Raw genomic sequence first — 288,358 nt, forward strand, 5'->3', positions numbered from 1 at the left:
CATGGTATACCTTCAACTTGCACAATGATGTCAATTCTGTCTCAATAAAACTGGAAAAAAAGTAAAAGGAAAAAGTAAAAAATTGTATTTTTCCATCCTTTGTCTCCATTTATTTCTGTGGGACCTCCCACTACTTCTAAGGCCTCCATGATAGTTTTTGAGAATTTCCAGGGGCTTTCTCACGTGAGCTCAGCTGCATATGGCATCCATCACTCACCCTTTCCACGCAGCTCCTACCAGTGTTTCCTCTGTATGGGTTGGATTATGTCCCCCAATCTTTATATGTTGATGTCTTGACATCTGGTCCCCAAGAATGTGACTGTATTTGGAAACAGAGTCCTTGTAGATGTAATTTGTTAGGATGAGGTCATGCTGCACTAGGATGGGCCCCTGAATCCAATACAACTGGTGTCCTTAGAAAAAGAGGAAATTTAGATACAGGCATGCACACAGGGAGAATGTCACGTGAAGATAAAGGCCCAGATCAGGGGGATGGCTTCTCCATGCAGAGGAACACTAGAGATTGCAGTAAACCACCTAGGGGAGAGGCATGGGACAAATTCTCTTCCAGAACCCTCAGAAGGAAACCACCTCACCTGCACCTTGCTCCTCGAATTCTAGCCTCCAGACCTGTGAGACAGTATATTTCTGTTGTTTCAGCCACCCAGTCTGAGATCCTTTATTACGGCAGTTCTAGGCCACTGATAGCCTTGACCAGTGCTTTCTGGAATCTAAGCCCAATTAAGGCAGACACCAAATGTGCCTTGTTTGTCCTTGAGCCCCCAAGGTTGAGCCCAGAGTCTGACCCACGGTGCACAGTTATTCTTTACTGAGTGAAAGCGTAAATCCCTGTGTAGCGTAATGCTTGTGCCAAGACACGAGTGGGGCGGGGCAGCCGTGTCCCATTCTGTCATGTGCCAGGCAGGACATGGTTGTTGGGAAGGTGTCCTTTCACGGAGTCTTGCTGCTGAGTTATGCTGGAGCTGGCCTGTGTTCTCCGAAACCACGCTAGGCTGCGAGGCAGTGTTCCCAGTGTTGTGTAGGGATCTTATATAAGGATCATTCTTTGGGTCTGTCCTTTGCATTTCCGTTTTCCTATATTTTGCTATGAACCTATGAGAGTGTCCCAGAGGAAAAATATTGGACTTACTCCGAATGTGCAGAACTCAAAATACGACCTCGCCTCCAAGAAACCTGGTATTGTTTCTTTTTTAAACAATCGTGGAGCCTGATGATTCCCCCTTAGGGTGCTTTCCCAGCAAATGCCTTGGTGGCCTTGGTGACAGTCTCCTTGTCGGCCCATCCCACCTGCCCTCTAGGCTTGTCTGTTGTATCAGATTCCACCCAGGAGGACTGTGTCAGTGAAGCAGTGGTTCCAACTCACATTTCAGCTCCCGGGGGTGTCTGGTGTGTGACGGTAGGACACTGGAACTTACGTTCACACATTCACCAGGAAACTGTTTTCAAGGTCTACTACTGAATGCAACTGCGCAATCCCTTTCCTCCACCCATCCATTCATTCAACAAAGTGTTTCAAATTGAAAAACGTTGGTTCTTAGGGCGCCTGGGTGGCTCAGTGGGTTAAAGCCTCTGCCTTCAGCTCAGGTCCTTAGGATCGAGCCCCGCATTGGGCTCTCTGCTCAGCAGGGAGCCTGCTTCCCTGTCTCTCTCTGCCTGCCTCTCTGCCTGCTTGTGACCTCTCTCTGTGTCAAATAAATAAATAAAATCTTTAAAAAAAAAAAAGAAAGAAAGAAAGAAAGAAAGAAAGAAAAGCTTTGGTTCTTATAATGGCAAGCTTCCTCACCTAGAGAGCTCGTTTCCAGCTGGCAGCAAATGGATAGTACTCTCGGACCTCTACGTCCTAGAAATAGGCTATGTTTCATTGGCCCGTATCTGAATTTAGAGTCTTACGAATTGCCTCTGTAACTCACCCTGCGACGTGACGTACTGTTTGCTGAGATTGACCGGAAACATCCAGTATTCTTAGCCACGGAGTTCTTATCTGTATCACTTTACCAGCAGATCCTGTCTTTTTTCTCACAGCAAACTGAAAGAGAAGGACTTCGAAATCAGAAAGAAAAGGCGTCTGTAGAAATATGGGTTATTGCTATCTTCTGAAAAAATTCAACCTAAAAATTCTATGTTTCTCCTTCTGTTCAAATCTAATTGTCCATCTGCTCTGCATTTCTTGCTTCCCCGTGGGTCCCTTTGCACCTTTTCCAGGGCTCATTCACACTTGTCATTCAGTCGTCTGTCCTTCCAAGTCAGCGGCAGCCGCAGTCTAATTTAACAGCGAGATGACAGGCTGTTCCTCTGGCTTTAATGTAAGCTAATTTGAACAATCTGCAGTCCTCTGTTTATTTTATTTTAATTTTCAGCCTTCTGCGGATGTTATCTCCCAGCACAGCAGAGGACGTTTTTGTTTCTAAGCGCAGTGCAACAGATGCTCTGTTGATTTTCCCATAGAGAAGGCAACCAGGAAAGCTAGAAGCATGACCGTTTTGGGGAGCTGGGTGAGCCCACACTGGCAGAGCGTGCTTCTGTGACAGCAGGGCACCTTTCTCTGACCTTGTTTCGATTTTAATACTGAAAACACGAGTGAAGAGAGGCACGATCTTTTAAAATATGGCATGTTTGAGGCACCTGGGTGGCTCAGTGGGTTAAAGCCTCTGCCTTCAGCTCAGGTCATGGTCTCAGGGTCCTGGAATCGAGCCCCGCATAGGGCTCTCTGCTCAGCAGGGAGCCTGCTCCCCCCCCCCCCCCCCGCCGCCTGCCTCACTGCCTACTTGTGATCTCTATCAAATAAATAAATAAAATCTTAAAAAAATATATGGCATGTTTGCACAAAAATATTCTGGAACACATGCCAGGATACTAGGTTTTAGGATCCTTGAGGTTCCTCTTCAGCTTTACCATCCTAGCCCTCCCCCTCCTCCCCCCCCACCCCATTCCACGTTCTCAATACTACACAGTCAATATTTGTGGAATTGAATCAAATAGATTAGCACAATCAAAGACATGGTAGAAGACAACAACACATTTCAAAGAATTATTTTTTAGATAGAAGCTTTAAAGTTGAAACAATATCTCATTTGGATCATTGTTATTAGCTTGTTAGGCGTAAATAATATTTAGGGTACTTTTTTCACTCATCTATCACATACAATCGTGCCATTGTTCCTCTTTTCAGATTGGCAGTCCTTCCATTCGACACAAAAAGTTAGGAAATGAGCAAAACACTCCATCCCAGATTTTAATTTTTCATGATATTTGAACTAAAAAAAAAACCCCATAAACTTATGGCAAAAAGACACTTGTCTATAATCCAGAATGCATTTTATTTTCTTACATTGTATTCTTTATTGTTTAAAAAGTATATTCTTATAGTTTGATATTTGTGCAGACTTAGCTCGGGTTTCATGGTTGTCCTAGGCCTCGCCTCTGGCTATGACCCTTATCCAAGGCATCAAAGCCCAGAGAGGCGCATGGGTGAGGATGGAATGAACATTCTGTAAAATTGTTTGTCTTGTGGAACGATACTGGCTATTGATGGATTGAGGGCTAATATGGCTGCGGGAAAAATGGGTGGAATATGAAATTTTGAGAAAGCAAAAGGGACCTGGCCTCAAACTGATCTGAGAAAATTCTGTGCATTTACCATTCATCCATTCAAAAATATTTTTGAGCATGCTATTCTAAGCAATAAAACAAAGTCTGGTTTTCTTTGAGCTTATAGGCAATGCATAAACCCACAAGAAAGAGATGCTGACAAATGCTAGGCAAAGGTTAGGGGAAAGTGAGTGACCGGCGGGATGGCTATGCTACTTAGGATATCTGATTCAGTCTCTTGAAGGTGACAATTAAGTGGAAATCTGAATATGTCACAGCATCAAATGTGGGAGATACTTAGGAATGCTTGGAATAGGTATTCTTCAGGAATACTTTTTTTTTTTAAGATTTTATTTATTTATTCTAGAGAAAGAGTGAGCACAAGCTTGGGGGGTGGCTGGCAGAGGGAAAAACAGGCTTCCCGCCGCCGAGCAAGGAACCAGATGTGGGACTTGATTGCAGGACCCTGGGATCATGACCTAAGCTAAAGGCAGACGCTTAACTGACTGAGCCACCCAGGCACCCTAGGAATACTTTCTGAGTATTCAGACCTTAATGATCTTAATGACCTTAAATGACCTTAAATGACCATTCGAGGGAAGTGTTGAAAGCTAAAGTAGTGCTCCTGAAAACTTCAGCACTCTTCTCACCAGTGCGGTATTTTTCTTCTCTGAATCTCCTTTCTGCTAGGTTCTGGGGATGCCCTCTCAGCATTCTACTTAAACGTCCGTCATGGAGCCCAGAGAACGCGAGTGCACTGATTTCTTTACAATGTGTATCCTTTTATATTTCCTCTTGTCTTTACAGTGTGTATCCAAACTTTGTGTCTTCCACTTTTCATCTGTGCCGCTCCCTGGCACAGAGTAAGTACTTGATAATTACATATTCAGTCACTCTATTCATCTCATCGCCACAGCTAGACAGGAAGGCAGACGGTGAATCATGTGTATTTTTTTTTTTAATTTATAGTGTTTCATTTACATAAGTAGTCTCTACACCCAATGTGGGGCTCAAACTCATGATTCCGAGATCGAGAGTCGTGTGCTCTACTGACTGAGCCAGCCAGGCCTCCCCAGGTGCCCAGTAGTTGGAAGCACGTGGGGCAAGCAGTTGGGGCAAAATTGGCCAATTGTAGGTTTTTAGATGCAAGCACTCGAAATCCTTGCTGAAACCCCACTTGGCTTTTGAGTCTTTGCTCAAAGGCTAAAGTGGAAAGATGGGGAACAATGTGGGCAAGAGAGAGATTTAGACAATAGTCCACTTTTCTAGGTGTTTGTTGCATTTTTGACTAGATCGACTTACGGCTAGATAAAGGGGGAAAGGTAAGGAAATATGTGGGGAATTTGGGGAAAGAGATTGCTATATTGGACACAGGATATTTGTTACAAAGGTCAAATGATACTCTCAAGGATAAAAAATGTTTCTAATAAAAGGCAAGCACATTTTTATACAAGAAAATGATGACACCATAATTGTGCTAGTTTGGCTTTTTGTTTTCTTGCTAATATTACATCACTGAGTCACACAAGCGTGGTGAGGAGGGGACAATAAAAATAAGTTATCAATGCACTATTAACTCAGCGTGCTCTTACCTATTAATAAGACATTGATGTCTCCTCTTATGCGTGTCCCATCGAGAAGCACTTTCTCATTACCTCCAAGCGGCATACACAAAATGGCTTTTCTAATATACTCATGCCTGTGGATGCTTGGTGCTAAAGACTTGTTTAAATGGTCAAAGATATCCTATTTAAGAAACAGGAAACACTTACATTGCACATTATCAACATTAGAATAGGATCTCATTATCCATTAGCTGGTATTTGTGCGATTTATAACTCACTTTAGATTGAGTTTTGCAGAATTTCATGATCTTTGCCACATCATCAGCTGAAAACGTAGGTGCTATGTCTTTGCTCATCAGTTTGATATTATTAGCTGGGATTATGGCCTTGTGTTTTCTAGGCTGCAGAGATCTTTTAAGAGATGCTGCTAATTAACTATTAAATAAACGCTTGGATGAAGTTATCTTCATAACAGATAAGCTACTTGGAAATTGCTTTCAATAAAATGGAATGAGTTAAATTTCTTTCTTTCTATTTTTGTTAACCTTTGCCTGTCTTCTCTAAATCTCAGAATGCTATACTGTGAATTTTATTTATTTATTTATTTATTTTTTTAGACTTGTGCTCTCTTAAAACTTTCGAAAGAAGGAACTAGTAAAGAGATCTTCTCTGAAATGGCCTATGGGAAATCAAGATGCTTCCAGTGAGTACTGATGCTCTCTCTGCCTTGAGACAAGTCTGGTACGATGCACCTGGAGGTTCACGTAGGGGAAGAAGCAAATCTAACAAAGGCAAATGTTTTCTACCATAAAAAGCAAATCACATTATAATTTAGAGAGAATTATATATCCATTAAGTTGCAGAATTTTTTTATACCATTTTCAATGAGAAAAGATAAAGAAAAAGTAAAAAGCTAGGGAAATTGGGCGCCTGCCTGGCTCATTTGGTACAGCATGCAACTCTTGATCTCGGGGTCGTGAGGTCAAGCCTCATGTTGGGTGTAGAGGTTACTAAAACAAACAAACAAACAAAAAACTGGGTGCCTTGTGATTTTTTAGAGCTATGGCAGATAATTTCATTGGACTGAAAACTAAATGTAGGCTTCAACTTTAAAAACAAAAATGATACCTTAAACAGGTAAACACAGGTATCTTGAGACATTTAATATTTTTGGCAAACATTGATCTTGCTTTAAAAAAATAAACGACTTAAAGAAGAGTTTGTTGAGAAAAGTGGATTGCAAAGGTTCATTTGTTTCCATTTACTGATCCAACAACAGAGTTACCGCATCTGACCAGAAGGGGCAGGCTGAGGGGCAGGCAGGTGGGCAAGTCTTGGGGGAACCAGGACTAAGATAAATAAGACATGGAAGCCTACAATCCAGTGACAAAATGGGAAGGTTTAGATCCCAATTCACTTTCTAGAGGAGAATGGTCTTTGTAGTACTAATACAAGCATATGGTATTAAGGACAAGGCTACGGGAAGGCATCCGTGGGGGTAGAGACCAGGAGAAAGAAACTGCTATAACAGTGGAGAAGAAAAGAGAGGAAATGCTGAATTTAAAACCACCAACCAACTCTACGCTTACCCACCCTGCTCACCCATGAAATAACCAAGTGATGCTACTGAACACGCACTAACAGTAACTCGCTGTGGTGGTTCCTCTAGAGAGGGTAAAGACATATTAAGACCCAGTTCCTGACTCAGAAGTCTAAATGCCAACCCTTTCTTTCCAGTGAAAAGGTCAATCCCTGGTGGGGATTATCTTGCCATTTTACATGACAAATAATGACAAAGAGCCTCCTTTCCCCTTTCTGCTCATATTTAAGTCTTGTTGCTTTTTTGTTTTTCCTTTGGGCTCAACTTTCTTCTTTCAAGGCAATGAAAGTCCAGCTCTTGCTTCTTAAAGGCAGTTTTATTTCTTCAATACTGTTCCTGAGACTCTGTTTAGGCTTTTTATTTTATTTTATTTATTTGAGAGAGAGAGAATGAAAGAGATAGCATGAGAAGGGGGAGGGTCAGAGGGAGAAGCAGACTCCCCACTGTCTGGGAGCCCAATGTGGGATTTGATCCTGGGAGTCCAGGATCATAACCTGAGTTGAAGGCAATGGCTTAACTGATTGAGCCACCCAGGCACTCCTTTGTTTAGGCTCTTTGAAGTCAGATCAAGTTAGACATAGTTATCCTATACTGAGAGGCAGCCTGACCCATCAACCCTCCTTTGTGGAAGATACCAATTCTTTCTCTCTGTCCTACCTTATTACATTCCCTTTATGGAGCGTGTGGTGATGGGGGTTGTTGGGATAAATACATTTTAGGCTGGAAGTGGAAGAACAGGATGAAAATAAATGAAAAACTGTAGATTTGCCTGGAGCTAAGGCTAAAGAAATCAGCTTCTGTATTATTTTTGTTTCTTGCTTTATTTATTATTTTTGTTTCTTGCCTTTTTTTTTTATTTTTTTAAGTAGGCTCTACATCCAATGTGGGGATTAAACTCATGACCCCAAGATTAAGAGTCACACACTCCACTGACGGTACCAGCCAGGCATGCCAACTGTCTTACTTTTAGAAGAGTTTGTTTTAAATTCCTCTTCATATCCATTTATGATAACAGAATGAGTCTAATTTCTTTTTTTACTATGTTTGATATAAACTTGACATAACCCCCTTGACAGGAATCAGGGAAGGATGTGACTAGGAATGAGAGAACACTTCTAATGTTTTAGCATTTTCACATATGTTTATGTATGTCAGTAAGAAGGGCAAATGTACTTACACTAGCAGGCAACTGCTTCTTCTGAAATAAGAAAAAGCTAAAAATATAAATCACAAATGTCTGATTTTTATCCTGTTTGCCCGAGATCAGCTACATAGCTTTCTGGGCTCCGGGCAAAATGAAAACGTAAAGCCCCTTGTTTAAAAATTAATTTCAAGACAGCAATGGCCGAGCATTGGCCTGAGTGTGGAGCACACCCAACATGAGGCCCCAGGAGACTGTACAGGTTTCATGTTCAGGAACTGGTGTTGGACCTACAACCCTATGGGTTGGGAATCCCATGTTTCTTATATCCTGCCAACCGCTTAATTATGAGTGAACCACATGGCCATGAAGAACTAACCTAGGTGATCTCAAGGTACTGACTCAGGTCAGCATTTCCAAAGCATGATCTGGAGAGTGTTGGAGAAATGTTGGGTTAAGTAGAGCCAAACAAGTTTTTATCACGAACTTCTCAGAGCCTTTAATATACTCATACACATTAGGCATTCCCAGGAGGTGAAATATAACATGCAGCACTTCTCAAAAAAAAATTTTTGATGGGTTTGAGACCATTGCAAATACAGGCAAGAATAAGAACGTTAGTGGTCTAGCTCGTTCTGGAGCGGAGTTCTGTCCTCAACTTCTGATTCATGTATCAAAAATCTCCCAAGCAGGATGGCCTGCATTCCTACAGCCAGTGATGGGGCTATGAATACCTATTGCACAAGGGCCTGTGCAGATGCTGCAGGTGGCTGATTCAATGCCCGAGCTCTTCTCCCTCGCTCAGAGAGCCCTGATTAGTTCTGGGTAAGAAATACTTGCCAATGTCACGCTTGCCATTGGGATGGTCATGTGACCTGGTTTTAGCCAAGTGGAAATCTATGGAGCAGAGCTTCCAGGAAATACGTTTCCTGATTAAAAAGGGACGGAGTCAGTTGGCATGGCTCTTGTAGTCTTCACACTTCTGAGCCTTTGTTCTGCTTGGAACTCGGGAAAAATGCTTGTCCGTACAGGATCCAAGGTATCATCTTGAGGATGACAACCACAGGTGAAGGCCATGGAGCAGGGACCAGAAGGATCCTTCAGTCGCTGCCCAAGAACTAAGCTGCCTTCTTTGGCCTTCTTGTTACTTGAGAAAAACAATCCTCTACTCAACAAAGTTGTTCTAGTTGGGTTGTAGTTATGTGCAGCCAAACACAACCTCAATTGGGCTGAAATGCAGCGCACCCAAAGCTGATTTAGCAGCTCCTTCCTACCCTGCTCCCCAGGTTCTCTTCTACCCACTTGCCCAGATGGACAACATGGATGCCATCTTCAATCCCATGTCTCCCTCACTCTCCATAAGCTGTGATCCTTGTCCCACAGCAGCTGCTGAAGGTGCTCTGGGTACAACCTCTGTTCCACAGCCCTAGACCAGCTGAAGTGTGGTCTCTAGTGCCCCTGGTGAGCCCACTGACCTTGGGAAATCTCAGGCTCACTATGGTTGAGGAAGCCATGTGACCAGTGGACAGACAGTGGGGTATCTCCACCCAGCTTGTCTAAGAGGCATGCTCCCTGACAGGACTCCTGTTTTGTCATTCCAAGCAGAAGGAGGTCCAGCAAAGATTCTAGCTTGAGCGCAGTCATTAGTCATAAAGTTAATATTCCATTTCTTTATCCTATGACTCAGACACTGAGACAAGACACAGCGATATTCTTCCCTATTTGCTCCCAGAGCACCTTCTATGCATCTCCTTGTATGAGCATGGGTGCCAGGTGAAAGTCGTGGGTTTAAACTCAGGATTGGCCATTTACTTGCTATGTGATGGATGTCTTGAATGAGTTACCCTTTAAGACTCCATTTCCTCATCTATAGAAGTGGAAATAACAGTAGTAGCTACTTCTTGTTGCTTCTGTGTAAATTAAATGAGATAATGCATATAATTTCCTAAGTTCCAATGAATGGAACACATTAAGTACTCAATAAAAGATTTTATTACTGTGCTAACTGTAAATTAGCAGCTTGTAGACAGAGAATTTGTCTTATTCACTAGAGTTGCTTTTGCCCTCATGTCTGTACTGAAAACCTAATATATGCTGAAAAAGCACTTGTGAAGTGAATGGATGGCCAAAAGAAGAATTTAAGTTATTCCCATCACCACCTTCTTTCTCATTTCTTTTCTTTCTTTCTTCTTTCTTTCTCTCTTCCTTTTTTAAAGATTTTATTTATTTATTTGATAGAGAGATAGAATACACAAGTAGGCAGAGTGACAGACAGAGGGAGAGGGAGAAGCAGACTCCCCCTGAGCAGGGACCCCAATGCGGGACTTGATCCCAGGACCCTGGGATCATGACCTGAGCCAAAGGCAGACGCTTAACCAACTGAGCCACCCAGGCGCCCCTTCTTTCTCATCTCTAAACGGGTTTAGCTCTATTTCAAAATAGAATTAAGTTTCATTTAACTCATTTAATTTCCATAAACGCTCTAGGAGGTAGCTGTTCCCATTCCCATTTTGTAGGTAAGATAATGAGGCCAATGGTCACACTAATAATAAGGAGCAAAGCTCTGATCCAGATTCAGGACTAGGTGACTCCACAGGTGTAAACTTATCATCACTAGAGGGGCGCCTGGGTGTTTCAGTTGGTTAAGTGTCCGACTCTTGCTCTCAGCTCAGGCCATGATCTCAGGGTCATGAGTTTGAGCTCTGCACTGGGCTCCATGCTGGGCACAGAGCCTACTTAAAAAATAATAATAATAAAAATAAGGAAAGAAAAAGAAACCCTCCTTTAGGATATAGGATAGAAGCATGTGCAAGAATATAATCATGCCTCTATGGGTGGTATATCAAAGCTTTCACAGGGCATTTGGGCAGCTAAGGGTGCAGTCATGAAGAGGTCTGTTGTTCGTTATTGGGTCTACTTCATTATGGGTTTAGGCTGTGAGTCTTTGAGAGAGCATTTGTTTATTGCATGTGTAGGTGTATGTGTTTGTGTATTTACCTGCTGGACACCTGGGATTATAAGAAAGCACACCTGTAACTCATGCTGATGAAGCAGTCTATATACTGAAATTTTATGATGCTGCTGGGGAGAGGAAGGGCCAGAGAAGGACAGGAAATGCCCATATGCATATCTTAAATGACAACTGTTTGCAGAGGTGGTGCCCACCTAACCAGGTGATGCGTAGCAGGAAGAGATCCAGTGGCCTTGCTCAGGCACGGTACAGTGGCCCGGGCTGAGACTCAGAAAATGATTGAGCGCTGGTCAACCGGGGAGCAAGTGAGACACACTTTTCTCTACACACACTGTGCATGTGTCTTAGGGGCATGCCAAAGGGTCAGAGGCCAGCTGATAAATATTTTTTTGATACTAAAAGTAATTTCAAACCTGACTTTAGCATTCATACATCTGGTATTGAAAAGGCAGGTTTTTACTGCTTGGGAAAGATAGTAGGCATTTCCCCCAAATTACTTCAATTAATGAACCCATCCAAAGCCACACCAGTCACACTTCCTTCTTCCATTTGCCTATGAGATCAACCCCATCTCCAGTATTGTTTGCCTGGTGGACCTCTTTGGCTGTTCTTACAGGTTTATGAAATCAAGTTAGGCAATGTTTTAAAGCAGATGCACTAGCTACCTGGAGATAGAATAAGAGAGCATAAAAGGAATTTAGGGAAATGTGAAATTTGGGCGATGTCTGGCTAAAGATCTAAGAAGGTCCAGGAAAGGTGTGTGAGAAGAAACCCAGAATGGGAGAAGACAGAGTAGATGGGAATCTTCATTTCAGTGAATAGTAAGAACCGCAGTGGTCAGTGAGGAGAGCAGCTGAGCTAGGTGGGGAGATGAACAAGTCTGGCAGAGGGAGAATTCACAGCTTGGAACATGGCTTCTAGACGTGATCATGGGTCCTGAATCCTGGTCTCCAGCAACCACTGCCCACTTTGCCCTTGATAATCCTCCTACCTCAAAATCCAGCCCTGACATGGGGGGACAGTCAGGACGAGACAAAAACCCAAGGATGGAAGATGAATGCTCTAAAGATTGGCACCATGGTAAGACTAAAAATATAAAGAAACAGAACGTCTCTCAAAGAAGCCTGCAAGGGTTAAATAATAGCATTTTTTTTCATTGAGCATTAATTCTGGTGAGACACACCTAATAGCTAACTGAATAAGTAGAACATGTACCTCATTTTCCCATTCCATATTTCAAACTGTTCTTTTATAGTTAGTTATCTGTGAAAGATAAATGAGTTATCTCAACCTTCCAAATAACAAACTATCAATGATTAACTAATTTCTGGATCCCAGTACTTTATGTTACTCTAATAATGGATTCTCTACAGGTTGTCTTTTTCTTTCTTCCAGCACAAATGATTTCCACATCTTTCTATCATCCAGGATAATTAGCATAGAGAGAAATCTCACTTCTTCAAAATGTGCCCCAGATAACTAGTGTACAATAGTGCGGAAGCCTTGGTGACAAGTCTAGGGCTGTTCTTACCACGGGGAAACTAGGAACTACGTGAACAGTCTCAGTCCTGAGAAAGAATGTAATAGAAAAATGGCCCAACTCAAAATTCATCACAATCACATGGAGGAATAGGTAAGCTTTTAAAAAACTGTGATGTCACTAACTTACATAGCATAAAACCAAGTGGATGATTTAAGTTGCAAAATGAGGCAGAAAAGGAAGAACCCTGGACCGTACGATGTAGAAATGGGAACTTCTCCTCTGGAGATCTCTACCTGTGTGAATAAATCATGACAGTTTTTGAGGGTCTTTAAAGTCTTGTCCAGGACTCAGACTTTGAGCGGGTTCATGAGTAATCCTGGCTCAAGGATAGATCAGTCAGAGCACCTCTCCGGATTGCATTTGCAATCTAGCCCTTTTCAACTTTTGAAGGGGCCAGCTAGGATGTACATGAAGTACTGGCATCATTCTACGGTGTTCACTTAGATGAGACACCAAAAGTGAGAGCATCTGTGTGTAGGCCAGGGGTAGTAGAAAAAGTGACACAAAATCAGGAGAGCGGACCATTTTACAATGTGAAGAACAGTGTTTCTGTGACCTGTGCCCCAACTCCCAGAACGAAGCCATTGTCCCATGACCCCTTCATCTCCAATCACTGACATGTGGTAGAAACAGGTAAGTGTGGTTATATGAAAACTTGGACAATGATACTATTTCAAGATGGCAACCTAAACTCAAACTGAAAGTATTTCATTTATTTATTTTAAATTTTATTTTATTTTTTAAAAATTATTACTTTTTTTTATAAACATAAAGTGTATTATTAGTCCCAGGGGTACAGGTCTGTGAATCGCCAGGTTTACACACTTCACAGCATTCACCATAGCACATACCCTCCCCAATGTCCATAACCCCACCACCCTCTCCCTACCCCCCTCCCCCAGCAACCCTCAGTTTGTTTTGTGAGGTTAAGAGTCTCTTATGGTTTGTCTCCCTCCTGATCCCATCTTGTTTCATTTATGCTTTTCCTACTCCCCAAACCCTCCACGTTGCATCTCCACTTCCTCATATCAGGGAGATCATATGAGAGTTGTCTTTCTCCGATTGACTTATTTCACTAAGCATAATACCCTCTAGTTCCATCCACGTCGTCGCAAATGGCAAGATTTCATTTCTTTTGATGGCTGCATAGTATTCCATTGTATATATATATACCACATCTTCTTATCCATTCATCTGTTGATGGACATCTAGGTTCATTCCATAGTTTGGCTATTGTGGACATTGCTGCTATGAACATTAGGGTGCATGTGCCTCTTCGGATCACTACATTTGTATGTTTAGGGTAAATACCCAGTAGTACAATTTCTGGGTCGTAGGGTAGCTCTATTTTCAACATTTTGAGGAACCTCCATGCTGTTTCCCAAAGTGGCTGCACCAGCTTGCATTCCCACCAACAGTGGAGGAGGGTTCCCCTTTCTCCACATCCTTGCCAGCATCTGTCATTTCCTGACTTGTTAATTTTAGCCATTCTGACTGGTGTGAGGTGGTATCTCATTGTGGTTTTGATTTGTATTTCCCTGATGCTGAGTGATGTGGAGCATTTTTTCATGTGTCTGTTGGCCATGTGAATATCCTCTTTGCAGAAATGTCTGTTCAAAAATTTTATTTTATTTTTTATTAAAGTATAGTTGACATACATGTTACATAGTGTCAGGCATACAACATACTGATTGTTAAGTCTATATGTTATGCTGTGCTCATGACAAGGGTGGCTACCATCTGTCACCATGTGTCACTGTTACAGTGTTATAGACTGTATTCCTTACACTTTACCCTTCATCCCGGCGACCTATGCATTCCATAACTGGAAGCCTATAGCTCCCATTCCCCTTCACCCATGTTGTCCATCCCTCCACACACCTTCCCTCTGGCAACCAGCACTTTGTTCTCTATTTATGTATTTCTTTCTACTTTTTTGTTGTTTGTACATTTGTTTTTTTAGATTCCACATATTAGTGAAATCATATAGTATCTGTCTTTCTCTGTCTTATTTCATTTAGCATAATACCCTCAAGGTCCATCCATGTTGTTGCAAACTGCAAGATCTCATTCTTTTTTATGGCTGAGTAATATTCCATTATATATGTGCATGTGTGTATATATATGTGTGTGTACACAAACATATTCATACATACATGTATACCATTTCTTTTTTATCCATTCATCTATCAATGGACACTTAGATTGCTTCCGTAATTTGGCTATTGTGAATAATGTTGCAAAAAACATAGGGGTGCATATATCTTTTTGAACTAGCATTTTTGTTTTCTTCAGATAAAAAACTGTAAATTCATCTCCTTAAAAGTTAAATTGAGAGAATTTTACCTTATCAAAAACTGTGCTACTGAATATAGTAAAAAGCACAGAGAATGAAGCATAAACATATTTAGGCAAGAGCTGAAGTTTGACATTCCCTTTGTTAATCTTTTATTTATTCTTCCTTCCGGGACCGATTAGGTGGGTTCATGGTTTGTCTAAGGTGAAGGAGGACTGAAGGAAATTTACTTTTACAATCTTATCTTGGAAGTCAGCTTTAATGCAATGATACTTGTTAGATTTTGTTTCTGGTTGAGGGTTTTGCTGCTCAAAACCAGCCAATGGGAATTAAAAAAAAAAAAGAAAAGTACAGCTTTTTTTTTTTTTTTTTAAACTCACAAGTACCATTCAGTTTCAGAATTCCAGAGACTCAGAACCAAGAAAGGGACAAGGCATCTGACAGGTCAATTTTGCACTTTGAAAATTCCTTTATCTCTTCTGCAGTGGACCTATGTGTAGGAACCAAGGGTAGGCCAGCCAAAATGTGCCACTTTAGCGTACAATTATTCTAAATACTTAAGAGGTAGCTGGTGCGAGGACACCCAGACCCTCCGCTGTCCTCTGAAAGCAGGAAATATTTCTCCCATGAGAAAGTTACCCTCCCTATGCCAGGAGAGAAAGAGACATCCTTATCACCAGAGTGAGAAACTTAGAACTAAGAAGACTATAAAGACTGTTACTTTTTACTAACTTACTTCCCCAGTCCAAATTCTGTTTAGAATTCCCTACTAATTGATTCCTTGCAGATTTATTGTCTCTTTGTCTAAAAAGTATAAAAACTGCCAGCCTTGATCATTTCTTTAGGTCTCAATTTCATTATATTGGGCCTCTGTGTGCACATCATGAAAGTTTGGTTCTTTCTTCTGTTAATCTTTTAAATTTAATTCTTAGTCCAGCTGGATGACTACGAAGGGTAGAGGAAGAATTTTTCCTTCCCTACATATGGCTTGGAAAATTGACAGTGCTCCACTTTCAAATGCCTTATCTTTTTTGAGCCACTTCTTTCTGTTTCCATGACTTCAGGATTCCAATGTGTTTGGCTAAGGAAAGTGGAAAACTGAATGAGGGGAAGGTGGAGACCACCAACACAGGCCGAACTTCAGGTTTTCCTCCTTGCCTCATTGCCGGACTCCATCTGAGTTGACTGGAGTAAGCCTCGTGTAGTCGTTAGCTGGTTGGAAAAGCCCGACACCCTGCGGCCACGTTTAGAACTACAGTTGCTTCTCCACATTGGTGTCTCCATCTGTAAACTCTTCCAAGGGGCTGGCATGGCTCGATACAATGGGATGAAATGTGTGTGTACTATGTGTAAGCTGTTGTTTGTTTGTTGACATTTTTTCATTTTATATCTGTCTCACTATCTCCATGGAGTCATCCCTTTTGATCAAAAAGCAAGAGACATGCTCAGAGCCTCCATTTTATAAGCAGGAGAGGTTTCTCTTGATTCTCAGCTAGCACTGGCTGTGTAGCATCAGTTCAAGATCTTAGAAGACAGGGGCGCCTGGGTGGCTCAGTGGGTTAAGCCTCTGCCTTCAGCTCAGGTCATGGTCTCAGGGTCCTGGGATCGAGCCCCGCATCGGGCTCTCTGCTCGGCAGGGAGTCTGCTTCCCCCTCTCTCTCTCTGCCTGCCTCTCTGCCTACTTGTGATCTCTGTCTGTCAAATAAATAAATAAAATCTTAAAAAAAAAAAAAAAGATCTTAGAAGACAGAGAGCTTGGAGGACCAGGATAGGAAATTTTTTGCCCTGAAAAAAATCAGTTTTATCTCTATGCCCAACATGGGGCTCAAATTCATAGGGCTTGGAAAAATGACAGTGCTCTACTATTGTATGTTCAACCAACTGAGCCAGCCAGGTGCCGTCCCCAGTGGAAAAAATATTATTCAAAAAAAAAAGTCAAGGAAATTGGGAGACAATGTTGTAATACAATGAATACATAATGGGGAATCAGGAGACTTTATTTCTAGCTCTGATTCTGTCACAAACCATATGTAGTCTGGGGGAAGTCATTTATCCTCCATGCACTTCATTCCTATAAAGTGAAGAGGTTGGGGGTGTCTGGCTGGCTTAGTTAGTAAAGCCTGTAACTCTTGATCTTGGGGTCGTGAGTTTCAGCCCCATATTGGGTGTAGAGATACTTAAATAAAGTTAAGAGATTGGACCAGACCATTTTCAAGGTTCCCTCTGGCTTTAAACTTCTGTGATCTGTCCATGGATTTTCTATGCCCTGCACAGTTGGGCTTCTAAGCACACAGAAAACTGTTTCTTTTTCTTTATCTTTTCTTCCTTCCCTCCCTTCCTCCTTCCTTCTCTTCCTTCCTTCCTCTCTCTCTCTCTCTCCCTTCCCTTTTTTCTTTTAAAGATGCCATCTTTAAGTAATCTCTATACCCAACGTGGGGCTTGAACCCTCAATACTGAGATCAAGAGTCAAACTTCCACCACCTGAGCTGGCCAGGCTCCTGACTCCTTATTTTCACCGGTCATTGCCGGTAGTCTTAAAATCGTGGCTTGGTCACTCTACCATATCTACTACTCAATTGCTTGTGTCTTTTAGAACCAATATTTCACTCATGGGCACACACTGATTTTTTAAATTTTGTTTTATATCCATTAAAGAATTGAAGTCATTGGCTTAATTAAACTGTTGGAAGAAAATGAATTCATTGGCAAGTGATGCAAACAGTCTGGGACCTCTAAACAACTTCGTATCTTGCCCTCTTTTTAAAAAGTCTACTCAGAAGTCTTAGGATTGATACAAGTTTCATTTGTGTCATTTTTTTTTAACTTTGTTATTTTGATTTGGGGGGCACAAAGCCTGGCCACGAGCAGGAATGTGATGGTATTCATGCTGTCACTCAGGAGAACTCCAAATAGCATCTACTTTTGAAGACACAACAATGGAGACTTAAGCCCTATATGAAGAGCTTGTAGCTTACAAAGGGATGGCGATATGCGCAGGAAGTTGTCAGCACAGAGTGAAATCTCAGTGGCTTTGGGGGATGGTACTAGTAAATCCAGAAGGAAGTGTATGAGTCAGCTAAGCAAAAAGGACCCGGGAAAATTCATTTCAAGTGAAATGAGAATTTATCCAGTACTTAATCATTCTTTTCAATGATTTGGCTTTTTCTAACCTCAAGATATTTGACTCTAATCCAACTTTTTTCTGAACTCAAATTTACTTTGCAATTTTTCAGTTTGGGAGAGTCATATGTCGTAGTGTCCATCTGATGTAAGTACTCCTAGGACCTTGAGATAGATCCTTGCATGTTTTAGCCAACCCCATTCTCCAAGGTCAACCCTAGATTTTCTTCTAGTGCATATCCCCGAAATCCAGGGAAGTGGCCACCTATGGATTTAGTCACAAGCTTTATCTCTGTGAAATAGGACAGAGGGTTGAATGCTTGAATAGATGATTTGAGAATGCTCTGTCAAGTAAAAGAAGTCAGGAAGACTGCACGATTGTGAAGCTGTTGGCGGGGGTCCTGTTGGAGGCCGAGGATGTGGGTTCCTTCTGTCCTCTCAGCCCTTTTGACCCTCCCCCAAAGCCTCTCCATAAAATGGTCTGAAGCTATATCATGGTATTTCAAGTAAGATGGAAGCTCTTAAGCAACCCCCACCTGCCATTTGCCAGCTTCTCTGTAAAACTCACTGGTGCATGTTGCAGCAAGCTGAAGACTCACGACTTTCTCTAGTACCCACCATCTCTCTCACCGCTTACACTGCCTGTAATTACATAAATTCAACCATATATAAACCCAAAAGTGAGGAATGTGTATTGTTTTCTTCCCACACAAACATGGACTTTTTTTTTCTTTTTTCTTAAAGCTCACCTGTATTTGTCTTTTGTTCTAATTCCTGACCACACAGGTACTGGGTTTTCTTTGAATGCCGTCGGGTGACCTGGTTCCCAGCTTCTTTGTACGTAGCCATTGTCTTCTATCTCGTAGTGTGGAATGGGCTTGTGGCATTAAAATTCCTTTCAGGCGCCTTCTCATCTCCTTCATGAGGATGGGGAAGAAAGTTTTTAGAAAACTATGCACTAGGTCCGACTCACTGAGGAACTGCAAGAGGGGCAACTTTTAAATTTTCTTTATTTATAGACATTTTGGAACCATTTAAATCAACAATGAATTTTTTTAGACATAACATACTATGTTTATCTTGAGGTACACATTGGGCCCATTAGATAATGCTCTGGAAAGTAATACAACCATTAGCTGGTAATTAACAACCGCCCCCCCGCCCCCGGTTTTCCAAGCAAAGAACCATAAAGACAGTTACAAAATTCTTTGAAAACAAAATACCCTTTCCATTTAAATAAGGAACACTCCCCCAATTTTTAATTAATTGAGTTGAAGTTTCAGGCTTAAACGGCATTTTAAATGGAACTTAATACGAAAATGGTAGAAGAGACTGATAGCTAAGAAACGATCTGAGCCCGACTACATGAGATTGTAAACAAAGGAAATTTGTAATCTGATAAGCTCATTACAAAATTCATAGCCTAAAAATTAGACAGAGCAGCAAAATTACATAAGATATTTGTACACAGTTTTAACTGAAATCACGTTTACCCCTTGTTTCTGGTTTTCACAACGAGATAAATTTTAAAACACCAAGTTTTACAGACTAAACTGCAGTGGGACTGGACAAGAAGGGGCCAGGAGAATTCCACAACATTACAACCCCACAGCATAAAAAATTCTACTTTCCATCATTTGCACTCTGGGCATTTTCCTCTTCTTGCCTTAGCAGCCCATTGCCTTTATTTACTAGATAAAGAGTGGGCATTGGCAGAATGGTCATAGTTTCTGAAAGTCTTGTGTGTCCAACAGCAAATTTAACTTTTCTGGGGGACTGATGTTGAAATTTCCTCTAAATGGTTCACGAGGTACTTTGGAGAACTGTTTTATTTTGCAGTTGGTCATTCACAATGTTAATTTTATGCTCTTTAGACATGATGAGTAGCGACTTGTTACACAAAGTGTTTGGAAAATGAAGGACCCTCTCTCCATCCACATCCACTCCCTGAACTTCTCAAGGAGTTGTACAGATAGTGGGCAGGTGGTTCTGGAATGTGAGCAGAGGGTGTTTATGCCTGTGTCTGAAAACAGTTGGAATGGATTGTCATAACAGTTTCCCGTAAGATTGTTTTATTTCTACATGAGACAAGAATAAACACGGCAATTTAGTCGAATGGGCAGCTTGCTGCAACTTCATAAACTTGAATGGTATATGTGGGTTGAAAGAGTATAAATGTAAATTTCACAGTTCATAAAGTTGAGCAGCTCAACTTCAAGGAGAACGTGCCGGCATTTACAAGGTTCTGAGAAAGAACTGGTCTGGCAGTGTGTGAGTTCTCCCTTCCAGCATGAGTCAGGTTCATATTCTACACTTAAGCTGCTTGGTTTGGCTTACTGCTGATTTTCTCTTCTGATGGGGGCCATGAATTTAAACTGCAAGAAGGGTCCTGTTTAGACAGACACGTTCCCCCAAGCCCCACGGTCACTGCACTGACTGCAGGGAACCTGCCAGATAATGCTCAGTCTTGACCTGGTTGGTTAGGAAAAGTTCTGCTTCTGGGGATTGTTATAACATCGTTTCTCCCTGTGAAACTGCAGCTCTCTGAAGGGAAAGGCCATTTCCTCCGACCCCTGCGCTGCGGCTCTTGGCGTGATTCTCTCTGCCTATGTGTGCCGTGTCTAGTCAGGGTGCCAAGGTCCTCTACAGACAAGTGTTCAGCTCAGTAATGGCAACTACATCTATCTGTGCCTTTAGAGATGCCAGAAGATAGTTACCACAGTTAAACATTCCCAATCAGTAAAAGAGAACATTAGCCAGTGGGAGTCTGAGATACTTTCTGCCTCCAACATAGTCCAAGTTTTCACGATCACATGGTGTTGATTTTTTTACCCCTTTCACAGAGGCTGCCATTCCTTCCATCTGTGGATTCTTTAAAGACAGAACACACTTAACTCTCCATACATCCAACGGCCCAGAAGATTTCGCGTCTTACTCACACATATGCAGTCTCAGCAACTGTGATTTTAAATATAAACATTATGAGCTCCAAGAGGGCTTTTTTTTTTTTTTCCCCCAGCATTGTCGAGTCATACTAGCACAGTGCCTGGCAATAAAAGGTGCTCAACAAATCTGAATCTGTGACCCAAAGGGCCTAGCGCCCGCCCCCCAACTAGTCTCTACATTGCCACCAATACAAACTTGATATAAAAATGCCCGGACAAAACCCAGAAACTATTTGTGTCAAGTTTTTGCAAAGAAGAAACAAAAAAAAAAAGGAAAGAGAAACACACAAGGAGTCAGCTGTTCGTGGGGGGCAGCCTTCAGAGTAAACCCAAAACCCACTGTGTTCCCCCCGCCTGAATTCGAGAATTGTGTCCAAGGGTCAGGTGCTTAAAAGCAGATTCAGCAAGGATTTGCTAGAGAAAAAAAAAAAAAAAAAAAAGAACGTGCAGCATTTCAACTGCATCCTGTCTGTTTTTATTTTAAGAGAAAGTGCTGCTGATAGGATAATATTGCTAGAGAAATGGTTGTTCACACAGAAGGATGTTTCTTAAACATGAAAGTCACTGAGGGCAGGTCTCAGGTCATGTGAGTGCAGGACCGGAAACGTCCATATAGATTTTTTTGGCTACTTCTCAAGGGGCGTTTCAGTTCTCTTTATGGGATACATTTTACCTAGAGTATTTACATTTTGGGAGATGTGTTAAGGGAGGGAAGAAATGCTTAAAAAGAAGATGGAAAATGAGAAGAGGTGTCAGTTCAATTCTAAATCAGGAGATGGACTGAGATAGACTGAGATAGACTGAGAGCATCTTAATGTCCAGAAATAAAGCCATATTGCATACAGCATGTTGTGTTACCATGGGTCTTGTCTTTCCCTTTGTGTATTTATTTGGGTGAGCAGGAAGAGTGGGTAAGAAGATAGAAGCCAATCCTGAAAGTCATAGTGACACCCGGTTGGCTGACGTCAGTCACAGATGTCTGCACGTCCAGAATTAGGCTGGGGGGAGGCAGGGCTAGTGCTGGCGACTTGCTCGGAGAACTAGAACTTTCCTAAGATTTACATTCCTCCAAAAAGTCAACAAGGATGATGAGGCCATTGTATTTTGGACTATTTAATCACACTTGGCAAGAACTGTCAGAATAATGTCCTGGAATTCTTGGAATAAAATTATGGTAATAATGTGTTTTCTTTGGAAGAGATGGAAGAAGAGGTTTATGAACGAAACAAGTGTACTTACTGATACTTTATAAAAATTTACTCAAAAGATGAAGGTCCTAAGTCTGATTTCTGAGCTCTCCTGGAGCACAAGCATGTGGATACCTAACACGCTCTGAGAAACACTTTTCAGACCTCTCGCTGTTAGACACCAGGAACAATGACAACCCTCAAAACGGAGATGAATTACTCTCTGACAAGAAACTATCATTTTCCCAGACATCGGCATGCAAGTATTATTATATGCAAACCACCGCCCCTGGGCTTACAGTCAAATTTAATTCTTTAATACAGACCCTCTTACTGATTTCTTCCAGGCTTTCCATGATGAAGCGGAGTCAGACTGAGCTTTGGGGGGAAGGGTTCTGAGAATCTTTGGAATCACTCTGTCCACTCTTCCTAAAATAGTCAACTTGGTTAACGGCCCCAAACCCAAATCTTTGAAAGTGAACAGATGTTATCTAAAATATCAGACTAATGATGTTTAAAACATACGTGTGTATTGGGTATACATATATGCACTATATATGTATATGTTCAGGGTTTTTTTCCCCCCACTGCTCAATAAAATCAGCAGTAGTTACAGATAAATTATTGTGGTCATGATTTGTATTATTTCATATATCCTCTATCAACACATGACTTTTGGAGAATGTCTCTTGATGAAAAGATCCCCACCAAGCATACAACAAACAGTAAAGTGTCATTTCATATCACTAACATTTTCAGGCACAAGAGTAAAACAATTAGCACTGAGCAATCCAAACGACAGAGCACAGGACAGTTAATTGTCTAAAGTCGATTCCCCCAAAGGAGAGAACTATTGTTCAAAAAGTATTTTTTTGTTTTGTTTTGTTTTTTTTTAAGTTTTGTTTGTTTGTTTTGATTCTTACAGTTTTCAGCTTTGGCTATTTTGTAATAAATATCATACCTTCTCGCATAAACCTCCTTGGGTGAGAATTACTTCTCTGCACATGCCTTTTGTCTTTTAGCAGCTGTTGAGTGTTGAGTGATGTACAAGGCACACCTCTAAGTGTTCTGTACAGCATTTTTATTGATGTACAAAATAGCCTGTTCACCATTCAAAAACGTAATCTGCATAGTAAGAGTTTCTCTTATCCCTATTTACAGAGAAGGTTTTTAGTGCAAAAAACATGGAATTGTGTCCCAGCCCACCCCTTCTAGCACACACATTTGTTCGTTTTGTTCAATGCTAGCTGGGGTTATTTGGCTATATTTTGGGCCTCCAGCCATTAATGAATTGCATTATTTTCTTCACCTGCAGTTTGCTCAATTTGAAATCCTCCGAGAGGATTTCTTCGGTCAGCTGAACGAGCAAATTCCCATCGATCTTCTCGGTGACGAAGAATGATATGACATCTTCAGACAAACCAATAAACCGTAACGACTTGGCCACTTCTTCGATGGAGAGTCCCGACAGGTCAGCGGGCGGCTGCCACGGGGAGCCATCGCCACAGGACCTGGGGGCCAGCTGGAGGTGGAGAGGAGATGCGAAAGGGTAGGCGACGGAGAAGATGTCCTGCATGCCCTTTTTAACAAAGTACTGGTCCTCAGAGAGGTCCGGTGACCCAGACTTGGGGTCTTCCTCAGCACCATCAATTTTCAGAGGCAAAGGAGAAGTGTCCGAGGCGGTTTTCTCTTCCACTGGTTTGGGAGCCCTGGGGGGTAAGGCAGGGCACGAAATACTCTGCTTGGTCATGTCAGCAGCCAGAATTTTCTCGTCTGTGCTCTCCACAGAGTAGCTGGCTGACTTGGGACAGGCGGAGATGCTGCCGCTGAATTCTGAAGTGATGGAGCCGGGGGGACTGGCCGAGAGCTCGAGGCCGTCCAAATCAAAGGGTGCTGGGCAGTTTCTCTTTGGTGTGCCTGGCGTCTTCTGTCTGGGGTAACTGTAGCTCCTGCTGGGACCCAGCAGGAAGTCACTCCTGGTCTGGCTCTCCGCCGCTCCCGAGTAATGGTTGGGCCACGAGAGCCTGGAGGAGAGCGTGTCAGCAGAGGGACTTCCCATCGGGGACTTGAGGTCCACGGAATCCGTTTTCACACGGTTACAGGGATAGCAGGACACAGGAGCGCTTTCGGGAGGACTTGTGTCGCTTTTAGGAACGCTGCTTAAGAGCAAACACAGAAAGGGAGGTGAGTCAAAAGGAAAAGCCAAATATTGAGCCGACCCTGATCCCCCAGATGTCACTTCTGAGCAGAAAAGGACAGCTAGGAAGGAAAACACAGTATTTCTTATCATGAATTCCATCAAGCACCTTCTAACTTCACCGGGTTTTTAAAAAAAGTCTGTAAGTTACCAGAATACACCGATAATTACACAGATCTGTGAATTAAAATGATTTAAAAGGATATAGGAGAGGTGGCAAATATGTAATTTTTTTTTTTTAAACAAACAAGAAAATCACTGTGAGTAGGGTGCCTGGATCTTTACGATAAGAAAAATTCTTAAGCCATGTTGAGGCTTACCCCCATATGACCCCAACAGGTCGTGTAAATGATGAGTAATGCCTACAGCGGGTCAGGGTGGCGCGAGAGCTACAAAGGGGGGCCTCGTGCCTGTCATCCCTGTGCCAGGGGACAAGACCACAGCACCAGCACCTAGGACTCTATTTCTATCCCAGAGTCGGAAGTGAGAAGAAATGCGTCCAACACAATGCTTGCCTTGGCTTCCATTCAACTGAGTAAAACTAGCATAAGGATTTAAACATCCACAGAACAAAAAAAAATAATGCAAAAGAGAGCTATTTTAAATGGTGAAGACCATATGCAGAATGGTGCATTCAGCTCGGGGGCCACATTGTAAGAGTGTCAAGGAAGCCAGGCTGTGCTCAGAGGTGGAGTGACCAGGCTGATGGGGGGCCAACCAGGCAGCGATGCCAGGGCAAACAGCTGGCGGAACTGAGGCGATCTCTTTGGAGAAGAAAAGACTTCCATCTTAGCCGACTTCAAATCGTTCATGGGCTGACAAAGAGAAGCAGGGAGGATCTATTTATTATTTTTTTTTCTAGATGTAAGGAACAGTTGCAAGTTACGTGGAGACAGATTCAACTGGGTATAGGGAAAGATTCCCCCAAAATCACGGGCGTTTGCCAACAATGGAATGAACTGCGGTGCAAAAGAAGGAGCTCACAGCCCTGAAAGGATCCAGACAGAAGCGAATGGCTACCAGAGCGCCACGATCAAGAAGGGATTCCCGTGCTGGGTGGAAAGGCAGAGCAGAGCCAACAGGACCCTTTCCACTGCAGGTCCCGGTTGAAGGGGCTGTCTGTCTGCTCCTGCAGAAGTGGGAGTGGAAAGAACAAGACGCTGGTCTGTGGGAGCTGGTGGCACCCCGCGGCTCGTTTTAAAGAGGATCTAGTTGGCTTTTATCACGGAGTTTCTCACATAGACTGTGGTTTCTTTTCTTCCTAGGACCCTGGCTCTTCCATCCTAACCTGAAACCAACAGGGGCCCCATCATGCTTTTCCAGTGCAATTCCTCTGCGTTCAAAGGACATTTCCTCTCCCACCTCCTGCCTAGGCTGCGGCTACCTTGACACTGTTCTCAAGACCCGGTGAGCTGACCGACAAGAAGACACGTCCCTGCATGAAGACTTACATGTCGTGCAGCCCTGAAGAATAGTAGGACAAGGTGGGGCTGGGAGAGCGAGTCTGCTGCCGCGCTGGCTTGGCTGTGCGAGGAGGGACCGAGGGGCTTGTGGACAAAGGCTTTGCGCTTCGGGGCGGAACAGGAGGGGCGTTCAGGAGCCGGCACTCTTCCCTGACCTGGCGCAGAAAAGAACACTCTGGGTTAGCAACAGGCTGACAATGGGTCAAGTTGCTCCTCTTAAACAACAGTAGCAGCAGGTGTACGGGAGGGAGAGAGAAGACTGCAGCACGCGAGGAGGACGACAGACACAGATGCTGCCCGAGATCAAAGCTACGCCCGTCGTGAACTTGCTGGGACAGACCGATTTTTTTTTTTTTAAGATTTTATTTATTTACTTGACAGACAGAGATCACAAGCAGGCAGAGAGGCAGCAGAGAGAGAGGGAGGGGGAAGCAGGCTGCCTGCTGAGCAGAAGGCCCGATGCGGGGCTCGATCCCAGGACTCTGGGATCATGACCTGAGCTCAAGGCAGAGGCTTTAACCCACTGAGCCACGCAGACGCCCCCGGGACAGACCGATTTTCAAGGGGACTGCTTGGCAAACGCCAGTGGCTGCCAAACCACGGCCAATAACGTGAACTACGGCGAGTTAAAGGGCTAGTGATGTGTGAGTTGTGTAAAAGGGATGCATTAAGGAAAGAAGGACGTAAGGTAATCGTGACCTTCATAGAGGATCATCAAACTCATCGACTGGGTTGTGTTTATCCCCTGTTCAAACTGAATTCAGTGTGATCCAGACCTTTGGGACTGGAGGCTCTTCTCCACAGGGGAAGCTCCTTCTGAAGTTATTGTGCTCAGGGCTTCTCACTCCTAAGGGTGCATGTGAATCACCCAGGATCTTGTCGATGGGCAGATTCTGGGCTGGAAGACCGAGGGCAGGGCCTGGGAACCTGCATTTCTAACAAGCTCCCGGGTGCCACAGATGCTGCTGGAACAAGGCTGCAGATGGGGTACTGAGGCAGACTTACCCTTGGGACCTCGCACTTTTCATGAGAGCTGCCTCTAACTCCCTTCAGCTTCACCTTGGAGAGGATTAGGTGACCTGTGATGTCTGTGGCTTGCATGAGTCTGCAGGCTGTAAGTTATCCCGTTTCTTTTTCTTTCACAGAGGCATTCCAGAATAGGATTCTTTTTAAGGAGGCGGACATTTTTAAATGTACTTCTCTGTGTCAGGCAGCAGGGGGCAGTTTATACCTGGTTCTGCTACTCCACCCTAAGCCACACAGGTAAAAACAGCTAATTCCGACTTTGTCAGAAAGGTCCTTGCCTGATTTTAGGCCGTGTTCCCAACAATTTTTTCACCTTTGCCTTCAATTTCTTTCTGTCCCTGTCCCAGAAGCTCTGGGGTAATCAGGGCAATGAAACAAAAAACTTCCATTAGTTCTGGTACTGGGTTTGCTTAAGACCAAATAAAATATGTGCACGTGACTTTGTACCCTCTACCACCTACATGGCACAATGGGCCTCTAACTGGCTTCCCAGACCTGAGTAGATTGCCAGAAAAAAAAAAAAAAAACAGATGTGACAAAAAGTCACATGATGACGCAAACCTCAATTCTAAGTGAAATGGAAGCAATTTTAAAAGTCTCATCTGTTGCATTTCTTCCTAGCGCAGAGATCACTGCTCCCACCCGGAGAACCCACAGCCCTGGTTATGGGGAACCACGGGTGATCGTTTTTTCACTGGAAAAGCTCTTTAGGCTGAAACAAAGTAATTCTGAGCAGTGGATTCTCGCTCCAGTACCGGCAGACTTTTTCCTTTTAAGTTTTTTTTTTTTTTAAAGGAGGTAGTGGATGACTACAGAAGGAAAATCTGCGAAGACCTGGGTTTGGATAAGCAAGAGAGAAAGAGGACCACTCAGCTGGGCGGGGGGACTCCCGCACCACTGGAGGGTCTCCTTTTCTTAAGGAGCTGAGAACCAGCCAGGACACTGAGAAGGGCTGGCCAGGTCACCTCACTGGCTGGCTTTCAGGAGTCTATACCGGTTACAAAATAAGTAACCGAGATAGTCAGCTTCCGTCTTGTGAGTGATTCGTACAGGAGCCGGCTACATTTCTTTTCTTAATTAGGGAGTATCTACAGGCTGTAGGACGGATAGGTGTTACTTTATTATACATGTGCCTGATTCTGTTTATGCTTACGGTAAGAGGAATCAGGGAAAACATAAGGAGCCTGTCTTATACCTTTTTAATTTTTAAAATAAACAGTCCCTTTTCAATACTGGGTTAGAAAAGAGCATGGGGGAAACATGGTTAATGCTGAATTTGATTTAGAAATTTCCAAGTTCGGGGCGCCTGGGTGGCTCAGTGGATTAAGCCGCTGCCTTCGGCTCAGGTCATGATCTCAGGGTCCTGGGATCGAGCCCCGCATCGGGCTCTCTGCTCCACAGGGAGCCTGCTTCCTCCTCTCTCTCTGCCAGCCTCTCTGCCTACTTGTGATCTCTCTCTGTCAAATAAATAAATAAAATCTTAAAAAAAAAAAAAGAAAGAAAGAAAGAAATTTCCAAGTTCTGGAAGTAGTCATTGACTGTGATGTTTCATTAGGGCTCACTTACCTGATGTCAATTATGATATGCTGAGATGTCCATGACAAGATGCATTTTAATTTTAAGTGGCTGACTTAGCTCTTAGAACACAGAAAAGCAGCCGCCTGTACTTGAATTTGACCTATGGGAAGTCCCCTCTTCCTATTCTTAAAACTAACCCCAGGCACTCAAGGTTGTTTTGAGCTGGTTCTGCCACCTACTTCTGTAACTCGGAGTCCTGAAGAGCCTTCCGACAGGTTTCCCATGTGAGAGGAGGAGCGGAGAGGAAGTAGTGAAAAGCAGCACTTGTAGGGCCCAGGGCCCAGGGAGGTGAGCTGTGGTTAACTGAGTGTGTATAGCTCAACTCCAGACTGTAGTGGAGATACAGCAAGTGTCTGGGGTGGTCACAGGACTCTCGAAAGGAGGGAAGAGTGTGTGCGTGTGTGTGGTTCCTGCTCTTAGGAGACAGGGAGGAGTCAGTGAAGAGATGCTCACAGAAGACCAGAGAAAAGTTCTCTTCCACTGTGAGGAGAGGGCTGTTCGGGTGTCATTGCGAGCTCAGTGGCAAAGAATCAGGCTGATTTGAAAACCATTTGGGAGAAAAGGTAGTTGAAAACAAAAACAAAATGACTTTATTATTTTTTTTAAAAAAGATTTTATTTATTTATTTGACAGAGAGAGAGCACAAGTAGGCAGAGAGGCAGGCAGAGAGAGAGGGGGGGAAGCAGGCTCCCTGCTGAGCAGAGAGCCCGATGCGGGGCTCGATCCCAGGACCCTGAGATCATGACCTGAGCCGAAGGCAGCAGCTTAAGCCACCCAGGTGCCCTAATAAAATGACTTTAAAAGACCTGGTTCGGGGAGCCTGGGTGGCTCAGTTGTTGAGCGTCTGCCTTTGACTTGAGTCATGATTCCAGGGTCCTGGGGTCGAGACCCGCATCGGGCTCCCTGCTCGGCAGAATGCCTGCAATTCTTCTCCCTCTCCCACTTCCCCTGCTTGTGTTCCCTCTCTCGCTGTCTCAGTCAAATAAATAAATAAAATCTTATTTAAAAAAAAAAAAGGACCTGGTTCATAACAAGAATTCAGGTGTCATTTTGTCGAGGCATGCAAGGGCCAGCTCTGGCTCCTCCAGGTGGGTGCGTTAGGACGGAGTGGGGCTGAGCACAGCTGACTACCTGCTCTCTGTGTGTTACTTTCATCTTGTTATTTCCTTTCTTTCTATCAGAAAGATTTTGTTTTAAGTCATCCCTATACCCAACGTGGGGTTCGAACTCACAATCCCGAGACCAAGCTTGCACGCTCTACCCACTGAGCCAGCCAGGAGCCCTCCACTTGTTACCTTCAGCTTGTTGCTGCAGATTCTCAAATGAAGTCATATGCAGTTTATGGGAGAAACTATATCTTTGGTGAAATACATACATTTTGGGATCCAGAAGTTACAAACTGTGAGGGTTCATTGCACCATCTTCCCTCCTACCTCCTACGCCCCTGTTACAGTAATTGTTCCACTTTGCTTCTTGATTGGATTCAACATGGGACATGTATAGCCCAGAGGACTGTAGTTCTATTTGAGGGGAATTTTATCTGACAATAAAAGGCAATTTACAAGACTGGAAGGCCAATCACCCTATTTCCAGGTTCCCTCACATTCAATTTCACTTTCAAGTACTACATTTTCAGTGGATTCCTTCTAAAAGTCTCAGCATGTGGCTTTCACCACGTTATGTCCCATCTCCTGTGGCACCCTCTGATGGCTGGATAAAGTCCAGCCTCTCCTGCTTCCCACTGAAGCCTTCTGCAGTCTTTCTAGCTCTATCTGGTAGCCACAGAAATTGCTCCACCTTATTCCATCCTTCTGGTTATTTCTCCCACCACTCCTCTGTATGAACACACAGATCCATCCAAAGCGGCAGACTCAGCGTCACTATACACACTTGTCCTTGTCCGCTGCTCTCTGCTGTGGTTCCTCCTGCCTGTCTCTTCCTAAATGCCACTTCCCCAAGCCCAGTCCCAAACATGACATGCTCGGTCTGGGACCACTGCACGTGGCCACCAGTACATGTCACTGCTTCTGAATTCAGCTCACACTCTTTGTATTTACTTACTTTCCACGTACAGTCACTGAGCCTGCAAGTGAAGATGGTAGGCACTGGCGTTGTTGTTACTGGTACCCTGTGGATGACAGAGTTTGCGGACTCACCGCCTCGGGTGCAATTATGTCCCACAGAGGCAGAGGTTAACCGATGTCACACACAGACAAAATACACCAAAAAGCTACTTTTATTTTAAAATATGTAAGAATACCTTTTATATTTTGATGTGGGTATTGTTATTGGTAAGTCATTCGGGCTGGATGTTAATTTTGTGTGTGTCCTCATATTAGCGTCAATCTTGAGAAAAAAATGCGCCAGCAGACCCGGCACATATGACCAACCTCAACTCTACCACCACCACACTTGCCATAGTAGGAGTGTGAAAATGACAGTGACGGTATTTCTAAACTGGGAAATGTCAACCCCCCCTCCGAATAACTACTATTCTAAATGGGGATATTACAGAATACAGCGTGGCTGGCAGGCCAGAGTCCTTCCCTTCCTCTCCAATGTGGCATGTCTGACAGCACGGTGGGGTTGGGGGTACCTGGATTATCAGGAATAAACCTCCAACCCTGGTCCTAAGTGAGGTACCGGCATTGTTTGGGGCAGGTATTACTGTCTATCCCAGATTATGCATGACCTCGGCTACTGGCTGATCATTTCTGATTACGGGTAGTTTGGGTGTTTGCAGAGACGCTCCTGGCACCTGCTGGTTAGGACAGGGTCAATGACATGACATGGATTCAGGGGGCAGCAGGGAGAGCTGGCTCCCTGCTGTCCCCAGAGCCTTGCTTCATGAATTCTCGGGTCTAAGCTCTTCTTTCTGGGGCACCTCAGTGGCTCAGTCAGTTGAGCATCTGACTCTTGATTTCAGCTCGGGTCATGACCTCAGGGTCATGGGATCTGCTGGAGCTGGGCTCTGCACTCAGTAGGGAGTCTGCTTGACAGTCTCTCTCTCCCTCCCTCCCCCTCCCCCTGCCCGCAGGCAAGCACACACAATCTCTCTATAAATAAGTATTTTCTTTCCAGCAGTCACTTACACCTCCAGTACAATTACCTCTTCCCTTTTGTAAAATGCTCAAGGATTAAATTCTTTTTTTTTTTTTTAAGATTTTATTTATTTATTTGACAGAGAGAGACACAGTGATAGAGGGAACACAAGCAGGGGGAGTGGAAGAGGGAGAGGCAGGCTTCCCGCTGAGCAGGGAGCCCAATGTGGGGCTTGATCCCAGGACCCTGTCCTGGGGATCATGACCTGAACCAAAGGCAGAAGCTTAATGACTGGGCCCCCCCGGCACCCTCAAGGATTAAATTCTTATCAAATGTAAGATACCACCACTCAGGATTAAGACAACCTCTCCTTAGTATTCATACAGCAGATTGCTAACCCAGGGCTAAATATAAAGGTCATTTACTGGAAGGTGGAAATGGTGAGTTCTGCTCTTTCTAGAACACTCTCTAGTCACCTTTCTTTAGTCCAGAAGGCCTATTCCCATGACTGCCATCTAACACACTGACACAATTTAATAGTCAGGGTTTGAAGTAAGCTATAAAGCGTGTCAGAGCTGAGATCAGAGCCACTATCTACTTCCACTGTCCCCAATGTGTGAAGAATATGGCCATCCTTTCCCTTTTCCTACACACCACATTAATTCCATTTTGCTACTGATACGTTCAAAGGTATGATGAGTGCCTAGCACATGCTCACTGAGCTAGTGTTAAGTATACAGAAATGATTAGCTCATGGAATCTGTTGGGAAGAAGGGAGACAAACATAAGACACAAATGGCCTTGTAATAACAGAAGAGGAAAGGTTAGTAGGAACACCATTAATTTATTCAAGGTGACAGAACAAATTCATAGGAAATTGTACTGAGAAAGTCTCCAGGAAGAAGGGATATGAGTGTGCAAAAGGCACAGAGGCATGAAAAAAACGAACCAAAGTGATGCCTGGGCCTGGAGGCTTCAACAATGAGGCAAGTATTGGTTCCACTTGTCAGACAGAAACTTAGAAGGAAGAACAAAGCTTAGGAGAAACCAAGGAGTTCAATTTTGAAAATACGGAGCTTGAGTTTGATATTCTACCGACAGAAACTGTGTGATCTCAGATGAGAAGAAAAGAAAGCTGAACCCCTAAGGAATGGGCAGAAGAGGAGACGAAGAAGGAGGAAAGAGGTGACTCTATCTTACCACTCCCAGAGCAGAATCCTGCCCAAATGGTGTCAAAGAAGTGAAGGGAGGGGAGGACAGCAGGAGAATGACGGTGTAAGGATGGGAGCATGTAAAAAGTCAGGAAAGGTCTGGAAGATATGTGAGAGTTAGCAGGTCACTGGGGATTTAGCAAAAGTCAGAATGAAAAAAAAAAAAAAAAAAAAAAAAAAAAACAAAAAAAAAAACCAAGCCAACTTGGCAGACAGATTCCAGTAAGTCAAGTGTATAACAGGAAGTGAGGGTGAATGATGTTGGGAGGGCACAACACTCTTTTCAAGAATATTGACTAGAAAGGAAGGGGAAGAGGCAGTTACTAGAAAGGGACAGTGGACTGAAGAAGGCATGGCTTCCCCCGCCCCCCCAAGCTTGGAAGAACTTTAGAAATGTGCCCGGATATATACATGCACACACATAATAACCTGGAGGCTAAGGGCTTACTGACCCCCTAGGACGTACGGTTTCCCTTCATTTAAGAAGATGGAGAAGAGAAGAGACATTTTCCCATTGCTTTCTGCCTTGGCCGTTCCATCACTGGCCACTGTAAAGCCAGAAAAGAAATCAATGGTAACTTATTGTCTAACAGCAAGAGTAAAGATGCACCCAACAGAATGAATGATTTTGGAAAGCTTCGTGTTTTTAAGTGAAGGTGGTCAACAAAGTCAAAACCCAACCCCAATCTTTGGTCAAAATCAAATGTGTCATAGAATGGGAGGATTTTCTTTGTTTTCAGAATACTGTCCACAAAGTTTAACTTGCTTTCCTGACTCCTGGAATAGCATTTAACTGTCCTTTCCCTTCTCCACTCCCTTCAGCTTCAACACTGCATGGCTGGGAGGGAACTGAGCACAGTGTAAAGGAACAATAATTTGTTAAAAATGGAGAAAAGGGTCTTCTCCGTAAATAGCCACATGTTCAAAGTGATGCATGAGAATTTGTTCCAAGTACAAAGCTCATTAGTACCTGGTTGGAAAACAAGGTTACACATATTTATGTATATATATGATATGTTATGTTTATTATATGTAACATTTGGTACACATAATTGGAGCATTTTATATATATTACCTATGATCTAATTTCTTTCTCCTGTGACCATTAAGTTTTCCCAATACTTCCTAGGGATTAAAAGAATACAAGAGACTGAAAAACACACCAAGTATTTATGAAACAGCAAAGAGTAGGGATGGGGGGTTTTGGTATAATATTTCTTGGAAAGTTTTCATTTCTTGGAACTTTCTACTTGTCTTCTACGGAAACAGTAACACTTTTTATACCCTTTCACTAGCTGGACCTAAGAGACTGCTTAAGAAAAGTAAATGGAACACTTCCTGCGGCATCTTTCGTGTAGCCATCTTTTGGGGGAAAAATCAATTTTATTGCAGTGTACTCAACTTTTAAATCCATGGCAATGGATCTGGGGACACCTACTGACAAGGCCACCCATTTCCTCTGTCTGTAATTTAAAACCATCACACACGCACTATCACACACCTGTGGGTGGAAATCTTCTGTCTCAAAGACCACGCTGCTTAGAATTGCCGGCAGTCACTGAAGAGATTTCGGCATCACTCAGGCAGGGTAAGGATCATTTTGTTTCTTTGTTGACAATAACTCAGAAAATACACAGATTCTTTAAGTGAGCTTGATCTACAACTGCACTCACCTGTACCGTGAGTTTTCTTCTCTAAAAAGCCAACTTCAGGATAATGTCAGCAATTGAAAGAAAGGAGTTTTGTAACCACGCTTCCTTGAACTTTGCAACTTTGCCTTCAGTGCATGCCCTCTGCCCTGGATTTTATATCGCTTCCCACACTCCCTCTCCCAGATAACAAAATCATTACAGCCTTAAGAAATCTTATTTATAAAGAGGCTTTTATACAAAGAGTTCATAACCCTGTCACATACCCATCAGGGTATTTTCAGCCAAACAGAAATGAAAGTTTATAATGACAAAATGGCAATAAATGAAACCCTATGTGATTAATTACGCAAGGGCAGATGTGATTTACAGTCAAAATCCTGATTCTTAGATGAATACTTTTTTTTCCCCTTCCAGTTTCACACACTGACGATAAGGACCTACAGACAGACCTGGGTTTGAAATGACCTCCAATCTCCAAGCCTCGGGCGAGGCGGAGGCCACTCACTGGGAGGCAAGAAGGGCAAGCGGTCCTGAAAAGAATACTTGTTTAAATTCTAGGGTGCTTCTATGGACTCAGAATATGCTATTGGGGCAGAGAATAAAGCCCTTTTCTGAGCAAGGAGTATAATACATGATACATATAGTTAAATAGTATATAACCTTCACATTAATGTGATTTTGTGCAAATGGTACTCAAGAGTGCAGATTTGCAACAAGAGCTATCCCACAGAATATTGTAATTATTAGCATACTCAACATTGAGACTTTCAAATGGACACAGGAGAAAAACATTTCTTGGTTTAGGTTTCACTTAAAAACAAATAACTTACATGAAACCAGAGGCAATTAGTTTCAAAATTACCAAAACACAGTAATAATTTAGTCCTTATTTCAATTAACATATGGGAATGTAGATAGGGCTTGTTCTCAGAGTATTCCTCAAAAGTTGTAATTAAAATTAATTAAATGTCAAATGCCTTAGGAGACCTCATTAATTAGTGGAATCCTGAGTGAATCTTTTTGTAGAGCAATTACTCTGAAAAACAAATAGTCACTTCCAGATTAATCTTTTTAGTACCTAAACCTGAATATTAATATGTCAGATTTATTTAAGAAAATCTGTCTTTTAATGCCTTTTCTAATGTTAACATTTGATAGAGGGCAAAAGTCCAAAGACAAAAATAAAATAAAAACTCAATCAAATAAGTTTTCATAGCCACTTCCCTTAATTTATAAACAAACATCTTTTGATAGCTTTCTCCCAACTTTGGTAGTCATGTGACGTCCCTAATTCTGTTGGGTGGATACCTCCAGGTGGTGCATGACACCTGATCACACCATAATCTAGCCTAGCCACCCCGAGGAATAGATTTGCCAAGGCAACTTGTCAGTCCTCTTTTTTTTTTTTTTTTTAAAGATTTATTTATTTGTTAGAGAGAGAGAGAGAAAGAGAGTGCATGCACAAGCAGGGGGAGCAGCAGGCAGAGGAAGCAAGCTCCCTGCTGAGCAAGGAGCCGGATGGGGGACTTGATCCCAGGACCCTGGGATTGTGACCTGAGCCGAAGGCAGATGCTTAATCATCTGAGCCCCCCAGGCATCCTGGCAAGTTGTTAGTCTTAATATTTCTATACAGGTTTGTCTGGGAATTCCAGTTTCTTGACATGTGTTTGCAGCCTTAGAGCCACACGTGGCTTCTTTACAGGGACTCTACAGCTCTTCAAAACCCCCAACTGCCCCCATGAAAGGATTACACAGTGCTGAGGTCCAGGTTGCTGAGCATTTCTGTGTCTCTTCGATGGGCACAACTCTGGCTCCACAGCTGGGTAACTGTAACATTAACACCTAGCTTATCAAATGGGTATTTTAAAAGTCAGATGAAAAGGATGTTTTGTTATTTTTAAACCCAAGTAGGCTTCTGTAATACCTCAGGAACCAGGAAAACGAAGCTATCACGCGTGCTTTTGAATGTGTGTGGACCAAGGGGCCCTGCCTGGGTGCTGGGCTGACTGTGGAGAGAGATGCGCCTGTTTCCGTCAACCTCCTTGACTCTTTGAAGAGGCCTCATACCCTCATTGAAATCTTCCAAAATCATTTTCCATCTGACCCTAAATTGGAATCTGCCTCATATTAAGTTACGGCTACTATTTACTGAACACTTCTCAAGTGCCATGGACCAGTGCCAAGTACTTGGTCCAGTACAACGATGCAATGAAGAAGCTGTTATTCTCCCCACAGGAACTGACTCAGGGAGGTTAAGTATTTTGCCAAAGGTACAAAGCTACTATGTGGTACAGTGAGGAAGACTCATATCTGTGGCTTTTTTGTTTTTGTTTTTTTTAAAGTAGGCTTCACACCCAGCATGGTGCCCAACGTGGGGCTTGAACTCACATCCTTGAGATCAAGCATTGGATCCTTAACCGAGCCACCCAGGCATCCCTCAAATCCACAGCCCTTAACCTGATGTCCCATGCCTCTAATTATCTACCACATAGCGTGGCTGATTACTTCTCTCCCCGCTTCCAGCTAAATTCCACAGAGAAGGGGAAATGAAGACTTCTGGGAGGCCTGGCATTTCTTCACATTTTCTCATCAGTTGTTCAGCCTGTCTGAGGCAGACCAGATACTCCGACTCACTTCTGTAGAACTCAGTCCGTTTTTCCAAGCACCTACTGGGCTAAATCCACCCTGTAAGTTTTCTTTTTCCCAAAACCAAAAACACAGCATGCTCCGTGCCAGGGGCTTTATTTATGATGGACTTTCAGCCTTATTCAGTGAGTATGCCAGCAATCCGTCTTACGACAAATCCCTGCACCTACTTTTTCTGGGGCTCTGGGGCACCCCTGTCGGGCACCACGGTTAACAAATTCTTCATCAATCTGGCAGTAACACTTGGTTTAAACCAGTGGCTCACAACCTAGCTCCTTTTATGATTTTCTTTTCATGAACCTCAGGAATTGCTCTAATGTCAACAACCAAGCAAGAGTGAGTATACTTCTTTTCTTCTGTTACTGAAATGAGGGAGAAGCCTAGTCCCTGGGTTCTATGGTCCCCAGGTTGGATACTGCTGCATAAATGGTTTCAGAAAAATCGCGATCCTGTGGTTTTGATAATGACTTGTAATCCAGTGTGTAGCCCAGAGCAGTCTGGGACTCAAACCTTCTATGTACAGAATTTTATGCAATATAAAGGCTTTCTAGTATTGCTCTCCAAAATGGCATTTTTTCAACATTGTCACTTGTTGAGTGTATCTGGGTAAATATTTTAGACTGATCAGCCAGTACCCAGAAAATTAAGATTATGGATAGAGGCCCATGATGTTACAAAGTAGAGGATGTGTTTAGAATAAACATATGAACCAAAAGGCTAACCCACGTAACAAGGACTGTCAGGTCATTCTGATCTGAGGGCCCTCTGTGCAATTTAAAAAAGTGACAATGTCACCATTCAGCGAGCTGGCTATGCTCCCTCAGTTTGGGCTCATCTGCAACAGTTCTGAGGGACAGTGGCATCCCTCTTCACCTTGGAACGACGCTTACTTTTTCCTGGGCTATTCCTGTTGGGAGGGGAACAGCCTCTCATATTCTGGAGAAGTAAGTGGCAGAGTGTTGCTTTTAAAAGAAAAGCAAAACTATATTCAACAATCTTTACAAAGATCCCTGAAGACTAGAACATAACCCTAAACAGCCACATCAAATACAGAGTGAATGAGGGCTACACCGATGACTCAATCCACTGAGGATTTTCTATTTGGCCCCACCACTCAGCTTTCCGCTTAAGATGTGGGGAGGAAAGTGCTGAACAGCACAGCCCCGATGTGGCCAGAATTGCAGCACAATGAGGGAAACACGGTGGTATCGCCAAAGGGCAAAGATTTACTCTCCGGGTTACAGAAAGAAACAAAGCCCACCAAAATGTGCTGGAGACAGAGCACAAGCGGTGGGTTACAACTTCAGACACTGAAGTAGGAAGGGAAAGAGGAAAAGAACAATCAGGAGAGAAGGGACAGGCAGGCATGCAATGGAGCCATTGGACCCCTGGATGTTAAAACGACGGGGTTACGCACTGTGGTAAATAGAGTGCATTTGCCGATTACCAGCTCTGCTTCCCTTACCATGAAAGACATGCTTTCTCCAACTCCGTGCCATTGCTCCAGCACCTTCTATCCCTAAAGACCTGGTGGGAGCTGTCCCCTTCCCAGATGATATCTCACTTGAAAGCTTATCACCATCTTTAGTGATCAGGCAGGATAACTATTAGGTACATGGCATGTCTTTCTCCCAGGACTCACCCCAGTGTAACTTTCCAAAGAAGTTTTATTTAATTCTGTGGGAGCGCTTGAATTTATGCCCCATTAAAGCTCCCTTTTGAAAATTACAAGCTGAAGCCACATCTAACAATTATGATGTTTCTTTGGATCCCACATAGTTCCTAAAAATGGAAAACTCATTTCATGGTCAAAGAGCCCATAAAAAATATGACTTCATTTGGAATGCCCAATTTTTTAAAAGTAAATCAAGTGATTTCAGGTGCTTTAAAGTTTAAAAAAAAAGATTATAGCATTCTATAAACACTGGACATGCTCTGAAAAGAGTCTCTTGTAAGACATGACATCTGAGACTGGAGACCAACATTTTTTCTCCCCCTCTGAGGTTTGCTTTTGCTTTCAAATTTAACTCTCGTATTTTTTAGTACCAAGGTCAAGAATAGAGCCTCTTAATATTTATGTTCTTACTCATCTTTTATTACACCACAGAAAAAACAAGTGGCGTTAGCCTCCTATTTCTAGACTTTGTTACATAATGACTTTGGGTATGACCATCATGGATGAGTCAATCCATCATTTAACCAACATAAGTCTTCACTATGTGCCAACTAGGACCAAAGTTCTATAGGAACAGTTCACACAGTCACACTCCTACTGAAGATCCGGGTTCCAAGTTTCCAGGAACATCAAGTATATAGTTGAGACACACTGAATACTGCTTATTTTCCAGGAGGACCGTCCCCTTACTTTTTACCTGCTTTTGGGGGCGGGAGCTGAGATGGGATGGGGGATTATCCTCTGATATGAGTAAAAATACCAAGGACTCTAACTTCACCAAGATGTCCCCGAAATTTTCCACGGCCCCTCCTAGGTACTGGGATCCCTAGGCTTGTGTCTTGAGGTCTATGGGAAACGCTCCAAAGAAGAAGGAAAAATCCAGGTCAGCAATCTCTAGGGAGTTCTTGTGTCCTAGAGTGAACAGCTGGGGTGGGGGGGTGCTCCCCCCTCAATAATCTCTGCAGCAATGAGGGCCCCACACGGACAGCAAAGTTCAGGGCTGTCCATGACGTGGCTTTTTCAGCCATCACTGCCTTTCATCCATTCTAGTCACTCTATTCTACTGACTCAAGAGCACTTCCTGTTTTCCCTTCACCTGTCCCAGCTTTCTTCCACATCTTTGCTCATGCTGTTCTGTCTGGAATGCCCTTCTTTCTCACCCCTCTGCTTTTCCAACTCACGCGTGTTCTCTCAGCTCATTTAAAATGCCATCATCTCCACGAAGACTTCTCTCATGCGTCACCCAACATAACCCTATTAGTTTCTTTCTCCTCTGAAGGAAGTCTATCTCTCTTCTATCGTTTATCACATTTTAACTTATATGACAGTCATTGCATTTCATCTGTTAACTTCCCTATAAAACTGAAAGATACCAGAGTCCAGAGTGCAGGTCCTGTTTCTTGCATGTCACCCAGTATTGCCATGGGTTTGCAACTAGGTTCTGCACAGCTGCAGGGTTCCACACAGCTGCAGGGGCCCAGAGAGGTGTCCCAAGACCACCACGGGGAGCAGAGAGAATAGACGCATATGGAGACATCCTCCCCCTAAATGTGCTTCAGTCAGATGGGTCTGAATTCTTCTATTTATGGTGATTTGTGTAAGATTTTTTTTTTTTTAAAGGAGTCTGCTAGAGATAGGGGAAAAAGAAAAAAAAAAAACCCACTGCAGTAGCCACTGTCAGATAAACAAACAGAACTATACCCAACGTCTCTAGCACTTTCTCAGTTCAGATATTATGAAATCCAATGATTAAAAACAAGGAGCAAAGGTTCAGAGTGCCTGTCAGTCAAAGAACCCAATCAAAACAGAGGGCCCTTTTTCCTGTCCCATACGGACCTTTTTTACAGTAAGATTTGACAGAAGCCCCTCGAGCCTTAACTGAGTTATGTTTAAGGTGTTACACAGAACCCGCTGCAGCTCGGGTTCTGCTCTGGTGTGTGTCTATGGACACAGGCACACCGACCATGCTTTGATCTCAGTGTAACTTCAGGGAAGTAGGAAGGGTTACAAATGACACTGATGTCTCTTGATTCGTCCTCCCATCCCGTACCCTCCCTCCCCCAAATAAACCTACTCTTCCTTCAGTCTGCCCCACCACTGTAACTGGCACTAATAACCACTCTGTTGCTCAGGCTAAAATTCTAGGAGTTTTCCTTGATTTCCCTCTTCCCTTCACTACCCACACCCAATTTGTCAGCAAGTACCGCTGGGTCATTCTGAAGCAGCTCGTTTCTCCCTGCCCTCCATGGCTGCCCACTGCTGCAGTTCAAGGCATTGTCATTTCGAACCTCCCCCTAAGCATAATGCCTCTTCTTGGGTCACCCAACGTCTGCCCCCTCCTCCCTATTATCCATTCTCCAGGCAGCAGCGAAAGGCATGTTCAAACCTCCTCTTCTTCAAAACCTCTCAAGGTTTAAACACGTGGAACTGCTAACTGCTAAACCTCATCCAGCCAGCATTTCTATTTCATTACAAATGAAGCAAATTTGCTCCTCCCAATCATTTCCAACCGGGAAGTTTCCCTCTCATTAAGAAAGAAGACAAGTTAGTCAGGTGACTGAGCAGAGAGATGGAAGGATCAACATCCCCTGAGAACAGAAATGACTTACGGCTTCAGATTTGGGAGGCACTGGAGGTGGAGGTAGGGCGATCTCTGAAGACTTCATGGCTGCTCCCAGAGTTCCGGGCACAGGAAGAGGAGAGGTTGCACATTTGGACCGGACGGAACCTCTGGACTGATCACATCGGCTCTTCTCGCTCAGGGAACGCGTGAGAGGCTGATGGCTGGGCTTGCCGTCCTCTAGCCAGAGCTCTTCGTAAGGAAGCTCTGACTTCCCCAGGATGCCCGCCGATTCCTCACTGGCTTCTGGGAACAGGTAGTCGCTCCCACTGTCCCCCAGGTCCTGATAGGGCAAGATGTCGTGAGGGAAGGGGGCCCACTCTCCCCCCAGGTCCCTGCAGCCGTGGAGGTTCACCTCACTGTTGCCATGCAGATTGTTGCCATACACGCAGACGGAGAGCCGGTGGAAGGACTGGGTGAGCTCATCGCGGGCATAGCTCAGAGAATTGGGCACGTGGTTGTGGCCAGAGCACCGGCCCTTCCTGGGGCTCTTGCAGTCCTCATTCCAGTCGGTCTTCACATCTCGGACAGCCCGGGAATACTCGTCGATGTCGAACTGTTCTTGGCAGATACCCAGCCAGTGATGGACCAGGGTCTCGGGCCACATGTCTCCCTTTACCAAGTGTTCTGGGAGGCTGAACTTGGGGACTGTCAAGTGCAAAGGGAAGTGCATGGGGAGGATCTTGTTGTTCCGTAGCACACAGCAAACCACCACCGTCTTGGTCTGGATGTTCACGAACTTGTAGCGATGCCCCTCGCGGATGAAGTGGAGGTCATAGGGGTTCCTGGGTGGAGGGCTGGGCACCGTCACGTTCACGGGGAGCCTGGTTTTCTCCACAATGTTGCGGATGGTGTGCTCGCCCTCCTGCATCTGAAGTTCCAGGGGACTCCGGGTGCTAAATCTGCCCTTGCACTGGAATGGCAGGCTAATGCTTTCATTGGTCCGGTGATTCATGCAGATCAGGCATGGCATTTTGCCCTTCCCCAGCTTGCTGATGGAGTTGAGCTTGCCGATCTTTTTGAAGATTGTGTTGAGTCGTGACTTTTCCTTGAAAGTCTTTGCGTACAGGATTTCTGCCTGCCCCATGAGAGTGAGTTCATCCCCAGTACAGAGGGTGATATTATAAACTTCGGTGTCCTCATTGCATTCACCTGAAGCAACCTGCAACAGGAGAAATCAGTTTTACATTAGTTGCCTTCAGTCCATTCCCGCAGAAAAGCAGAGAACTTGCCATGAAGACACACAAGCACGTGTACAAAGGAAAATGCTGTTCTCATACTAAATTGAGCCACTCCATTTCTTTTATAATATTTATATGGCTAACAGTAACAAGAAGATATTCCTTTAGACTTGTAAAGACATACTTTGTTCTGAAGAAATAAGCAATCTGTTCGTTAGTAAAAATTTGGGAAATACAGAGAAAAGACACAAGAAGAAAGTAACACCCACGGGCCTGATTCAGAAATAGCCACTGTTATAATGGTTTGATAAACATTCTTCCAGTTTCTTTGTCCACGTAGAGCAGCCTATCATATGGATAATTATTTTGGGATAGTAATGTCATTCTGTCTCTTCCAGCTATTAAAAAAAAATGCTTTCACGAACACCACTGCAGAATATTCCTTTTTTTAACTATTAAAAATTTTTTTACAAGATTTTATTCATTTTATTTGTCAGAGAGAGAGAGCGCGCACAAACAGAGGAAGCAGCAGGCAGAAGGAGAACCAAGATCCCTGCCAAGCAGGGAGCCTGCTTCCCCCCCCCCCACCCCCTTCTCTCTCTGCCTGTATCTCTGCCTCATTGTGATCTCTGTTTGTCAAATAAATAAATAAAATCTTTAAAAAAATTTATGAAATTTTCTAAAATTGGAATTGGGAGAGAGGATGTAAAAATGTTTTATTTTTCCCTGTCCTTTAATTTTATTATACAAACTATTCATGTTCTTTGGCAGAAATATTAGAAAATATAGATGCAAAGATGGATAAATTCTATAGTCTTACCACTAAAGATAATCTATGTTAACAATATATAAATATATAAATTTATATATATAATGTTATATATAAATTTACATATATAAATTTATATAAATAAAGAAATGAAATGCGTCATCTCTGTTGGAGATATATAAATACATGCACACAATTTTGTTACTTTTTTTCTCACTATTTTCATTTTCTCCTGTTAGGTATACACCTTCGGTTATAATACTGGGCTTATGTATCTGATTATCTGGGCATATGCTTTAATTTTTCTGACTAGTTCCTTATTGTTAGACAGATGGGTTTTCCCATTGTTTAGCAATTATGAATAGTACTGCAATAAATTTTTTTACAGTTCAACTATTTCCTTAGGATAAAGGCCCAGAAGCAGCACTGCACGGACAAAGCTATTGAAATCTATTTGAAAGGTCGAATATGTATTTCCTATTGCGCTTCCTCAATGTTATATTTACTCACACTTCTCCCACTTGATGCAATTACAGGTCTCTCCATACCCATGCTTAATGAGTTTAATGTCTGCCGATATTAAAGGTAGAGCACACATCCTACATTTATTTATTCACATTTGATTTGATTATTAGGGTAGTGAATCTATTTTGGTACTCATGTATCTGGCCATTTAGATCTCTTCCTTTGTGAATGTCTGTTTGTGCCCTTCACCCATTTTTTTCTATTGGGACGGTCATTTTATTGGTTACTTTTTGTTATGTGAATATCATCAACTCTATATATTTTCTAATTTGTTGCATGAATTTCAACTTTATAACTTCTTTAAGTGCTAAAGTCTTTTCTTCCTATGTAGCAAACATTTTCAGAGTTTTCCTTTGTAATTTCATTCTCAGGCAGTATGCTTCTACTAGTGAGATATCATAAATCAGTGTTCTGAGTTAGGGGTGATTTTGTCCCGTCTTCCCCGGCCCCTGGGGTCATCTGACCATGTCTGGAGACATTTTTTGATTGTCATGGCTGGGAGGGTGCTACTTACATCTAGCAGGCCAGGTATGTTGCTAAACATGGAACAATGAACAGAAGAGTCTCTCACAGCCAAGAATTATCTAGTCCAGATTTCAGTAGTGCTGAGGTTGAGAAAAACTGAGATGATTAATTATTTTCTTCTAGAATTTTGATGGTTTCATTTTTATTTTTATTTATTTATTCATTTTTTATTTATTTGACAGAGAGAGATCACAGTAGGCAGAGAGGCAGGCAGAGAGAGAGGAGGAAGCAGGCTCCCTGCTGAGCAGAGAGCCCGATGCGGGGCTCGATCCCAGGACCCTGAGATCATGGACCTGAGCCGAAGGCAGAGGCTTTAACCCACTGAGCCACCCAGGTGCCCCAGATGGTTTCACTTTTTAACTATTTAACTGATTTAATTAAAATTTCTTTGATGGACTATTAAAGGTAGAGATCAAACTTTAGTTTTTTCTTAAAGATTTATTTATTTACTTGGGGGGGAGGGGCAGAGAGCAACAGAGTCTTAAACAGACTCCACACTGAGCACAGAGCCCAATGGGGGGGCTTCATCTCACAACTCTGAGATCACAACCTGAGGGGGAACCAAGAGTAGGATGCTTAATCGACTGTGCCACCTAGGCACCCCCAACTTTAGTTTTTTCAACAGCTAACTGACTGTCCAGTATACTTCTGAAATAACTCCCTCTTTTCATCATGGATTTGAAGAGCTACGTTGATCATGTATGTATGTTTATAAAACACATACACTCATTCGTATACTTATATTTGCATCTGCTATGAGGCCGTTTATCCAAATGACCGTTCTATTTTCTCATCATAAATACACTGTTTCAATTTCTGCATCTTTATCTTACATGTTCAGATCTGATACAAAAACCCTCATTTGTAGTTATTCCAACTCAAAAAGTTTTTGGATGTCAAGAAACAAGAGAAGCAAAGTCAAAATCAAGTAACAGTCTGAGAGAAAATATGTGCAATATTTCCACAAGAGTGAACCTCCCTAATACATAAGCAACTTTTTAAAAAATTTTATTTATTTGTTAGAGAGAGAGAGAGCGCACGCGTGCACAAGCAGACAGAGTGGTAGGCAATGACAGAGGGAGAAGCAGGTTCCCTGCCGAGCAAGGAGCCCAATGTGGGACTCGATCCCAGGATGCTGGGATCATGACCTGAGCCGAAGGCAGCCGCTGAACCAACTGAGCCACCCAGGCGTCCCAATACATAAGCAACTTTTAAGACATGACCAGAAAGCCCCCAGAAAAACAGGTGTAAGTCATGAAAAACCAAGTCACTAAAAAAAGGCGCACAACAGACTTCAAATCCATGGAATGATGTTCAACTTCTTTTGTAATTAGAGGAAAGTAAATGAAAATTATACTGAGATACTGCTTCTTACCTAGAACACTGAAAAATATTCAAAAGCTTGACAGCATACTCAGTGGATGAGGCTACGGGGAAACAAGCACTCTTCACCATAGTTGGTAGAAATGCAAATGACACAAGCCCTGTGGTGGGAGTTTGGCAATACTGAACCAAACCATGTATGTGTTTATCCCTCCATTCAGCAATCCTACTTCTAGGAAATTATCTGAAGACATTCCTCCCACAGTGTGAAAATGCAAATGCACAAGGTTATTCATTATAGCATTATTTGTATTTGCAAAATCTTCAAATCAATCTAAATGCTCAAACATAGTAGATTGGCTGAATGAACTATGACACAAACACAAAATATTTTATGCAAATAAGAACAAGAATGAAGAGGCGCCTGGGTGGCTCAGTGGGTTAAAGCCTCTGCTTTCGGCTCGGGTCATGATTCCGGGGTCCTGGGATCGAGCCCCGCATGGGGCTCTCTGCTCAGCAGGAAGCCTGCTTTCCTTCCTCTCTTTGCCTGCCTCTCTGTCTACTTGTGACCTCTGTCTGTCAAATAAATAAATAAATAAAATCTTTTAAAAAAAGAAGAACAAGAATGATGAGTTTAATGAATTAATAGAAAACAATGAACTAATAGGAAAATGACTTTCAGGACATACTAAGTAACCCCCCCCCCCCAAAAAAGAAACCACCCAAAGTGCATGCAAGATTAAACAGTATACTGCACCTTCGGAAAAATCAGTATATATTCTTCTGAAATTAAAAACAACAACAAGCAATACAAGAAAAATAAACCAGAAAACCAATGAAATTGGGGGCTCAGTTAGTTAAATATCTGCCTTCGGCTCAGGTCATGATCCTAGAGTCCTGGGATCGAGCCCCACATCAGGCTCCCTGTTCAGAGGGAAGCCTGCTTCTCCCTCTCCCACTCCCTCTGCTTGTATTCCCTCTCTTGCTGTCTCTGTCTGTCTGTCAAATAAATAAATAAAAATTAAAAAAAGAAAACAATGAAATTGGTCCTTACAGGAGGGAGGAAACTAGTAGAATGAGGGAGTGATACCTCTGTGAGTGTACTTAACTATAGAGTGACATCATCAAAATATTTCTAAATAGGCACATGGTAATTCTCATCATCTACTGAGATCTTTTATTTCCCTTATTAGTAATTACATTTGCCTTCGTTATTAATCCCTGAACATTGCTGTTCGTTCACACATACGGTTTGTTGCTATTCTCCATGACCAGTAACCTCACCGTAAGAGTTTTTCCAGTGATAATCTTAGGATTCTTAAGTGATTAAATCTTATGTAACCAATGCAAAATTCATCTTCATCTTTTCAGTCTTCATCCCTTTTCCCCGACAACAGTGTGGTGGTGAGAATGTTGTTCCATATTTAATGTGAATTATTTGTTATTAAAGCTGATCACATGAGAAATTCATTGGTTTGAGATGGATTTTATCATGTTAGTAATGTGTCTTTCCCATTCTAGTTTTCTAAAAGTTTCTATGAAGAAATTTTTAAAATGTTTTTATTTTTTAAAGATTTCATTTATTTATTTTAGAGAGAAAGTGCATGTGTGTGCGAACAGGGGGGAGGAGCAGAGAGAGAGGGAGAGGGGGAGATAAGCAGACTCCATGGCTGAGCAAAGAGCCTAACATGTGGCTCGATCCCACGACCCTGAGATCATGACCTGAGCTGAAACTGAGTGGGACGCTCAATGAGGTGAGCCATCCAGAGGCCCTAAAATAATGTTTTTAATCAAATGCCATTTCTGCACCCAATAAGATAGTCATATGTTTATTTTTAACTTTGATGTCCTGATTTTATATTAAAATAGTAGATTCCCAAATAGTAAAACAATGCTACACGTCTGAAATAATCTGTGTATGACCATGGTGCACTTCAAAGTTTATTGCATGGGGGTGCCTGGGTGGCTCAGTGGGTTAGAGCCTCTGCCTTCGGTCAGGTCATGATCCCAGGATCCTGTTATGGAGCCCCTCTTCGGGCTCTCTGCTCAGCATGGAGCCTGCTTCCTCCTCTCTCTCTGCCTACTCGTGATCTCTGTCTGTCAAATAAATAAACAAAATTTTTTAAAAAAGTGTATTGCATGATTCTTTGATACTATTTGATCTATGACTTAGGTATCTCAGTCACAGGTGAAGTTAGTCTATCGTTTTATTATGTTATCTTTATCAGTTTCAGTACCAGGCTTACATTAAGGCTGAGATTGTTTTTCATTTATGTTAATGAAAAAGCATCTGGGTAAAGTGATTGGCCATGTTCGTGTTGTTTACTGAGCAGTAATCATCAGTATGTGTTTAGAAGACTTGAAGGTGGCAGTCTTTGTAAATAATTTCTCACGCACTATTCTAGGTCATCTCTATATAATTTTAATCTTTGGAACAAGCAATTTGTCAATCCATGTTAGTGCTATAAAAAACAAACAGCTCTGTTGTCTCTATAATGAAATGCATTTCTCTAGCAGGCATTATCAGTACCTAAATGGCAGGACAATATTATTTTAATGGCAGTTCAGGCCCATAAGGTTTAAAGTCCATTTTAGGTGATTCAGAGTAAGTGTTAGGAGTATTATTTTTAGTAAGACCACACTTAACTGTGTTTACTTTCAGATTCAGTATTCATTTGGGCTCCTACATTGGAGTTACGTTTAGGAATCTAAATAAATTAATTAATAATAAATAAACACAATTTAACTTTTTATTTGCAACAATTCCAGATTTGCAGAAAAGTTGCAAAGCTGTATACCTTTGTCTAGCTTCTCCTGTTAACATTCTACACAACCATGGCATATTATCAAAACTAAGAAATTAACACTAATACAAGATGACTAACTTAACCACAAAGCTTTACTTGGGTTTCATTATTTTTTTGCACTAATGTCCTTTTTCTCTTTCAGGATCAAACCAGGATACGACACCACATCCAGTCCTTGATTTTGTGAGTTTCTTGGTCTTTCCTTGTTTTTTATGACCTTGACAGTTTTAAAGAAAATAGTTTAGGGTTTGTTCTTTTTTTTTTTTAAGCTAATGAATCATTGATAAATTATAGTCTTTGGCCCATATGAGGGCTGACTTTCTTTTCCTATAGGACCTGTAACTTCAAGGTTTCAGTTACTTTATTTTGTTGACTTTCGTCACCAAGAATCCTAAAAAGACTCATTTGCTATTAATTCTAATTTTAGTTTATCCTAAGGCTTTTGTTTTTAGCTAGCATCTAGCTATGTATATAACAATACAGATCAGAGCTCAGCAAACTACTACGCACAGTCCAAATCTGACCCAATACTTGCATTTGCAAATAAAGTTTTATTAGGACACTGCTGTGTCCATTCATTTATGCATAATTTATGGCAGTGTTGAGGAACTGTGACAGTAACTATATGGCCCACAAACTAACATATTTATTCTTTGTCCCTTTATAGAAAGTTTGCTGACCCCAGGTATAAGTGAATGAAAAGAACTATGGCCTTTGGAAATTAATTGGGTCAATACTATTAACTTATTACCAGCAAAGTTTGAATCTATCTTCACTATTAGTGACCTCAGAAAAAGTATTTCACTTTTTTGAGCCTCAGCATCCTCTCCATAAAATGACAACACGACAGTGTACTTCACAAGTTTAATCAATGTACGTAAACAACCTCCCACAGTGGTAAGCCCTCAATAAATGGAGGCCATTACTCTTGTTATTACTTTTAGGAACAATAAAAACATTTAAGTTTTTTTTTTCCCCCCCAAGTAAGCTCTACGCCCAGTGTGGGGCTTGAACTCATGACCCTGAGATCGACAGTCACATGCTGTACCAACTAAGCCAGCCAGGTGCCCCCAAAACATTTAAATTCTTTTTTTTTTTTTTTTAAAGTAGGCTCCATGCTGGGCTTGAATTTACAGCCCTGAAATCAAGACCTGAGCTGAGATCAAGAGTTGGATACTTAACTAAGCCACCCAGGTGCCCCAACATTTGAATTCTTAATAATTCTGTTTCTCATTGCCTTTCACATCTCTGTATTTTCATGCTGGTTTCTATTTCTACCCACTACTGTTTTCAAGCTCAAACCACTACTTTAAGCATTATCCTTTCTTCTATACTGAAGAATTGCTCAAGTTTTTATTCAGTGTGTTATCCCAGAATAAAACTTAATGTCAGAAGAGGGCCTGAAATATCCTTACAGTTATATCCCAAAGGAAGTGAACATATTGAAGTGATTCAAAAAAATAGACCATTTTAAGATAGACTAGCCTCCAAAACACTCAGCTGCACTGCTGTACTTCCCTTCTGGTGAAACTTTGTAAAAAACTTGGCAATCCATCCATTTGGATCAGGATGGAGACAGAGATGTTGAGAGAAAGGGTTCTCAGGAGACTTGAGAAACACACACACACACACACTCACTCATACAACAAACTATTTCCAGTTAACACACAAGGAGCCAACAGTGCTTCTCAAATGTGAAGCAACAACAGAGCATATGTTTCTTCCCAGCTCTTTAAATCAATCCTTAAGATATTTTTTTCCTAATTTACCTTTATAAGCATACACCTTATAAAATGAAGAAATCATATGGGCTCGTGAGTACCACATACCAGACGAGCTGAAAGAGAAGGTCTAGGCTGCTCCGGAGATACCCATCAGCCACTACGTGCACAGATGAAACAGATCAAAATTGTCCTTGCTATATGTCACTCTCTGGGCACATTCAACGGTTTTGTCTGCGTTGTTGTGTATGTGTATACTTGTAACGGAAGTTACTCCTACTCCCATACATTAAAAATGCCTAACATATGTGAGGACAATCTGTAATTCCACGCTCCCAAACCTGATGACATCATTAATGCTAGCAATTAGCTCTGCATAAATTATGAGACTAACGAACGTTCCGACAGATCCTGTGGTCACTGTCAGCGACAGATGAAAAATCCAATAAATAAATGCTCTTCCTTTGGCAGTTGAGCCCAGCAGTCTCCTCTGGTTTCCACAGATGTGATTTATTTGCATAATTTCTTTCCTTTTCTATTTTTTTAATAGCAAAAGAAACAATGCGTTCTGTCTAAGTGCTTCGGTATGCGTGCCTGGTTAACATTTCCAGTTTCAGTGTTTCCTGAGAGGAAGTAATTCAAAGTGTGTTATCTAAACAACTCTAATAGGTCTAATCCAGGAAACTATCAGGGTTTTACTGTTCGTAATACCATTCAGAATTAATAATACCCCATGGTCAAGGAACATTTTAAAACACTGATAGAAAATTTTACACACACCCACACCCGCAGACGTTTCTGGCAATAGATAATCTGTTTTCTAAGAACAGTTGTTCTAAAGATCAAACATGGAACAGAGGTTAACACTGCAACCCTTGGGAAAAAAAATCAGGACTGATCTGACGGCTAGATTAAACAGCTAATATTTGATTAATATTAGATCATTTCCCCCAAAGTTCAATTTTTCTAATTCTTTCCTTTGGGAAAATGGCAGAACATGAGACACAAAGGGGCAGGGAGTTACTTGTCAATCCTGAGTATCTCTCTCTTTTTTTTCGTTTTCAACAGGAAACAGGGCAAAGACGACAAGTAAAATGGCAGTGATTTAATCTGTGATGGTACAGCAGAGGGCTTCAAGCACTGCTTCAAGCAACAAGGTTAGTTTTTCAGACAAGGCCTCAAAACCTCAGATGACACCCCCCCCCCCACCAAAAAACAAAAAACACTAACCAAAACAAAACTCACTGGCCCACGGGGCTATCTTCAAACACTGAAATAATTAACCTCACAACTGTATCCAATTTGTCATTCTGAACGAATTTTGAAAATAAGTGACGTGACTCATGGTAAAGAAAACATGCAATTTTAAACAACTGGAAAGCAAAAATACAAGTTGGCTATCTCCAAATCCGTTCAATCTTCATTTAAGAAATTTGTTCTTACATCTGACAAAATTCAGGTTACACAGTAATCAATAATTTCTCATGTCTCTGGAATACAGCCAAGAACAAGGAAGTGGAGCTAAGGCCTCTGAGCAGGCAAAAAGATGTGATGTTGATGTTAGGGCTTATAGGAAAGCCTTTAAGGGCCATAACTCAGCACACTTCCTCCCCTACAATCAAAATTACATCCAACCTGGTTACCAGCCCACAGTGTAACAGAAGTGAATATGAAAAATGGAACCAGGGATGGCTAATTAAGTCAGCTATTCTAACTAATGTAAGAGGCGACAAACAATTTGAATGAGACCATAAAACACCCAATTCTCAGTGTAAGGTCTCTCCATATAAAGACAAAAGTCATAACACCTCTCAGGAGATGGAGAGAAGTTTAACTTTTGTTCCAGTACTTCTCGTTAAGATGGAAGAAAAGTATTACACATTTCAGGAAACTGAAATGAAATTATAGTTCTTTGGACGGAACTTTTGATAAAATTCACAGCTCCCCAAAAGGGTGGCTAACTAAAATCACTCGTGCTCTAAAGGTGCCAGAGAGGAGGTAGAAAATAACAGAGCAAATGATTCCTATTCATTTTGAAACCTCATAAGAAAAACCCACCTCTCTGATTATTATAATCTTAAAACATGTGGAGGAGATGTTTTTTCTGAACTGTCATGACAGACATTAGGAATGGTATTTTAAACTAGGAATGGTGGTTTTGCCTGAACTGCACTCTTAAAACCACACACACACACACACACACACACACACACACACACGATTCCCCAAAGAACACTAATGCTTCAGCGCCACTGTTTCGTATTACTTCAGAGGACAACCACGGGACGGCTGACAGACACAGAACAAAGTCTACATAGCAAGTTGGTTTTGCCTAAAAGACAAAATGATCAGAAAGATGTCAGAGAATAAAATAATTATGACAAGAGTAGAATCATAAACAGCCCAAAACCTCTCCATCAATGTATTCTCAAGGCCTTGTGTGGAGCTGTTCTGTTAAAAGGAGGAAAGAAAGTAACAGGACATATGTTTGATTTGTTAACTACTTTATATGTGGAAATGGGATATAGTCTAAGGAGCTGGCAGAAGAGGAAGAGCTGTATTTCTTCATCTTTTTCAGATGGCAACTCTAAAAGGGGTAACTAACATGTTAAGATAAAAGGCACATGAACTGCCTCTAATCTGTGATTTGCGGGGGGGGGGGTGGGGGGTGGGGGTGGGGGGGGTGGATAGCTGATTCTCAGTAACTTGGAAGCCCTGGAAAAAATCTCAAGTTCAGCATCAAGTTGCACAAACCACTCACCTTAAACTTAGAACTCTTGCTTTTTTATTGCGTGGTGCTGTGTTGTTACCTTTAGCACTGCTTCAAGCAACAAGGCAAGGGGCCAACTGTATGTAGCCCAGTTTCTATGACAATACTGGTTAATACTTAAAAATTTCTGGGTTTATACTTTACAGGGGTGTTTTTGTTGTTTTTAAAAGGGTTCGTTTTGACATATGCTGCACTGATGTTGATAGTAAGTTTACTTGTAGGATTTTCTTTTTTAAGTACTGGCATCAGGAAAGATCTAAAAATCTATATACATATATATCTATATACATAGAACATTCGTAAAAGCTGCCAAGTCCTGTGTGTGAGACCATAGCTGTTTCCAAAGTGCAAAAGACAGAAGACTTTGGCTGGGTAATAATTACAGGACACATTTATTTAGATTTTTAGATAAGAAAATGAATTAACTATACAAGCTACAGTGTCACTGTGAAAGGATATTCCAATCACAATCACAAGCCTTAGCTCAATCCACAAACAGCATTCAAGGGAGCACAAAGATGACCAGACTGAATCAGGACACCCAGCTTTTGCTGCTACATAGTTCTGTGGCTTCGTGTGAATCAATGAAGTCAGCTAACATCTGTTTCTTAGTTTTCCTATTTGTCCAAAGGAAGACTAGGGCTCAGCAGTGTCTAAGGGCCTTCCCAGATCTAAAAGGAGATGATTATAAAAACTTGTCTATAAACTTCCTTAGTTGTGCTGGATTATTTATAATATTTCATTTTACTCTCGGTCATGTTTCTCAGTATCATTCTAGAGGCTCAGTTATCATTCAAGTTCTCTGAATCTTACAGGATTTTTTTTTTCCTATTAAAAAAAGACAACACTGCAATCCTTCTCCCACTGGGATAGCTGTGCTGCTAGACACTGCCACCCCTGCCAAAAACAGGTGCCAAACCCAGTAATCACGAGCTGATATGCAGGTGACAGGAATGTCGGCTCAGCTCTTGCCCCAGACCACATGGTAATGGTTCTGGAGAGGTCTGTGCCCGCAGAAGCGGTGACTACACTCCCGGTCTGCCTGAAATCTCACTATTCCCCTGTGAGGCATTTCCCCCACTTGAGACAATGCAAACTTGTTATTTTGCCTCTGGGGAAAATCTATGCTAGAACAGCTGAAACCTTGGACCTCACTAGCTGAAATGAAAATAGCAACATTATAGCATCGAGATCAGGGTATTTGGACTCTCTTCTGACTCGAGAGCACTAATTTTAATGTAGAGAGCTTTTGGGTGAGAGCCGTGAAGTCAGAAGGCCTCTTACGTGCTTACCAAGGGTGGCAGGTTATTACCCAATGCCAAATGGAAGGCCATCTTTTCTGCCCTCTGCTTACGTCTCAGGAAGGACAGAAGTGAAATCAGGGCGTAATTTGTTAGTCATTATTTTGGTGGCAGAAAGTACATGTGTGGGAAAATTTCTCATTAGTATTGGGCTTAGTTCAAAAGGCTGGAAGAGGTTTGAAATAATTCACTGGGTACCAGTATAATAAGTTTCCAAAAAAGTATCTGAGGTGAAGGGGTATTTTGAAACAGCAACAACAACAGTTACTAGGTACCTAGTTTTTAATATCAAGTCCAGGGTACAAAGAACTAAATAAAGAGTAAGTGAAATAATCTGTGGTGGGAATTTTTTTTTTTTTATGTGAAACTTAATTTAGTATGATTTTATGTTCTGAATCAGAGGTTGGCAAACTTTTTCTTACAGGGCCAGATAGTAATAATTTTAGGCTTGTGTGCCATATGATCTCTGCTGCAACGACTCAATCCTACTATTGTATTGTGAAGCAGCCACCGACACGGCACACCCCTATGCATGGGGTGGCTGTGTCCCAATAAAACTTTATTTGAAAAACAGTGCCATACCCAAGGATATAGTTTCCCAACTCCTATACTAGGCACTTGCAAAGCACAGTAGTGCATTATTTCATTTAATTCTCATGAAAAGTCTCTGAGGAGGACAGAATAATCCCTGTTTTGCAGGTGATGACCCCTAGACTCAAGGGGCCATGTGACCTTTCTGTGGTCACAGCCCAATGCCTTCATTGGACTCAGCTCAGAATTCAGAGTGTGAGCGACACTACACAGTCCAATATGTTCTTTAGATCACGGGAGCTTGTTTAAAGAAAGGTGCATGCCTGAAAACTGTCTGTGTGACTATTTCTCTAATTAAAAGGTAGAAGAATGAGTCTTTAGTTGGGATTAGCCAACTGACACAGGACAGCTTCTGACTCTGGAAGTAAACGTGATGATAGTGATGGCTGATGAAAAATTAAAACTAATCGTTAAGAAAGAAAATGCCTGTTATAGTTAAAAACAAATATGCCTGGATGGTTGGGTGATTTCAACCACCACATCATCCTCTTTTGATTTCAGCTGGTCGGGTGTCCCACCTTTGATTTCAGCTCAGGCTGCGACTGCAGGGTTGTGAGATCAGGCCCCATGTTGGGCTCCATGCCCAGCGGAGAGTCTGCTTGAAATTCTCTCTTTCTCCCTCTGCCCTTCCCCTCTCCCTCTCTCCCCCAAATAAATAAATATATCTTAAAAAAAAATGCAGTAAGCAGGTAAAAAAGAAGAAGAAGGAAGAAGGAGGAAGAAAGAAGGAAGAAGAAGGAAGAAAGAAGAAAGAAGGAAGAAGAAGGAAGAAAGAAGAAAGAAGAAAGAAAGAAAGAAAGAAAGAAAGAAAGAAAGAAAGAACGAACTAGAACTATCACCAGGGAAACCAAAAACTGGATGGATACAGGAGACAATGTGAAAGAGGCAGGTGACTGCTGTCTCAAAAATATCAAATGCCACTGGCTTATTAGGAGGCACTGGAGCCAATGCACACAAATGATGAGCAAGAGGCTACCTGTCCATATATTCTTTCATTTCCTTGACCATCTCATCTCCCATTTTCTACCACCTTAGGTGCTCACTCAAATGGACATACTTAGACTGGTTTTCATCTGTTTTTTATTTTTTAAAGTTTATTTAAGTAATCTCTACACCCAACATGGGGCTCAAACTCACAACCCCGAGATTGAGAGTCGCACTTTCCCCCAGCTGAGCCAGCCAGGTGCCCAGGACATACTTAGATTTGAAAAAAAAAAATAGCTACTCCTGCCGTTTCCTATATTATTGCCTAAAGTTTAATTTCAAGCATTTTATGCTCTACCGGCACTCCAATTTTGCACATCACTTTCTTCACCACTTCAGAAGTTCCTTAACCCTGTTAAGATCTCTAGTTTTCACAGGGGTTACAATTCTTGTATTCACACTTCTTTATTCAATGAGGAGTCTACGGCTCATCACTACCTGTCACTCTAGGGCACACTCTGTCCACACCTTTGCTCACTTCTGTTACACTCACCCAGTAGAGCCCTAGCTCTGATTAAACCTAAGGCTCTGTTTACTCTGTATCTACATCCAGGAAGCCAAAGATGGCTGGAAGAAAAAAAAAACTGGTGCTGAGTAATCTCACTTGAAATGCATACCTTGACAAAACTCAGCGAACATCCTATTATACTTTCCTGGTAAACTTAACTTTCTAGGTCTCTGAACTGATTATTATTTTCTTCCTGTCAAGGCTAACAAGGCTTCCACTCTGCTGAACTTTATGGCTAGTTTCCAGTCCTCCTCTATTTTCATCAGTCAGTAGCATTTGACACTGTTGTCCATTCCTCTTTGAAACACTTTTTCAAGCCATTTGGCTTCCGGAACATCTATCCACACGCTCCATCATCTTTCTATCTCACTGTTACTGCCTGTAATCTTTCTTGGACCCCAATGCTGGGGTGTTCCAGGGCTCAGTCCTTGGTCTCCTCTCTTCTTTATCTAGTGCCAAGGTCAGAGTTTCTCAGCTTTGGCACTACTGACATTTTGGGCCAGATCATTCTTTGATGCGGGGCTGCCCTGTGTACTACAGGGTCTTCAGCAGCATCCTTGTCCTCTACCCACTAGAAGCCAGTAGCACTCACCCTTCTCCAAGCTGTAGCAATCAAAATTGTACCCTGACATTGTCAAATGTCCCTGGGAGGGAAAAAAAAAATCTCCTCTGACTGAGAAGCACAGATGTATATGAACTCAACCAGCTCTGTGTCTTAAATGCCATCGAGGAGCCGATGAGCCCAAACATGTAAGCCCACCCCTTGCCCCAAGCTCCAAACTTGTACACCCAACTGTCTCCTGGATCTCTTTATTTGGAGGTAGTATTTGTACCTGTATATTTATTGTCTGCCACTTCAACAGACACAACCTCCACAGTGTGCGTATTCACTGTTTATTCCCAGTGGCTAGACATACAGGAGGTGCTTCAAATGTTTGCTGGTTAAAGAATTAAACATTTAACATATACTAATGCACTTCATGCAAGTTAATCAATGATGGGCCAATCAGGCAGGTCATTTCAAACACATCAAGGCATCTTAAAGACATTTAACTTCAAGATAAAAGGAATGGCTTATTTTTAATTTTTTAAAATGTAATCTTTTCACCTAACATGGGGCTCGAACTCATGACCCCATCAAGAGTCACACACTCCACCAACTCAGCCAGCCAGGTGCCCCAGGAATGGCTTAATTTTAAATAAATTGGTGAAGGGTACTAATCCTATCCATTAAATTTTAGATACAATTCTGCTACAGTCTTGAAAGTAACAATCACTACAGAGTTCCCAATCTTTCAACACCTCCCTTCTACTCCACGCCGTTACTACATTTCATTTCTATTTGTTATTATAAGTATGTATGACTTCATATATATATTTCCTTATTTAAAATAATCATTGTGCCTTTTGACTCCTAAGATGCCTGTTGGCTGCCAATTCTTAGCTGCAAGTCATTTAGTTTTTTTATCCTCTTGATCTCATTTATGCTCTATTTGAAATGGAGGCCCGAATTCTGCTATCACTTAAAAAATTGCTTTCTGGATAATATCTATATTTATATAATATTTAATACTATTTATAATAGCTATATTTATGAGAATGGGGTACTGTTGTGTTTTTTTACGTAAGCTCTATGCTCAGTATGGGCCTTGAACTGTCCCATGCTCTACCAACTGAGCCAGCCAGGCACCCCTACTGTACTGTTTCTTATTCTTTTTCTCCCTCTCCAGGCAAAGCAGTAACCAAGCACACCACTTAGCTCTCCCATTAAGCACTGCACACATGCACATTACAATCAATTCTTATAAACCATGACTTCCAACACTGTGTTTGGTGGGGGGTGGTCAGGTAGTACCCAGACATCTTTGCCATAAACCTCCCTGGTTTATTTATTTACCTGGGCATTTATTCATTAGGCACAGATTTTTGTGTATTTCTTTGTGTGAATTTCCTGAGGTTCTTTGATCAATTCTTCTTTGAATATAATCGAACGGTGTCTTAAATGATTAATGCCGGATGGATGAGATAGCATCTTAAAACTTTATAAGTAATAGACAAGAAGTAGTAAATATTTATGTGTGCATAGCACAGGAACTCAACCCAGGTCCAGTCTGCTCTATGGATGCTGTAAACTTTGTAATCCATACATACCCATTTGTCGGTGCCTTTGAACTTTGTTTTTGGCTTTTTTAGAAAAATTGTGGTAATATATACATAACATAAAATTTATCATCTTAACCATTTTAAAGTGTACAGGTCAGTAGTGTTAAATATATTCACACTGTTGTGCTGAATTTTTTAAATGGCATTTCTATTACATATGTTTGAATAAATCAAGTCAATTGTGGTATAAACAACGACTCTTTGAACACTGAAAAAAAATTAAATTAAAGAAAAAAAGCTCATCAAACCTTACTGATTTCAGTATTATTGTTCCAATCACTGCTGATATTCATACAACTTCACGCACACACACAAAACAGCTGCTACAAGCATTTAAAAATTTTTTTCACAAGTACAATATGCCACAAAAGACTTAAACTTTAATACTTGACAAAACCTTTAAAAAATCAAAAAATTTTTATGATTACTTTCTCATGATTTATCAGCAAATGCAAGGTTTTCAAGAAAACAGTTTAAGAAGTATGGACTTCCCTTTCCAAACAATTTTTTTTTTCCATTTAGGAAATTGAAAATAGAAGCTTTAAGGAAAGATTTCAATCATATCAAGACAAGAATCAAACAGGATTTGATTAGCTTCTGACCAACGACACTTGGTACATTTAAAAATGAACATGTTTTCATTACCTTGAGGTAAGTTCAAGTTGCCTTGAGGACTCACAGACTACGTTAGGGAAGGGCTTAAAGAACCAGTGTAATTTAGCTAGTAAAGAATTTGACAGGACACAAAATTGACCCATTTTACTCATAAAACCAAATCAAGTAGATGATAGTCGCTCTATTTTAGAACTGGAAGGACAACTTGGCTTGGCCGATCAAATGGGCAGAACCACTGCTCCAGTAAGGAGGCCGTCTTGGGCATGTTCCCCCTTTCCTGAGGCGTGTGGGTGGAGTGACTCATCCACAAAGACACTGTTGCATTCTTGGACCAAGATACCCTACAGTCTGTTTTTCACATAGAGCGGATTTCTAACAAACAGGCATCTTGCCCCCAAAATATTGAAATGTTTAGAGAATGTGACTTAGTTGGACTTCCTGCTGAAAGAAGGTTAATGGTTTCAATGTGAACACTTTCGAGACTGTTGTAGCATAACTGTGGGTGTTGCTGGAGAAAACAGTGGATTCACAGGCAAAAAGGTTGGGCTTCAGTGACACCGCTTCCCCGGTTAGTCCCTCTTCAACAGCGAGTCTAGTCAAAGGAGTTCGCTCACTCTGTAGCCAGGGACAGAACTGTCCCTTTAAGAATGCAAAATGAACACAGCACAGTAAACACTATTTAGCTTTTCTCTGAGGGACAAAGATCAATAAATACCTACTAGGCCACACTCTACACATCAATCTTCCCTGTGTGTACCGACAGAGACAGTCTGCAAAGAATGGAACGAATATGAGTGGACGTCGGGGCGTACTCTGGAACCTTCTCTCTTTTTCTTTAAGTGTTCGCTATTAGTCATGTCATACGCCTTTTGCTTGCTCCCACAAGTGGAGCATCCAGCCTCACAGAAGAGCTGGTCCAACAACCATTACACGTTAGAGAATAAAGTCCAAATTAAAAAAAAGAAAGAAAGAAAGAAAGAAATCTTTTGATCTGCCTTGACAGTTGTTCAAGCCAGAGATAATGTTAACGTCGTAACCTGTTGGAGAATCAGGTCAGCTAGAGCTCACGCGGTTCTTAAAAAGATCCGTTCTGGCCACTGACACGAATCCATGAGGAGGATGGGACTCTCCTACGAGGTACAGAGGGGAACACGCTGTGCACGTAATGACCTGAAAGTTAAATTATTTCAGTGAGGATAAATATTTGGCTCTTCTAGAACTACCTTCACGTTGAATGTTATTTCCTCCATGACGTACACGCGTTCAGGAAATGCTTTAGCCACCTCCTCCACACTGTTGAAATATTGCACTGGCTCCTTTATATCTCGGTCTTGTTCCAGCAGCTTGAATTGCCCTAAAACACACGATAAACGGAAGAGATGTGAGATGTTTACGCTGGACAGCTGTCACCGTGGCGACAGCATCCCCCTATCCTTTACTCCCACTCTTCTTTGTCAAAGGCTTCAGATCATTATCATTGGGGGAAAAAGTTACCATGGCAGAAGGTTTTCTTCAACAAGAATATGTATCGAAAAATCAGCTTACAGACGGAAAACAATCATGTACTGTTTCTTTCTCATTTTTTGTTCACACCAAGAGTTTGTTACCCGATGACCAAAATCAAACGGAAAGGATGCCTGTCTGTAATTTGGTCTCAAAGCGAAAACCTACTCTGTTACAAATGATTGCTCATTTTGTTTTTCACAGGAATCGCCTTGGCATTTAGCTGTAATTAACACCCACACACGTGATCTTCTGAAACGAAGGCCGAGTGACCTGGGGGAGCTCACTGTTTAAAAAATGAGTATTTAAAACTCTTACAGGTAGGATAAAATAGTACAGTGGACCTCTGGCTCTCACAGAATTGATATCCTTGGTTTCAACAACATGTGGGCAACACTGAAAGCTCATGAGCAGCTGTAATGTGGGGTGTTGCTCTGCACAAGCATGAAAAGCCTGAGCAGAGCGACTCTGGGCCACGGGGTGAGCCTCCTTCTGATGAGTGAGCCTGGCCACGAGCCAGGTGGCATCTGGAACCACATGTGGCTTCTTCTTTCCTTTTTATTGTATCTGTGGGAAGTTCATGAGAGAAGAACATACCATCACAGTATCCATAATTTGGGGGATTTGTGAAGATCTTTGAACGTATTCCTAAAAATTTCAAGCATCTATGGCTGTTTATATACTTTCAATATTGACGACACTTCTGCTCCATTCTAGAGGAGTTGTTCACAGCTTAGGAGAAAAGACCGTATGCACTCAAGCCAAAGACAGGGTTTCTTGGTAGTCATTTTCTGAAGGCTGCTTACAATCTAACACTTGAGAAACTTGAAAAGGAATTAAAAGCTATAATGGGCAGATCTCTCAGCATGCGTCTACGGGGCATTGGGCGGAAATAAACTTTCATTCATATTCTCAGGACTTTTTTTCACCATCTGTTAGGTGGAGGCATTATCCTAGATGCTGGAGAGAAGTCAATAAATAGGCCAGATAAAAATCTCTATCCTTCTGAATCTTACGTTGTAGCAGGAGACAATGGTAAATAGGATAAATGACTAGGGTATGTAATAGGTCAGGGGTGAGAAATGTTGTTAATAGGGCTGGGCAAGGGGGACAGAGTGCAGGGTCGCCAGAGTACGTATGGCTGAGAAGGTGAGCTGTGTCATCACTGGGAGGTGCGTTCTATGAATTCTAATCATAGCCAAAAGTCTAGGCAAAGAGATGCAGGTGGATGGGTGGGTGGCTGCCTGCTTGGCTACCAGTACAGCTGGAGTGGGCTGAGTCCAAGGCAAGAGGGAAGAGAAATAAAGTCTGAGAAATAACAGGTGTTCAGATTACATACAGCTTTGAAGACTTGTTGCTCTGAGTGGGACGGAGAGCTGCTGGGGGGATGCACGAGGAAGTGATGTAACCAACGTTAGAGAAGGACCACTCTGGCTGCTGTTTTGAGAACACACTGTGGAGGTACAAGGTGTAGAGGCAGACAGCAGTGAGGTGGTCCTGGAATCGTCCAGCTGGGAGATGGCAGGGGTTTGGAAAAGGTGAGAACGTGTGATGAATTTGGCCTGAGCAGCTGAAGGAAGCAGGTTTGGAAGGGTGGGGTTAGGATCCGGAGTTCAGTCTGAGACATCGACTAGGCCGCAAACAGCAATATCCCCAAAGCTCGTAGATAAACATAAACGTGTGGAGCTCAGAGAGAAGTCTGGCTGAGAGAGTCTAGGAGTCATCAGTACACAGATGATCTTCAAAGCCACGGCACTTGGTGATGATGGGCATGGGCTTAAGTGCAGACAGAGAAGAGGTCTAAGGCTCGAGTCCCAGGAGACTAAGAAGGACTGGCGGGGGGAGTGAGAGGCAAATCCAGAAGGGGTGCATTCTAGAAGCCAGCGATCTGAGCACTTCAAGGAGCGAGAGAGATGAGGTCTGACAACTGTCAGGTTTAGCAACTTTACTTAAGCAGTGGAATGGTTGAGGTCAAGCCTGACTGAGCTGGATTTAACGGAGGCTGAGAAGGGAGAAGCAGGAGTAACAGGAATGGACAGCAGGTGACGTCTGGGGAGTTTGGCTGTGAAGGGGGAAGAGACATGATGTGGTGGCTGAAGGGAGCACATGGGATAGGATCGAGGGCACGTTCTTGGTTTCTTTAATATGGTGGATGCTGATGGGAATGACCAAGGGAGGGACAAGACTATGAGGATGGAATTATTCGGAGCATGTCCCTGGACAGGCAGAGGGGACACGGGAGTGGAAGGGCTGGCCCTCAGCAGGAGGTCACCTGTGAGAGCTCAGTGGGATCTGGTGGAAGCTCCCTATAAGAAAGGCATCTGTGGAGAATAAGATTGAGCGATGAGCTGTGGGAGGCTGAGAAAAGAGGAGACCACAGAAAAGTCCACTGAGAGTGAAGGACGCATCATGACTGCCAGACAGCCATAAGTTCTCACCTGAGGTTCACAGTCATGAACTAGAAGTGAAACTAAACAGTAGAGTTGTATGTTTTCCTCCAGCCAATGGGCGACGCAGAAGGACTGGCACACAGCGACAGAGATTTGGATCCAGCTAGAACTGTGAAACTGCCAAGTGCGGATGAGACGCAAAGGAAGGGCAGAGAAGCCCGGATGTATGCAAGGGAGAACAGAATCACTGTCTGTGGCACCTGAGCTGGACGCAACACCTTGGGAGGGAGGAACGAGGGTGAAAAGTAATGGAATCAATGGATAGTGGGTTCCGATGGGGCAGAATTTCTGGAGGGAGGGAGCTCAAGAGCCAGGCAGAGGAGTGGTCAGAGGGGCAGGCGTGCACTTTGAGATAACGGAAGCATGCCATAGTTGGTGATGACACAGTCTAGGGGGCAACCATGGGAAGTAAAGGCTGAGGTGACGAGAAGCTAAAGGATCTAAGAGGCCAGGGGTATTAGAAAGGATCATATACTATGCATTAAAATCCCCAAGAATGAGGAGAGAAGGAATGCTGGAGAGAGAGGGAGTGAGCCAGGAGTGAGAATTATGGAGAAACGAGGGAGGGATCCTACGTGTGGTAGATGACAGGAGCAACGATGGGATAGTGGGTGAGAGTCTGATGACAGGAGATGAAAGCTGAGAGTTTCTAGGGAGGGGAGAAGTGGAATGGTCAAGGGAGCAATGAAGAACCTAGCTCCTCGACTTTGGGGCAAAAAATGGAGCTGCCACCTGAGAGGGCTTCAGGGAAGAGGTGTTTTCAGGGCGTACCCAGGTTAGGGTTCAACAAGATAAAAGAAATGTCAGAGAAGACTTTAAGGACATAGGGATTTTGTTGGTGATGGACTCCGAAGGGAGAGTTTTCAGGGGTTAAGGGGAGGGCGATGAGGACAATGTAGTGAACATACCTAGATACGCCAGGTCATATACATTTAGAGATAGGGAGGAGTATGAATAAAACATTTGAAAATATAGTATAAAATGTTAGATTATACCCTTTTCACAAAAAACAACGAATTCTTAAAAATTTTAAGAAATTATAGCAATATCAGTACTACTTTAACAGATTCTGCCATGAGAACAAATCAAACTTTCATATGTCTCTATTCTACTCAGTCCTTGTACAAATTCGTAATAATTATGGCGTATCTCCAGTTTCATCTCCATTCTTCTCTACATTTTCCGACATTCCCCCAACATGACTACACTTATGTAGAATGTTTGCATCCCATTTTATAATGGATTTAACTACTTTTCTGTTCTTACACAATGAGTCTGAGTTAGGGTAAGACTGACGTAAGTGCCAACTTGTCCACTGACACATGGCTAATCCGTCTGAGCTTTGTTTCCTCACCCACAACGTGGGGACACTTCAAAGGGCTGCCACGAGGATCGACAGAGAGGATTTTCAGTATTTAGCACAACTAACCATCTAGCAACCCTCAGCTCCCTTTCCTGTTCTCAAAATGCACAGAGATCTTCTTTTCTCTTTTTTGGGCTTGCTTTTGTGAGATACAGTTTCTAGCGCTGGATTACGAAAGTAAAGGGAGCCACACAAATCTTTGTGTTTAACATGCCAGGCTATCCTGCTTTCCAAAATACCTAAACCAATTTGTATTTCTTCCATGTGCGTCTTCGTTGGACCACAGTCTTGCCAGCAGTGACTATTCCTTTTTTTTTTTCCTTAAAGATTTATTTATTTATTTGAGAGAGAGAGAGAGAGAACACACAAGTGAGTGCGGGGAGGGGTAAAGGGAGAGGGAGAGAGAAACTCTGGAGTCATCTCTCTCAGCCAGGTGCCTGATGCGGGGCCTGATCTCATGACCCTGAGATCATGATCTGAGCCGAAAGCATGAGTCAGATGCTTAATGACTGTGCCACCCAGGTGCCCCCTGCAGTGAGTACACTTTAAGTTAGATAATTCACTGGGTACTAAAAAAGCATCTCTTGCCTGTAATCCGCATTTCTTTGAAGATCAGCAACGTTAAGCAGTTGGATTTTTCTCCTGCAAATGGCTGCATAAATATATAATAAACATATCCGGTGTCATCTAAATTTCTTTTAACCTCCAGAGACATATGTCTAAGAGTCTACTGGATATTTATACTTGCGAGTCTCATCAGCACCAAATTCAACATGTCTCAACTCAGGGAAGCATAATACCTCACATACAATAGGTGCTTAATCACTGTCCACCGAACAAAAGACAGAAAATTGCTTGGGTCCCAGGACTAGCAAACAATGAAGCAACACATAAGTAACTGCAGGTTTTCAAAGTCATAAATAAAAGTGAGCTGCATGACTATATACAAGGTTTGCCTGTTTCTGAACATTAGCTGAATGTTTTCATTCATCAGAGGAAGAAAGCAACGGTGTGCTATGGTTTACTTAAAAATCATTATCTGAATTGTGCACAGAGCCTCAAGTAACACTTTGTAGGGACCAGCAGAATAGATGAGATCAAATAAGCAGTTGAAGTTATCTTCCAGGATGAAGCAGACAGTATTTGAGCACTGGAATGTGATCCTAAGGAACACAAAAGTAGTTTTCCGTGAGAATTCAAAGTTAAGAGGTCCACTTGGTTAGAATGTCCAGAACCATCTGACAGAGACACCAATCTTTGCCCAACATTTCCAATTTCTGTACTAATCTGTACTTTCTGTTAGAAGACTCAAAAAAGAAATTGCTGGTCTGGAACCCGAACATCATCAACCATCAATAAACCAGGTATAATTTATGAAAACCTACCAATGATACCATCTTTCCATAGGTATGAAATACTTTGCTTTAAATTTGTGATCAGTATTTTAGAAAAACTTTCCTAATAGGACAGGGGGAATCTGCATGTATGCCAAACAGTCATTACGTGGTGTGCAGATGTTCGATCTCTGAGCTGAGACCACTTGAGAGCACACAAGCCTGTACTCAATTCCATCCCGTCCCTTCAGAAATGCATTCATAGACCAACCGCGCGCCACTGCACTCTCACTTTCCTGTATCACAGGAGACATCACCCTTCAGAAGCAGTGCTGCTTAACCGAAATACAGCATGAGCCACATTTGCAATCATGTATTTTCTAGCAGCCACATAAAAAAGGTAAATAAGAGGTGAAATTAATTTTAATGTTTTACTTAAACCAATACATCTAAATAAGAGAATTGTTAATGAGATATTTTACCTTCTGTTTTTGCATTAAGTCTTTATTATTATTATTATTATTACTTCTTGCATTAAGTTTTGAAAATCCTGTGTCTGTGTTACACCACGACACACCTCCCTTCACACCAGCCACGCTATAAGAACTCAGCAGCCCCATGTGGCCAGTTGTTGCCGTGTTAGACAGTGTGGGTCTAGAACATCTCTGCATTTCCTTCAAACTGTGACCACAGATACTGTTCAAGTCCTCTCTCTGGTGGCAGAGTCCCTTTGGGGAAAAAAGGTATCTCCTGACAAAATACAATGCTTCCTCTCATGAAATAAGAGCTTTAGGACTCTCCTTTGTTTTCCTTGCCCTGTTTGTCATGATTGCTGATAATCTGATTTGTATAATAGAGCCTGGGACTCCTGACATAACTGTCCCTTTAACACCATTTTTCTCCTCTTCCAATTTGGCGGCTTGACCTTTATGCAATTCTTTAGTTCTTTTTCTATTGTGTTCGTGACCTTATACTAGCAGCAGCCTCAAATATATTTTGGATTATGGACCAAATGACTAATCATCTTTGGTATGGTTGTCATGTCAATATTCAGCTGAATAATTTTTTTTTAAGATTTTATTTATTTACATCAGAGAGAGAGCAGGAAGAGGGGCAGAGGGAGAGACTCTCAAGCAGAGTCCCACTGAGTGCAGAGCCCCTCTCGGGGCTCAATCTCATGACCCTGAGCTGAAACCAAGAGTTGGATGCTCAATGGACTGAGCCACCCAAGGTGCCCCTCAGCTGAATACATTCTAAACTTCTAGTCTCATTGGTGTTTGCCACCTATGTTGAACAGGAAGACCTTAGGAGAACTTGTAAGAAACTATTCTGAGACCGATTAACACACACAGATGAAAGAAAAAGAAAAAGAAAGGAACAACTAACTAGGACCAAATATTTTAATGTTTGAACATAGTGTACCTCAGAAAAATAGATTCCTTCCATTCGTTGTTTTAACTGTTCATTGGACAGCCAACGGTCAGTTAACGTCCCTTTCCTCTTTTCCCTACAATTCCTCCAGACTACCCTGGAAGATTTTGGTTTATACGTTTCTTTGTGTACATGTATTATTACTTTAGACACTGTCCCAGTCATATGTTTAACGATCTAAAACCAAATTATTATTTTACATTTCTTACATCCCATAAATGCCTTCAAAATCCAAATGTATCAAAGATCGTTTTTTTCCCCCAAGATTTTAGTTTTAAGTCATCTCTACCCCCAACATGGGGCTCAAACTTACAACCCCAAGATCAAGAGTCACATGTTCCACCACCTGACCAAGCCAGGCGCCCCCTAAATACACCAACTATCTTTTTTTTTTTTTGACAGAGAGAGATCACAAGTAGGCAGAGAGGCAGGCAGAGAGAGTGAGAGGGAAGCAGGCTCCCTGCCGAGCAGAGAGCCCGATGCGGGACTCTATCCCAGGACCCTGAGATCATGACCTGAGCCGAAGGCAGCGGCTTAAACCATTGAGCCACCCGGGCGCCCCTACACCAACTATCTTAATGTAACGTTCTCAACAATGGGTCACAGCATATATGCGACTTCCTACAGCATGGGGTTGGCAACCTTGTTCTGTAAATATTTTAGGTTTCATGTGCTAAATGGTCTCAGTTGTAACTACCCCTCTGGTGACCTCTCCTGAAACCAGCCACAGACAATCTGGAAACAAAACTGGACAGCTGTGTCCCAACCAAACTTCACGTACAAAAACAGACAGCAGGTCAGATCTGGACCTCGGGCCCTGCAGTTTGCTGACCTCTGTCCCACTGGAAGGACTGGAAAGTATGGATCAGGGTAGTGGCACGAGGACGGGACATCAGACTGACAATGACCAGTCCCTTATATCCCAACACCCTTTTTTTTTAAATAAAGATTTTATTTATTTATTTGACAGAGACAGCAGAGAGGGAATACAAGCAGGGGGAGTGGGAGAAGGGGAAGCAGGCTTCCCACTGAACAGGGAGCCCGATATGGGGCTCGATGCTAGGACCCTGGGATCATGACCTGAGCCGAAGGCAGACACTTAATGAGTGAGCCACCCAGGTGCCCCTATCCCAACACTCTTAAACAGTTACACTGAGGTCTCTTGGAAGGTGCCTTGAGAGGTACACATTAAGATGGCAGTTTTTCCTTTCAATAGGAGCCTGCAATGAAAAAGTGTAAGCTGCAGAAATAGATTGTACTGGAATAGTGCAAATGACCACCAAACACACGTGGCTACATTCTCTCACTGTATTAAGACCAGTTTTCTACTAATTTTTACTTAGCTTCTGTTCTTTTACAAAAGAGGATGACGCTCGCAGATGAGTCAACTTTAAGTACTCTGGGAAAGATGCTGAGCTCTTGTGTTACTATACTCCCTGGAACTGCTGCGGCCCGTCAGAAGCCAAGCCTGGAGACAATCTAAAGGGTGAAGAGCCAGTTCCCTGCCAAAATGTGAAATCGATTTACAGAGCACATATTCCCACAACCCCCCCACGAAGGAACTAATTTTTTAACAGACCGTTTCGTGAATAACAGAGTCTTTGTGCCACCAAATAAAAACATTTGGAGATCATCGAACATCTGTTCTGAGATGTTACTGTCAAAGCCTGGTCTTAGGGAGGAAACCGCATTGTTTTTCAACAGCTTTGATGATTTCAGGAAATGTCTCCATTTTGAGAACCGTTCTGTCTCCAGAACCCAGAAACTCACAGGAACTAACTCAACACCAATGACAGCTTACCTAAATTTACGGTAATATTTACAAAGCAAAGATTGGTACTAACTGCACGCGATCCATTTCTAAAACTATACTGCATCGTTATATGTTGACAAGAAATAACTGTCATCCAGAAAATATCCATTTCTGTGGGTGTGTTCTTCAAGATAATCAGTGATTGGCCTCAGAAGGGATGAGATGTAAGGCACAGCTAAGAGGCCCCTCCCAGAGTAGGATGCTATGAGGCTATACACCTTCTCCTTTACTTGGAAGAACAAGGTCCGCTGTAGGAAATGAAAACGGCAACACAGTAATTAAGAAGAGACAGCAATAATGCTGAGACATGTAGAAATAACAGAGACAGCCAGAGGTGGCCGTATTCAGGTCTGTCGTGTTGGTTGCTAGCTGGGAAGTTACTGATCCAATGATCAGTGGGAAATAAGTTCCATGCCCCTGGCGAAGATGGTGCTCCCTGTGAGTCATGCTTCCCCGGTCCCCCTCATTGCTGGTTGCTGGTAATGAGCATGGCCTGCGGTAAGTCTTCTTCTACAGCTCAGGTTTTACTATTCACTGCCCCTTCGGTGCCATGGTCAACTTTATGTGTGTAAATAAAATGAAATGGAATGAGAGCTGAGGCCTCTCTAGGACCCATCTGTGGGCCCATAACTCAAGTGAACAACAACACTCTACTGGCATTTCCCTCATTCTGGGAATAGAAAAACACTGCATAAATTCGGGCAAAATGATAAAAGAGAAAACAAAACAAAGGCAACAAAAATGGCACCAGAACACCAAAGCAACCTTAGAATAGCTAAAATGAGCAGAAATGGTTAAGAGAAAGGAAACCTGGAATGTTGAAATGCCAGGACCATGTCTGTTATTCGGTGTGGCACCCCAGCACTGCCCCACACGAGGCATATGGTAGGTGCTTATTAAACAGTGAATGAATGAAGGCATACATTCTTCTCTTACCCCTTTCAGAACCAGGCCACCAACATTACCTTAAAAGCTTTCAGGTCCACTGTGCAAATGAAATATAATCTAAATGGTTCAAATAACCAGTGGACCATTTCCAAATATGAAGAAACAAGCATTTCTTTTTTTATGATAAAAAAAAAAAAAACCAGTTGCCATTTTTCAGGAAGCAAATAAACCTGGGCAGGAATCTGCACTTACGGTCAACCTTAACAGTACGTCTACTCTTGAATTTCTGTCTTGAATTTCTTGACATATACCTTGAATTTCTGTCTATACCTATGCAGCAGGCTGGAGGATCCAGAGGGCTGAAATGTAGAAGTAGGATCGCCAGGTAAAAGATAAATGCTTCTTTTTATTATGAACCGCACCAACCAATATCATGCCCTTTAAAAACTTTATGCAAATGGTCACTTCTATCAACAACGTAGGAAAACTCATTTACCTAAACCCTTCACCAAAACTGCTGGTGTTCATGAACAACTTCGCTTCCCTTTTCTGGAGTAAGGGGAAGAGTTCTAAAGATTACTTAATATAAACAATTGCCAAAAAATTCACATAGTGCCAGAGGGTAGAGGGTGAAGAGGGAGTCTCCTCCCCAATATTACCCTCAGATCTCTTTGTGGAGGCATGGCTATAGTTCGTTAGTCCATCCATCCATCCAGAGGCAGTATCCGATTCAATCTCCACACGCACAGTGCCACTCTTCGCAAAACAACTGGTAGCATTCTGTCGTTATTTCATTATTCCATACAAAATCTGTCTCATTCTAAAAGCTGGGCCCTGTACAAATACCATTACTAATTTAACCAGTCCCCTACTGATGGGTGGTCAGACTGATTTCTATCTTTTGCAGGCAGGGATGCTGAAGTTCATATCTTTGTACTAGAGGCACTGATTGCTTAATGAGAGTATACTGCTGGGAAAGTGCCTAAATATGGAATCGCTGGGCCAAAGGGTAAGTGCATTTTTATTCTTTTTTTTTTTTAAAGATTTTATTTATTTATTTGACAGACAGATCACAAGTAGGCAGAGGCAGGCAGAGAGAGAGAGGGGGGAAAGCAGGCTCTCTGCTGAGCAGAGAACCCCATGTGGGGCTCGATCCCAGGACCCTGGGATCATGACCTGAGCCGAAGGCAGAGGCTTTAACCCACTGAGCCACCCAGGCGCCCCTGCATTTTTATTCTTGACAGATACTGTGGAACTAACCTTCACAGAGATTGTGCTTACTTATATTTCCACCAATTTCTAAGACTCCTCCCTTTCCTAAGACTCAACTGCCAAATTTTTTTTTTTTTTTAGATTTTATTTATTTATTTGACAGAGAGAGAGATCACAAGGAGGCAAGAGAGACAGGCACAGAGAGAGAGGGAGAAGCAGGCTCCCTGCTGAGCAGAGAGCCCAATGTAGGGCTCAATCCCAGGACCCTGAGACCATGACCTGAGCCAAAGGCAGAGGCTTAACTCACTGAGCCACCCAGGCGCCCCGTTGACTGCCAAATTTTTTATCATTGCCAACATGATGGGTGAAAAATAGTATTTTATTGGAATTTTAATTGCATTTTTCTTATAAAGGTGGATCTCATTTTTATGATAAGTAATTTATATTTCATATTTTGTAAAATTTTCTGTTTTTCTTTTATTACCAATTTTTGAAATATCCCTTAATCTTGAGTATCATTAAAAAAAAAAAACACCATAAACCTGAACTACTACAACACAGTATTTCCTATTCTAAAATCTGATTCCTACATTGTTCCTAGTTAGTTCCTAAAATTATGATGTTTTAGGGAGGTGGCTGTAGAAATGAAACTGGGGGAGAAGGAAAGTAAAGAACAAACATCAACACACAGGCTCAACATGTAACTACAGAGAACAGGAATTAAAGCCAAAGAACAGAAAGAAATCATTAGAAAAATATGGTGAGTTTCATCATAAATTACCTGTGGGTATTTTTATTGATTTTTCCTCCTAAGATTATACAACACAAAGTAGTCAGACTATTAGTTTCAACTCTGAAACTCCATCCCTGAACTTAAGTAGATCTGGATTCAAAATGGCATCATTCTATTTCACACCATGCAAATGATTTCCCTGTTTTTTTTGAAAATGGGGAAACTGCATTTTTCATTGTATCTAATGGCCAGTTGCTTCTTCAGAATTACCAGAAATTTTCTGGGGCACAATTATTGTAAATATGATGGAACCCATAAATGTCTTAGATTTGAACGTGGCTGCTGACGAGTTCATGTGGAAATCTTGGGGTCATCTTCATCTTTCCTCTCCTGCACTCATTTTCCCCTAACTCACCCTTTGGACCCTTGCAATCACTCTGCCCTCAGCCCTCCCTGCCACTCCTCTGGCTTCGATCCTCATCACTTCCTACTGGTATCACAGCTTTAGGTGTTAAGCCATTCTCATTTCTGCCTGGCCAGGATCACTTTGCTCATCTTAAAACACAACCTGAATGGATTTCATCTGACTCAAGTGCTCCGTGCTAATAAGTAAGCGTGTAACAGCCCTTCAATTTCTAGCCCCAATCAGGCTCTTCTGCCTTAGTTTTTAAGTTTCTCCATAAACTCACTCCACTTTGTTTCTGCAAGGGTTTTCCCCACCACCTGAGCAATCAATACTCATTCTCTCCCCCTCTGCCTTTGTTCAAGCTTCCTTCTCAGTCTCTGCAAAAGTATGGGTCCTTTTTGGTGCCATTCTAAGTTCTGGGCATCACCATCTTCCTCCCTTATTCTACTTCTTCTCCTACCCTCTCAGCTCTCCTGGGCGAACCCCTCTATCATCCTGGCTCCAAGGACCACCTTAAGACTGACAACACAAACCTTCCCTCTAGTTAGACCACCCGAATTCCACATCAATGCTACCCTATCCCTGCTGTGTTATCTCCAGTAGCTCTCCCACAAAGCTCTAAAAATTGGCAGATGCAAAACCAAACTCATCTTTTTACTTCTTGAACCAAGCAGCCACTCAAGTGGGAACTTTGGGTGGTCATCCTCCACCCCTCCCTTTCCCTAATCTCATACATCTAACTGGTGTTAATTCAACTTCCTGTTATCAATCAATTCCTTTCTGTTTCCACCACTACTGTAAGTTCCCAACTGCATCATCCCTCACTTTAGCTAACTTTCTAGTGGACTGCTTTGCCCCCTGACTTCCATTCTAGGAAACTATTCCTTACACTACTGCTTAAAATTAAAATCTAATCATAGTTTAAGTGAGGATGATTTGCAGAAGATTTATTTACAATGAGACTATTGCTAAGCGTGTGGGTGGGCTGCAGGGGAAGCACAGTGATAACCTAGGAGCAGCAGCAGAGAAGTCCCACCATAGGCCTGCTGGGACAAGGGGATGGACTAGTTACTGGAAGGAGAAAGTGGTGTGAATAAGACCACCTCGAGAAGGGGAGATACAGCTGTTTCCTGGTGATCCTTCAAGGGAGGAAGCCAGAAAATTAAAGACCTTGACTTCCTTTTCTTCCTGCTCATCTCTTGCTGGGGCTAGCAATCCACTGGCTGAACTTATCTGGAAATCAAGGAGCAGGAGAGTCTGGTGATTTAGCCTTACAGCTGGGATAGAGGCAATAAAGAATGGATTGTGCCCCTCCATCCTCTGACTTTAGTGGCTCTCTATATACTTCAGCAGCCATGTTCAAATCTAAGCACTGAACACTTGAGTCAGATGAAATCCAAGTAAACTTCACTTCTTAAAGAATACACAGGCTGTCCAAGATCTGGCCCTCACTTTCTTCTCACCAGGCTAAAACCCATCTAGACCCATCCATGGGGAGCTATGGTTCTTCTCATCCTGAATTCAGTACATGGAATGCCTCTCCTCTATTCCCTGGCTTAGCTACTCTATTTACTCATTTACTCATCTATTTACTCATCACCCACTCTATTAAAAAAAATCTTAATTCAGGTATATAATTGACCATACTCTTCAGTGATCTCATTATCTGTCGACAGATTTTTATCCAAACATATAAAATATTTTATTGTCGTTATTTACTTACATGTCTATGTTTGGACACTAAACAGTAAACTCTTTAAAGAAACAGGGATTTTTTTAATTCCCAGTGCTCAATACCGTTCAAGACACAGAGCAGGTACTTAATAAATGACTTCTGAATGAGGGAACGAATTTAAGCACCAGCTCAAACCCAGTCCCCATGCAGTTTCCCCTGATGACCTCAGCCCATGCTGATCTTCACTCACATTTATTCCCAGAGTCTAACACGCTGTGATTTCCCACCAACTTCACCTGTTTTTGTACTGTTTTCTTAGTGGACCACAAGCATCCGGGTAGCAGAAATCATGTCTTCTGACAACACAGGTGGAGTCCACACTAGACACTTAATAAATGCTTGCTCTGAAGAGCAGGAGAAATAGACGTATTTTGGAGTCTCAAAATCAAGCACTTACACGACCAGAAAGTCTTGTGAACTGGTAAAACTGGTAAAAAGGTAGAGACGGTAATCCGATAGCTCTAGCACCTGCTGATTTCCAGAGGCAGGAAATCGGAATTTTTATGGAAACATGTCCAATTTTTAATGGCTGTCTCAAATAAAAAATCTTATCTAACCCAGAGACTACTCTACATTGTGAGAGGAGGAGGGTATGGCTGTGGTTTGAGCAAGGGCTTCTAACATCACTGATCTAGGCGGTGCCATATGTAAGTGGGTCCGTATCAGTCAGGAAATGTTCAAGCCATTTAGGTGGAAGGTCTAGACTCTTGCAATGCTTCATTTCTCCCTTAAGCTGAAACAATGACGTTCAGTGGGAGGCCTCTTGTTTACAGCCTTTCAAACAAGTGTTATGAACAAGCTCTCGGAAGACCTAGACTGTTGACAGCGTTCTCTTAGGAAATATCCTGAGCTCCTACTCCTGCCCTGACAAATACATTCAATCTGAAAACGTAATAAAGGATGGTAGGTCCTGCCCGCTTTCTGGATGCCAGAGTATGTTAAATGTCAGCACTGGCAAAGATTAGAAAAGACAATCACATACTAAATGACCAGCTTCTTTCTTCTTAAGATTTTTCTGTTTATTTAGAGCATGAGCAGGGGGATGGGCAGGGACAGGGAGAGAGAGAGAGAGAGAGAGAGAGCATGCGCAAGCCCGAGGTGGGCTCAACGTGGGTCTTGATCCCAGGACCCTGAGATCATGACCTGAGCTGAAACCAAGAGCCGGATGCTCAACTGACTGAGCCACCCAGATGTCTCCTAAATGACCAGCTTCTTCAGAAAGAGACTCAACACAGGATGTGGAAAGACAAAATAGAAAAGAGAAAAATCCAGAAGGGACCCAAGCCATGTCACAACGCCTCTTCCCACCCAGTCTCTCTCAGACACGTTATCTCACTCAACAATCTGTGAGGGGGTGGGGATTACTGGAGACTTGACCTATGAGGAAATGGAAGCTGGCAGAGATTAAGGATTTATGCCTTTGGTCACAGCAAGTCAACAGTAAACCCAGGATGGTACCTCATGCGTTGTCACCCTGAGCCCGACTTTATTTTGCTGCTCCCCCAAACTACCCATAGCTCCCTCTTCAGGATGAGTCAACAGGGCAAGGAGCTGGCTATGCCTTGTGTGTTGCTGAAAAGATATCCTAAAGATAGCAGAAAGAAGGATCATTTCCTATTTATTTATGCAATGAATTCTTCTTCGATAGAGTTTGGAGGGCTATTCAGATTGTTTTGTTTAATCCCCCCAAATGACCTTGGCAATTGGTTAAATGGTAGAACAGGTCCTCACTCAAGTGTAATTAAGGTTATGAAAGGTACACAGTGTCACTGATAACTCACCCCATTTTGTGGAATAAGAACCCAGCCACTCTTTTTAATCTCTGGCACTGTACTCATCAATGGGATGAAGCAGCTGCTTATAATAAGGATCAAAAACCTATGTTAAAAAAAAAAATCAAGGGGTGCCTGGGTGGCTCAGTGGGTTAAAGCCTCTGCCTTCAGCTCAGGTCATGATCTCAGGATTCTGGGATTGAGCCCTGTATCAGGCTCTCTGCTCAGCAGGGAGTCTGCTTCACACCCCCCCCTCCCCCGCCCTGACTGCCTCTCTGTCTACTTGTGATCTCTGTCTGTCAAATAAATAAATAAAATCTTTAAAAAAAAAAAAATCAAGCTTCCAGTGAGTAAAAAGTAACTTTATTTGAGGTGAGATTCTTTTGGAGAAATATAATCTATTTACCTACATAACAAGTTAAGAATAGCAAAATAAAGCTTTAATTTCTTTTTATTTTATTTTTTTTAGTATGCTCTACACCTAATGTGGGGCTCATGAACCCAAGATCAAGAGTTGCATGCTCTACTGACTGAGCCAGCCAGCTGCCCAGGCTTTAATTTTTACTTGTAGAATTTAAAATTATATAGTATAAAAAAGTGAGGAAGAAACAGAAAATGGGAAGCAGGGAAGAGAAATGAGGAGAAAGGGAGATAGGAAACAGATTTTAAAAAGAAAATGGGCTGTAGAAATTGACACAAGATAAAAAACATTATACACAGATAAACACAATTTCAACCCAGACAAAGGAAAGGAAGAGCATCCCAATGCAGAAAGGCAAAACACGGCTGTACACGGCCAAGAACTTCAGAGTTTAGACCTACAGGCAGATAGGAAGCAGATATGGAGTCAAAGCTGAGGTCTCGGAAGTTTTCAATACTACATTTCCTATGATATATACTTCTTTCCCATGTCTTATGGAAGTATTTAAAAAGGAAAAAGAGAGCCAAACTGCATGTCCAAAGTGTGTGTGTGTGGTGGTGGGGGGGGGGGGGGGGACACTCAAGGATTTTAACATTCCATCATTATTTCTCTATTGAAACATGACCCCATTCTTGGCTTCTTATTTGCTCCCTTTTCCACAGCCTAACAGTAAACTCCCACACACCAGTGGGACCACAGAAGGGAACAATAATACAAGCAGCTGCTCAAGCTGTGGTTTCCATTAGGGAAAAAAGTGCCTTGATTATAAGGGATTTAGTTTTTAACCTTTCGGCCAAAACTGAAGTGATTAAAACTCCATGTACAGAAACATGAATGGTTTCTTAAAAGTATGATGTAAAGCATACTCAGTATTTTTTTTTTTAATTTTATTTATTTACTTGACAGAGAGAGTGAGAGAGCACAAGCAGGCAGAACAGCAGAGAGAGAGAGGGAGAAGCAGCTCCCCACCAAGCAGGGAGACCGACGTGGGGCTCGATCCCAGGACCCGGGATCATGACCTGAGCCAAAGGCAGTCACCCAACCAACTGACCCACCCAGGCACCCCTAGAGCATACTCAGTATTATCAAAGCAGGGTGGGGAGGGCAGTCCAAATTCTGACACCCACCTTGACTTACTGCATGGACGTGGATATGGGAAAGCTAGCAGAGACACAGAATCAAAACCGATTGCACAAGTCCTAATGTTGTTAATAAAGGTCAGGGATACATTTTCACCAAAATCTTTAGCTACAAAAAGCAAGGTAATCAAGCCATAAAACAATACAGAGGACTCTTGAATGCACATGACAGAAGAAAAAGAAGCCAATCTGAAAAGGCGACATGTTGTATGATTCCAACTACAGGACATCTGGAGAAGGCAAAACTAGGGAGACAGTAAAAGGATCAGTGGCTTTCAGGGATCAGTGGAGAGGGAAGGATGAAAAGGTAGAGCAGAGAGGACTTTTAGGGCAGTGAAAAAAATCACTCTGTATGATGTTATAACTGTGGATAGACTTGCCAAACACAGAATGGACAACACCAAGAGTGAACCCTAACGTAAATCAGACTTGGGTGGTCATGATGTGTCAATCAATGTAGGTTAATCAATTACAACCCCTTTGGTGGGGCACGAGGTATGTGGGATATCTGGGTACCTTCTTCTCAATTTTGCTGTGGACCTAAATCTGTTCTAAAAATTTCAGTATTTAGGGACACCTGGGTGGCTCAGTGGGTTAAGCCTCTGCCTTCGGCTGAGGTCATGGTCTCAGGGTCCTGGGATCGAGCCCTGCATCGGGCTTTCTGCTCGGCAGGGAGCCGCCCCCCCCGCCCCCCCCGCCTACTTTTGACTTCTCTTTGTGTCAAATAAATAAATAAAATCTTAAAAAAAAAAAAATTCGGTATTTAAAAAGAAAAAGTTGCAAGGCAACTCCTGAAAAGCTTGCATTGGATACAAGAAAAGCAGAGCTAAGGGAGAACACCCTCGAGGCCAGGCACGTTCTGTTCTCAAGGCTCAGCACGTGGGTGGCCCCCTCTGACACATACTCATTGGTTGTCCTTCTGCCTCCACAGCTTCCTCTGCATGACAGTTACCAGCCAGAACTTCTCGAGTTGAAATCCTGGCTTTCCCCCCTACTGGGCAACTTCTGGTTACGTCAAAACCTTTTAAACTTCCAACGGGGCTCCTGGTTCTACAATACAAGGGCAATAAAAGCCGTATTAGCTATTGGGATAAAACATAGTAAACAGCTTAACGCAGTAAGTGGCTCATGATAAGGGTTCAATGACCATCAGATGTGACAAAGATATACTTGTCACAAATGGAATGGCATGTAATCATGCCACTATTTTGAATTCCTTTTTGTTTAGGAGAACAATATTAGCTCCTGGAATAACTCCACCAGAGATGAGCCGTTAAAAAGTATCCTATGGGGGCACCTGGGTGGCTCAGTGGGTTAAGCCGCTGCCTTCGGCTCAGGTCATGATCTCAGGGTCCTGGGATCGAGTCCCGCATGGGGCTCTCTGCTCAGCAGGGAGCCTGCTTCCCCCCCCCCCCTCTCTCTACCTGCCTCTCTGCCTACTTGTGATCTCTCTGTCAAATAAATAAATAAAATCTTTAAAAAAAAAAAAAAAGTAACCTATGGGCACCTGGGTGGTTCAGTCGGTTATGCCCTTGACTCTTTTTTTTTTTTTTTAAGATTTTATTTATTCATTTAACAGAGAGGGAGAGCACAAGCAGGGAGAGCAGCAGGCAGAGTGGGAGGAAGCAGCAGGCAGAGTGGGAGGAAGCAGCAGGCTCTCTGCTGAGCCAGGAGCCGGATGTGGGACTTGATGCCAGGACCTTGGGATCACAACCTGGGCTGAAGGCAGCCGCTTAACCAACTGAGCCACCCAGGCACCCCTGCACGTGACTCTTGATCTCAGCTCAGGTCTTGATCTCCAGGTCTTGAGTTCCAGCCCCTAGTTGGGCTCTGTGCTGGGTGTGGAGCCCACACTAAAAAAAAAAAAAAAAAAAAAAAAAAAAAGGTATTTTAAACTGGACTTAGTTAAAGACGTGGCATAACTGGCCTTCAGATAGATGGGAAGATGACAGCATGAGAAATACAGAGAACTGGGTTTTGGGGGCATGCTGCTGCCCGCTAAGAGACTTGTTCTGGGAAAGACAGCAAGCCGGAGATAACAAATGCTACCTATTTATGACAAGCCACCTGATGCTTAAGATGTAATGTAATCACTTAAAAAAAAAAAAAGATTTTATTTATTTATTTGACAGAGAAGTCACAAGTAGGCAGAGAGGCAGACAGAGGGAGAGGGGGAAGCAGGCTCGCTGGAGAGCCCGATGCGGGGCTTGATCCCAGGACCCTGAGATCATGACCTGAGCCGAAGGCAGAGGCTTAACCCACTGAGCCACCCAGGTGCCCCAAGATGTAATTACTTTAATATATTTGTGACCACCGTGACTGTGGATGGAGTCCTATGCTCACCAGGACATCAGCAAAACTGCAGTAAAGAATGGAAACTCCAGCAAAATGAAAAGGACCTATGAGACAGAGAAGCCTCATTCTTCTCAAATCTTTTCCTTTTCCTTAAAAAATGAAGAAGCAATAATCATGCTTGCTGGTACCCTGAGACCGGCGGCTCCATTTCTGTTGAAGTGTTTAATGAAAGAGCATGCTTCCCAGCAGTAATACATACACTTCCAGAACCAGTGAACGGTTTCCCCTCTCCCCCCTCCATGTCAGAGCCACTCTCTCTTCTTGTGTTTTCGCTGCTCTCTGTGGGCAAAACGCCCCACTCCTGCTCAGCGACCTTCTTCCAACACTTTCCTTTTGTCCAAATGCCTCCACTTCTATTCACCACACATCCAGCTTACTGAGTCTTCCCTGGTGCCTTTCAGGTTTTGTCCCCAGTCCATGTTATACAGGCTGCGGAGCGAGTGCAGGACTGTGCTCAGGAAAACGGTCCATCCCGCAAGGGCAGTTTATGTAAACAGGCTGCTCCTGACAGGAACGTCCTTAGGGATCTACAAAGCTGCAGAGAAAAAGTACTCTGCGAGCAGTCACTTTGTCAGGGTGCAGAGACATATTTCAAATAAAGAATTCTTGTTCTTAATGTAGGACTTGGCTGATAATAAACCTAAGGAACCGGGCGGGGGGAGGGGGGAACAACTCTACTAAGGACTGAGTCAGCAACTATGATTTCTGAAATTGCACTAAGGGGACTGACTTTCATTTTCTGATTCTCAAATTTTATTTTTTCAAAAATAAAAACCAAAACCATGTAAAGTGCCAGGAAAATGAGAAGGCTATTGTAAGAATCTATAACGTTTAAGAACCTATAGAGATGCTGAATGGAAGTTAAGGCTAATAATTTACCGATTAAATAAGATACGTAGTCGTGAGAAAATGAATAGTTTGTATCTGTGACATGTTGACACAGAGGCTTCTCAGTGTCTTAATACTTGGTCCATGGAACAGTGATGAAAAGGCGGTATTTAGCCTTGCAAACAGGAGCAGATGCAAACAATTCACTCTAGGAAGGTGCCGATAGCTCATAACGGAGAAAACAGGTATCAGTAAAGCAAACTGGTCTTGTAATACCTGAAACCAGACACCCGTTAATATGTGTGGCAAGGAAAGAATGCCTAGAAAAGTTTTCAGCTTTTGTTTACAAATTTCCTGTGAAATAAACAGTGTGAAGGATAGTTCATGTCTGAACTGCAGCGCTCGCTATGGGATGTAGGACGTGCTAGTCAAAATCCTTTTGCATAAGTATAAACAGATGTTCATTTAGGAAAATATTACTTAGGCCTCCCTTGTTATGTTAATGGTAGGCAACCCGAGGGGTGGAGAAGAGCCCAGCCCGGGTGCAGGCAGACCTGGGTTTGAATCACAGCCCTGCCTCAAGGAGAACTGGGACTTTAGGGAAAGGACCTCTCTCTGGGCTTCAGTTTCCTCTCCTATAAAACAGGGACGGAAGTACCTATTTATCATTGCAAAAACCGAGTCAGACCATGTATTATTATTGCAAAAACCCAAGTAAGACCATGTATACACAACGCTCTCAAAGGGCAGCTTGCCCTTGATGAAGAGTAGGAAGACTGATCTCCTTTCACACTATCAAGATCCAATAACAGAACTAAAAACAAGGGCTGCATTTTTTTCCCCTCCTTGTTTTAACCATCAGTCAAAATAATCTAACAATTCCAAGCATATTTATTTACTTACTACTCTGTTCAGGGCACGGTAGTGTGCAAAGTGCTATAGACATTTCAGGTACTCGGAGATTATCTGGCAGAAAAATACTTAAAAATCTGGTTTTTTTCCCCTCTTTCATTTACATATAAATTTGAATATTCCAATGCCGGTTCAATTTTTAAGATGTGAATGATTTAGGGTGGCCTTTTTTTCTTTTGCATGACCTGCAACTAACTCATGAATCCAAAATAATGGGATAGTTCATAAACTTAGTCACTGTAAGATACAGTGAACTGGGACCTTCATTGAGGCTGGGTGCTGTGGCGGACCTCCGGGAGGTAGAACAGACCATGTCAACAAATAAAGGTTTTGTTTGGTAATCACACTGGATTTCCACCTCGGGTCTGGCCGAAACTTTCCAAGGCTGGGATGGAGTGTGTTGACATTGTTTTTATGAATATTATTCTTCCTGGTCTCAGAGTGCCAGCTCACTCCCTCAGCCCTTCTGAGTCACTTTAACTTATACAAACATGCGTGTGCAGTGAATGAACGTAGAGTGGGTTAGAGAAAAAAATCTTTATATGCCAAAGACTGGAAAAGGCTATGCAGTCTTTGGTGTTTGTAAAACGGGATCATTATACAGAAAAAAAACTAAAAATGAATCACTACCTGACACCATCTCTGGGCAAGGAAGGACAGCAACAATTACATTAAAGGATTTCTGTCCAGTGAAGGGCATTATGGGAAAAGTTGACAGATCAGTGGAAGAATAGATGATGCTTGCAAAGCCTAAAAGTGAAAAGAGATGACACCCAAACTGTTCAAGGAGATCCTGCAGATCACACACACACACACACACACACACACACACACACACCACTGCCAGTAGAAGCATGGACCAAGGTAAGTGGGCAACTTACTACGGAAGTAGTCTAAAGACGAGCAAGCATGTGAAGAGAAGCTGTATGGTCAAAGAAATGCTATTCAAGAGCTCTTGCTTCACTATTAGGGCTGCAAAACTGTAAATTCCTGATTGGGGTCGGGATCCTGCTGGACTGTGGTGGGATCGAGGCTGCGGCAGCCACCTGGAGTGCAGCAGGGCATCATTTAGTCAAGGTCACTCTACTTATTTCTAAGACACAGCAGCAGTTCCACTCCCGTGTCTGTATCCCAAAGAAATGTGCACCCAAGGCCATAGAGGGCATGCATAAAGGATGCTCACTGTGGCACGATTCTGGCTGTCCACCTTTGGGAAACCACACAAATACACGGCAGTAAGAATGGATTTTTAAAACACGGTGTATCTCTCTCTCTTTTTTTTTTTTTAAATAAATCGGCTGAAAATTTTTTTTTTAAAGATTTTATTTATTTATTTGACAGAGAGAGATCACAAGTAGACAGAGAGGCAGGCAGAGAGAGAGAGAAGGAAGCAGGCTTGCTGCTGAGCAGAGAGCCCAATGCGGGACTCGATCCCAGGACCCTGAGATCATGACCTGAGCCGAAGGCAGCGGCTTAACCCACTGAGCCACCCAGGCGCCCCAAAACACGGTGTATCTCTAAAGCACAGTGCTATATATGGGGAAAAAAATATATAAGATTTAGGACACAGTATGGTTTATTTTAGTTTAAAATATTTGCACATTGGGGTGCCTGGGTGGCTCAGTGGGTTAAAGCCTCTGCCTTTGGCTCAGGCCATGATCTCAGGGTCCTGGGATCGAGTCCCGCATCAGACTCTCTGCTCAGCAGGGAGCCTGCTTCCCCCCCTCTCTCTGCCTGCCTCTCTGCCTACTTGTGATCTCTGTCAAATAAATAAATAAAATGTTTAAAAAAAAATATTTGCACATAAACCCTTGCACTTTTCTAAGAATACATCCACAGTTAAAAAGTACACTGAGCACATTTAAATGCCTGCCTATGGGAAGGTGGGAGGCTAACGTACTACCTGGGATGAAAGGGAATAAAATCAAATCTACCCCCCCCTTTATTTCTAAAGAGAAAACTCTTATCACTAGTATTTTTAACATTTACTTAATAGATCAGGAAGGAAAGAGAAACAAGTGAAGGAGCCTAAAAGGTAGGAGGGAAGAAGGGAAATATTTGCTTTTTCTTACAGGCGAGGCATTCGGTTTGACCGACAAATGAAAATACTCTTTCTTGAAACAACAGCTGCCTTCTAGCACTGCCTTCAAAATTCCACACAGCCCCCACAGGGCTACACTCTGATATCAAGTCACCCTTGCCTTGGAAGAGAAAGGGAAATACCTCCCAACCTCACTAAGAGCTTTAGTTCACAAAAAATGTGTTTTTATCATTTCCACCAAACTGATGTCATCTAGAAATATTTAGCTCCCCCCTCCATTTCTATTCCATTCATTTTGGGGGTAGCAAAAATCTAATGACCTCAAGAACATTTCTTCCTCACATTTAAAAACCTCACATTTGGAGTTACAACCCTTCCAGTATTAGACTGCTTTTTATACCAATAGGAGGCTCTCAACGGGTTTCCTAGGCTGTAAAGAATTTAACGCTGCCCTATATATACCATAGATTACTCACCAAAATGAGAGAGGATGAGTCCTATGGAAGTAGGTGAAAATTGACTGTTACAGCTTTTAGGGATACACCCACATGTCTATAAAACTGTTACATATAATGCTGTAAAAATGCAAATGTGGATACGACTGTGAATATATAATTTTATTTTGGAAGCAACATATTAATATATGCCATAAGAAAATAAAGCAACACAACATTAAATTCTTAAGGAGTAACATAAACTCCTGGCTCTCAAATGGGTGTGCATGAAAGTCACCCAGAGGGCTTCGGAAAACACAGACCACAGGGCCCGATCCCGCTCTTGGATTCAGCTGGGGCGTGGTGGGGATTAAGACTCCATTTCTACACACTTCCAGGTGATCCTGCTGCTGGCGGTGCCCCCTCTGAGAACTCCGTACCAGCTCAGGACAGAACTGGTCTTAACCGTAGGAACAGAAAGATCACAGCGGTATGGTTGGGACAGAAGAGAAACTGGGACACCAGGGACACCCTGAAGCCATGCTGGGCTTTGGGCAATTAGAATATGGAGAAGGTGAGAGTCCATGAGCACAGGCAGAGCCGGGGGAGGAGAGGACAAGCAGTAGGGACAGCCTGATGGGCATGGTGACAGAGAAGAAGGCAGGTGGGTGAACTGGTGTGAGCAGAGGACTGACACAAACCGTGGCCCTGGATAGCCCTCCTGCCCACTGGGTTTGCACCTCGTCCTACTGTTATCCTCGGATATGACAGCTAAGAGCCCTCCCTGGAGAGCGCTTCGGCCCACAATGCTCCTGTAGCACTTCTCTTCATTCTAAGTAAGCAACTATAAAAGAAGTTTTATAACGTGTATTTCTCCCAGTCTTACGTGAGACGGGGGGTGACATTTCCAGCACATTCCCCCACACAGCCCCGCCCTGTATATACAAGCTGAATGAGCGAGCACACGTGTAGGACCGTAGACCCGAGCTGCTCAGAGCTCAGTGAACTCTTCCTGGTCCCCTCGATGGCTCTCCTTTAGAGCTCAGGGCCAAAGCCTATGCAGAGCCTTGTTTCTCATCCTCCTTTGGGCAGAGCCAAAGGCGCACGGTGCAGGCAAGTCTCACCAAAACCAAGTCTTACCACTCTTAAAAGGGAGGATAAAAGAGGGAGGGAAGGAAGGTACTTGAGGCTCCATCACAAAATCCCCACTATGTAACCTAGATTGATCACCCATTCATCCTTCCATTCCAAAATCTACAGTCAGTCCTGTGATGTCCACACAGTAGTCGGGGAAGAGTCGTACCTGGTCCCATCTCTGGATAGAACCTAGTTCTTCCTCCTGGACACCGTGCAGACTAAATGAAATGAGCCTAGCAGAGTGGAGCACAGTGCTTGGCCCTCAGCACATCACACGTGGAAGCGACCGATTCTAAGTTCCTAATGCTGGTCCCTCCCACGTGCACCCTGGAAGGCTGCTTGGGCCTGTCTCTGAAAATACTGGAATGGAAAGGTATTGAGTCACCGACATGGTGGTCTAAGACATGGACTAAAGTGACGATGACAAAAACAGACACAGCGAAAGGAGCATCCAGTTTAGGACGTTAAAAAAAAAAAAAAAAAAACTTTTCCTTCGGAGCGTCTGAGGCTGAAGTGATAGTAAGAAAGTAGAAATGCTCTCAGTAGGCAGCTGAACCTTGCCAAGGGAGAAGTCGCGAAGTCAAACCTACAGGAGGCACCCGAGGAAGCCGTGAGGGTTAGGTTTTCTGTAGAGATGACGATTGCGAAGACAGGCACTGAGTCTTAAGGCCAACACGGTAGGAATGAACCAAAGGCGGCAAGGAATGGAGAAGACGGAGGGCAGTGGGCCATCAGGAAGGGTGGCAAGAAGAGTTTTCGAGGACAGCTCTCACTAGTGTCTGCTATTGCAGACTCAAGGAGCGGACATGGGAAAGACCATGGTTCTGAAAACTGGAAGTCACTGTGACATCGAGACCAGGTTTCGAGAGGGAAGTACCCACTGAGAAGACCAAGGCCCTTACAGAATGGCTGTGATCCAGTCTCTAAGTCAGAACTTCAAGAGTTCTTAAGTAACTCCCACTACTTCTCAAACCAGGTATACAAACCCCAAGTAAGTGAAAACCCAGCCCACTCTACAAGCCCCAAATACAGCTAGTCTATGTAATTTCCTGGGAAGAGGCAGTTGGATCGTGGCTTTAGAGCTCATCCTCTGAATCATTAGCTGCCCCAAATACTCTTCCTGGCAGACGACACTTAACCTGGTGTTGATTTTTCTTTTTTTTTTAAGCTTTAGACATTACCTCTAGTGCTCATCGTTAGTGTAAATAACGGAGGGAGGGACATGGGGAGCAGCAGCGACTGGTTTGGAAAAAAGACTCAGATCTCTATGCAGGCTGGTGTGTGATGTGGAGAGCGATGAGTGAAGCCTATTTCTATTCCACGTGAGCATGAAGCCATGACACCACACAGGCCAGCCTCTGCCGTGCCAGCGGGCGGTGGGGGGCGGGGGGAGATTCAGCAAAGGATTCATGAGGGACGCTCAGGGTCATATTTGTGCACTGTGCAGTTAAGGACATAGTGAAATTACAGTTAGAAAGAAGCAGGTGTGTGGAGAGAGGGAGAAAGAGCAAAAACCTACAGAAACTGTAACCAAGCCAAATACTTTAATTCCCAATTCAATTTAGCCCCTTTCCCATCAGGAAAATCTCTAAGAGAGAGCTTTACAGAAGGCTTAGTCAATCAGACCCCAAGGGGTGCAAATTTCCAAGGCAGTTCTGATGAGTGATGAGAAAGCCCAGTGGTATATTTAGGCTCCACTGGGAACAGCTTTGAAACAGATGACACCCTGAGATGTCAAAATGGTTATTTTTGTGGAAATAAAATCTGCTGCCAAGTTTTTATTTACCAAAACTTCTCACCTTAAAGAGAAAATAAACAGAAAATTGCAAATACACTAAAACAGTCCCATTTTTGCGGGAGAATGAAAAAGTGAAAGCAATGATGGTTTTGATATTTTTCCAGACTAATTAATATATGCAGAGGGGAGCTCCACCTTCATGAGGCAGAAGACAGTATCCCCCTGAGTGAGCTTCCACTTGGGAAAAGGGAAACAAAGGACATAGCAAAATGGTAAAAATGGAGTTGTTTCAAAGGGCACAGGCTGTCCTGACACGGCATGACCTATTACTGGTATTTTGGTCTCTCATTGATCTTAACTTTGATAAAAAAAAAAAAATAACGATACCCCAATCTTGTCTTTTTCCTTTAGAACATCTCTCTTGGGCTAACCCGGAGAATATCATGCCCATTCGACTCTCACTTCTCTGCTTTTTCTCAGTGAAAAATCCTGCGACCGTATTTCCCTCCTCTTAGTAGACATGGGAAACTGGTTCAGGTAGGAGATGTGTGGGAAGCAGCAGGAGAATGACAGAAATACTGAAGGGGGTGGCCAAGAGCACCATACATTTGCCACTAATGCCCACTCTGACCGGGGAGCTTTTAGGAACGCCCTTTTCGCCCACTCCTTCCTCCCTCCTCAAATATAACTACCTCCCCCCGCTGCCAATTTTCAAATTGGCACAATGATTAATGACCCAGGCAAGAACTTAATTTCCTGTCCAGTAGTACAAGGCTGATTTCCAATAAAAGAACTCACTCAAGACAACTATTTCCTCTCCACAGCTTCTAATCTTTTATTCAGTTGTGGGCATTCTTCCCTCTCAGTGTGAAAGCAGAATCAATTTTTGAACTTCCATTTGGTGACTATTCCAAAGAATCACAGAATGCGAGAGCTGGAAGGGACCTTAAAGGCGATGTAATTCGACCTCCTCTTTTCTTGCAATTCAAGCAGGACTTAAGATGAAGGCTTTGACTCACATCTTCTGTGTGCACATGGTCAAGCTGCAAGCAGAGAGGGAATTACTATCATTAAAGCACACAGCTTGGGTCCTCATTGGTCTCATTATGGAGTTACCTTTAATGAAACAGTCTATTTTAAATTGGGAACTAATCACCATGGGAGAATATTTCTGCAATTATGGGCTCAGGCAAAACACAAACAAAACAAGTGTCAGTGAAACCCGTCAGATACAGCAACACAATTACCATGTTCAATTACCTCAGGACTCCTTAAATACCCATTGCAGATGTAATGAGTTGTCCTGATTTAAACTACATGTATCCATCTCTTGTCTTTATTTCTAAGAAATGCTTGATAGATAACTCCATTGCTTTCTGTGAAATTAATTCTGAAAAACAGAGGTTCCTGAACTAGATGCTAATGACTGCGTAACATAGTACCTCCTTTAGATGCATGATTTCCCATAGACAATTCTAGTTACAATTCAGGAAATGCTCTCCGGGTTGCTGCCTAAATTATCTGAAACTCACAAGTGAGGGTATGCAAATGGCAAGATATGGGTTCGGCTGACGGTGGGTTGAGGGATGGTGGAATGACCACAGGAGCGACAGGGCGTGCTGGAAGCAGTAAGCATTAACACTGGAGAACCAGTAATGGGCAGGATCTCAGGGCATATTCTGGTCTACTTACTAGCTGTGTACACTTCCCTAAGTACTGCATTCTTTTTGAGGCTCAGTTTCCTTATCTGTAAAGAAGCAATACTTGAGGCCTCCTGGAATGTTATAAAGATCATATGGAACAGTACGATGGGGAGCACCAATCACACCACCTAGCAAATACTGGTGCTCCAAAAATACCTGCCAAATTTAAATATCTTAATCTCACGTTATACTTTCTTCTTAGCCAAGACATCTTGACTGCCATAAAGATGCCTTATGGCATTTCATTATGAAAGTTAGCATACAGCAATCGGAGGATGCAACCGGTCAAATAGCACTGGCTCTGGCCTATTTCCCACTCAAATGCTCTAATGAACTAAAAATCAAACGTGGGTCATACATGGTGACAGAACTTAATGACATCAATCTGAACATTGTAATGAGGCGAAGCCTGAGGACTAGAAAGAGCATGGGCTTCAGACCAGCTGAGTGCCACTTATCAGCAGCAGGACCCTGGACAGATGACTGAACTTCCCTGAAACCTGCCTTCTTCATCTATTAAGTGAGAACCCTACCAGGGACTTCACAGGGAGTTATGAGGATTAAATCATACTATAGCAGATGTGTGCAATCCAGCCTGCTGGAATCAGTTTCCAGACTCAACACAGGTGACTCAAAATGGCAACTGCTAAAAATACACAGTCCAGGGGGTCTTTATGTGAATGCTATTCCTCTGTTTCCACTTATTTTATAAAAGAGTAATGACAGGGGCACCTGGGTGGCTCAGTGGGTTAAGCCTCTGCCTTCAGCTCAGGTCATGATCTCAGGGTCCTGGGATCAAGCCCTGCCTCTGGCTCTCTGCTCAGTGGGGAGCCTGCTTCCTCTTCTCTCTCTCTGGCTGCCTCTGCCTACTTGTGATTTCTGTCAAATAAATAAAAAAACCTTAAAAAAAAAAAGAAAGAAAGGTTTCATGTAAAAAAAAAAAAGCAGTAATGACACTAGCTGTTGTACCTACTGCACAGATTGGTCATGAAAATCCAATGAGACAATTGAGGGAGAAGTTCAAAGCTATGAAGTATTAGCTACTGACTATATTCAAGGCAAAGATTACTGCATTTTGGTATTGTCTTTGGGAAATAAATCCCTAGAAAACATTTTTTTTAAAGACTTTATTTAGGGGCGCCTGGGTGGCTCAGTGGGTTAAAGCCTCTGCCTTCAGCTCAGGTCATGGTCCCAGGGTCCTGGGATCGAGCCCCGCATCGGGCTCTCTGCTTGGCAGGGAGCCTGCTTCCTCCTCTCTCTCTGCCTGCCTCTCTGCCTAGTTGTGATTTCTCTCTGTCAAAGAAATAAAAAATTAAAAAAAAAATAAAGACTTTATTTATTTGAGAGGGAGAAAGCAAGCAGGAGCTAGAGGAGAGGAAGAGGGAAAGAGAGAGGGAAAAGCTAACTCCCGCTGAGTAGGGAGCCCAATGTGGGACTCAATTCCAGGACCCTGAGATCATGACCTGAGATGAAGGCAGATGCTTCACTGACTAAGCCACTCAGGCATCCCCCTGGAAAACATTTTTAATGATCTGTTTTTAAGCTCCAAAAAGTTCAAAAAGGTGTCAAAATTGGGACTGATGAAGCCATACGCAATTTGTTGGGCAAGATCAAATGCAGCTTTGGCTATAAACTTGAACTTCATCCACACAAACCAAGGCAGATGATGTACCTAAGGGAAGTTTTTTTGAAAATTTACAATGTGAATCTAAGTATGTCCAATTAATACACACTTTGGACTACAACCCAGTATCTGGTATACAAACTTGGGAGTGGTAACTCTGGAAAATTTTGTCGGCCTGTGTGCTCCTACTCAGCTTATCCAGTTACAGGGGAGATGGTTGACTGAGGCTCATTGCTTCCCTCTACATTAGTCATAGGAAAGAAGGAAGACCTCGCTTTTATAACCTTTGAGATCCAGATGATCTAAGGTAGAAAGTTGCATTTTCCAAACTAAAGTCTTTACCACACCTAATATGATAATGAGTAGGGATAGGAAACTTCAAAATGGCCAAGAGCTAGAGAGTCAGAAGATATTTCCAAGGGTTATAGAATGTCTTAGCAGGATGTTATTTTCTATTGAAAAATCCATCTGTGCTCCAAGCTTTCCCAGCCTAAAATTAGTGGGTGGCTCAACCATCACCCAGAGAACTCAGCCAGTCTGCCACTCTTAAGTTGGACAGCACTTCTACCCTAGCTGGCTCTCTCAGAGGCAGTATTTGGAACTTCCTTGGTTGAATGCAAAACACATTAGCTAACTAACCAAACAAACTGGAAGAAGCCAGGACACAAGACCCAAACCTGGCAAACTTGAGGACTGTGAAAACACGCTCAGATGCTCTGGGGCAGTGGGGAGAGTGACCCAGAGTGAAGGAAGTGGTTTCTTTAAAGTTTCGATCCTCATGTGTCCACAAATACAGTCACCGAAAATGCAGAATTAGAAAGGAATGAACTGCAAACCTAAATTCTTCTAACCTGAAATACCCACAACCTCGAGGGACCAAGTAAGGCACATAATCTGGTAAAACTTTTCCCCCTCCTATCCTGAATTCAGGTAGGAGTTCTCTAAGTATTCATTCTCTGCACCCACCTTTCTTCTCCTACAGGAATAAGGTTGGGGGCGGGGTCCAGAGGGAACGAGTGGTTCAATTTAAAGTGAAAGGACCTAGGTTCAAACTAGCCACTTAATAGCCACTAATTCGGCATGGAACCTAATGGTGCCAGCCTCAGTTTTCTTATCTGTAAGATGGAAAAACACATGAACTGCTGATTTCAGTGTGTGAGTGTGTGTGTGCTCTGCTTCTGAAAGGCAATGCAAACTGCAAAACAGAAAACGGAAATTATGATGCTTAAATACCTCCAAAGCAATACAAAGCTCTAACAAGGGCCTCTGATTCTTTAAGGATCTCAAAATTTTGGATATTTTGGGTACTTCACATTTAAGCTCTAGATGATCACACTAAAGTCTGAACCTCCCACAGAGGCTGTCTTATGCAGACCTGAAGTAGTCCAGAGTGTTCCTGCAGCAGGCTAATGACACAGGCAAGGACAGCTTAATAGGTGTGATGGTTAATTTTGTGTCAATTTGGTTCAAACATGGTTCCCAGTTATTTGGTCAAAGATTACTGTAGGTATTTCTGTGAAGGTATTTTTGGGAATGCAATTAACATTTATGTCAGCACACGATAAGTAAAGCACATTGCTCCCCATGATGTGGTGGGCCTCATCCAATCAGTTGAAGGCATTCAGAAAAAGGTGGAGGTTCCTTGAGAAGGAGAGTCTCCCAACAGACTCTCTGGTCTTGAAATGCAACTCTTCTCTGTATCTTCAGCTCACTGGCCTACCCTGAAGGACTTGCGAACCTTCACAAATGTCTGAGGCAATTCTATCTAACTCTCTCTCTCTCCCTCTCTCTACACACATACAAATACCCTAAAATCACACACATACAAATACATACAAATACCCTACTGTGTTTCTTTGGAGAAGCCTAATATATTCAGGTTCACCCTTGTTAGTTTTAACACTAAGCCATGAAAATTTACTTCACGTTGTCCTTTGCTTCCACTCCAGATGTTGACGTGAATGCTAGTCCGATGGCCCAGGATGAAGAGCTCCAGAAGCATACCCCTAGGATTCCTGTATCTCTGTTCTGTGAAAGCCTTGTCTTAGTGCTGCAGGGAGATCTCTGGGGGGCTGATACAACATAGCTGTATGGAATGCCTTTCCTGCAGGCTTTTAAGAAACGGGAAACCCTGGATACAGAAGTTTTCTTCACAGAAGATGACGGGCTTGGGCTGGGCTTGAGGGAAGGGCTGCTGCTGGAACCACTCCCTCCCTACAGACCTGTATCTCCTAAGGCCTTCTCTCCAGCCCAGCCTGCCTGAGCCTCCGTGGGACAAGTTGCTGAGGATGCCTCACAGACAGGGAACATACACAAATCTCATTTCATAGGATTTCTCTCTGTAATCTGACCTTTCCCCTCTGCTTCTTAATTTCCCAAACAAAAGTGAAAAATCCATAAAGTAATAAAAACAGGAGGTCGCCTTCATCATCACCATATGGTGCCACATCTACCCCATCACATAGTACTATCAGTTGTTCCTATGGTATTTCCAAGGTATTGCTCCAGCCCCGCTGCCTAAGTTCTGACTCTCAATAATGTTCATCTCTTGGATTCTGAACTCCACCCACCCACCCACCCATCCATCCATCATTGTGGTGTTGGGAGGCGCACTCTAAAATGCAACCTGGGGGGCCTGGGTGGCTCAGATGGTTAAGCATCTACCTTTGACTCAGGTCACGATCTCCAGGTCCTGGGATCGAGTCCCACATTGGACTCCCTGCTCAGTGGGGAGTCTGCTTCTCCCTCTGCTGCTGTTCCCCCTGCTTGTGCTCCACTTTGTCTCACTCTCTCTCTCTCTCAAAGGATAAATAAAATCTTTAAAAAAATTAAAAATAAGGGGCGCCTGGGTGGCTCAGTGGGTTAGGCCGCTGCCTTTGGCTCGGGTCATGATCTTGGGGTCCTGGGATCAGGTCCCGCATCGGGCTCTCTGCTCAGCGGGGAGCCTGCTTCCCTCTCTCTCTCTTTGCCTGCCTCTCTGTCTACTTGTGATCTCTCTCTGTCAAATAAATAAATAAAATCTTAAAAAAAAATTAAAAATAAATAAAATGCAATCTGATTCTATAGACATGGCCCTGGCTAAAATCCTTCACCAGCTCAAAAACATCTGCATACAATTCAAAATCCTTGGCAGAAATGACATTATCTTTCAAAATGTAACAGCTCCCTCCTCTCTAGCATCGCTTCTGCCAAGTCTTCATGGAGCCCAGAGTCTCTCCACACCCACCAGCACTCTTGGTTCTGTGGACACCCTTTTCCTTCTCAGTTTGGCAAAATGCTGTCCCAGGCACTGGGGGCAGCATGGCGAGTCACACAGACAGTGTTGGCCCCTTTGAGGTTCTAGTCAAGTAATGGGGTTGGACAGGGTGTCATTTATTTTTTTTTTAATTTTATTTATTTATGTAACAGAGAGAGAAAGCACAAGGGAGAGGGAGAAGCAGGTTCCCTCCCCACCGAGCAGACAGCCAGATGCAGAGCTGGATCCCAGGACCCTGGGATCACGAACTGAGCTGAAGGCACACACTTAACTGACTGAGCCACTCAGGTGCCCCCACGGTGTCAGTTATTAAATAAACAATAACCCAAAGACATATGCAATTATGACTGGGATAAATGCTGCAAAGAAAAAGTGCTCTGGGGTTATTTCAGCTCAGGTCCTGATCTCAGGGTCGTTGAGAATGAACCCCACGTTGGGCTCCATGCTCAGCACAGACTCTGGTTGAGATTCTCTCTCTCCTTCTCCCCCTGCCCCATCCACTCTCAAATAAAATAGAGGAAAAAAAAAAAAAAAGACTGTCTCCCTCTCCCTCTTCCTCACTACTTGCACTCCCCTCTCTTTAAAAACAAAAACAAAAAAATTTTTAAGTGCACAGTAAAGGCAAAGTATGTTATCTGAACAACTCAGCAATAGAGAGGAAAATAAATAACAACAAACACATAGTACTTACTAGCTGCTGGGCACTTTCCAAGTGTCTTCCTGCTCTTATGATCATCAGTAACAAGGTACAAAAAGGTTAAGTTTAAGTACCCCGCCTATGGTCATGTAGTTGCTAGTGCTGGGTAGGGACTCAAGCTATCCAGACCAGTGAATACTCCGTGTGCAAATACTTTCTCCTATTGTATCGATTGCCACTGCACTCTGTGGCTTCCTTTGCCATGCAGAAGTTTTAATTTGATCGAGTCCCACTTGTCAATTTTTGTCTCTGTTGTCTATACTTTTGGTGTCATCCATGAAAATCCTGCTAAGGTCAATGTCCAGAAGCTTTGCCTCTCTGTTCCTTCCAAGAGTTTTACAGTTTCAAGTCTTGTGTTTAAATTAAGCCTCTAATCCATTTCCAGTCATGTTTTGTGTATGGTGTGATCTAAGGGTACAATTTCATTCTTTTGCTGGTGTATTTAGTTCCCCCAGCACTATTTGTTGAAGAGATGATCCTTTCTCTGTTGTGATTCTTGGCACCCCTGTCAAAGACCAATTGATTGTGTATGCGTGACTTTATTTCTGGGCTCTCTATTCTGTTCCACTGGTCTGTATGTCTGTCCTTATGCCAGTACCAAACTATTTTAATTACTGTGGCTTTTTAATATACTTTGAAATCAGGAAGTGTGATACACCTCCAGCTTTGTTCTTCCTTCTCGAGACTGATTTGGCTATTGACTGTCCTTTGTGGTTCCATACAAATTTTAGAATTTTTCGTAAGAGCACTTTTAAACCATGTTAGTTAAAAGAAAACCAAACCCAGCCTGCACTTCATATAATCCATCTCACAGGTTCCAGATTATTACATATTTTAGTATAACATATTACCGCTTGCCTAACATGCATTTACATCATCTTCAGAGGAAACGGCGGTTGCCAACTTGCAGGGCTTCTAGATCCATCTCGGCTTAGAAAGACATCCAGTGTCAGCAAGCCACGGCCCCCCCCCCCCCCCCCGGCCTGCTGAAGGCAGCAGTCCAGGGTATTCACGGGTACCTCCCACTTCCAGCTCTTCTGCCCAATGCCTGCATACAGAGAGCCGCGTCCTGGTTCCCACCCATTCCTAGCACTGGGCCAGGGGGGTTCTCCAGTTCCTTCCTGGGCACAAAGGCAGTCTTTGGATCATCTCCTGCTCTGTTTCTGGCAAGGTTCAGGTCTCCAGGGGCCTGTGTGCATCCTGTTCTGGTCTTCTCACATCCTACCCTGGAGGAAGTCTTGGAAATGCCTTCTGGTAACTGGTATTAATATCACCTCTGTATTATATTCACACAACTGTGCTGCCTCCCCCATCCCACCTCCAGACCCCATCTGTCAGACTTCATTTCTTTTGGATTTGATCTCTTTTTGGACCCAGATATCCAACTAGACTTAGACTGGAAAGGCTACCTTCTTGTTAAAACCTGGGCTGGCGCTGCTGGCTTCTTCACAGAAATTATCAATAATTATGTCTAATCACGTTAAATGGAAAAAAGAAGTTAAGCAGTCACCACGCTGAATAAACAGCAATTTACTATATCTAGAAATGCCTAATTACTTGAAGAATTTCAGGGAAATTAAATTACACGGGTAAAAAATTAAGCTTAAAGATTTCTAATACAAAACCATTTAAAAAATAAAACACTACCAGAGGTGCCTGTATGGCTCAGTCAGTAAAGCGTCTGGCTCTTGGTTTCAGCTCAGGTCATGTTCTCATGAGTCATGACATGGAGCCCCACAGTTAAGCCCCACATTCGGCTCCACGCTCAGTGGGGAGTCTGCTTGAAGTCTCTCCCTCTGCCCTTCCCCCCACCCATGCATTCCGTCCCTCTCTCTCAAATAAACAAATCTTTAAAAATAAAACACTACTGGGGTGCCTGGGTGGCTCAATGGGTTGGGCCGCTGCCTTTGGTTCGGGTCATGATCTTGGGGTCCTGGGATCGAGTCCCGCATCCGGCTCTCTGCTCAGCGGGAGCCTGCTTCCCTCTCTCTCTCTCTGCCTGCCTCTCTGTCTACTTGTGATCTCTCTCTCTGTCAAATAAATAAATAAATAAATAAAACACTACCAAATGATAAAACACATGCATACACATATGCTTAAATTTGTAGTAATGAAGTGACAGGTCAGAGAGCCAGTAAATAGTCTGCAATAAAATAATAGTCTAGAAGCAAACCAGATAAGTAAAATGTACAAGCAAATCAAATAAATGCACAGAGTACAGTTAACTCTTCATTACCCAGGGACAAATTAATTATGAAGTCATGGCATTTGTGAAAAGGTTAAAATGACAACAGATCAGTGAAATGTCTATGTTCTAAAAGACCACTGTTAGGAATCCAGTATTACTATCAGAGCAGGTGCAATCTTTTCACCGATTATATTTCCTCTAATGAAACTGGTCAACTCTGAACCCACAGTAAAATTTGGCAAGTTTTTAAACTGATAACTAGAGATACCATTTAATGACAAACCAGTAAAACAAAAAAATCATGACATAAAAAAGGACAAATAATTTCATTTTAATCTATGCTTGGTTCTTCAGAAGACTGAAAAACAGGAAAACCTTTAACAAGTCTCACTACAACCTGGATAAGGCAATGCTAATCTGGTTGAACTGGCAATGGGTACAGGAAATAACAGTTTCTGGTTAAATGTGCTCAGAAAAGCAAAGGCTTATTTAGTTCTCAAGACGAAAAGTAAGTGATGAATTTCTGGCTAGGATTTATTTGCGAAGGTGATGAAAATGACACTGGGGACAACGTGACCTGGGTCTCGGATTCAGGTGATGACGGCACTGTGGACTTAGGTAGTCAGAGGAAGGATCCAACCAGTCAAAAGCAGATCACATGCGGTGCAGCGGTTAATCTTCCCAGGGGTCTAAACATGGGATGTGCTTCCCACTAAGATCATTTTAGGTCTACATTATATTACACTCTGGGCTGGTTTTATTTTAACTCTGACTTGGGTTAAAGTCTGACAGTCCCCGCATAAACTGCCATGTTGATCAAAGTTTGACAAGATCAACATCAACATATTGCTTAATTATAAACATAACTAGAAAAGAAGCAAAGTCAAGCAAGTATAGAATTTTAAATGTTAACAAAAGATACAAACACTAAGGGATACTTTTACACAAAATCAAATCACTGGCGTACATCTAGCAATACAAACTCACAATATCGTTCTTTTATGAGAATTCCTTTAGGTATTCTGCAAAGCTTCATTGATATAAAGCAAATCATCTTAGAAAGTGATAGATATTATTAGAGGTAACTCGCCATATGAAAAATGTGTCCAAGTCCTGGTTGATGGTTCTTTTGTTTCAGACTCTATACAGAAATAAAATTCCAATAAAACCCAAGGATTTGGGTTCTCCTTTGGTGGCAGGAGAACAAATGGCTTATTGTTCTGCTTATTTTTTTGTTGCATTAATGTTACGGGAATCAGAGAAATGATCGACTTATTACTCGTCGTTGTGTTTCAGATACTGAAGGGACGTGGCCTCATTTGATTTCAGAGAACTTCATAGCATCTGATTCAAGAACTTCTAATAAGGTTCCCAAAACACAACCTTAACGTAAGAAGAGTATTTATAAGGCAGAGTTGAACTGTAGGGGGGGAAGGCCCTGTGAAAGGCAGCAGATCTGAAACGAACTTCCCACCATGGGGAAGGAGGTCGATGTCAGGGTTAAAGAGAAGGGAGGAGACTCCATTCAACTGGGACTCAGTCTCCGCTTTGTTTACACTACACTGCTGTTTGGAAACAGAATTTGGAGATGTGTGAATATAAGCCCACCCTGAGACAGCCAGGTCTAAAGCCTTAACTTGAAGGAACTATGCATACATTGTGTCTCCAGCTGCTAGCAGTGCACATACAATTAAAAAAAAAAAATGAAGTGATTTTCAGACAGTTAAGGATAAGAAACCTAAGATAGCTGAGAGAATGTAAGACTCAAGTTCAGTAACAAGAACATTGTAACAAACACACATGGTTGCTCTGGTCTACAGAAAGCATTGCTCTGCAGCCAAGGGAAGCCCCCTCTCCTTGCCGAACAAGTAGAATCTGCCAGCTTCCCATCAGCTGCTTGTGCGCAGTGGGGTCAAGAAGGAGCCCCTATTGGAAATAAGGAAATGAGAAATAGGAAATGTAACCAGACTCAGAAAAACAGTCTTTTCAAAGGTGAACGGAGGGAACGGTACTAATCGGGTGACAGGGAATGAGTTTGTGTGTCAATTTGGGAAGATGTCTTGCGGAAGAAAAGGGATCTTTCTTCTTCAGGAAGTGCCATGAGGTGTAAAAAATCAACCACCTGAACTCAAAATCAGAGGCAAACCAAATCAAGGTCAATTAAAAAAAGTTATGTATGCCGCACAATAGATCAAAGTGGGGAAAAGGAGCATAATGGGGTGTTTAAGACAGTGCTTGTCCATAGACAATGGTAGTAACGAACAAAAAACTGTGCAGCATAGAGACTTCTCTTGCCTAACCTTTCATGCCATGTAAGTATCTCATTTGCTTAAAGACCTCTATGGTATTCCATTATATAAGTACGCCTTAAGCACTCCCTAATTTTGAGCTGTTACTGCCACGAGTTAATTTCAGGGAAGATAAGATCTGGAGGTTTGACATGGCTGGGCTTCAGGTGCCTTTCCAGCTCTGCAAATTCACTCCTGAAATTCCAAAGACCGTGATTCTAAGACAGGAATGAAACGTTGGTCCAGGCCTCCTTGCTAATTTGAAAACTACTTTTGGAATCTGCAATTATTTCTTAAAATAGAGATTTAAAAATCGCTGAATTCAAACTAGACTTTAATTTATCTAGTTTAAACCTGCTCTAAAACTTTTGTAAAAAGCCACAAGGGAATGCTGTACAAATTATCAAAAGGATATATTATGTTGCTCAATGAGAACAAAGGGCAGAGAGCCAGGGTTGTAACCATGATTAACACCACTTGTCCTAGTTTTGGCTAGTAAATCTGTCTCAAGAAGTTCCATTATTTTTAATGAATTAAAAATTTGGGGCTTGGAAGAAAACTATTTATATCTCACATTACCATAAGAGAAATGAAGAATAGTTAATATCCAACATCAGCCTAGAAAGTCAACTGAAAGTCAATTTAAACATTAATATTAAAGGACACTTCTCTTTCCCATCTCGTAAATATGTAATTCACCAACTCAAATGAGAGGATATAAGAGAAATCAATATATTTATGTTATCAATATCAACTAACTGGCATTTTATTTTTAAGCTTAATTAGGTCACTAACATACATGAACTCTAAGAAAGTCATGTAGACATCATCTGTTTGGTAATTACAAAGAATCACATCTGAGGACAAATAAATTTCACAGAATTTATCATATTTATTCCAAACATCCTAACATGCAGTTAAACTGTCCAGAATCATTCAGTTATCCAGGCCTTACCTATAAAATTTGAGTCAGACTATATATTCTTCAAGGATCATTTCTGAACTAAAATTCTACACACTGCTTTGGATTACATGAGATTACTAGATCAAATGTAGTAGATATAAAATAAAATCGGTTTTATTTTAAACCTTGGTTCTCTGAAAGTCCACAAATTTGAACTTATACACATTTTAAAAGGCGGAGGAACCGAACTCTTCATGGTCTTCATAATATCTCTGTAAACTGAAAGTCCATTAAGTTTACTAGGACCAGTATATACAAAGTCAAATTACTCCCTTCAGGGGCGCCTGGGTGGCTCAGTGGGTGAAGCTGCTGCCTTCGGCTCAGGTCATGATCTCAGCGTCCTGGGATCGAGTCCCGCATCTGGCTCTCTGCTCAGCAGAGAGCCTGCTTCCCTTCCTCTCTCTCTGCCTGCCTCTCTTGTGATTTCTCTCTGTCAAATAAATAAATAAAATCTTTAAAAAAAAAAAATTACTCCCTTCAACTGTAGCCATTTCTCTAAATCTTCAAAAGCTGTCAGGGTTTTCTAATTTTTATCTTATAGGCTGAAATTATTTATTGAACAATTAAATAATTATCTTCAGCACAATGGTTTCCAATCAGCTAACCAATAACCAAGAAATATCGTAAGATACCTGAAAATTGTGTACACTGAATAACTTTTACATATAAGGACCTCTTTCCAAAAATAGGTAGAAGCCACTGTTACTTATAAAAATTTAAAAATCAATAAATATTATAAAAATATATTATAAATATAGACAAAGTATTTTCTGAATGAGGGAATACTAAATTCATCAAAATTCCACTTATTAGATTAGCAAATCTTACTGGTTTTACCACCTGATAAACGTTTGGTCATTCCATATTTCCTTAACCAACCAATACAAAATGTTACTGTGTGGGCCTCCAAACTGTCATGCGGTTAAAAATGGGTCCTTGATTTTGAAAAGGTAGCATAAAGTATTGAAAACAATGCATGCTTTTTAAATCCAACCCTAAAACTTCAATGAGCTCAAAAAGGACATTTGCTTGAGTCCAGGGAATGTGAACACAGCATGAGAAATGTGAACATTCTTCGTAAGCTGACATCATCATGACAACTTTGGCAGGGCTCCAAGCGTCTGAAGCAGAACCAACCAAGTCTTGTTTATGAAGTGGGAGAAAAGAAACTTGGACTTTCTGATTTACACCTTGGCAGCAAGGAGAGATAGTTAAGAGAAAGGGAACACTTTTTATGTACAGTATCTGGCAACATTCACTGAAGAAATGAAAAGAAATGAAAAGCTATCTGAAAAGTTAAAATCCTCCCCCCTCTTTTTTCAGAATGAGTCATTCAGAGTCTCTCTCCTCCCTAAATATATATACACATGGAGACATAAAAAAGTCTATTTATGAAAGTAATATAACCACTTTACAGTTTGGAAAGTAAGAAATAAAATAACCCATAACACTCCAACCTCAATAGAACTACTATTATACTATACTGATGAGGATTTTTGACTAATATTAGAACATTCTTGCCCCAAGTCCTTTAAAAATAGAGCCAGTGTCTTTAAAGATATTAAAAAAAATGGATCCAAAGACATTTAATTTAGGTTTAAGGAAGGCTAAACATTTCTATTCAACTTGTGGATGTCAGTATTTCTGCCTAAAGATGTGTTCTGGCTGATACGGCTTCAAACTAAACACAAAACCCCTTTGCTCTAGGAAACTTAAAAACAGTATTTAAATGCAGTTTTAAAAATAGCTTTACATGTTAACTCTTGTAGGCTGTGGGCCACTTTTTAAAGTTCTTATTTGGATGTCTGTCCTTCATTGTTTAGCAAACTATAAACGGAAGAGTTTTCATTTCTATTTTATGCAATAAAAAGATAACATGAGTTATAAAAACATCAAAATGCATACTGTAGAAACAAACCAAGCAATGGCCTACTGGTTTCAAAATACACATGACATCCAACTGGTCAAGGTTTTACTTTCTGTTCCACAGAAAGTTTCTGTTCCACATTAAGTTTTATGGCACATCAGGAATGGTAAAGCATGATGTTTTCAATAAAATTACAATTTTTTAGGTAAGTTCCTACGTTTCGATAAATGTACTGTTTTCAAAGGGCATCCTATTTTTCACTGGAAAGAGAGCAAACATTAGCAAAATAGCGTGTGAGGAAGTTGACACAAACCTTTACCTACGTATCTGTCTCTTCAATTAAGTTTTTAGTCTTTCGGCTGAACGTCTGGTACTTCTGACATTTGAACTTTTTTTTTTTTTTTAAAGATTTTATTTATTTATTTGACAGAGAGAGATCACAAGTAGGCAGAGAGGCAAGCAGAGAGAGTGAGAGGGAAGCAGGCTCCCTGCCGAGCAGAGAGCCCGATGCGGGACTGGATCCCAGGACCCTGAGATCATGACCTGAGCCACCCAGGCGCCCCTGACATTTGAACTTTTAATTTTTATGGTGCACTGTTGTATTTCCTTACATTATTTAAAAAATGTTGAAAGTAATCAATGATGCTATTTTAATGTAAGTAGGAAGTAATTTTCATTCCATTGCGTTAAACTAGAAAAAAGCGCCTGAACACCATTTGAGTGCCTTAGTCACATACCGTTTTTAATCACCGTTATATATTCCCTTCCTTAGCTCTCCAATGGTTTTAAAAGGTTATCTTTGGATTTATTACTCATTAATCTGACTCAAATTGATCAGTAGAGAAGACCTAAATAGAACTATATGATGCAAGCAAGAGAACAACAATTACAGTTCTTGGCTCTAGTTTGACTCAGATATAAATGATATAGTAATAAAGGTTCAGATAGGTTCCACGAAAAGCTTTACAGTGTGTACCAAAGGGTCCATCTGACAGGAGTTTCATACGATTCAACCAAGTTTATGAGTCACACTTCATTTGGCGAAGTTGGACCTGGAAGTGTGGAGATCGTTAGTTCAAGGATGACCTTAATTAACCATTCAATGTCCTAGAAACCTGGGTAATAAATATTCTAATTAATACTTGAAAAATGAAAATGTAAGTATTTCTAAAGCAATTACTTCCCTTTCTTATCAGGCCTCTTACTTGAACAGAAAACATCACTAACACAAAAACCCCGAATTTTGTTCAGCATGATTTAATAGATCCCACAGTTTAAACCTGACCAGCCACCCCATGTTAAAACTCTTAGCACATTCTTTGAAAAGATGGATTAAAATATTAGTTTCCATGCCATAAAGAATTGCCTGTGAAAAGGAATCTTTTCCTCAGTGGAGGTACACAGCTGTTGATATGTAGATTTAGGGAATTATCTGTATCTGAAATACATGTTTTTCGTTTTTGGGTGCAAATGCATTCGATTTAAAACGCTCAAAGTTAAGTGGAGAAATAGTATAAATGAAGATGATTCAAAAGTGCTTCTAGAGCTAAGGACTCTCAGTGTTAAAAACAAAACCAACAACACCCTTTTCCCTCTCAACCCTCAACCCAAACAAAGCCCTTCCCAGCAGCTGCAGGACACATCAGAAAACAGGCAGGCACCAATTTACAAACTTTTGGTGTTGCAAAAGTTCACTTACTAGTCAGGTCTTCAAAACTTTATCATTTTCCCAGGAAAAACAAGATTACAATTGGGGAGTAAGTCGCCAGATCAGCACACAAAACCCGATTTAAGCTCTGATAATACTATGGCAGGGCCAAGAGTGCTACAGGATACTGGGAAAATGCATCCCTGGCCAATCCCACATGGGGTGGGAGGAACCTATCTTCTTGAGCGGCCACACTGGTCTGTCAGTGGGAGTCCTGTCCTCCTCACTGCCAGTCACTGTTGGAGGAAACGGGGGTGTAGGCTCCCTAAGGCAGGGCTGTGGAGTACCCTCTAAGAGGGCCACAGTTTCAGGAGAGGAGGAGCAGAAGTAGGGGTTTGGGATGGCAAGTTGAATGGGAACATGGACGTATGGAGACAGGGGTAAGGAGGTGAGGAGTGGAAAGGGGAACAGAGAGAGGAATGGGACTGGGTCTCAGGGTAGGCTAGTGAGGATGGATATGAGCCAAAGTTTACCCCCGCTACCTCTTTCTGTGAATCTGCCTTCTCTTTCCCCAGGATCAGATTAAAAAGACCAGACCTGTGAACATCTGTGATTATGAGGGAAGTCAAGAATCTCCATGGAGGACGGATCTGGAAGGACAGGAAGACAAAGAAATCCAGGCTGATCTGGGGTCTACGGAAGACAAAAACTCCCCACCTGTGGCCGTGGGATAGAGGAGTCCCCATTACCTCCCTTCTGGTGCTGCTACTAATGGAAAACTGGTATAAATGGAGAACACAAAGGAAATTAGACTATAAATAACAAAACAAAGCAGTTTGATGAATTTTTTATTAATAACAGACCAACTCACACTAAATCTTTCAACCATACATTTCCCCATGCCAACTAGATCATCTGTTGTTTTTGACAGAGTACTGAGTTCTTAGAAGAGGCAGATGTTAACATGGAAATAAAAGTTACATTCATTTTCTACTTAGGATGAGAACCTATAGGTACATCTTTCTTCACTGAATTTTATTCTACTTATGATGAGTGAATATTTTTAAATGTCCTCACATAAGAAATGGACAAAAAAGTCCTAATCAGAGGCTGATAAAGTCAGAAGATTGTTTTCAACAAATACCTCTGTGGGCCTACTGTGTGTCAACAATTTTCTCGGGGTAGGGGATTCAGCAGTGTTGAGTCAGAGAAGTTCTAAGTGCTACTTTTATTTATTAGCAACAATACTGCCAGAAAGGAGGTATCTCAGCTCATAACTGGTCTTTGTGAACTGGTTTGTGAACCACATACTAGCTACTTCATTCACGTATGGCCAACTTTTCTGACCTTGGCCCAGCCATGAGGGTTCAAAGAATCTGTCCCACTTTGTTAAGTTCTCAACTCACTGGTATGGTTTATTGAATTTCTTGCTTTTATTACATCAGGGTCTTCTTTAATGCAACACTTTAACTTTTTAGTTGCATTAGGCAGAAGTACATTAGACAGAACACAGTTTACCAACAGATATATCTGACTATGCTATACACTGAAATCACACCACTGTTGGCAAGTGGATTCTGAAGTGCTTTCTGATGGTCAATCAATTCTGTGCTGTTCTAGGAGAGTGTGAAAATACTGGCCAGTGGAAACTGGACCTTAAGGATTTAGGACTGTTAGAGGGCTAGGAAGAGACTAACAGAGGGATGAAGGGGAAGTTATGGAACTTGGGGAAGGGAGGGGAGAGGTGGGAAGGAGAGGAGAGAAGAGGAGAGAACTAAAACTCTCCGAAGTTAAGAAAACAAAGTTCTGTCCTTAGAGTGATTATGTAATTTTCATTTTCTAAATTATTTTTATTTATTTATTTCTCTGTTTGTTTGGCAGGGGAGGGTAAGGGAGGGGAGGGAGAGAGAGAGAGAATACTAAGCAAGCCTCCACCTCGCATCCCTGAGACCATGACCTGGGCCAAAATCAAGAGTCGGACACCTAACCAACTGACCCACTCAGACGCCCCTATACAATTTTTATTAATAAACTGACTAGTTAGAAATGAAGGATTACAAATAAAAGATGTCCTATATGGGTCTATGTTAAGAAACTGGTGAATACTGTTGATGCCAGAGGAACCACAGATAACATACATGAGGCGTAAACCCTCTTACAACCTAAACTGACAAATTCATTCACGTTATAAGGTTGCAGGAAAAATGAAAGAATCGTTTAGTACCAGAGGCCTCTCCGCATTTATATTTTGTGTTCTCTATATTGAAATTCCCATTAGTGATGAAAATATCATTTAACAATAAAACAAAATTAGCAAAGGATTATGTGAGTTTTCATCGATTTTGTGTGCACCTCTAAATAGGAACAGCTTAGTATGAAAAAAATCATTAAAATACATAGATGTGCCAAGTTTAAAACCACTGTATTATATAATACATTCTATTTCAGTGCCTAAAAGAGTGTCTGGCACATTATGAATGGTAAGACAAAGGCAAGATCACTACGGCTAGAAAAACTGTGGTTTTCATCTGGGAGAGTCCAAAATTAACTCGAATTGCCACCAGCACTACCTCTCCACGAAAATGTGTTTCTTTTCTACCTACGAGGCAGATTTAAGACTTTAATAACACATTGTAGCTAAGAGAGAAACAAGTTATAATTCTCTCTGAACCTCCACAAAATCAGGATTGCCATTCTCATCATCCCAGAATGGACTCAGAGATAGCAAAGTCTACTTCTCTCAATTCCCGGCTCAAACTTGGCCCAGAGAGGTTAAATGATTTACTTGAGGTCACATGGCACAGAAGTAGTTAGAACTGTACTCCTTATGACTTCCCTCCAGTGTTTTTCCTCTTTACTATATTTAAATAAATGTTTTGTAAGAAACCAGAAGTCACAGGCAAGATAAGAGGGAATGACAAAAGAATTTACTGTATTTGCCTGATGATAAATTTACCACAGAGATCACTGTTTCAACAGACTCTATTCCAGGAAACTCCACAAACAAAATTGTCTTTATAGCCTTTAAAAGAATGAAAATTTGGAATCAGAGATGGAAGAAAAAATTTTTAAGAGAAGACAGTCTCAGGATCTTTAACTCTATTGAAGGGCTCATGTCTAATTATGGTATTCCAAGTGTTTTCTAAAACTATTGATCAGTTATATAATTTTACAGATCCACATAAAATTCCTTTAAAAAAATCTCAAAAGAAGCCAATGATGAAGGAGAGAACAGTACAACATAGAATTGTATCTTTGGATAGTAAGTAAATAAAAATTTCTTACTTTGCACCCTTGGAAAAGATAAATTTTAGGTACAGCTATTTTATTTGGATTTCTGAACTATTCACACATTTTACCTTAAGAAATCAAGAACAGAGAGAAAAATGGTCAAAATTACTAGCTTCCCCCTCACGTTTTGAAGCTTTACACTCAACGTTTCAGTTACTAACAATAGTCAGTGGGAGTAAATTCAACCAACACATAAACATATTAGAAATTTCTTATTTCATTTTTACCTTTTCAAATAATGACAACTAAAAATCACTGATTTCATCCTGCTATTTATAGATATGGGGGAACTAAGGACTTCTTTCCTAGTACCTTGTCACCCTTACGTTCAATTTAAAGTCACAGAAAGAAAAAAGAGGGTGTAAACAGGTAAAAACCACTCTAGGAAAGAAATGGAGGATTTTGAAGCAAACAAAAGCATTTGAAAGGTGATAAACCTACCAAACTGAGTATGACTTAGGTCCACACAACCACTGAAAAAAAGAACACTCAGTACAGTGAATAGGAAAATTCCACACACATTTATTACTAGAGGCTTATTTTTGAAAATGAACATATCTATAAGTGCTCTTTGTTGCTAGGAGCAACATTCTTACCACCACATCCTATTGCCTGAATCAGGTCATGATTACCTTTAAACAGACCCTGCCATTCTAGAGAAGCACTTTTTCTTTCATCCAGGATTTCTAAGGAAATGGCTTTCATCTTAGGCAACTAAACATCTGGCTTCTTGGTTTGTTTTAAGGAGCAAAATGGGAAAAGACTGAATCACCACGAAGCAGGTCAGGTTAGCAATTTTTTCCTATCTCAAAAAAAAAAAAAAAAGTTATAGTCTCCAACAGTTTTTCCTTGAGAAAATGAGTAATGCAAAATGTACTGGCTAATTATAGTTCAGGGATTTTCAAATATCTCTAATGACCATTCATACTAATTCCTCATGTTTGCTTTCTAAACTCTTACATACAAGCTATTTAACTGTGATTCCACAAAGTAAAAATGCCAGGAGGAAAAGGAGTGAAAGTATTCCAGTCCTACTACTAGGCTTTCCGAGTTTTCCATCACAAAGACAATTAAGTGAGTGTAATTTTTTGGGTGTCCCTCTTTGATTCTCAGTACAGACTCTTCGATTTATCCCTTTCCTACTTAAGGGGTGGACAGTTTATTTATTCCTCTGCCCACTTACACTGCCCACAACAAAGAAGACTACAATTATTCCCATTACCATTCGATATTGAGAGCTTATCAGACGTCTGGTACTGTACATGGGCCTGATATATGTCATTCGATCCCTATTATTGTATTTTCAATTATCACACCAATTTTACAAGAAACTGAGGTCACATAGCTGGCAAAGAGAAAAACCAGGATTTGAACCCAGGTTTTATCTGAAAAAGCCTAAAGTCTCCAGTAAGGTGTGAAAACTACCCCCAACTACCCCTTGGATATATGATGGTCCAGTTCTACCTATTCCCCATGTATGCATGGCTTCTGTTGTATCTATAATTTTAAAATGACAATCTTAATGGGCTTTGGGGCCTCACTGCATGGCCCCGCCCTGCCTTTGCAGTTTAATCCTGTGCAACTCTACTCCTTCCTATCTGAGCTCTAGGGACACTGACCTTCTTTGGATTCCATTCACACTTGTTTCAAGCCCTTTGCACATTCTATTCCCTGTGCTGGCAATACTCTTTCTCCTAACTCATCTTTTAGCTATCAGCTTACAAGTCATTTCCGGAACTCAACCTGAATTAGCTCTTGCTTTTTGGCTCTCGAGACATCTTGAACTTTTCATTGAAATGTGTGATGATGAGCATCTTTTCCTCCCTGCACTGTGAACTCCCCCATAACGGAGACTGACTTTATCCTGTCCAATCTGAATCTCTAGCATCTAGCACACTGTCAGGCATGGGACCAAACAGATGTTCCAGAAAAGCCACTGCAGACTGGGACAAAGGAAGTCCTCTGGTTGTTCTGCTGGCTTTACCTAGTATCCTAAGGCAGGCTTGAGTTAATGTAACAGGCGTGGGAGCTGTCACCCTTTGCAAAACTGTTTTATCCAAAATGTAAAGAGAGAAAGACATAATTCATCTAAGTCACGAGCCATAAACATTTCCTCATACTAAACAGAACCATCTCTAGAACATCACAATTTTACACAATTTTAACAATAAATCAGACAAAACTAGATATAAATTCTTTTAAGAAATAGAGCAGAACACATATATCCAAATTAGCTGTCTGAAATGCATCATTCTGGGGATGGTGCAATGACTGCGGTGACATTCTTCCTGCTCTAGACATTTCTAAAGCTTCTCTTTGGTAACTGTCTTTAAAATCAATTTGCTAAACAAACAAGAAAACCTGCCTCTTCACTTTATGGTGACAAGTCATTATTCCTTCATTGGTACTGTCTGCCCTCTCCTTCCGCGCAAAGGTGACGAACCCAGCTTAGCGCCTACCACTGAGTTTGAATGATTCCCACCCCCAACGCATGGGCCTTTGGCCAGAAGCGTAGTAAAGATGTGCAGCAGATTTGACAGGTTCAGTCAGCCCATGGAGGAAGGGGACGGGGAGACCCCTTCAGAGAGCACCAGACATGTCTGCTTCCCCAAACCGGTGTTCTCTTTAACAAAGGCGGGACAGACAAACCACCACGGAGTGACCAGCCAGCAAGTGAGAATGGCCTGCAGAGGGCGCTGCATGTTATAGGAAGCCAAGTGAAGCCTTCGCGTTGGCCCAAAGGGGCCAGACTTCAGTCCTCTTTGCTTGGTGGGGGTCCTCTCACACCTCAGGGTCCCCATAAACTTTCTCCCAAAGTGGTGCCAGCACAGCTTTCCACTCCTCTCCTGCGCAACGCTGATTATGCCGCCACACTCAGTACATAGTTCAGAATTAAAAACGGGAGCTGGGGGCAGGGAGGCACGAATAGGCAGAGCATAGAGTCTCAGGGCAGTGAAACTACTCTGTATGATTTATAACGATGGGTATATGTCATTACGAAGTTGTCTAAACCCATGAAATGTACAGACTGAATGCTACAGACTGAATGTGTTCCTCCCAAATTCCTAGGTTGAGATTTTTTTTTTTTTAAGATTTTATTTGAGGAAAGAGAGAGAATCTGAAGCAGGCTCTTCAGAGACATGGGGCTTGATCCAACCACCACAAGATCATGATCTGAGCTGAATGTAAGAGTTGGCTGCTTAGCCAACTGAGCCACCCAGGCGGCCCCCTATGCTGAGACTGAATCCCCAATGTGATGGATTGAAAAGTGGGAACTTTGGGAAGTGATGAAGTCATAATCCCTCATGAATGGAATTAATGCCCACATAAAAAGGACCCTAGAGAGTTCCCTCACCCCTTCAGACATGTGAGGACATGTGAGGACACAGGCCAATGTCTTGATCTTGGACTTCCCATCCTCTAGAACTATGAGAAATAAATTTCTGTTGTTTATAAGCCATTCAGTCTATGGTATTCTGTTATAGCAGCCAGAACTGACTAATACAAAAAAATAAATGAATGCCCTATTATTTGTTCTGTGGACTCCAGCTGAAAATGATGCATCAATGTAGGTTCATCGATGTAGGTTCATGTCCCACTCTGGTGGGGGATGTGGATAGTTGGAGAGGCTACACATCCGCTCGGGCAAGGTGTGTATAGGAAATCTCTGTATGTTCCTCTCAATTTTGCTATAAACCTGAAAACGTTCTAAAATATAAAGTCTATTAAAAAAACCACTCTATGTCAAGTATCCTCTTTAAAATAACAAAGAATTAACTAATAAAAGATGACAGGACAGTTTTCTGGGGTGTCATGTAATATACGACTTCCAAATTCCCTTGTGAGCAATGTCCATTGACTCCATTTTCTGTGGCCAAAGTGATTTCTGGGTGGTGAAAACAACAGGCCACTAGAAGGTCAGGGTCAAAGGAAGTAGTAGCAACCTCAGTCCGGCCAGAATTCAAACAATGTATCTATTAGAAGCAGGTCTGGCTGCACAACTTGCCAGGCACAGTGCAAAACGAAGGGGTAGGGCCCTGAGTCCCTAAATTACTTAGATTTTCAAAATAGTGATGGCAGACCATTAAACCAAATGTGGGGCCCCTGTCACCATACAGGATGCAAGCCCATGAAGCCAGATCTGAGAAGAACCAGAGAACCCTCCCCAAACTTCCCACTGCACATTCCGTTAGCATTCCTCCTGCTGAGACATTCATGCCGTTTCAAAACTGTGTGTGGTTAGCTTTACAAAAACAATAAAACAAACAAAACTCCCTTTGCCTCTTGCTTTAATTTTGCATGCAAAGTATTAGATATGTCCACAGTTTTAACAGTCAGAGGGTACTGAACGTCATATAATGGAGAAAGAAAAACAGCAGTCCGTGCCCCACTCCTCCCAACCGGATTCCTGCTCCCCGGCAGAGGTGTACGTTTTGTTTTGTTTTTTTAATTTTTTTAGAGGTGTACGTTTTTAACTGACCAGTTCCTTCTAACATTTGTCTTTGTGATTCTACATATGCATGGCTTGTATGTATCACTTACTGATTTCCTGTTATGTAGGAGGCTTATTACACTACTTCTACTCACACCATGCTCTCCCTCCCCAATCAGCCACGTCAGTGTAGGGATTATAATCAATATGCAATGTTTAAATGATTCAGTTCATGATGGAACCAAACGGATTACACATCTTTTCCTGTGCCACATTTTGTATTTTTCCCCTAGGGAGATGACGGTCTCATTTCTACATTTACTTTGTTTTTAAAGTAACAATCAATAATTCTTGTTGATCCAAAATATAAACTCTCTCTCTATACAGTCAAACTCACCAGGTAATCAATTGGTTCTCTCTTCAAAAGCAAGAAAGAATGCTAAAGATCATTTCCACCCATTCCTTTTCTGAATGTGTTCCAACATTGAGCCTCCTGAAGACATTCTCTAATTTCTTTTTTTGCATTATCTTATACTTCCCTCCTGTAGAAAATTTTACCATCTAAGAAAATTCCTCATATTTAGCTATCCAATCATTCCACTACATTTCTGGATTTGGGGAATATTTTTCCTTTATTTTTTAAAAAATAAGCTCTATGCCCAACATGGGGCCTGAACTCATGACTGTGAGATCAAGAGTCTCGTGGTCTACTGACTGAGCCAAACCAGTGCCCCTATTTTGGGAATATTTTTATTTTCTAAAGAAGAACTTGCTTATGCTGACTCCTTCTTCATTTTTATTTTTCAAGATTTTATTTATTTATTTGAGAGAAAGAGAAAGAGAGAGAGAGAGAGAGAGAACAAGCACACATGAGCAGGCAGGGGCAGGGGGTGCGGTGCAGAAGGAGAGGGAGAAGCAAACCCCCCACTGAGGAAGGAGCCAATGTGGGGGTCAATCCCAGGACCTGAAGGTACCCCCATTCTGATCGCTTCTATGATTTTATTTGGTTAGTTAATTAGTAGTCAGAGAAAAAAAGAGAGAACACAAGCCGGGGGAGTGGCAGGCAGAGTTGGGGAAACCGGCACCCGGCTGAGCAAGGAGCCCAATGTGGGACTCGATCCCATGACACAGGGATAATGACCTGAGCTGAAGGCAGGGTCTTAACTGGCTGAGCCACCCAGGTGTCCCAGGATTGTTCCTTAACAAACAAAACAAAACATATATATATGTTTGTTTATATATATCTCCGGGGGCACCTGGTGGCTCAGTCAGTTAAACGTCTGCCTTCAGCTCAGGTCATGATCTCAGGGTCCTGGGATTAAGTCCTGTGTTGGCTCCTTGCTAAGCAGGGAGTCTGTTTCTCCCTCTAGCTCTGCCCCCCACCCTCCAGCCTATTTATTCTCCCTTGAATAAATAAATTCTTAAATACACACACACACACACCTCTGTTTTTGCTTAATAAACATCCTCTACCTGCCCATCTCTTTCAGGCAGTTAAGGAATTCTTCCTGATTCCTGGAAGGCATTTCTTCCAAGATTCTTTTTCTTGGGACCATCCTGTTGCAGACATTCTCCCAGACCTGAAGCTCCCGTCTGCCAGTTCGGATTTAAGAGGAGCACTAACACTCAAATAGGAAGTTCTGTACGCAGGAACGGGCTTGCTGACCCGTGATCAGCTGACCAGCCTACATTTCATTAAAAGACCTCCAAATGTTAATATCCACAGACCCTTTCTTGAGGATCCCTTTCAAAAACAAACACACACCACCTCCCGCCTAGAGGACTTACACCTGACCAGCAAACTGCCCAGTGGCAGCAGGGTCTGGGAGTCACCGTGGGGTGCTGTGACTTCTCAGAACTGCTTCTAGTACAGGTATCTTTCCTCACTATGGCTCCACTCTGCTGAAAATCTGGTAGGTTACGGGTGACATTTCCATAATTTATTCTAGACATTTGTTAGTATCTTTCGTTCTGTTACTTCCTCTCCTCTTCTGTTTGCTCCTAAGCTCCACACGTGCTCCTTTACTTCATTTCCCTGGGCTCAGGGAGAGAGCAAATAATGAATTCCCGGGCTGCCTTCTGCACCTTTAAACGGATTTCTCCCTTTGCTTCAGACTTCACTGTTTGCTTCAGAAATACTGTTATTATGGCAGCATTTCCAGTTATGGGGAACTATATTTCTACTTAATAATCTTTTTAAAATACTAAAATGCTCACAGATGACAGGCTTCTGATTTTTCAAATCTAATTGTTCAATCCTGCCCTGCAGCCATAAGGATAAAAAAAGCACAGCCCTGGGAGGTCCTCTTGCACAGAGGAGTTTTTCTTTCCTCCCTGTCATCAACTACCACCAGCTTTGCTACCCCAACAGTAATGTGTTCATACACAGTTGATCTACTTTGAGGGGATCACCTGCAGCTAATTCTCAAATCTCAGACTGGCTCCTTACTTCCCACATCCCTCCATAATAACCACATACACCCAATGCTATTTCCTCTTTTCTTTCTTTTTTCTTTTTTCCCCATCTTATTTATTTGAGAGAGAGAGTACGAGAGAGAAAGCATGAGCTGAGAGAGGGAGACGCAGACTCTCTGCGGAGCAGGGAGTGCAACGTGGGACTCGATCCCAGGACTCTGGGATCACGACCTGAGCTGAAGGCAAATGCTTAACCGACTGAGTCACCCAGGTGCCCATACCTGGCCTACTTCCTCACGTTGGCTTGGGCTATTTTTCATGTTAGAACCATCCAGTCATGGTGAGAGAGGCAAATCTGTCACAAAAATCAATCAAAAACATAATACTATTCCAAAGTTAAATTAAGTTATTTCTGTATATTTGCTTCCCTTCAATAAAATTAAAAAAGAAGAATCAACTAAAATACTACTTCTGAACATATGAATCTTACAAACTTTAATAGTGTGATTAACCACAAATTCATTTGGGTATATAGGCCAACTCTCGTTTATGTTCTGATTTTAGAAAGAAAATTCTTTTCAAGCAAAAGTATTTGAAAATTTGGTTCTCCCCCACTCCCAACAAATGGGATATGGAATCAAGACATTTTATGAAGGACTTTACACCCATATTTTGTGTTTTCCAATATCCTGTTTAAGCCAATTAATTTAGAAAAGTTCATAAGCTATTTTTATTTTCTAGTAGAATTTATAAAAGGTACTATGTCTACCTCTTATCAACTCAACATCAAGAAGTTAAATCAATAGGCAGAAAATGGAACGGAATCTCTCTTTTGAATCCATTCATTCATTTCTCTTTTGAAGGCATCTTAATAACCAAGATGTTGAGTACAATACAAAACATCTCCATTTTAAGTGTGTTCATCCATATGCATTACTCAGCAATGACTACTTTCAAGCAACGGTACAAAAATAAAAGTGTATAAGCCATTCCTGCTACCTTCCACAGCTACGAGAAATAACCACAGTTGATCTGGCGAGGGAAGGAGAAAGAGGTGGAGGTACAGAGGTACAATAACCATGCAAATCCTCAATATTTGGAGTGGGTAGCTATGATCTTCGGTATCTCCCACACCAGATGTTGTGGTTCCAAGAATTCCTATCGCAGGACACACTCTCTCATTCATTCATCCTGGCATCAGTATTCACTATTCACACTTCCTTTCCATTCTGGTACATTTATCCTTAGGGTAATCAAAAGTTCTCTCTGGAAACTGTCACCTTCTAAGTCTAAGACATTTTCATGCCGTTTGCAACTGATGATGAAATTAATTTCTCTCGGAGAATTTTTGTGGACTAATGATCTAACATCCGTGGTCATGTACTTTAAATTACAAATAATATTTGAAATTGTAATATTCCTTCAGTTGTAATACAGATCTGTAATATAAATACATACAGCTAATCAATGATGGAAAAACTGAATGTGTAATTTTCTCAGTTTTTCATCATCAGTTATAAAGGCCAATTACAGAATGGAAAAATGACTGGAGATCACAAAACACTCAAATATGAAACAGCAGAAAGAAACCAATTTACATGGTTTGACCAAATGATGGCCAGGCTAGTGTTTACTAAAATAAAACACAGTGCAAAACATCAAAGGGACAACCTAACCAACTACTCATATTTTGAGCTCCCCTTCCACTTTCAATTTCAAAAGAGCAAAATTCAAGATATTTTAACTACCAAAACAAGAGTGTATTCTAATAAATCTTTATCAGTAGCGATCGCATTTTTGAAACAGTAATATCCCACTAATTATATAGTTGCCCAATTGTGCACCTCTCCTTTAAACTGTGAATCTGTATCCATATTAAACCGCTTTTGTACTGACAAGCCAAGACTGCTCTTCCAAACAATCATACGGCAAATATGTCAAGTATATAATAATTTAATTCATTAATTATAATTTTTACAGAAATGGGAGGAGCAGAGGGAGAGAGAGAATCTTAAGCCAGACTCCCCATTGAGCGTGGAGACCAACGCTGGGCTCAATCATGACCTGAGCCAAAATCAAGAGCCAGATGCTTAACCAACTAAACCACCCAGGTATCCCATTTAATAATTTAATTTAATTTAAACACCTCTTTATCTGGATTCATGTATCAAATTTGCTTAAATTGTAGAGGTAAACTGGAACTGTAGCTTCTAAGTATTCAATATTGTCAATAAAGTTTATGAGGGGTTTGGTTTTGAATCAAAATTGATGGGCCTGTCTCAACAAAAGGAAATAATCCTGAAAAATTAGGTATATCACAATTTCCCTCATGATTATTACAAAAGTATACCTATGTGTTTTTTTTTGTTTTTTTTTTTATACCTATGTTTCTTAAAGGAAAAAATATTTTCCTGTCTCTAGGTAAAACAATCTTACTTGAGGACACAGTGTATCTTTAAGGCACCAATTATTTTAAGGTTATTAAAAACAACTGCCTAACCACTAACTTTAATCCATGGTTCAATTCCTTTTTTTTTTTTTTTTAAGGATATCACCTTTCAATTGTTTCTTTATAAAATGAATATGGTGTCATGACTGCATAATTTAACCATCTTGGTCACAATTATCATTATCAATGATCATCTATGTATTATATGTGGCAGGTAAAAGTGAAATAATTTTTTTTGAGAATTTCCTTGATTTTAGTAAGATTTTCAATTATTGGTGGGAAATCCTTTTTGATACAGGCACTGAAAACCAAGCTCTCAGTCTTCATTCCCAACACATCAGGCTTTAATAAAAGATGTGAAAACGTGTAAAATTTTCAAAGCTAAGTAAGAAAAAGCTTATGAGCTAACTCAATGCCCCTATACCCACACTAGGAATACTGAAGCATCCTGAACTTTCCTTTTTTTTTTTTTTAAATTTAGGATTTTATTTATTTATTTGAGTGAGAGAGAAGAGAGACAGAGCATAAGCAGGGCAGTGGGGCAGAGGGAGAAGCAGGCGGGCACAGAGCCTGCCAAAGGGCTCAATCCCAGGACCCTGAGATCATGACCTGAGCGGAAGGCATATGCTTAACCAACTGAGCCACCCAGGAGCCCCCATCCTGAGCTTTCAAAACAGACAAAGCCTTAGGGTTGGTGGATCTCCAGTCATCAACATGACGAAGGGGGCGCTGCTTTGAAGAGGCTCAAGTATTCTTCCTGGAACTTTCTGTAATAACTTTCTGTAATAACCAAAGGAGAACTTTCTGGAACTTTCTGTAATAACCAAAGGAGAAGCCCTTGCCAGATTCAATTTTAAGGTGTACTCTGGTCAAGGTTATCATTCTGGTACCATGAAAAGAGTAATTTCAACATTTCCCATCCATAAGCGTTTATCCCAAGCCTCCCCTTCCCAACACAGACCATACAACACAGAAACAGTACATGTGACAGAAAAACAAAATTGAAAGCAAGAACTGTATTTATGGATTTTTAAAAAATGTGGTATGTTAGTGTTACCAAACATTCTATCTCATGACCACATTAATGTTAGTAAAACACATTTATAAAATTGTACAATTTAGCTCACGGAATTGATGTACAGAAAACTACCTTATAAACATAAAGCAAATGTTAGCAGGAGCAGAAAAACATTAAGAGAAGTACAGGAGATGAAGATAATCAGATCAAAATTTTAAAATAAGAGAATATACCATGTGCCAGACACATACGAGCACAAGAAAACATCAAGACTTTCACATACATTATTTTAAAGTAAATTAAAGCAGAAACTGAACTTAATGAAATCCCAGAATAGTGAGTGGTAAAGCAAAAACTCAAACTCAAGACTTCTTCAAACCTGTGTTCTTAATCATTTATAGGAATTAAAAATAGACAAAGGGCAGTGAGATGGAATTGTTTTTATGTCCCAGCCTTCAGGAAGAATGTTGGTTCAAAACAGTAATTTCAAATATAAACAGAACCTTTATATATACAAAATTAATTTTATTTTTATTGAGAAACAATAAATATCATTTCAGTTGGCTTTAACTCTGATGTTCTACTATTCTGGCAATGATAGATATTTCAGTTTACCCAACTGGAAAAAAAATACTAGCCATTCACATCATCATGAAATACTGTCATTCCACACCCATAGTTACACTAAAGCAACAGAAACTATTTTGATTTCAAGTATTCTGGTCGCTGGACAAATGTATCATGGAGATTTCTTGTAAATCCAGTAGTTAAGAGTCCAAATATCTTCCAGGAAGTGGCACAAAAATCTTTTGTAAGATCATGGTTTCAATTTTTAGTTCAAAAAATATAGACCCTATACATAAATGTTCTATAAGTAAATATCCTTTACATATCATGATGGGGAAATGGGAAATGGAAATGAGGAGGTGGCGTTGACCAAAACCTGCCCATGTGTCATTTCAAGACTCCCACTGCTTCACACTCCAATCGCCTTTTAGTTACCCACCCACACCGCCCCTCTCTGCCCCCATGCCACCAAGCCCCTCACCCAGGGGCCTTCCTCTCAAAACTAATCTTAACTCTCTCAGGCTCATTTTGGAAGGAGAGCAACATCATTAAAATAATGCAAAAGGAGTGTGGGGTTTTTTTTTTTTTTGTTTGTTTGTTTGCTTGTTTGTTTTTGGCAGTATGAGTTAAACCTAAGGATATAATGCACTTAACAAGGAAAAGTTAAAAGAGAAATCCCCGTTGAAGGCAGGGGAGGACTCAAGGCAGTGGCTGAGTATTTTCAGAACCCCTGCAAATAATATGCCTTAGATGTCACTGAAAGTCTTAGTAAATCACATATGGCCCTCCAGACCAGACTCCTGTTTACCAATTCTGCCCCATCTCCCCACTTTTCCTTCAAACTGTTGGCTCCAGTAGTTTCAAATATATGATTTTATTTCATTGAAATACTGCTATCTCTGCCTGTAACAATCTTCTCCCCTCCCCACCCTGTGACCCAGCAGGAACACCACCTGTAATTCCACCAATTCTACTCTAGCTTGGTTAGGAGCCTTTTCCAGGCGGTCCTAGCATCTTGTGTTTGCTCCTCTAGTGCTACTTAGTACCTTATGTTGTAACAGTATTTCAGATAGGCTGAGGGTTTCCTTGTACTTCAGTGACTAACATAAAAGAGTCCTCAACAAATACTGGCTACATGGATGAACTTAGAAGTTAAGTCAGACAAGGGTCACTCCGGGAGAAGACAGGAAAGAGCAAGGTCTCTAGACCACGGTTTTATATATTTAGAGGAAGAGATCTCTGCATATAAAAGAGAACCATTCTTGTTCCCTGAGATCCATCCATCCAAAAACCTAAATGGTTGGTAGACTGGAAAGCTATGACACTGCAGCTTTTAATCACTCTCCCGATCCATTTTTACAAGAAAGTCTAACCACCATATCTTAAATATGAGAGAAACTCTGGTTAAACTATTAACTAAAACTAAGTACCACAGTGAACCGGCAGTTATGCAACAAAGAGGAGTGATTTAAATTATATTTTGCTTCCGCCTGGCTGGGAGGTCTACATACCAAAACTGGGCTGGCAGCTTTTAGGTGTTGAGAAAGTCCTACAAATATTCTGGAAAAACCAGTGGGTGGAATTTAGGTCTTCAGTAATCCAGCTTTTACTGTCAACAGGTGAAATGCAAAGTTGAGAAACCAAGTATCATCATATTAGGGTCATGTGCCTCATACTTAACACCCTGAATTTAAAAAACAGCAACCAAAAAAACCCAAGCTGAATGCTAACAGCTCTATTTCAATTTTTAAAAAAATAAAAATGGAGAAGTTATTGATGTTATTTAGGCTACATGGAAAAGGCAAGGTTGGGAATCTACTTAAACATCTTAATCTCCCGTAAGCCTTCTTACTCCTACAGCCATTCAGCAGTGCTAATGTTCTTCTTCTTTTTTTTTTTTTAAGATTTTATTTATTTATTTGAGAGAGAGAGGGAGAGTAAGAGAGAACACAAGCAGGGAGAGGGGCAGAAGGAGAGGGAGAAGCAGGCTCCCCCCTGAGCAGGGAGCCTGACATGAGGGTCCATCCTAGGACCCTGGGATCAAGCCCTGAGCCAAAGGCAGCCACTTAACCTTAACCAGCTGAGCCACCTAGGTATTCTTCAACTTCCATTTCTGATTTTCAGATGGATTCATGTCAAATAAAACCAATGACAACAACAAAAAGAATGACACAAAATAAAAGCAGTAAACACTTTCTTTTATAACGTATTGATGTAAATCCCTTCATTTTCTGCAAAGCGGAAAGTAGAACGCAACCTCTATTTAAATGAAACTGATCAAGATAATACCAAAGAACTAGTAGCAGAAACATCAGATACTGATTTCTGACTGTTGAAAAACACTACTTAGTAGATATGTATATGCATATAATACCAACTGATATGGGTAAAAGCATGTTTTTTCTTACTATAAATCCAGAGGCAATCAACTGGTTGTCTCAGACCAAAATCGTAATTTTGAGTTTAAGACTTAAACTACGCCTTTTTCCTCTCCTGCCAGTTTTATAATATCTAGAATTAGCCCAATTCCATTGATTTATAGAAAATACACTCCTCTGAGAAATTTCTTATACCTCACTTAGTATTGAGATTAGCTCCCTGACAAGACAAAACACAAGAAGAATAATCTATAATATAAGGTCCTCATTGTCAAAGTCCAAATTTTGTTTTGTTTTGTTTATCAAGCATTTGCAAGCCAGGCACTCTCCTAGGTTTCCAGGATACAAGGATGATGTACAGAGTCCTGTCCCAATCCTAAGCCAGCCAGGGAGACACACATGAAATGTAATAACCATATGAAGTGAAAGGCTACAGGGCCGTAAGAAGAGTGAATTCCCTTAAAGGAGGGATGACTAACTGCTCAGGGAAGCCAGACAATATTCCTCATGGGAAGTGACATTAACTAGGGTTTGAGGATGCACAGCCAGAAGGGCATTCCTGTCAGGTCACAAAGACTATGACATGTTTGAGGTGTTCCCATCTACACTAATCTCCTATTCCAGGCAAATCACATCTACTTGCCTTTTTTTTTTTTTTTTTAAAGACTTTATTTTTTTAGAGCAGTGTTAAGTTCACAAGCAAAACTGGGTAAGTACAGAGTGTTCCCATCTATCTCCTCCCCACCCCATACAAGCACAGCCCCCGCCATTATCAACAACCTCTACTGGAACGGCACATCTATTATAATCAATGAAGCTACAATGACACATCATAATCACCCAAAGCCCCCAGTTTAATGTTCACTCTTGGTGTTGTACATTCTATGAGTTTGGATAAACGAAGGATGACATGTATGTACCATTGTATTATCATACAACGTAGTTTCAAGCCTGTCATCCTCTTCCTCATATCACCACTGCTTGGCCCTCCATAGGAAATCACTGTTTAATAAATGTCGACAGCCTCCCCAGTGTTCACAGCAGCAATGTCCACAATCACCAAACTCTGGAGAGCCCAGATGTCCATCAACAGATGAATGGATAAAGAATATGTGGTACACACACACACACACACACACACACACACACACACACAGAGAAATACTATGCAGCCATCAAAAAAGGAAATCTTGCCATTTGCAATGATGTGGATGGAGCTAGAGGGTATTACGCTAAGTGAAATAAGTCAGTCAGAGACAACTATCATATGATCTCACAGGTATGTGGAATTTAAGAAACAAAACAGAGGACCAGAGAGGAAGAAAGAAAAAAAAATAAATAAAACAAGATGAAACCAGAGAGGGAGGCAAACCATTAAGAGACTCTTAATCGTAAGAAACAAACTGAAGGTGGGGGGCGGCGGTGTGGAGGGATGGGATAACTGGGTGATGGACATTAAGGAGGGCATGTGATGTACTGAGCACTGGGTATTCTAGAAGACTGAAGAATCACAGATCAGTATCTCTGAAACTAGTAGCATATGTTAATTAATTGAAGTAAAATTTCAAAATGTCTTAAAACCTTTCTGAGATAAGACTGAAAATAAATAAATATGAGACTGACGTGCTACCTACTGTGCTTATGAGGTACCTTGAAAATAAGTAAATAAATGTATGTCTGTAGTCAGGGTGTCTAGGTGGCTCAGTTGGGTTGGGCACCTGACTCTTGACTTCAGTTCAAGTCAGGTCTCAGAGTTGTGGGACTGAGCCCCACACTGGGCTCTGCACTCACCACAGATTGGCATTCTCGCTCTTCTTTTGTCCCTCCCCCTTGTTGTGCTCTTGCTCTCTCTAAAATAAATAAATAATATCTTTTAAAGAAATAAATGTCTGCAGCCAATGAGGACCACTGATCAAAATGGAGCTATTTACTCTTTGAAAACTTGACCAAACTTCTATGAACCTATGGATTTCATATCTGTTGGCAGTGTGTCGTAGCTGGCCAAGTAATTTTCATGGACTATCAGGCAAAAAAGCTACATAGTAGAACTGAAAGAGAGGTTTCAATATTTCTTCAGTTAGTAAAAACACCATTCTCCTTTTAACTCTGAGTCATTGTTCCCACTGCCTCACTGATAACCTCTAGATCACAGGAACACTATCTTTTATATATTAAGGTCACAAAGTCTCTACAGACCCTAATGCTAAGTATAGTGATTAAATTATTCATTTTAATGAATGGAAGTGGATACATGAAGACCCTTCACAAGCCAGCCCTAGTTACTTTCCTAGCTCATTCCTGGCCACTCTTTCTCATTCTGTCACACAGTCCTCTCCTCTTCTTCCCCTTCTATCTCCCCTTCTCTCCCCTTCCCTCCCTCTCTCCCACATATGTACACACAATATGAATGTGGCTTTTCAAAACAGGCTCTGCATTTTGATCAGGAATCTGAGAAACACAGTTCCCGGCAATAACAAATAACAGTGTAATTCAACAAACAAAAGTGATTGCTCAGCACTTTCATTAAGAAAAGAAAAATTGGCTTGGAGCTTCAATATAAAATGTAGCAACTATCCTCACAGAAGGTGGGCGAACAGTCTGCATTTGATCTGAATGGTACACCTACCCCATTGTTCTAAGGGAAGACAGATCAGCACAGGCATCTGCATGATATTGCATTGTCTTGCCTTTCCAACAAATAGGCTTTAAGGAGATCATATTCCAGCAGAGCTGCAAGTTATCAGACATCCTGAAAATGAGTGAGTGAAAGGCATAACTAATTCCCAAAGTATATTCACATTTCAGGGCCCATATGCTTCTTTACAAGATGTAGAATGGCTTTCACATCATGAATTTGGATAATGATCCAAATTACTTGAACTATGCATATGTTAAGCATATATATGTATACTTCACATATATACTTTTTAAATATTTTTATACTTTGGAGAAAAGATAGTTATAATTGGCCTTGTAGAGAGTTTTTTTTAAAGCTTACAGATCTGAAATTCTTTCCTTCTACTTTCAGCACTAACAAAGGAAAAGATACTTTGTTGACAATGTTATTTGTTGCAGGCTCTGTGTGTGTGTGTGTGTGTATACAGCCTTAATATATACAAAAATATATATTTAGCTTAATACATATTAAGCTTAATAAAATATTTTGCATAACATATATGTTATATATAACATATATAATACATAACAAATGTTATGCCAAATATATATATATAAGTAAATACATATACATAGTTGAAGACCACATAGTCTTTTAAAATGAGAGAATAGTTAAGTGAATGGTTGTTAATAAACAAAACTTTCAGTTGAAAACAAAAAAAAAAATTGGGGGTGTGGGGGTGTGTCAGGTATCATTCAAAATGAAGACTTCTTAATTTCTTCCTGAATAACTAAACCACATCATGGGGCAGCCTGTGTGTTTTCAGTACCAAGGACCTTTCTGGGTATTGTGTGGGTAGCAAATTTGAGGGGAATAAGTCTGGAGGCAGTTCAAAGGCTACTGTAAATGAAAAGGGAAGAGGGTTTGAATTAGGGCAGCAGGAATATTTTTTTTTTAAAGGACACATCTGATATGCAGAGTAGATAGAATCAGTAGACTTTAATCACAGGATGTGGGGGATGAAGTCGTGGGCAGACCACCAAATTTCTGGCTTGGGTGGTGATGCCACCAAACAGGATACAGGAAGAAGAGCAGGTTGAAGGGCAGGTTGACTAAGATGCTCCTAAGGACAAATGTCAGGGAGGGAGAAGAGTGGGCCAGGGATGGTGCTCCTGGGTGACAACAAGACCCGGTGTGGGTGGTCCCGAGAGCCAGAGCTCGGGGAGGAGCCTCAAGCGGGTGGTGACGTCCTGGTGGCCCGTAGGTCCAGAATTCCATGGAGCAAAACAAACACTTGTCTTGAAGGTGGTAGAAAGGTACAGCAAGGAAAGGACTGGAAAATGTCCCAAGTAAGTAGAAAGCAGGATGCACTAAGGATCTTCACAAAAGCATTTCAGTAAAGTTATAAGAACGGAAGTCAGAGCAAGTTAGGAGATAAATGAAAGGGGAGGAGTGGAGGGTCCGGGTTGGTTTGTTCTTTTTTAAAAATCCATTGCTATCTCATCACCTAGAGATGGCCAATGTCAACATCCTGGTGGCCATTCTTTCATACATTCCTCCAGGTGTTTCTACGTGTGTGTATGCGTGTATATAAAATATAAACATACATGCTCATATATACACACACAACAATGCAAACACAAAAAATCTTTATTGTTAAGATTATTAGATACTAATAAAGCAAATTGTATCTTTACACTTATACCACCCCTCAAGTTATAAGAATCACAAACATAGACACAAGGACACTCTCTCCCTCTTCTAAATCAAAACCCAAGACCTAGGCGCGTCTGGGTGGCTCAGTCAGTTAAGTGTTGGCCTTCGGCTCAGGTCGTGATCCCGGGTCCTGGGATCGAGCCCCATATCGGGCTGCCTGCTCAGCGGGGAGTCTGTTTCTCCCTCCCTCTCTCTCAAACAAAACCCAAGACCTTTATGTGCTGCACTCCACCGTTTGACAAATGTCTCTTACTTCTGAGAAACATAGGAAACGGACACACCCAATTCTATTGATTTTTTGAAGCTAGAGAACCATTACCCACTTGGAATGTTTCCAGGGGGTTAAAGATACCATCTGAGGAACAGAGCCCTAGGAGCTCTACCTCTGTGGGCAAACCACCTCCTAGCAAGGGGGTACTGAGCATATATACCTGAAGAGTGACACCCAGTGAGTCATCAGAGAGGGACAAGTTCCACCCTGTGAAGCCTCCACACCTGTCTGTCTCACCACGACGAGAAAGAACAACACACAAAGCTCTACTGTGGTGCTGCAGTGTCAACAGAGCTGGGAATACTGGTTAAACTGGCCGTGTCAGCTGAATAGCCACTGGATTTGGCTTGAGTTCCCTCTACCAGGAAATGGGGCAAGAGGTCAGAACTGGAACATAATAAAGGTAACCCCCAAGGACTTCCAGAGAAGAAAGCAGGTCAAGGGTCCTTACTGGAGAACGCTGAGTGCGGTGCTGTTTTTTAAGCCCTGGCCTCCGAGCAGCTTCGCAGCTTCGTTTTGGTTACAGCTCTCTCTGCACTCCCTCGAACTCCTACGCTCACTGCTGCTATGCCAGCTTCCCTCCCCTAGAAGTTCTCCTGAAGTTATCAGAACGAACGAGTCTGATAAAGCTTTCTGTATCAACCACTCTCCGTAGTCTGTATACAGCAGAAAGATTCAAAAGCAGTAATCACAGATCTCCATAAAGAGTAGATAAGTATCTGAATTTTTATTTTTAATTAGAGGATTAAAAAAAGGAAACAAACAGCCTAGCTGAAGGAGACATGGCAAAACTGCTGTTATCAACTTGGAAGACAATACTATTTATTTATAATGTCAAAACTCAACTCTTTCTGGCTATCTTTTAATAAAAGGAAATTTTAGCTACCTAGGTAAAAACCAGGTTCCATTTATGGGGAGCAGGGATTTCTACCAGCATGGAACAGGCACAGGTATTAAAAAAATCAATGGAGAAAAAAGGGGGGTGGGCACCAGGGTGGCTCAGTTGGTTAAGCAACCGCCTTCAGCTCAAGTCATGATCCTGGAGTCCCAGGATCGAGTCCCGCATCAAGCTCCCAGCTCTGCAGGGGTCTGCTTCTCCCTGACCTTCTCTCTCATGCTCTCTCTCATGCTCTCTCTCTCAGACAAATAAATTAAATCTTAAAAAAAAAAAAAAAATCAGTGGCACCCTGGGATACAGGAGACAAGACTGGGTAGAACTCCCAAAGCAATGAGTTTTTTGGGCGGTGGGGGGGCACAAAGAACCCAAGGCCACAATGGGTAACAGGCACTTCCTGCTGAACACGTCACTTCCTGTGCTCCCTGGCTGAGTTCTCCAGGGAACAAGAGAACATACAGGTGCCCACGTCCCTCATCTACCTTCACTCACAGACAAAGTGGAAAATGGTGTAAAACATAAAGCAAGCTTTCTCTCTGGGTAACAACTATTCAATATCATCTGGTTTGGTCAAATTATAAAAAAAGAAAAGAAAGGGGAGCCTGGGTGCCTTAGTCATTAAATATCTGCCTTCAGCACAGGTCACAATCCCAGGGTCCTAGGATGGAGCCCCACATGGGCAGAGGAGGGGGGTCCCCTGCTCAGTGGGAAACCTGCTTCTCTCTCTCCCACTCCCCTGCTTGTGTTTCCTCTCTCACTGTGTCTCTCTCTGTCAAATAAATAAATAAAATCTTAAAAAAAAAAGTAAAGAAAAGAAAAAAGACCTATTATTTTTCTCTTCTTGCCTATTTTCCCAAGAAGACTCTGACAAGAAACTGAAAACATGAATTTTCACGTGTTCAGGGTATATACTGAGAATAAGGCCACTAGAAGATGACGCCAACATGGGACAGCAGTCATATAACAGGTTCTATCTGCCCTCAGTGTTTCCAGATCACCAAGGCTGGTCACTACAAGCTGTCCTATTTTTCACCCTTCAGAGACAGAAGAACCTGGTCATTTTCCACCATCTGCTTTAAAGTGGATCAGATTTGCTGTCAGTGGCGTGTCCATTTACGGCAAGTCTCTTATAATTACTTTTGTTAAATCAGTCTTTAAGGCCTTATAAAACTACAAATGAGAATTTCTAGAAAATGAGCCCAAAAATGAAACCGCTGGGGTTCACCCTAAATGAACTACAAACACACAGTGTTCGAAACTGATGGAGAACGTGCTCACAGATTTCATTTTGCCAATACACCGATTTGCTAATACCAAGCACGTGATGTCAGCCGCTTTCATCAATAACCGAGGTAAGACTGGTCTGAGTTCTCATATGTGAAATGCCTCCGTTTCCACTGAAGAATATGAACCCAGCGTTTACACTATGTATTTCCTAGCAAATGTTTCAAATGTGGTCTTAAAAGACGTGAGCAACATCCAAGTAGATGTTAGGAGGTAAGATGAGGTCACATGGTCATCAATTCCTTTTCTAGGCAATTGGCCAATTTTGTACAATGTGTGCAGTTATTACATACCTCTCCACTCCTTGCTCCGTATGGTAATTAGAGTGCTTCCTTTAATTTGCAGCTTGGTTTTCTAAACATTAATCTTTGTGTTCTTGGATCAATGACTTAACTCTCCATCTCTCCTGCTAGTAGGATTTTCCTTGTTTATCTATGCCTGTTTGACAATGTTGTACCTCCAGCTTAAACTGAACTGATAACACTCACCTTATGCTAGACCCTTTCTTGCATTCAAGCAAAACAGTATGTCTCCAATAAAAGCAAACTGAGCATTAATTTTAAGCAGTACCTCTAGAAATATGTATATAAATTATATATCATGATGATAAGGGAAGACAGAAAAGAAAAGGATGAAAGGCGAAAGGAAGATGCCTGAATGATTCTAAAAATAAAACTGTTTGAAAATATGAGCCTTTGAGAACAACTCTAAATGGTAAATAAGATATGCATCAATCTGATCCTTGTTCGTGTGCTCATTTATCCAACCATTTAAACATCTACCATGTACCTGGCACACGGCAAGGGACTATGAAGAATGCAAAGATAAATGAACTACTATGCTCAAGAGCTTATAATAAAGTAACAGACACACATAAAAGGCATTTTAAGTACTAAAGTCCCAGACATAATTTCAATAAAGTGCTATGAGACTTACAAGAAGGAAAAGCCCTTCTAACAACGGCATTTGAGGTGAGGGATTTGGAATGGTTTTAACACCAGGTACCATTCATTTTAAGCACAAAAGGCGCCCACTTTTCCTAAAGGAGGAGCTGAGTATAGGAAAACCTGGGAAAATCTCAATCTACTAAAAGCAATGCTTGGCAAAAGGATAGTTCATTATAGTTTGCAAAGCTTCTACATACAATTGATTTAATATCATAAGTATTACCATCAATCATTATAATTTGGGACCTAAGAAAGGATAAAGATACCTTTTGAAGTTACAGAGATGGTAATGTAAAGCGCAGAGGCAAGCACTAGAATCTATAACTTCTGACTCCAACTCTAAAACCCACTACACCCCACTCAGCCACCTAAGAGGCGGCATAGTTGAAAGTACAATTCTTAAGACCGGTGGGACTATAAATCTTAGACTATATGGGTTTTTTTCCACAGGTTTGTCTGAATTTGGGGAACCTCCCTAATCTTATACAGAGCAGTTAAAGTGAGTCATGAATTACTTGAGAAACTCAATCCATTCAAAAGCTGCCAAGTGGAGTAATCTATTCCTTGAATCAGGTCTCAGGCAGGTACAGCATCATCATGCTCAATACCCCGCCTATCCTTAAAGGCAGGCAAACTGGAAATCACCTCATTAAAGACAATGGTTAGATCCAGTGCTCAAGAATTGAGTCTAACACTGAACAGATTTTAGTTTATTACTTTTTTAAGATTTTATTTATTTGAGAGAGAGAGCATGAGAGCAGGTTGAGGGACAGACAGAGAGGCAGACTCCCCACAGAGTTGGGAGTCCAATGTGGGGGACTCGATCCGGAACTCCAGGATCATGACCTGAGCTGAAGGCAGCTGCTTAACCGGCTAAGCCACCCAGATGCCCCGACACCAAATAAATTTTAAAAAGACGATGGCACACACCTGGCTCTTCGATCTAAATTACATGTACTCTGTACTGAAAATGACTAAACAGGGCCATCCCAGAGTAAGAACTGCCGGTCACCACTATGTAGCCACAGGTAGACTGCCAGGAACCTTAACTTCTAACAGGGGTCTATGTGTACTTAAAGGAATTCGAAAAAAAAAAATCTGGAAAAAGATCGTAAGAAACTGTCTCTGCTCAGACAAAGGACTGAATTAAAAGTATGGTAGAGGGGGTGCCTGAGTGGCTCAGTGGGTTAGGCCTCTGCCTTCAGCTCAGGTCATGATCCCAGAGTCCTGGGATCGAGCCCCACATCAGGCTCTCTGCTCAGCAGGGAGCCTGCTTCCTCCTCTCTCTCTGACTGCCTCTCTGCCTACTTGTGATCTCTGTCTGTTGAATAAATAAATAAAATCTTTAAAAAAAAAAAAAGTATGGTAGAAAATAATCAGGGTCTCTCAAAACAAGTACTTAGAGGCAATCTGTAAATAGGATCGTAAACGTAAAGGTAGGAGGGACATTTTAAATATTAAAACGAACTATACATAACATTTAACATGTTCTCACATGCCAACAAAGAATCACTGTCTTACTGAGTAACAGATGTGTTGACATTTCAAGGCTTAACCATCTTCATTTATTATTTTTTTTAAGATTTTATTTATTTATTTGACAGAGAGAGATCACAAGTAGACAGAGAGGCAGGCAGAGAGAGAGAGAGAGAAGCAGGCTCGCTGCTGAGCAGAGAGCCCGATGCGGGACTTGATCCCAGGACCCTGAGATCATGACCTGAGCCAAAGGCAGCGGCTTAACCCACTGAACCACCCAGGTGCCCCTAACCATCTTCATTTAGATCAAGCAAAGATCCTGTACAATGGAAACAACAGTGTGTTCTGGGGATGCTGCTCTGTACTACTCTGCAAAAATGACATTCGCTATTTGGTTATTTCTAGAATATCAGAAACATTATGGATTTTTATAACCTCATCTTATACTTGACCACTAAATTCTGATACTAATTATAATCTTTGGTTCAGTTGATTTACTTGGATTTTCTGAGGAGGAACTTTCCTCTTCCTTGTCAAAATTTGGAACCTTGTTTCCTTTCCTGTCTGACTGTATCACCTATAAAGTAACAGCAACAGCAGCAGAAACTACTTAGAGAGAGACTACACTCAGGATAGGCCGGATGTTCTTCTCCCCTTGTTAGTTACATATATGCTCATTTCAGCCTAGTGGTACTTACATGAGATAGGTAGTATTATCCCTATTTTATAAATGATGAAACTGAGGCACCAATAAAAGGTCACAAAACCTCTAAGTGGAGCCAGGTCAATGAACCACCTCTCTACACTGTCATTTTGGTACAGTATGCTCTCTAGTTGGGGGTCGAGGGTGGGGACGAGTTCAAGTTGTCAGGCCACTGGTATGAACTCAATGTGTTCCCCTGGCCCTGCCAAATTCATATTTTGAAATCCTAAAGCCCAGTGTGATGGTATTAGAAGGTAGGGCCTTTAGAAGGTGCTTAGGTCGTGAGGGTTGGGTCCTCATGAATGGCATTAGTGCTCTTATCAGAGAACTCACGGCGCTGATAAGTCCCTTCCACCACAACTGCACAACCAGCTTGGGCTTCTCAGCCTCCAGAACTGTGAGAAACAAATTTCTGTTGTCTATAAGCCACACAGTGTGTGGTATTTTGTTATAACAGCCCAACAAGACTAAGACAGCCACAGAGAAGCAGACATGAACACGGGAACCCTCATCTTCTTCCTGATTCCAGCTGCTGCTGTTTGCCACAAGGAAGGAGGTGATAAACTTGAGTCTGCCAGGAACCACGGAACTGATTCAAGGGTGGTTCCTGCCCCCTTATCATCTTGGAGCCCATGTCATTCAGGGTCTGGTATTACTACTAAGCCAAGTGTGGCACTGTCTAGCTGGTTAAGCATGAAGACAGCGATCCAGGGACGAATGGACACCAGCCGCAACAATGGGCATCATTCTGCCACAGCAACACGCTCAGTGGGAATGATGAAACTCACCAAGAACACAGTATCAAAGAGAAGACAATTTCTGAATCATTCCAGCAACAGGCAAAATGCATCATCTCATCATGACTTTCCCTCTATCGCATCATAAAAAAGACCGCTCCCTCACTATGCAACAACTACAGGCGTGAATTCAGGAAGAGAGCAGGACTAAGGCAAAATGAAGTTAGATATGCCAGGAATTTCGTGGGTTCCTTTCAATGTCTTTTTATTCTCGAAGTTTCCAGTGGTCTGCCCTACTGATCCAGACATGGCATTTTGCTCAAATGAAAGGACTGCTCTCTCCCTCGCCAGTTTATACCTTGGGAACACACAGACCCTTCCACATAGTGCTCCAAAGGGAGACAGAGGGAACAAAAAGCCCTCGGATTTGTGAGCTTTTCCTGCGAGACAAGCAGAAGAATGAGACTAGATAAGCCGAACAGTATGTAGGTCTTACAGCTGAAAAGCAGCTTTGTTAAATGTAAAGGAAAGATAAAAACACCCAAAGAACAATTACAGCCTCAATCAAAATGCTTTCTCATACCTGAGATTATGTCCTCTTCGTGATTCACCCCGCCTGCCCTGAGAGACTTCGGAGCAGTCCCCAAGAACAATGGAATGTATTATTTGCTATTTCCACCTTCCTTATGCAATTTGCGAGTCACAAAGGGCCACCCCACTTGCTGCTGAAGAGTTATCTCTAAAACACAAATATAATACCACTGGAGTGAACTCACTGCTGACAAGACACAACCCAAACCCAGAAGGTTCCTGAGAACTCTGGGATCCGGCAACTGTAGCAGGATGCCGGCTGAGTGCTCCGGCTTCCTAGTCAGGTGGCTCTGGGTTTGAATCTACACTTCATCTATGGACTGCAGGACCATGGCTAAGATCCCAAAGTCTTGGTTTCCTCTTCTAGAAAGGGACAGTTTATTTGATTAAATATAAGATGCGCTGTCCCGGCAACCACACAGTGGGCGCCTCTGAGAGCTCACTGTTGTGGGCCTCACGTGCCACAACTCGTAAGACTCCCTCCTTCCACCTGCCTCTCCATTCTTTGCCCCACCGCCCAGCTCAGTTACTGGGCTGGGTCAATTACTCAGTCAATACCTGAAAACCTTCCCGGACCAGCAGGTCTGCTTCCAGTCTCTTTCTTAGATCTGAATTCCCTCTGTGTCATCTGAACTTTAAAAAAAAAAAAAAATGCTCTTGTTAAAATGTTGGGAAGGGAGAAGATATAGCAATGAAAGAAAAACAGTGCTACACTTCCATTTAGGGGGCCTGGGAGGAGGACCCCCAGATCTTGACCCCACATGGGCACACCGTGTTAAATTCTTCATTTCAGCAGCATTTTAAGAACCATACATTCTGTGGATGTATACACTGCAAGCCAGAGCAGGAAGACCAAGTTTTATGATGCTGTTTTAATTCTTCTAGAATCTGTTCCTGCTAGGCATTTCAGATATACCCTTTTTTAAAATATAAAAGTAGAAGTCAAGAGCCAGGGTAGTCGAGAAAGATAAACAAAGCTTTGCAACTTGAGAGGCTGAATTTTTCTGTCATGACACCCTCATTTGGCTGCCATCAGTCTCATGCACTGTGTGCAGAAAGTCATGTCTAGTCACAAACCATGTAAGTGGCTTTTTTATTTTTTTAAAGCCTGGGCAATGGCTTGTTATGTTTTAGAAATTAACTCTGACACTGGCTTTCTAGACGATGTCCATCTGGCAGCATCTATACTAAAAGTGAGAATTTTTGATAACGTAGCACGAAACTGATGACCAACACTAGTACTAATAACGTCTTCCATCTCTATCTCGACACCACCGTCACTGCAGGCTGGAGAGCTCTGCTGTGGCAGCTGTCCTGCGCGTCACAGTAGTTTCTGCCCACAGATGACAGTAGCTCCTGCTCTCACTGTGACAACCCCACACATCTCTAGACCTTGCCAAATGTCCCGGGGATGGAGAAGTGGGTGCAAACTCTCAACTTGGTTGAGAAACTTGCTTGAGAACCATGGGTCTGTGTTATAGAAAGAAAACAATCGTTTGTTTTCTTAAAGAAGTAAGAGAGTTATTAAGAACTGTGATACATTGCACAGCCCTGGATGACTCAGGCGGCTGAGCTCCCGACTCTTGATTTCAACTCAGATCCTGATCTCAGGATTGTGAGATCAAGACCCGCATCAGGCTCCAGGCATAGTGTCAGGTCTGCTTCAGGTTCTCTCTCCCTCTGCCCCTCCTGCTCGTGCCTTTTCTTCCCTCAAATAAAATAAATCTTAAAAAAAAATTGTGATAAATTCCGTTAGCAGATGTTTTGATCTTAAGTCCACCTACAATACACACATTCTCCTCCACAGAGGAATGTATTACAGTATTCAAAATATGTGACCAGGGGTGCCTGGGTGACTCAGTTGGTTAAGCGATTGCCTTCGGCTCAGGTCATGTCAAGTCCCGCATCAGGCTTCCTGCTCAGCGGAGAGCCTGCTTCTCCCTCTCCCTCTGTCTGCCTCTCTGTCTACTTGTGCTTGCTCTCTATCAAATAAGTAAAATCTTAAAAAAAAAAAGTATATGTGACTAGACTATTTCATTCAATTCATCAACATTTCCTAGATTTTGATGCACAGAAAAGACAACTCTTTTTGGATGAAGGAAATAAGTAATTGTCAAATATAGGCAAAACTATCAAATCTTTAAAGGCATCAGTCTTCCGAGGCTGAGATTTTTGTACATCCTTTTCTCCCTATCACCTGATCTCTTACTCCAAACATACTTTTCTGTGGAATTATCTCTGATATACTTGGGATCAAAATTAAACTGGGGGCACTTGGGTGGCTCAGTTCGTTAAGCATTTATCTGCCTTCAGCTAGGATCGTGATCTTGGGATCCTGGGGTCAAGGCCCACGTTGGGCTCCCTGCTAGGTGGGGAGTCTGCTTCTCCTTCTCTCTATGCCCTGCCCCACCAAGCTGGTGTGCACTCTCTCTCTCTCTCTCTCAAATAAAATCTTAAAGAAAGAAAGAATGAATGGACAGACGGACTAAACTGAAAACTACAAGGACAAAAACATTCTTCCCAATCTGGAAACCCAGCACCTGAGATGATGGGAAACTTCTATTAGAGGGCCCTGGATCTTTACTTTCCTACTCTATTTAGTTTTAGGAGGAACTTTAAAGAGGTTTTGTTGTTGTTGCCAACATTTATTTTAAAGGAAAATAAATTTTTTAGCAAAAAAAGAAAACAACAAAAATAAACTAAAACCCTTAAGAAAAAGTATGCATGACCACTTTAAACTGGGAGGTTAAAAACAAAGGAAGACTGTTTCCTTAGAAATGGGACCAAAAAAACCTCTTAGAATTATGTTTTTTCCTTTTATCTTGTTTCCTACATCTAGGTATCAACTTTTCGTTCATCAGCATTTCCCCCAGCCTAGCTCAGGGCTTCATTATCTTTCATCAGGTCTACTTCAACAACTTCCTTATCTGGCTTCTCTCACCTTCTTCTCATCCTTCTTTCTGGATCAGTGGGGAAGGTTACAGAGTGTGGGGGGAGGCAGCCTCATGCCATCATCATCTAGAAACAAAGATTATGTGAGTGCTCCCCAGGAACAGAGATGACAGTTCCCAACACACATTCTAGAACTCAAACCCCTTTGCCACTTGCTCTAACCCTATTTCCTAACGACTCCTTTCTCCTCTTCCCACAAAGTACTGATATTACCTTCACTCTTGCCCACAATCCAAATCTTTGTTCAAGCTGGTACTGTCTATAATGCTCTTTCCTCCCTCGTTCACTTGCAGGCTCCCACCAGCCACTCCCAGACAGCATGATCTCCCCTTATTCAATAGCTAATCGCCATTTGTTTGCACCTCTATTAGGGCAATTGCTTACTGGCTTCTTATAGCCCTTGAGGGGCTCAGAGTTCTGTATCCCTACTCCAAGGGAATATGAGACCAGACTGGTTCTCCAAGCAGTTCTCAGGCATCTTCTGACAACTTGCTGAAAAAGTATGTCCTTTAAAGATGCATCAATTTCAGATAGGTCAAAAATATTTAGTTGAGCCCTTGAAACTGTCAGGCGTGTGATGTAACGGGACTGCCCTCAAGGAGCCTTTAGCAGAGAGAAGAAGGGCAAGACGGAAACACTGCTGGGCACAATCTGTTGGATTCCCAAGTGGAAGGAAGGGGAAGGCCCTTTTCTCTATACATGGTGTGGAAAATTCTGAAAAGCTTCTTGAGGAAGGTGGCGTTTGAGGTAGGATTTCACAGCTGGGTAGTGACTCTGACATTTGAGACCTACAAGTACAAGAAATAGCAAGGGGTAAGGCCAGGCAGGTGGGGCCTGGGGAACAACGAACAGCCCAAGGGAGTTGGCACCCAGTGGGGGGGTCTCTGGACAGCAGTGCCCTTAGTCCAATGGATGGCAGGCTCCGAAAGGCTCTGTGCTGTAAGAGTCTGCACTCATGTGGGGGTGCCTCTGAAAAGTCCAGGCCAGTGGTCAAGTAACAGAATGATAATGGGGGAAAAATAAACTAACAATAGCACTAAGATTGACTGGAGGATAAGAGGAGACCCTTGGGTCTTTGGAGCAGGTGAGACCCAGTGAGGGTAGTTGGGAAAGGAGAGCAACTTTGAGAGGGACTGTGGAGATAGCATCAGGATGATGGGACACACAATTACTTTAGTGGGAAAGGTGTGGATGAGGTCTAAAATTCCCACCCAAGGTGACTAGTTTTATTGCTAGAAGTAAGAAAGCCAAGATGAGGAAATGAAATGAAGAGCCGTAAGAAGAACATAATGCAACTGAGTATTCAAGTCACAGAATGCCAAGACAGGAGGGGAGAAATGGAATATTTCACCAGTCTATGTGCTCACAGCATTTCACTTACCTACAATGATTTCTAATGTCTAGAAAATAAAAGCTCTGTGTTTATTTTGCTTGTCTCATGCTCTCTCACTGGTCTGACTCACTCCTGGGGACAAACCCCAGGATGATCTGTAAACCCATCCTAACAACCTGGAGGCCCCAGTAACGTATACTTCACTAAAAACACACATGGATGGGTCTGAATCATCTCTCCTCTTGCCCTAAATGTCAGAAAAGTCGGCCTGGTCTGGATCCACGTGGTTCGTTGTTTTCCTGTGTAGAATACACCTGACAACTTCCCAGATGAGGAAGTAGTTTATCAGAAGCCCAGCACACCACCTCACGGAGAGTGACTCATAAAGGTAAGGGATTCCAGTTCTAAGCAAGGGTGGTGTGACCTCAGGAAGTTTGACCAGCACTACAATCAGTTTGGGAACATACTATTAAGTCTGTTTTCTGCAAAGAAAGAAGGAAAAACAAACAAACAAAAAAAACCACAAAAAAACAAAAAACCTCAAAGCAATTCCTCAAAGCTGAAAAGGAACCTTTTTAAAGGCCACCTTTTAAAAAAAGATTTGCACTCATTCAGAGGTACAAATCCAACATGGAAATCAAATTATGAACTGAGACAAGCCCATCCCCGCCCACGCTATAAACACTCCATTAACAGTGTGGTTTCAGGCAGCCTGTTCAAACTTTCCACCCGATGCTAATCGCATTATCTCATAGGTTAAATTATACTTGAACGGGAGGTCTCCCATTCAAGTACCAACTTTCCATTTAATACCAACACACCAGAAGAAAAGGTCTAGAAAGGAGCAGCCCAGGAGTTTTAAATCCCAAACCATCCTGGTTCTGTGCCTCAGATTTTTGTTGTTGTTGTTTTGGTATTTTTAATCCTAGATTTTCTTTTTTTTTTTTTTTTAAGATTTTATTTATTTGACAGAAAGAGAAATCACAAGTAGGCAGAGAGGCAGGCAGAGAGAAAGAGGGGGAAGCAGGCTCCCCGCTGAGCAGAGAGCCCGATGTGGGGCTCGAGCCCAGGACCCTGAGATGACCTAAGCCGAAGGCAAAGGCTTAAACCCACTGAGCCACCCAGGCGCCCCAATCCTAGATTTTCTACTTGTAGAGTCAGTGTATGATTTACAAGGAGAGTAAACAGGCTGAAATGTGAAAAGAGCAATCGAGGCATTCTCAAGGTTTCACTGAAGTCGTTTTACCAGCATTTCTAGATCAGGAGAGGCCACGCGGATGACATCCAATAGCCTCCATGGAATTGGCTCACACATTCCCCCTTTCCCTATCTCCTGTAAAGCTCCCATTTTAAGAACAAACTAATAAAAAATGTTTCCCTCCTTCCCCAAATCTTTACACATACCCCGTTAACCCTTTTACATAATTCACTACCACCAGCTTGGGCACCCCCTGGAAACTGGTCCCTGCTGAGAGCCATCAAGTCTCCTCAGGAAGCCACGAGCCGGACGGCACTACCACACTGAGAAGATGGAACTTCTTCCCAAGTTCACCTTTCACCAGGCCGTTCCACAAACACTCAACACCAGAACAAAGCCACCCAGTGAAAGGTGAACTTTCACCCCTACAGAAATCACCCAAGACTATGAATAAGACTCATGGATTGAGGCAGCGTGTTCTGGTAAGAAAACCACTTAAGAGATTTATATTACAATTAACTTCGCTACTGGTTGGTAAATCCTAGTCCTTTTTCTTACAAAGTTTCAAACATAGAAAATTAGGATAATAAACACCCCATTTACTCTTCATCAAAGCTAAACAATTTTAACAGCTTATCTTATCTTCACCGATTTTTATGTTTGTTTTAGGCAAAGTATTCTATAAATTATAACCACATTTCTCCCTAAGTAATTTAGTATGTACCTCTAAAAAACAAAGACATCTTCCTCATAACTATAAAACTCGTATCACTAACAAAATCAAAATAATTCCCTAATATCATCTCATCACGAGTATCATTCATACTCACATTTCCTGTGGTTACTGTTCTTAAGCACTGAGAAGTGAGATTAGAAAACGATACCAATGGTTGCTGACAGTCCTTGAGCCATCCTTTTTCTCAAAGCTAGCTGCTTACATCATTTCTTTATCCTTGCTTTGAGTTCAAGTGTCCCAAAGATAACATCCACCTAAGCTCCGACTATAAATCTATGTTATTAACAGCGACAACAATGACTTCATGAAGTAAAGAAGTGGAGGGAAAGAGAAAAAATGCCTTTCAAGGAAAAAAAATTGACAAGGACAATTTTCCAGACACTGGGCTATTATATTACTTAAATAGTCTCCCCTTCTTTTCCCTTCTGAATCATTCCTCCTAGCCTAGATTCTTCAGAATTCATTATTCTTAAAAGTGAGTATTAGAAACTTTTGGCTCTTGCGTCCTCTCTCTGGGCTTCTTTTTAATACAACTTAACAAGTGTGGTTGCTCCTTGCTTGCTCTCACCTTCCACTCATTTCTACCCCCCCTTGGTTATATAATTGCCTTGCTGTCCTTCACTGACAGCACCCCTCTGGAGACAGTTTCCTTATCCACGATTACAACATGCTTTCCCCAGGCCTCAACCTCCCTGCTCTCACCAGGCTCCACTGTACTGCCCTCTCCAAGTCCAAGGGGCTCCCCGGGAAGCTCTTCTGCCTTTGTTTCTTCCTGGTAATTTATTCAGAGATGGGAATGTTACCTGTTTGCAGACGACTTATAAATCTGGAAAAGGTCAGGATAAATATGTATTTACTTAATTTTCCTCTAAAGTCAGAATACAAGTATTGAGCATATGAAAGGGGAAGAAAGTAAAAGTCATCTTACTGACTAATTCTAACAGATCTCTCTCCTGTACAACGGTTAGAATGCCTTAGGTGTGGCCAGTGCCTTCTAGCACTCTCCAGGCAACAGCAGTGAGGGAAGCAGGCTCTGGAGCCACATATCCTGGGTTCAAATCACACGTCTTATCTGTGTAATATTACAAGACACTTAACTAAATCTTTGAACTTCAATTTGTATTTGTGAAAAATGCAGGTAGTAATAGAACCCATCTCCTGGCTTTGTTGTGAAACCTGCATGAAGAAATAAAGTAAAACGTTGAGTTAACAAAGTGTTTAGGTAATAGCACTAAATAAATGTGAGTAGTTGATGCTAACTGTGACCTAAAGATTCAATTACGAAAAGTGGTTATTTCTTCAGTATCTAATATTTATCACTGGCAAAACTGGCTGGGATAACGTTCCTTGGCATACTCTGTTAGTCCATAGGCCTTTTTGAAAGAAAGTTTGGTTATTTCCATTTTTAAACCCAGGCTTTATTTCATGTAATACAGAAAGTACACGAAGTGTTGTTCAACGTTAGTAGTTACTTTTGTAAACAGATGATTCATGCTAATTAAACTCCCAACCCAGGAGAATAAAATTAGCTTGTTTCGACATTTCCTTTTGTTCAGTAATCACACTTCAAGGTTATGTAGATACCACATTACTGTAATTTTGCCTGAGAGACAGACTGCACACCCACATCTTCAAAAACAGACACTGCGGACAGAAACCCAGGTGCTTGCTGTTAAAGAGCCCTGCAGACTTCATAAGCAAACCTTCCACTAACCTTGTGCTCCACTGTTACTTATTTCTGTACATATCGTAGCTAGTAAGGAAGGCCTGAGATCATTTTTGCTTGTTACAGATTCACCGGATTTGCAGGAGGATGAGAATTTAAAAATAGAAGCCAAACGTGGCTGCCGCTTCTCTCCGATGCTTATGTTCCAATAGCAATCTGTTCGCCCGTGATGACAGCAAGCGTTCCATCCGATGACTTAGATTTTCATAGATCCAGTCAGAATTCCACTACTGCTCAAATGGCATGGGCGGGCGGGAGGGGTGCGGGGAGACCCGAGACATACAGATACATCACATTCTGATCCATTTGGTTTCTGCAAGCGTCGTCTTTATAGACAGCTATCTGGGGATGGCTGTCATGAGAGGTGATAACAAGGCAGTAACACTGATGAGTGCTCGTTATTTCCCTGGCACGGCACTGAGTCACTGACATAAGTTGGGTCACAAAGAACCTTCATGACACTGCCTAAGTAAATCTCCTTTCCACAGATTGGGAATGCAGAGCTGAGGAAGGGAAATGAGATTTCAGAGGCAATGGCATGCATACCCAGGTTTGGGGGAAGCCTAAAGTTTATATTAGTTTTAAAGGGGAAAAAAAAAGGTCATATTGTGAGTACAAAATTTGGTTTAATGCCCTAGAGGGGATCGGCATACATAAGGAATCCCGAGGTAGGAGCTTTCATGGTAACCACCTTATGTGGTTACCCATAAGGTAAGACGCATAAGACCCCGCCGAGCTGCAGAGACAAAGGAATTTGATGAACAGAAATGTGAATTGTAAAGCGAAAATCATTCATCTTTAGAAAACCTTGGCTATAATGAAGGTGCACATGGCTGAAACAATTTCTTTTTAAATAGATCTAGTTTTTGGTTTAGTATGTCCCGAGAGACCGGGCAGGGGGGAGGCAAGCACACAGGATGAATGAGCAATCTTTAAGGAAGAGCCAAGCAGTCATTTACATGGTCTGAGTCTGCAGAATGCAGAAAAATTCTGAGTTCTGCACTGCACGTTCCTTAGGAAACCTCTGCCCTTTTGGGTGCAATGAGAAGTCAGAAAGTTTAGACACAATTTATTGGTGATGCCTTGTGAATAAAACTTGTGTGAAAGCAGCAATTGCTTTTCTAAACACGATGCCAATTTTTCTTGAGTGGTTTCTCCACTGTTAGCAAAATATGCAATGCAGACTGAACACATTCCCTCTCTTGGAATCAATTGTTTGTTATACCATGAAAACTCTTTCTTATCCAAAATGAGAAACTTCTTTTCCCAGAAGGAGAGAAGGTCTTTCTTTTTTTTCCCAAAACACATCTTGTAATTTTAGAATTCAGTATAAGGTGACTCTTAATACCATCGTATCAGAGCGTGGCTCTGAGAAGTTCAATTCATATTTTATCTTTTCTCAAAGTTTTATGAAACTTTTTTTTTCACATGAGGAGTTTCATGAAAATTTCTGATGAAGAATATGGGAAAGGCGCTCTAAACTGTGATTTCCTAAAAATGCTGAGCTGTCTCATATTTTGAAATACACATGAATAGAGCTGCATACAGCTGCCCAGGCTGTGCACTACACAAATCCAAGGGCCACCATTTACACAAAGTGATGAGCGCTGCCTGGAGCAGGAAAGTGCAGGGCCCCAAGGGGAAGAATGGTTGCTGCTTCTGCCAGAAGGACCTGCTTAGAAAAATGAAGGGGGCATGCCAAGAGATATATGGGCCAGCTGGACACAAATGGCTAAATCTGGGACAATCTGAACATCAAAATAAGTAAGGACAGGAATAGATTATAGCCCAATGAATGAAGTAACAATCCATAATTCTGTAATAGGTGAGTAAGCAAATAAATAAATGGGAGAGAAGGAAAAACTCTCCTTGCAGTACAAAGACAACAAACAAAGGAAAGAATCAACAGTGGGGTCTGGTTCTGCCCATCTTCATGGTAAAAACCGAATCAGACAGAAATCAATAGTACACAAGGACAGGGGTGGCGAGGTTTAGAGAAGGACCACTCCTCCTTTCAAATGTCCTAGTGATCACTAAATCATCACCCTCACAAATGGGATTAGTGCCCTTATCGATGAGACAGGAGAGAGAAGGTAGAGTCTCTCCACCAACTGAGCACACAGTGAGAAGACCACCACCTGCAAACCAGGCACCAGACCCCAGATGTCTCCTGTCTCCAGAACGGTGTGAGATGAACTGTTTATAATCTCCCCCACCTACGGTATTTGTTCTAACAGCCTGAACTAAGGCAGTCCAATTTCAAGGTTTTTTTTCTCGTTAAGATATTTTCTTTTACGTGAGGTAGTATGATCTTAGAGTCCATGTTTCCTTTTAGCTTTGGCAACCTCAAATTTCCAACTAAAAAAAGTATGATTTCCTTTTCTTTTTAATTTTATTTTAATTCCAGCATAGTTAACATACAGCGTTATATCAGTTTCAGGTATGCAATCTAGTGATTCAGCACTTCTATACATCACCCAGTGCTCATCATGACAAATGCCCTCCTTAATCCCCATCACCTGTTTAACCCATCCCCCTACCCACCCACCCTCCTACCCACCTTACTTGGTTTCCCAGTTAAGTGAACCACCATCTTCCTTACAGACAAAGACTAAGCTGTTGAACATATCGTATCTTTCTTCCTAGTGGAAGCTGAATGGCTATTAATTTAAAAAAAAAAAATGTTCAAGACAATAAAACACAAATTCTTGGGGAAATCTTTTCTTCTGACACCATGAATGTCCAACTCAGAACAGCAGGTCCCAACCTCAGCTGCATAATTTAACTACATTATTTAAAATCCTGATGCCTAGCCCACACTCAGGACTAGTTACAGCAGAACCTCTGGAGATGGAGTCTGGGCACTGGTCATCTTTAAAGCTTTCTAGGACACCTCAATGTGTAGCCAGGTTTGAGAGCCCTTAAGAATCTACAGCAATAAAGGGGCGCCTGGGTGGCTCAGTGGGTTAAGCCTCTGCTTTCAGCTCAGGACATTATCTCAGGGTCCTGGGATCAAGCCCCGCATCCGGCTCTCTGCTCGGCAGGGAGCCTGCTTTGCTCTCTCTCTCTGCCTGACTCTCTGCCTACCTGTGATCTCTATGTCAAATAAATACATAAAATCTTTAAGGGAAAAAAAAAAAAAGAATCTACAGCAATAAAGAATTATATCTTTTGTGGACAGATCCAAAGGATTCACAAAGGTTTTTTTAGAATTAGTCTCACTGCCTTAACTATACAAGCAGATAGCCAGAGGGGAGGCAGGTGGGGGATGGGAGGCGGGTGGGGGAGGGGGAAACAGGTGAAGGGGATAAAGTGTACACTTATCATGATGAGCAGTAAGTACTATATATGGAATTGTTGAATCACTATATTGTATACCTGAAACTCACATAACACTGTATGTTAGCCATGGTGGAATTAAAATTTTTTTCGGTTAAAAAAGGATCAGGCTCACTTGTTGAGGGATGTACGTCCCAACTAGCAAGTGAAGTTATATGTGTATCCAGGAAAAGGGAACTGAATGAAGACTGGGGTCTGTGAGACACCATACATACACGTGGAGACTCCACCCACAGAGTGGGGCCGCCCGCACCCACCTGATGCAAGGACAGGCCCTGATGATGGTAAGAACAAGGCTGAGGAAGGCCACTCTGGCCAGGGAATCGCATGAATGGAAAAGTAGCCAGTAAGTCCAGCCAACAGTGAGGCAATCAGGCTCACTAGATGGAAGGTTTGCTCTCCAGGGCAGAAAAGGTGAGAGTGGAGAAGCAGACTAGAACCAGCCCCAGGGGCTTTGAGAAAGAAGCCAACAAGTCTGGTGGCAGTTTGGAGTCTCTATGGAGATTTAAGCTAAGGATCCAAGGAAAGCATTCCTTTGGGAAGACCGCATTGATAAGCTATTCGGTGAGATCAATTTACGACGGGAAGAGCACCGTACATCAGGTAAAACTGTGTATGCGAGATGAAGCACAGACTTATACCTTCCTTTACAGTTTTCCACAAAAGACAAGCACCAAGAGTTTGGGCTTCCTAAAAATAGCACAGATCTCACCTGTCATGGGACCTCCTGGCAGGAGAGACTGGGCAGGCCAGAAGGTTGTCTGTTCTCTGGTCCCTCTGCCCTGGCTCCCGATCCAACGGTGTAATACTTTCTGCTGCTATACGCTCCTCCTTTTCCATGAACGCTTCCTATGGTCAGCAAATGTAACTCTAGGGGACAAACTTTCAGGCTAGAGAAATTCTTTCTTATAAGAAAATTTTTTTTAAGAAGAATTTTGAGAAGCTGGGCAATCCTGAGGTCATACTGGCAATTTCAGTCTCCTAGGGATCAAAATGGGAGCCAAACTATTCATTTATACAATGCATATTAAACACTTACATTTGTGCCATTCTAGCCAGTGGAACCACGGTGAGGTCCCTTTTCCTGAGAGGCAGGCACCTCTCTGGGCATTATAAAGGTTTCACTCAAAAACATAATGGCAGTCTAGGGCTGCACAACTTATAAGTAATTGATTAAAGTGTTCTCCTACAGAATCTGAAAAACTGAATAATTACAGAGAAAAAAAAATCAAGATTCTTTACATAATGATTTATAAGCCACAGAGATAAATACAGGATCACATGTTTGTTTGTTTGTTTTTTACAATGCATTTGTAAGCCAGCGCTACTGAAACTGTATTTAAGCCACTAGATGTATCCCGAACTCCTAGACAGGACTGACACACAGAACACAGTAAAGCTGGTTCAATGGCACTGTTGAACTAAATGGCGTTCAAAGTGAGGTGAAATGGCAGTTCTCACCCTGATTTATTCATTAAAGCAGAGACGGCATCTTCGCTACCTATATCCCACATGCCTTGTTGTAAAGAGGGCCATGCCCAGGTATCCAAGCTTCCAACCCAGTATTCCTAAAGCCAGCCCACAATGCTCATCTAACAAGTGGCATCTTGTAAAGTCATTCCCCAAAGCAACACCCAAGTGGTGCCCAGGGTTACTAAGTCAGGGCCGTTTACATACAGATGCCATCCCAGGACAACAGAGACGTTCTCTGTGTTTGTAAAAGGTTCATTTTATAAACATCTGATAAGAATCCACACATAACGACATGCAATTAATCAGAAACTGCCCATGACAAAATGAAACTGAACTTTCACTGACAGATAAAATAACCACAGAAACGCATTTGATTCTTCTTTTTCTAAGTCATCATACTCTAGTTCATAGACAAGTCCTATTTTCTCATTCAGGAGGGGGAAATTTGCATATTCAAATCCCTTCCTCTGCCTTTCTCACCCCCTGAAGGGACTTGTACCTGCATAATGTACTGGGATCTCTATCTTTGGCCCAATGACGTAGTGTCCCTCCTCCAGGCTGTGGGCAGTGATGGTGGTCCACTGACGGCACGAATGAATCAGAAGGTATTCATTTTCCCGCAGCCCTTCAATGCATTCTCCTGAAAGACATAATTTTGTATAAGAAACTTAGATTAGCATCTGTTGCTTCATACTCTGCAATAAAATGTCCTTAGTTAAAACTTCACTAATGCAGAAATTGACAGTTCATCCCAACATGACATAAGCTTGCCTCCAAATGAGCACAAAAAAGGTATTCTACAACAAGTGGACAACCGCACACAGGATTCCCTAAAAATGTTTCCACTTACCTGCGAAGATATTCTGAAAACCTCATTTTATCTAAATGACTGAACTCAAGGATAATAAAACACTTATTAAGTGACAATATGTTGGGTACCACATGTATTATTACATGGGATGCAATAATATTATGAGGTAGGTATTTTCCTTCTTTACAGGTGGGAAGCATCGAGATTCAGAATGTTAAGTGACAGATCCGAGCTCACAGATTTAATAAGAAGGAAAGTGAGGATTCGGGCCCAGCTCAGACTGACTCCAAAGCTCATGCTCTTAATCACTAAAATACGACTACCAAAAATATATAATAAACTTCTCTATTGAAACAGTACTTGAAATTAAATGCTAGTATCTCCTTTGAAATTGTGTATGTTTTGCCAGTTCTTCTTGGCCCCCTATCAAATTTCCCAATTAAAAATAATGACACTTTACAGCATGCAAATGAAATTATTTTTTTCATTTTGATATTTTCTGAGGTACATTTTTAGCATCTGAACCAATGACAAATAAATTATTTCAAGAGAGATATTCATCCCCTGAAACTTAAAAAGACATTTTTTTTTAGATGCTGAAAAGATCTATCTCATTAATCCTGGTTTAGTCATTTCAATGCTCAGATAATATCTGAAAAGGCTCATTTCTTTATACAGAAAACAGTTAGCCTTTCTTATTTCTGATGGTCATTATACCACAATAACCAAAAGCCAGGGATTAACTGGGTGTTTTGAATGGAATTCAAAGTTCACTAAAAAGATTCAGTATTTCAACAATACAAAAGAAGTCGAGGAAGCTGTAATGATCAATTTGGTTATCACAATCATAAGCCATCAAATCTGTTTCCAATCGAGTAAGGCCACAATCTTTCAAACAGTCTTAATGAAAGAATACTTCATCTTGGTCACAGGAGACACAGATGGGGAGGAGAGATGAGGGGAATGGAGAAAAACCAGATTTTGGAAGAGGTACCCTAGGCAGGAATGAGAGGTCCTATTCCCCAGGGAACTTCCAAAACCAGACTCCCCTGCTCTTCACACTTTGGGAGACGAGGTTCATAACGTCCTCCCGTGGAGGCTGCTGGTACTTAACAAGTGCTCTGCAGACCCCTCAAGCATGCTGGAGCAGGAAAGAAAGATCTGGAAGGGCTGCTCCGAAGGAGGAATCGTCTGGTTTTCCCCGAGGCTCCCCACCAGGAGGTAGGAGGGGTTCCAAGCACGGTCCAGGAAGTCCAACAGATTTGGTCTAAGCAAAGCTCTCTGCCCCACCACTATGTGCAGAAACCTTTTCCCCTCCGCGAGATGGGGCAACAACAGCACCCTGCTTCACAGAGGGGCCATGAAGATGCACAGTGACAGCGATGGGAAATGTGGCTCACCAAATCCGTCACATGATGTTAGGAGGGATCAGCTATTAATTTTATTTACTGTGCACTTTTTCTCCCTAGAATTCCATCCTTATATAAACTTCATAATTTAAGTCCTATTATCTTCCTACAGGTGAGGAAATGACCTTCAGGGCACTTAGGAAACATGCCTGAGGCTGCATAGCAGAAACGGACTGTGGGGTCCCTCTACCTCTTCCCCTGTTCGTTCAACACCACACTGACTTTTGCCTTAAAAACTGCCAACCATAATCTAAAAAACTGACTCTGAGCTCCAAGTCTCACTCGAGGAAGGAGGGAGACAGTAACAGCAACAAAAATGAGTAATGAAATGATGAACGCACTAGAAAGTGAAAGGAGCTATGGGAAAAAAGAAAAAGTAAAGGGTTAAGAGGATCAGTAGGACTGTATAGAAGAGTAGTTTGCAAGGTTGTCATTTTAAGGTCTCTTTAATTCATTTATCCAACAAACACATATCTCCTTATTTGCTGAGCTTTTTCTAAAAACAGCTTTATTGAGGAATAAGTGATCTACATATTTAATGTGTCCACGTTGAAGACTGGCAATCACTTATGGAGGATCTTTCACGCAACAGCCAATGTAGGAGTGGGCGAAAATGAAAAGAGAGCTTGGTCCCTGCGTTCTGGAAGCTGACATCCTCTTGGTGAGATGTGCTCACATGTGATTTGAAGTAAGGTAGGACATGACTGGTGCTAGGCAAGAGGCATAAAGAATCTGGAGTGGAGACGGCGACTTTGACAGAGAAGATCAAGAAAATGTCAAGAGGAATAGATAGCTCCTGGGCTGGTCCTAATTCTCTGGCAATGGGAGGAGCCAGAGAAGGGTTTGGGGATAAGAGACTGGCCAAAGCTCTGCTTTAGGAGAATTAATCTGGCAGGACTATAAATGCTGGATCGGAGCAGGGAGAAACCAGAGCCATGGCAGGTAGGTAAGGAAACTCAGGAAAAACACACCACCATTCAGGGAAAAAGAAAACTGTCGTTTTCTGCAACTAAACTGCTCTATCAAAAAACTGTTTTAATTTTATTCCACAGTGGGCTCTAAAAAGGCAGCCAAGAAACAATTGCAGTCAAGTTAATCAAAATGAAAATTTAATGTTAAGTCCTACGGCTAGCTGATGTAGTAAACACTCTTGTCAAGAGAATTCATGACGATTTTCAAAGCTATAAAGTAGTAAGAAGCCAGTGCCTGTTTTTGAGCTTACATCTTTTTGATTTTTTTTTTTTTTAAACAACTGAACCATGTGTCTGCCTTAGGCAAAAGAAGTTTCACAAAAATTGTCTGGAAATAAAATTTAATATTATCACTTAAAATGTCCTAAGGTAGGCCACTAATAGAGACACTACATTAAATGAATCCCTAAAGTAAACATTTTTGTGATATAATTATCCTGTTGCTTAACTACTATATATAACATGCTAAAACTTAGATATTTAGCTCAAAGATGTAGTAACAAGAAGTCTAAAAGAAATGGGTGTTAAATTCCAAAATATGTTAATATCCCTCTGAAATTTCCCCAGATCCAGAATGCTTCTGGGATATTCTTTCCTTGCCTGGTTTGGCCTTGATCCCCTCAACATTAAGTCTTACACACTTCTCAAAATCATTTTTAATCCTGGGAAAACTAGAACCCATGAATCCTTCAAAAGAAGTCTGCTTTAAACAAAATCAAATTCAAAATTTAAAATGAGAATATGTAAGCCGGACATGCACAAATCCAGCTGGTTTGGCTGCGGGCCCACTGTCATCGCCTGATGCTCCTTTCTGGTCTCTCCTGGTTACCTTCACGGTTTTCCCCTTTTACCTAGGAGCTGTAAAACTGTAGGAGTTAATCAAGGTTCCACTCTCAATCTGTTCATTGTTTCTCTCTCCTTTACCATTCTACACACCTCTCAGGGCTCACTTAGTTATGGACAACTCACATATCCATGCTCTCAGCTACCAACTTGTATTCTGAGCTCTTCATCCAGACTTTATCTTCTAACCTTTTCCACCTGGATGTTCCCCTACCATTCATTCAGGCATCCTACATTCATCCAACACACATAAACGGAGGACCAGCTATGTTCTAGAACCTGGCAATAAAGTACTGAACCAAGTCCCTGCTCTCTCGGAGCTGACCTCTTGGCTAAGTTTTCACTCCTCCGTTCTTCACTCTAAATATTGCTGCAGATAAAACTTCCAAGAATACAACACGGCTCATCTTATTCTTCTACTCACATCTGCCTTCAGTGGTTCTCATTCATATAGAATGAGGCTTTAAGTCTTTGACCCAATACTCAAGGCCTTCAGGATCTATCCACAGAATATAAGACCTACATCCCCCACACAACACACGAGAGCCCAGTGGACCTGCTTTCTGTGCCACACGCACGGCGCAGTGTTACCACGCGGGCCCCCTCACTTTCATTCCTTTGCCTGAGCCTTAGCTCCCAATCCTTATTTACTCACTACTTGTCGTACTCATTCTTGAAAGTGCCACTTTCACAAATACCTTCCTGATACAAACCCTAACAATTTTCATTTGGACTGCAGTAATTTTGTAGTTTTGTTAATACTCTATGCTGAATATATAAATTTCTTTAAGAGCTCAGAGCAAGAGGAACTCAGACTGCTGTTTTAATGTTTATGCATATTTAAAAGACAATAAAATTAATTTAACAATGCGGGAATTACATTTTTTACCTTTTGAAATTGGTCTACGCATTCGTCAATTCTGAGAATCATGGTCATAAGAGTTAAGGAAGAAAGAAACTTCAGAATTAAAAATGCTGTTAGGTAAGATCCTCTCCAAACTGGGGCACCTGAGTATCTCAGTGAGTTAAGCATCTGCCATCTGCCTTGGGTTCAGGTCATGATCCTGGAGTCCTGGGATGGAACCCCGCATCGGGCTCTCTGCTGAGTGGGGAGCCTGCTTCTCCCTCTGCCTGCCCCCCCCCCCACCATGCTCACTCTCTCAAGCGTGCTCACTCTCTTTCTCTCTCAAATAAATAAACTCTTAGGGGGGGAAAAAGATCCTCTCTAAACTACCTTGTCTTACTAGCATCCACAGCCACACAAGGGAGCTGCCTGGCCTTACTGCCTCATGGTTTTGTTTTGCCTTTTTAATATTCAAATATAATAATGTTTGCATTTATTTAGATGATTTTCTCCCACTGAATCTTATATTTTCATGCTGCTTGTAACTATTTTAGCTTGAAACTGTAATTAAATTTGTTACATTTGAATATACTGAATTAGTGCTTAACGATACTGCCTTTTCTACAGGTTACTTAGGATGTGTCTCAATCAGTTCAAATAGTTGTATGTCTGTGACAGTAGAATCCAAATCTCTATTAAATGTTTTTTTGTTTTTAAATATGAAGTATGATGTACTTGGATGACAATTTATAAGGCTTTGATATTAGAACTCCTTAGCTTACCGCTGATGAGTTTTCTATTAAGGTTGGGCTGAATCCCAGACAACACAGACACATGCCCACATTGGTTTGCTTTTTTTGTTCTTTTCTTTCCTTTTTTTTTGGCTATCCTCATGTCATAAAGAACAAATGCATGATTTTACATAATGCTCTAAGCTGTACTGTGATTCTGGCAATTAGTAAATTAAAGTGTTTTTGATTTTCTACTTTTGTGTCTCTTTGTTCTTCCCGTAGGCATTTCACACCAGAGTAACAGGTTTGGTCAACAATTTGGGCTACATCTCTACAGAGGGCATGCACTCTTAATCCTTCCAACTTCCAGAATATCTGTTTTTTCAATTTGCATAGCAAATATATAAACTCGTATTCCTGGTTATCTTTCTTTTTAAAGTATGCCTTTGTCCCCTTTTAGTTTGGTTTCTTCTCAGCCCGTTAGGAGAACCATGTCTGTGGTGGATCCTCACGAATTTGTTGACTGATTAATGAGGCCCCATTGAAATAATCTGATTTGTTAATACATGTGTGATGAGAATCAGATTTACTAACCCTGGCATTGTTTTTAATCTGTTATGGATATAAACTGCTCCTTACGCTGTAACTAAATCTATCAACAATGAGTAAATGAATAGGTTTTATGGTCTCTGTTACTACTTATTATAAATCTAATTTAAGAGTTGTGTATTGTTTTATTCTAGAAATGTTAAAAGGAGAGCTGGTCAAGTGACAACATTGTATTTACCTCCTCCCTGTTAATAGAGTTGTTTAATTTTAATTATGTGTTTACTTGATCTTACAATCCTTTTCATGTAGATAGGAACCCTACTGAGTCAGTTACATCCTCAAACCACTGCATTCTCTTACAACTTAAACTTTTTTTGCAGTTTTATTGAAAAGTAACTGACACATATCACTGTGTAAGTTCAAGGTGTCCAGCATGATGGTTTAATTTACATGTACTGTGAAATGACTATACACTAGGCTTAGTTAACCTCCATCAGATACAATAAAAAGAAAAAAGATTTCTTCTTGTGATGAGAACTCTTAGGATCTACTGTCTCAACAACTTCCCTGTGCCTCACACAGCAAGTGTTACCCATAGTTAGTCATCATGTCATACACTACATCCCTAGTACTTACTTATCTTCTAACTCGAAGTTTGTACCTTTTTTTTTTTTTAAAGATTTTATTTATTTATTTGACAGAGATCACAAGTAGGCAGAGAGGCAGGCAGAGAGAGAGGAGGAAGCAGGCTCCCTGCTAAGCAGAGAGCCAGATGCGGGGCTCGATCCCAGGAACCTGGGATCATGACCTGAGCCGAAGGCAGAGGCTTAACCCACTGAGCCACCAAGGCGCCCCAAAGTTTGTACCTTTTGACCACCGTCTTCGAAACCCTCCCCCACCTCCCCTCCATTAAAAAAAAAAAAAAGTACCTTCAGTGAGCAGAAATGCCATTTCCCACTTCCTGTCCTTAACCATGAAAAATGCCCACAAACCATTCTCGCTGCTCTTTTCTCAGGCAAGGGCTGAATATTGATTCCCAGGAAGACCTTGGAACAAGCTGAAGGGAGCACAGCTGCCAGCAGTCTGGGACCCTTAATCAATACACAGGGGCACCAACAGCCTGCCAGTGCCCTCCTGACCCACTGAGCTGGGATGGGAGAGCTACGCTTTGATGTGATCCTACGTCACTGATGTGCAGTAGTTTGCCTTTTTTGTTCCGGTAGTTCGACTCCGTTGACTAAAACATCTATATGCATGATCTTCAAAACCAGCAAAGCCTCCTGATTGTAGTGATCATGAAGATCTTGTTACAGAGGCTATTCCTTTAAAGTACTCTTCATAAATACAAGCTTGAATTTGCCAAGGTAGCCTCCACTAAAAATTTCTTTCCCCATCTTTTAGTTACATTTTATCCCATGAGCTGAGGGATACAGTTAAATGCTACTTAGTTCCCATCCTCAGTGTCAGTGTATAAGGTCCTGGTTACTTTATTGTCTTCCAAATACAATTTACTGTGAGAAGAGAACACGGCACTACCACAGTATTTCTGTATCCCAAAGAACTACAATCCAAATGACATGGTAAAGAAAGAAAGGATATGGGGAGCAGGGAGGTAAAGGAGGGCAAGAAATGATGTCAGAGCAAAGTGTTCTAAGACTGTTAAAGAACAATCATGAAACCATGAAATTAAAATGTTGTCTGTAGTGAAAAAGCAGTAAGGTGTTCTAAAAAGGAAGTAATAGAAGGGGAGGAAAATCCTAGAAGGAACTAATTAACTAATTAAGATAGAGAAACTATAAAGTGGTCAGGGAGGATGTCGTTATAGGAAACCACGAAAGCACAGGTCATAATTTTGAAATCAATGGAAACTGAAAAACGAAACGAAACGAAATTTTGCGGTGGAAAAGAAAGCTCTAGGAAGAAAAGAAACTGCTTTTAGCCTAACAACTGAAGTGTTAGAAGAAAGGGAAGGGCTGGAGAGGAAGGATCAGACATAGGTTATCAATCAAATAAAGGCATCTTAAACCGCTTAATAAGAGCTTCTCAAGAAGCATAGTAAGGAGCAAACAAAATAAAGCTCCTGGCACAGACACCATGAATGCAAAGGAAAATGAATGTTCTACTTCTGGGCAGACACAACGAGTAACTTTAGCAACCTAAGAGTCCCCTATAACATACCCTGCTCTGGGTATCAAGCTCTACCAGGACCCTTCAGAGACAAGCGCCCCTGCATCTGTACCTTCATCCACTTCACAGGACAGTCCATTTCTAGGCAACAGCATCTTATGGCTGCTAAGATGTATCTGGTGAGACAGAGAAAAGCCTCAGTGCACGGATGGGAATGGGAAAAGTAGAAAACAGCATTACTTGAGTTTAGCTGCTGTCCAGTTCTAACCACATCTAAAAGGAGATGGTATCTGCTGTCTCCAGTCCCGCCTTACCTTCTTCAACGGGCTGATCATCCCTCAGGGGTTAGGGGAGGAACCTACCACACTAAGGAACACCCAGTGGTTCTCACCCAGCTGAACAGTCACTGTCATCCTTGGGGGACTTGTTTAAGAAAAAAAAGAAAGAAAGAAAGAAAGAAAGAAAGAAAAAACCTCCAGTGGCAGGGAGGTTAAGGGCACATGCCAGACCACTGAAATCAGAATCTCTGAGAGTGGGATCCAGAAACCACCAGTGTCCTGTAATCTCCTTGCCCGTCCTATTGTGCAGCCTGGGTTCAGAGCACAACTGAGGCATGTAAGTGCACCAGCCCTGGAGAGACACCACCCACCGGGAGACTCTATTGTTGCACTTAGTGTGAGAAGGGGACAAGATCAAACTTACCAGATGCTTACAAAGCATCCGCCACACAGTAAGCTCTCCAAAAGTATCCTCACACTTATTGTCCTCAGATACGTCAGGTTATAGGATTTTTTTCAGGCTAAACTTGCACAGCATTTATTGTCTGCTTTTTTGCATTTTGTAGTAACAATAAACTATCCTGTATTGTTTAATATTTTATGCATATACATCATATTTCTTTAATTAGACTGTGACATTCTTGGGTGCCAGGGACTTTTCTTGTCTTCTTACCAGACCAGGATCCTACACCCAGCTGGTATCAATAAAGGCATCAATGATGATTACCTGACATGGTCACTTTTCACTGCTGAGTCCACACAAACAAATGGACACGCTGAGCTATCAGATTAAATTAAAGGTTTTGTTCCACCCTTCTTTTTTTTTTTTTTTTTTTTTTTTGGTCTTCAACATTGCAATAAAGAGTAAAGGCAATTCTATTTTCTCAAACCTCTCTGTATTTAAAGCTTTTTTAAAAATGAGGGTATTATTTCAAGCTACTAGGAAGCTCTTCATCAAAAATGACTATTGACTTAACAACAATAACTTGCAGCAGTTTTGTGATGGTTCACCTTCAACTAAAAGATGGTAGAAATTACTAGATGTCCAGCCATATCTCACTCACTCCTTGTCCTCAAGTCATAGTCCCCTTTAGGTTAGTTGAGCACATGGTTGCCCAGAATATAGAATACTATTTCCACCTTCACTGTTACTACCCCCAAGTAGAGCCAAAAGGATATAGTAGAAATCATTATGTGCCACTTCCAAGACTTACTTTTTAAAAACATTTTTCATATACCAGAAAACTCACTGATTGATATTTACACTTCAACAGTGTTAGTATAGTCACAGAGTTGTGCAAACACCACAGTCTAATTATAGCACATTCCCACCATCCCAAAGAGACCTCATACCCATTAAGAGTCCTCATCCTACTTCTCACCCCAGCCTGAGGCAACCACTAATCTATTCCCTGAATCTATAAACTTGCCCATTTTGGACATTTCATATAAATGGAATTATGAAATATGTGACCTTTTGTGTCCAGCTTCTTAGCATAATGTTTTCAAAGTTCATCTATGTTGTAGTGTAGATTAGCACTTTATTCCTTTTTGGCCAAATATGTTTGAGTGTACGGATATACCATGTTTTATTTACCCATACATCAGAGGATGGACATTTGGGCTATTTATAGGTTTGGTGGTCATAGCATACTGCTAATATGGACATGTGTGTATAACTTTTTCTGTGGACATTTGTTTTCATTTCTCTCGGAAATATACCTAGGGGTGGAATTGCTAGGTCACATGGTTTAACTTTCTGAGAACTCCCAGACAGATTCCAAATTGGCTACACCATTTTACATTCCTACCAGGAATGAATGAGGGTTCCAATTTTCCACATCCTCTCCAACACTTATTATTCCATCTTTTTAATTACAGTTATCTTAATGGGTGTGAAGTATGCCTTACTACGGTTTTGATTTGTACTTATGAAATGCTAAGTGATGCTGAGTCTCTTTTCATATGCTTATTGGCCATTCCTCTATCTTTTAGGGAGAAATGTTTATTCGGATCCTTTGCATAAATCTGGTTATTTGTCTTTATTGTTGAGTAGCAGGAGTTTTCTGTATATTCTGAATACAAGTTCGTGATCAGATATATTGATTTTCAAACATTTTCTCTCATTACAGGGATTGTCCTTTCACTTTCTTCATAGTGTCCTTTGAACCATAAAATTTTTAATTTTGAAGTCAAATTTATTTTTTGTCATTTGTGTTTTTGGTGTCATACATAAAAAACTATTGCTTAACCTAGCGTCACAAAGATTTATGTCTACATTTTAGAGTTTTTATTTCTTACATTTAGGTTTGTGACCATTTTGAGTTAATTTTTGTGGATGCTCTGAGTAGGGGTCCAGCTTCATTCCTTTAAATGTGGATATCCAGGGGCGCCTGGGTGGCTCAGTGGGTTAAGCCGCTGCCTTTGGCTCAGGTCATGATCTCAGGGTCCTGGGATCAAGTCCCGCATCAGGCTCTCTGCTCAGCGGGGAGCCTGCTTCACCCTCTCTCTCTGCCTGCCTCTCTGTCTGCTTGTGATCTCTCTCTGTCAAGTAAATAAATGAAATCTTTAAAAAAAAAAAAATTTAAATGTGGATATCCAGCTGTGTGAGCACCCGCTGAACTGTCTCACCTCTTTGTCGAAAATCAATTCATAGTAAGTGTAAGGGTTTATTTCAAATATAAGGGTTTATTTCACCTTAAATGTATAGATATTTCTCTCCTTATGCCAGTACCACAATGTCTGAATTCCTATAGCTTTGTAGTAAGTTCTGAAATTGGAATGTGAGCCTTCCAACTTTGTTCTGCAAGATTGTTGAGGTTTTTCTGGGTCTCTTAAATTTCTGTATGAGCTTTATGGATCAGCTTGTCAATTTCTGCCCCCACCGCCAAAAGCAAGCTAGGATATCGACAGTGACTATGTTCAACCTACGTATCAATCTGGGGAGAACTGATATTTTAACAATATTAACTCTTCTGATCCATGAACATGGAATGTCTTTGCATTTAGTTAGATCTTTATTTCAATAAAGTTTTGTAGTTTTCAGTGTGTATGGCTTGCACTTCTTTTGTTAAAATTTATTCCTAAGCATTTTATTCCTTTTGATGGTATTACCAATAGAACTATTTTTAAATTTCATTTCTGGAGTGCTTATTGCTAGTGTAGAGAAGCACAACTGATTTCTGTATATTGAGCTTTCATAACCTGAAATGGTACTGCATCTGTTCGTCATTTTAACAGTTTTGGCTTTTTTTTTTTTTTTTGTAGATTCCTTAGGGTTTTCTACATACGAGTTCATGTCATCTACAAATAGAAACAGTTTTACTTCTTCCTCTCCAGTCTGAATGCCAAATTTTTTTGTCTGTTTGTTTTTCTTGCCTTAATGCCCCCAGCGAGAATCTCCAGCACAACACTGAACATAAATGGCAACCAAGATGGATGGTTGGGAGAGGATGTGCCCTTCTTTTCCATCTTTATTCTTCCTTAGACGGAGTGTGGATGTGATTACTGGAATTGGAAGGGAACTCAGGACCGGAAGTGAGTCCATGACATAGCAACAACTGAAAAGAAACCTGGTCTCTGCCACCTCAGGCAACATGCCAACCTGTGGTCTTTGTCTTTGGGTCTCCGTGACTTCAGCCAAACTCAAGGCTAACATGATACAGCAATATTAGAATAAAGTAAGAATTGCTGTGCCTGCCGTATTCAATCAAAATATATAAACTAGGTTCAAAAAGGAAAAGAATTTTTGATTTAAAAAACAAACAAACAAACAGTAGTACTAAAGGTACCTATATCAGGAAGTACTTCTAAGCCTGGCTCCTGGTTTTAAAATCTGAGCAATGTCTGATAGCTTTTTTTTAACTTCAAAATAATGCCACAGAACTGAGAGGAATAGCATTCCTCAATATTATGCTTCTGAGAATTTCTCTCAAACTTCCCAACTAGTCTGATTGTAGAGGTTCTATTACCAACCCAAGTTTACTTCATAAAGACCAGAATATTACTCAAAAGTCACTAAAAACATTATCATGCATTTAACTGAACTCTTCATTTGTATCTAATTACAGATAGGAATTATATGTTAGCTCACATCTGGATGATTAAATTAACGCCTATGATGAACTTTGGCTCCAAATTATTTATGAAACCAAATCAGGCTCATGGATTTGATGGGGTGATATCAAGTATCCCTAATGCAGAGAGAAAATGATGTTTTTAGATTAATGGTCAGAAAATGTTATGAGGAGTACAGATGAAACAACTTTCCTAGAATTTACCATCAACAGAACTAATGTCAGCATTAAGTACCTCAGTGATGACACGTGCAGGGTACCATAGAAAAGAAGTCATTCCACAAGCTTCCAGTTATGCATCCATTTGACCCATATTAAGAATAAAGATGCAGGGGCGCCTGGGTGGCTCAGTGGGTTAAAGTCTCTGCCTTCGGCTCAGGTCATGATCCCAGGGTCCTGGGATTGAGCTCTGAATTGGGCTCTTTGCTCAGCGGGGAGCCTGCTTCCCTTCCTTTCTCTCTGCCTGCTTCTCTGCCTAACTGTGATCTCTGTCTGTCAAATAAATAAATAAAATCTTTAAAAAAAAAAAAAAAGAATAAAGATCCAGGAACCACCTCTCAACTCTTCCCCTAGCATCTCACTTTGGCTATGGCACAGAAATTCCAGTATCCACGCTTCGTGGCTGCCTGTATTCTGAAAATGTGTATGAATGTAAAAGAAAGCAACTTAATTCTTTGAAGCAGAATCCATAATAATATGCCAACTCAATCAGGGATGTTTCCTTTCCTTTGAAGCCTCCAGGATATTTTTATTTTTGGAAAATAGTCTGATTAAGTTAAAACAAATATGTGCTGTCATAGCAGGCTGACTAATCTAAAACTGGTTTCCACGTCCTTTACCGACTAGAAGTATCAAAAGTTTAGAAAGATAAAAAATGGTAAGGAAGTCCTTAAGCCCCATAGTGGGTCTTTCCTCCCTTGCTCTGGCCATCTCGGAGGCTGCTCTCGGTGGGCGCGTCCTGAACCTAATGCAGGAAGATGGTGGCCACAAGGAAGACAAAAAAGTCTCTGGAGTGGGTCAACTCTAGGCTCCAGTAGGTTACAAAAAGCGGAAAATACTGCTGGGATACAAGCGGACTCTGAAAATGATCAGGCACGGCGAAGTGAAACTGGTCATCCTTGCCAACAACCACGCAGCCTTTAGAAGTCCGAAACAGAATACTACACCACGCTGGCCCAAACTGATGGCCATCACTGCAGTGACAATGATACTGAATTGGGCATAGTGTGTGGGGAATACTACAGAGCATGCGCACCGGCTATCACTGATCCAGGTTAGAAGCATGCCAGAACAGACTGGTGGGAAGTAAACCACACAAAATTTTTCTTTAATAAAACTGGCCAGAGCTTCCTTTTCTTAAAAAAAAAAAAAAAAAAAAAGAAAAGAAAAAAGAAAATAAATCCCCACGGCACCTATCTTCTCCTGAGTGCTATGCATGGAACATCTAGGGACCTTCCTGTCTCCCCAACTAGATCATGTTTGCATTCATGCCAGTGCACTGCTGGGTATAGACCAGGTGTGTAATAAATGCTTGATGAATGAACAATCTTAGGTAGAAATCAGTGAGCATGCACATCAAAGCCATCTAAGTACACATCAAGCACTCAGACCTTAGTTAACATTTAAACACTTTGAGGCAAGAGTATTTAGAAAAGGCTATTTTTTTTTTTCAGTATCTCCTATTGATCTCTTTCTACCCTAAACAAACATCCAGAAACCCACATTGCCTAAGATCCCTTCTTGTGATGAATACTCTACTCAAAGGCCCCAAGACTGTAGTCTTGGGTTCTAAGCATGTGAAAGAATTGTTGTATTTTTACGTTCTATGGTTTACCGTGAAATCCCAACAGGAAGAAAAGGAACTTGAGATGACTTTAGACAAAGTACTAAGTGGTAATGTCGTCAAAGACCTTCACAGACAAATCTAAGCAAGAAAGAATGCATGGAATAAAAGAGAAAGATGCTTAAAAGGAGAGAGAGAGATTAGGGATATATTATTACCTCTTTTCAAATGAACCCTTGGACAAAAGACTCCTTTTTCAACAGACTGACCAGGAATAACAGATCCCTGATATATGAAACAGAAGTATGCCTACTTAAGTCAAATCTGCAATGTTATCCTCTGAAATAGTGAACTGAACCTAATATTTCAAAGATAAGAATTCTATGCCAAGTGCTTTCTGGAAAAACAGGTGAGCAACAGTAGTATCAGTATTTCTACAAACATTTAAAATATATGAAATCTAGCTGGTACCCGGCAAATACCACGGAGTCACATTTCTGGCAGGTGAGGAAGGGGACTCAGATTTATTATCAGAAAGCTGACACACACACACACACAAAAAAAGAAAGCTGACACAAGAAAACTACTCTTTGGCAATCCATAAAGGGCAGTGACAGACATTCCTCTCTCAGTAAGACACTTCCAGTGTGTCCTCTAGAGTTTGGCAGTGCCCATTAGACGATGAATTCGGTCGACGTGAAGTATGTACTTATCACACTCTTTGTTGAGACGGGCACACATATAAGCCCTCAGACCTGGAGTGACTGAGAGAACCAGAGAAGCAGGCAGGCCTTTTTTCAGACTCTTTGCCGACATCACGCTACCTGAGAGGGGCAAAGGCCAGATCACCAGGCACGTTTCCAGGCTCTCCCTACCCCTGCCCCCATGCTCTCTGTTTCCACTTATTCAAATGACTATGTGATGACTCCATAAGTTTGGTGTGAGGCAGTGTGAAATGTCGGAAATAACCTACAGTCTGGAGCCAGAGTTAGGTAATCGCGGTTCTAATACTTCTTAACTGTATGACCACGAGCAAATTACTTAATTTCTTTGGGCGAGGATGTTCTCACACTTACAATTATAGTAATAATACTGAAAGTTAAGTTGTAATGACTGAATGAGAATAAATATAAGGAACTCGGGATAGTACCTTGTAGATAAAAGGAAGGCTCATGAAAAACAGGACTTTGGTGTTACTTTCTTCTTCAGTTAAGTGTCCTCATCCCTTAGACTGAATCAGGTATATAATAGAGTTCTTCTGTGTCCAGTGAAAAAATACTCTATAATGGGCAATGACTGGCACTTTATGTTTCACGTCTACTTCACTAAAATAGAAGGAAAATATTCACCAGGTATAAAGTTATGTTAAAGCCAACAATTTTATTTCAAGAGGATAAACTGAGCCACAGGTCAACTTAAGGGATTTTCATTGTCATTTTTAGTTTCGACTTTGATCTAGATCCCCTTGAACTTTATTATGTGACAAACAAAACATAAAATACTAAAGAATCAAATTTACAAATGATTCACTGCCATCGAAGTCCAGAAGATACATTCTTTTTTTTTTTTTTTTTTTTTTAAGATTTATTTATTTGACAGATAGAGATTACAAGTAGGCAGAGAGGCAGGCAGAGAGAGAGAGAGGAGGAAGCAGGCTCCCAGCCAAGCAGAGAGCCTGATGCGGGGCTCGATCCCAGGACCCTGGGATCATGACCTGAGCTGAAGGCAGAGGCTTTAACCCGCTGAACCACCCAGGCGCCCCCAGAAGATACATTCTTAAGAAAAATATTTAAATTATGTATTTGACAATTTTTAGAATTTTCTTCTATTAAGCAGATTTCTAAAAATCCTGCATAGCCTTAAAAACAAAACCAAATTTTGGAAAAAAAAGAAAGAATCACACATATCCCACTGCTGAAATCTCGTGTTTCTAGTACCAACACACAAAAACACTGAATTTTAATATTCTCTGTACACATGAAAGAGGGTTAGTAAGATAAATGCAAACACCAAATAACACCTGAGTTTTAAATTTTTCTAAGTACATTGCCCTAAAGGCAAAAAGCCAGACAACACTTTGCCTCTATAACTTTAAAATACATACAATAAAGAACTTCAATATGAAAAAACATTGTATACTAAAATACTAGAAATAAACAAAAGAAAAAGACTTAAGTAAATCAGATCACCGGGGCACCTGGGTGGCTCAGTAGGTTAAAGCCTCTGCCTTCGGCTCAGGTCATGATCCCAGGATCCTGTGATTGAGCCCCACATCGGGCTCTCTGCTCCACAAGGAGCCTGCTTCCTCCTCTCTCTCTGCCTACCTCTCTGCCTACTTGTGATCTCTGTCTGTCAAATAAGTAAATAAAAATCGTTAAAAAAAAAGAAAAGAAAAGAAAAGAAAAATCAGATCACCAAATTTTATAGACAGGTCTATAGAGATATAGTAGGCCTAAAGGAAATGCAAAGCATGTGTGATAAGGTTCAACTTCTCAAAACAGAACTGGAAAACCAAATAAAAAACTATCTGTTCTTTCCAAAAATAAAAAAAAAAAAAAAACCCAAACCCAAAACACCAGTAGTTTACAGACTGGAAGACATCATCAATTAATTAAATTGGTACTGTGGTTACTTACAACTCCTACCCAACTCTCCTGCTTACAGATAAATTATTAATACAATTTTCCAAGGCAAAATGTAACAAAGAAAACCACCTTGACATTGAATCCTCTGTATACAGGTCCATCTTCTAAATGCATAATCTGAGACATGGAAATATTAACTGGCTTGAGCAGAGGCAAGGTACAGTTTCAAGAGTTCTCGAGTGTATTATGTATACATATACTTTTTAAAATAAAAAATCTATTTTAGGGGCACCTGAGTGGCTCTGTCATGAAGCATCTGCCTTTGGCTCAGGTCATGATTCCAGGGTCCTGGGATCCAGCCCGTATCGGGTTCCCTGCTCCGCAGGAAGCCTGCTTCTCCTTCTCCCAGTACCCCCTGCTTGTGTTCCCTCTCCCACTGTCTCTCTCTGTGTCAAATAAATAAAATCTTTTAACAAAATGAAAAATCTATTTTAGTGGACTAAAATTACATTGGCAATTATAGATAAAAGCTCTATATTTGCAAAATTTAAATTAGGTGAAATTTAAATGACATTTGAAAAATTTTCACAGACATTGACAAGGGATAGCACAGCCCGACTCAATAAATGTCGGGGGGGGGGGTGTCCCCATCCAAGGTCTGATAGTGAGTCACTATATGAACATAACCAAATGATTCAAAGTATTCTAAGCTTGCTCAGATATACTGAAAATTACAATCTATTTAAGCATCTATAAAAATATTAGATTTTTTCCAGACAAGGGCAAACCTAATTAAAGAAGTTTACCTGAATAACATGGATACATTAAACCCTAAGACAAAACGCTTTCTACACCATCCCCTTCTCCCCTCCAGATCTAAGAAATCAAGAAATCTATCACTTTACAAATTACTCAGTAGACCATCCAGTGTCCAGGATGTTATTTCATTACTTAATAGGAAGAGAGACTATTTCCTTCCATTTCAGTATTTTTTTTCTGGATCCAAGAGAAATACTAGATAGAGGGTCCAAATAAAACCAAGGAAACGGGGGCACCTGGGTGGCTCAGGGGGTTAAGCCTCTGCCTTTGGCTCAGGTCATGATCTCAGGGTCCTGGGATCGAGCCCCGCGTCGGGCTCTCTGCTCAGCAGGGAGCCTGCTTCCACCTCTCTCTCTGCCTGCCTCTCTGCCTACTTGTGATTTCTCTCTCTCTGTCAAATAAATAAAATCTTTAAAAAAAAAAAAAACACACCAAGGAAACGAAAATAGAACAATTACGCACACAGAAGGCCTTCTTTTCCCCTGAAGTGAGACAGTCACATTAAGATACTTTTTTCTTGGCATGCTGACAGCTTTCCCTAGTGGGACTTCAACGTCCACGATCGCTCGACTGTTCCTTGTTGCTGGGTTCTCTGAGCCCCACCAGCACATCCCACGCATCTCTTCCTGTTCTCCGTCCCCACCCCCCGCGGACGGGATAACCACATACTGCTCTTCCGCTTGTTCTCTATCCATGAAATGGGAACAGCAGACCCAGTCCAATGGCTAGCGTGAGAAACAGCTGCGGTATGATACATCACCAAGAATTAAATCACAAAAGTGAAAAGGAACCAAATCTTTAAGGATGACACTCTAACACTATCAACATGGAGAGATTAAGACCTTCCCTATCTAACCCCACAGGATGAAACCTATACCAAAAACCATACTAAGACAGAACCAGTAAGATTGGGCTCAGGGTTTTATTTTATTTTATTTAAGATAAAATTTACTGGGCTGCCTGGGAGGCTCAGTCAGTTAAGCGTCTGCCTTTGGCTCAGGTCATGATCCCAGGGTCCTGGGATCGAGCCCCGCATTGGGTTTCCTGCCTAGTGGGGAGCCTGCTTCTCCCTCTGCCTCTGCCTCCTGCTCCCCCTGCTTGTGTCCTCTCTCTTTCTTGCTCATTCTCTCCCTCAAATAGATAAATAAGATCTTGAAAAAAAAATTTTTTTTAATTTACTTATCTTAGAGAGAGAGAGAGAGAGAGAGAGAGCACTCTCACATGAGCAGGGGTGGGGGAGGGACAGAGGGAAAGAGAGAGAACTAGAACTCCCCACTGAGTGTGGAGCCCCATGTATGGGCTCGATCCCACAACCCTGAGATCATGACCTGAGCTGAAACCAAGAGTCAAATGCTTAACTGACTGAGCCACTCAAGTGCCTTTGGGCTCAGGTTTTTAGAAGAGAGAGGAGAAAAGAAACTGGAACCCCCTTAGTTCAGTGCAATAGTGGCTAAGGCGACGAATGGAAAACATACACCACAAGCTTGAGAGATACTAACACCACAACTCTGAAGACCAATGATCAGTATTAGTAGAGAGAAATGGAGCAAGGGGCAGTATATTAGTTTTCTCTTGCTACATAACAAATTACCACAAACCTAGCAGCTTAAAAATAGCACAGAAATCTGGCACACATGGCCAGGTTCTCTGTTCAGGCTGAAATCAAGCTGCTGGTTGTCCAGGTTCTCATTGGGAGCTCAGGGTCCTCATCTGAGCTCACTCATGTGTTGGTAGAATTCAGTTGCAGTTAGTTGTAAAGCTGAAGTCATTTCCTTGCTGGCTACTGACTGGAGACTGACCTCAATTCCTAAAGAGCACACGCAGGTCCTCCTTACCTGGTGACCCCCTTCTTTTCTGAGCAATGGAAAACCTGGTTCACCTTGAATCCCTCTCCTGCTTTGAGCACCTTTGACCTCGCCTCTGTAACTGGCCAGAGAAAACTCAGTTTTGAAAGGCCTGTCTGACTGGGTTGTTTTCTCCAAGGGTAATCTATCTTAAAGTTAACTGATTGGGGACTTAATTATGTCTGCAAAATGCCCTGTGCCATATATAACGACATAATCTGGTATAACACCAGGGCATGGAGATCAAGGGGCCATCTTAAAATCTGGTCTACCACAGAAGGTAAGACAGAAAAGAAGCCAGTTATTCCAGTAGAAAGCAGATACAGAACTTAAGTCAAGAGTATCATGGGTAGGGGCACCTGGATGGCTCAGTCGATTAAGCACCTGCCTTCGGCTAGGGTCATGATCCCAGGGTCCTGAGATCAACCCCCGCCGAGGCTCCCTGCTCATCGGTCTCCCTCTACCATTTCCCCTGCTTGAGCTCTCTCTCTCTCAAATAATAAATAAAATCTTTAAAAAAATTTTTTTTCGAGGAGATTTTTATAGCTAAAAGCAATCAAAATCAACTTACACTTTGAGGTATTACAGTATGAAAACAGTCGTTACCTTGACCAAGAGGGGTGTGATTCTGCTTTATTTGTAACAACTCAGGGAGGCTGAAGGAATATAGTTCACTCAAACTCATGATAAGTAGAATCTTACAATCAGATAAATTTCATTGAAAAATCAATGCAGCAAAAACCTATTAGTCTATACTTAAGACAGAATTTTATGTAATTTCCAACAATTTCACTAGGCTTTTTATAGTTAACTGAATATAACTGTCAAAGGTTTAAACTGTCTCAAAATTATTACTTTATATATGATGCTTAGTTCTCAAAATTTCTTTGCTATGTTCCTTTGGTTGTATTTTTAAACCTTAGATTAGAGGAGGAAAGAAAACAGGGAGGTTTTTTTTGTTTTTTTTTTGTTTGTTTGTTTTTAAAAGGAAGTGCTCACCACTGACATGAGAGGAAACACGTACTTCTGTTTAAATTCCTGGGCATATCTACCTCCCAGAATGATGTGTCCTACTCCTCGTGGGCACTGACTCCCACTGATTCCTCTGCTCTTTGGATTCTATGTTCCTGATCCCATCAGCCTGGCTGGGATCAAACCCATGGACTTGCTCGTCTGTTCAAAGGACCACCAGGAAGCCACACACTCTTGGAAAAAGGCTTGTAAAGAACATTTCTCTTTTAATTGTAAAGCTGGAATCCAAGCTGGATGCAAGAGAGCTGCTAGTTTCTAATCACCCTGGTTTCATAAACATGCATGCTATGTGGTGTGGAGCTGTCTTCATTACAGAAAATCTGGCAGCCCTGGGGTTCCTTACACTCTTCCCACTCATGCTGACGCCAAGAGTTCCCTCCCTAGCATTTGTGCTGCACGTACCCACACAAAGGAAGGGCATAAAGTTCTATCCAGTCCTTCCCAGACAGGGCCAGTAGGACTAGTCTGTCCTGATACCAACTGTACTTAGAGTTACACATCACTGCCAAGCACAGACCCATCCTGAGCTCCTGGTCCAGACGCTGACCCTTGGACAACATGGGTTTAAACAGTACAGGTCCATATGTACAGGGATTCCTTAGAGCGGTGTAAATGTATTTTCCTTAGGATTTTCTTAGTAACGTTTGCTTTTCTTTAGGCTACTTTATTATAAAAATACAGTAAATAATACATTTAACATATAAAATATGTGTCAGTCAACTATTTATGTTATTGGTAAGGATTCCAGTCAATAGCGGACTATTAGTAGTTAAGTTTTTGAGGAGTCAAATGCTGTATGAGGTGTTCTGACTACACAGGGAATTGGTACCCTGAAGCCCCACACCGTTCAAGGGTCAGGGGTATATCCAATTGCCCTTCTGGACGTCATCAGCTGAATGTCCCACAAGAACCTCGAAACTTGATATGATCCCCAAATTATAATTCCTCCTAATGCTTCTCCCTGTTCTTCCTATCTCTGTAAGTGGCATCTGTACCCTCTTTGTCAATCAAGCATCCATCATCAATGACTCTTCTCCTCTAGTCACCTACATCTAACTCCTCACCACATCTTAGAGATGCTTACTGATTCAGTAACAGAATGCGACAGAATGCAGTTAACTCCAAGTGTGGACTCTAGACACAGACAGCCGTAGCTCACACTCCCAAACTGCCACATACTGGCTGTGTAACTTGCCAAGTTATTTAGTATCTCTGTGCTTCAGTTCGCTCATCTGTAAAATGCAGATAGCAATAGTACTAGTGCCTACTTCACAGGGCTGTTGTGAGGATTAAATGAGTTAGTAACTATCAAGAACTTAAAGCAGACATCTGGTATACTCAGTAAATCTCAGCTAATGCTATTGTCGTCATTACTGGAACTGAGTCTCTCTCGGCTCTATCCCCTTCTCTATCTACTACAACCCTTCTGCTCTTGGCTTAACATATGCTCCCACAGCCTTCAGTAGGAATATTGTGAGGGTCTCTGTCAAGATTCTGAGCCCGCTCATCTAGCTTCCATTCTGCTGCTATTAGTCTTCCAAAAGCAAATCTGCTATCACTATTACGCTGCTTGGAAACCTTCAGGGTTCTTCACTGCTCAGAGAAAAAAACCCAAACTCCATGGGATATAGTATGAAACACTTCCTGAGCTTCCACAGCAATTACCCTGGGAAAGTCTGAGGTCTCTAAGGGTCACAGAAGGGCCCATGTGCTATCTATGTTGGGTCTCCATGGTTTTTTCCTCACACTCATCTTGTTGCCTAGAATGCCCTTCCCCCACAACGTGCAAACTAGAAATTTCAGAGTCTAACACTGCCTCCTCCGTCATCTTTGTAAGAGTCCACTTTTCCTTACTTTCTTAAAACATCTCCTTAATTCCTAGGATAGTCTCAAGTCTGTTTAAGACTTTCCCAAGCTCTCTAAGACTCTCTTCAGCATGTCATCCTCCCCTCACATGTGACACAAACAGAACTACCAAAGATTCTCCACAGCAGTCTCTGTACAGCTTCTTCTCCTCAGTACATGCCTCCTTTTATCTAAGATAGGTCTAAGATCCTTTCTGGTAAAACCCCTTTCTTGGTGAAGTCTTGGTTGGTGCATCTCTTCTATTTTCCACTCCACAGATGTCGCTGTTTCTTTTACTCTTTTGCCACTCTGTAGACATCTTTCCCAGGACTTTTTTGTTTTTAATATGTTATTTATTTATTTATTTACTTAGAGAGCAAGCAAGCAATTGCACAAATGCGGGGGAGGGGCAGACAGAGAGGGAAAAGCTCCGTGCTGAGCCGGGAGCCTGCTGTGGGGCTCGATCCCAGGACCGAGGGATCATGACCTGAGCTGAAGGCAGATACTTAGGCGACTGAGGCACCAGGCATCCCACCGTCCTTCTAATTACACTGACATTTCACATTTGCGCGTCTGCCTTCTTGCTAAGCTGGGAGCTCAAGGTCTTGGCAACCCAAGTACTTGGTACTGCTGCTCAACTGACATTAGCTGAATGAGCTCCTGTGTAACTGGCATTCTGCCGTCATTTTCCACTCTTCAAATTCAGGATGAGTGTTCTCACCCTGTGACGCTATTTCTTACAGAACAGAATTTGGTATACGAAAAGTCTTCTCAGAGTCACCACAAAGGGACTGCTGCTACACTACCCAAAATCCAAAGTTTATCAATTCCTGGCACAGATTGTTAGGAGAGGCTTAATGCAAAAGTGTGGTTTAATCATGTGAGGCAAATAATTTTTTTAAACAATTCTGAATGGAAGAGTAATAATTAAATTTGGAATTAGATAATTTTAGAACTAGAAAGGAGTCTGGAGAACCTAGTTGCCAACTGCCTTTCTTTTCTTTTCTTTTTTTTTTTTTTTAAGATTTTATTTATTTATTTGACAGAGAGAGAATGAGAGAGAGAGCACGAGAGGGAAAAAGTCAGAGGGAGGCGTAGACTCCCTGCTGAGCCGGAAGCCCAATGTGGGACTGGATCCTGGAACTCCGGGATCACGACCTAAGCCAAAAGCAGTTGCTTAACCAACTAAAAGCCACCCAGGTACCCCTGCCTTCACTTTCTAATTGAGGAAATGTACACAAAGTCCCCAGTCAGCCGGTGGCAACAGAAGACTAGCAGCCTGCTTCCCGATTTTGTCTTCAACCACTCTATCCCATTATGCCCCATGTGAAGGAAAACTACATCACCTATTTCACAAACATGATGCTCAGAGTTCACACAAGCACATCCGTAGTTCACCTACACTGTGTATCTCAGTGTAGTTTTAAACCAAATCCAGTTTAGATAAACCCTGTGAAACAACAGAAAGACAGATAACTGGTCTTGAAGTCTGAAAACAGTCTGAATCCTGGCACACTAGCTGTGTGATCCTCGTTAACTCACAATTATCCTGAAGGTGGTTTTCAAATGGAAATGCAAAGAATGGTGCCTGTTTCATAAATTGTTGTGAGGACAGAATTAGAACATCGATGAATGCATTCTATAAATCATAAATGCCACCCGACTGTTATATATTAATAAAATGAAAGGTAAGGTACTAATTTACACTGCATCTCTTTTTTTTTTAGCATTGAAACTCTTCACTAGTTAATTATTGTTTATCCTTATACTTTACACCCTTCTCTCTTTCCTTTTTTTACTCTGGCACTTTGCTCATTAAAACTGTACTAGCTCCTAAGTATGTAAAAGAAAGGAAAGCCAGGTATTTACTGAATATGCAAAAATTCAGGTTTTTCCCTAACATCTTTTTAAAATAAGGTCACAAGTGGGGCACCTGGGTGGCTCAATAGGTTGAGCATCTGACTTTGGCTCAGGTCATAACATAAGGTTATAGGTATAATCACCCAAAACCGTCTAACATAAATTGCTTCTTACCCATATCTTCATACAGATTATACGTCTCACACAAGCTCGACTTCAGTGAAGACTAGAATCTTCAAGGCTTCAATGCAAAGGGCATTAGGGAATCATCTAATCCCTATCTCTTCTTTTGACAGAATTTTTAAAAACCTTTATGTATTTCTTTGAGAGACAGAGAGAAAGAGCAGGAGCAAAGGGGAGTAGGAGAGGGAGAAGCAGACTATGGGGCTGGATCCTAGGACCCTGAGATCATGACCTGAGCCAAAGGCAGACACTAAACTGACTGAGCCACCCAGGCGCTCCTAAACCCAATCTTTTCTTTAAAGCGTATTTAAGTGAAAAGCGTGAAAAGCGCAAATAGGAATAAAAGCTACAAATTACACTATTTTACATTTCAACACATGTTAATGATTTCATAGGTTGTAACTGACTATAGATGTTTATTTGTAAGTAGAACAATGTTTGAATGTCATATGCTAAAATCTGTAATAAATTAAACAAGCTAAATACTTAGCTTGTGACATTGCAATATAAATAGAAGTACTATAAAAAATTTTGACAGTTATTTTTCCCTTCCGACATTAACTCTCACTGACCTTTATTATATTCGTCTACATGTAGATATGTAAACCTTTAAACAGTATAATTTCCACTTAGGATTCCATTTTTAGGGGAAAAAAACAGTTGCTGAAGATTATAAACTAGGATAAGCTCAAAGTCAAATTTGAGAAAAGGATATAATCGTGAATGTGTCCCATGTTACAAATCAGTATTGCATGAATCTGGTTAATATAAATCAAATTACCAGGGCCTGATACATTTCAAACCAACAAGGCAAAAAATTGGATTCTGAAATAGCATCAACTATATCAAGATGTGGTATATATCTGGGACCAGATAACATCATTTTCTCTCAGCGTACATATTCATATGTATTGAATAAAATTTTTTAAAAGTTTTAAGCAAAGCTTTATACTGCTATCAAGCTACATATAAATAGAACTTGAAAACATCAGATGTTTTACCCACTTTCCTTTGTGAAACATCCTTACAACATTCCCTTAATTCAGCATGTTGTCAAATAGTACTTATTAAGCACTATTCTCAGTAAATGAAACAGAACAGTCCCTTGTTCTGTGTTGTAATTTGGCACAGACAACGTCCACACAGGCCAGCCTTCCAAAGGGTATATCAGAACTGTTCTAAAGAAAGATCACAACAGCAAGGCCCAAGAAAAAGGCACTTAAAATTCTGTACCAGTCCCAATTTAGTGTTTGTGATTGAGTGAAGTGTCAACCAAATGATCACTCCGCTCCTCCCTTCCACCATTTTTAGCCCCCTGGGTTGGTATATGTTAATTAGTTACCACTCACTTACATATTCCACTGTAAATGTGCTTAGGAATTTCAAACTACTTCGCTTTTAAACTCTACCAACTCAGCAGCTCCTCCCTTTTGAAAAAAGAACCTTTCCCATATTTCGTGATAGGAAATATAGTTACTTAACCAATCTACTCTACTGGGGCACAAAATTTTATCTGGAGACTCTCCCCATTAACAACTGTGAAAATCTCCCTCAGAAAAGAATTTCTACTTTCAAATGGAATTTTCTTCTGTTGGAGGTGATGGTGATTCCAACTATGCTGACTCAACACTGTGGGGGGGAAATCTGCCTCCACAGTCTGATAATTGCTGAGTGTCTTTCACTGCGTACAAGAATTCATTTTGTGTTCCGTACGATTTGAAGAAAGGGAGTTGAGGAAGCAAAAGAGAGAGACTAACATCCATGAAAGAACCAAGAAATACAAGAGAGTACATAAAGTGATACTTTCAGGGCTGAGATTTTAAGTTTATACAGATGTTCTGTCCAGGCACATAACCGACCTCACAGGGACACACCACAGCCAGCCAAGGACCAGGGCTGTCCCGTCCCGTCAAAGATGTGCAGAACAGTTAGCGTGACCACAGAGTTCACGCCTTGCTCTCCCCTTTCCAAGCAATACTTCTTTTTATCTAACCAAAGTCTCTGTGAACCATTTCTCTTCAGTTCTTAGTGAGAAGGGAACAACTGCTTGGCACCCTCCTCACAACCCTTCACATATTTGAAGACAGTTATTAAGTGGCCTCTTGAACATCTCTTCAAACTAAAGATTCACAACTCCGTTACCCTTTCCTCATGGGCCTTATTTTTAATAATCCTTTGGCTCCTTCCACTGTTCTTCTCTGGATCCTTTCCAGCTTTCTTTCTTTAATTCTAGAGTCCAAAGAGAAAATAAAATGTCCTACTAATGGCCTGGCCAACAAGAGGCAAAGCAGGATTATTTTACGATTCTTAAAAATTATTTAAAAAATTGTATTCTTTTTTTTTTTTAAGATTTTATTTATTTATTTGACAGAGAGAGATCATAAGTAGGCAGAGAGACAGACAGAGAGAGTGAGAGGGAAGCAGGCTCCCCGCTGAGCAGAGAGCCCGATGTGGGACCTGATCCCAGGACCCTGAGACCATGACCCGAGCCGAAGGCAGCAGCTTAAACCACTGAACCACCCAGGCGCCCCCAAAAATTGTATTCTTTTATTGATATTAAAATAGGAGTCCCAGGATCTAAGTTAAAATACATGCAACAGCAATTCTCACTTCAACTTCTACTTTGTTCTCTCAGCTTCCTTCTTCCACTTCATGTATATGAATTTGAGTTTAAATGCACTACCAACCACTGTCTTTATTTTATTGGAATTTGTCTTTTAATTCTTAGTGCTTTCGAAATTTAATCAATTCAATCGATTCCATATTACCTGAATAGCTATGGATCTTGCCACTAACTCCATCCATCCGCTCCTAAATCTGTATGACCCTCACTGCCCCAATTTCCCATGACAGCCCTGGGAGCTCCAAGTTTTAGAGAGACCACTACAAAGCAACAAAGCAGATAGCAAATAAAGTAGGATGGGACATTTTGTTGGCAAAGTTACATTTTGCAAGAAACACATCATTTACTAATAGTAATTACCATGTTGTGAGCAATGATTATTTTCCAGGAACTATGTTAAGTATTGTTTTTAAAGATCAGCAGCTCAGGGGCACCTGCGTGGCTCAGTGGATTAAAGTTTCTGCCTTCGGCTCAGGTCATGATCCCAGGGTCTTGGGATCAAGCCCCACATCAGGGCTCTGTGCTCAGCAGGGAGCCTGCTTCCTCCTCTCTCTCTGCCTGCCTCTCTGCCTACTTGTGATCTCTGTCTTTCAAATAAATAAATAAAATCTTTAAAAAAAAAAAAAAGAAATCAGCAGCTCAGGTGACATAATTAGCCCAGGGTCACGTTGCTCATAAATGGCAGAGCTACAGAGAGAACCCATAAAGCCTGCCTTCCACAGGTGGCTGTGGAACCACGAGCTCAGTCTCAACTGGTGACAATGGTGTTCTATGTAAAGTAGCTGTGGTCTGCGGGTAACACCAGGACCATCAGAAGAATCCACAGCTTATCACCCACAACCACACGTGAAAATTTCTACTCCAAAGGACTGAATTATTATACTCGGTCATATTGCAAAAATTAAAGTCAGGCATATGGAAGTAAGTGATACTCTGCATTTAAATTAAGCATCTAACCTTACAGAAAAACTGGCATTAAACTCAGACAACTAAAATGACTCACAAATATTTCCAATTTTCCTTCCAACCATAAAAAATGTGACCTTTCAAAAATGCTACATCATTTACTGATACATTAAAGCTATGTTTTCTAAATTTGAAAGTTAAATTTCTTAGGTCTTAAAAAAAAATTCCAACACACAACAGCATGAGGAAAGAGAAGGAGTCGAGTGCAATTTAAGGAAAATTACATGAAAGAATAGGACTATATATGACAGGAAACTGTACTACAGAGTTCTGAAAATGGTGATGGATCCTGTAAGAGAAAGAGAAACCATCCCTTTAAAACATATAATACCACTTGGGGCACCTGGATGGCACAGGCGGTTGAGCACCTGACTCTTGGTTTCCGCTCAGGTCATCATTTCAGGGTCATGGGATCAAGCACCACATTGAGCTCTGTGCTCAGCACAGAGTTTGCTTAGGACTCTCTCTTCCTCTCCCTCTGCCCCTGGCCCCTGCGTGTACTCACTCTCTCTTTCTCTCTCTCTCCTTCTCAAGTGAAAATATCATATCATATCATATCATATAATACCATTAGGAATGCAGTGATCTTAGAGAAACAGAGTAGTCACCAAGGAGAAACACTGTTAGCACAGTATAACTTGTGAATGAAAATGCCTGAAAAATGTATTTTATTTGCAAGTTTGATAAATTTTGTAACATTCCTAAAGGTCACACACCATTAGAGGCTTTAATTACAATAAGCTGGCAAATTTAAACATGGTTTTTGCAAGAGATCATGTTGGAGGTTATCTAGTTTAACCCTTCACCATTAAATGTCACTCTTTCCACAAGGAGGAAGAGCCCCAGATGGCAACATGAGGACTTCAGGCCCAACTTCCCAGACACAGTTGATTGGCTCAAGGGTGGACACATCACCCAAGATGGGCCAAATCAGACCATTTCCCATCTTTTCAGTTCAGTCTTTGCTCCATCGTGCCCTTGGATTCCATGAGACTCTTGTATTCTTTTCTGATCAAGCAGCTTGAATTTGTTTTTATCACTTGCAATGCCATGGCAAAAGTGCGAAAGTTTCCATTTTTTTTTTTTTTTATGTATTTATTTGACAGAGAGAGATCACAAGTAGGCAGAGAGGCAGGCAGAGAGAGTGAGAGGGAAGCAGGCTCCCCGCCGAGCAGAGAGCCCGACGCGGGACTCGATCCCAGGACCCTGAGATCATGACCCGAGCCGAAGGCAGCGGCCCAAACCACTGAGCCACCCAGGCGCCCGAAAGTTTCCATTTTCAAAAGCATTTATACGATGAATTTTGTCTCTTGTACTGCCCTTCCCTTGTCCCCTCCTCTGAAAAAAAATAACTCTCAAAAAATGAAGACTGAAATGATCACTTCCTTTTATTAGTGGGGAAAAACAGGGCAGGGTCAAGTTTGGGGATCCCGAATCCAGTGCCCACATTACCATGGACAGTCTCCAGGAAAGAATAAAGAGAAATGCCCCAGTTCAAATTTGTATTCACCATTAAGCTTTATGTACATTGGTAACAATCAAGTTAATTAATAAAACTATTTATCATTCTACACTAGCCATTAGAAATGTATTCCTCTTAGACCTCCCCAGTGATATTCTAAATCACTCAGTAACTTTGACACCAATGATCTACCACCTAGGATTGTTTCTATCATGAGAATCATTATATAAATAAGAACTTCAGCATTCTAGGTAAAAATGCTCACTCCCCCAGAATCACTGTTACCAGTACTCAATAACCAAGCCTAAGCCTTTGTTCCCAACAAAACAAATCCTTTCATCAAAGGTAGCTGTAGTCACCTCTAAGGGAGAGGCTGCTTGCCCTTCTGAATTCTGGTGCTGCCATGATATGCTTGAACCTCAGGACACAGTACTGTCAAATTCTAAAAGTGAATTCAAGCTGTAAAGATAGGCTGTTGAGAGAAGCCAGAGAGCACTTCAGCTCGCCAGCTGTGTTTCCGGTGTGGGTTCTTGATAACATTTTAATCTATGCTGATAAAGGACACATTACATCTTTAATGAAAAGCACTGATCCAAACAGAGGTCAACTCCAATTCCAAATGAACAGACTTTCCAGTTCATCCTTCCCTGGGGCCGGGGGAGAAGGACATTCTTTAATTTTTTATTGCTGTTGGCTTAGAGTATGCATGTAAAAAAGCAAGGGGGGAAAAAGAAAACAAACCCAGATAATTATCTGGCCACTTTCTGCATACAAGGATTGGATAACGTGTTCAAAAAAGACCCAGAATCATGGTTTGTCATGGATAATCCAGTAACATCAAACTAAGGAGCACAATACAACAGGAATTTTGTTTCAGACACCATGGCACAGTATAACTTCATTTGAACTCAGAAACGCAACGGACGTCCTAGGAATTTTTAAAAAGCCCAGTCGTCTTCTGTTGGCAGAAACACTGTAGGTCAAATGTGTGGCATAATTAGCAATCAAGTCCTAGATACTGTCTACACACCAGTACTACAGTACCGCCATCTGAATGGACAACAGTTGTGCTGAGGGAGGTCCAAAGTCAGAGCAGAGTGGTAGCTAGAAGAAACAATTTAGAGAGAAGTACAACTTTGCATGCCCTCACACCCAGCAAACAGACCAAAGACAGTCATGTTAGAGGAACCTGGTGTTTGAGGGTATCTAAAAAATGTGAGATCCAACCTTTAAAAGGTAAATGTCTTACCAAAAGAATCTGACTATCTCACAAATGAATGGTATACTTAAGTACACTGAAGGACTGAAGGGAGCTGACCCTAGTTAGCAGCTTTAGACGCAGTGTTTTTGAGTTGGTATTATAATGTTAAATTAAAAAAGACCTATATGCAAATATTGCACTCTACCTGCAAAATTTGTTTTTCATTGGGGTGTGGGTTCAGAAACTCCTCTCTCTCTCTCTCTCTCTCTCTCTACACACACACACACACACACACACACACACACACACAGAGGTTGAACAAGAAAGCAAATATACTGAAAGTAAGGTGGACAGACAGCCTGGCTGGGACGCTCAGAAGAACCACAGCCTTCCTAGATTCTTTCAAGATTCCAGATAAGATAGAGTAAGAAACACCACTCTGTCTCTCTACTGAATGCAATTACAAACTATGGACAGAATGAATAGATCAGGATTCTGAGGGCTTTGAAAAATAAGTGAAAAACAGGCTGTTTGGAGAAGGGGACAAGAACATGGCATCACAAAACACCAGAGGCTTCATACAGACTGATGGTAGTGGCCATGGGGGCAAGAGTGGGACAGGTCCCTGAAACTCGGGGGAGGGGAATTCTCACTGACCAAATTAGTGGTGTTCCCAGGAGGATGGGCAAATCATTACTGCTTTTTCGTTTCTCCATCCTCTTGCAACATGGCCCTGGACACAGATGCAATCCTGAGAAGTGCAGGGAAGACAGGAAAAACTAACGCTTGCACTTTTTTTTTTTCTTATTCGCTTGCACTTTTTGGCTAGAGGAATGAGAAGAGTATGCCAAGGAGCCAATACGTGGCAGTGATATGACAGAGAGAATGGAGCTCAAGAGAGCAATCCCATAAAGTTGTAAAGAACTTGTGGGTTTACCTCCAAGCTGGAGGTGATCTGAATTTCAACAAACTACCCATGCCTTGAGAAATGAAATACACACTGGTTACGGGGTGGGGCATGAGAGGTCAGGTCCAATGATCACAGCCAAGGCAGTGAAAACTGAACTGACATTTGAACCACAGCCCATGAAAGCGGGTTGAAACCTGTAATCTGAACCTAACCTGTTGACTGCCTGCTAACACACAGGAAAACAAACATCAGTTTTCTGCTTAAAATTTAAACAAGACCCTGAATTTCATAACAGAACATTCAACATGTCCAGATTAAAACCAAAATTATTTGGCATACAAAAAACCAGGAATATTTCAACTTGCAAGGGAGGAGACAGACAGTGACCCAAATATTGGAATTATGGGATAAAGACTTCAAAGCAGCTATTAAGACTGTAGTTTAAGAAGTACTGTGTCGGGGCGCCTGGGTGGCTCAGTGGGTTAAAGCTTCTGCCTTCGGCTCAGGTCATGATCCCGGGGACCTGGGATCAAGCCCCGCATCGGGCTCTCTGCTCGGCAGGGAATCTGCTTCCCTTCCTCTCTCTCTGCCTGCCTCTCTGCCTACTAGTGATCTCTGTCTGTCCAATAAATAAATAAAATCTTAAAGAAAAAAAAAAAGAAGTACTGTGAAACTCATGGAATAAATAGATAAAACGTCTCCGCCCTTCCCCTAAAAAAAAAAAAAAAAAGGAGCAAATGGAAACACCGGACTGAAAAACACAGTAACTAAAATAAAATATTAACTGTTAGATTCTATACAGAATGGAGATGACAAAGGATAAATCCAGAGAGTTTGTAGATAAACCAATAGAAAATATCCAACAGAAAAGGAAAAAAAGATTGGAAAAAAGCCCAAACACGTTCTCCATACCAAAGTGTCTAATAATTTTTGTCATCAGAGTCTCAGAAGAGAGAAGAGCTCAAAAAATGTCTGAACGATGGCTGAAAACTTTAAAAAGTTGTGGATATAAATTTACAGATTCCAAAATCTCAGCAAATACTGCACAGAATAAGCTCCAAGAAACCCATGCCCTAACACACACAAACTGCTGAACACTGAAGACAAAGGCAGAAAACCTGAAAGCAGACCACTTATAATGACACACTACCGAAAAAAAACGTGGCTGAAATGATTACTGACTTTTCCTCAGAAATCATGGAGACCGGAAAGAAACAGCAACATTTTTCAAGTCCTCAAAGAAAAGATTTGTCCTCCAGTGAATTCTACATCCAGGGAAAATACTCTCGACAAATAAAAATAAAATAAAGCCATTCTCAGAGGAAGAAAAACTAAGAGAAAATCTGTTCCCAGCAGATTTACTCTACAAAAAGTGGTCAAGAAAGTCCTTTGAACACAAGGGAAATGGTATCAGAAGGAAATGTGCAACATCGGGAATGAGGGAGAGCAACCAAAATGGTGATTATCTGGGTAAGAATATTATTGTTCTCCTTAATTTCTGTAAGATATGTATGATGGTTAAATAAGCAAAAATTGTACAATGTTTTGGAATTTTCAGTGTATGCGAGCTGCTACTATAGCGATGATTAGAAGGGGTAATTAAAAAGCACAGTGAAGAAAAAAAAAGCAGAGTGAGGGGTGCCTCGGTGGCTCAGTAGGTTAAGCATCTGCCTTCGGCTCTGGTGGTCCTGGGATTGAGCCCCATGCTCAGCTCTCTGCTAAACAGGGAGCCTGCTTCTTCCTTTCTCTCAGCCTGCTGTTCCCCCTGTTTGTGCTCTCTCTGTCAAATAAAACAAATACTAAGAAATAAAAAGCAGAAGGAGAGAGTGGTGCCTGGGTGGCTCATTTGGTTAAATATACAACTCCTGATTTCGGCTCCGGTCATAATCTCAGGGTTGTGAGACTGAGTCTCGCGTTGTACTCCACACTGAGCGTGGAACATGCTTCAGATTCTCTCTCTCTCTCTCCCTCTGACTCTCACCACACATTCACACACACTCTCTTTCTTTCTCTCATTCTCTCCCTCAAACAAATAACCAAAAAAAGCAGGGTGAGATAAACCCTAAGCAATCAGAAGGAAGGAAATAATAGAAAATTTTTAAATGTTAAAGAGAGGAAGAAAATGAGAGCAGAAATCAATGGAATTAAAAACAGAAAACGGGGGGTGGATCAATCAAATCTAAACCTAGTTCTCTGAAAAGATCAATAAAATTGATAAATCTCTAGCGAGACTGACCAGAAGAGACAAAAATTATCAGAAGCAGAAAAGAGAGGTTATGAGTAAGATCTAGCAGGCATGAAAAGGAAAAAGTAAAACTTAAGAACAATTTTGCCCATGTAGATTCAACAATTTAGATAAAATGGACTAATTTCTCAAAAATCACAAACTACCAAAACACACTGAAAGGAAAAAAAAGATAATCTGATTAATCTTCTATTAAAGAAATTAAATTTATATTTAGAAAAACCTTTCCAAAATATAAATCCCAAGGCCTGGATAGTTTCATTGGCAAATTCTACCAAATATTTAATGAAGACATAATACCAATCCCAATCCCTTTAAGAAAACTATCATAAGAGAGGGGCGCCTGTGTGGCTCAATGGGTTAAAGCCTCTGCCTTCAGCTCAGGTCATGACGCCAGGGTCCAGGGATTGAGCCCCGCCTTGGGCTCTCTGCTCAGCAGGGAGCCTGCTTCCCCCTCTCTCTCTCTTTCCCTGCCTCTCTGCCTACTTGTGATCTGTCAAATAAATAAATAAATAATAAGGTATTTTTTAAAAAAGAAAACATAAGAGAAAGCATACTTCCTAACTCATTCTAGGGGGCCAGAATTACCATGACACCATAACCAGACAAAGACAGTACAGGAAAAGAGAATTATACCAATATCCTTCATCTACCCTACAATTAAAAATTCTCAATAAAATATTAATATTAACAGAAATACACCACTTCCAACTGGAGTTTATGCTGGCAATTCAGGGCTACATTAATATTTGAAGTCAACTAATGTAATTTCAGCACATGAATAGACTGTTAAAAAAAAAAAACAAAAAACACCCCACACAGGATCATTCAACTGAAGTGGAAAAGCATTTCACAAAATTCAACACTCATTCATGATAAAAACTTTCAGCAAACTACCCTGATAAAGGGCAGCTATAAAGAAAATCCAGAGCTAATATACATCATGATAAAAGAATGAGTGCTCTCCCCTTTAAGATCCATTGAGAACAAGGTGAGAACATTTATTCTCCCTCCTTTATTAAACATAATATCAGAAATCCTAGCCACTGCAATTAAAGGGAAAAAAAATAAAGAAGCATATGACGAGAAAGGAAGAAATAAAATTGCTTCTATTTACAGAGAACATGAATTTTTACAGAGATAAAGAATCCACAAAATTCTTAGAATAAGAAAGGTTGAGGAATATTAAGTTAATCACAAAAGTCAATCATATTTCTGTAGAGTAGCAATGGACATATTGAAAACAGAAATTTTAAAAATATAATTTATCACTCACAATAGCTCTCCCCCCAAAAACATGTAAGTATAAATCTAATAAAATATGTACAGAATCTCTATGTTGGAAACTACAAAACCTTTGCAGGAAATAAAATATCAATTAATGGAGAGACAGCAGGGTTCATGGACTGGAAGACTCATTATAGTTAAAAATATCAATTCTCCCCAAAATGATTTATAGACTTAATGCAATTACAATCAAAGTCCTGGCAAAAGTTTGCTTGTTTGTGTTTTACTTTGTTTTTGGTAAATATAGACAAGCTGATTCTAACAGTTACAGGGAAAGGCAAAGGAAGTAGAACAGACAAAACAATTTTGAGTAAAAAAATACACAGGGATACACAGGGACTCACACTACCTAACAACAGACTTACAATAAATCAACATTGTGGTACTGGTGAATGCATAGATACAAAGATGAGTGGAACAGAACAGATAATCCAAAAATAGATCCAGACACAATCAACCGGTTTTTGAATAACGAGAGCCAGTTTCCGATTGTCGGAAAAAGAAGTCACAAATAAGCATCAAGGACGGTTAAAATGAACCCTGTGCTAAAAATCAATGGGAGGTTATACAAACAGAACCCCCACCCCAAGATCATATACAGATAGATATGGAAACATGCAGAGATGTTTGTGTGCACACATTTGTTAGTTTCCATACGAATACTTCCTAACTCTACCTGCTGAGAGGCATTAAAATGATACTTCCAGTAGCAATAAACATACTTTCATTAAAAGAAACTAAGGCTCCTTGGTGAAGAGGCTGATTCCAAGGCTGACACAGAGAAAATACAAAATGAGCCTGGAACACCTTGTAGGATCAGAAAGTGCTTTAAAATAAAACAAAATGGGGCACCTGCGTGGCTCAGTGGGTTGGGTCGCTGCCTTCAGCTCAGGTCATGATCTTAGGGTCCTGGGATCGAGTCCCGCATCAGGCTCTCTGCTCAGCAGGGAGCCTGCTTCCGCCCTTCTCTCTCTCTGCCTGCCTCTCTGCCTACTTGTGATCTCCGTCTGTCCAATAAATAAATTCTTCAAAAAAAAAAAGGAGGCACACTGAAGGACAGAGAATCCAACATGAGAACTCCCTGTAGGCAAAGCTGGAACAATCTGGGCAACAAAATAAACAGCAATAATACTGGGTTATAACACAAAGTATAAAATACATATCCATCAGTCCATGCCAAAATAAACTAATGATAATATATAAATGAGTAAATGAGAAGACCTATCTTCCTTATAGAAGAATTCCAATTCATAAATGCAGTAGTGATGAGGGAAATAGGAAACCCACCATTAAACCACCGCTATTAACACTGCTGTAGACTAGATCTGCGGATCTAAAATCAGTGGTTCTAAAATGAGGGGCTCCTGCATGGCTCAGTGGGTTAAGCATCTGCCTTCACCTTGGATCATGATCCCAGGGTCCTGCGATAGAGCCCCACGTAGGGCTCGCTGCTCAGCATGGAGTCTGCTTCTCCTCTGTCTCTGCTCCTCCCCATGCTCCTGCACTCTCTCTCTCTCAAATAAATAAATAAAATCCTTACAAATATAAAAAATCAAAATAAAATGAGTGGGAAATGTGGAGAAAAGGGAACCCTCTTGCACTGTGGTGGAAATGTAAACTTGTACAACCACTGTGAAAAACAATAGGGAAATTTCTCAAAAAGTTCAAAATAAAGATGTCTATAACCCAGTAATTCCACTAATGGATATTTACCCAAACAAAATGAAAACACTAATTCAGAAGATACAAGCACCCCTATGTTCACTGCAGAATTATTTACAGTGGCCATTATACGGAAGCAACCCAAGTATCCATCAATAGATGAATGGATAAAGAAGATGTGGATAAAGAAGTGTGTGTATATATATAATATATATTACATATATTATAGTATTATGTATATAGTATTATAGTAATACTATATTGCCATATATATTAAATACTGTATCTGTGTACATAGTAATAATCCATGATGTGTGTATATATATATATGTGTGTGTGTATATATATATATATACACACACATCATGGATTATTACTATTATTACTATTATTATTATTATAATGCGTATATATATATACACATCATGGACTATATATGTGTATATATACACATACATGGCAAATATAATATTACTATATTACTATATACTATATATGTAATATATATTATATATATATACACACACACCACACATCTTCTATATAGTGTATATACATGTACATATACTAATGTATATGTATACATTAGTATATATGTATATATTAGTATATATACATATATACATTATATACATATTATATATGTATGTATATATCCATATTATGTGTATCAACATATTATATATAATGTATATATACACTAAAATATATTATATATATCCACCATGGACTATTACTCAGCCATAAAACAGAAGGAAAGCTTGCCATTTGCAACAACATGGATGGACCTAAAGGGTATTGTGCTAAGTGAACTGTCAGACAGAAAAAGACAAATACGGGGTGCCTGGGTGGCTCAGTGGATTAAGCCGCTGCCTTTGGCTCAGGTCCATGATCTCGGGGTCCTGGCATCAAGCCCCGCATCGGGCTCTCTGCTCCGCAGGGAGCCTGCTTCCTCCTCTCTCTCTGCCTGCCTCTCTGCCTACTTGTGGTCTCTCTCTCTGTCAAATGAATAAATAAAATCTTTAAAAAAAAAAAAGAAAAAGAGAAATACTATATGATTTCACTTACAGTTGGAATCCAAAAAACAAAACAAATGAACAAACAGACTCTTAAACACACAGAACCGAACTGTGGCTGCTAAAGGGATGGTGGGTGGGGGCATGGGCAAAACAGCTGAAGGGGATTAAGAGGTACAACCTTCCAGTTACAAAGTAAGTTACGGAGATGGAAAGTATAACACAGGGAATATAATCAATAACATTTTAGTAGTGTAATATGGTGAAAGATGCTAAGTATACCTACTGCAGTGAGCACTGAGTAATGCACAGAACTGTTGAATCACTATGCTACATGCCTGGAACTAAGCAACAACACTGTGAACTATACCGCAATTAAGTAACATGAATGGGCAAAAAGAGAAGGAAGATATATGCATAGTCTCAGAGTGTCCCCCCAAATATTTATTCATAGCCAAGGGAATAACAGTAACTTTATAATGGAGAAATCTGGGGGAGACCACCTCACCCAAGTGATCAAGGTTGGCATCACCTGTAATAAGCTAGAATGACATCATGAACCCTGACAGCACGCTGAAAAGAGACCACCACCTCTGCAGTACTCACGACCTGGATTTAATGAAGTGAAAACATCAGACGAACTCAAACTGAGGAGCATTCTACAAAATAAATGACCGGCAGTCTTCAAAAGTGTGAGGATCATGAAAGACAAGGAGAGACCAACAAACTGTCACAAATTAGAGAAGCCCAAGGGGACAGAATGACTGAATGTAATGTGGGATCCTAGATTAAATCCTGGAACAGAAAAAGGATGGGGGGGGGAGGGGGAACATGCGAAATCCAAATGAAGCCTATGGCTTAATTAACAGTATCAGACCAATGTACATTTGGTAGTTTTGATGATGGTACTATAATTATAAGAGGAAGATGGGTTAAGGGTATCTGGGAACCTGCTATACTATTTTTATAATTCATGTGAATCTAAAATTATTTCAAAATACAAAGTTAAAAAAACAAAGCAAAAGTTTTCTTTCTAACTTTTGTTATTAAACTGGCTGTCTGAATACTGGCTCATTTTTGTCTGTAAAAACTTTATACCAGCAGCTGGGTGGCTCAGCTGGTTAAGCATCTGCCTTCAGCTCTAGTCACGATCTCAGGGTCCTGGGATCAAGCCCCACATCAGGCTCTGTGCTCAGCAGGGAATCTGCTTTTCTCTCTCTTTCGCTGACCCTCCCCACTGCTCATTCTCTCTCTCAAATAAATAAATAAAATCTTAGGGGCGCCTGGGTGGCTCAGTGGATTAAGCCGCTGCCTTCGGCTCAGGTCATGATCTCAGGGTCCTGGGATCGAGCCCCGCATCGGGCTCTCTGCTCCGCAGGGAGCCTGCTTCCTCCTCTCTCTCTGCCTGCCTCTCTGCCTACTTGTGATCTCTCTGTCAAATAAATAAATAAAATCTTTAAAAAAAAAATAAATAAATAAATAAAATCTTAAAAAAAAAAAGAAACATTATACTTGATGGTCAGGTTTATAGGATATCCCACAAAGTCTATTTAACCAATAACGGCATTCTTTTAATGTATTAGGAGAAGCCAATATAGTTATAATGCTAGTAATTGAAGATAATGGTGACTGACACAGAATAAAAACCTGGCTAACATGTTGCTACATAAAGAAAAGCTATTATATAAAGTACATTTAAGGAGACAGATGTTGCTACAGATGTAAAATTTCATGAAACCGCTGAAGATTCTAATGTGTCCAACTTCACAATGGAACCGGGAAGGAGACAAAGGACAAAGGGGAGGAGTGCCCATGCCCGAATTCCTAGAGTGGGCCAAGCACAGTTTTAGGTGCTGGTAATGCATGATCTCAGCTAATCTTTCTGATTACCTTGTGAGGGAGGGATTGTTAGCCCTGTTTCACACATTAAAAAAAAAAAAAAAATTGCCACTGAGGTCTCATGACTAATTAAATGGGAGAACCAAGTTTCAGTCCCAGGTCTGACTCATCTCAATGCCTCTTTCTCTGCATGTACTGCATGGAACGAAAACAGAATGAGTCTCCTAGATAAACAACACGTTGTCAGAGGCTGAGAAGGAAAGGGTACTGAAGGGGCTGACGATCATGAGAGAATCAAGAGGACAGAAGTAGTTAAGTATGAAAAGGTAAAAGAAAGATGCTGGCAGAGGAGGTTTTAGGCTATGCACACAAAAGCTACAGGGCTGAGGGGATGGGAAGGGATGTTACAGAGGCAGCCCAGAGCAAGCAGGCAGAAGGGCTGTCCTCTAGAGAACCCCTGAAGGTCAAGGAAGGAGCAACACAGAACACAGAGCTGGTACAGCGTGGTTACATTCTTGCAAGTCCTGTTGCTATGCCTGACTATTCATTTGGGGGTGAGGGGGCTGTGTGTGTGTGTGTGTGTGTGTCTTCCAATATTTTAAATCATGATTAGAAGAGGACCTATCTTTATTTACATCTTTCTAACCTAACACTTCAAATTAACAGCTGAACATCAATCTGAGTAAGGTTTACAGAATTAAAACAAGGTCTCTTTTTTAAAGCCACATATTGATGTCATTTCTTATCCAACTAATTAACCCAATGAAGCAGCTAAAGTCTGATGTCATTTCTATAACTTTAAACAGCTTCATTATTAGGACTGTTTAAATGCATCACCTCACTCATTCCAACCGTTTCCTTTGAATTTTATTTTTAAATTAAAGCAAAGCCAGAATATAACAGTATAAGAAAAAAACCCATTACTCTGGTTAGACATTTTCAGTTTTAAAATTGATAAAATTTCAAGTGCGAGGGTTCTTATTATTCTGAACATGTAACTGGGGTACTGAAGAGGCAGAGATTTTGAAGACAGGGAAACAGTTTCAAATCCTAGCTCCCTCACTGATCTGCTGTGGGCCTTTAAGCAAGACGTCTTTTGAGCCCACAGAGGTGAAAACCTTCTTTAAAGGTTATCATGGAATCACCGAGAAATACCTCGTGTATCTCTCAACCCTGTATCCGCGTGTAGCAAGCCTTTCACAGAGGAGTTGAAAGAAAGTAACCGTATGGCATGGTTCTTCCCACAGGGGCCATAAGCCATTATAATGATACATAATCATTCACACTTGATCTTAGCAGAAAGGCTGAGAAGCGATATGTAATCATTCGAATGACAAAAGTGACAGCTGGGCAACAAACAAGTCCAACCGACCAAAGCAATCTGTTCTGGTTAAAATAGCACCAGACAGAGCCCGGAGACATGGGCTTTAGTTAAATTCGACTGCTGCTCAGCCAGTGACCTCGAGGCGAGGATGCAATCCCTTGCACTTGCCTCCTCCATCATACGAAGGGGACAGGGTGGGACCATCCTGGTGCTTCCTTCTAGCACCAAAGTCCAGACGGCCCATCATGCTCTACTGTATTGGGGCGGGGGTGGGGGGGGGCTGGGAAAGTGTGGAGGGAGAAAAACCGTGAAGGGATAAAAACTGACAGGAGTTCTATAAGGAAAGGAAGGAGGAGGAAGCACCCTGCCCATCGGCAAGAATTCCACAGGTGTGTCTTTGGGTCTCCAACTCTACAGTCAGAGATGCTGGTGTGTTGAAACAGTTCCCCGTGGTTACAGGCCAAGGAGAGAGTGAGCATCCGGGATGATGCTCAAGGATGTTGATCGCACCTTGCAACAGACTGTGAGGCAGAATGTTCCTGGAAAGTCAAGGACATCCCACCTCTGTGAGGACAGATGTACCTACAGCCAGAGCTCAAACTAGGAGGGAGTGGTTTACATACAAAAATGGGGGAAAGAATGATACCTTAGTTGCTGTATCTGCTTCCATCTTCAAAATTCAATACAAATAATCAGATGTTTTAAAGAATGTTTCCGTTTTCGGGGTGCCTGGGTGGCTCAGTGGGTTAAGCCTCTGCCTTCCGCTCAGGTCATGATCCCAGGGTCCTGGGATCGAGCCCCGCATCGGGCTCTCTGCTCAGCAGGAAGCCTGTTTCCTCTCTCTCTCTCTCTCTCTGCCTGCCTCTCTGCCTACTTGTGATCTCTATCTGTCAAATAAATAAATAAAATCTTAAAAAAAAAAAGAATGTTTCCGTTTTCAATTTGGAAGCTTTTATTTAGTTCCAGTGCTCTTCACACTCTTAAACTAAGCAAACTGAGCTTACTTTTATGTTGTGTTTATTACCACCATGTTTCATCTAAAACAACTGGACTGATCTCTTTAAAATAGTAAACCAGGGGCGCCTGGTTGGCCGGTCACTTGAGCAGCCAACTCTTGGTTCCAGCTGAGGTTGTGATCTCAGGCTCATGAAATCGAGCCCCCTGGCGGGCTCCGCACTCAGTGTGGAGTCTGCTTCAGATTCTCTCTCCTTCTGCCTCAGCCCCTCTCCCTCGTGCTCTCTCTCTCTTCCTCTAATAAGTAAATAAATCTTTTTAAAATAAATAAAATAAAATAGTAAACTAAGGTCCAATAGATCAAAACCACCCAAACCCAGCACTCGGGAGCCTAGAATAAAAACTGTTTATCGAACAGAGTCCTGCTCCTACCAAAAATGTGAGGAACTAAACATGTACAGATCCCTCCCTTCCCCCATTTCTTTATTCTTTCTTTCTCACTTGTAAAGGAATGAACTCAGCTGCCATTTCTACTCTCAGGAAAAAATAAGGGAGAAGTCCTCTAATATTATACAACTAAATAAGAGCCAAAAATAAACACGCTTTATCTGGCAGAGAAAGTCTGCTTGCTCTGGTCTAAACCCAGGCTCACGTGCAAGCTAGCAGGCTCAGGATGGCCACCAGCCCTGTGGATTTAAGACCCCAATCTGTGAACTTCCTTCCACGGGTCCAGCTAAGCCCTCACACTTCCCTCACGTTGGCCCCCTGCCTGGCTAGTGCTCCACCATGTGGCCCCCATTTGCTCTAGGGGCAGCGAGCCCCTTAACAAACAGACTCTTCCCTTCATGGAGCTGTGAATCACACAATCAACCTGACCTTCAGCTGAGAGAGATGGTCAGAAACAAGGACAGCCCTCCATTCTTTACTGACCCTGGAACAAAAGAGGGTCAAGAACAAAAGCATGTCAAATCCTCATCCGGATAAATGACACCGAAATACGACAACAGGGAACAGGACTTTGAAGGATTTCTAAGTTGAAAATGAAACTTATCTTTTCTCTTTAGGCAATTACCTAAGTGCTGAGTCTCGGTTTTCTTATCTGTAAAATGAAAAAAGGTTTAGGAGTACCACCTTCCAAGACTGCTTTCAAGATCTCTGTGGCTATCACTAGGAATTCTAAAGTGATTATCACTAAAATAGGTGTTAAGTTTCTCAAAGTTACCAATCCGGAGACATAGGGTACCCCAAGCTGGAGCTTCAGGGTTGGAGGATGAAAAGAGAAGGGGTACAGATTTGACTTTTGTCCCCCACCCCGCCATTCCCATGGGGAGTAGCGGCTCATTACAGTAAGGACCCTTTATGGGCTGGGGGTGGCAAATATTTATTGTTTGGGAAAAGCCCTCATCCCTAGTCCCACCGTTACCCCTGCCTTAGACAGAGGTGGGATATCCAAGTGTGACCTAGCTCAGCAACTGAATGAACAGGCACTAATTCTGGCAAGACAAAGAGCTTAAGCTACAAGATTTCGGAGCACCTTCCCATAGCTCTCTGAAGTAAAGGCCGGTCCTTCTTGAGAGACAACAGAACAGACTCGAAGACTGCCAGGCACGGAAAGGCAGCTCTATAGAATTCTAAAGCCCACTGACTTTGCACTATGGTGACAACTTCTGTTACTGAACAGGAGGAGTTGCACAGAAGTGAAAGTTGCGTTCTTCTCCCGAAAGAACACAGAAGAAGAAAGTAGAATTATATGAAATAAGAGCCTTGGTTCTGCCCGAGGTTAAAGTCTGATAAAAACATGGAATTGGCTCACAGATCAAGAACCCGACCGAGGCAGGAGAACTGTCTGTGAAAGCAGAAATCCCATGACTGCTCAGGTAAACTTCTGATAACGCGATGCTTCGGGTTTCTCCAACTGAAGAGGGCTCTATAGATTCACAAACCTGTGGGGTTGGCCCTTATCCTGGGTCATTTCTGGACCAAAAGATATTGAAGAAGCAGTTAAAATGCTTTGGTTGCAAAGTCACAGAATGGCCAAGCTATCTCTAATTAAAAAGCAAAACAAAACTGTACTAGCAGTTTTTGACAAGAATACTCCCAGTCCATGTTTGAGATGGTTGAGAGCAAGCAATGGTGGGTGTTTCCACTGCTCCCTACAGTCTTCACCAGCCACCAACCTCTATTTTTGGCACACATGTGACCTTTATCTACACTTGGGGAAACTGCTGTGTAAACTAAGTTGTAAGCCCTGCCTCCCACTCCCTAGCCCCCAACCCTGCCATGGGATGCCCACTGTTCGGCTCCTTCAGTAGGGAAGGAGGCCCTCATGGCCCTCATAGGCCTTCTCCTACAGTTTCTGCGCATCTGCTCCATTCTCCTCTCTGTTGGTTGGCCTCTGTTTACACCTGGTTCCCTACTTCCTGGTGATATCAGTCATTTATTTGTTTGTTTACTAATTTATGTAACATAAATAGCATACCAATATATAAAGCAATGTTTTAAGGCACTACAGAAATCAACTTACTAAATCAAAAAACCCTGAGGTGAAAACCATCATCCTTATGGGCCTTTTTTAGATGAAAAAATGGGGCACAGAGAAGTAACTTCATGAAGATAACACAGCTTCTGCTTGGCTATAATTGGCTTCTGGCAACTCTCTACATCATGATATTTTAGTTTCAGATCCCCATTCAAATTCCCAGCCACCAAGCTTAATATTTGCCTTAATAATGAACTCTTATACCCACTTAATAGTGCGTACATTGCCTTTACTCCTGTAATCACCACTAATAATTAGTACAAGTACATTCAAGAGGTAAAATGAGCCCCATCAGATGTGACGAAGTTAAGAAATCTGTGCTTTTGATTTTATGTCTTCCTCTGATATTGCAATACTACATTTTGATTTTACAATGAATCTCCAAAGTTGGGTTACATCTCACAATCACTGCTGGCCAGCTGGTGACTGTGATGTATCATTTCCCATACATATCTGCCAGAACTTGCAGTTTGGAAGAAAAGCCTGGAGACAATGGTAGAGCATTCCTAAGAAATGCTGTCTCAATCCTCAGTGATGCTCTTGCTGTCACAGAGGACCATAATATGTGAACAACATGGACATCTATGGCCAAGTGCAAAAATAATGCAGAAGAGATCAACTTAAAAGGTAAAGAAGACTTAGAAACACCATCATTTATTTCACCCACGTTTTCTTGTTTATATGGCCCAAGAATTTTCATCTACATGTAAGCAAGCTGCAAAGAGCTTATTCAAATATAAAACAAAATTTTAGCTGATAAAAAGTACTGCTGGAGTTTACTGGGCATCTGTTTTCTTTCTTTCTTAGTAATAGTGCCTCTTAAAACTGATGCTTTTATAAGATTTAATAAACTACAGAAACTATAACCATAGTTAGCAGAAAGTGTCTCAGAGACTTAAGAACATCAAGATGCCAGCTCCTATACTGTGAGAGGGGGAAAAAAATCCTCTGAGGAAACCCAGAGGTACAGAGGCCAAGTTCTGAGATAACAGGAGTCAATATATGGAAAGCAGTATCTATTGCAACTAGGAATACTGAAAAAAAATTTTCCCAAAGAATTAGGGCTGTAGCACCTCAACTCCATAGACACCCCTCCTTCCCCGTTCTCCCCTGGAAGATGGGGATGATAGTCCTTCACTTGGTGCTGCGGCTGTGGGGATCAAATAAGTCACCCAAGGAAAACATTACCATGCGGTACAGATTAAACACTGAATCAAAGTTAGCTACTCCTACGAGCCACCAATGGAGAAAATGCAGCTCTTCAAAAAAAAAAAAAAAAAAAAAAAAAGGAAGGAGCAGATAAGGAAAACTGCTACCTGTTACACCCAAGCACATGACTTCAACTTCTTCTGTGATCATGTTCTCATTATGACTACTCACCCAGACACAAGCAATTCTTAGACAGAGCCTTCCCTTATATCCCAAACAAAAAGCAGCCCCCACTGCAGTTTTATTTCTCTGCTTCTGTAATCACATCCAGCTCTGAAAGGGTTCCTTCTTCCGACACAAGCCAACCCACATGGCAAACCTCTCCATGCACAGCCCACCCTCCCAACCCCATACAGAAAGAAAAATGCTCTTAAAGTCATCTGGAGACACAATGTGCCAATATTTTTGCTTGCATTCCAAAATACAGCAAACTTCCTGTCCCTGGTGCAGCCTACCAAGTTCCTCGGAAAGGTCATGGTAAAAGCCCTGGAAGCAATTCACAACAAGCCCGGGAGCACAACCTCGGCGGCTGAACTCTGCCTCACCCATTCTCTAGGCAGGTGCAAACTGCAGTTTCTCTCCACAGAAGAGATCCCTCCGAAGTGGCTTGAGCAGCTCTGCCAAATAGTAAACTAAATTACTGAACTGCTACATGAAAATCATTATTGATACACCATTTAAAATAAAAATCAGGGGCACTTGGGTGGCTCAGTGAGTTAAAGCCTCTGCCTTCAGCTCAGGTCACCTTCTCAGCAGCCTGGGATCGAGGCCTGCATCAGGTTCTCTGCTCAGCAGGGAGCCTGCCCCCCCCCCACCGCCCCGCCTGCCTCTGCCTACTTGTGTTCTCTGTCAGATAAATAAATAAAAAAAACTTTTTTAAAAATGTAAAAATAAAATAAAATAAAAATCAGTATTGAAAATCTGTTGCTCTATGTCATACTGCTAAGTAAAATCATTTTACAGTTTCGTATCGCGCCCATTACCTTTGATATTGCAAGTATGACAGTGTCAAGTGACTTTCAATTTTTTCATTCATGGCCATAATGTGTGAAACGAAGCTATGTACAACAACACAATTTTTTCTACAACCTGAAAAGCTAAGTATACCAAGCTAATAATGAAAGAATACAAGCCAATTAATGTGAATTCAGTGCAAAGATTCTGTCTCAGCTTCTTATTCAATGGGTGACAATTCAGGGAAACTGAAGCTCTTTGAAATATAAGGTACATTTTAAGAGATACTGACACCCTGAAATTTAAAACATGCTCTTTACAAAAAAAGCAGTATCACTGAAGCTGAACTAAGCATATCAAAGAACTAAAAAACATCTTGATTTAATGAAAAATAAAAATAACAGAGGGCTTTGTTAAGAAAGTTTTGTAGCATATTATTTGAGGAACAGAACAGACAGTGAAGTTTCCCAAACTCAACTTTGGTATGGATGCAAATTTTCCGCACACAGAGCATATGGGATGTGGCAGTTTCCAAGTCACCTGCATGTCTTAAGCTTTTGCCCTCTACTCAGTAGCTTTGTTCATTGTGCAGATAAGAGGCTGATGGGAAGAGAGATGCTTTCATTAAAAGATCCCAAACAAATGTTCCCAGAAAATGAAGATATTGTTCTAGAACAGAGACCAACTGTTCAGGTTAACAGAGCGAGAGTCTTCAGTACTACACTGTCTTGTATTGGCTACTGTAAAAGAGAACATGTGTATTTTCAGCTCACAATAGCATTAGCTTAAAAAAATGGAAATTAATCACTGTATGTCAGTAAGCTGAACCCCCAAATGACCAACGGAAGACATGGAAGAGTGGGAAGTGGACTTTTTCTTAAACTTCTCATGGAATTTCACATGGACTGAAACACCAGAAATATTTTAAAAACAAAACAGCTGGAAAAAGATGGATAAGCCATCATTTAAAAGTAATGCATACAGGGGCGCCTGGGTGGCTCAGTGGATTAAGCCGCTGCCTTCGGCTCAGGTCATGATCTCAGGGTCCTGGGATCGAGCCCCGCATCGGGCTCTCTGCTCTGCAGGGAGCCTGCTTCCTCCTCTCTCTCTGCCTGTCTCTCTGCCTACTTGTGATCTCTGTCAAATAAATAAATAAAATCTTAAAAAAAAAAAAAACCTTGTAGCAGGGCTACATTTAAAAAAAAAAAAAAGTAATGCATACAAAAATCAATTCATAATGGAAAGACCTGAACATAAGAGTTAACACTATAAAACTCTTAGAACAACACGTTAAAGTAAATTGTGGTGACCCTGAAGTAAGCAATAATTTTTTGTTTTTTTAAATATAATACTAAAATATGATACTGAAAGCATACGTGACAAAATAAAGAACAGATAAACTAGAAATCACCAAAACCTAAAATTTTATGTTTGAAAGGATGCATCAAGAAAGTGAAAAGATGACTCACATGTAGGAGAAAAGATTTTCTTTCTTTTTATTTATTTACTTATTTTAAAATATTTTTATTTGTTTATTTGTCAGAGAGAAAGAGCATGTTAAGCTCAGGGAGAGGCAGACAAAGGGAGAAGCAGGATCCCCACTGAGCAAGGCGCCCAATGTGGGACTCTATCCCAGGACCCTGGGATCATGACCTGAGCCGAAGACAGCCACTCAATCAACTGAGCCACCCAGGCATCCCAGGAAGAAAATATTTTCAAAACATATCTGAAAAGAGCACATATCCACAATACACAGGGAACTTCCACAATTCAACAATAAAAAGGCAAATATAATCCAATTAAAAATGGGCAAATAATCTAAATACACATTTCAGAATTATTATATATATTATAATATTATATAATATTATATTATAAGAATATACACAAATGGCCAATAAGCACATGTAAAAGATGCTCAACATCATCAGTGATGAGGGAAATGCAAATCGAAACCACAATGAGATACCACTCCACACTGTAGTCTATGGCTATGATCAAAAAGACAGACAATAAGAATGTGCAGAAACTAGAACCTTCATACATTGTTGGTGGGGATGTAAAATGGCACAGACATTTCAGTTAAGAGTCTAGCGGTTCCTTACATGATTCAACAGAGTTACCAAACGACCCAGCAAGTCTACTCCTAGGCATATATGTAAGAGAAATGAAAACATGAACATAAAAAGTTGTACGCAAATATTTGTATCCGCAGTATTTGTAAGCCAAAAGTAGAAACAACACAAACATCTGTCAACTGATGAATGGATACATATCATGAGACAGAGCCATACAGGGGATGATTATTCAGGCACAAAAAGAACGAAGTACTAACACATGCTACAATATGAATGAACCTTGAAAACATGATGCTATGTGAAAGAAGCCAGTCACAAAAGACCGCCTGTTGTACGATTCCATTTATACAAAATGTCTAGGACAGGCAAAGCCATACAGACAGAAAGTAGATGAGTAGTTCCCAGGGGCTAGGGAGAGGAAGGTGAGAGGTGACTGCTAACAGGTACAAAGTTTCTTCGGGTAGCAATAAAAATATCCTGGAATTAGACAGTGGTGATGGTTATTTAACTCCATGAGCATACTAAAAACCACTGAATTGTACACTTTAAAGGAGTGAGTTTTATGGTTTGTGAATTATTCCTCAATAAAGCTGTTAATAATTTTCTTAAAAAATCACCTACTCTGGGGGCGCCTGGGTGGCTCAGTGGTTTAAGCCTCTGCCTTCGGCTCGGGTCATGATCTCAGGGTCCTGGGATCGAGCCCCGCATCGGGCTCTCTGCTCAGTGGCAAGCCTGTTTCTCCCTCTCTCTCTGCCTGCCTCTCTGCCTACTTGTGATCTCTCTCTGTCAAAAAAAAAAAAATAAAAAAAAATCAACTACTCTGTGCAAATAGCATGGGGCCCAGAGGTAGGAGGTCCCAAGTCCTGTTCTGTTTATGTTCCCAGGCTTGCTCAATGTTAGTGGCTCTTTGAGTCTGTTTCTGTATCAACCGCTTGACCCATGCTCTAGGACAGGAGGCCCTCCCCAGCTTCAACAAGGTGATTAATTGATCATGCCAGATCGCCAAACATAGCAACAATCCCACTGGCTATTTGGGAGCCACTAGAGAGTTCACATTCTGTCCTAATTAAGGTATAGTAATCACCAGAGGCCTAACTGTCAAGAGAATTAATACTTCCAAAAATGAAAAAGATCAAAAAAGAAACAGTAAAACCAGCTAAACCAAGTCACTGCTGGAAAGCCCAACCACCCCACAGTGCCAGACAAGACCCCAGTTCTTTCCAACCTGCCCTGATAAAATAACCCAGCACTGGGAAGGGAAAAATTCTCTGTATCCCTTTTCCTAAAGGGATATGGACTGGTTCAAAAAGATCTGTACTGAATGTACATGTACTTATGGCACAAGCATTTAAAAGGCACAACTTTCAAAGGTTAATACCAGACCACATCCAGGTAAGAGATATTCAAGACACAGAAGAACACAAACCGGCCCTCTTTGGCTGGCTAATTCCTTTCTGTCTTTCAAGACTCAGCACAGGCAACAAGTCCTCTGGCAGCATACCTCAACCCCCCTTCTCAATTCCTGCCTTTATGTCATCCCAGAACAGCAAGGGTGGGAGCAAGCAACAGTCTGGAGGACATCTCCACTGGACTTCCCACCAACTCAGGCTTACCATGTCCAACCCTAACATCACCCGGTCTCTCCACTACCTACCCCAAGGCTGTTTTCTTATTTTTCATTTTGGAAAATGGCATCACCATCTATCCAGACTAATGAATGCGGGTGGGAAAATCTATACACATTAGTAAAAAGGATTATTACAGAATTTTTTGAAAAGGTAATATAGCTTTCATTCAGGATCACACACACGAAAAGGCCAAAGAACTACTACAGATTTTCCTGAGCATCTTTCAGGAACAAAAGAGAATATATTAAAAAATAGCATACCTACTATTTATGTGTAAAACAGTTCATCAGAAATACTTAACATCAGTCTGCTCCTCAAAAGGAGTTACAGTTGGTCCTGGAACAACACAGTGGTTAGAAGCGCTCACGCCCCAGTAAGCAGACTCTCTGGACACTTAATTACTAAGAGCCTACTACTGACGGAGAGCCTTACTGATAACATAATCAGTTAACACATATTTTGTGTATGTCCTACTGTATTCTTCAATAAAGTAGGCTACGGAAAAGAAAATGTTACTAGAAAATATTAAGAGAAAATACATTTATAGTACTTCACTGTATTTGGAAAAAAAAGAGGCGGGGGGGGGGAGACCTAAGCAGTTCAGACCTGTGCTGTTCCAGGGCAAATAGTATATATTCCCCTAGTGTACTGTTCACATTGTTACTTGAAAAACAAGAAAGAAAAGAAAAAGAATGGTAGAAATAAAAAGTTTTGTCAAAATTATTGCCTATGGTAATATTCAGATTTCATGAATCAATCATTTCTTGCCTCTGAATCTAAACCAGAAATCTTCCGTTGACCTATGACTATTTCAAGATGAATGGCTGAGATAAAGACTCCTAGTTAAAAATCACTGATTCTGGGATGCCTGGGTGGCTCAGTGGGTTAAAGCCTTTGCCTTCGACTCAGGTCATGATCCCAGGGTCCTGGGATCAAGCCCCGCACTGGGCTCTCTGCTCAGCAGGGAGGCTGCTTCCCTCTCTCTCTCTGCCTGCCTCTCTGCCTACTTGTAATCTCTGTCTGTCAAACAAATAAATAAATAAAATCTTAAAAAAAAAAATCACTGATTCTATGTGTAAATATAATGTAGTTTATTTTGTAGGATTTAATGCACAGTCATCTTACTATAGCATAACAAATGATTTCTACCTCCTAAACCTGTTTAAAATCTATAGTAAATCCCATTTAATTAGCATATATAATCCCAGAATCAAATCATATAGATGGAACTAGATTCATTTTTCTAGCAAAAATATAAGGCCATGGTCACATGACAGAAACTACTCTCACAAATGATCATTTCAATAGAAAAAGCATGTCATCCCAGGAAGCGTATTGCTGAGGTAGAATATGTGGTGCTCGTCAAAAGAACTGCTCTAAGTTTTAAACGATGTTTTGTCACAAGTTACCACAGCCTTCAGATTAGTTCTATAACAGACAGGGATACTGAAGCAATGACTGAAACAATGACAGAGCTGCAGAAGAAATTCCTATTTTTTTTTAAATATAGTAGTAATTAGGGGCACCTGGGTGGCTCAGTGGGTTGAGCCGCTGCCTTCGGCTCAGGTCATGATCTCAGGGTCCTGGAATCGAGCCCTGCATCGGGCTCTCTGCTCAGCAGGAAGCCTGCTTCCTCCTCTCTCTCTCTGCCTGCCTCTCTGCCTACTTGTGATCTCTCTCCGTGTGTCAAATAAATAAATAAAATCTTTAAAAATATATATATAGTAGTAATTATTCCTTTCAAAATACCAAATGATTACCCAAACACAGTAAAAGGTTACCCAAATATTCTCTCCATTTCTCAGACCGCAACTTCCCCATAGGTTGTATGTAAAACACACACACACACACACACACACACACACACAATGAAATCAATCAGCTCTACTACAGAATTCATGATTTTCTACTGTAACAAAAGTTTTATTTTTGTAAACCAGCAGAACCATGCCCTTCATTTCCACTTCCTTTCCTATCATCATCACACATCACAACAAGACTAGGAGGGGGGTATTACATCACTTCACCTATGAACTGGTTGTCCATATAATGTGCTGTCCAAACAAGGCACTTTGGATAGTGAAAGAAGCGCTATCAAGAGTCATGCTGAGGGGAGGCTGGGTGGCTCAGTCAGTGAAGTGTCTGCCTTCGGCTCAGATCATGATCCTGGGATCTTGGGATGGAGCCCCTCCTAGGGCTCCCTACTCAGGGGAGAGTCTGCTTCTATCTCTCCCTCTGCCCCACCCCTCAACTCATGCTCTCTGTCTCAAATAAATAAATAAATACATAGATACATAATCTCTTAAAAAAGAAAAACAAAACACGGGGCGCCTGGGTGGCTCAGTGAGTTAAGCCTCTGCCTTCCGCTCAGGTCATGATCTCAGGGTCCTGGGATCAAGCCCCACAATCAGGCTCTCTGCTTAGCAGGGAGCCTGCCTCCCTCCTCCATCCCCCCACCTGCCTCTCTGCCTACTTGTGATCTCTCTCTGTTCAATAAATAAATAAAAGCTTAAAAAAAAAAACCACACACACACATTTATTTATTAAAACAAAACAAAACAAAAAAAGGAGTTCTGTTGGGGGCAGGAGGTACAAACTGGAACTATCCTAAACAACCAAGATCATCCATACAAGGAAATACATTCAGAAAAGTTCATTAATTTCCCAAATTTAAACACAGAGTCCAGAGGGAATTGAGATTGAAACCCATGTCTGACTGGGGTCCAAAACAATTAACGATTTCCAAAACAAACCAAAAATCGGGAAGAAGTCAACTCATGTAGTACCAGGGCTTGGGTTCCACATATTGCTATAATCGTGAGCTCCGCAATATGATTTACACAGGCTTCTTGAGTTATTATTCCTTCTACTAATGCTTGCTCAAATCCCCTTGCAATTCCTATAATTATCCTAAAAAACTACACATGCAACTTAAATTTTCAAGACACTAGAAGGAAGAAACACTATGAAAGTGCAGAACGGAAACAGAAAAATCTCACCCTGGTGAGTGTTACCAAGCATAATCTTCCAACAGTTATAGAGTAGCAGTTCTTATTAAGAGACGTTTACTGTATATATCTTCCCAGGAGGCTCGACTGCCCCAAGACATCAATGGCTCTAATTGTGCTGTATACACAGAGAGCACTAAGGACATGCAACTTTGCTGCCTTCACAGCTATATAGGCTGTTCGAACCACAAGCATGAACAAACACCACTCACAACGGCTTCACACAGATTAACAGTATCTGTTACCATCTCATTTACATTCAGTAGGAAGCTGTGAGTGGGTTTCCCATAATTCATTTACATTTGCTATACAAATTATTCCTCCATATTTTAAGCCAAAGAACCCCTGAATATGTATTACCAAATTTAAGACAATTTTTTTTTCTGGTTGGACTTTGGTACATATTGCTCTAATAAGAAATCAGTTAATTTGGCTATGTCAAAACATCCAATTACATTCTCTATTTTGAAATTTTAGTTTTGTATATTTAAAATCTTATTAAACAAAACTGTTCATCACATAAATTTCTAAGTCATAGTCCAACTGATATTATGATATATACTCCCCTCTATACCATAAAAATCTTTTCTTGGCTTTATAGAAAAGTAAACTTTTTAGAATATTTTTTTAAAAGATTTTATTTATTTGAGAGAGAGGGAGAGAAGAAGAGAGTGCCCACAGGTTGCAGGGGGAGGGGTTGAGGGAGAGAGGGACAAGCAGACTCCCCGCTGAGCAAAGATGTGCCAGGGGCTCAATGCCAGGACCCAGAGATCACAACCTGAGCCCAAGCCAGACACTTAACCAACTGAGCCACCCAGGTGCCCTGAATAGTAAACTTTATAAAAGAGGAAATATACACACATTAATGCAACTTTTCCTTTTTTATTCTATCGATGTGGTGGTAAAGTCTAGGTAACTACATTTGTTTTACAGGAATCAATGGATGCTTTAATTACCTTTCAGGATTGGTAAAGATTCAGTTCTCTTTCTTAAATCTTGCAAACCTACTGTACTAGTTGTAAAAAAAAAAAAATGATAGAATGCTGGCACTAAAAGATAAAGTATTAACTTTTAAGTTTCTTGAGGATGGGGTACTTGGACTTGGTTGTGCCTCCCATCTGCTTTGCACATCACAGGCACATTCCCAAGACTGCCACTTCTATTTCTAGACAGTTCTTAGTGACATTAATGAAAAGAGGCACTCTGGATAAAGCAGGAAACCATATAATTTAGCATTTATGTTGCTGAAATTCATTATGTGTAATTACTGAGGTGGTTTTGCTTTCCTGAGTCTATGCAATGTAGTATTATACTAAATAATTTAGTTCGTATTGGCAAAGCAGACTCGGAGAGGACACTGGAGAAGCTGGCCTAGGATGAAAATTAGGCTGTTTCACAAATTAAGTCAGGATACAACCAATAAAGAATTGCATACTGTGTTGCTAACGGGGTTTATTTTGGGATCTCTCTTGCCCCGTTGTCAAAGAGATATGCACCGTGTAGTGAACCCACTACTAAACAAGCGCACAAGAGACTGGTTTGTGCCCACCTGAGTTTCTCCAACCGTACATACATCTCTACTTTCATCTCCGTAAATAAATAATACTAGTCTCAAAGAAAACTGAGTAAGAGCAGATGGCTTAGGATAAGGGTTGGCAAGCTGTTTTCTGTCAAGTGCCAGAGAATAAAAATTTTAGCCTTTGTGAGCTATATGATCTGTGTCCTAAGTACTCATGATGTACAACCATTGACACTATCTGATGACAGGGGTGTGGCTGTCTTCTAGTAAAACTTCACTTGCTTAAACGGGCAGTGGGCCAGATGTGGCCGCGCCTTAGGTAAACTCACTGGTATTTGGTGGGCGGAAGGGGGTAGCGGGGGGCTCAAGTAGAGCAAAATCAGATTTGTGTGCATAGTGCATGTTTCCATTTTCAGAAGCCTTCCCTACTACTTCCCACTCCGGGGCACCTCCTCCTCTCCCACCCAGGTAAAATGCCTTCCAGAAAAGCTATAAACTGAAGATTTTAGGATAAAATACTATGATAAGGTGTGTCTTTCCATTCCTGGTGGCATCGGTGGCTGAACCGTGCTGCACGCCCACGTGCCCCATGGCAAGCTGGCAACCACATACTGCGCAGTGACTGGAACAGAGTAGCTCGGAGTTCCAAGTCCTTGGCTTCGGGAAAGAGGTGGGGCGGGCAAAAAACCCTTTGAAGTTCTGTGAAAACCTCTGTGTTTATACACGTGTCTATTTGCAGCCTTCATCAGATCTCCAAAAAGTTAAGCAAGAATCCCTGCTGAAGTTGTTCTAATCAATACACAATGCAAAACTATGGTCCAATAGAGAGGATTTTGTGGAAGGAGATCGACTGCTGGTGTTGGAATCTAAGTGTGAGCACATGCCCTGACCACACCCTTCAGACGACACCAGCCTATCTTGGTTTCCACAGTATTTGCTTGGATTCCATAGCATTTGCTATTTCACTTCATAATTATAAAAGACAGTACTCTTCAGTTTCAGGATAAGGACCTGACTCCAAGTGTGGGCTCTGTGACTGACACACATCAGAAGCAGAGCCTCTCGGGAAGAAGGCTGGAGTTCTGCCAAGTCTCAGCCTTGGTAAGCGAAGACTATTACGATACTTAGGAGTTTACGTATAGAAAAATCACATATATGAATGTACAAACAGAGACGATTAGAGAGCCATGTTTTACCTGTCACATTCCACCCCCAGTCTTTCTTGTGGGAGAGGGTGGGAGAGGAAGACAACCAACATTTAAAAATGGAAAACCGCAGGGCGCCTGGGTGGCTCAGTGGATTAAGCTGCTGCCTTCCGCTCAGGTCATGATCTCAGGGTCCTGGAATCGAGCCCCACATCAGGCTCTCTGCTCAGCGGGGAGCCTGCTCCCCCCCTCTCTCTGCCTGACTCTGCCTACTTGTGAGCTCTCTCTGTCAAATAAATAAATAAATAAATAAATAAATAATCTTTAAAAAAAAAAAAAAAAAAAAGGGAAAACCTGGCTGCCTGGGTGGCTCAGTCCATTGGGCACCTGCCTTAATCTCAGGTCATGATCCCAGGGTCCTGGGATCGAGTCCTGCATCCGGCTGCCTGCTCCACAGGGAGTCTGCTTCTCCCTCTGCCCCTCCTTCCACGTGGGTCTCTCAGTCTCTCTCTTTTTCTCAAATAATAAATACATAAAATATATTTTAAAAAATAAAATTAAAAAAACTCACCTCAGTAAATCCCAGTGTCCAACTTGGTTCCCATTGTCTATTAACAGTTCTGTGGGGCTCTTGTGGCTTTCATGACTTTAATTAGTACAACCAGGCCCATCCTGGGTACCTTGCCTATTAGTGGTTCAAGTCCAATAAAGATGACTGACAAAAGGGTTTCTCATTCTATAATGTGCAATATGAGTGGGAAGAGACTCCTGTTGGCCTGAGAATTGGGAGAGGCAAGCTAGAAGAACCGTTAAAAGTTAGCACTGACTAGCTGCTGGCTTCACGTTCCAGCAGCAGCTAATTATTGCCTTTCTCTCAGCCTCCGTTCCTTGTAGGTTAGCCTTATGTCAAAGAGTACCCATGAAAATTAAATGAGATAATGTATATAATGCATTGTACAACAGCTAGCACCATAATTAGTCCTCAATAAATGTTAATTATAATCATCATCCAGGAGTAAACACCAATGGTGTGCCTTGTTTGGGGAATACGGAAAAGTCATTTTTAATAGTTTTATTTGCCTACTGTCAAGAAGGTAAAAGTTTTATATGCCTATTGTCAAGAAGGTAAAAGCTGTAACTTTCTTCTTCTTTTAATCCTTCACAGTTTAGTGCTATCAAAAAGAAGTTCTTTTTTTTTAATAATTTTTTAAATAAACATGTAATGTATTATTAGCCCCAAGGGTACAGGTCCGTGAATCGCCAGGTTTACACACTTCACAGCACTCACCATAGCACATACCCTCCCCAATGTCCATAACCCCCTCCCCCTCCCCCTCCCCCGAGCAACCTTAAGTTTGTTCTGTGAGATTAAGAGTCATTTATGGTTTGTCTCCCTCCCAATCCCATCTTGTTTCATTTATTCTTCTCCTACCCCCAAACCCCCCACGTTGCATCTCCACTTTCTCATATCAGGGAGATCATATGATAGTTGTCTTTCTCCGACTGACTTATTTCACTAAGCATAATACCCTCTAGTTCCATCCAGGTTGTCGCAAATGGCAAGATTTCATTTCTTTTGGTGGTTGCATAGTATTCCATTGTAGATACATACCACATCTTCTTTATCCATTCATCTGTTGATGGACATCTAGGTTCTTTCCATAGTTTGGCTATTGTGGACATTGCTGCTATGAACATTCGGGTGCACGTGCCCCTTCGGATCACTATGTTTGTATCTTTAGGGTAAATACCCAGTAGTGCAATTGCTGGGTCGTAGGGTAGTTCTATTTTCAACATTTTGAGGAACCTCCATGCTGTTTTCCAGAGTGGTTGCACCAGCTTGCATTCCCACCAACAGTGTAGGAGGGTTCCCCTTTCTCCGCATCCTCGCCAGCATCTGTCATTTCCTGACTTGTTAATTTTAGCCATTCTGACTGGTGTGAGGTAGCATCTCATTGTGGTTTTGATTTGTATTTCCCTGATGCCGAGTGATGTGGAGCACAAAAAGTATAAGTTCTATGACTACTCGTTCACCTCGGGTACAAAGACCAGAATTACCACTTTACCATCACTACTACAGTAATTCTGCAAAATCTCCTTCAAAGAAATAACGGTGACAAGCATTAAACCAGGTTTGTCTTTTCATTTTCCTGAGGACTGCATAATCCTGAATGGGATTTGGGGTAATCAGCTGGGCAGGCAAAAGCATAAGAACCTTTTAAGAGAATGGAGAACAGAAAAAGCATGTCTCTTTATGTAGATACACTGGCCAACAGGGAAAAGTGCTATTTAACTACCTCCCTTTGCCGGTAATTGGAGCTATAAAAAGAGCATCATTACAGCAAGGGTAAGCCCATAAATTCTGTCTGAGCACACACAGTCAGAAATTTTATAAGGATTCTAATTTTCTGAGTACTCAGCAATCTTAGTATCAATCAACTTATAACTGTTCTTCAGATCAAACTCTAACAACTATATTTTGCAATACTTTTTCTTCCCTGCTGGGTCAGAAAATTGGCTGAAATCCTACTGCAAAATCTAAAAGCACCTTTTAAATTACTAAATGCAAGTCAGCGATTTTGAAGTCTGAGAAAGCTAAATTCCGTTTAAGTGATTAATTCAATTCCTATGCCAACAGTTACTTAAAATTATTTAAAAGTTATAACAAACTGCTAAAAAAATACTGCTTAGGGCTGCAATACTCGTAACCACAAGCTTATTAACCTTGATCTTCTACCATCATTAGCTCAGCTTCTATTCCCTCCTGATCAATGTCATTCACTCCTGTGGCTTGTTCTATGACCTTTACATTGAAATCTTCCAATACTGTTTCTCCAGCCCTGAACTGCCAAGATGCAAGCCCAGATTTCTAGGTCCTTCTGAACTAAATTTTCCTGAACTAAATACCTTAGGTTTAACAAGTCTACAAATTAGCATACTGTCTTTCCACACCTCCCCTCACAAGGGCCACTGGAGTCACATTCCCGGATAGGGAAAGACTGCACATCTCCACCCTCGTGAAAGTTATGTGTAGCCGTGAGATCTGCCACTAACAGTGAAGCATGAGAGGGACATGAAGGACATCACTTCTGGGTAGAAGCTTTAAGAGATCAACACAGGACCTGCCATATTCTCTCTCGTGCCCCGACAAGCATGGAAGCATGCACAAGGACTTCTAGGCTGGGTTCTGCAGTGAAGGTGAGGACAGAGCAGAGCCCCCTGCCAAACTGTCATAAACACATGGCACAAGAGAGGAATAATGCGCTGCTGTCTTAAACTAGTGCCATCTCAGCGTTTCTCTGACCAGGGCATCAGCACCCAAGCCAGTTAACTCGGGACTACTAAATGCTTCCCTCTTCCTCACAGCCCCCATATCCAAATGTAAGTCCTGGAAATCTCACCTTTGAAATATTTCCAATTCACCCCCTCTTCTATATTCCCACTGAACTAGTTTGGGCAAGAGGCCATCTTTCTCCTTGATTACAACCCTACAGCTTCCAAATATTGTCCTTCGAGTATGCAGAACTTTTCCTGCCCTAAACGATCTTCCAAAAGGACAACACAATGATCCTTCTAGAAATTAAATATGATGGAGTGCTTCCCATACCAAAAGCCCTTCAACATTTTCCCACTGCTCCTATTAACAAACACTTGAGGAGCACTTTTGTAAACAAGCACTGTGCTTGGTACTCTGGGAACAAGGATGAGTCATTTGCTTGACACTGATCTTCAGACTGAGATATGGCTAGTTGTAGGATGAATTGTTCAATACTAGTATTTAGTAAAATATTAAAGTTTCTTAGACAATTTATTCTTTTAAAAAGAGATTTATTTGAGAGAGAGTGAGTGTGTGTATGTGCATGTGAGTGTGGGGAGGGGGAGAGGAGAAGCAGACTTCAGAGTGCATGGGGGGTGGGGGGAGGAGTGGTTCCATCCCACCACCCTGAGATCATGACCTGAACTAAAACCAAAAGTCCAAAGCTTAACTGACTGAGCCACCCAGGCGTCCCTAATTTATTCTTGAAATAAAAACTAGAGTACACTCAAGTTACTCTGTGAAAACTTGCCTCAAATTCTTTCTTTCTTTTTTTTTAAAGACAGAACATTGGCGGGGGTGGGCAAGGGAGAGAGAATTCCAAGCAGGCTCCACACCCAGCATGGAGCCCAGTGTGGAGGTCAATCTCAAAACCCTGAGATAATGATCTGAGCTGAAATCAAGGAGCTGGACGCTGAACTGCCTGAGCTACCCACGTGCCCTGACTCTCGAATTCTAAAATGTTTTCTTGAGAGAAAGAAAAAGGAATGGGGTTTAGCAGGGCAAGGGCATGCACAAGGCCCAAGATTCTACAGTGAGCCTCTCTGGAGACTGCTACTGACATGAGTAGCTTACATGTTATCAGAGTATGTATCATTGTTGTTCATTATGTACTAATTTTTATGCTGGAGTTCATCAAAATTTCAGACCCGAGTGGATTCTGTGGCAGTTTACAGGCAAAGCTAATTTTATTGCACTTTGCTTTATTGTGCTTTGAAGATACTGCATTTTTACAAATTGAAGGTCTGTGGCAACTCTGCACTGACCACACCATTTTTCCAACAGCATATGCTCACTTCGTGTCTCTGTGTCACATTTTGGTAATTTTCACCATGTCAAACTTTTTCATTATTATATTTCTCATGATGATCTGTGATCAGTGATTATGACTCTCTGAAAGCTCAGATGATGGGAAGTGTTTTTTTTTTTTTTTAAAAAGGACTTTGTAATTAAGGTATATACATTGTTGGTTTAGACATAACACTTAACAGACTCCAGTACAGTTTAAATAGTAACATTTATATACGATGAAAAACCAAACATTCATTTGACTTTCTGGATGGTGATACTTGCTTTACTGCGGTGGTCTGGAACCAAACCTGCCGTATCACCAAGCTACGCCTGTGTTCTGTTCAAACACCCTCTGTTATCTGTGTCCTGGAAGGGGGGCCAAAGGCTAAGATCCACCAGGTTAGCCACAAGATAAAGGTCAAACTCCAACATGTTACAGCTCTTCAAAATCTGCTTCCAACTTGCCTTCGGGGCCCCATCTCCTATCACCCTCCATCAGTTGCCTCTGTTCTGGATGTTCCTAACCTCTGTGAGAAACAGCACTCCCCCTCTTCCCAACCCACCCAAACTCTACCCCCTCTTCAGGGACTAGCTCAGCTGTCAATTAACATTTTCTGTACAACTTTCCTCAAGAGCTCTGGGCAATAGTAAGCTGACCTTTAGAAGGGAGCATTTTGATGCTTATTACATGTTATTAGTTGTGTAAGAACAGACAAGATGCTAAGTCAAGGAATAGTCAGTAACTATGCTCCCAGCGGGGCTCTGAACTCCAGTATCAGGACTACACTTACTCCCCTTCATGTTCCCAGAGCTTAGTACTATGCCTGGAAGACAGCAGCAGGCATGGGATCCACAGTTGTTAAATGAACACCATTACAAAAACCACATTCCATAATCCCAAATGGGCATCAGCCTACTGATGGGTGCTAGGGTCAACTATTACTTTGCAAACCTAGAAAAGGTGGTTATATATTTGTAACGTCTAACTCTGAAAGATCATCTGTCATTTTTTGAAACAACAGGCCAGCAAAAACTGTGTATTTACATATGCGTGTGCTTCCCTGCGTGTGTGTGTTTATGTATGCGTACCAGTTTCCTTTGGCTGCCATAATAAATTTTCTCAAAGTGAGGGACTTAAAACAACAGAAATTTATACTCTCACAGTTCTGGACGCCTGAAGTACAAAATCAAGCTGTTGGCAAGGGCTGCACTTCCTTGAAAGGCCCTGAGGGAGATTCTGTTCCCTGCCTCTCTCAGAGTCTTGTGGGTTCAGGCAATCTTGGTCTGCGGCTCCTTCACTCCAGCCTCTGCCGCCTCCTCTTCCGTCTCAAGTCTCCCTCTGCCCCTCTCCTGTTGGAATGGCACTTGTTATTGGATTTGGAGCCCACTCAGGTAATCCGGGATGATCTCATCTCAAGACTCTAATTACACCTGCAAAGACTCGTTTTCCAAATAAAGCAACCAATGACTTACAGCTTTGGACACGGACACATGAAGCCACCATTCAACCCACTGCATTGTGAGTGTGTATGTGTGTGTGTGTTATAGACTGTGCCAAAGAACAGTCCTCAAACCAGGCTTGACTGCACATGCACATGTTGTCAAGGTGACAATTTGAAAACTGCTGGGTGCTGGGAACACCATGATGAACACGAAAGTCAGTGCCTGCCCCCATGGAGGAGAGAGAAGGGTGGGAGATAGAGAAATCAAGTTATTTTGGGGGCGCCTAGGTGTCTGAGTCGGATATGTGTCTGCCTTCAGCTCAGGTCACAATCTCCAGGTCCTGGGATAGAGCCCCATGCTGGGCTCCCTGCTCCACAGGGAGTCAGCTTCTCCCTCTCCCTCTCTCCGCTCATGCTTTCTCTCTCATCCTCTCTCTCAAATAAGTAAATTTTTTTAAAAAAGAAATCAAGTTATTTTTTAAAGTTTAAAAATGTAGTAGCAGGGAAAATTATACTATGGTTGTACAGAACAGGGAACCTTGTCTTCCCTGTTAAATGGAACCCTGATATTTTCTCCATTAGAGATGGCTAGTTCAGAGAACATTCCTGATTTTCAGCTTAGCTCACCCTGTGTTGGAACATCCACTACAAGTCCTTGTTTTCGACTCAAAATATTATCTGACGCAAAGATACTCTAGGGAACTACCACAACTCATATAACTAAAGACGCCATACCTCGTAATACAGTCATTACTACACAACAATCAAGAAAGAATAAACATGGCTGATTAAACTATGACATACCATTAATTATAAGATGCATCCCAATTTCAGGGCTATTAAAATGCATACTTTGGAAATGGTGAAATATGTCCATTTCCATTTTCAAATACATTCTCACAACACATCAGGATAAACAGCTTTTGATTAAATAGTATCACCAAATCTCAAGGTTCTTCCAGCAAAATTTTAATGCTGAGTTCACTTCACCCAGATTCAGAATACTTTTCACCTCCTCTCCATGAGGTTAATATATGTAAATATAATTCAGTAAGTCCGAAAATAAGACATAACCTCATACACTGAGTCTCTTCTAAGGTTGAGATAATTTGAGAAGTCAGAGATTGGGAAAGAACTCTGAAACCCTTGAACTGAAAAGCAGGAAGGAGTGGCCGGCTGCTGGAATTATCATTCCTTCCTTGTCCAGAACTTGCTAACAGGTCACAAGGTGAAGAACAGAGTGCAGGAACCTGTGTGTGTAGTGGGGCTGGGCTTGCAAATGCTTTATGGATAAGCTGGGGTATCCCCAAAACCCTGTGCCAGAGTCCTACTGCACCCTGTGAAATGTACAATGGGAAGAGAAGACAGGACGCCCGCTCTCAGATGGCTTAGAAAGACGTATCTAAAAAGAGCAGTGATAAAACTTCTACATATACCTGACTCCAACCTACTAAAAAGTTCCTCCTGGAATGCAGGATGGAGATTTTGTTGTCGTTTTATGCAGAGGTCATGCAGGAGAAAAGGTTTCAGAGAATAATCTGCTGAGTCTCTTCTCATGCTACTTATTTTCTCCTTTATTTATGCAGTCCGGGTTTTGGCATTGAGAAGGCCCATGTTGCCCCCTCTTTTTCCTAAGAAGAGTTACTGTTGGTCCTTGCATATGAAATTAAGAGAAATCAAGAAGACAATGCATCAAAGATTCAGTGGGAAGTAAGGAGTATGTAAGAGAAATTTACTTTAAGTCTTTAAAAATGAACAGATGTGGGCCATTATGAAATTTTTAAACACATGTGTACATTAAGAATGGTGTGTGAAGGGCAGCTGGGTGGCTCAGCTGGTTAAGTGTCTACCTTTAGCTCAGGTTATGATCCCAGGGTCCTGGGATCCAGCCAGCCATTGGGATCCCAGCTCAGCAAGGAGCCTGCTTCTCCCTCACTGGCCTCCCGCTCCTCCTGCTTATGCTCTCTCTGTCACATAAATAAATAAAGTCTTTTTTTTCCCTAAGATTTTTATTTATTTATTTGACAGAGATCACAAGTAGGCAGAGAGGCAGGCAGAGAGACAGAAGGGGCAGCAGTCTCCCTGCTGAGCAGGGAGCCCAATGTGGTGCTCCATCCCAGGACCTTGAGATCATGACCTGAGCCAAAAGCAGAGGCTTACCCCACTGAGCCACCCAGGCACCCCAAATAAAATCTTAAAAGAAAAAAAGGAATGGTGTGTGAAAGGGCACCTTGCTGACTCAGTTGGTGGAGCATGTGACTCCTGACCTCAGTGTTGTGGGTTCAAGCACCCCGCTGGGTGTAGGGATTACTTGAATATAAAATAAAATAAAAATAAAAAATTAAAGAATGAAAGTGTGCCCCAATCGAAAAAACAATGGAGGAAATACACTTTCAATTAATTAAGTAGTCTAAAGAGGCAAACTGCAACTGCTTCTTAAATTCTGAAAGGCACAGTCTCTGCTCTCTCTCTCTCTCTCAAACACACACACACACACACACACACACACACACACACACACACAGCAGCTTAGTAAAGTATCATTTTAAAACAGATTCTTCCCTGGAGAAAACTTATTGCCAAAGCATCTGGACTATATTCCAGAAGGCATTTAACAAGTTACTATCATTTCCCAGACTCACCAGGGTAGCTCTGGCTTTAAAATGAATTAAAATTTTCTTTAGAAAAACAAATCTCAGGCCTCCCACAACCACTGGAAAAGAAGAGTAAGTAAAGACTGGGGTGGCCCTAGCCCCTTCTCTTTGAGGAATAAAGGACTGTTTTCAGATTTCATTAACTACAAGTATTCTTAGATCACAGCCCAATGCATTCCCCGAAAGACAGGTGCAGCTGAAATATATCTTTTCAATGCTTTTAAAGAGCAAAATAAATTTGACAAAGATAGTTCAATTCAGTAGTTACGCAAACTTTTGAGTAAATGGGCTGCATAACAAGTCTGGAAGAAAATAAAAATCTTACATCATATGCAAAAATTAATTCCAGACACATTAATGACTTAAATAAAAAACTTTTTAAATCCTCCTAGAATAGCTAAGAAACTACACATGTATTCCAGGGGTTGGGAAGATCCTTCTTAGCCAAGAGTGAAAACACAAGAGACTTGTCTGTCCATATAAAAATTTAAAACGGATAAATATAACATAGTCAACAGATAAATGTAATGTACGTAAGGAAAACTCTCTCTGTAACATACAAATAGCATCTAGAAATTGGCAAGAAGGAGTCAACAACAGAGAAACCAGCAAAAAGTATGATTTCAATTTGCAGAAGAACATTCTAAGTGGTAAACAATTATATAAAAAGGGCACAAAATTACCAAGAGCCAGGGAAATGCAAATTAACATAGCAACAAGATCTCATTTTGTATCCATGAGGCTGGCAGATAGTTTTTTAAAACTTTGTAACAGGGGCGCCTGGGTGGCTCAGTGGGTTAAGCCTCGGCCTTTGGCTCAGGTCATGATCTCAGGGTCCTGGGATCGAGTCCCGCATCCGGCTCTCTGCTCGGCAGGGAGCCTGCTTCCCCCTCTCTCTCTGCCTGCCTCTCTGCCTACTTGTAATCTCTGTCTGTCAAATAAATAAATAAAATCTTTTTAAAAAAGAATAAACAAACAAACAAAAAAACACACCAAAAACCTTTATAACAGCTAACAATGACATGGACTTAGAGAACTGTTATTCTCCTGCATCAATGCTGGAAATGAGAACTGTTATGGACTTTTTGGATAGCATTTTGGCAACATCTATTAAATCAATTCCACTTCTGTGAATTGCGGTACTGGGATGGAAAACCCACTTCCCCCTATATCTTTTTCTAAAAGGATTTAATTTTGATCTGTGCATGTATGATTAAGAGAATCAGTAAGATAGTGCTATCAAGGAGTTTTGGGAGAGGAAATAAAAGATGAGATAGAAATCATAGACTTCTATAGAAACAGTGAGCAAATGAATGACTTAGGTATATGGAGGTTTAGTGAAGTATTATTCAGAGGCTAATAATCAGAAACAAATTGAACACCAAATCAACAGAAGGAGTATTTCCACACTGTGGAATATATGCAGCTATGAAGAAAGAATGAGTTTCTATTTCCAAAAAATTCCCATGAGTGATATAAGCAAAAGGCAAAAAGGCAAAAAAAAAAAAAAAAAAAGTAAAATATAATCCCAGTTTTATAAAGCAATGACACATTTCTCTTCCAGTATGTATCTTTGTATGTGTATCTAATGTTGACATGGGATTATATGAGGATGGAGAAAAGAAGAGTATGTACTGGATTATTAAAGTGGGTTGGTGGGTAGGCAGGGTTGGTTTGGAGGAATGGGGGTTGATGTGAAGGGAGGAAGAAAAAAAAAACCGTAAAATGCTTTGTTCATGTAAAATTGTAAGTGTGTGTGTGCCTGTGTAGTGTGAAGAGAGGACACATGAGGACAGTCACTAGAATGTTGATGGTGGTTATTTCAAGGTGGTAGGAGCTCAGATTATCTTTAGTTTTTAAATATTTTAAATATTTTTATGTATTCAAATTCTTCATAATGAATATATTATGTTTACCATCAAGGGAAATGAAGTTTTGTTTCATTATGACAGTTTAGAAACTAGATATTTATGCTTAGTTCATATATTTTCCTCCTTCCCTTCTCTCTGGTCTCCCTCTATTAACATAATAAGTGTAGTTAAGTATTGTATTCTTTTTTTTTTTTTTAATTTGAGAGAAAGAGAGCACAAGCAGCAGCAGCAGGGAAGGGGTAGAGGGAGAAGCAGGACTCCCTGCTGAGCAGCAATCCCAATGGGGGACTGGATCCCAGGACCCTGGGATCATGTCCTGAGATGAAGGCAGAGGCTTAACTGTCTGAGCACCGCCCCCCCACCCAGCCCCCAGTCCCCTGTATCACACAGTATTCAACTGCAGAGTCTACCCAGATTTGCATCTTCCCAACTGACTCAAGAAAAGGAGAGTGAGCAGGGCATCTTGGTGGCACAGGGGTTAAGCATCCAACTCCTTGGTTTCTGCTCAGGTTATGATCTTGAGGTCATGGGAAGGAGTCCCCTGTGGGGCTCCGCACTCAGTGGGGAGTCTGCTTGGAATTCTCTCTCTCCCTTTCCCTCTACCCCTCCCCCCACCCCGGCATTTTTTCTCTCTCTCAAGTAAGTAAATCTTAAAAGAAAAAAAAAAAAAAAAAGAGTGAGTGAGTGAGAGTGAGGGGGAGAGGAGGGAAAGAGAGGAAGAGAAGGATGGAGAAAAAGAGAGAAAGAAGACTAGAGGGAGGAGTAAATTAATTCATAAGCTACTTGATCTACTGTAAAGTTAATTTGAACCTTCTTTGGCAAAATAATCCCTTCTTTTTAAGATTTTATTACTTATCTGACAGACAGAGATCACAAGTAGGCAGAGAGGCAGGCAGAGAGAGAGGAGGAAGCAGGCTCTCTGGGGAGCAGAGACCAGGACCCCGGGATCATGACCCGAGCCAAATGCATAGGTTTTAACCCACTGAGCCACCCAGGCGCCCCTGGCAAAAATAATCTTAAAGTCATCTTGTACTTCACTTTTAGCAACTGTCACCTCAACCCACTGATAAACAGAACTTTTGAAGGAGTCCTCTGTGCCAAGTTGGTAAACAGATACACATTTTATTCCCCATCAATCACTGCCTATACAAAGAGAATTAAACTAGGCTTTTTCTCCTTGTCTATGGTTCCCTTCTTCTTAGACATCACACTGAAGTAGACACTGACACAGATATTCAACAGAAGAAATGAAATGACACTCAAGCGATCTTGTTTGCTTTTCTCCCTGGTGTCTGGAAGCTGTGAATCTCTGTTATTTATTCTCTCACACCGGCACTCAGGCTCTAAGCTTCAACAGGCTCTCACCGTGCTGTGGTCTACCTTTTGTAAAAGAACAGAAAACACCAACTGCCCCAAATGTAGTAAGCTTGTCAACTTATTCTTAGCCTTGAAAACCAAACAGTGATTAACCTTATTGGTCAGCTTAAATTTCATGCAATGCACAGGAACTTATCAACAAAAAATATCTGTGGGGTCCTCTCCTCTCTATGACTTGAATTCATGTTGTGAATATACAGCATGGTTTTACCAAGACTTTCATGAGATTATTTTAAGTTATACAGTGGAAGAGGATTCCTTTTTCCAGAAGACTGGCCACAAATGCAACAATGAACATAACACTTAAAACCAATATCCAGGCTGATAAGGAGAAATACAGCTTTGAAAAACTCTACCAAAAAATGGAACAAAGGGCTCATAAAATTCACAAAATATGATAAAAATTAATGGTGATATTCTACTAGTAATCAAAGAAACACAAATGAGAAAAAGTGCCAATTTTTAAATTATCTAAATTGGAACAGCCTAAGAAATAACTATGATATTCAATGATGTACAAAGTGACAAACTTACCCATTCATTCCTAATGGTATAAACTTTCCTGGATACAATCTGGCAACACACATCAACAATCTAAAAATAATCAATTCTAATAATACTCCCATTTCCAGGAATCCCAAATAATGAAATAATATATAACTGACCAATTCAGTTACACAGATATCCTCAAAAACATGGTACTCAAAACCACCAAATGTCTAACAACTAAAAAATGGTCAAATGGTGGTTTATTGCTAGTAACAGAATCCCATTCAGTCACAACAATTTTATTTTTAAGAGATACTAATAATGAAGGAAAACACTCACAATCTAATGTGAAATCGAAAATGCAGTTTTATATGATTTGGTCCGACTTTTTTTTTTTCCACTTTTATAGTCTCCATTTACATGCCATGCCTGCATAACAGGAAAATGTTAATAGTGGTTACATAACAAGTTATATAACTTCTGGAATTAAAACTGATACTCATTTTTGTCATTTTTTGGTCTATATTTTCCAAACCCTCAATAATAATGATATCTGGAAGAAAATAGCAAATACCTTTTTAAAACACCACCACCAAGCCTCTCTGGCAAAAGAAAGCAAGCAGGGGAAGAAAAGCACCTTTAAACAATTGGACAACTATTCCCATTGTGTGCATCAGAGAAAAATCTGAAAAATATGCAAGCCAAAAAAGAATGTGAGGAGTGTCTTATTACAATAATTTTTACAAGTATACAACTTTTCATGGCTTACTTATAAAGTACTTTCACATCTAACAGAGGGCCTTTCAATGGAACTGCTTTAAGATTTTACCTCATGCTCAAGGATGAAAAGAGAAGGCTGAGGCAAGAGGTTCAAACTATCTGACCTAAAAAAAAAAAACCTGTACAAGAAGATGTTAAGGAATCCGGGCCGAATGTATGGCTGTTTTGCTAAGATTTTGTGCAGGGAAAAACGGTGAAGAAAAAGCATCTAAGCACAAATCTAAATGACAGAGACTGCTAAACAGCGCCCCGTATCCCATGCGCCCCTCTCCGGTAGTAAGAACTCGCGGGTACTGAATCCAGTTAAGACATCAGTTCCTTATGTGCCTGCCTATAGTGGAGTTAAGTCCTGACCAATGAGATGTAAGTGAAGTGCTGTGTTAGGTTCCTGCTGTATGAGATGTACACGTGATGGCTATAGCTCCAGCAGCCATTAAGGACCATGAAGTGAAAACCACCTCCTAAGAATGAAGAGCAGAAAAACACAAGGAGCCTTGGTCCTTCACTCCACATCTGCCATATCTATCCTGGAATATATGCCTTCAGACTCCTTTTAAATGAAAAGAAAGAACTCCATGTTGTACAAATCACTATTTTTTTCTCCTGTTATGCACTACTAAAATCAACCTTAACTGATATAACCTTGCCACGATGAACTTGAGAAAATTTCTTCTGATCCTATCTATTATCAGTGGCTCTCCGTTTCTCCCAAAACCTGGGACCAAAATAAACAGAGAGGGGGAAAAAAAAAGGCTAACAGAATATCTGTATAAAGCCTCATGTTTCTTTCTTATGTTTAAGTAGGTAATCTGCATCTTCTACAGCTCTCTCTCTTTAGACACAACGAAACTGTTTTTAACTTGCCTCTGGTGATTGATTTCGTAGGTCAGTACAGTTCAAGGTAAAAAGGGATCTTGCATTATTTCAACTGTTAAGCTGAAACAGACCAAATTTAAAGATCTAAAGCATAAGCTTCCTGAGGACCACCAGTGACAATGGAATGGATGCTAGTTCTTTGATTCCAACCATCTCTTGCTCGTTTGTTGCCGATAAAGAGAGAGGCCATTCAAAGTGACTATCAATATTGAGTACAACACGTTCACAGATGGATGTGTTTCCTGAGGCATTTCACTAATCCACTTTTGAATGCATGACAGACTGTTATAACCAGTGCTTCCTAATTACCTACAAAGTAGCAAAATATTAAAATAGGAAAGTAAACGTTTAACCCTTTTTGATCACTTTTACGTATCCGATTCTAGTTCCCTGCCACAAGGAAAACACCCTCAATGTGAACTAATTACCCAAACTAATTATCAAGAGCAAATCTTCATTTCTAACATCATAAACTCTGGTATTGAGAAAGCCATCATATTTGAAAAACAAAATGTCTGACCAAGAAGTTTTCCTCTACTGAGTGGAGAAAAACAACAGAACATAACTTATTTTATATATTCACAGGGATACATCTTTAAGCACTGTTCACATTCCCTCCTAATCATAACAACTTACTGAAGATGTTAAATATTAGCCTACATAACAAATATCTTCATTGCTATAGGACTTCCTATTGCATTTTAAATTCAATAACTTGGTATTTATTAAACAACTATTAACCCATCAAAGCCCAAGTCGTATTTAAATACTTCAAACTAGGTTTAAGAATTAGCAGAATCAATTAAAATGACTTGCCCTTTAATAACAAAGTAGTTCATCCACAAAACTGGAAAAATGCTTGGGAACATTATTTTTTCCCTCTTTTACCACCATGTAGTACTTCCACAAGGGCATAAAAGGAAACTCATTGTCTGGAATTAAGGCGCTAAGGTCTCAAGTCAATCTTGGGCTATTCTAGTAAGATGACAACTGTACCAAATTAGCAGTTGTAGTTTTATAACACTATTTAAACCAAGTGGCTTACTTTGCTTAGAAGTAAAATCCCTGGTACCCTGAGAAGATGAAACATTGGAGAGTTAAATGGTTAGCTGAGTATCTGATCGGTCCTATTCTTCATTACACTGTAAGAGTTGACTAATTCCACGGGCACCTGGGTGGCTCAGTGGGTTAAAGCCTCTTCCTTCTGCTCAGGTCATGATCTCAGGGTCCTGGGATCAAGTCCCACATCAGGCTCTCTGCTCAGCAGGGAGCCTTCTTCCTCCTCTCTCTCTCTCTGCCTGCCTCTCTCTGCCTACTTGTGATCTCTGTCTGTCAAATAAATAAATAAAATCTTAAAAAAAAAAAAGAGTTGACTAATTCCAAAGATTGATGGTATTCCAGTCCATATAAAATTAAACATTCAGTGACACAGCTACATGTAATACGTAAAGGAGGCATTTTAATTTTGGAACAAAAGAACAAGCGAGAAAGCAAAGAATCTAAAAAAGAGTTGTAATTTCCAGAAATAATTTTTTTAAATATTAATAGCTAATGATCCTAAGAATCATTATTTCATCATGACAGTCCACTAAGTCTTTATTTTCCCTACTGCTTCTTTTAGGACCCGCCATCTTAGTTCCAATTTATGTATTTACGAATATGTCTATCCCAGCTGAAACAAAAGTGAAATTGTATTTCAAACATGCAGAAGTCATAGATGCTTTAGTAATACAGACATTTGGGACCTGAAATGTTTAATTCTGAGGTTTGCTCATTCACGCAATTAACTGCTTATGAAATATCTCTCATATACCAGGAATTGTGCTAGGAGCTGGGAAATAGCAAAAATAACTGTAGATACCTTTAACCTGAAACTCAAGGAAACATTTTTGTGCCACTAAGGAGCAGGGCTGGGCACTGAAGTGTGGGGGAGCATCTTCTTGTGGAAATGTCTTCTAAACGGCTTAAATCCCATGAGATTTAAAATATTTTAACAGGTATTTTCTATTTTGTCAAATATGACAAAAGTAATACATAATCCAGCAATAAAAGTTATTTTTCAAGTTACACATAATAGCTGATGTTCTTTTTTTTTTTTAATTATTTTTTTAGATTTATTTATTTATTTATTTGACAGAGAGAGATCACAAGTAGACAGAGAGGCAGGCAGAGAGAGAGAGAGGGAAGCAGGCTCCCTGCTGAGCAGAGAGCCCGATGCGGGACTCGATCCCAGGACCCTGAGATCATGACCTGAGCCGAAGGCAGCGGCTTAACCCACTGAGCCACCCAGGCGCCCCAATAGCTGATGTTCTTAAGACTGATCGTCCTGCTGAAGACCAGAGAAGTTTATGAGTCCGCCTAGAACTGCAGCTCAGTAGTACCAAGACAGATACCCCAGGAATCTCAAAAATAACGAGTTTACAAGCTGGCCTACTAGGACTTACTGTTTCAGTAAGGCAGCCAAAAGAGCAAAGGAGACTCAACTATGCTCTTTAAACTATGACACAGTCGATCACAATGATCACACCAGTTTCCTTTCACAGATGGCCAGAGTGTCTTAGGGTTTTCAAAACAGCCATCTCACTTGAAAAGCAAGAGCACTCAAGGAGCAATGTCCAAATCTTGTCTTGTGGGTCTGAATGCATATCCCTGCCCACCGCCCCCCAAACACACCCCTTCCTATTCTTTTTTCATTAGTTTGTAGGCATGGTCAATTAGAGGAAAATGAAAGACTTTGGTATATGAAAGAATATTCAAGAGACTTTATCACCCACTTGGTATAAGACATTATTCAAGGCATTCCCTTCCTGCTAACAGTCACGTAAGTACTCGGAAAACCATCACGACACGAAAAGTAGCGATGAGTGTCTATTAGAAACATATCTACTAGAAACAGGTTCAAGGGTCTTGGTAGCATTTGCTCAGACTTACATGTGATGCTGGATGAAGTGAAAAGTTTCTTTCCTAACTTCCTTCTCTGGTCTCTCCCAAACCCAATCTTGGGTTAGTTAGCTCCTAACTTTCTCTGTGATAAAGACCTTAACACCACCTTTTTATAACTGGTGGATGACCAGATCTGAAATACTCAGAAGGAAACAGAGTGATGTCACCCTGAGCGCCTCCCTTGGTATCTTTAGCTGTACAAAAATAATAAAGAATTATCCAGTGCCTTTCTGATACATCTGAAGCCTCCCTCTCAACTGGTCTACACTGCCACTACTCCAATCTTATGTATGCTGCTTTGCAATACATGTGTCTTTCACATATATTATTGCATTTAACTCTCATAGTAAGCAGATACACAAGAATGCAGGATGCATGAGGACAGATCTTCCTGATTTGTTCAGGTTTACCATCCCCAAACCTGTAACAGGGCTTGACACATAGCAGGGGCTACTACTAAATATGAGCTCATTGAGAAACAAATTAACCAGTAACTATGAGATACATGGACCAGGTAATGTACATCTTCTTCTGCATGAGATTTCTACAAATCAAAGGGGTATCACTAAGGTCCATAACTATGAAATGTCAGTCCGTGAACCTGAGTGGCGAGGTTTCTAGGCTCCAAACCCAGCATTCTTTCAACTACTGTCTCTCCAATCCAGGGCATATGTACCCTCTTACAACACAGAATGTCAGGGGTAATGAAGCCATGGGGAAGCAGATCTTCTAGGAATAAGACTGACACTAGGGGCGCCTGGGTGGCTCAGCGGATTAAAGCCTCTGCCTTCAGCTCAGGTCATGATCCCAGGGTCCTGGGATTGAGACCCACATGGGGCTCTCTGCTCAGCAGGGAGCCTGCTTCCTCCTAGCCCTCTTTGCCTGCCCCTCTGCCTACTTGTGATCTCTGTCAATAAATAAATAAAATCTTAAAAAAAAAAAAAAGACTGACACTAAGTTAATTTAGAAAAAGAATTTATACATGCACGCACACACACACACCAGTCATGGAGATTTTGAGAACAGAAACACCTTTGACATCTGCTAACGGCCACATGGAGCCTCGCAGGGTTCAGAGTGTCCATGCCTCTGTTCCTTCAGCCTTCCAGGCACATACATGCTAGTTAGAGAAGCACTTCGGCACAAAGCAAGGACCAAGCTCCCCAGCACCAACACACCTGGGGCTGAGCACCAGCTCTGATTCCTCTGCACAGCTGGAAAGGAGAGGCTGCTGCTGATGCATCATTGCAGCTGCCTCCAACTCCTACCGTCTTCTTTTCCCTTCCAGTCATTCCAGGACTTGGTAGTCCTCTTCCTTTCAGCAAACAGGGTCATGAACTCATTTTTCATTGATGGAGGTCAGCATTCTCAAACAGGGCTACATGTTTGATGCAAAGCCAATACTTCCATCACAGCTGTAAGGGTGTCCATTTCCAGCACCCCAACTTCCCAATAGTCTCTTGTCTAAAAATTGATTAGCCTGGGATCAAGGCTATCATGGAGGGACATCCATCCCAGGATGAAAGGAAGCTGTCCTCCACCACCTACCTCCCCATCACAAAGACCCTTCACTTATTTTACAGAAACAATGTATCTTTAGATCTTTCTAAACTGCATTACCCCAGGGTGTAAAGACCTCAGGGTGAATAACAAAGAAACAAATAAAAACGCTAATGCTGTAGAGGAGGGAGTCTTCAGCATCTGGGTTGCAATGCCTTTTCTAAATCAGGTAATCTCTGATTCTTCATTTCAAATGACCTGAAATATTTAAATAGGAAGAGCCCTAAGGTCAAAAGGAAAATATAATACTAGGTTTCAATTTATATATATTTTTGTTACAGAAAGAAAGTATGACTGATAGATAAGACACTTTCAAGCATAAAAATATATTATTAGATTTGGATAGAATTCTGTAAGGGAAGGACAACGAAAATATGAATTTAAGAAGGAAAAAGGGTATAAAGATTTTAACTGTTTAAGAAGAACTTATTCATGCATTTTTAAAAAACGAATGATACTGGGAATCCATTATAGACCTACTAAAGTATTTTAATGATGTAACAATTTAAAAGGTCAAAATTTATAAGATGGTGAAAAATGTCATCCTTTGCAACTGTTTAAACTTAAGATGAAAAGTTTTAGCAATCACGTTAAAAATGTGCCTAGGGTACAGACTTCTACAGGATTTTTTTGGAGCTACAGGAACAAAAAAAGTGGAAGAACACTGCTATAGACTAACCATTGGAGACTTTCCAAGACGAAATAACTGAAAAGACAAAGAATGAACAATTTCCCACCTACCCAGTCGTGAGTTAGGATGGGTGGGAGATGGGAGGGGATTAGCATTCTCTCCACCCTCTTCCTGGCCATCTGTTGAACATGGTTCTACAGCCAACAGTTTCTAAGCCCGAGGACCAGGTTAAATAACTAATCTCAACTGCATTGCTGATGGGGTTATAGCCCTTGGCTGACAAGCTTGTATCTTACTTCCTAAGGAGAATTGCTACTTCTTGAGTACTCTTCTTTGTTTTCCAGAAAAATTCATGAGGCAAGACCATGAAGGCTTTCTATTTTGTATTTCTCTTATCATGCGATGACAAATTTCACCGCTGGGGATGCAATATTGAATATATCTATCTGACTGGCATTTCAGGTGTAATATGCATTATGCAAAGAATTGGAGAGTTCTTTCCTGTGTAGTTAATGTTTTAAGCACGGCAAATGTCCTGAGGAGGAATCCCAACAGGCACAGCTACGTATCCAAGCCCTCAGATACTGTGTTTTTCCTTCTTTCTCTGATTTCGTACTCTCTTCTTCCCCACTGCCCTTTACGTCTTGTCAGCTGCTCCTTTGGGAAGCAGAAGGTAGTCTAAATATGATGGATGAGGGCAGCACTTAATTCGGTGTCTACACTGTTTGAAAAATATTGACTTTCCGGTCCTCAAGCTCTCAGAGAGACAGTGGGGCTATTTAGAGTAGACATTAAACCTACTTTAAACCTACTCCTATTTAGTGTGAAGAGGTAAAGTTTGAGTTAAAAGGTCTTTCTTTAGAGTCAGAAAGTTGGCTGAAAATCCCACTCTGCACATTTACCAAGTCTGTTATTCAATGTCTCTGAATCTCAGGTTCCCAAAGTCCTTAAAATGGGGTGCTGAGGATTTGAAACAAATATGCGTCAAACACCTAGAAATGTACAGCACGTAGTAGGCATTCAATAACCAGGTTATTAAGTTACATGTTTAATGTTCTTTAATGACTGCTTATAATTAGCCAATAGTTCCCTCTTGGCATCACCTCTGCTAGTGGCATGTTTTTCAGTTTCCTTCTAGTCTCTTTTAAAATAAGTGATTTGGAAAATGACTACCTTTCATGTCTAAGTATGGGGTGTGTGTGTGTGTGTGTGTGTGTGTGTGTGTGTGTGAAATGTACCTGTAGTGCTAAAACTGGCAAAAGGACACAGAATGAGGACAGCACAAAACCTGAGATTTCAGCTACAGCTTTTATAAACATGGCGACATGCCCTGAATATGTTGTAAGCATTGCTGTGAAATGTGATTAAAAGCAAACATGGAATCAATGATCGACTCTTTGAAAGGCGATCCAAATTTAATTGGTAAGCTAACACTTTCCTCTCATAGCATTAGCAAAGTTTTTGTTTGTTTGTTTGTTTAAGGATAACTAATATTGTAAGGCTGTGGGGGAGAGTGGTACTCCCACAATTTTCGCAGAAGTTGAAATGAGTATCACCTTTAGACCCTGAAGCAATTTGACAGTGGATATAAAGGACTCAAAAAGATTCACATACTTATTCAGAAAGGCAGGAATATATACCAACCCAAACAAACAGATTTATGGGTAAGGGCCTTCGTTACATCACAACTTATAACAGTAAAAAAACGAAGCCGCGGGGCACCTGGGTGGCTCACTTGGTTGGGCAACTGCCTTCGGCTCAGGTCATGACCCTGGAGTCCCAGGATCGAGTCCCACATCGGGCTCCCTGCTCGGAGGGGAGTCGTCTTCTCCCACTGACCTTTCTCCACTCATTCTCTCCCTCTCTCATTCTCTCTCTCTCTCTCAAATAAACAAATTTTTTAAAAAATCTTAAAAAAAAACGAAGCCACTGATGTCCACCATAGGAACTAGATTATACAGTACAGCCATCTCCTGGAATAGTATGCAGCTATTAAAACAAGAAAAATTTTAAATAAGATGGGACTGTTAAGGAACAAGGTATAAAGCTGTATTTGGTTATGATTCCGAATTTGTATGTGCCACTGTTGATTCTCAAGGCATAATAAGAGAAAATTTACAATCAAGAATGGGAATTACACAGTGATCAAAATCCATTCCACAGCTTGAAAGGACACAGTGTTAAAGACTTGCAACCCACGTCCTAATTTTAAAAAGAAGTGTGGGAAGAGTATACTGCTGATTCAGATCCTTCTTATGAATGACAGGGATAAGAAACCAGATAATAAAGTTAAAAGTTCTATCTGCAATTGACATTCAGGCTCTTTAAACTTTGAATTTAATGAAGCTTTTGGGTGACTTTTATACCACATGCATCAATGATCTCTGCCTAGGTAAGAAGTTTTGGCAGTGTGCAGTGATGAGAGAAGGTAGGAAAAGGTGACGCTCAAAACCTTCCAATATACATAATTTTGCACAGTGGAAGAGGAAATGAAACACTGTGAATATGAACGCACACACACACACACACACAGATTCAGACCTGCATATACATAGTTAAAACACACAACACTTTCCCACCCCACTGCAAGCAGAAATGCTTCAACACACACCACCTTTCCTTCCTGGGTTCATCTGTTCTTATTACTAGTTGGAAAACTCCTAGTTTATTCCCACCACTACCAAGTCCAACCAAACAAGGCTAGAAAGCATGGCCAAAATTGCTTTCATGAACTTTCTTGCAGTTACTTCTCACACCAGTACTTCAAATGTCTCGTCTAACCCCACAGATAAGAAAAAGAGAATGCCTTTGGATAATTCACACATCTCATGTTACACACTCCTGTACTCCAGAAAAGGAGTAACCCAAATCCATGTGACTTGAAATGACATCTTTCTGCTCAGCGCTCTTCCTTCTGACTTGGCCTGTGTGACCACAGCTCTATCTGCTCGCCGTCCAGCCTGGGCCCAAGGGCTTCCAGCAGCCCCACTGCGAAGCATGTTTCTGAAAACAGTATGAAATTATGTGAAGCCCTAATCATCTGAAGTTATTATGAAAACACAAGACAAGACACACCTAAATTGCCACCTTACAGGTTACAATTCAAACTGGAAGGGGTCTACTTGCTTGACAGTATGCACTTGTTTGCGGATGTCACACTGCAGAGCAAACAGCTGGGGGGTGTTTGGTTGGTTTCTGGTGGTCAGTTTCAGGAAATAGGAGCATTCTTAGTTCTGAGCTCAGGTTCCCAATCAATACAGGTTTTGGAGACTTAAATGTTTTCCAGACTCGAGATGTGTTAATAACCACCTTAAGCATACCATCACTTCTGCTAAAAACATTTTCTACACTCAGCCCCAAATTACTTTCAGTTCGGTTAAACAAAACAGACAAGCTGTAATAAAAGGTCTCTGAGAAATGTGATCCCTTTCAGTGGTCACCCAGGAGCTTTTCCTCTTAAATCTGCTGCTTCTGGGGGAAGGGGGGGCAGGGGGGAAAGCATCCAAAATAATGATGCCACCCAAAGCACAATGATTTTGTAAAAAAGTTGCCTAAGATAACTCTTCAGGATTTCCCAGGTTGAGTAATTCTTGCAGGCGGGTAAGGAGGAACAGCTCGCCTCCAAAATTACTATCTGCAGAGGTTTCCCCAATGTTGATTTTTTTTTTTAAGACGTCCTTTTTAATTATACTGCAAGGGCTCTGATTTTCACATCTCTAGCTGCTGCTGGGGATAGCTGAGAGCAACGCGCTAGAGCTGCGGCAGCCGCTCGGGCCAACTCCAGCGCCGGGGGGGCGGGCAGCCCACTCCCCACCCGATTCCACCCACCCCAGCACACGCGCGCACACCCGCGCCAAGACTGCGGTCCGGGCCGGTCTGCCCTGAGCTGGCGGCCGGGTCGGGACTCACCGCTGTCCAGCCGCGCGATCTGGGGCAGCCGGTAAGTGCTGACCAGCAGGTCGAGCGGAACGGCCACCGAGCTCCACTTCACATCCTTGAGGCTGCAGCCCAGCGAGGGCGCCGGGTCCATCTTCCCCGCCTCCTCCTGCCCCGCGCTCCCGCCGCCGCCGCCGGCACCACCCGCGCCTCGGCGGCCGCGACTGCTCACGCTCGCGGTCTGGGGCGCGCGGGAGGCGCCGGGCACTCCGGCCGCGGGCAGCCCGGGGGCACGGCGGCTGACGCGGCCGGGAGGGAGGGGGCCCGCGCCCGGCTCAGCTACCAATGCGGGGCATGGCCGGGGCGCCCCTCGTGCCCTCAAGCCCGGAGAGGACTCGCAGCAGCCCCGCGCCTGCGGGCGGCGGCGGCGGCCGGGGTGGCTGCAGCGGCTCCCGCTCCGCCTCCTTCTCTGGCCCCGGCTGTGCAGCTGCGGCGGCCGTCCGCTCGCCTCCTCCTCTTACCCCTCCTTCCCTCCGCCTCGAGCTTGTGAGGAGGAGCCGCGGGTCTGAGAAACGCCATAGCAGCGCTCCCAGCACTGACCAACAAGGTGCGAGCAACGCCTGCGCAGCTCGGGGAGACGCCGCCTCCGCCTCCGCCTCCCCGGCGCCGCCCGCTCCGCCTCCCGCAGCCCGGAGGGCTCGGCTGGGCGTCAGTCTCCGGGCCGCGGCCGCAGGAGCCTCTGGCTCGGCGCGCTCTCCAAGCTTTAGCTCTCGCTCCCCCGTCCGACGGCTCCCGCGCCCTGCAGTCTCCCGGGCGTCACCGCGCGCGCCCAGACTCCTTCCTCGCCCAGGGCCCTTCCGGGAGCCCAGCACGACCGGAGCGAGCTCGCGAGTCCTTCCCCTAGTCGTGGCGTCGGGCACTGTCCCGTGCTACTCCCCACCCTGCCGCTGGAGTGGCTAATACAGGCCACAGGAGAGACCTCTTTGGTGTCCACCTCTTGAGAGTGTCACAGAGAGACCGGGAGGGAAAGGCAGGCGTGGAGCACTCCTTGGCGTTTCTCCCTCAACCCCACAACTCTACCAGTGAGGCTGGAAGTTAATCCTAACAGTCTAGACTTTGCTGGGCAGCCCCGACAACGCCAAAGCACCGAGATGGAGAAGGGCGATGATGAGTGATCAGTGTCCACAGAAGGGAAGGTGACCGTTGGGTTCAGTACCTTCGTTGTATGAACTGAGATGCTGGAGACCGCGGGGTAGGAGGTCACCAACCCCCATAAACACGTCCAGGGAAAGAGCAAACGACCTGGAGCCTACTGGGGCCAGCTGTTTTCACATGATTTTCTCAGTTCTCTTCCAGTCTTTAAAGTTGGGAAAATTCCCGTTTTCTGGATACGCATACCAAGACATTAGGTACTTTGGCAAGATGGCACCGCTTATACACAGCAGCGCTAGGATTCAAATCCACAGCTTACTTTCCGTGGTAAATAATTGTTTCCCCCAGTGTTGCAGTATGGCCTGCTCTCTGCAGACGCAGCTCAGAAGGGAAAGGTACTGTAGAGTTCCTCTTTAAGCAGATCCCGACCTTTGTGTGCTCATCTTTTTTTTTTTTTTTTTTTTTTTTAGCATTATTTTACACTAGCAGAGGTGAGTGGTTACCAGGTGGAACGGTTGCATATCAGCTCTTTCTGTTTTTCCAACACGTATCCAGTGTTTCATGCGTGTGGCCGAACAAGCGCCTGCTTTCGAACCCAAGGGGATTTGAAAACACCCAGCTGCCTTTCAGTAGGCTGACTTAGGTCTGTGCCAATGAACAAACCCTTCCATTAGCAACTGAAGAACAACACCGAGAATCTTCTACACCCACCTTCCTTGCCCTCTCACTTGGAGGCATTGGCCACAGTTTTCACAAAAATTTTTTGCTGAAAGTTTTGACCTCTGTGTCATGCACATCAATTTTTTGAAAAAGTCTTAGGGAAAAGTGAGAAATATTTTAATATATTATTTTACTCAGAATCACAAGCCCATTAAAGTTATAAGATTTTGCTCATAGAAAGAATAATTTTGGGGGCACCTGGGTGGCTCAGTGGGTTAAAGCCTCTGCCTTCAGCTCGGGTCATGGTCCCAGGGTCCTGGGATTGAGCCCCGCGTCGCGTCCGGCTCTCTGCTCCGCAGGGAGCCTGCTTCCTCCTCACTCTCTGCTTGCCTCTCTACCTAGTGATTTCTCTCTGTCAAATAAATTAAAAATATTAAAAAAAAGAAAGAAGAATGTTGAAAAAAACTGCTAGGAGTGAGGGGTGCCTGGCCGGCTCAGTAGGTAGAGCATGTAACTCTTGATCTAGGTGTCCTGAGTTTCAGCCCCACATGGGGTATAGAGTTTACTTAACGATAACAATAATAATAATAATTTAAAAAAATAAGGAGCTAAGTGCCAGCTAATTTTCTATCCAAATTATTGTTTTAAAAAATTATTATTATTTAAGTTTTTGTTTTGATTCTAATTGGTTAACATACAGTGCAGTATTAGTTTCAGATATAAAATACAGTGATTCAAACAATTCCATACATCACCCCGTGCTTATCATGATCTAAATAATTATTTTTGGAAATAAAGTTCAGACTCCAAAAATGAAATAGAAAACATTTAAGAATGGACAGGGTGGAGGTCCTTCAACTAGGTAAATCCTGAAACCTTATATGACAGAAAGACTTCTTAAAAAAAAATAATTTTTTCCTGTTATGATATCCTCTTTAAAAGCTTCAAGGAATAAAATTCCCATAATTCCCTCTCATGCCAGGATTGGTGACTTATGACCTAAAGACAAGATAAAAAGTAAAAAGATTAATGTAGTCAACTTTTTTTTAATCAATAAAGGACTTACATTAGATTTGCTCTTATTGCTGACCTCGCAGAAAAAGGTTTCATTGTAATCTTGAGTATTAGAGGGAAGACACTTTAATGAGTTTCAAATTCTTACGTGAGTCTTCCTGTCCTAGGAGAATGCTTACAGAAAGATCTTATGTGTGATATGGAGAGAGTTTTGGTTAAGCTGTAAGGAAAATGATTTTTCCACCTAGCTGAACTGCACTTCCACACATGGTATGAGGAATTATGTTTTAATTATATGTTTTAATTAATTATGTTTAATTATGTTTTAAGATTGATTGTTGGACCAAGGGGCGCCTGGGTGGCTCGGTGGGTTAAAGCCTCTGCCTTCGGCTCAGGTCATGATCCCAGGGTCCTGGGATCGAGCCCCACATCAGGCTCTCTGCTCGGCAGGGGGCCTGCTTCCTCCTCTCTCTGCCTGCCTCTCTGCCTACTTGTGATCTCTGTCTGTCAAATAAATGAATAAAATCTTTAAAAAAAAAAAAGATTGTTGGACCAATGCAAAACCATGTAGATAAAGGCGTAACTGCGTGCAGGGACAAAACTTACAGGATTTGTAGGTTATTGAGAAGGGAGTAGCTAAGAAAAGCTTTCTATAAGGCAAATTTCCATGTGTCAGTCCCTTGTCTCCTATGAGATACCTTATAAAATTGAGACTTGTGAGAGGCAACTTATTAATGGTGATTAAAAATACCAACTCCAGAGCCTGATGGGATGAATATGATTAGTGCCTCTGTTCTTGGGCAACTAGCCATTTCCTTCTCTAAACAATGAGAGTAATTGCTATAGATTTGAATGTTTGTCCCCCCCCCCCCCCACACACACACCATTCTTATGATAAAACCTAATCCCCAAAGTGATGGTATTTGGAGGTGGGGCCTTTGGGAGGGGACTAGGGGTATGAACCAGGAAGCGACTCTCTTTTGACATGGAATCTTCCAGCACCTTGATCTTAGACTTTGCAGCCCCCAGAACCACGACAAATGAATTTCTGTTGCTTTTAAGCCGCCCAGTCTGTGGTATTCTGTTACAGCAGCTTGAACAGAGCAAGATAATAATGATAGTGTCTCATTGGGTTGATATGAGAATTTTATCATGTAATATATGTGGAGCATTCAGTATAGTGCCTGACACATAGGAAGTGCTATGGAAGTAACTACTCTTCTTATTAAAAGAAGGAGTGGCTTTGAATGGGGGCAAATTTTAAAGAAAAGATGAAGAGACAAACGGAAGAACAGTTTATATGAACAAGGACTAGAGGAACATTCCTCAAACGGGAAACCCAGGTGCCTGCTCTGAGCTGTGAGACCTCACTCCTCAAATCAAGAGTCTGTGGGGTTAACCTCTTCCACAGTGAACCAGCCCTGCTACATAGCAGAGCAAGGCAGTGACCTTGATGGCTCTTCAGATGCTGATCTAATGATGTTGATAAACCCAAGGTTGAGTCAGGCATACGATACTATAGGACTCTATATGAGGGACGCTTCACAGCTTCCCAACTGTGAAACTACTGTTTATACATACATAACTTGTTAATTCCCTGTATTATCAGCTTTGAAAGATAAAATTATTACATGTTGGTTTTCCTCATATCAGCGTGTCCTGGGGCACATAATATGCTAGTAGTCAAGTGTGATATCAAAGTTCACAGCCCCAGTGGTTTTCTAGGTCTCTAAACTCTTTTCCCTTTCAATTAATTTCCACACCATTGCCAGAGTTGACTTAAAAGTTACTCCCTGACTGAAACCTTGTGCCATATCTGTATCCTCCTTGTATGTGGAATATAATATAAAGCCTTCTGCATGATGTAAGTTCTTCCCGTATGTGACAGTCTGCCTCCCAGCCTCATTTGGGTTGACCACCTTCTGACACCCTAGGATCTAGCCGCAGTATCTTCCTGGAGTTGCCCCAAGGTGCCATGCGAAGGCACACCCTTGAAGAGGTCGTTCTGTCCGCATGGAATGCCTTTCTCCCTTTCTCTTCCTGTGAAACTCCTAGTCTGGCTCCGCCTACGGTAGTTACCCCTTTTTGCGCGGTTTCGCTTTCTGTCTGTGTCCCGGTTCACCACAATCTGGAAGCGGATGATCCTCCTTCCGACCAGGGGCGAGAAGGTCAGTCGCAGCCTGCCCCTGTGTCTCAAGCCTGCGTCGCTCACCTCTGTTCGTCTCTTCACAAAGGCTTTTTAGTGTCTCACATCATCATAAGAAGAAAGGTGAGTACGGTACAATAAGAGATACCTTGAGAGAGACTACACTTACATAGCTTATTGTAGGACATTTTTATAATTGTTCTGTTTTATTAGAGTTGTTGTTACTCTCTTATGGTGCCTAATTTATAAAGTAAACTTTGTCGTAGATGTGTATGTATAGGAAAAAACCATATTCCACAGTGCTCAAGGGTCTGGCACTGCCCCTGGTTTTAGACACCGACTGGCGTCTTGGGAGAATCCTCTGTGGAGGAGAAGGGACATTCTCCTCGATGCTGACCAGTTCTTTTCCTGTATCACCACTATACCTGGCAATACCCCTTTGTAATTATACTAATTGCACTATGGTTTATTATCTGTTTTTATGTTACCTTTCGCTGCTAGACAGCAATTAACCGTGGCCGCTGAAAGTGTATTTTATTCACCTTTGTTTCTCTGCCTCCTGCCTCCCAGCCTGGCACATGGAAAGTACTCAATTAATGTTTGTCAACTTGACTAACAAGCTGAGTCTTGAGTCATCCTCTCGCTCTAGATTGCTTAATAGGTCACTGCATCTTGGAATTATAAACAATTATTATTCATTTATCGAGTCTAGAAAACAACAATGCTTACTACCCGATTGGCGCCAGATTTTGTTCATTCACCTGAAAATTTGAATTCCATTGAGATCAAGATGTGCACTTTTGCCACTGAACTGGAGAGGTAGCTCTAGACTATCAGTTACAACATTTCCTAAAACTGTTAACATATTGTTAGCTTATTGTTTGTTAATTTGTAGTCTCCCTTACGAAGACGTTACCCTCAGAGGGGTTTGCTTTACTGTCTGCACGCCTAGCACCTGGCATTCAGTAGGGACATTCTCTCAATAGATGAGATAGACAGATAGATGGGTAGATAGATGGATAGATATTTCTTTCTTTAACCTATCTAGCTGTCTATCTATCTAATCTAGCTTATTGAGAAAATGGATAAGTGAAGTACCATGAAGAAACATATCTCATATGGGTACTTTCAGGAAGGATTTATAAACATATTCAGAAATTTACTTTGTCATCTGTTCCTTTCTTGCTTTTGATATAGGATACGCCTTAAAAAAAAAGATTTTATTTATTTGAGAAAGAGAGAGCATGAGAGGGGAGAAGGTCAGAGGGAGAAGCAAACTCCCTGCAGAGCTGGGAGCCTGATGTGGGACTCGATTCTGCAACTCCAGGATCATGACCTGAGCCAGAGGCAGTGGCTTAACCAACTGAGCCACCCAGGCATCCCAGGATATGCCTTTCTTTTTTTTTTTTTTAAGATTTTATTTATTTATTTGACAGAGAGAGAGAGATCACAAGTAGGCAGAGAGGCAGGTAGAGAGACAAGAGGAACTAGGCTCCCTGCTGAGCAGAAAGCCCCATGCGGGGCTCGATCCCAGGACCCTGAGATCATGACCTGAGCTGAAGGCAGAGGCTTAACCCACTGAGCCACCCAGGTGCCCCAGGATATGCCTTTCTTAAAGAGATAATCAAATAATACAGATATTATAGGGATATTCCAAAAATATCCCTAGTTACAAATTGGATATCTTGGGGCATTTTGCTTTTCAAAACAACACACAACATACTGTATCCCCATTTAAACATACATTTGGGATGCCTGAGTGGCTCGTTGGTTAAGCGTCTGCCTTCAGCTCAGGTCATGATCCTGGGGTTCTGAGATCGAGTCCCATATTAGGCTCCTTGCTCAGTGGAGAGCCTGCTTCTCCCTCTAACCTGCAGCTCCCTCTGCTTGTGCATACTATCTCTCCATCTCTCTCTCTCTGACAAATAAATAAAATCTTTAAAAAGCATACATATCATATTGTAAGTCAGTAGACACATTCCTATATAACTGAAATTAGTTTTTCAAAATAACACTCTTTTTGGTACTTTTAACCAACTGAGCCACCCAGGTGTCCCTTTGGTACTTTTAATGTGTACTGCATCCTGTAATCTAAATCTAAATCTAAATCTAAATCTAAATCTAAAGAATGTAATCATTCTTTTATGTTTAATTTTTTAAATATTAGTCACAACCCACTAATTTTGTTTAGCAGTCTTTATTGCAAGCTATAGTGTTAAAACCCACTATTGTACGCTTGATCTTAGCCAAAAGGCCGAGAAGCGATTTTGAATAATAGTTCTTCTTGTGCGTTAGGTGTTTATGGTTCACCAAAAGAGGGAACATGATGACTGATGTAGCAGGAACTTCTAAAATTCTAGAATAATCAGAAATGAAAAGGCAAATGGTAATGTAATCATTCAATTTACCAAAATCATCGTGGGGGTATGTGTGTATGTGTATGGCTTTACAGGTTATATGTTTGAGTTTATGGAAGCAGTTAGCTCTTTGGAAGTGGTGTTCTTCCTCCCAACAAAGCACAAGACCTCAGTCTGAGAAGCTGGTGGTAATGAGTAGTGGTCCTGGGTCTGGTGTGGTTTTGTAAATTTTGAGTAAGGCTTTCCAAAGGAGTACTTAAGTAATTCATAGGTTAGTGATACAATTCCGCATTTTCAAGAAATCCTTTACTAAAATAAAACACAATTATAACTAACTAATTAATGCCAAAATTAATCAGTATTATCAAATATTTCCTAGTGCCAGAATCTTTGCAAGGTATATATAAGTTTTTGGTTGGCATTCTGGTGATTCGAAGCTTCAAATGAGTTTTAATGTCAGAGGCAGTTATAGATAGCTTCTGTTTTTGAGCCTCTCTCTAGGAAGATAATGAGATTTTACATCCCTGCTGACAAGTCCTCTAAAGAAAGACCATCATATAGGTTTCTATTCCTCTTTTTCAGTAAGCAGTGAAAAAAGAAAGACGGGAAGATTGTGATTATGCTGGGCACCTCTCCTATTACATGACTACCCTGATCCAAGCTGGTTGTGTTTTTCCTCCCTAACAGTTCCCAGTATTCAGGTTGTGAAGGCGAGAGCATGTCACTGTAATTTACTTAGAATTGCTTAAGATCACTCTTAACTATATTCTAGTCACTTGTAAACTTACTTCTTAAAGAATTTGTCTTTCATTCATCTCAGAAACAAATTTTAAAACTCCCCCAAATGATGTTTAAAAGCATCTTTTTTTTTTTAAGATTTTTTTTTTTTTTTTTTTTTTTTTTTTTTGACAGATAGAGATCACAAGTAGGGAGAGTGGCAGGCAGAGAGAGAGGAGGAAGCAGGCTCCCTGCCAAGCAGAGAGCCCGATGCAGGGCTCAATCCCAGGACCCTGGGATCATGACCTGAGCGAAAGGCAGAGGCTTTAACCCACTGAGCCACCCAGGTACCCCTAAAAGCATCTTTCTTAGGGGCGCCTGGGTGGCTCAGTCATTAAGCATCTGCCTTTGGCTTTGGTCATGATCCCAGGGTCCAGGGATTGAGCCCCAGCATCCGGGCATCGCATGGGGCTCCCTGCTCAGTGGGGAGTCTGCGTCTCCCTATGCCACTCCCCCTGCACGTGTTCCCTTTCTCACTGTGTCTTTCTCTGTCAAATAAATAAATACAATCTTTAAAAATTGTTTTTTAAATCTTTTTAATAAAATGTTTTAAAGATTTTATTTATTTATTTGACAGAGAGAGATCACAAGTTAGAGAGGAAGGTAGAGAGAGAGAGAGAGAAGCAGGCTCCCTGCTGAGCAGAGAGCCCGATGCGGGACTCGATCCCAGGACCCCGAGATCATGACCTGAGCCGAAGGCAGTGGCTTAACCCACTGAGCCACCCAGGCGCCCCAATAAAATGTTTTAAATATAGAAAAATGCCATGAAGAAAAAATATGACCAATAATCCCACCACCCTCAGTTAACTATTTATCAGTCTTCATATCTGGTGTATATTCTTCTACTTATAGTATACATATATGCGTGTGTGTCTTTTTAATTAGGATCAACCTATAATTTTGTAGTCTACCTTTCTCACTTAACAATATATTGTGAATGTTTTTCCATGTCAGTAAGTATTCCAAAATGTGACTTTTTTTTTTTTTTTTCCAAAATGTGACTTTTAAATGACGGGATAGTTTCCCATCATATGAACATACATAATTTATCCAACTTTTCATGATTTGGCATGTTTATGGTTTATTTTTTTTCTGTTATTAATAATGCCTCCATGACTATCCTTCTAAATTAATCTTTGGGCATATCTGTGACTATTTTTCTTAATATAATTCCCATATGGGGAATTGCTGTATTTAAAAGTATGAACTTTTTAAAGTGTTTTTACACATACTTCCAATTTACTTTCCAAAAATGTACAAATTTTCACTTCCATTGCTTTAAAACTAAAGCTACTATGTTATCTTGTCCTTTTACATAATTAGGCAAAAGCTTTAAAAATACTTAAACAAGTAATATGAAATGACAAAAATTGAGTGTAGTTAGCAATTAGTCCACACAAGTCTGTGCAAGGAGAAGAGTATTTAATAAGAGATGCATGAGGGGTGTCTGGGTGGCTCAATGGGTTAAGCCTCTGCCTTTGGCTTGGGTCCTGATCTCAGGGTCCCCAGATGGAGCCCTGCCTCGGGCTCTCTGCTCAGCAGGGAGCCTGCTCCCCCCACTACCCCACCCCCGTCTCTCTGCCTCCTTGTAATCTCTCTCTCTCTCTCTGTCAAATAAATAAATAAAATCTTTAAAAATTTTTTTTAAATTAAAAAAAATATAAGAGATGCATGAACCTGGATAACATATTCTTCCTAAATTCAGTAAGAATACTTATTAACAGAAGAATAAGAAAAATTTTGGAACTATTTGGGGAGGCCAAATTTAAAGAGAAAATTCTCAGATAAGGTACGGAGTACAGTAGGAGGCTATCGATGTCAAGAAATAGGAGGAGAGGGGCGCCAGAGTGTTCAGTCAGTTGGGCGTCTGCCTTTGACTCAAGTCATGATCCCAGAGTCCCAGGCAGGAGTCCCAGCATAGGGCTCCCTACTCAGTGGGGAGTCTGCTTCTCCCTCTGACCCTTCCCACTCTTGTGCTCTCTCTCAAATAAATAAGTAAAATCTTAAAAGAAGAAAAAAGAAAAGAAGCAGGAGGAGAATATTTATGTGTATAACTATCCATTAAAAATGTATATGTACTTTGAGGGACACCTGGGTGGCTCAGTTGGTTAAGCCATTGCCTTCAGCTCAGGTCATGATCCCAGGGTCCTGGGATCAAGTCCCAAATCGGGCTCCTTGCTTGGCAGGGAGCCTGCTTCTCTTGCTGCGTCTGCCTGCCTCTCTGCCTGCTTGTGTGTACTCTCTCTCTCTGGCAAATAAATAAAATCTTTTAAAAAAAATGTATATGTACTTTGATTAAAATGCTATGTAAATGTTATGCTTCTGTTTCAGATCTACATTTGTGGATTAACAATATAAAAAGATAAAACATATCTAGCTTAAGTTGATCTACCCTCGAAATCACACAATACTTAAGTAAGTGCTAGGGAGTCATAGAGAAGGCAGAAGCCAAGTTCCACTTTGCTCTACACTATTTAAGCTAATGTGGTGGAAAAAGGTACTTTTAGAATGACTGTGGAAACTCTAGGCGTCATCAAAAGGTCTGATTCAGTACATGTGAACAATATCTCTGTTTTTCTTCCCAAGCTCCCCTTCACATTCTATTTTGAGATTCATTTATCTTGTACTGTTTATCTCAGGTGATTAAAATATCTTCATTGTTTTCACTACTTCTGTAGCAACAACTTACAGTCCTATATACTGTTTTCCAAATATTTTATCAGTATGTATCATCTATGCTCTGTACTTTCTTTTTTCTTCCCTATCGTATACTTTGTAGTCACACCTGAACTTAGTACCATCAGTCATTTATTATATTTTCTTTGAATTGATATAAATGGGAATGAATTCAGTAAGGAGAAAGAGAAGAAAAAGGAGCGCAACATATACAATATTAATATAGACTCTGCCCATTATATACTTGAGACTTATAAATGCTTCACATAAACTATTTAAAAAGAGGCTAAAGATACCAATTTGAAAATAATAACTATGTTCTACTTTATCCATTATATATTTCTAATTTATCAGGAGCTTAGGGTCTCTGGCTGGCTCAGTTGGTAGACCATACAATTCTTAATCTCTTGGTCCTGAGTTCAAGCCCCACACTGAGGTAGAGTTCATTTAAAAAAAAAAATGGAGAGATTAGCAGGAGAAAAAGAAAATATTTATAATAATTACTGGAACAGCAGCCAGATCTATCCTATTGTTGATATGTTGATCATAGTAACTAATGCCCTTTTATTGGAGCACCATACTGTAGACTCTCCACTTTTCCATTCATTAAAATTTTAAATGTACTTTGATTAAATTCCTGTATAAATATTCATAGCTCACCTCCCACTCTTCATTCATCCATCCACTCATCTACCCATTTATTCAGTAAAAATTTATTGAAAATTTATGTGCCAGATACTATTCAAACCAATAGGAATAGAAAGATGAGTTCTTGCTCTCAAGTATCTTACTCTCGTGGAGGAGCCGGAAACACAGTAAATACGTGGAATTACAATCCAGTGTGTTCAGGGTTAGAGTTTGGTAGTGGTGTTTTGAGAGTGCAAGCAGGATCCTCTTACATGGGAAGGAATTGGAGGAGAACACCATGGACTCCTTTGAAGAGATTACCAACCAGAGAGACATGCAATAGACCATCTCCAAGTCAAGACAGAGCATGGGGAGAGGACTAGGAAGTGAACACTAGGGAAAAGGAACAGTGTGAGAAATGGCGTGGAGAGGAGAAGAAGCATATTACATGGGAGAAACTTAATCACTTGGTTTTGCTGTATCTTGAGATTTAAAGTAGGAAGTGGCCGAGATGAGGCTAGAAAGTTAGGATTCAGATCATGGAGAGGTTTGTCCATCCTATGAAGAATCTTGAACTTTATCTTGAAGTACCTATAATAAATTATCTGCAGTGTTAGTGATGGGAGCGACTGGGAATGAGGGCGAGTCTTAAGCAGGGGATTTGTAGTCAAGTTTCAATTTTGAAAAGAAAATTTGAATGGAAAGAGTATACAAGCTAGATTTGAAGAGATTAAAAGTGAAGAGACAGAACACGTAGGAAACAATAGAAGCTGGTGGTAGGTGATTAAAGCATTGAACCAGGATAATGTATTCCCAGAGATGGAAAAAGGGGAACAGACAGAAGATACTTGTTATTCTCAGAACTTGTTTATTAATTCACTTCATGGAGTGAAGCAATTCTCCAAAAGTGATGATGATTCCATTGGGCACCAGGGTGATCTGTGTAGATTCCAGTTTGAGTAGGCATATAGTTAGTGCACTGCAACAATTACGGGGAGCCAACAAGAACTTTGAAATAAGAAGAATAATATTGGGGGCACCTGGGTAGCTCAGTTGATTAAGTGTCTGCCCTCGGCTCAGGTCATGATCCCAGGGTTCTGGGATCGAGCCCCTTGTTGGGCTTCCTGCTTAGTGGGGAGCCTGCTTCTCTCTCTCCCTCTGCCCTTCCCCCTGCCTATGCTCTCTGGCTCTCTCTGTCAAATAAATAAGTAAAATCTAAAAAAAAAAAAAAAAAAAAAAGGAAGAATATTGAATTATCAAGTCAACCAATAGTAGATTGGAATGGAGATAAACCCGTCACTTTGAAGGCAAAGGACAACTAACTCCCGGGTCAAAAGTCTTTATTGAGGGTATCAATAAGTAACGGGTTTCAGCAGCATAGTTTATTTTAGACTGATGCTATTAAACTAGCTTTTCTTTGCTCTGGTGGCATGCCTCCCTAGCAGTGAGAATTCTTTGTGGATTTCTTGCCTGGAGCCCTGGGATTGATTATCCCATTAACAGTTATGGGGAGGAAGAAATAATTGAGTACATCAGGGAAAGAAAGAATTTTAGACATGTTAAGTTTGAGTCACCTGTAAAATATCCAGTCACCTGTAAAATATCCAATAGGCAGTTGGAAACAGAGAGCTGGAGCTTGGAAGGAAATTAGAGACAGGCATGCATATTTGGTAGCTGAACTCATATGAATGGATAGAATATACATTACAAAGAGAAGGAGGACAATGACAGAATGTTGGGTAACTCCAACAGAGGAGGAACCAGTAGGAGATACTGAGAAAGAAAGGTCAGAGAAAAAGGAATAGGATAATTTATGCTTCCTTTTCCTATACGAGTTCTTTCTCTTCACTTCCTATATGAAAGGGTAGGATTCTCTTGGACAGAATCAATTTTAGACAGAATCAATTTTGTTCTTTTCTGTAGTATATTGGGTAACTGTTTCCACAGTGATAACATAGTATGGTCATTTGTGTGCTTTCTTACATTTTTATTAAATAATACATTTTTGTTGGCGCTGTCAAGAACTGTGAAGGTTTAACAATTACCTCCTTACAGGCTGACAAGTTAGTCTGCCACAGCTTCATGGATATTGGCAGTAGATAGGAGACTCCTGGATCAGAAACAAAGAATTATTCTTAGTATATCAGGCAGCATAAACTTCAGTTCTCCTTGTTCCAAGTCCCATGCGGTGACTTCCAAATGCCCCAGGTGAATACTACATACACAGTGGGTTTACGTTATAGCAAAAAAAAAAAAAAAAAAAAAAAAAAAAAAAAAAAAAAATCCTGAGATTAGGGAAACAAATCTTTGACAAACAAACCTGGCCTTCATTTTCTCCAGAGGGAGATGTTCTTTTTTATTATACTAGACATTACAGAAACTCCTTCTGCTCTAAAAGAGACATTATCTTTATCTTCCAAGGCTGTTGACTCTATAAACATCCTTGAAAAGATGACCCAAAACAAAATCTCTCAATGCCTCTGCTCACAAGACATGCAGAAACTTTGGAGACCCAAGGAGATTTGTCTCCCTGTAGGCACACTCAATGGCTTCTATATTTTTCCATACCTCTTGCATCTCCCAAGTTAGTGTCTTGCATATGACAGGTGCTAATAATTATTTGTTGAAATAGTGATTTAGAAATCACATCAACAATAGAAATAGTTTACAAGATGTTTCCCTAGAATTATTTACCGTGGACCAGTACAAAGGTTGCCTTTTACTTCCACCATATACTATTTACATAAACAGTTCATTTAGAACTGTAACCTTCTTGAGAACCACAGAGTGTATTGTTTTTTGCGTCCTAGAGTCTAAAACAGAGCTTAGAACATAGTAATAGAGAAACAAAGATTTGTTAAATAAATTGAAAAATGTGGACCGTCACACAGTTGCAAATGAGGCAGAATTCAAAGTAAGCTGTTTGCCCTTTTTTAGCTCTTCTGCTATTCCTTGGTAAGAGCACTAGCAGTTTTTATACTCTTCAAACCATCTGAAGAAAGGAAGATGAAAACACCAATTCCTGCTAAATGCTAGTGACTTGGTAGAGTAATTCTACGCAAAGTTTTTTATTTGTTTGTTTTGTCTTGTTTTGTTTTCCTTATCTCAGGAGCAGTCTGGATGTCCAGGATAGGATGAAATGGACTTTCTCATATCTGTTGGTGGGAAATGTAAACTGGTCTTTATTCACACATTTGGCTATTTCCAATGAGGCTTTAAATGCCTACCCTGCAATTTAATTTTCAGAAAACCGCCCTGATTAAATTAACTTAACTACAGAAAAGAACTTTTATGTATAAATATAGCCAACCCCCAAACTTTCTTTATGATAGCATAAAATTTGGAAATTCTTATTCAGCTGAAGGAGTTCCTGCCCTGAAGTGTGAATCTCTCTATAGACCATGAATAGACACTGCCAAGTTTTCTTCCTTGGAGATCTTTAAGAAGAATAAATTAACCCCATTCCTAGATAATTTAAATATTGGTGCCATGTGTCTTTCCCAAGGTCTTTTCCATTTCATTTGGTCTGGGTTTTATAATCTGTACTTCTCTATAAGGAAAGATAATGTGGTTTTCTTTCTTTTTTTTTTTTTTTTAAGATTTTATTTATTTATTTGACAGAGATCACAAGTAGGCAGAGAGGCAGGCAGAGAGGAGGAAGCAGGCTCCCTGCTGAGCAGAGAGCCCTATGCAGGGTTCGATCCCAGGACCCTGGGATCATGACCTGTGCCGAAGGCAGAGGCTTTAACCCACTGAGCCACCCACACACCCCGGTAATGTGGTTTTCAATTGCTTCTCAAATTTGGGGGTTGATTCTTTTAATACAGCGATACTCAGCTACAGGGAAGGAATTGAACTCTCTGGGGATGCATATTCAATATTAAATTTTTTACATTTCTAATAGTGGGGGAAGGTATTGGCTTCAAAATTGTTTCAGTCTAGAAAGTTGTTTTTTAAACTTTGTGTTAACAGGGAATTATCCTAGGGTGCCTGGCTGGCTTAGCCAGGAGACCATACCACTCTTGATCTCGGGGTTGTGGGTTTGAGCTCCATGTTGGGGGTAGAATTTAGTTAAAAAAGTATAGAATCCTCCAGTGTTACTTGTATTTACTCAAAGACATTGAGGAAATCAAATGGGATCTTATCAATTTATGACCTATTATTCTGCCCCCCAAAGTGTCACCATTCATATCAAATCAGAAAGCAGTAGGCAGAGGTTTATTTCATGTAAAAATATAAAATCCTGATGAAGTCTATTTAGTACTTTCACGATTTCATTAAATTAAGTGTTGCTACTAGGTTTGTGCAATGTCAAAAAAGCAAATCACACATCTGGAGGGAAGATGGAAGTAATTTAATAAAACATTTGACCTTTTCATATGAGTCATAATTCTATCCAGAAAAAGATTTAACAGAGTTCTTTTTATGAGTAAACCTCATTGATGCCAAGATATTCACTGGTTTATTTAAGTTGCTTTTATTACGCATTTTTGGGTCTCATGGCTATAAGTGTGAGTTTTGGAGTCTGATTTTCAGGGAACACCCTCCCCCCCCCCACACACACACTCAGTGAGAAGTTTACACCACCTTTCTCAGGATTTTTTTTTTTTAATGATTTTTATTTTTAAGACTTTTTTTTTTAAGATTTTATTTATTTATTTGACAGACAGAGATCAAAGTAGGCAGAGAGGCAGACAGAGAGAGAGAAGGAGAAGCAGGCTCCCTGCTGAGCAGAGAGCCCGATGCGGGGCTCAGTCCCAGGACCCTGAGATCATGACCTGAGCCAAAGGCAGAGGCTTTAACCCACTGAGCCACCCAGGCGCCCGTAAATGATTTTTATTTTTAAGTAATCTCTACACCCAATTTGAGGATCGAACTTACAACCCCAAGATCAAGAGTTGCGTGCTCCACCAACTGAGCCAGCCAGGATCCTCTATACCACCTCTCTCGGGATTAAAGAAACACAGGAGTGCAGTTGGCCTCTAAGGATTTTTCTACTCTCTTTACATTTCTGTGGTCAATGTATAAAAGGAAAATGAAAGGATTACTATCTTTTGGGATGAATCCATCTCAGATTCTCCAGGAAGGAAAGAGGAGAATATCATATTACTTTTCTGACAAAAGTGATAGAGAAGGTAAAAGACAGGGTAGGAGTTGAGAGAAAATCTGAAAATGGGAACATGGAGAGGGAAGGTCCCGGTGGAGCAGAGGAGATAGAGAACCTCGGGATGTCTGAGGAAAAAGCCTACTAGAGATGACTGAGCTATGACTCAGAAAGAACTGTGTCCCTGGGGGTATGACAATAGTGAAGAGTAAGTAGAAACCTTGAGAATATGAGGAAGGTGAGACCTTTGTGAGAGGGAGCAGGGGTTGGGGGAGGAAAGAGGGGAAGAGAAATCATAAGATAAAATCAAATTTGTGCTAATAAGTTTTCTTTTCTTTTCCTGGCATGGAAGTGGGTACAGGAATGTAAAATTTTCCTATGTCCTGAGAAATCCATTTTGGTTTTTGAGACCCTCTGCCAAATTTATTTTAATCGCCCATAATATATACCGGTGGCAATATTGCTTCCAACATATAGAGAAGATAGTTTTAGCCAATAAATATTCCATGCTAATTACTGAAGTACAAACATTTCACATTTTCCCTTTGCTATCAAATAGAAATGTTTACTGGTCCAACAACATGGGCTATATTATATACCACCTGACAATACTGGGAAAGATTGGGTGAGTATTTCATTATGAAATATTACTGAGATTTTCCTGGATTACTGTAAGTCATTTTAAAATTAGTTGTTCTTCTAGCTTTTTTTTTAACCTGTGAAATTTCAGAAATACAATTTATTTAGAGTCTGATAAAGTAAGATGCTGAACAGCCACCATTTTGATCCTCTTGAACTGAAGTAGTCCTTTTGTATCCATGTAATATTCCTACCCACCAGTCTGTACCTACTTTTGGATCTCCACTGTGCCCTAAAGAGACACCATGCTATTACCTTAAAAGAGTTATAAAGAGCAAGCTTTTTATGATAGCTTTAAGGATAGAGCCCTCACTCTCATATTTTGCTTTGTTTTATGTGTTAGCATAGATTCAAGGAAGGAATGAAAGGTAGTCAGCAATTAATATAGAAAAGTTTTTGTCATTAAGTGTATTTATATAGCTGTTAAGTACCTTAGTATAAAGGCAGTGTAAAGTAACTTTAATTCTCACCTTGAATAATTTATGACCATATTAAGAGGTCTGAGGATTTTATTTGAAGTACTTTCAAAGAATTATTAAATGCTAGATTCTGTCATATTTTAGATGACTTGCTTCCAGTTGGATTGAAGACAAATCCACATTTATCTCAGAGGAGAAACCTGTTTCACATGGGCTATGGGGGGAAAGAGCATCTTGCACCTTCCTCGCTTACCTGTGAGGCTCAGTCGGGTGTGGGTTGGGCTGGGGAGCCACAGGCTGTGGGTTGGTGTGGCTCAGAAAGGAGTCTGTGTGCAAGCAGAATCAGTGGCAATGATCCCAGACGAATTTGCCTGTTCCATGCCTCCAGTAGGGTGGGTTAAGAGAAACAGGAGTTTATCCAATGGAGGGTGTGTTGGTAATTGATGTGAAAGATACCTGTGATCATCATTTACTCATCATAATCTGAAATTACTTCCCACTTAGGGTACGTTGGGGCTTTCTGGTCAACCTCTGTTACCTTATAGAACTGGGTGTTCTGGCTAAACCTCCCTCAAAAGGCTTATGTGACTCTAATAAAGGAGGCAAAATACCCCTGGGAATTTCCTGAGAAACATGAAGATGATTTGAGATCTTTCAGATATTCAGGTGGAGGTGAAATATATTGACATTTGTGTAACTTTGTAGCTGCCTAAGCTGATGACATGTCGGACCTCTATATTATAGCTGTGGGGCGGGAGAGGAGAAAGATAGGAAAGGGGATATACAAGGAACAAAAGACTAAATAATTGAACTGATGTTTTATTTTTAAAATTTCATTATGAAATGTTTCAAATAATAGAAGCATATGGAGAATAATATGACAACCTGTATCCCCACAACCCAGTGTAAATAAATATTAACTTTTTGCTTCATTTACCTCAGATGTGTTAAAAGAAAAAGTATTACTGTTACAAAGCTCCCTCCCTGCTTTTATCTCCCCCCCACCTTTTTAAAGATTTTATTTATTTGAGAGAGAGGGAGAGAGAGACAGAGCGCATGAACATGAGCAGGGAGAGTTGCAGAGGGAGAGGAAGAAGTAGGCTCCCCAGAGCAGGGAGCCCCGTGTGGGACTCTGTGCCAGGACTCTGGGATCCTGACCTGAGCCAAAGGCAGACACTTAACAGACTGAGCCACCCCGGTGCCCCTCCATTTACTATCCCTTGTCCCCTTTTCTGCTTGTGGTAATCTTCACCTTGTTTTGGGTTTTGGTTATCCCCATGAATGTTTCCATATTTTTGCTACATGTGATATGTGCCCATAAATAATATAAATTTTTTAACATTTGCATATTTTTGACATTTATATAATGATGCATTTATACATATGCACAGCTTGCTCTTTTGGCTAACCTTGTTTTTAGGATTTACACATGCTGATCATTAATCTCTAATTTTCTATTATATATTTCATTGCATGAAGAGTCCAGAATTCTTCATTGACAGACATTTTAAGTTGTTTCACATTTTATGGTGACTGTTATTGTCTCCTTATATTAAATATATATTCTATCAAGGCTTTTGTCCTCTTTTTGATTGCTAACATAGGTCAGAGATCTTTTTCTCTTTTGTTCTTGGTAAATCTTGCTAAAGAATTATGAATTTGTGAGTTGCTGATGTTGTTTGAGAGAACCAGTTTCTTTGGTTTGGTTGAAGTAATTTTTGATTTCATAAATTTCTGATATTTGCTTTACCTTTTGCTCTCTTCAGGTTTACTCTGTTCTTTATCTAATCTCCTGAGTTGATTTCTTAACTCATTTGCTTTCAATCCTTTTTTTTTTTAACAAATAAATCTAGAGGTTCAAAATTTCACTCTAAGATCAACTTTGACTTCATCCCATAAATTTTAACATACAGTACTTAATCATTTGGTTCTAAATATTTTGTAAGTTCTATTGTGAGTCTCTAACAGATGGCTTATTAAGAATATGTGTAAAGCGGGGCACCTGGGTGGCTCAGTGGGTTAAAGCCTCTGCTTTCGGCTCAGGTCATGATCTCAGGGTCCTGTGATTGAGCCCCGCATCGGGCTCTCCGCTCAGCGGGGAGCCTGCTTCCCTTCCTCTCTCTCTCTGCCTGCTTGTGATCTCTGTCAAATAAAATCTTTAAAAAAAAAAAAAAAAGAATATGTGTAAAGCTTTCCAGGGGCACCTGGGTGGTGCGGTCAGTTAAGCATCTGCCTTCGGCTTAGGCCATTATCCCAGAGTCCGGGGATTGGGTCCCATATCAGTCTCCCTGCTCACTGCGGAGTCTGCTTCTCCCTCTGCCCTTCACCCTGCTTGTGCTCACTCTCACTCACTCGCTCTTTCTCTCAAATAAATAAAATAAAAAATAAAAGAATATATTTAAAGCTTTCTAAATATCTGGAGGTTTTTTTTTTTTAACATTTCATTGTTTATTTAACATTTCATTAATTTTTTATAGTAATCTCTACCCCCAAAATGGTGGTACTCAAACTCATGACCTCAAGATCAAACGTTACATGCTTTCCTGACTGAGCCAGTCAGGTGCCCCAAGGAGATTCTGACTCTTGATTTCAGCTCAGGTTGTGATCTCAGGGTTGTGAGATGAAGCCCCAGGTCAGGCTCTGGGCTGGGTGAGGAACCTTAAGATTCTCTCTCTCCCTCTCCCTCTGCCACTCCCCTCTCCCACCTTCCCTACTTCTATCCTTCCTACTTCTATCCCTACCCCAGCTACGGCACATAGGTTTTCTTTTTAAAACAACAACAAAAATACCCTGGTTTCTCTTCAGATTGCATATATCTTTTGCCTTTTTAAAAAAACAACAACAGGGGCACCTGGGTGGCTCAGTGGGTTAAAGCCTCTACCTTTGGCTCAGGTCATGATCCCAGGGTCCTGGGATCGAGCCCCGAGTTGGGCTCTCTTCCTCAGCGGGGAGGCTGCTTCCCTTTCTCTCTCTGCCTGCCTCTCTGCCTGCTTGTAATCTCTGTCTGTCAAATAAATAAATAAAATATATTAAAAAAAACCCAAACAACAAAAAAGCATCTTAAAAAAATGTATTGGGCTTCTTTGTGACCCACTTGTGATCAGTTCCTCTGTATGTTCCATGTATTCTTGAAAATGTATATATTCTATTTGTCAGTGCAGAGTACTATACCCATTCCTTTGTGCAAGCTTATTAACTCATTATTGGAATATTTTCCATCCTACTCACTTTTTTTTTGTTTGATAAGACTTTCTGATAGAGATTTGTTAAAATTGCATACTATGATTTTGGATTTATCAATTCCTACTTGTAATTGCATTTTTTGCATTTTGCAGCTTTTGTTTGGTGTTAGGCTCATAAAAATTTATAATTGTCCTATCTTTTTGGTGGCTTATTCCCTTTACTATCCTTTTGTCCATCTTATCTCCATCTGTCTGACTCCATTTTCTCTGATATATATATGTATATAGAAATCTAGTGAAGGATATGTATATACATATATACACACACACATACATATATACATATACATTTGGGCAGTATTTGGCTAATATATCTTTTCTACCATTTTTCTATATATAATTCTGTGCTATCATGTTTTAGGGGTATCTCTTAAACACAATGTATAGCTGGATTTTTCAAAATTACTATCTGATCTGAGAAATAAGAGAGAGCTCTCTTATTATGGAAAAGTGCAAGGTTTACTTAAGCCATTCCAATTTGTTTGTAGCCTTAATCTCCATTGTGTCTTCGTTGTAAAATTTCTTAGTGAGAAATACAAGATGCTCTGTCCAACAGTTCCAAGGAAACAGAGACTTAAGTTTATACAGTAGTATGTCAAGATGCCCAAAGCAGGCAATAAATCCAGCACTTAATTTGGTTTTCTTGTGTGCCTGCAGAAATTAGGGGAGAAACGTTTCTGCAGGTACACTAAAAGAACAATTTAATAAATTCTACTTTGCTTTCTATTATTTTCCCCTTTAGTTTTCATAGACAATAAATCTTGGGAAGGAATTTTCACCATAATCTACACAGATAGATGATTTCATACCCTTACTAAATTGTGAACTCTTCCAAGGCAGACATATCTTATATGTTTTGTCTGTCTAAGGTGTACAATTGAAGCTCAAGGGTTGACCTGAACTGAACTCTTGATTTTATGGAAGGAAGAAGAAGAAGAAAAAAACCCAACAATGGAAATGTACAAGGTAATTTTTTCTTCAAGACATAAATTATTGTGAAAGAATGGGAACGTTGCTAGAATTTTTACTGTATTTTGTTACTGATCCTAGTATGGCTCCAGTGACCATTTTTACAAATATGCCCAACTGTATATTTAATACTTCATAAAAGGATAAGTGACAGGAAATATCTTAATATATAAAGTATCCCTCTGTTTCAATTGTTTTGTTAGCTCCTCAAAAGAAGTACCGTGCCTTCTCATTTTTGTGACCCTACTATGTGGTAACAGTGCCTGGCACATAGTAGGCTTTCAATAACTGTTCGAATGAATAGATCGATGGAGGTCATGCAAATCAACATCACATGACCACACCTGTACTAAAAAATTTGTAAATTCATATCATTTCTTTCTTTACCTTCAAATGCAAGTTGAAACTCTCTCATTTCTGCACAAGCTTTCTGGCATCCCGAAGGAAGAATTAACTGTTCTTTTCTTTGTGTTCCCATTTTGTCCATTTTTTTTTAAAGATTTTATTTATTTATTTAGCAGAGAGAGAGAGATCACAAGTAGGCAGAGAGGCAGGCGGAGAGAGAGGGGGAAAGAGGATCCCTGCAGAGCAGAGAGCCTGATGTGGGGCTCGATCCCAGGACCCTGAGATCATGACCTGAGCTGAAGGCAGAGGCTTTAACCACTGAGCCACCCAGGCGCCCCATTTTTTTTTTTTAAGATTTTATTTATTTATTTAGTAGAGAGAGAGATCACAAGTAGGCACAGAGGCAGGCAGAGAGAGAGGGGGAAACAGAATCCCTGCAGAGCAGAGAGTCTTTTTCTTTAAAATCACATTGCAGGTAGCTATTTGCACATCTGTCCCCATTCTAGCTTATGGGGAATTGTATACTTGTTGCATGATATACAATAGAAGTGTCAGCAAATCTTTCTTGAATTCGACTTTAAAAGAGTAAAATTTGGGATTCCTGGGTGGCTCAGTTGGTTGGGCAGCTGCCTTCGGCTCAGGTCATGATCCCAGTGTCCTGGGATCGAGTCCCACGTTGGGCTCCTTGCTCGGCGAGGAGCCTGCTTCTCTCTCTGCCTCTGCCTGCCACTCTGTCTGCCTGTGCTCTCTCTCTCTGACAAATAAATAAATAAAATCTTTTAAAAAAAGAAAAAAAAGAGTAAAATTTAAGTGTAAATACTTGTTGAACATCTACTAAGTTTTAAACCCTGTGCAAGAAAATTTAAAGATGTTTTTCCTTTGGTTCTCATAATAATCCTATGAAATACCTACTATTATTAAGGACAGAGAGGTTAAAACAGTCACTGAGATAGGACCTGGGGCTTAATCCTAAACCAGGAGTTCAGTAAGTGAGGAAGATGGGGCTAACCCACAAGCTCCTTTTACCTGACCACACTACACCCAGCTTACTCCTAGAACAAAACTGAGCTCATAATGAAACCTACACCTGGAGATTTTGTCACTAGAGTCTTTTTGGATCATACTGTTTACCTCAGAACGTACACTATTGTTTTCAGTTGAGACATGTTCCCCTCTAAAAACAAATATCCCTCCTAGGATCCAAACACCTGGAAAGGAGGGTTTGTGCCTTGTTTTACTACATGATCACCCAGTCCAGAGCATTCCCTGATGCAATACTTGAGCTAGAGAGAGATCTGTCCTGTAGTTGCTTACAATCTATGAGAGAATTGAGGGAAATTTCAAGCCTGATAGTGAACATTAATGTACTTTATGATTATGATAAAGAATTTTCTCCACATTTTTTGGCTTTATGGTCAGATATGCCTTGCTTGAATCTTTATTCTAATTCTTTCCTAGCTGAATGCTCTTGGGCAAGTTACTTTAGCTATCCAGGCCATAATTTTCTCAACTATTAAACAAGGATAAAGATAACTGCCTCAAGGTTTAAATAAGATCATGCCCATCCTACAAATGGTGGGAACCATTGCTGTTATTATTAACTCTCCTCCCCCTCAGAAAAGAGGTTGTCTAAAAACAATGAGCAAGTTAAATTTGGATGTATGGGTTAAATGTCTAGGTAATACCTATTTACTTAATACTGCCTAGCGGTCTCAGGGCTACTCCCAAACCAATGCAGAGAAAAATGAGTACAGAAGCTCCCCAGACAGAGGTTAATGCCCCAGACAGAGATTGAAGAGAACACAAGTATCATTTCTTTCTATTCCTGTACAGCAGTTTATAGGGACATTAGAGTAGGATGTGACATAAATTTTATAAAGATATTGTACATTAAATATACATACTATTACACCCCATCTAGAATTACAGCAACATCAATTATGAGCATTACTTGTCAGTCACTATTACTGTTGTTCTCTCTATAAACAAGCTCAAAAGTCCTGTGGTGATCTATTAGAGGTTTTCTGTATCCTTCCTCCACCCTCTTCTGATCCTTTTAGGCTCTTATGAGCAAACTGTTGATCATGACTAAAAGCTGCTAAGTGCTTTCATTCTTGGTGCTTAGCAGTTTCTCTGGAAGTCAGCAGACAATAATGTAGCCCTTAATACAGACTCAGACCAAATTTAGTGAGTGGGGGAAAGAGCATGATAGAAAGTTAAGGAAACATGGTCTTTAAGAAGACAAACGAAGACAAATATTTTCAAGGTAACCTTTAAGTCACATGCCTGGGAACATTGTCCTTTGCAAATTTCCTTTATAAATTTCTTCTTATAAAAGTTCCTTCTGAGCCTTTAGTCCTGTAGAAAAAAGTACTAAAAGAAATGGAATGGGCTAGTTGCTTAAATGACAGAAATAGAAATTTGTAAGTTACACACACCAGCTATCAGTTGGTAAAATGGTGGATCAATTCCTGTAAGTCTTAGGGTAAAAATAAGAGTAAACTCTGAATTAGCACCCTCCCTGTTCATTATAGAAGGAAAATCCCTTCAGTAGAAAGGAACCCCGTGTTTTGCAGGTACCCTATCAAACAGGAACTGCTTGGGCAGTGTTCTTGCCTTTTCTCTTGGTCATCCACTCAGACATCATAGTCACCAAGAAAGTTTGGGGTAAATTCCAAAGAGGAACCTTAGTTCTCTTCCTGGAGCAGAGTCAACCGTTCCCCCCCTGCCCCCCAGTACAATGGTATTGTCATTCTACCAATAATTCAACTCTGGGTGTAGAATTATACAATTAGGACCACAAAAGATAGATCATACTAGTGTTAATATCTTTGAAGTGAACATTATAGAGCTGATTTGTTTTATCAATAATGTGTATTAGGAAAGGAAAAATTGCCGTGAATCCTCCAATGATGAATTTGCTTTGTAGAGAGGCTGTTGTACCTTTTATCACTCATGCTTTGTGGTTCTCTTTGGGTTTTGAGGCAACATAAACTACAGTTAGGGATGCTCTACCAGGCCATTTCTTGGGTAACCCCATAAGATGAGTTTTTAGTAGGACCCGAGATAGGAAAGAGCTCTGAAATAGTTCAGTTGCAATTCAGGCAGTCTTTCCATGTGGACCCTGTGGCCAAACAAAACTGATGGTCTGCTCTGTCTGCTGGTGGCAGATAGAGATGCTATATGACATCTGGCAAGCCCCACCAGCAGAATCACAACAGATACCCTAGAGCTTTGGAATGAGGCTGTATTCTATTCTGCCAACAACTATTCATTAGAAAAGAAGATCCTTGACTGGCTGTTGGTCTTGGAACAGATTGGATGCTTGACCATAGGATATCCAAATTGCCAAACTTGTGCTTTCTGATTCACTGAACCATAAAATTGGATGTGCACAGTGCATTCTATTATAAAATAGAAGTAGCATATATCAGGGGTCAGCAAATTTTATCTATAAAGGGCCAGATAGTAAATATTTTAGGCTTTGCAGGCCATATGGTTTCTGTTGCGACTGTTCGATTCTGCTGGCTGTGCTCAAAAGTGGCCATAAACAATATGTAAATGCATGACTGTGGCTGTGTTCCAATAAAACTTTATTGACACTGGGATTTGAATTTCGTATCATTTTAAATGTCAAGATATATTATTCTTATTGCAATTTCCCCCAAGCATTTGAAAATGTAAAAACCGTTCTCAGCTTGCAAAGACGCATGCTACAAAACAAATGGTAGGCTGGATTTGGGCCATGGGCAGTGGTTTGCCAATGCGTAGTATATGTGCAACTAGAACCAAGTAGGTCCAGAAGGCACTGCCTTCTGGTCCAGAAGGCACTGCCCAAGCAGACCCAGCGACCCAGACTCCCTTGGTGCCTGCTTCCTGGTTTTCCTTTTCTCCTTCAGTCCTTTCTACAATGCACGAACAGGAAAGAAGATGTGGGCTCAGCATGTGAATGGGCCTCATGGTATCCTGCAACAGAAAGACTCCTGAATGGCTCCTGCATCACAATCCCACTGCCTAGCAGCTCAGCCCTGACCAATACCTATGTTGCTCACTTCCTGTGGAAGGCAAAATGGCCTGAGAAGTAGTTCTGAACTGACTCAAGAGCAGTTGAGAATAGGTTTTTACACTTAGGAACTTGGAAAGAACGGTATTGAGATATTGGTCCCAATGTGCAAGTGGGGAGAAGTATGTGGATGAATTTCTTGGAATGGAAAAGGCATGAAAATATGTGTGTCCCATGTGAATGTTCATCAAGGCCGTTCATGGTGGAAGAGGTGGACAAGATGATTCATTCTGTCAATGTCAGTTAGTGTCTTTGTCCAGAGAGCCCAGTGTGTGCTTAACGGGCAGTAGCAGCAGGGATGGTAGCCACAGGCTCACCAACTTTGTCTAACCCTTATCGAAATTGATCTGACTAGCACTATTTGCAGACTGGTGCACAGCTTATCAGATTGTGGTTACTGTATTTGTCTATTAATAGTTAAAAATGGAAAGGGATTAGCAGGAGATGCCACAGTGGATCGCTTGAGTGACAAACATATTCTTCCATGCCAGATTATATAGTCGCAACCCCAGGTCCTTTATAATGATTAAAGTCAAGTGTCTCTTCCAGTATGTTAACTCTTTTCGTGCCTACTGATCTACTGGCACAAAACCCCCAAAGTAACCGCATGCCAGCGGGAGCTTTAAGTTTAATGGGACTCTTAAAGTGTGAAATCACATTCCCTTTGAGAATCAAATGTGTAGATACACAGGTCTTTCTTAATCTGTACGTGCCGCTGTAACAGAATGCCACAGACTGGCTTATAAACAACAGAGATTTATTTTCCACAGTTCTAGAAGCTGGAAGTTCAAGATCATGGTGCCACGTTGGGTGAGAGCGCATTCCAGGCTGCAGGCTTCTTGTATCCTCGCATGGCAGAAAACGGGCAAGGAAGCCCTCTGGAGTCTCTTTTATAAAAGCATTAATCTCATTCATAAGGGTTCTCTCATGACTGAATCATCTCCCAAAGGCCTCACTATCGCCTTGGGCATTAGGATTTGGACATATTAATTGGGGCAGGGAAGGGGACACAAACATTCAGACCATAGCAGGGCCTAACATTGCAGAGATGGAAGGCATGCATTCTTGAAATGAATTGTTAGGAGTGATGGTGGACAGGGGTCATTCCTGTTTTTTTCTCCCTGAGTCTCTGATCCATGTATTTTACCGGAGACAGAAAAATATAATGGCATTGGTTTAAGGTACCTAGTGTATCCTGAAGAACATTGTATCCTGAAAGAATATCATCTCTAAACTGGTACCTTAGCTTCACCTTTGAGAGACCACTCTAATGTTTTATCAGGCTGGCAGGCTCTGGATAATGATGTCTGTGATAAGAGCAATGGAGTCCATCGTTGTGTGCTCACTGACCTACCTCCTCAGTGACAAAGTGTCCCTTGATACAAAGTAATCAAACAGAACAGGACGGGAGGAGACGGATGTCTCAACTCTTGGCAAAGAGAGCAAATTTGCCCTTCTTCCACCTTTTTGTTCTTTTTGCCCTTAATGGATTGTATGATGGCCAACCAACATTGGGGACAGCCATCTGCTTTACTTAGTTCACCAATTTAAATGCTAATCTCTTTCAGAAACTCCCTCACAGACACACCCAGAAATAATATTTTCCTGGCTTCCTGGGCATCCTTTAGTCCAGTTAAGTGGGCATGTAAAATTACCTATTACACAAAAGCTTCCAGAGTCCTTATAGCTTCTTGCTCATCAGGTTTGATTAACATGATGTTACCAATGTAGGGGACCAATGTGACATCCTCTGGAATACTCAGGTGGTCCAGGTCCTCTTAGATCATATCATGATGAAAGGGCAGGATTTCTGTAGGACAAGACCATGAGTATAATTGGTTATCCATCTAAGTTAAATTTCAACATCTTCTGATTGTTCCCCTATGGATCCTAAAAGAGATGCATTCTCTGGTGTATTTAGTACTGGAAGCTGACATTGGAGATCCCCCCTTGATTCAGTTTGTGGTAGTCCATTATTATTCACCATGATCTGCCATCTTTTCCAAGAGTCAAACTGATAAAATAAACGGGGGCGTAACAGCTGAACTAATTTCTCCATCCTCTTCAGGATGTGTCATGATTTTTAGGTTACTGTGTTGGTAGAAGTTAGGAAATAAATTGGACACAGAGACTTTCCCCTGATCTTTTTAGCCTCCTCATGGCACAGAGCTGATGGGGAGAAGGTTGTTGTTATTGTCAGAGAGGGCTGCCTGATGTCAAGGTGGTAGATAAAGACAAGGAACCAAATTGAAAATAAGTAAGACTTTATTCACTTACTGTGATACGATAAGCAAAAATCTAAACAGGAAAGGGTGACAATTCTCAAGTGCGCTATTTTCGGGGGTCCGGTGGGGAGGAGGGGGGAAAGGCTCGTGGTGGAAAAGGATTGAATACTGGGTATGAGGGGAGAAAAGTCTTTAGGGCCCCCTAAGAAGGAGGTCTTGGCAGAGGCTCCTGAACAATTTCTCAGCTGAGACCTGTCCCAGTAAGGAGGCTTCCAGCTGGAGGCTCCTGCGCTAGGAATACAGATACGTGGAAGAGCTTCTTGGGCCCCGCCGAGGGGTGGCTGTGGAGGGGAAGCCTCTGAGTCCTGACTGCAGCTCCCTCCACAGGCTGTGCCCCACCCCTGGTGGGGGAGAGTAGTTCTTCCGCCCACAGGTCTGCCGGAGAACATCTTTGTAATTGTCTCTGGTCCGGCCTCAAAGATGACACATAGGATTTTGACCCTGTACTGTCTGGGGAATTGATTGCTAGAGAAAATTAGTTGCTATTGCACCACGGAACAGGATTATGTCTGGAATCCAGAGCATTTACTTTTAGGGGGTGTATGCTCCCTTTTGCTTAATATTCCATTTTCCAAGAGCCTTACTGTGGAAAACTGAGATAATTGAGAAAGGCAAGACCACCAAAAGCTCATATCCTTTGAAGAAATGAAGGTTTGGGTCACGCTACTGGGTTAAGATGGCCTTCAGACTGAGATGCTGGCAGAGAGTAAGAGGAATATGGAATGGGCAGTGGAAGAAGAGTGTTAGTGTTACCAGCTTAGACCTTGTGTATGTGTACACACACACACACACACACACAATACCAGCAATTATACTCAGGCTATATAACTGGCTACCTCCCAGCATCTCTGAAGCCTACGGAAGAAGCAGACCACAGACATGGGAACTCATAGCTCATTTATTTATTTGAGAGAAGAGTTATTCCTTAATAGTGATCAATTAATTGTGAATATTCCAAGTTGATATCATTTATGACTACTGTGCATCATTTACTAAGATACTTCCTGACTTACTCCCTTTAATTAAGTGACCACATGGCTCCAGAAGCTATTTTTGGATAAATAGGCAAATTGTAGTAAATTCCTGTTCTCTCCAAAATTCCCAGTGGCCCACCTGCATGTATGAAATGATGCTGACATTCTTTGGCAGGCTGCTTCAGGACCAATCTCCAGCCTACTCTGACATGGTTTTCCCTGACCCACTCTACCTTCCAGGCACACTGAACTTACAGTTCCCCCACTGAAAATTCTCAGCACAAGTAGCTGACTCCTCTCTGCTTTGCAAGCCATTTCCCCTCTTTCAAGACTCAGTTCAAGAGTCATCTCTTCCCTGCAAACTTCCTTCCAGCACTCTAGCACACTCCTCTTTTTTCCCAAATTTTTATTTTAAAATTTCACACTTCTTCTTAAAACTATTTGACCTCTCTCAATAGATTTAATAGTCTTCAAGGGATAGCAATATCCCTCTGTCTAAAATGTAATTAAGTATTTTGTAACTGTTGGATTAAATATTTTAATATTTAAAAAATGAGCTCTGTGGGGCGCCTGAGTGGCTCATCAGTTAAGTGGTTAAGCAGCTGCATTCCACTCAGGTCATAATCCTGGGTCCTGGGATGGAGACCCTGGGATGGAGCCCTGCATGGGGCTCCCTGCTCAGCAGGGAGTCTGCTTCTCCCTCTCCTTCTGCCCCTCTCCCCGACTTGTGCGCATTTTCTCTCTCTTGGATAAATAAATGAGCTACAAGTTCCAATGTCTGTGGTCTGCTTCTTCTTTTAGGCTTCAGAGAAGCTGGTCTTTTTCTAAATCATCTTCCTTTTGAAGTAAAATCTTCCCTTTTCGCCTCTGAGGCAGTCATTCCCTCTGAGTTATAATTCTTAGTTCTTTTCCCTCCAGAAAGTCTCCCTCATGAGAGGGAGCAAATCTTCCTCTGAAATTCTCATTGTACACTAGAGACCTGTAGTAACTTAATTATTTCTCTGATTCCTGCCAAACCCTCAAGAAATCTTTGAATAGATAAATTACCAGGTTGGAGTTTTAAGCCACACACTTATATTAATATGCAACAAATTAATTAAGACCTAATTGTATTCAATTCTGACATCTATCTAAGGTAAACAGAATTTTGTACACCATCACATATTTCCTATGAATTAAGCTACTCTGCTGCCTTTAAAACCTTAAAAAATAATATTCGACTTAGGCCAAGATAAAGTCATGTAGTTGGTTTTAATTTGGTAACCTCCTAAATTATAACGTACAACATACTTACAGAAACATCCAGAAATCAGTCTGATTTTTAGTTCAGGTTTTAGTAGCCAGTGGAGCTGGAGTTAAGGGTTAAATGTTGCTCTGTGGCCCAGAGCTCTGTGGCCCCAGACTGTGAGTCCCAACAGTAAACAAAAATTCCAAAAGTATCTGCTCCGAATTGTAACATGTGTACTTAGATGCAAGGAAAATTAGTGTATTTTTCTATCTCTTTTTTTACACAAAAGACATAAACAGGATGAAAAAAAAACCAATAGGTACAGTGTATAAGAGCTCATTTGAAAAACTATTTTTTAATTTGCTCTTCGAACAAGCTTCTGAGTACTTCTCTTGTATTTCCACAGACGAGATTAGGAAAAACAGATGATTCATTATATGTGATTTGGAGTTTGTAGGCTTCACCGTAAGATTAATTTGGCTTTTAGTTTAAATAGCTAATACAAGGGCAAATCCAAATAAGGAAACATACTTACATTAGCATCTTTTCTTTTCTTACCATGTGATTTGGAAAAGGTGAAGGGGACTGAATTACTTGCTGGAATTCAGGGGAAAAATGTCAATTTAACTCTGCAATCATTCAACACGAGTTCTGTATTGAGAGAACAACATATCCTGCCCTACCATTCGATTCCAAATAATATTTAATTGCTTTCTGAATCTCTTCCAACTTCAATTAGTGTTAATTTAGTGTGTAACTAAATATATTACCGTAAAACAATTAGGAATGATACGGTGTCCTCTGTAACATATGTGGTTCGTATTAGCAGTTGGTTCACAAGAATCTCAAGGAGGGAAATAGACAGAAATTCTCAGTATGATCTGTTCTCATCATACACACAAGCACGTATGCACACACAGACATGGACTTAACTACCCGTAGATTCCTTTTGTCCATCGGGAGGCACAGGCTGTTCTTCGTCATGTAGAAGAATATGGTCTAAGTGCCTTGGCAAGATGTACCAGGGCCTCCAAGATTTGACTTCTCCTTCATCTCTGGCCTTGCATTCCGCCCTCCGATTCCACTCATGTGACGTGTTTTGTTCCATCCTCTCACATGTCTGTGTTTTTGTTTTTGTTACGCCATCTGCTATAATGCCCTCCTAACTCAGCCACTCCTGCTCCCGTTTCCAGGCTCCTATGAGCGGTGAGTGTGATGGTTCTTTTTCTATCAGCGGCTCCGGTTCTGCTCCTCAGCCTTAGTCACCCAGCTTTCTGCCCCAGGGCTGATGTGGGACATCTCCTCCCTCACCGAGCTCCTCGGAGCTCCAGCTTGCCGTTGAAGTTGACCAATGGGAGGCCCCGTGGACTGGAAGATTAGAGGGCAGGAGGAGAGGTCTGGATATTTATGCCCTCCGCTTTTGCATGCTTTCATCCCTGCTGGTCTGTGGTTTGGTAGTGGCTTTGCTGCCGTGCCTCCCGCCGCCACAGCTCTCGCTCACTTGATACTGGAAACGAAACCGTCTACGGGTTTAATGCTTCCTCTCACTCTTGCTCATCCTGGAGACCTTCATCATCCTTGTTGGTTCTCTTAACCCTGCCCATACCTCTGTAAATAGTCTTTTTTTTTTTTTTTTAAGATTTTATTTATTTATTTGACAGAGATCGCAAGTAGGCAGAGAGGCAGGCAGAGAGAGAGGAAGGAAGCAGGCTCCCTGCTGAGCAGAAAGCCCAACGACAACGACGACCACATGTGGGGCTCAATCCCAGGACTCTGGGATCATGACCTGAGCTGAAGGCAGAGGCTTTAACCCACTGAGCCACACAGGCGACCCGACCTCTGTAAATAGTCTTTACAGTAAACTCTTCTCATTGACACCTTGGAGTGTGCCTCTCTCCCCTGCTGGAACACTGATAGAGTTAGCATCTTTATGATTCCAGCTCCTGGGATAGAGTTGAAGTTTTTGCTCTCCCTGAATGCATGGCAGGCTTACATCAAACAACCTGACATACCTGATTGCCCCATTTCCTTAAAAGTTCACTTTCTTCTACAGTCAGAGGAATCCCTGTTGGCATCACTAGGATAGAACACCGTGCGTTGCACGTATTTGGTCCTCCTTAAATATTTTTTGGATAAATTGATACATAGTATGAGTGGTCAGTGTGATTATTAATAGTTTTACATGTTTTTTAAACAGACATTATCTCATTTAACCCTTAACAGTAACTCTACAAAGTGGGATTAACATCTTTTGCAGATGCATAGAGTGAATCCTAGAGAGTATAAATAATTGGTTCAAGCAACATTAAATGAAAAAGTAAACCTAGGTCTTTTTTTTATTCCAAAGCTTGTTCTTATAACTATTATGCTAAATGCCTGAATAATGAAGGGTTCCTACAGAAACCCACAGAGTTGAGTCAAAGAATTAGAAATATTTTTGAGCAGCTTCCTTATATTTTCAAAGATGTCCCAGTCTGCACCTTGACCCTTGCTCAGGGACAAACATCTCTGTGTTAACTACATTAAGATGATTGTTCAAGCAACTGTGAAAGGTTAATTTGTGGTATCATCTGAGAATTTCAAAGGTTCTGTGGGAAAAGTTCCATGCAATTTGTACATTTAACTTCTGATTTTTCAAATTTATTATTTAATTTTACTTGGAAACACATAACTCCCTTGGCGTTGCTGGTGGGGTGAAATAGAATTCATCAAGAACTAGGAGGGATGGGGGAACAGCCGTAATCCATGACTGAACAGATTTCAGTCATGGAATCATAGTAGAAAACCACACATTGTAAACCTATGCCAGGATCTACCAAGACATTGATGCAAGGTTACTCCTTGACCATTTGATAACTGATACATGATTTATAGTGTTCAGATTATATACTAATTTCTTTTATTACTCTTCGAATAAAAATTCTTGAGCCTTTTTACTGTAAGCTAGCTCTCCATCTGGTTTGTGGCCCATAATGTTTGCGCTCTACCAAATGAATCAGCCCGATGTTTGAAATGGCAAGAGTGGAGCTGGGTGGCTCAGTCCTTTGCGGTCTACATCCTGCTCGGGTCGTGATCCTGGGGTCCTGGGATTAGGACCTGCCTTGGGGGGGGGGGTCCTTGCTCAGCAGGGAGCCTGCTTCTCCCTCTCCTTTTGTCCCTCCCCCTGCTTGTATTCGCTCACACTCTCTTATTGCTTAACCGACTGTGCCACCCAGGGGCCCTCATTTGTTTTGTTTCTTAAAAAAACGATGGTTCGATGCCACAGAGTGGGTGGCAATGCCTTAAGGGTATGTGCCTTGTTAGGCCCGAGGTCTTCTTTGCTGTCAGGGGAGTGCTAACCTTGCCTCCTTTCATACAACACTCCAGCACAGATGTTTGAAAAAGCAGGAGAAAGAAATTTGGACCTATTTCTTGACTTGTACTTTAAATGCTCTGGTTATGACAAAGAAAGCCTTCATTTAAGACTGAATGGAATTACCATGATCCCACAATCAATTATCATTAATGATATTCATAAACAAGAATCATTCTACGTACAGCTATTTGTTCTTCAACATGTGAGACAATTGGACATTTTTAATTTTTTAATTTATTGAACATCTACTGTAGACTAGATGTTTCTAACGCCTGGGAATCATTGATGAACAAATAAAAGGTCATTACCCTTGCGGATCTTGTGCATTTTCATGGAAATATGTTCTGTACATATGGACAACGGACAAGTCCAGTTTTCAGAATCATAACCTACCGCAAATTTGATTCCTTATTTCTAAAAAATTTAAAAGAACACAGAAGAAATCCATATAAAATGACACATAATACAAGTTGTCAGCATACTTTACACATATCAATTAATTTAACCTTCACAAAAGCCCTATGACATGACTTTCATTCTCATTTTACGGGTGAGGAAATGAGGCAAGGAGAAGGTAAAAAAAAAACTTGCTAACATCACACAACTTTGCCTCTAGTACAGCTGGGACTTAAACCTGGGTTCTTTGTCCTCCTGGTCTTTGTCCTAACGCACCACATGATTCTGTTTTGCTGGGACAGACCTTCAGTCAAAGCCTCCCAGAAGTTTTAATATGGATTCAGATTTATAAACCCATTCAGTAAGATACCTCATTCATTTCAGGAATCCCCCAAGTAAGTACTCTCGGAAGGGAATAACTGACTGCTTCTGAAACAGCCTGAGTAGAAATATGTTCTGGTAGCTTATTTTGTCATGTCCTGGGTCTGTCTTGAAAATTCTACAGAATAATATCATTCCTCCCTCTCATGACAAAGCCCTTCAGTTATTGGCAGGTGACCATCATCGCCCATGGCCTTCCCTGACCCCAGCGCTTTTGATGACTTCCTCCTTTTTTTTAGGTCAGACACCTTCTTATTCCACAATTATCTAGAAGTAAAAATTAAAATAAATTGAATGGTGAAAACTTTAGGTCATTTCTTTCAAAGTCATTTCCAGTGCTGCATTAAAAAGAAGGGGGGAAAAAAGCAATCCACCAGCACAACAATAAATGAGGTATGCGATTTAATTCTGGATATTACAGAGAGGCTTAATGAAGCAGAGAAGTGGATTTCTGGAGAAGGAGAGATGAAAGTCTGGAAAGGAAGTATACTGTCTGGGGATTAAAAAACAAACAGCTTTAAAAGGTCAAGAAACTTAGAAAGGAAGCTCATAAAGGTAACATTTGGATTCCTGAAGTAACAGAAGATGAGAGCAGTGAGCCGTGAATGGACTTATTGAAGTAAGATGCTGCCATAAGAAATAATTTTCATTGAAAAAATAATTTTCACGTTGAGGAGCCAAGGACTAATTATTAGGGAACTTGTGGCAGAACTGGATTTGGTTTGCATTTCAGACCCTCTAGAGCGTAGTTACTTCTGATTAAATAATAGGTACAAAAAGCTAAAAATACCTGGATAGCCATTTTATTTTTTGTGCAAAATTTTAAATTACCTACAACAAATGTTGTTATCTTTTGGAGCATATAACAAAACTAATGAAATGTTAAAGCCTTTTGTTTCAAACTCACTTTAGTAAGGGCTTGAAAGTTACTTGGATAAACCTGAAATTATGGATGAGAATGGGGCATATCTGTGTCTGAATATTTTTCAAATATTAAAACAGAAAACCTCAATAGCACAAGAAACCACAGAGAAGGTGGGATAGTTTAATGGCCATCTTGTTCTTCTAAACTTAACCCTAAAAAGTATGTTTTGGCTGAAATGAACTCTGGTCCCATATAATAAGGTGTGAAACTTTGTTTAGATATTGAAAATGATTTAAATTTAATAAATAGTTACTATGCTGGATGATTTATTCACAAGTATAGAGATAATAAGGGAACAAAGAGAAATCTCTTCACGTCTGGTTTGTCTTGCTACAATGTGTGTCTCTGAAATGAGAATTAACAAAATTAGCTCATCTGGGATGCATAAATAGGGGTATGGTGTCAGCAAAGTGCTGAGGTCTCCATGATTTATGGCTTTTCTGAGCACATTAATGCTTTGTACCCTCAATTAACAGCAGTTTAAGAGGTAAGAAGTAAGAGGGTTGAGAGCAGCAAGCCATGGACGAGCCCAGTTTTGCAATTTCATACCAAGTTTTCCTCTAGCTCATTTGACTGTATGCTCTGTCTTACAAGTGCTTCATAAGAGTGAGTCTTTTGGCTAGTATCCAAAATCTATAAAGAACTTATCAAACTCAACACCCAAAGAACAAATAATCCAATCAAGAAATGGGCAGAGGACATGAACAGACATTTCTGCAAAGAAGACATCCAGATGGCCAACAGACACATGAGAAAATGCTCCACATCACTCGGCATCAGGGAAATACAAATCAAAACCACAATGAGATATCACCTCACACCAGTCAGAATGGCTAAAATTAACAAGTCAGGAAATGACAGATGCTGGCAAGGATGCGGAGAAAGGGGAACCCTCCTACACTGTTGGTGGGAATGCAAGCTGGTACAACCACTCTGGAAAACAGCATGGAGGTTCCTCAAAAAGTGGAAAATAGAGCTACCCTATGACCCAGCAATCGCACTACTGGGTATTTACCCTAAACATACAAATGTAGTGATCCAAAGGGGCACGTGCACCTGAATGTTCATAGCAGCAATGTCTACAATAGCCAAACTATGGAAAGAACCTAGATGTCCATCACCAGATGAATGGATAAAGAAGATGTGGTATATATATACAATGGAATACCATGCAGCCATCAAAAGAAATGAAATCTTGCCATTTGCGATGATGTGGTTGGAACTAGAGGGTATTATGCTTAGTGAAATAAGTCAAACAGAGAAAGACAATTATCATATGATCTCCTTGATTTGAGGAAGTTGAGATGCAACGTTGGGTGTTTGGAGGGTAGGAAAAGAATAAATGAAACAAGATGGGATCGGGAGGGAGACAAACCACAAGAGGCTCTTAATCTCACAAAACAAACTGAGGGTTGCTGGGGAGAGGGGGCTAGGGAGAGGGAGGTGGGGTTATGGACATTGGGGAAGGTATGTGTTATGGTGAGTGCTGTGAAGTGTGCAAACCTGGCAATTCACAGACCTGTACCCCTGGGGCTAATAAAACATTATATGTTAATAAAAAAAAAAAAGAGTGAGTCTTTCCAGTCTTCATGCAGTTTACCTTGTCTCCACTATTTATATCAGCCTCAACCCTTTCTCCTACCCATGTCCTTCAAGCTACTATCATTTATTCTGATGTAACGTCCTGTGTATTCTGTAGCATTATTTTGTTAAAAATTGGCATGTCTTTTCAATTGTGCAGTGTTTTTAAAAGATTGTTGTTGATACAATTATTTTCCAGACTGCCAAGTTTTAAGGTTTTTGCTCCTAATGCCATTTCCCCCATATACCTTGTTACATCTAGTATGCTGTTTTGTTACTGCCTCTGCATTGTGCGAACGGAGGTCTTGGTCCTTCGATTTTCCATGAGAAGATTTATGTGGGGTACTGGCCCTTGAATGAAGACAGTAGAAGGAAAGCACCAAGCACAAAGCAGTTCTTGTTAAAGAGAAAGTACCTCTCAAGGTGGGAGATCGGGTGGGTTCCACAGAGTGGGACTAGCCCCTGGATTGTTTTGGGATTGGATATTGCTGGGTTTCTCTGGGTTGGGAGGAGCTGCCTTGTATAGTGAGGTGGTCTCCAATTTTTTTTTTTAAGATTTTATTTATTTATTTGACAGAGAGCAAGACAACATGAGCAGGGGGAGCAGGAATGACTTGGGGCTCCATCCTAAGACCCTGAGATCATGACCCAAGCCTAAGGCAGCCACCCAACCAATTGATTGGCTCTAATGCCCTCTAATGGAGGGAGCTTCCAATCATTTGGGGGAACTCCTCCCACAAGTTGGGAGGGGGAATTTTTGACCCTACAAGCTTTGTACTGGAACCATCAGGTCAGCCTTTCTCAGTGGGATGGAGTGGGTTGGAGGAATATATTTCAATGCAAATGCATTATAAGGAGTCTAGGGTTAGCTTGGGGCACAGGTGGAAGAGGAGAACGCATGGTCTGCACCTGTGGCCCTTGATCGCTCAACCCTGGTTCTTGGAAGCCACAAGGTCAGGATGCTGTGCCCACCCCCCAGGGATTTTAATCTGTAGCTTACTTATCATCATCAGCTTCAGTCTCTACTGTTCCCCTTCAGGGATTTAGGACTCTGCCTCTGGGCGTTCCTTCCATGGTTCAGGTCTAGCTTCTATCTAACAGTTTTAGAGGATATGAGTTTTTTTAGGAAATGTCTTCTAATATTGTGTCTTCACATGGTCTCCCTCTTTGTATGTCTATGTCTTAATCTACTTATAAGGACACCATTTCAGAAAGTAGTGCCCAGGTAAGCCACGAGACAACTTTCATCCATAGTTTTCAGAGAGAGACTTTATTATTCTATTTGAAACAGGGTCTTGGCCCACTTTTAGGATGGATCATAAGTAGATTTATTCTGTTGGTGGGAGAGAATGGAGGTGGTTTATCATTTGCCAAAATATCATCCTTTGTGGAGGAATAATCATAGTGGAGAAATGAGTTGGGGGAAATCGGAGGGGGAGACAAACCATGAGAGACTGTGGATTCTGAGAAACAAACTAAGGGTTTTAGAAGGGAGGCATGTGGGGGTTGGATGAGCCTGGTGGTGGGTATTGTGGAGGGCACGTATTGCATGGAGCACTGGGTGTGGTCCATAAACAATGAATCTTGGGACACTGAAAATAAAATAAAATAAAATAAAATAAAATAAATAAAGTAACAGTGTAACTTTGAATACTTTTCTACCCTGCTATCCCTGCCATATACCCGTACATCAGAAAGAAGTAATTTTTTCATAAAAATAGTAGATTAAAGGTTTTGCTGTGCTTTCCAAGGGTAGAATAACAAACTTTTCCTTCTCAAGACTTCCAAAAGCTGTCCTTTTAATATGAAAAGAAACAAGTAGAATCACTATATTGTACATCTGAAATGAATGTAACATCATGTTAACTATACTGGAATTAAAATTGAAAATTAAAATATTTTTAAATTAAAAAAAAGAAAGACATAATTAAACATAATTTAGCTTCTATCCTGCACTAGGTATTGTATCTTTTTAAAAAATATGAAGATGAAAGTCATGATTCTTTTTCTTTTTATGATGTGAGTGAGACAGAGAGAGAGAGAGAGAGAGTGAGATCATAAGCCGGCAGGAAAGATAGAGGGAGAAGCAGACTCCCCGCTAATCTGGAAGCCCGATGTGGAACTCGATCCCAGGACCCTGGGATTATGACCTGAGCCCAGGGCAGATGTTTAAATGACTGAGCCACCCAGGCGTCCAAAGCCATGATTCTTAGCATAAATAGATTCACAGTTTCATATTGATTTAATTCTTGAATCCCAAAATGAAGTTTTAGGCCCCTTCGTATGCTCTGGTTCTATCCTCAAAGGAAGATGTTTGCCCTGGGACACTCACTTTTTTCCTTATCTGACTAAAAAGTAGGCTCCAGTCTCCTTATCCACTTCAAACAATGTAATCTGTAAATAAGAAAATGGCAGAACAAGTCTAAATAAGAGGATTTGGACAAGCCTATTCTAGGTACTGAGGTACCTAGAATAGGTACCAAAGACACTTGAAGTGATAAGACATTTGTGGTCTTGGCCTATTTGAAAGCTACAATTTGAAAAAACATTCTGTTTTTCATTATTTGAAAGGATTTTTAAAAAAGGTTTTACAGGGGCACCTGGGTGGCTCAGTGGGTTAAAGCCTCTGCCTTCAGCTCAGGTCATAATTCCAGGGTCCTGGGATGGAGCCCCACGTTGGACTCTCTGCTCAGCAGGGAGCCTGCTTCCTCCTCTTTCTCTCTCTGCCTGCCTCTCTGCCTACTTGTGATCTCTGTCTGTCAAGCAAATAAAATCTTAAAAAAAAAAAAAAGGTTTTATATATCTATTTGAGAGAGAGGGCACAGAGGGAGAGAGAAGCAGACTCCCCACTGAGTAGGGAACTCTCTGGGGCTCCATCCCAGGACCTCAGATCGTAACCTGAGCCAAAGATAGACACTTAACCGACTGAGCCACCCAGTTGCCCCCTTAAAAGGATTTCTTTTTACACAAAAAGAATAATGTATTTATGTATTGTTTTAAAATGCTACATTTCCAATTCTGCAACCAGAAGCCCATGTGGAAAAGCTAGTCTGACAATTTACACTTGACCTCTATAATGTAGAATGTCTCTTCTTTATTGTATGACTTAGTTCTTTTTATTTCTTTGCAATGTGTGTATGGCCCATCTCCTTTCTCCTGTTACAGTTCTTGCTTTTTAATTAGGCTAGTGCATGCTAATGCACAGCTGATTGTAGGGGAATATTTGAAGTTTTATTTTAACTGCAATACAATAGTCTTGTGCTAAATATTTGCAAAGGTCAAAATTTTTACACAGAAAAGGCCCTTCCATGGAGAATGAAGGGTATGTTGAGTAGCTTTGCATATACTCAGCCCTTGGTAGGGACTTGGTAACTGTATGTCTAGTGTTTGGAACGGGAACGTGCACTGAAGTTCTCTTATGATACTATTGTCCATTCATTCAGTTGTACATGTATTGTGTATTGTGTATATTCCTTGTGCCAGGAACAGTGTAAGGAATTGAAAAATTAGTAAGATGTGTTTGTCTTCAAATGACCTGAGTCCAGAAGAGGAGACCTACTTCTTTTAAGCAGATATTTTCAATATCCTATGATGATAAGAATGAGAGTGACACGCATAAATACTCTGGGAACAAAAACCTGGGGCTACTTAACCCAAATTCAGGGGGTCAAGGATGGCTTCAAAAATAAATTATTCCCTACTGAGTAACGAAGGAATTCATGCCAACCAATGAAGGGAACGGGGAGGAAGGGCAGTGTAGGCATAGAGAAAGCAGGAGTAAAGGCACAGAGAGGTAAGCAGGAGAAGAAGCATCATGGAGGACTGGGGAGAGACTGCCTAGAGATGACAGGGCCAGTGAGGATCCTTGAGGGCATTGAAAGTCCTTTTTATTGATCTAGGATGGAAATGCAAAGGTAATGACAAGAAAGGGATAGACAGGACTTACTTTCTTCTCTGCTATTCTTCACCCTTGAGAGGGACCTCAACACATGAGTTGACTTTAGAGCTAGCTGTTAACCCACTGGGGTCATGGAAAAAGGAACAGTATTCAAAGGAGGTGTTAATGATACACTTGACCCCTCGGGGGCATGGGGCTATGTATCCTATCCCATGTAGAAGCCATAGCTACATCCAGATCAAAGATTCCACTGGAATGCTCTTCTTCCATGTAGATAGTTCCTTTTCTGGACTGCTTTCCTTTTGGATTGTCTTCTTCTGGTGGTTGCTTTCTGTTGTTTCCTGTCATCATCCTGGTAATTCTCTCATGCTTCTGGTACAGTAAGGAGCACTCAGGCGAAACATCTCCCCCAAATGTAGCAACCTATGTGTGGGGTTTAAGGAAAAAAAGGTGAAGTAATCTGTTTAAACTTGCTTTTAGGGGCGTCTGGGTGGCTCAGTTGTTAAACGTCTGACTTGGGTTCAGGTCATGATCTCAGGGTTCTGGGATCGAGCCCCACATCAGAGTCCCTGCTCAGCAGGGAGCCTGGTTCTCCCTCTCCCACTCCCCCTGTTTGTATCCCCTCTCTCGCTGTCTATCTCTCTGTTAAATAAATAAATAAAATCTTTAAAAATAAATAAATAAACTTGCTTTTAGGCCACCTGGCTGGATAAGTCAGTGGAGCATGTGACTCTTGGTTCTGGAGCTGTAAGTTTGAGCCCCATGTTGGGTGTAGATTACTAAAAATAAAAATCTTAAAACAAACAAACAAACAAAAAACCTCTTGCTTTTAATCTAGACCAAATAGAGATGAACAAACTGATTCTCCAGTATGGTTTGGCCAAGATCAGCACGTAAGAGAGTGTTGGGACCTCACTAGTAATAATGAATGTATAACAGGGTCTTATTTCCCCCACCCTGTGTTCCAAACACTCTTGAAAGAAACAAAACAAATTTTCCCTCCTTTACTCCTAGGAGCATTATCGAGGTCTTTGTTCATTTGGGGAGCCAGAAAGAGGGTAGAAGAGATCTTGCTGTTTGCATAGTGACAAGGTTTATGGAGTGGATATGTGATTATGTGATTAAGTGAAGGAGTAAAGGTCATGTAGATGAGAAGGTCAAGAAGCTCTATCACATTAAGATGCTGAATGGGTTTCCCTGATATAGGAGCTAGGGTGGAGATGAAATCTAAGTTCTAATTATCAAAGTCCTCAAAAGATTGTTAGAATAATCTGGTGAGAGTGCTAAGAAATGTTACAGGGGTGCCTGAGTAGTTCAGTTGGTTAAAAATCTGCCTTCAGCTCAGGTCATAATCCTGGGATCCTGGGACTGAGTCCCGCACTGGGCTCCGTGCTCAGTAGAGAGTCTGCTTCTCCCTCTCCCTCTGCCTCCTCCCTGGTTGTGCTCTCTCTCTCAAATATGTAGATAATATATTTTTTAAAAATATTAGAGAACAGTGTAATGGAAAGTGTGAACTTTAGAAGAAAAAGATATTCTTATGGCACAGACATGGAAGAGTATCTGAAAGATGCTAGTATACATTTGTTAGCTCTCTTACTTTGTCTAATGAGTGTATGCTATGTCCTGGGTATGTTAGTTTGCTAACCCTACCATCACAAAGTACCACAACAGAGTGGCTTAAACAAAGAAACAGTTCTGGAGGCTAGAAGTCCAAGATCAAGGGTTCAATAGGGAGGTTCCTTTGAGGGCTGTGAAGAAGGATCTGTACCATGCCTCTTTCACATCTAGGGGTTTACTGACAATCTTCACTTTCCTTGGCTTGTAGAAGGATCTCTGATCTCTTCCTGGATCTTCACATGGTATTCTAGGTGTATGTATATGTGTGTATGTGTCCAAATTTCCCCCCTTTTCTTTTTTAAAGATTTATTTATTTACTTTAAAGAGAGAGAGAGAGAGCACATATGAGCAGGCAGAGGGACAGAGGGAGAGGGAGAGAAAATCCTCAAGCAGACTCCTTGCTGAACATGGAGCCCAGTGCAGGGATTGATCCCAGGATCCTGAGATCATGACCTGAGCCCAAATCAAGAGTTAGCCAGTTAACCGACTGGCCACATAGGTGCCACTACACTTCCCTTTTTAATAAGGATACTTGTCATATTGAATTAGTGCTCATCTTAATGACTTCATCTTAATCAATTATATCTGCAAAGACTCTATTTCCAAGTAAGGTCACATTCTGAAGTACTGGGGGTTAGGACTTCAGTACATCTTTTTGGGGTGACATAGTTCAACCATAAAACCATCTTGATTTTGAAAATCTTGATGTATTTAAAAACTTAACTATGACAGTAAAAATACTGTCATTGGTAACTGTTAGAACTAATGACTTTTTTTTTTCAGAGACATGACCAATAAACTCAATTATTTATTTATTTTTATTTTCTTCTTCTTTTTTTTTTTTTTAGATTTTATTTTTAAATTTGAGATAGAGAGATACAGAGAGAGAAAGACTGGGAGCAGGGGGAGATGCAGAGAGAGAGGGAGAAGCAGACTCCCTGCCTAGCGGGGAGCCTGAAGTGGGGGCTCGATCCCAGTTACCAGAGATCACAACCTGAGCTGAAGGCAGACACTCAGCCATCTGAGCCACTCAGGCACCCCTAAACTCCATTATTTAAACATCAACTTGCAGGCTGAATTAGCATCATTCCTCAGTGTTCCATCCACCCACCCATCTGTGTGCTCAGCCCATGTATTTTGTCTACCTACAATGTAAGCCTGGGATGAATAAGGCATGGTTCATGTTCCTAAGAAATTCAGAGTCATAACGAGGAAACAGAGATGGAAATAACCACAGGAAACCTTGTAATAAGTGCTGTGAGAGAAGCGATTTCCCCATCAATACATTCATGTTTTGAGAAACTAGTTAAATCTCCAGTGTGAACCTTACTGGGGGAGGTCATAGCCCCGTTAGAGCATGGGCTGTGGAGGCACTTCTGCAAGGCTGCTCAGATTCTGTGTAGCTAAATTTTCCTTTGGGTTGTTCTAAAACAGGTGTCTGGGTAGCTCAGTCAGTTAAGCGTCTGCCGTTAGTTCAGGTCATGATCTCAGGGTCCTGGGATCGAGCCCTGCATCAGGCTCCCTGATCAGCAGAGGAGTCTGCTTCTCCCTCTCTCTCTGCTTGTGGTCTCATTCTCTCCCAAATAAATAAAGAAAATCTTTTAAAAAATAAAAAAAAATTAAAACTGGGGAATCTGTTAAAAGAGAATATGATTATTTTGTTAAGTCAACATAATTCAGATTTAGGTCTGATTAAAAGCTGTCATGAATGTATGTACCCTCAGGGTTTCTCAACTTTGGCAATACTGACACTCTGGGCCGAATACCTTTTTTTTTTTTTTTCATTGTAGGGGGTTGTCCTGTGCATTTGTGGGCTATTTTAGCAGCATCTCTGTAGGCTATCTCAGAAGCATCCTACATGACTGCCCCTGCTCTTTATGACAACTGGACAATATGGCTGCAGTTGAGAACCACTAATGTATGCTTGAACGTCATGGGCCCATCACATCTGACCCATTTTAGGGTGTGCAGTACTGATCTGCTTTCCCAGTCAATCCCACCTCTCACTTATGTGAAGCAAGTAAATCTACTTTAGTTGTTTATTCGTTTTTGAAGAGAGGGATTGGGAGGTTAACAGCTTACTCAAAGAGCTTAAGAAATTGTACTAATACCTAGGGAATGGGGCCAGTAACTTCAAGCTGGCTAACTCTCCGTGTGAAGGACTAACATTTTAGTACAGGTAATGGAAGCAATGAAGGAAAGCAAGAAAGGAAGGAGACAAATTAGGCCAGAATGGTTTCAATGCTTATCATCTTTAGGGACAGAAGTTGGAGCTTGTAGGGGATGAATGAATTGAGAAAGAAGAGCTCAGTCCTTTGGTCATTCCCTCCCCCTTGCACCACTGCCCATATTCTTTCAGCTTAATCTTGAGTTCTTTTTTTTTTTTTTTTTTTTTTTTTAAAGATTTTATTTATTTATTTGACAGAGAGAGACCACAAGCAGACAGAGAGGCAGGCAGAGAGAGAGAGAGGGAAGCAGGCTCGCCGCCGAGCAGAGAGCCCGATGCGGGACTCGATCCCAGGACCCTGAGATCATGACCCGAGCCGAAGGCAGCGGCCCAACCCACTGAGCCACCCAGGCGCCCCTAATCTTGAGTTCTTAAAAGGATGCTCTGTATTCCCAATGCCCTCAGGTCATTCCACTTCCCACCCTGTGTAACTATGCTCAGGGGTATGAACTTTGTCAACCCTCCCCAGTCCCATTTGTGCTTTACTGTAAAGATGGTAAGCATTGAGATGCCTGCTGGCTCAGTTAGTAGAGCATGCAACTCTTGATCCTCAGGGTCATGAGTTCAAGACCCACAGTGGGTATAAATCTCTCTTTAAAAAAGAAAGAAAAGAAAAAGAAAAAAGGAAAGAAAAAGATGCTAGGCATCTCTAGCTTTAGAATTGAGATCTAGCTTGACTATCAGAACTTGACTGATTTGCTGACAGCAGCCCTGGCACAAACAGTTTTCAACAGCAGTTATTTTACTGAGCTGAACTTTCTTAACATATCAGATCATTACTCTTAAGTACAAATACGTAGTCTTAGTGAAGTAACGGGGCATAGACTGTATTGGATTTTGATAGTTCTGGCATTTGGTTCAGCAGTAGCTTGACCCTGAGTTAATTAGACTGACAATTCCTGCTGGCTGTTTAATCAAAATACTGCAACTTTCAACTTCATCCGTAATTTAGTTCATTTGTCTTTATTATGATTCCATGATTATTTCTGGTTGGAAGACTAGTATTTTTGATAATTGTAATATTAGTGATGAATGGCAACAATAATTTCTGTGTAAGGAAATATGCATTAGTATATCTACAATAACATGATGGGCTTTAAAAGTAAATTTCTTTGAAGGAAAGAAGATAGCAACTGTTTCTTTTAACACTCAAACTATCTTTCTGGTGTTTTATTTACTTATTTTTTAAAGATTTTATTTATTTACTTGAGAGAGAGAACATGCACATGAATGGGGGGCAAAGGCAGAAGGAGAAACAGACTCCTTACTCCCTTGCCTGATGCAGGGCTTGATCCTAGGACCCCAAGATCATAGCCTGAGTTGAAGGCAGATGCTTAACCAACTGAGCCATCCAGGTGCCCCTGTTTTGATCATTTAAATTACTGTCAGTGATAAGAAAACATACAACCCAAGGGAAGAAAACAGTTTCTTCCCCAAAATAATTTTAATATTTAAAAATTTTTAGAGATGTCATAAGAAGTATAAGAATAGAGGTGCCTGGCTGGCTCAGTTGGTATGGCATGTGACTCTTGATCTCAGGGTCATGAGTTTAAGCTCCATATTGGGGCTTTAAAAAAAGTATAGGAATTTTTAAAAAAGATACTCCTCCAATCTGCCTCCTTAACAAATCACTTATATATCCATGTTTTTTTCCATCTTGTTTGCATGCATAACCAATTTTATACAGTTGCAATTACAGTGTAGATTCAATTTTGTGTTCTGCTTTTTTCACTTAGCATTATTCTTCCATAATAATTTAAAGAGAGTTTTATTTACGGTTATTTCAAATGTAGAGAATATAATTTTCTAAACTGTATTTAAGTGCTCGATTTAAATATTTTAATGGCCAACCCAAACCATCAAATGTACTCTAGATATGGGTGCATTATAGTTAATGCTTAATATTGCAGGAAGCAACTTGCGTATACATTAGATTAAAGTCAAATGTTATATGCAAGTGGAAATGAGGACATTAAAGGCTGGTCGTCTCTATGTATCTGGACATTTTTCTAAAGTCAGATGTACTTCTAGAATTGGTTAGTCTGGCTGCTAAATTTTCATGCCCTGAACTAATTCAGCCAGTTGTAAAATTGTACCTTTCTGCAGATGACTTAACATGTGCACCTCATTTATACTTGAACTTGGTATGATTCAGATAGCATTATCCTAAATGATGTTAAGAAATTGTTCATTTTCTGTGTCAGCGAAAAATGAGGAAAGGCCAACTACATTTCGCCTGAAGAGAGTCATGTCAGAACTGACATCTTGGCAGATACAAAAATGCAAGTAAGATATTTTAACAGGGCATACTAAAACTAATGAACTGAGGACCAATATACACTGCTACATTGTATTAAAGTGGCATTACTGAATTTACAAATGTTAAAAGACATGCTTTATTAGTTGCTGTAGGAGTCCTGTTTCATTTTAGTTTATCAGTTAAAAAATAAATTTGCTTTCCTTTTGTGCAATTTTTAACCCTTATTCTAAAATGTGGTTTGAGAAGATGGATTTTAAAAGTTAACTGTTCTGGGGCACCTGGGTGGCTCAGTGGGTTAAGCCGCTGCCTTCGGCTCAGGTCATGATCTCAGGGTCCTGGGATCGAGTCCCGCATGGGGCTCTCTGCTCAGCAGGGAGCCTGCTTCCCTCTCTCTCTCTGCCTGCCTCTCTGCCTACTTGTGGTCTCTCTCTGTCAAATAAATAAATAAAATCTTAAAAAAAAAAAAGTTAACTGTTCTAATATAAAATATTAAGGGGAAAGTTGATTATTCACCTATCTCTGTGTATTTATTAAAGAAACAATATCTGGGGGCGCCTGGGTGGCTCAGTGGGTTTAAAGCCTCTGCCTTCAGCTCAGGTCATGATCCCAGGGTTCTGGGATCGAGCTCCACATCCGGCTCTCTGCTCAGCAGGGAGCCTGCTTCCTCCTCTCTCTCTGCCTGCCTCTCTGCCTACTTGTGATCTCTGTCTGTCAAATAAATAAAATCTTAAAAAAAAAAAAAGAAACAATATCTGAACAATAAGTTTTTTGCTTGACAAAGTAGCCTAGTGAGGTCTTTCCTAAGCAATACTGGCTTTAATTTAAAAAGCTAATATGATATTTGGATATTTTAAAATTAGTGAATTATGGGGCACCTGGGTGGCTCAGTGGGTTGGGCCGCTGCCTTCGGCTCAGGTCATGATCTCAGGGTCCTGGGATCGAGTCCCGCATCAGGCTCTCTGCTCAGCGGCGAGCCTGCTTCCCTCTCTCTCTCTCTGCCTGCCTCTCTGCCTGCTTGTGATCTCTCTCTGTCAAATAAATAAATAAAAATAAATAAATAAATAAATAAATAAAATTAGTGAATTATTTGCAAGAGCTGGAAAAGATTATTTCTACTTAATTCACTTTTTATTAGGTTTTTATTAACATATGGTGTCCAATTTTAATTTCTATATTTTCAGGATGATTTTTTTACCTACATAATTTGGGGGAAAGCCACATATTGATGAAAAGGATCACAATTGAAAGATTAAATTTGATTGGGTTTTTCCTGGAGGAGAAATTAAATGTTTACTTATTACTCTTTTCAGGTATATTGGTTATTATAATGGTCAACAAGATCAATTTCTATTAGTCACCTCAATTTTATTTAGAACAGAAGGTCTCAAAGTATGGTCCTCACACCAGGAGCCTCAGCATCACCTGGGTATCTGCAAGAAATGCAAATTCTCAAGGCACACCCCAATCTACTGTGTCAGAAATTCTCCAGATGAAGGCCTGCAATTGGTTTTAATTGACGTTCAAGGTGATTCTGATGTGCACTAAAGTTTGAGAACTAATATTTTAGAAATAGTTTAGGGAAAAGAACAAATATTAAAAATCGAGAGGAATTTTTAAAAATGGATAAACTAATTTGTTTTGACCTGAAGAAGAACCTTTCTAGGTATTGTGGTGGTTATACTGTACCAATATATCTAGGAAGCTGCAGTAATTTTTCTTTTTGAAATAAGCTCTACGCCCAATGTGGGGCTCAAACTCACAACCCTGAGATTGAGTCCCGTGGTCTACCACCTGAGCCAGCCAGGCGCTCCTCACAAGCTCAATCTTGAGGCTGCCTCAAGAGGAAGGGGGCACATCTTCCCAAGAGAAGATGGAAAACATCTTCATGGTAAGTCACAGAAGAATTTAGTTAGCTGCATCCTTATTTTATTGAAACGTTAAAAATTTAGGGGCACCTGGGTGGCTCAGTGGGTTAAAGCCTCTGCCTTGGGCTCAGGTCATGATCCCAGGGTCCTGGGATCAAACCCCGCATTGGGCTCTCTCTTCGGCAGGGAACCTGCTTCCCCCCACTATCTGCCTGCCTCTCTGCCTCCTTGTGATCTCTGTCAAATAAATAAAATCATTAAAAAAAAAAAAAGAAACATTAAAAATTTACATTTCGCCTTAGATAATCTCAGTTCACTCTATGGGGCATATAGCGTTTCTAGTAACAAAGTAGCAAGAACAGGAAAAGAATACATGGTATTTAAATTAATGTCTTATTACTATTGTATCTTATCTTACAGTTCTGGAAGTCAGAGTTCCAAAATATGTTTCCCTGGGCCAAAAGCAAGATGTCAGCAGAGTTGTGTTCCTTCGGAGGCTCAAGGGAGCCCTGACTTTTCTAGGCTGTAGATGTTGTCTGTGTTTCTTGGCTTGCAGCCCTTTCCTTCAATTTCAAAGCCAACGGTTCTCTGACTCCTATAGTTCCTTCAGTTCTTTCTGTTCTAAAGCCCCTTGGTGACCACTTCAGCCCACCCAGTAATCCAGGATCCTGTCCCCACCTCGGTGTTCTTAATGTAATCACATCTACAAAGCCTCTCTTGCTAATCAAAGTAGTCACATGTTCCAGGGATTAGAATGTGTGCGTCTTTGGGGGACCATTATTCTAGCTCCCATAACATTACCAAAGTGAATAAAATGCCAAGCAACTCATGTCTTCAAAATGATGACTTCAGAATGTCAAAGCAGTTGCTTGAGGAGTAACAAAAAGCAGCAATTACAGGGAACTAGACAAAAGGAAAGTCTTGAAGACCTATTAAAAATCCATTAGAAATGAAACATTTTATGTGGTCAGTGATAAAAGAGATTCTTAGACCTGTTGTCTAAGTGTTGTATTTATGGTGACTGAAACTACAGCGTGGGGCTCAGTTCTATGGAGAGAAGGGATGGGCAGTCCCAATTCTTGGCGACCATAGTTGGGATTATTTGAGGGGTGCTGGGAAGACCCCTCTACTCTAAAATACCTCTAAAATAACATTATTGAGCTCTTTACCTGAATACGTTTTTCTTTAAAATGGAGAAACACCTAGAGAGGGCCATTTCTAATTAAGACCTGACCCAATTCTTTGCTTCAACATAATTTATATGGGAAATTCAGTTAAAACAGATTTGATTGATTGCCTGAAAGAAGGATAGCCAGGAACAGGAAAGTGTGGGGGCACTATTTACTAGCAGTATGAGGCTTAGTTTTCTTTTCTGTAAAATCCAGTTAGTTATTTTTATATCATAACGTTTTTGTGTGTACTAAAATGTATAAAACACCTGAAACACTTATCCCAAAGCTTGGGACACAGTGAATTGTTCAGTAAATGCTAGCTGCAATTATTAGTGTGTTATCTTCATTATTATTATTATATTTTAATAAATCTAGTCCCTTTTGAGGAAGATAAATGGGAGTACTATTGCTTTCCTTTGTTTTGTTGTTGATGATGGATTTCAGAGGATGTGCCTGCCATACACTAAGGGCTCAATCAATGTTTATTGAACGAGTGAATTCTGATCCTTCTTGGGAAGCCCTCACTGTATTCTCAGGTCGTGGACTCCTTATGGCTAAACTAAAAAATGGGATGACTCCAACTTCTGCCTTCAAGTCCTTGGGACTAAATATAGCTTTTGCCACTTTCTTAGTGAAGTGTCCTAAGATCTCCTTGGTTTACACACTTCCTTTATGTTATCAACATCTCTTTACCACTTGACTCATTCCCATATGCCCTACTGTATGCTCATTGAAAGCAAGTGCCATATTTTATTCATCTTCATATTTTTAAATCCTAGCACAAAACCTGGAGCAGAGTAAGTGTTTAATGAAGATTTGTTTACTTTACAAAAATGAATGATGAACAACTTCAGTAAGGTTTTAGTCTTCAGAGTTTAGACTACAGTGATGAAAGGATCATTATCACGGATGATCAAGGCCACGGAGCCAGGGCTGTGTGTTCATTAGTGGTAGTGACAAAGGTAAGAAGTAGAGAGAAGGGGCTTTAAAAGAAGAGAGGTGGAGGAAACATTTATAAGAAGGATCTTTCCTTCCCTAAGAACCTACCCTGGAAGGAGAGTAATGGAGGGATCATGAGAGAGACTGTTCAAGGTCTTCCGTCTTCTCAAAACCAAAATTTCTCTGTTTTTACTCCCCTTCCTCTCCTTCCTTCTTTTTTTTTTTTTTAAGACTTTATTTATTTATTTGACAGATAGAGATCACAAGCAGGCAGAGAGAGAGAGAGGGAGGAAACAGGCTTCCCGCTGAGCAGAGAGTCTGATGTGGGGCTTGATCCCAGGACCCTGGGATCATGACCTGAGCCAAAGGCAGAGGCTTTAACCCACTGAGCCACCCAGGCACCCCGCCTCTCCTTCCTTCTTGCATGGAAGGAAAATGCACCGCTCTTTCAAGAGCAATTCCTCCACGTGTGGCGTCATCTTATTCTTTCCTGTCTTCTTGTCCCAATGATCACACGCTTCTTTGTTCCATGTCAATCTTTCTCTTCTTGATCCTTCTGCTTCCAATGAATATGCCCAAGGCTTTCTTAGTTGACAGTTAGCCCTTCAGTTGTCCTTGTTACCTCCCTTGAATTTTGCTATTATTATTATTTTTTTAAATTTTGGTAGGCCCCATGCCCAATATAGGGCTTGAACTCAAAACCCTGAAATTGAGAGTTGCATGGTCTACTGACTGAGCCAGCCAGGCACCCTCAAGCTTTGCTCTTAAAATTTTTCCCCCTTCATTGTTAATCAGGTCATCTACATTCCTGCCTCCATTTCTTCACCACTCAACTTGTCCAGTGTGGTGGCATCACTGTCCTGAAACTGCTCCCTGATCACCATCCATGACCTCCTAATCACAAAATACAGTATAATTTCTTAGCCCTCAATCCACTAAACCTCTCTGAAGCATTTCACACTTTTTGCCGAGATATAACAATCAGCGTTTCTACCTAGAAATGCTTTCTATATTAATTAGCTGGTTGATTAAACAAACATTCGAGTGGTTACTATAGACTAGCACCGTCCTAGAGCAAGAGCAGATTAGGTCCTTTACCATGATGGAGGAGAAGGTTGAACTGGGGAGCAAGACAGTTAATTGATCAACAAGTGATATAACATCGCAGCTGTAAAAAGGCCTACCAAGGAATTCTCCAAGGGGGAGATGTGACAAGGGTCAGACAGGAAATGCAAGGTAGCTCTGGCGGAAGGTCACTTAAGCTGGGATCTGAGGGGTGTGCGGGAATTAACCAGACGAAGGGAAAGATGGCGGAGTGTTTATGCCAGGGGGAGGCACACGGTCCACTGTGTATTGTAGGAAGACGTGTGAAGTGTACGAGGGACTGAAAAAAAGACCTGTTGGCTGGAGTGGAGAGCACCAGGGGTGCCCTCTGTGGGTGCCCGGACGGAGATGTCACAGGAGCTGGGTCCCCGTGTTCAAGAGTGAAGCAGTAGGAATCTATTGAGGAACTTTAAGTAAGAGGAGGCCAAAATCAGATGCGTGTTCTGAAAAGGTTGCTCTGGTTGCGGTGTCATCCCCTGAGGAGGGGCGGAATGGATGGGGTTTAACAGCCAGCGGGGAGGCGGCCACTTAGTCCAGGCAAGAGATGAGGGTAGCTGGTACTACAGACGCTCTGGTGAAGGTTTAAATAAAGTAATTGATTTCACAGATATCGGTACACAAGGGCAATTAAGAAACATGAACGTTCCTTCCATTTATGGGTAAATATCTTCAATAGTCACACCACCCTGTGGTTTAATTAAGCGCAACTACTTCCTTCTCCTTGACATTTCCACCCTGATCTGATTTGCTTACCTCAGTGTGCTCCCTCTCTCTCACAGCGTTTCATGTACTGCACCACATTGCTGCTTGTCTCCTCCAATAAAACGTAGGCTCCTCGGGGCGCCTGGGTGGCTCAGTGGGTTAAGCCTCTGCCTTCGGCTCAGGTCATGATCTCAGGATCCTGGGATTGAGCCCCGCATCCGGCTCTCTGCTCTCGGCTCCACGGGGAACCTGCTTCTCCCGCCTCTCTGCCTACCTGTAATCTCTCTCTCTGTCAAATAAATAAATAAAATCTTAAAAAAAAATAAAAAATATAAAACGTAGGCTCCTTAAATATGAATGGTGTTATGCTAATTGTTCTCCAATTTCATGTGCCTAAGAATCACATGATTTCATTAAAATGCGTATTTGACTCTTTAGGTGTGGAGTGGGGTCTGAAATTATTAATTTCTAAAAAAACGCCAAGTGATGCCAATGCTGCCAGCCTGGTGGGACCACTTTGGGTAAAAAAGTCTTTATACAAAAATCTTATCTGCAGTACCTAGCAGAGTTCCCGATACAGAACAGATTCTTGACAAATGTCTGTTGAATGAATAGTCTAGTCTACTTTTCCAAACTTATCTGCTAATATTCTCCTTCATGTACCTAACTCTCAAAGCACTGGTGGAACATCAGCCCATATTCCCAGTTTCCCATGTCATTCTCCTCGTTCACTTGGAGAGAGAGCTCCCCTTTATTTCAAATTGAATACAACTCTGCAGATCCATCTCAGCTACCATATCCTCTAAAGATTTTCTCACGTGTCCCCCGAGAGAAGTAATTTTTCTCCTTCTCCACCTGATTTCACTTCCCGATAAAAATAGAAAACAGGCACGTCTGTTTTTCTATCTATTTTACATACTGTCATGTTATGTTGGCTTCGTTCGGATCTTGTTTCAATTGCCATCCCAAACCCAGATCCTCCAGACTACATATGCCTTAGGGGGAATGGAGTCTAAAGCTTGGATTCTCCAATTACTATGTTTGTAATGGCATCCAGTAAGTATTCATAGAACAAACCAATCAGTGAATGGGGGTGAACGAGCCAAGGCATAACTTTGTGGAAAGAGATAGGACCTCTGCTTCCCTTCTTGAATTCTTATATATGGGATAGCTTGAGGGAATTTTTCACCAACTCACCTATCTTCCAGAATCTAGATAGGTCAGTGGGTAACTAAGCAATTTAGATAAAGAGTGAGTTGCACATTGTATCGATGATACGGAGGATTTTGGTGTTTGGATATTTAAGGGGTGGGAAAGGAGCAAGTATGTCACGGTGTCACGCCTCCGTTTTGTTGGCTGTCCCTCCTCCTACTCAGGGGATGTAATCACCCTGAATCATCTTGACACCTGTTTTTGTGAAAGTATTTCACGTGAATGTAAAAACTAGTGTTCCGGAGGCTGGTTAGGTCTTTCAATCTGCAGTCATCTACCTGAAGGTCAGGGGATTTGAGAGTCTCCTCAATAAAGTGACTGTGTTCCTTGGGATTTAAGTAGAAGCTAAATGCAAATTTAATCTCAGAACATAGCAACATATGTATTATATACAAATGGAGAGTATGCTTTTAAAATAACAAAGAATTCTATCTACCCTGACTTTTATTTTGCTTTATGTAAATAAAAGATAGATGGTCCAAATTTTAAAGAAGAAAAATAGTCTACCACTGGCTGATTTCATGACTGTGTTCGTGAAAAATAGGCTACATTTTGCCCATTTGAAACTTAGACATGTATAGTTGTGATATCTGAGTAGGGTGAGATATTGTTTGCTGCGGTAGATCAAAGAGTGACTCTTCAATCCTTTCTTACATTATTAATTTGACTGCCATTTAAAAAAATAAATGAAAGGAAAATTTTCTCACGGTTAGATTTTTCACAATTTCTGAATTAGTGGGATCTAATTTAAAGGGTTTTCCGCATTCATCTACCATCTCTCTTCCTGTTTGGTTTTCCATATGCTCCTTTCACGAACCAGACAAACTAGATGAGATTGGATCTGGACACAAGTAATACAACTTATGAACAACACCTAATAGGACTCCTTTGCCTTTGTCTCCAGAGACAATATTCAAAGAAAAATGGAGAGTGGGCAAATAATCCGATCATTTATTTATTTTATTTAAAATAGAAGAGAGTATTTACTTCATCCTCTCCGTGAAGACCAGGAAAAAAAAAAAGTTGAGTCATAGCAATCAAGACTTGCCAATGTTTTGAAAAATACATCTATCAAAACATTAAACTGAGTAGGGTTCAAAGCACTGAGAAATGCTCAGAGGCAGGCAGGCTGGAGGCTGGCTGGAGAGCAAGACGATGAGATTTATGTTGTGTTAAACCAAACAGGGTACTTGGGGCAGAGTTTCTTCTGAGAGAGTTATTTTTGGGTTCCAGGTAAATCAATCTTTGCTACTGCTCTCTCTCCAGTTCACCACGTCCTCCTTCCCAAGTGCCCTTAATTTTTTATAAGGTACCATTTAATAAATTGTCATCATAAGGACCTTCACTGTCAGCCTGCACACGTGGGCTTGTGGGTTTGTTTGCTCCCTGCACTTCTCCCCTACCACTCCCTCCGCCCCGCCCACCACTTCCTGCCCTCCCTACTCAGCAGGAAATCTCCTTTCCAGCTCTCTTCCCGCCTACTTTCATCTCCCACAGCCTGGCTCTGCTCTCCACGATGGCCTCAGGAATGAGTAGAACCTTTAGGAGTCATTGATGTGACAGGTGCTGCAGTGTACATGACATCAGATCTCATGTGTTCCCCTCCCTACCCCCAACCCTCCCACATCACATTAAGGAACTGTTCTTTCAAAGAGTTTGGGCATTTTTTTTTTTTTAAAGATTTTATTTATTTATTTGACAGTCAGAGATCACAAGTAGGCAGAGAGGCAGGCAGAGCGAGAGAGGATGAAGCAGGCTCTCTGCTAAGCAGAGAGTCCCATGTGGGTCTCGATCCCAGGACCCTGGGATCATGACCTGAGCTGAAGGCAGAGGCTCTAACTCTCTGAGCCACCCAGGCACCTGAGTTTGGGCATTTTTAAACATATAAGAAAATGCTGCTATCACTGGTAGGGGAAAATTGCCATCTTAACTCTATTTTTTAAAAAAGATTTATTATTATTATTATTATTATTAGAGAGAGAGAGTGTATGAGTGAGAGCATGTGTGTGGGTGCAGGTTGGGGAGAGGCTGAGGGAGAGGGAGAGAGAGAATTTCAAGCAGACTTCTGGCTGAGCATGGGGCCTGACGCAGGGCTCCATCTCATGATGCTGAGATCATGACCTGAGCTGAAATCAAGAGTCAATCAAGGCTTAACTGACTGAGCCATCCAGGGGCCCCAACCTTCTTAATTCTTATACAATTTTAGGAGTCTGGTTAATCATAGAGAAAAACAAGTTGTTGTTGTTGTTGTTTATTTATTTGACAGACAGAGATCACAAGTAGGCAGAGAGGCAGGCAGAGAGAGAGGGGGAAGCAGGCTCCTCGCTAAGCAGAGAGCCCGATGCGGGGCTCGACCCCAGGACCCTGAGATCATGACCTGAGCTGAAGGCAGAGGCTTAACCCACTGAGCCACCCAGGCACCCCCAAGTTGTTGTTTTTTAATCTCTCTGTTCGTTGATCTCTTTTTTATTCTTCTCACCATAACATCTCTACTCTCCCTTTATAGTTGTTTTTAGAGTCTTTTACCCACGTCTTACAAACTTTGTGATTTGACTTTCAAAGTCTAGTTTTCAACAAGGGAAATAAATAAATAAGAAGCTTGTTTATTATTCTGTCATTATTGCTTTATCATCATGGCATGAAATACTGAATAATGAGGATGCAAACACCCATTTTATGGGCCTATTGCAATCTTCCCTGTATAATTAATATCTATCATTAGATGAAAGTCATATCATTTGCAAGTCGATGCAGCTTTCTTTAGAATGTCTTGATGACTCTAAGGTAGTTTATATGCTAGTGCACCTGTTGCTTGTAATCAGCTTTTATTAGATAAATAGGCATCTAGTCCTTTGCATGCTCTCTCTCCTTTACTACTCATCTTCTCAAAGGGCCACTTTCAGTGGTGAAAAGCAGCCTTTATTATAGCTTCTTCGCATAATAAGGCTGTCTCTCCCTTCTTCTGCCTCCTCGCCTCCCACCAGAAGAAAATATTGCATCTGTCTCACTATAAGGGCATTCAGGCTGGATGGCCTTGTTATAAAGCACAAAAGTTGGAGGGATATAAATCTAACACATATCCATAAAAAGAACTTGTCTCTGACTAGACTCAGGGCACTCTGCTTGAGCTCTCTGTTTTATCCTATTCCTGGAAACAGGAACTGTTGCTGACATTAAAAACACAGCTTCTTATAATAGTTTCTTATCTCTTCCCTTAATTGCACAAGCAAAGCCAGAGAGAAATTGGGTCACACATTTACAGGGTTTAAGTTTACATGGGAACGTGCTCTTTTTCTTTGTCTTAGACTCCAGGGTAGCTAAGGTTGTTGCTAATCTCATATATCACAACAACGACGCCCCTTGAATCCTGGTGCCCTCAGAGGTACTTGTCATGGCTTGCAATGGGCCACAGGAGCCCGTGAGTACACACAGAGATGAATGCAAATTCATCACCATTACTCAACTGGCAATTCCAATGTTGTGCCCTCCTGATGGTGGGTCAATGGCCCTGGCCTCGCGTATGAAGGATGACTTATTCCTTCATTGGGCACAGCTCTCCCCTGACCCAGAACGCTGAGAATGAGTAAGCTCATCCTAAGACTCAGAAGGCCTGGATACTTAAAAGCTGTTGCACCACCCACATGGTTCAGTGCGCACTTTCCTGATTTATACAACTCCAGAACCCTCCTCCTTCTTCTCTGAAGCTGCGAGGTTTCACTGGTGCAACAGATAAGAGGGATGAGATGTGCTAGTAAACACTTCTGCAAGTATCAATTAATAAAGCGTACCTTGTATTTGTGGAGGAGCCAGAAATTCCAGTAACCAGTCCTTGAATCCTGGGTCTTCAGCACCCCATGTGAGGTTAGGCAAATATTTAACCTCTCTGAACCTCAGTTTTTTCATAAGGCAAGGGATAACTATTCCTCCTGAAACAGATTTTGGTTAAGAATTATATGAGTTGGGGCACCTGGGTGGCTCAGTGGGTTAAAGCCTCTGCCTTCAGCTCGGGTCATGATCCCAGGGTCCTGGGATCGAGCCCCACATCGGGCTCTCTGCTTGGCGGGGAGCCTGCTTCCTCCTCTCTCTGTGCCTGCCTCTCTGCCTACCTGTGATCTCTGTCTGTCAAATAAATAAATAAAATCTTAAAAAAAAAAAGAATTATATGAGTTAATATTTATGATAGATCTGGCATATTATAGGTGCTTAATAAATAAATATTAGTTTTCTTTCACATTAATTGCTGGAAATAACCTGGTAGAACTACTGAAAAGCATGAACTTTGGATAGAAATTGATTTGAAACTTGACTCTATAATTTAACAGCATCATGGCCTCAACTTGGACAAATTACCTTTTTTTTTTTTGAGCTTCAGTTTCTCATCTATAACACTATCAGATTGTTATGAAAATCAGATGAAAAATAAAACATACTCTATTTACAGAAAGCTCATTGCTTTGTAGTCAATAAATGTCTCCTCTCCTTCCTTTGTGCTACTTAAGTCAAGTATTTAAACAAATAAAGCACCAGGAAACCTGGGTGGCTCAGTCAGTTAGGCAACTGCCTTCAGCTCAGCTATGATCCCAGGGGCTTAGGACCGGAGTCCTGTGGAAACTGCTTCTGCCCCCACCCCCTGCCGCTCTCTTTTTCACTCTCAAATGAATAGATAAAATCGTCAAAAAAAAAAAAAAAAAAAAAAAAGCAAAGCAAAACAAACAGCAGTAGCAACAACGTTTTGAATTCTGATAGGAGGGGAAAGCAAATAAAAAGGAATAGTAGGGGGCGCCTGGATGGCTCAGTGGATTAAGCCGCTGCCTTCCGCTCAGGTCATGATCTCAGGGTCCTGGGATCGAGTCCCGCAACCAGCTCTCTGCTCAGCAGGGAGCCTGCTTCCTCCTCTCTCTCTGCCTGCCTCTCTGCCTACTTGTGATCGCTCTCTCTGTCAAATAAATAAATAAAATCTTAAAAAAAAAAAAGGATTAGTAGTACTTCTTATCTCAGATAAGAACATCAACCAAACCGTATACTGTTGATCTTCAGATCTAAGGTAGGTAGAGAGGATTGTTTATAAAACTCAGTGGGTGAATATTCAAAGATACAATTAGGAATTGAAAATCCCATTCTGATCAGTTTTCAGGAGAAAGAATCGGGGGAGGGAGACCTGCTGGCTTGACTTGGGCAGATTTCAAGATAGAAAACAACTAGCCCACCTTCCCTTGGGTGAGTGACAGTTTCAGGGAAACCTGACTTACAAAGACAGAATGACATCTTTCCAGGCTTATAAGTGGTCCAAGGGAGTCAAGTAGCCCCACCCTTTCTTGGCATGCCTTGGTACTGAAAATTTTCCATTTTATGTGGAACTTGAGACCTTATAGTGAAACCTTGCATTTGAGGCCCTATTCTTTTAAAAAAAAATGTTGCAAGAAATTATAGAGGGAGCCTGCACAGCTGGTGATTGTTAGCAAACAAAGCAAACCAAGAAAAGCAGGCCAACATAAATTCTCACCAGAAAACAGAGGGTGTGAGGGCCCTCTGGCCAAAAGGAATTCAGTAAAGCAAGGGATTTGAGGGAATGAGATGAATTCTGTTCAAGTCTTTGGGTTCCTCACTTTGACTTTATGAATAAAATGTAAGCAACAAAGACCGTCTACATTGTGTCCTCAGTTCTCACCCTGAGGTTTGAAATACCGTCCATCCCTGGATATGGGTTTGAATTGCAGAAGTTCACTTATAGATTTTTTTTCAATAAATACAGTACAGTATTACAAATGTATTGTCTCTTTCTTATGACTTTCCTAACGTTTACTTTTCTCTAGCTTATTTTATGTAAGAATACATTATGTAATACATGTAACATACAAAATATGTATTAATTAGCTGTTTGTGGTATTGGTAAGGCTTCCAGTAGACTATTAGTAGTTACATTTGAGGAGAGTAAAAGTTATTTGCACAGGGGCTTAAAAAAAAGTTAACTGCACAGGGGTTTAGCACCCCTAGCTCCTGCATTATTCAAGGATCAATTGTACTTTTAGTTACCATTATATACTAATTATTTTGGGGGTCAAAGACCAAGCAACCCATTGATACTCACTTCCTTATACAGTGTTCCTAACAAAAATGATGGAACCTCCAAGTGGCTCTATTGCAAAGAGAAGGGAAGGCTCCGAACTTGATGGGCTGCTCAGAATCAGGACACACACACACACACACACAGGGTTTGAACATGAGTGTAGAATGACACACACCTATACTTTGATCTCTGATCTGTATTTGTGGTGGTATTATTGGGGGGCTAAATGTTGGAAAGTGATAGACGTAACTTAAATGAAAGTGTAAGTGTTACATGATAGAGGTGACCAACTCATTTTCAAAAATTCAAGAATGCGAGGAAATGAAACATCTTTATCATTCAGTCTATCTTTGTTCACGTTTTGGTTTATGCTCCTCCAGGATCCTTTTGGAGGCAGGGGGAAGCCATTTCTTTCTTTCTTTTTCTAGTTAGGATCACACTAATTATACACCTTTGAGTTCTGTATTTTTTTATGTGTACATTTCACCGTATTATAAATTCTCCAAAACATAATCTTGATGACTGCTTTTTATTTGGATGAGTCCTTAATTTCCTCTTGTACCCCGTCTCTTTCCATGCATTCTTCTCTACATTTCCATCTTTATGATCCCCAGACACTTGATTTTACAGAATGCCAAATATAGGGGGGAAAAGGAGGTATGAAAAGGAAGGGGTTGTTTCAAAGCAAACAGTGTAATCTGTTATAAAGCAAAGTGATATTAAGGATGAGTCTGTTATTATTGGCCTGGTCCATAGCAGCTAAAATTTTTTTAAAAAGTAGCCTTATTGAATTTTTTCCTCCTTAATAATACATGCTCAATAGTCAGTCTAAATGCAAATGTCATATAGAGAACACAAGCTTCTTTCTTTAAAATTCACTCCCTAGGAGCAACTCCCTTTAGTCATCTGCACAGCCTTCCAGACTTTTAAAAATACCCTTAAAAACAGCCCTGTGAGCATGTTATTCTTAAATACTATGAAATCATTCTAGGGCGCCTGGGTGGCTCAGTGGGTTAGGCCGCTGCCTTCAGCTCAGGTCATGATCTCAGGGTCCTGGGATCAAGTCCCACATCAGGCTCTCCGCTCAGTGGAGAGCCTGCTTCCCTTCCTCTCTCTCTGCCTGCCTCTCTTGTGATTTCTCTCTGTCAAATAAATAAATAAAATCTTTAAAAAAAAAATACTATGAAATCATTCTAGATATAATTCTTTGCAACTTAAGGTTCTTACTTTGGATATCAAAGACTTCTTTCTTCTTGGTTTGTATAGTTCTACCTCTGTAAGGGCCTACTTAGCCAGAGTGAGCCATTTTGTTGCTTATGCAGTAAACTTGGATTGACCCTGCTCCCCCCAGAGGAACCTACTTAAAAACAAACCTGGGAAACCAGTAAAATATGGCTGACCAGCCCCTGATTACAGAGCCCATATATCAGGACGTGTCAGGTCAGCAGGGGATAACAGAGCCCAGAATGCAAGGATGAGTCAAGCCAGGTAGAGACATCTAATCAGGAAAGCACCTCCCTAACCACTGAAGAATGTGGGCCCTGCCTTTTGGGCACCTTTTGGACGCCAGTTCTGACCAGAGTGATAGGCTAGTTCAAGTAGCTACTATAGGGTGAATTTTAATTCAGTTGGCCACTTGTGTGTGGCCAGGCTCAACCACATGGACTTGACTCTATAAAAGTTAGTCTGTGAGGCTGGGAGGGGTCACCTCTTTGTAAGAGATGGCCCTGGCCAGTCTGATTCTCTATGCTTGGCATGAAATAAAGCTTTGCTTGACTTTCGCTTTGTATCAGTCTTGTTCCTTTGACCATGGACCCAACACCTCACACTCTTTTGACAAGTGCGTAGTACTCCACTGTATGGAAGAGGCATAATTTATATGACTGGTGTGGGTTTGAAATATAGGTGCAGTTTGGTGGGGTGAGGTCAGAGCCAACAACCAAGAAAGAATTCTTGAGACGTCTTTGGTGCAAAATGGCAGTTTGTTAAAGCACAGGGACCAGACCCCGGGTGAAAGCGCTGCAGCCCAACAAGGCGAGGCAGTGTGGTGTAGAAGTAAGGAAAAGGGAGGTTTCAAAAGCACTTTCATATGCTAAAAAGGACCTATCTACAAGATATCTACAAGATACCTGAGGCCATCAAGACCGTGACCGTCCTCTGATTAATTGACATTTAGGTTATCAATTTCTTTTTGAGATATTCAGTAGTGCTGCAATCTACAACCTTATGGATATTTTTGCCTATGTACATTTTTAAAAGAAACATTCCAGAAGTAAAGTGGCTTGGTTAAAAGTTATGGGGGATTTTATTTTGTTGGAAGGTGGCAGATCACTCTCTGAAAAGGTCCTGTTGGTGTATCTACCACTAGCAATGCGTAAGACTGCCCGTTTCCCCACACCCCTGTCTTCTCAAAAGGTGGAGATTGCTGGGTCTGATGGAAACCATGTCAAGACACAATTTTCTATTATTTGGTACATCCCTATTTACCTTTTCTCTGTTAGACACCAAGTGAAAAAATTATTTGCGGGAGAGGCAGAGAACAAATACAGGAGAAAGATGAAGAAAGGGTCTGGTCACTTTTGCTTAGTTTTGCAGCTTGCCATCCCTGGATAAGTAGATTAGAAGCTTGAGGGCATCTAAAGGAGGTTGTAATGTCTTGCCATCTAGATGACTTTTTTTAAAGAAAATATTTTTGTTGTGGTAAGATACACATTAATTACTTACATTACATTACACATTAATACTCTGTTAACTAGTTTTAAACATACAGCTCAGAGGTATTAAGTATATTAATATTGTAAAACAGTCACCACCATCCATCTCCAGAACTTTTGTTCTGATAAAATTAAACTCTATACACATGGTATAAGACCCATTTCCCCTTCCTCCAACCCTTGACAACTACAGTTTCTATGATCTTGACTATTCTAGATACCTCATATGAATGGGATCATACAGTATTTTGTGTGTGTGTGTGACTGGCTTATTTCACTTAGCATGATGTCCTCAAGGCTCATCTGTGCAACAGCATATGTCAGCATTTCCTTCCTTTTTAAGGTTGAATCATATTCCATTGTACGTACATACCACATTTTGTTTCTCCATTCGTCTATTGATGGACAGTTGGATTCCTTCCACATTTCAGCTGTGCTGAATAATGCTGCTGTGAACACGGGTTACAAATATCTCTTTGAGACCCATCTTCAGTCTTTTCAAGTGTATACCCAGAGATGGAATTCCTGGAACATTTGGTAACTCGATTTTTGCTTTCTTTTGAGGAACGGCCAGGGCGCCTGGGTGGCTCAGTGGTTTAAGCCGCTGCCTTCGGCTCAGGTCATGATCTCAGGGTCCTGGGATTGAGTCCCACATCGGGCTCTCTGCTGGGGCAGGGAGCCTGCTTCCCTCTCACTCTCTCTGCCTGCCTCTCTGCCTACTTATGATCTCTCTCTGTCAAATAAATACATAAAATCTTTAAAAAAATTCTCCTTTAGGAACGGCCATATTGTTTTTCACAGTGGCTGTGACTTTTCCATTCCCACTAACAGTCCGCAAGGGTTCTAGTTTCTCCACATCCTTGATAACGCTTGTAACTCTCTATATTTTCGACAGGAGTCATCCTCACAGGTGTGAGGTGCTTTGGGAAGCTTCTTGGATGGCAGTGCTTTCTCAGAGAGGCGCAGCTGAGGTCAGCACAAGTGTTGGATGGGAGATGTTCACAGTAGTAACACTTCAGCTCTCTGGGGCATAATGGCCTGACCATTATGGCCATTATGGCCTCACCATGGTTGATGGGTGAGCAGAGGAGGGGGCGAGGGGCGGCTACCACTCCCCTAGCTAGGTGTCTTAACTGCACTGCTAACTACTCAGCATGCTGATGGCGAAGAATGAGAATGAATGTCAAAGGCAGAGAAGTAGCCCTTTCCAGCTGCCACCTGGGAGACTCTCTCATGGCACCTGTTTTGCATTTGCTTCAGTGAAATTAAGTACTTAGGTGACTTAGTTTAGTTTTCTTCCTTTCCTTCCAACTGCAGGATTCCTGAGGTCAGGAGCTGGCTTGGTCTCTGTGCTCCTCTAGCACAGCCTCCTGCCCCAAATCAATGTTTATTAATGACCTGCTAAGTGTATGCAAAGGAGCATGCCTCCTGTTTCCTTCTTCACGATGCCTGAGAACCTGCATTACAGAGCAGAAAATAGTCACAACAATGACAGTTTAAAAAGGCTCTACTTTTTAGAGCAGGCCTAGGTGGAGAGCAAAACGGAGTGGAAAGTAGAGTGTTCCCATAGCCCTTGTCTGCACACTGGCAAACCTCACTCGCTATCAACCTCCCACACCAGGGTGCTATGGCTGTAAGATCGATGCACCTTCGCTGTCGCGTCATTATCACCCGAAGCTCATCGTTTACTTTAGGGGTCACTCTGTGGGTTGGACAAATGTATGGCATGTAGGTACCACTATAGGATCTCTACACAGAGTAGTTTCACTGCCCTAAAAACAATGATGCCATTAAAAACATTTTTTTAAAACATTTTTGGTACTCAGCATTCAAAATGTTACTAAAGGTAAAAAGAATGTGCATCTATAAACAGAAGGCCTGCGTGGGCACTGGATGCCAGGAACTGCGGAACACACAGCACCCCAAGCCCGAGCCTATGTGAGCACTCACCAGGCAGTGAGGACTCCCCCAGACAGCAGCGCTCGGAGCAAGCACAGAGAACCAGGGAGCCCGCGCAGAAGCCTGGGTAACTCTGGTAACCAGGGTTTGGTTAGAAGTCAAGGGTTGCAGGGTGTGGGGAACTCAGAAGTATTCTCTAGTTCGGTGTGGACAAAGACAGGCAGCAGGGATAGGGCCAAACTCTGAAATGGCAGCCAGAGGCCAAGATTTTCTTGTAAGTACTGGCTGGAGGGCTCACTTAAGCCTCTTAATTAGGGGATTTAATCCCCCAGCAGCTGAAAAGGACCGAGGGCTTTTTCCACTCTGTGCTTTGCCTGATTCTAAGGTTAACACAGCCCAGAGGTTGTTAGCTTTATGCCAATATAACAACGGATCGAAATCAATGTGAGGGACTTAAAACCAAGGTTACATTAAGTTAAGAAACGATTAAAAGCAGTTTAAGGGATTCAGGAAGTTATGTGATTTCATGAAGTCTTGTTTCAAATAATATGTTATATGTATATAATATAGTATAATATATATTTCAAATATATATTATTTGAAACAAGACTTAATAAGGACATATATATGTATATATAATAGATACTATTATTGTTAGATGTACACATGGAGTCATTTCTGTTTAATCTGTAAAGATTGTTAATTTTAGTAAGGGTATAATGCTGTGGAAAGTAGCATACAGAAACAACCTGATGCTTAGCACAGAGTTCATTATCTTCCCTGATGTGAGGAACCCCTGACCTAGGGTT

General features: G+C 41.3%; 1 protein-coding gene and 1 non-coding gene across 4 annotated transcripts; both read right to left on the minus strand.

Moving 5' to 3' along the window:
* Positions 1-18,838: 18,838 nt before the first annotated feature.
* GAREM1 (GRB2 associated regulator of MAPK1 subtype 1) lies at positions 18,839-223,145 on the minus strand. 3 transcript variants are annotated; one of them, XM_046024860.1, is made up of 6 exons: positions 222,592-223,145; positions 143,794-143,934; positions 60,094-60,224; positions 41,077-42,249; positions 25,626-25,792; positions 18,839-24,133 (listed from the first exon to the last, which is right to left on the minus strand). In XM_046024860.1, exons 1-6 carry the CDS (start codon positions 222,710-222,712, stop codon positions 23,239-23,241), a joined length of 2,628 nt encoding a protein of 875 aa, XP_045880816.1. In that variant the 5' UTR covers positions 222,713-223,145; the 3' UTR covers positions 18,839-23,238. The 3 variants fall into 3 exon arrangements, with proteins under 3 accessions (XP_045880816.1, XP_045880815.1, XP_045880818.1); XM_046024859.1 differs by having other exon boundaries at positions 18,839-24,136; XM_046024862.1 differs by lacking the exons at positions 60,094-60,224; positions 143,794-143,934; positions 222,592-223,145 and adding an exon at positions 50,047-50,188 and having other exon boundaries at positions 18,839-24,136.
* A 33,330-nt stretch (positions 223,146-256,475) lies between these two features.
* Positions 256,476-256,596, minus strand: LOC123954805. The gene has a single exon (XR_006821165.1). It is a non-coding gene; the product is annotated as a U6atac minor spliceosomal RNA (small nuclear RNA).
* Between the last annotated feature and the right edge of the window lie 31,762 nt (positions 256,597-288,358).

Source organism: Meles meles, chromosome 12 (genome assembly GCF_922984935.1).
Source record: "Meles meles chromosome 12, mMelMel3.1 paternal haplotype, whole genome shotgun sequence".
NCBI lineage: Eukaryota > Metazoa > Chordata > Mammalia > Carnivora > Mustelidae > Meles > Meles meles.

What these genes read in the sequence shown, in the direction of transcription:
- GAREM1 (XM_046024859.1), bottom strand. Translation starts at nt 222,712, where the DNA reads ATGGACCCGGCGCCCTCGCTGGGCTGCAGCCTCAAGGATGTGAAGTGG. An exon ending in TGCCTCCCAAATCTGAAGCC is followed by an intron (nt 25,793 to 41,076) that starts GTAAGTCATTTC and finishes TTTCTGCGCCAG; the next exon opens with GTCAGGGAAGAGTGCCGGCT. An exon ending in TCTTCAGGGCTGCACGACAT is followed by an intron (nt 24,137 to 25,625) that starts GTAAGTCTTCAT and finishes TTTGCTCTTAAG; the next exon opens with CAGCGTTCCTAAAAGCGACA.